The sequence below is a fragment of the Lonchura striata genome, chromosome Z, assembly GCF_050655825.1.
Source record: "Lonchura striata isolate lonStrDom1 chromosome Z, ASM5065582v1, whole genome shotgun sequence".
In the NCBI taxonomy this organism is placed as follows: domain Eukaryota; kingdom Metazoa; phylum Chordata; class Aves; order Passeriformes; family Estrildidae; genus Lonchura; species Lonchura striata.
Window position 1 is genome coordinate 83,038,115 of NC_140740.1, and position 256,781 is coordinate 83,294,895.

At 41.3% G+C, this 256,781-nt stretch overlaps 11 protein-coding genes across 20 annotated transcripts in view; 5 read left to right on the forward strand and 6 right to left on the reverse strand.

Annotated features, from left to right (window-relative positions):
- RNF170 (ring finger protein 170) overlaps nt 1-19,966 on the forward strand; it is a 24,742-nt gene extending 4,776 nt beyond the window's left edge. Inside the window, exons 3-9 of one of the 5 annotated variants that reach the window (XM_085566499.1) lie at nt 4,745-4,888; nt 8,466-8,546; nt 10,081-10,156; nt 11,503-11,611; nt 12,628-12,701; nt 14,557-14,661; nt 16,380-19,966. In XM_085566499.1, the coding sequence (XP_085422625.1) occupies nt 8,500-8,546; nt 10,081-10,156; nt 11,503-11,611; nt 12,628-12,701; nt 14,557-14,661; nt 16,380-16,649 (681 nt within the window). In that variant the 5' untranslated portion in view covers nt 4,745-4,888; nt 8,466-8,499 and the 3' untranslated portion in view covers nt 16,650-19,966. Of the gene's footprint in view, nt 1-4,744; nt 4,889-8,164; nt 8,282-8,465; nt 8,547-8,777; nt 8,971-10,080; nt 10,157-11,502; nt 11,612-12,627; nt 12,702-14,556; nt 14,662-16,379 lie in introns of those variants that run through there. The other 4 variants (XM_085566503.1, XM_085566500.1, XM_085566502.1 and 1 more) reach the window with 4 other exon arrangements.
- Nucleotides 19,967-47,999: 28,033 nt separating this feature from the next.
- Nucleotides 48,000-49,927, reverse strand: LOC110480216 (transcription factor Jun). Its single transcript, XM_085566498.1, has one exon. It carries the CDS (start codon nt 49,431-49,433, stop codon nt 48,147-48,149), a length of 1,287 nt encoding a protein of 428 aa, XP_085422624.1. The 5' UTR covers nt 49,434-49,927; the 3' UTR covers nt 48,000-48,146.
- Nucleotides 49,928-53,360: 3,433 nt separating this feature from the next.
- Nucleotides 53,361-60,571, forward strand: THAP1 (THAP domain containing 1). The gene is made up of 3 exons (XM_077790371.2): nt 53,361-53,596; nt 54,253-54,448; nt 58,537-60,571. Exons 1-3 carry the CDS (start codon nt 53,526-53,528, stop codon nt 59,002-59,004), a joined length of 735 nt encoding a protein of 244 aa, XP_077646497.1. The 5' UTR covers nt 53,361-53,525; the 3' UTR covers nt 59,005-60,571.
- Nucleotides 60,572-60,722: 151 nt separating this feature from the next.
- Nucleotides 60,723-88,096, forward strand: CHRNB3 (cholinergic receptor nicotinic beta 3 subunit). 3 transcript variants are annotated; one of them, XM_021547980.3, is made up of 7 exons: nt 60,723-67,379; nt 74,864-74,991; nt 78,027-78,178; nt 79,217-79,261; nt 84,003-84,112; nt 84,337-85,219; nt 86,518-88,093. In XM_021547980.3, exons 2-7 carry the CDS (start codon nt 74,949-74,951, stop codon nt 86,650-86,652), a joined length of 1,368 nt encoding a protein of 455 aa, XP_021403655.1. In that variant the 5' UTR covers nt 60,723-67,379; nt 74,864-74,948; the 3' UTR covers nt 86,653-88,093. The 3 variants fall into 3 exon arrangements, with proteins under 3 accessions (XP_021403655.1, XP_077646491.1, XP_085423435.1); XM_077790365.2 differs by lacking the exon at nt 74,864-74,991 and having other exon boundaries at nt 86,518-88,096; XM_085567309.1 differs by lacking the exon at nt 60,723-67,379 and having other exon boundaries at nt 69,428-74,991.
- An 801-nt stretch (nt 88,097-88,897) lies between these two features.
- On the reverse strand, nt 88,898-121,824 carry CHRNA6 (cholinergic receptor nicotinic alpha 6 subunit). The gene is made up of 6 exons (XM_021547979.4): nt 100,168-121,824; nt 97,739-97,878; nt 96,586-96,630; nt 95,494-95,603; nt 94,368-95,352; nt 88,898-91,542 (listed from the first exon to the last, which is right to left on the reverse strand). Exons 1-6 carry the CDS (start codon nt 100,478-100,480, stop codon nt 91,420-91,422), a joined length of 1,716 nt encoding a protein of 571 aa, XP_021403654.3. The 5' UTR covers nt 100,481-121,824; the 3' UTR covers nt 88,898-91,419.
- A 140-nt stretch (nt 121,825-121,964) lies between these two features.
- Nucleotides 121,965-166,693, forward strand: IDUA (alpha-L-iduronidase). Of its 4 annotated transcripts, none has more exons than XM_085567267.1 (14): nt 121,965-122,089; nt 125,199-125,339; nt 152,374-152,456; nt 153,048-153,155; nt 153,794-153,889; nt 154,438-154,640; nt 155,621-155,800; nt 157,447-157,663; nt 158,234-158,467; nt 159,066-159,187; nt 160,414-160,539; nt 161,201-161,277; nt 162,055-162,155; nt 163,679-166,693. In XM_085567267.1, the coding sequence occupies exons 1-14, from the start codon at nt 121,971-121,973 to the stop codon at nt 163,777-163,779; spliced, it is 1,908 nt and encodes a 635-aa protein (XP_085423393.1). In that variant the 5' UTR covers nt 121,965-121,970; the 3' UTR covers nt 163,780-166,693. The 4 variants fall into 4 exon arrangements, with proteins under 4 accessions (XP_085423393.1, XP_021403667.2, XP_085423394.1 ...); XM_021547992.3 differs by having other exon boundaries at nt 158,252-158,467; XM_085567268.1 differs by lacking the exon at nt 125,199-125,339.
- SLC26A1 (solute carrier family 26 member 1) lies at nt 127,378-163,309 on the reverse strand. The gene is made up of 5 exons (XM_085567266.1): nt 163,208-163,309; nt 142,354-147,307; nt 141,138-141,217; nt 133,783-134,431; nt 127,378-132,436 (listed from the first exon to the last, which is right to left on the reverse strand). The coding sequence occupies exons 4-5, from the start codon at nt 134,398-134,400 to the stop codon at nt 130,916-130,918; spliced, it is 2,139 nt and encodes a 712-aa protein (XP_085423392.1). The 5' UTR covers nt 134,401-134,431; nt 141,138-141,217; nt 142,354-147,307; nt 163,208-163,309; the 3' UTR covers nt 127,378-130,915.
- A 2,441-nt stretch (nt 166,694-169,134) lies between the features above and the next one.
- On the reverse strand, nt 169,135-174,962 carry LOC110480209 (purpurin). Its single transcript, XM_021547975.3, has 4 exons — nt 174,844-174,962; nt 173,279-173,415; nt 171,791-171,903; nt 169,135-170,747 (listed from the first exon to the last, which is right to left on the reverse strand). Exons 1-4 carry the CDS (start codon nt 174,958-174,960, stop codon nt 170,518-170,520), a joined length of 597 nt encoding a protein of 198 aa, XP_021403650.1. The 5' UTR covers nt 174,961-174,962; the 3' UTR covers nt 169,135-170,517.
- A 12,732-nt stretch (nt 174,963-187,694) lies between these two features.
- Nucleotides 187,695-212,439, forward strand: PDE6B (phosphodiesterase 6B). The gene is made up of 22 exons (XM_021547978.4): nt 187,695-188,105; nt 189,896-190,048; nt 190,376-190,465; nt 192,250-192,390; nt 193,516-193,590; nt 193,682-193,746; nt 194,378-194,444; nt 194,589-194,636; nt 194,841-194,990; nt 195,975-196,118; nt 196,644-196,709; nt 197,257-197,403; nt 199,149-199,256; nt 200,071-200,180; nt 201,149-201,236; nt 201,789-201,889; nt 203,292-203,399; nt 204,095-204,158; nt 204,930-205,004; nt 205,881-205,964; nt 206,226-206,382; nt 207,461-212,439. The coding sequence occupies exons 1-22, from the start codon at nt 187,695-187,697 to the stop codon at nt 207,517-207,519; spliced, it is 2,511 nt and encodes an 836-aa protein (XP_021403653.1). The 3' UTR covers nt 207,520-212,439.
- Nucleotides 212,440-214,468: 2,029 nt separating this feature from the next.
- ATP5ME (ATP synthase membrane subunit e) lies at nt 214,469-216,685 on the reverse strand. Its single transcript, XM_021547976.4, has 4 exons — nt 216,498-216,685; nt 216,310-216,364; nt 216,050-216,148; nt 214,469-214,608 (listed from the first exon to the last, which is right to left on the reverse strand). The coding sequence occupies exons 1-4, from the start codon at nt 216,531-216,533 to the stop codon at nt 214,583-214,585; spliced, it is 216 nt and encodes a 71-aa protein (XP_021403651.1). The 5' UTR covers nt 216,534-216,685; the 3' UTR covers nt 214,469-214,582.
- A 4,928-nt stretch (nt 216,686-221,613) lies between these two features.
- Nucleotides 221,614-233,662, reverse strand: TMEM175 (transmembrane protein 175). The gene is made up of 10 exons (XM_021550348.4): nt 233,519-233,662; nt 233,275-233,313; nt 232,102-232,199; nt 231,279-231,330; nt 230,384-230,419; nt 228,939-229,022; nt 228,095-228,259; nt 226,744-226,822; nt 224,923-225,064; nt 221,614-224,366 (listed from the first exon to the last, which is right to left on the reverse strand). Exons 1-10 carry the CDS (start codon nt 233,636-233,638, stop codon nt 223,703-223,705), a joined length of 1,479 nt encoding a protein of 492 aa, XP_021406023.1. The 5' UTR covers nt 233,639-233,662; the 3' UTR covers nt 221,614-223,702.
- Nucleotides 233,663-256,781: the final 23,119 nt, after the last annotated feature.

A 256,781-nucleotide genomic window follows, 5' to 3' on the forward strand; every position in this document is an offset into this window, starting at 1 on the left:
GTATGAATTTCCAAGAATAAAAGCCATTGTACTTGCAGTATTGCTCATTATAGTTCTCTTTTTTTTTTTTTTTTTTTTTTTGCTTAAATCTGCATGCATTGTTCATACATAACCACATAGGGAAAAATGTAACTTTAAAAATATCCGTAGATTGTTATTTGCAATGTAAAAAAATTAGTGTTACCTTCTGTCAGTGATCACTCTGAGAAAAACTCATAATAAACAAGGTGATTTTCTGTACAGATGATTAATTACTGACAGATTTGCAAATAAAGCTGTATGACTTTACAAACAGTAAATTGCATTCCTTTCTATTGCAAAACCTTTTGTGGATAATTTACTCTGAGGTTGTTTATACTCTGTAGCCATCAAAAGCCATCGGAGATGAACTGGATCCCAGTCTACGGGATGCAATGTCAAGCTGTAACTTAGCTATTCCACATGGAATGGAGGAGTAACTCCTTGTCTTTTCCTCCTTTTCTGTGTTGTTTACTTGAAGCAAGTGCCAGTAGTCTGCAGATAAGATGAAATAAACTTGGAATTTAAGATTTGGGCTTTGGTGGTGTTGTTTTTGAAGTAGGAAAATGGCCCAGCATTTCTTTCAGTTTTTAAAATTTTGCAGTAGATATTTTTAAAATTCTGAAGAGTTCATTGTATAAATTCCAGTTTTGATGTGAGTATTATTAGATGTTGCTTAGTTATCATCCTCTCATTGGAACATAGAGTGGAATTATGCTTGCATTTAAGAAAGCCATCCTTGTGAAATGGCTAAAAAGAGAAAGTGTCTTAAGTATAACCAGAAATAATTTATCAGAATTTAATCTATTTTCAATTACTGTTATTTTTTCCCTCAAGTAATCTAATACAGATGGCACTTTACTCAGAGCTAGTGTAGACAGGAATTAATTTATTGTATTAAAGAATAGTAACAGACCGATAAGAAAAATTCAAACCTTCTTTGAAATTTTAGAAAGAAACAAGGTAACATAAGCCTACAGAAAAGAAAGAAAGAAAAACTTGGAAGTAATTTAATGTCTGAAAGCCTGTGATAGAGAACCCAGATCTGAAAATAATTATGTGAGGAAAAGATTGATGAAATGCTCTCATATTTTCATAACCAGAAAAATGTAATGGATCAATGGATGGAATTTAGTAGAGCCATACTAACTCACTCTTGAATTCCATCAAATTATTAACAGTGATTATTTTAGGAGTGATTAGGTATATGTAATAAAGTCTGGTTCTGGAAGGTTTCTGTGATACACACTTGGTCTTTATCAAGGCTGGCTGTCTCCAAAGACTGAATCTTCATTACATTATTTAAATCTATAGCTTGCTTCTTAGTTGTACCAGCTGAAAGAGCAACAATTGCTGAACACATGCACTGTGAATTGATGTTTCTTAGAAGCTATTTTTAATTATCTAGCCTATCATGCATTCAAACCACGGCAGATCACTCTTTGGCTGTTGTAGTTGCACTTGAAGAAACATGAACTGCAAGCCTCCAGTTACGGGTATTTTGTTTGAAAACATTCAAGGTCGCCTTGAAATCACAAATTTCCTTCTTCCTTCAGTCAGACATTTTTTGCTATTAGTGTATTTTAACATTTTCTTTGTAAACATTGCTTTTTCTACCATGCTGTCCAAGAGAAAGGAGGGGGAGGAGGAGGAGATTGTTGCTGTCTCTACTGAGACATGAATTCAGAGAAAGTATGTGTTGGTTCTTTTGAAGCAATACACTTTTGTTTTGTAGTACTAGTCTACACAAGTCTGATCAGCTCCCCCATGCAATGATCTTATTGAGAGAAAGTGTTGGAAGTAATAAGAAAAGTATACACAGTGCTTGTTGGCTGCCCAGAAACAGCAAGTAAATTAAAATATAAACAACATGGGGATTAAGCATTGATAGTTTATCTTCTCTAGAATTCATTAATAGAAGCAGCTGAGAGTGATACTGAGGCAGATTCCACTCCCCCTTTATGTAGTCTTTGGGGCATTGATACATAAGTGAAGACAAAGTGTCTCAGGGTGTTTATGGGGAAAGAAAGACTGCAATAGTTTTTCTTGTACACTATGCTTATGTCATAGAGGTTATTGGGAAGGTCATAATGTTTCAAAATGAAGGGCTGAAGCAGATATAAGTAACTGGCATTATGTGCAAAAAGGGAGAGAAAGTGAGGATCTGTGTATTTCATTTTCATGTTCTTATGCTAACTTTGGCACCTTAGCTTGGTACTTCAAGAAAGGTAGGTGAGCAGAAATTAAGGCAAGCAGATGCAGTGAGTGCTATTAATGGTAGGCAGAAAAGAATTTAGAGTGTTATAAGGAACATAGAGAGAAGGAAGAGCTGGAGTAGATGTCTTGAAGGCTGTTCAGGGAAACATTTAAATTGGTGTGATATTGATAATCTATGTGTTGTTTTCTAAGTGCATCAAGCAAGCAGTGACAGAGGATGTTCAGGTGTTAATATAAGAAGCGCTCGTCTTCCAAAGGTACAGTTAAATCATCTGTATGTCTCTGACATAATAGGTATTTCTGAAAAAAAAAACAAAACCAAAAACCCATGTAATATTTAATGGGATGTAGTTGTCATTGGCGTGTTGGTATAACATGCCAATGACATGACATCAGTTCTAACAGAATTGATGTGGAACAAAGGAGGAATTATACCAGTTCCCTGGCATTTACTTCTGATTTTGTTCTGAGTGGTCAATGCAGAAAAAACAGTGGGACAGAATAAAAAGTGATAATGTTACTTAAGGGGGAAAAACATAGAAATTGAAGATATCAGCATGCACAGTTATGGAAAATGGCTGTCTTAGAATGATGTAGTGTAAGAAAGAGAAGCTTCTTCAGGACAGGTTATGGAAAGAAATTAAGTATACAGGCAGGTAATGTTGAGCTAGGGAGGCATCACAGCACACCTGCCAGTCCAGAACCTCAGCACCAGGGAACCACTGTTCAGAAAAATTTCACAACGCCTTAACTTCATGGCTTTAGGTATAGGAATGTAATGGTATAATTAGCTGTGCAGAGAAATACTCTAACTCCTTGTTAGAGCCCATGTTCCTACGTAAGACCTTTCCACAAAGATCTGGTCTTTTATTCATTAGTATATATGAAACGTGTAAATATTGACCTACTTTAAACATGCCTTTCTATGAGTCACTGGTATTCCACCTTTGAAAGAAGTTACTCTTTCCAAATACTGTGACACAGTTGCTTGTTGAAAGCTGTAATTAACAAAAAATTGACTATAGTTACAGAAATAATAGTCTCAGTTCAGATTGGCACACTTAGGATAACTTAGTTTATTGTTTCACTTCATATATGCTTCATTATTCCATTTTAGTTTTCACAGTGAAAGCCCAAAAATATGACAATTAATGAAATCTCCCCTTGTTCTCCATGAGTTTGCTCTGCTCTTATGGTACTTATACCACTTACACTTCCTAACAATGCTCTTAGAATGTATCAGCTTCTCTTGTATTCCTGCTACAGACTTAAGGAAGCTTGAAAAAAGCTCCACTGCTTATGGTAGAAAAAATGTGGAGGGTGAGAGTAGCTGTCTTAGAGAAAATATTGTGCTTTTCTATTCGCAATAGACTGACATGCTGACATTTTGCCAGGGTAGTCATTACAGGTATCCACTAAAATCCTGATGACTTGTACTATATTTAAGTTGTGCAATTAATTCAGGGCTAGAGGGTGTTTGGTGTTATTTGCTAGACAGCGAGGTTTAAATTAAAAATGACACATGAGCTGTGAAGTGTAGTGAAACACTGATGAAAAGCTTGCAAGCTGGACTAGGAAACAGAGAAAAAGATACCAGTCTTACCTGCCTTCAGAAGCCAATACTAGGATTTTATGTCAGTTTCATGGAAAATACTTCAGTTGTGTATGTTCAGAGCTACAGTATGACTTTTCATGTCATTTGACAGAGTTAGCTTTACCATTCTAATTTCATAATATTCATAGCCATAGTTCATTTCACTTCCTGATTGCAACAGCAATAATTCAGCAGTGGGTTGGAAACTATTTTATTTTGCATGCCTCCAGCTGTAGGTTAGTACTGTAGGTTAATAAATGTTAGCCTTAGTCACTGATGGCTAAAAATGTGAAACAAGTATAAAATTAGTCTAACTCAGGAAGCCTGATAATACTGTTTTTCTTTCAAGTTTTCCCCATGTCTCCAGCTAAAGTTTGGTAATGCACAGAAAAAGAAAATGAAGTTTAAAATGTATTGGGTGATTCCTATGTATCCAAATGAGCATTTAACACTGAAACCAAAATGTCCTTGTTTCTTCATTCATCTAAGTGGTGGAAGTTAAGTTTCTCTGTTGGCTTAGCTTACCAAGAATGATGTGGTGTGTAATAGCTAAAATTTTTTATAATGCAGAGTCATTTAAATTTTTTTTTCAGTAGACTGTCCTTAGAATATGGCCAGCTCAGTAATGACCTATTCCTGTGCAATTTATCTTACAAAGATTTCAAAGTAAACTGACTAATTTTTTTTTTAATCTTTAAATCATAATACAGTCATTTAAGATTTGTTTAGTACTGCATAAGACTTCTACAATAAACTCAGTGTTTGGTAAAAATGGATACATTTCCTTCTTTTTGTAGCACTCTTTTCTCCCAGCAATGACTATTCTGTTCACATATTGTTTGTAACTGTGTTTAAAATGTCTGTGCACATATGTTTTAATATATGTATATGTATATATTTCTTCTTGCATTTTAGAGCTGTGATGGCCAGTCATCAAACAGAAGTTCAGAGTTTGAAGCTAGATAATGATTCAGTTATAGAAGGAGTAAGTGACCAGGTACTGGTGGCAGTTGTGCTCAGTTTCACTTTCATTGCTGCTCTGGTATATACGCTTTTAAGGTGAGAATGTGTTGAGAGGAATTATTAATTTCTTATAAAAATACTAACTTCCTTGACAATTTTGTGCATTGGTACATAAAAACTGTGATTTTGTGACAGTAAGGCAGCGGTTGTTTGATTGTTTACTATGTTTAATTAATTGCTTGACACAGCTAGAATCAAAAGTCAAGTTCAACTCCTTATCTTCAGATAATCAAACTGAGTAGTGTTCGTCATGCCTTAAGACTGAAAATGGTTAAATTCACAGTCTATATGACTGCTGTGTTGTATTTGGTTAAAAAGTACAGATTTGTCAACGACTCCAAGATTAAAATTGGATATATTCTCCAATGTATGTTCTAGCTGCAGTCTCCTTACAAGAAAACAAGCAAACAACAACCCAAATCCAAATAAATTGACTGATTTTTTTTTCCATTGAATATGCTCTAAAACAGTGTACTGCAATATGCATTCCATACAGGAAAGTGTCAAGTTCAGAATTCACTAACTGTAATGATCAAATCATCAAAGCTTATTTTTATTTCAGAGTTTTTCTTTGAATCCTAACAACCATCTTAGCCTATATGTTTGAGGAAAATGAGTCTGAGCTTCAGATTGGCTTATTTTATTTTATTTGTTATTTTATGTTATTTTATGTTATTTTATTGATATGTGTAAACTTCTGAAAACAGAACAGTTTTCAAAACCAAGGGAGCTCAGTTTTAGTGAAACAGTGGCATCATGGAACTTGAAGAGGATATGTCCACATGAAAAATATTGCTGAGGTAGAGTAACTTGAGAACAAGCTACTAAACAAGCTATAGGTGGAAAAACTTGGTTGGACTGCAAGGCAGTGCTGCTCTTCAGGACCAGGAGATCACAAAGGAATCTTAAGAAAGGCATTCACTTCACCATGCTTTTTTTTCCCCCTGAAGTTGTTTCAGTTACTCAGTTTGCTTTAATAATGCCTCTTTTTTATCTGCTCTGTTATGATTTTTCTACCCTTCATCTTGACATTTTTGGCAGTTGTGACTTGAATTTCAAGTGTTTAGTTTAAAAGTTAACACTTTATTTTTGAACTCTAGAAAGGCAAGTAAGAAATATTTTTTAAAAAATGAGTGGAACAAGAGTCAGCAGTTGACAAGAGTAGCAGGAGTTCAGTCAGAATTAAGTTCAGGGAAATGTTGCATCAATTATGAAGAGTTACTTAGGAAGGAAGATAAGGCTAATTATTGACTGCCTCTGCAGTGTAATAAGAGGTAGGTAAAAAGTTGGACTGTGAATCCTATTACATGCCTTGATGGTTTATTTTCTGCAGGGGCAAAGAAACTGAAAACACAAATCTTCCAGACTTTGGAGGTCTGCATTGTATGATTCGTGGCCAGTGGCAGGACTTGAGGAAACACATGAAGCTGAGTCAGAGGAGATTTAGGTTAAGATACCAGAAAAAAGTTTTTCACCCAGAGGATGGCTGAGAAGGCTCCCCAGGGAAGTCATAGCACTAGCCTGATGGAGCTGAAGATGTGTTTGGGCAATACTTTCCAGGCATATGTATCTTGAGGTGTCCATGTAAGGCCAGGAGTTGAACTCAATGATCCTGATGGGTCCCTTCCAACTCAGTATATTCTGTAACTGTGATTCTATGACTGACAACTGAAAGTCTTACCAGTATCCTTTTAGCTCCCTACTCTGCCTTCTGGTACCTTTTAAAATTATTTGTATTCAGCAGCCCTCTTCATCGATCTCCTTTGTATTGTTGCCATCAAAATCTGCATAGTATCCTAGAAAATCTGTACAGTGCAAAAATTTTAATTTATTTAGCACTGAGGGGGAAGTGAGGGAGAAAAAGAGTCTTTTGGTTTTCTTCTCCAGTTACCTTAGACAGTGCGCTGACGTTTCCCCCCCTCACACAGCCCCCTGAATATCAGGCTAGCCCAGAGGTCCAAGGCTGTGAGGGGAGATGGTAAAGATTTCCAAAAGAGGCTCTTAGTTCAGCTCTCTTTATTCTGTGGTGTCCAAGGGGAGAGTGGGGCAAAGGAGGACGAACAGGAAATGTCAGGGGTCTATAGAGACTTTGGAGACGGTGGGCTTCCCTGGCTCTCCACCAACCCCGTTGGGGCAGGAAGGAGGGTCCAGGGATATCTTGATCAGAGTCACAGGGTCCTGGGGAAGGGGGCATAGAGTGCCCATGAGCTCACTGTAACAGTGCACTGGTCTTTGGGTTGCTTATATAGTTAGGGTTCATTACCCCAGGTATTTTCTTTGCCTTTCATGTTTCTGCATCAACAGAACCTAAATACTTAAGTTGGGTAGGAACAGGTCACAGGTAAATATATAGGAAAGAAAGCTGGTGATGAATAGTTGCAGGAGCTGAATCAAAAGGGAAATGAGCAGCAAGGAGTAAGTGTTGGAATAGATTTTAGGGGGCAGAAGAAGAATATGGAGAGAACTGTTAAGGGATATAATTGTTGTATCTGTTTCAAGGTGAAAGAATTCAATGAAGCATCACACAGTCTTGATTCATACTTCTGGCAGAGTAACTTACAAGCCATATTTAACATATGTAACCAGTTGCAGATGTATCCTTCAGGCACTATATGATAGTTCTGTGAAGCCTGTATGCTTTTCAGTTATAAATTTTGATAAAATTAAGCCAGATTTTTTCCATCATCTTTTCAAATAGTGAGTAGGTTGTCACATTACAAATGAGATTGTGAAAATTCAGTGTATTCAGCAAATTAAAGGAAGTCTGATCCTTTAATTCCCTACAAGGGATTTATCCTAGATGACTGAACTGTTCCATGTTTAGGGGTCTACAGGTTTAGATTTTTCAATCTAATTTTTCTATCCATCATATGGTTTGATTATAAGATCAAGTCATTATTTTCAGCAGAAGTGAGATCTTAGTCCTTGAAATTTAACAGTGTCCATCACTGCACAGTGATGCACCAGTCCCCTTAAGTACTGTCCCTCTCTTTTCTTGTGTGAGACTGCACACTGCATGAGCAGGCAGTGATCTTCCTTCCAATAATAAGAGTTTGGCGGGGCCCTCTGTGGTACAAAATACAATCTTTCCACATCATAGGACCTTTTTCCTCAAGTTTTGGCTTCCTAGCAGTCGGAAATTAGGAAATAAAAGGCCTTTGCATCTAACTTTATTTCTTTCTGGCTTGTGTTTGATAATGCTGCTAATGACATGGCACAATATTTTTTTTAATTTATTTCAGTTATCCTCTTACGCTAATTGAATGACAGAAGTGTTGCATTTGATATGTCTTGAGCTCTGCCTGTCCCTTCCTGAACATTGCATGGTTTTCAGCTACATCACCATCTTATGCATAAGTGACAGTACATGCTGTACCTCTGCAGCTCTGCAAATGCTCTCATGATTTCAGCCTAGTATGTGATACCAGGGTAAGGTCATATAAATGAACACTTCCAGTAGCAAATTTGCTACTGCTAATTTAGTTGTTTATGGAGAAATCAGAATAAACAGTCTTACAATTCACACATTCCACTTGTGTATGAATCAAATTGGATTTCAATATATATCAAGTGTTCTGGCAAACTGAATATGTGAAATATGTTCATTTTGTAGCATCTAAACAGAAAAATACTTCTATACATATAACATGTATGACAGACAACATCCACCAAATCTGATTGATGGAGACCAAAGGTGCGTAAGAAGAATATAGACTTTCTATCATATAACTTTCATATGTCACCCACGTTAGTATTAAATATATTTTCTTTTTACAGATAGCCATGTAAATACTAGCATGAAAAATATGTGACTTGTGTATTTCTCATTGAAAAAAGAATGAAACAGACCAAATGTTAAACATTTAGCAATGCAATAAACATTTGAGCAATAACGCAACATTATGATTGCCTACATTAACTGAAGGAAATTATTGCGGAAGCTTCAAGAGCCATTGAAGAAATTATATAATGTAACTGCAACCAGAAAATGTCATGAAAGCTCAACCAGTCCAGCCCTCATCTCTGACAGAGGATCACCTTACCTCAATATCCCTGCAAGCATTGCAACCTGTTTTTTGATTTAACTTTTAGTCAGGGATGGATCAAAATAGCCTGAGGTAATCGTCTCTGATTTTTTACATTATATAATTAGAAATGTGTTTCCACAAGCCTTAGATAACTGTGGGAAATAATTGCTCATATTTATAGAATGAACAACTTATCCTATCCCCTTTTCACTCCATGAACAGTGTTCTATATAAACTGACATTTCTTGAAGTCTTTCGCTAATGTATAAAAAATGTGGGCAGTAGTTCTTATTATCTTCTGAACTTTCTCCAACTTCTTTATATGTTTCTATGCATTTAGCCCAAAATGGAGAACAGAATCCAGCTGAGACCTCAAGAGTGCTGAGCAGACTGTATCATCATTGAAATCCATGTGAATTAATAAAGCATAAAAATTCACATTTTTTACTGTTGACTCATATTTGTTGTAACTCATCACCTCTGATTGTTGTCAGCACATTTTTAATTTCAATTCTGTCCCACTGTGTTTTTGAATTTGTACTACATCCATCCTTCTTCCTTCAGTGTGGCCCTTCCCAATGATTCCTCATGGCATATCTAACCTGTATTTCTTTTTTTTTAAAGAGAGTGATTTAAAAAGAGTGGTTTCTTTTTATATCCAGTCTGCTGATAGTTACATAAATTCAATATTCTAAATGTAAATTTGTCTACCCTTTCTTATGCAAGTGTCATGTAGCAGATAAAATTGAAGTAATTAGGAGGTTTCACCTCTATGACTTAGGCAGTGAGTGAAAAACTAGTAATTTATGAGTAGACCAACAAATAAGAAACTAGCAATGGAGAAAAAATGAAAAATATTTCTGTATGTTTAATTTAAAAACTTTCAAGTAACTTCATTTTTTTTATTCAAGGTTCAAGGCTTAATTTTTTCTCAGATTAAAATCCAGTTTTAACATGATTTAATGATTGGTTGTGGAGTCCCTGAAAAATCTTGCTGCTGTACAGCTTTAAGTGTCCAAAGTAACTTTAGGAACCAGAATAAATTCCTGCTTCCTTAATTATTTGTGTACTTCCTTTAAAATCCTTTATAGCAGGAAATACTAATGTTTTATCCTTTGTTCAAGTTTCATATTTGTTTCAGTGAGTTATTTTTCAGCATTGGATCACAGGGCTTTTTATTGCTTGTATTTCCTTTCACAGAAATGAACATCAGAACATACATCCAGAAAATCAAGAGCTAGTGCGAGCTCTTCGTCAGCAGCTTCAAACTGACCAGGTGCTGTAGCAAGTGTTGGCAACATTCAGCTCTCTGATGTGGGGTGCTGCAGGCCTCTCTGAGGTTCTGGAAGAAGATGATATTGAAAGTTATGGGAGCTTACTTACTGTACAGAGGCATTCTTGAAACCCATCAAGTTATGGGATAATGTAGCCTTTTTAAATGGATGCATTAAGTAATTAAAGCTAAATTTTGGCTGGTTCTTTTTTCAAGTAAGTTTTTGCCACAAGGTGGAGTATGTTAGATTATGCTACGTGCTTCCTGGAATGTTCCTGGGAACTTTAGGGTAAAAGAAAGGAAATCTGGAGTACAGTTTGCTGAGACAGGACAGGGGTAGATGTTTAGACTGATAAGCAGTGTGTAGTAACAATGGCACAGCAGCAAGAACCAGTGAGAGACAGAGAGGAACTTTTTAGCAAAGCCTTTAATCACAGGACAGAGAGTGGTGGTTTTAAACTGAAAGAAGCTAGCTTGAGATGGGATGTAAGGAAGAAATTCTTTTCTGTGAGGGTGGCGAGGCACTGGAACAGGCTGCCCAGAGAAGTTGTGGATGCGTCATCCCTGGAAATGTTCAAGGCAGGGTTGAATGGGGCTCTGAGCAGCCTAATCTAGTGGAAAGCATCCCTACCTATAGTAGGACAGTTGGAACTTAGTGAACTTTAAAGGCCCCTCCAGTTCAGACCATTCAATGATTCTATGACTGCATCCAGTTTGAACAGGTAGAGTCTAGGCCATACTTTTGGAGAATATTGAAAACAGTCTTTCATTATGATACTTCTTGAAATAATGACAGTGCATATTTATGTGGAAGACAAATATGGCAAAATGGGGAGAAAAGCTGTTTGATGACAGTGACATGCACAAGCTGTGTTTGGGCTTGGAAACACTAAAGGCTGTAACTGGTAAGCAGCACAGTTCAATTACCTGGCTCTGGACAGAACTGCTCAGGATAATGAAGTAATAACAATATAGAAAGAACAATATAGATCTAAGTAATGAACAATATAGATCTAAGTTTGTTATTCATGTTCCAGTGTGTCTAACCTGACTCAGTGTGAAGAACCAAGGAAGTTCTTTCTTCGTAGTCTTTAATTGGTTTGAAACATACAACTTATTTAACAGATGAAGGGAAAATAATGGTCCTGTCACAAGAACTTGCTTATTGAATCAATGCATTTAAGTATGGGGTTTTTTACATTTAAATATATTTCTCAGTTCACGTAGTTCTGCGTTTGACAGTTTGACTTATAGTGAGTGAATACCAATTTATTATTATGATTTAGAATTCAGTAGGCTTATATAAAATAGTATCTCCATCACTTTGTCTTTTCTTGCTGTTCCAACAGGATGCTTCTGCTGGTGATCGGCATCGCTTCTATACAGATATGTCGTGTCCAGTCTGTTTGCAACAGGCCACATTTCCTATAGAAACCAACTGTGGCCATCTCTTCTGTGGTAAGCAAGAAAAGCTCCTAGTCCCAGAGTTAGAACCAGAACACAAATACAAACTTTTGGCAGTAGCTCAGGTGTCCTAGTTCAAAGCTTTGTTTGCTTTTAACTGTCATTGCATCTGCAAAATAAATAATTTTATATAAATAGTAGAGAAAACACATTTATGAATAAAAAGTCACTTTAAGAGTGTGCTGCACTGTTTTGTATGCTACTAGGAATGAAAATGTTTAATTTTAAAATGTCAAAGAGTATAATTTGTTTCCAGTTTAGTAATAAAGTGAAGAGGTTGAAGAACATTTGGGAATGCACCATTTAAAAAAATGTTTTATTAAGAATAAAATACTATTTAACTCACAGAACATTTTTTCTTGGAAGTTCTGCAGTATTATGAGTAAGTGCACTTGATTAAAGTGCTTGGTTTTGTTTTTTTTGAAGCTCTGTTTATATACGGACAGCCTATGTAAGATTTTGCTTCCTGTCCTTCAGGTTCCCAGTAGAATTCTTTCACTACATTCATCTAGATTTTTGAAGTATATAGTGTATACCATGCCCAGTGGTTTAAATGGAAAATCAAGCAAGTTTGGAGAACAGATAAAATACTTACATTTTTATATTTGTCTCCGTCTATCAAAACTGATGATGATAAAGCCAAGTTTTTAGTAGAGATTTTACATCTCCTGACATTTTAGTGACTTCTAGTTTTTGAACTGGTAGAAATTTTAGCATTTGCTTCTTCATTTAAAGATTAAAAATTCATTGTGTTTTCAGTTTTAATGCCTTAAAATTACTGATTCAGTTGAACCTATTCAGGATTTTTCTCATTAATAATATTGAATTTGAAGACATTAGTTCTTGATGAATCTTCAGCCAATGCTGTACACAAATTACATCAGAAACTGTAGATTCAACCTAACTGCTTATATGCTCTTTCTGTTGTTTCCCTTGCCACGTAATGTATTATTTCAGGTGATGCATTTTTCATCTCAGGAGTTTAAATGTGTGTACCTTGCCTTCACCAGGTTCCTGCATTATTGCCTACTGGAGGTATGGCTCGTGGCTGGGTGCCATCCGCTGTCCGATCTGCAGACAGACGGTAATACTTTAAATCATCATGGACCTGTCAATTTGGCTGCCTAGGATAGCCTGCCACAAGGCACTTACATGTGAGCTGCAATAGTGAGGCTGGCAGATAAATAAGTCTGAGAAACTGAAAAAATACAGAGGGTTATGTGAGCCAGGAAGGGTGGACATTCAGTTTTTCCAAACATCTTGCTTTGACAAATGGTTCCAGATTGTTCCTGCCACTCAAACATAAGTGAACTGTGCTGATAACTCAGATATTTTTCTGTAAAGAGTATGTGAAAATAGAAAATTGTGAGATTTTAACTATGATCCTTCCATGCTTTCTGTTCAGGATGTTATTAAATTCTTTTACCAGAATTTGTGTCTGAAAGGCTTGGCTCTTGTGATGGATGGCCAGTATCAGCACACTACTGGTTCCTGAGAAATACCTTCTCCCTTCCCTCTGTCCCTACCAAAAGACCTGTTCATGTCAATTTCTTATTTTGGTCCTATTTTTAACTTGTATGTATCATTAATTTAATCTTTGTAGAGCAAGCATTAACTTACTTCCTACGCAACTTACTTACATTGTCAGTTTGAAACATGTTCCTGCAACTCATTAAGGCTTAGGATCTCTGAGTCTGATAATGTATGTTTTAACAAAAGTACATCTTTATTTTAACAGTGCACAAACTACAGAGCTAGTAACTTCTAATGAATTGTGTAACTTATGCTCTTGCTCCTCCATAATATCCTACTTTGATTGTGTGTATCAGCAGGACAAATGACTGTAAGAAGACGGTTGAAGGAAAGAAAAATAAATATGGCTGGAAGAAGAATAAGTAGGTTTAGAGTGTAGCCAGTGAAGAAAAAGACACAAATAATAGGTGGGGAAGGTGGAAAAGGGGAAAATAGGCGATTTTTAAAATTGTCTTTCCTTATATATATTTTCATTTACATTCCTCTGAGTTACAGGAATATTAGGTGGCACTGTTTGCATGGTTATGCATTCTTTCTAACCCTAGTTTATAAATGGGGAAGGGAAAGATGTATACATGAACATGAGTCATACAACAGGTCTGTGGCAGGACCAGAAGTTGAATGCAGTTCTGCACATGCTCTCGTTTCTGAATGTGACTGCCACACAGATTTGTATTTAGTCACCAGGTACAGAGGAATCTTCCGAAGACTGTAATAATTTGAAGTGCTATGCCTTCCCTGCTTCCCATGATAATCTGCATTTTATACCTGTACATTGCTTCCAAATAGAAGTCTTAAGTTTTCAGCAACTCCTGTGCAGAAAGATAACATACATAAGGCCATATTCACATATATCTTATTTCTCTAGGTTTGCATGAAAGTTAACCCAAGAACAGAGCAAAATTCTCTGTCTGTACAAAACAGTTGAAGGTTAATATCTTTTTCTTAATTCATCTTGGTATGAAGATCCATATGCAAAACCATGAGTTTTGCTGCGTGCTTGTTGTCATGGAAGGCAATCCTAAAATATGGAAAAACAAAGGCCTCGTTGATTGCTTTATTTGATTTTAAATTTAGAAAAGAAAATTAGATTAATTTTGTAAATGAACTTTGTTCTCCAAATCATCTGTCCCACTTATGAAACATAAAGCATTTCAGTATTAAGAAGCCTCTCTTAAAATGAAGGTTATTTTATGCTTTTTTGAACAATCTCTTTAAAAATTAATATTCTGTAAGGAGCTGTATGCAATTAATTAGTTAAAATTTAATAGCAGTATCCATTCTAGTAATTTTCAGTTTATTTTCCTATTAACTATTCAACTAAACCAAAGTTTTTTCTATACAGTTAGCTAAAGATGACTGTTTTACAGTTGCATGTATAACAAAAATCTCCATGCTGTGCCTAGGTGACACTATTCTTACCACTCTTTGGTGAAGATCAGCAGGGTGCAGCCCAAGTGTTTCAAGATGTTAATGATTACAATCGAAGATTTTCAGGACAGCCCAGATCGGTACGTTTTGGGTAAATTTGGAAGTCAGTGGTGTTAGGAAATTTCGAGAGCAATTTTTTTGTAGTTTTGGTTTTTCCTCCTCCTTTTTTTTTTTTTTTTTTTTTTTTTTTTTTTTTCCCTGGGATATGGATTTTCTCTTCCTGATTCTTAGGGCCTAGGCAACTTTTCTTTAGGAAATTCATGTTGAAATGGTTGGATCAAAGCCAAAATTATTTATTTGTCATTTATGACAATATATGGAAACTTAGGGGTTTTTTTGTGAGTGTGAATCTAATAAGTCTTGAGTTTTCTCAAGTGGTCATGTGTAAGTTGTTTTTTAGATATGAGTCATTATTTTGAAAGGATCAATAATTAGTCAGTAAAAGTACTTAATGAAATAAATTACCTGCAAGGAAGAATATTCACTTAATTGGTCCTTTTACACTGATTAGAAGAATGTGAAATTCTACTCTGTGTCTTTCTCTTCAGACAGCTGTACACTGTCTTGATTTTTTAGCTTTTCCCCTGGGTTATATTACAGTCTTTATTCTCACCTCTGAGTGAAGAAAAAAAGGTTTTTTTCCTGTAAATAGCTAAGAGGGGTGGTCAAAGCTCTACAAATGTTAGAAAGTCAGACTTGTGACCCCATCTCCTATGTGTGTGTCCTGTTTTGCAAGCTGAAATTCACACACATGCATGCTAGTAACCTCCCTGCTTGTCTTCATTTGTAATGGGATTTGGATATAGCAAGAAAAATGTACAGTACAAAGAGACAGAGGGAGGAGTATTTTTCTAAACCACAAAATGTATGGGTTTTGTCCAGAAGAGGTTGAAACTACCTTTCAGGCTCCATTAGACCTCTCTGCGAGCTGTGTCTAGTCCCCAGTAACCTGTCTGAGGGCATGCCAGAAATCTACACTAAAGCCCTAATTGGACTAGATAAATTGTCCTTGATTTATATGCAGTGTTACCACATACAAAATTTCTGTCTCAAAAACTTTTTCAGCTATGGGAATAAGTCATTTTAAGGGAGTTTAACAGCCCTATGTAGAAACTGTGTACCACAGAAGGGAACCAGTATAAAAAAAGTTTTAAAGTTCACCCCTCCCTAATCATCACAACAAAATCCTGAATATTTTCTGTTGAGCAGTCTCTTGCTAAGCTGGCAGAATTGTAGTGGCAAAATGGAAAGGATCCAGGAATGGACTCATTTAGAGGTTCTTTAGTTTACTTTGAAGCTTCATCCATCCTGTAGAAACTTCTGTGAATCACTGGTTATACAACAGGAGGGGGTTATTATGTTTCTGAAAAACTGTAACCTATTCTACTTTACCTATTAGGTTTTTTTTCTTGCAGTCCTGGCTTGTCTTGAATTCTGATCAATATTTCACTCCAGTTAACCTGTTCGCTGTTTCTTATTTTCCCAGTCATTTGTTTTCCTCTAGTATTCATTGCTTTTCCTTCTAATAGATGCCAGTATATTTTCTAGTGATGTTATTACATGTATGCTTTTCATTGTAGAATAACACAGTTTAACTGTTTCTTGAAAACAGTTAAAATATGTAGAAAATATATTTTAATTACTTTCTACCCAGTAAAACTAAACTCATTAACTCTTCCCAGATTTAGTTTTCATTCCTAAAAACAGAATCTAAGATTTAATGTAGTAGCAGAAACTTAAGTTTAGCATGGGTGAGTTGTTAAAGCAAAATACTAACTTATAGATTCTTTCTTTATAGATTATGGAAAGAATTATGGATCTCCCCACTTTACTGCGACATGCTTTCAGGGAGATGTTTTCTGTAGGGGGCCTCTTCTGGATGTTTCGCATCAGAATATTCCTCTGCTTGATTGGAGCCTTGTTGTACCTAGCTTCACCTCTGGATTTTCTTCCTGAAGCTCTGTTTGGAATTCTGGGGTTCTTGGATGATTTCTTTGTCATTTTTCTGCTGCTGATATATATCTCTATCATGTACAGAGAAGTGGTAACACAGCGTCTAAATAGATGAAATGGACAAGTGACCTAAAAGCAGAGTCAGTTGTGGAATGTTTTAAAAAGAAAACTATAACGTAAGTATGATATAGCAAGGTGCCTGTGTATGATTTCAGTAGTAACAATTTCTTAGCTGGTTTTGTTATAAAACATAAAGGGTTAGTGTATGGTGATGCTTAACTGGAATCTTTAATTCGTGCATTACATATGCTTCATAAGAATGAGGTTAGTTTTATAATGTTATAATAAACCACCTTCATCTACTTCCACCTGATGAACAACTGTGTGTAATGAAAGCAGGAAACACTTTCTTTGGTGTGTTGTGGTTTGTGAAAAAGGAGTTCTAGCAAAGTACTTCAAACAATAAGCCCTTTGCATAATCTAGATGTGTAAGAAAATTCAGAAATTCTTAACAGTAAATTATCATGACTAAATTGTTTGATGTCTCCCTGTTGTGGGCTAGAGTTTTTTGAAATAAAAATTGCTTTGTTTGTCTCTGTGGAAGAAGAAACCCATGGACCACATTACAATTACCACTCTGCAGTTTGCTGTTGTCCACATGCTTCAGAAAAATAAGGATAATACCTTGGTATTGCTTGAACTGCACTTTGTACCATGCAATTGTATTGCATGCAATTTGTACAATTTTATTTTTATATTTGGGAATATGTACACAGTATCTGCTCTACATTGAGAAACCAGTATTATGCATGTCACACTTGTTAGTGCTCTATTTTTTTAAGTGAGAGCATGGTTTTTCTCTTCCGACTATTTTATTTGGTATGTATGTATCTTAGAAGCAGAGGTTTTGTGCTGCTTTGGGTCAATACAGTATGTCTGAAATGCAACTTTGCATTTCTGTATATGCATTAAAACATTCAGCCAATTGGAGAGGACACTCAAATTCCAAGTAGTGGTTGAAAAAAAGAAGTCAGAACTGGATGTTTACAGTACATGTACATGTATGTGTACAGTGTAGATGTTTACCCAAATGTACATTCTGCAATATATGTGAACTAAACAACATAGATATTGGGGTGATCTTCAGTTGGATTTCTCTTGTTTGGTTGGTTGCTTGATTTGGATGTCAATAGAAAACGTTCTGAATTACCTTGAAAAATATAGTCTCTGATAAAGGACCATAAAAAATCTTGAAAATGTTTTCAAAAATACCAGGGTATTAATTATCCTTAAAGCTGATTTTTTTTTTCATGTTGAATTTGAGCATAGGCTATCATAGCTATACAAGTAATTTGAAAATGCTCTCATTTTGTACAATGATTGTGCCTATAAAGGTCCGGGATATGAGAGATCATTGTACTTTTTAGGTAGAGGAATGATAATTGCAATTTAACTTCCTGAGTACTTGAAAGACAGTGAATTAATAGGTGATTCTTTGTGTGTTTACATATATAGGTGAGACTTAAAATGAAAGGGACCTTTTCACTGCTTCTGTGTTTTCCCATTGCAGGTGTCTTTCCATAGCTTCTAGCACTTAGGTATATGCAGGAAGATAATACAGCTGAAACCTCAGGCGTCAGTCATTGAGGCATTCAGTGTCAGTGTTCAAAATGGCATTCATTTAAAACTAAATTCACCGATTCTTCATTTGAAAGTTTAGCTTTGGAAATCCAAGGACATTTTACAAATTAACTGGAAAGCTACAGTTTTCTTTGTTGCTGTTTGTTAGAGATGGAAAAGAAGAGAAAAGGGAAGTGAAGCAAAGTTTGGAGGAAAAGAGTGAGAGAGAAAATTACATTTTTGGAAGCAAATGCTAGCTAATTTTTCTTGAGCATCTTGGTTGAGCTTTTCACCTTGTGTTGGCATTGCTAATGTATGGTGATGTTTTAGTGGCTACCTCAGTTAAAACTCTTTAAGGTGTTATTGAGTAAGGGTGAGATATTCATAAGCTGTTAGATGCATTTAAAAAGCAAGATAGTAGTTTAGGATATTATGTAAGACAGGATTTCACAGTTTTGCTGTAAGTATTGTTTTTGGTTTTGGGGTTATCTTTCTCAAGAAATCTAGCTGAAAACAAACCCCAAAAATTCTTTTTTGATTGAGTAAATTTAACACCCTGTTTTCTCCTGGAGTTTAATTTGTAGGTCTGCTTAAAGAAGAGTGTGAACTGCTCTTGTAGAGAAATTGGAATTTGTTCATGGAATTTGTTGATCTGGTACTTCATCCATACTTTTACCCTATGATTATAATTTTCTCACGACTCTAAATCCAGAGTGGAATATAGATGTACATGAATCTGCTTACTGATTGGTTTTCTTTGAATTTCCCAATTCCATGTGTTACTGTGAAGTTCATGTGGAAATTCCCTATCCCTTCTAAGGGGATCTTGAATATCTGAAATCATACACAAACCACATCTGAAAGATTATATGAAGTTTCCCATGTTCTTTTTCTTCAGTACATTTCTGATAGCCAGAAGGGTTTCACTCAGAGGCTTCTGCTTACTTTTGAGTATTGAGTAACCTGTAATCTTAAATTCAGCACATTAAATGCTTGACAGAATTAGAACTGTTCTTTTCATCAATATGCGTGCTTGCTTGTGGATATTCTTTTTCGGTCCTGCAAGCCAATGATAAACAGTATTATGACTTGTTCAGGCCTTTTTGTGTAATGCAAAGATGCATCTGTCCTGCAATGTCTGGCCACTGTTCCTTTCCACAAATCAGGAATAGCTGTAAGTTAGCTATCTTGGGTACTTAACTTGAGCTTAACATAAACTCTAGAATTCCCAAGAAGCTGGAGATTAAAACATGAGCATGTAGTATTCCTGAACTGTGTGCTGCCAAGTTGTTTTGTCAGCAATGTGAAAGGTAAGGGTTCGGGCTGAACACTGGCTTCAGAATGTGTGCAGAGTGACTGCAAACATCGCTGTGGTTTTATCTCCAAAGATGGGGCAGGCGTGTCACTAAGGGGGGAAAATTTAAAAACTGAAAGCTATAGCGGGAAGATGTACAAGGATAAAACAGAGTTCTTAAAAGATCACATGGGCACCAAAAGCTATGTGAAATATTTGATTGTTCTAGCAATATTAACAAAGAGAAAAACAGAAATTATACTTAATAGCTCTTATAAAATAACTTGTAGCATCTTGAGGCCTAATGATCATCGCTGTATAGAGCGATCCATTTCTGTGCTATTTGTGTGCCACACCACTGATGTCTGTGAGGACCAGGCACAACAGTGTGGTTTGGGGATACAATTTTGCCGTAAGTTTCATAAAACTGTAGCAGTATGTTACACTAGATTTTTAAGACAAAAGAATTTAAACTACTTATTGTTACTTTTAATGATAATAAATTGCTGTTAAAGAGATTCTCTTGAATTATTTTATTTTATTGACTATCTGGATGCAATATTGTTTTATTTTCCCTTTTTCCACTTTCATGTATTAAAGTTGTAAGTGTGGCGTCCAACCCTTGAAGGGGAGGGAGTACTCAAGATTTGTAGGTGCCCATGGTCAAAAGGAATGACAAGAGTCAGAGGGTCTACAAAAACTCACAAAGTTCTATTAGTGAATTACATACTTGGCATGGAAATTGGTCTAAGTTTGGACCTTATCTCCTCTATGAACACATGGCAGTGGGTTTTGAACAGAGGGGTAAGGTGAAAGGGGAGAAAGAAAGAAAGACAGAAATTAATTAAAGAGGGGAAAGAGAAGAAAGGAGAGAGGGAAAGAGAGATCACCAGTCCTAGCTCCAGCATGGATCCTGCTGGGGTGTCCTGGGCATGTCCATGCATGTGGGCTTGGTTGGAATACCTTTTATAAATAAATCTCCACATCTTGTTGGTAAGTTTTTCCCTTTCTGTGCAAATTAGTGATCCTGTGCAGTCCATTCCTCTAGACTCTTCTGGAAATGGGTCGGAAGGCTTTGGGGGTTTTTGGTGGTCTCAATCCCCTCTTACAGCCCATGCCCACTTCTCAGCCTCATCCCTGCACTTGTGCTGTGTTCTGCTCATCTCCAGGAACCAGAACAAGGATGTTTGTCCCAGGAAAGTGCTGCCCTACCTCCTGATGGCCTCTTCTCCAGCCACATCCGTTCTTCCTCAGTGTATTATTACCAAAAATTCTTGGCTGTTATCACCAACAATCCATGGCTGGCTCCATCTGGCTATCGGTGTTTGACACATACACATTAGCCCTCTTGTCTCCTAGGATTCTACAGGCAGTAACTTTTCTGCAGTTGTGATTTATTTTTGTTGTGGTGTCCATATTTAGAGATAACTCAGTGCTTTTCATCTCTATGACTGCCATAATAAAGATTACAAAATTTCTAAGACCTTAGTCCCAAATGCATATTGTACATCAGATGTCCTTCACTAGAAGTCTAACCTGTTCCATCAGATCCATGAGCACTAAGCTTTCAGGCTGATAAACCAGTACAAATGATCAGTTAACACATTTACATAACAATCCTCAAGCATACAAAAGCATAAAGCCAGGTGTATGAGAATGTAAGCAAACAGAAAGTAGTCTCTGTAAGTTTACAGGAAGGATGAAGATTGGGCTTGGAAGAACTGGATGTGACTTCTCTGTGCTGCAGTCCTGTGCTTTTCTTAATTCATGTCCTGAAAGGGCCCTGGGCATCAAGAAGACATGATACATTCTGCTAAGAAATGTCTAACAAATCATAGCTGGGAAGTCCAGTGCCAAGTTGGGCCAAGTCTTTTGTTAACTTTGTAGCCGGCTTTGGTACACGGTTCCAGTGTTTACAGAAAAATGTGTAATTGCATAATTGGTAAGATGCTGTTAAATCAGGTTGAAAGTTTGATGAGTATATACTACACTTGTCCTGACACTTGATGCCCATGTGCTTTCAAAAGCTCAGATAAACACTTGAAAGTTCCTCAGCCAAGGCTGCCAAACAACTTGGATTCTTTAGGAAGTCTGTTGGACTGTTGCAGTTTTGGGTAGATTTTCTGCTTCTAGCTGTCAGCCAAACAGAAGACTGCCTGTTAGTCACCCATCCTGAAAGCTACATGGGCATTTGTTCCATAGAGACAGAGCAGTAAGTCTTGCTATCCCTATTTCTTTGAGATGGTGTGTCCTAGTAGTTGTCTTTTTCCCTGTTAGGTGTACTGTATTTTTAAACTGGGGAAGAAGCTGCTGAATTTCAGTCTATGATTTACTCACCTTAGGGACCTATAAAAGATAAGAGCAGCCAGGTCTTGAGGTCCTGCTCCCCCATGGGCAGCACATTATTAGACAGTGTTGTAAGTAGAAGTGCTTTCTGTAAGTTGAGAATTTTTTTCATTCAGGGCTTGAGAAGCCTATCCAAATAATAAATAATTAATACTGCAAAATCAGAAGAAAAGAGCAAGAGTTTAGAGTTGCATTTCATGTTCTACAGCTTGGATTCAGCCTCTTGGTATGCCCTGCTCTGTACCATGCTGCCGTATCTGTTTGTCACCTCGGCATCCACATAAAAGTCTGTTATAGGTATATGTTGTTTGATATAAATAATCTCAGATCCTGCCATGGGGATTTCTATCGCAACCTTCATGTCAAATGTTAGGGCTGCTGTATTGAACAGATGAAATCAAAGGTGTGGCAGGTTTGAGGGGGTCCTCCTAAAGTAAATTTCTGTGTAATATACTCTCATTGGTACTGTATGTCCTCATATGAGGACATCTGAATAATCCTGTCTCTGTTTATGCTAATGCTAGATGGAAGGTGCAAGAATTATAACAAGACTATAAAATAAATCCAGAAATAAAGGTTGAAGAAACTGGTATTTTGACTACTGGATAGACTGAGGAAGATATGAGTCTTTATTTATGTTAAAACAGGATTGTATTTTCTATATTAGATAGGACTGGAAAAATATATATGGCTGGAGTTTGAGTGATAGCAAATGAGACTTTAACTAGAAGAAATTTGCCAAAGTGAATGGGAGGGAGATTTTGTGTTGTGGAACCTCTCCAGGGAGGCCACTGAAGACAGGATGACACCTGTAGGGACTGTTTTTGCACAGCTAGTCCTGTCCGGGGAAGGGGCAGGACATTGAAAAGGTGGCTGCTTTCAAGGCAGCTCATCTGCGCCTTAATAGATGTGAGACCGAAGAGCTTGATCTGACCAAGTCTTTATTGCTCATGGTGTTTCTGACACATATTACCTGTATGCATCAGCTGGCAGACCTGACCAGCTTACCTTTCCCCGGGAATTTTGCTAAATCGCAGTGTTTAAAATCCTGTGGCATAGCAATATGGCTACATCTTATTTCAGGACACCTTTAAGATTATTTACTATAGTATTTCATTTTATTGGCAAAACTCCTTGTTTGTCTGATATTTTCCAAGTAGAGGACTGTTTCTCATGATTAACAGATGATTAATTGGTGGGAGAGAAGGAGAGGAGAAAGGAACATAATTGATAATATTGAGTCCATTGCTCACTGCTGGCAGGCAACTAAGGGGCGACCATGGTTGTATCAGGTGTTAGTAATAGCTTGGCTAGGATATGTTTCATGGAAAGCTGTTCAGCTTCACACTAGCATATGCTGTGCTTCACAGTCAATAATTGTTTTCTACCCCTTTCCTCTTTTGCCTGCATTCTGGAAACTAATTTCTTCTTTTACCAAGATGGGGATAAAGCAAAACCTGAAAATAATCCACACTTTATACAGGGCAGTCATGTACTCCTTAGTAAACCACCTTTTTTCGGGGGTAGGCTTCCCATCATTCCATGGGATTTTTTCTTACTCTCCAGAGGAGAACATTTTTCTCTTCCTGCCTTCTTCACCAACTAGTTGCCAGGACTTGGTGCTGCCTGATGTGATTGCTATTATGTGTGGGCTCTAAGGAGGGTCATGGTAATCAGTTTAATGCAGATTGACCCAAAATATACCTCATCAGTTTGCTAGCTTGTGACAATTTATGCTTTCACACCATCTATGGTCTTCAGCATCAGACCAACCTGACCTGAAGCTGCTCTAGTTTCATTTCTTTTTTCCTTGCAGGATTTGGCTGTTTTTTTCATTCCCCTTCTACTTTCTTACTGTTCTCTGTAAGGACCAAAATGAACATCACAAGACAAATTCTGGTTAATCACTTTCTTATATACTGCAACACAACAGTTCACACCTTATCCCTGAATATCCCTTCCAGCCAACCCCTTAATGCTTTTGCATCTCACAGGCCATGCATCAGGAAGGAAGCTAGATGTGCCTGTCATTGAAGGGCTAAACTCCTCATGCAGCAACCTGAAGAAGACAGTTTAGTACAGCTCTGTGGTTCTGCCTCCTGTGCACGCAAGCAGCTAGGCATCCTGTGTCTGGTGCCTTTTCCAAAAAAGGGCGTGGGATCTGAAGTCCAGGAGACTTTTTCCTTTCACCTATAACTTCCCTTAGTGTTTCCTCCTGGTTTGGTAGCTGCAAGTGGAGAGTGAAGCACCATAAGAAGCAAGGCATCACACAGGCCTCCTATTTAAGCAGGCTGTGTTTGTGCCTGGGAGGCTGGAGAAGAGCCCACATACTAAGGAGCTGTTGCATTCAGTTTCAGTCACATCTGGAGAGACTGGTTTTCTCTGTCGTTGAGGTTGTCAGGTACAAGTCTTTTCTTGATGAAAAACAAAGCATTGCTTTGAAAATAATCTCTGTGGTGTTAACATTTATTTACATATAGGTATTTCGAGCCCCTGGGGTTCTTGTTCTCATGGTTTCTTTCACAGGTCCCACAAGTAAAGATTGCCTCAGTATGAAAAGAAGAAGAGAAAACTCAGTAATCATACTGCAACTGCAAGAACCCTAGGAAAGAAACCAACCGTGTAAGACACTTGATTAAAACCAAAAGGATTGGCAAAGTGGTGCCAAAAAACCCGATCCTCTGGAAATCCCATGAATTTCCCATTCTGAGCTGCTGGGCAAACCCTTCCCTGGATTCAGATTTTCACTTTTGATTCACTTTGGAAGAAACAGGTTATTGATAATAATTTTTTACAGATGTTGGAGCAGCAGCAGAATTAGCCACACTGCCCCAGCCCTGGCAGAACTTCTGTCCTGCCTCCTGTTCTCCTGTGTGCTGCTGCCCTCGATGATGGCCTCAGTGACTCACAGAGGCATTGCAGCTGCTGTGGTAGATCTGGGCAAAGGGGTGCAGGGGATAGCTGAAACATCTCATAAACCCAGATTGCTGATGTCTCATTGCCAGGAATGGAAGAAGGAAGTAGGGAGATCTTTATCCTTTGAAAGAGAAAGGGAGTCAGGGGACCACTAGCTGGCCAGGAAATCCCTAAACAACAGCTCCCAGCAAGGTACGATGGGTGGTGAGGTCAGATCCTAGTAGAGGTGCATGTTGATCCCATAAGGAGTGTGAGGCAGACAAAAAGCAAGGCTGGGATGAAGTTGCAGGCTGGGCATTGTCCCTCAGCTTTGGTGAGCCAACGGAGGGGAGCTGCAGCAAAGCAAGCTGTGCCCCACTGTTCCCTCAGTGGGGAAAACAGAGAGGAAAGCCAATCCCTGGGGACATGGCTGAGCTAAAGGTGGCAGCTGACCCTCCACCCCTCTGAGTTGGAGGTGTTGTCCTCACACTGTTCTCCTTCATGTTGCAGCAGGGCTTTCCAACTTTTTTGAGGATCGCCTGGCTCCTCAGTGTGTCTGTTGCTTCTTGGAGCTGCTGCAGATACAGTGTCCAGAGCCCAGCAGGAATGAACAGGTTGCACAACCGTTTTCAGAGAAGCTTAATGTGAGCTTGCTTCTGTTCTTCTGTTGTGTTTGCTTCAGCCAGTCACTACCCAGCGACTCCTGGGTAGTGTTGATCTTGATAAAGACAAGGGAGGTGAGTAGAGACTGCATCCCCCAAGCTGTCCCTGACATCATGGGAAGATTCAGGAACAGATGCAGGACAGGTGGGCTCCTCATCTATACCCAGATGGCTCACCTGACTCCTTGTAGGTATCTGCCATAGTTTCTTTTTCAATCTGCACTTTCTGTACACTTTCATTAAGTATTTATTGTTTCTTGGAAGGGATATATCCTTTAATCTCCACTGGGGTACTGCCTCAGAGTGAGCCACTTCTCCATATGTGAAAAATCACAACAAGAAGACTCTAAAGGGTTAAATTTTATCAAGTAACAAAATTTAGTGAAAATAAAATAATCCGAATGGGAAAGGGGAATCAGCCTGGGGATTAGTCATTACTGAGTAGGATTTACAGAGGAGTAAAAGTAGTGTAAAAATGTAAACTAGCTTTGCATCCACCCACCATACCATGTTTGCTTGCTGAGAAACACCAAGCAAGAACCAGTAGGCACATCATCTGATACACTGTGGCAAGGGTCCATGGGTCAAAATAATCCAGCAAAATAATGACATCTCAGCAGGTGCATATGCCTGAGCTGGAAAAGACCTACTTATAAACACAAAGCCCACTGGTCATTGGCCACCAATTGGTACCACAGCTTTGCCCAGAGCTCTGTCTGCAGAGCTTGGTATTGCCCATGGGCCATTTCCTGAGAGATGTTTCACAGAGACAGATGCAATCAAAAATATTTTCCACCCAAAGCAAGATCATGTACTTGCCTATGGACAGTACTATGGCAATTATGAGGTTCTGGACAGATGTGCTCCCCCGTGGATGTCTCCTTTCCCTCTGGTACAGCCCTTTGCAGTGAGGAATGTATATGAAACACCCTGTATCCCTAATGCATTCTCCTGCTCTTCTCTGAAGGCCCACTCCTACCAAGCCCCAGTCCCTTCCCAACAAAAGGCAGCAGTTTGGACATTGCCAGTGTTCAAGGTTTGACACTGCACAAGGATGATGATTCATTTGGCAATTTTGAAGATGTATTTCATTCCTCGTTGTTCAAGGATCTTTTTCTTTCCAGGCAAATGTAGTCTGATAAAGAGGTTTCAGTATCTTGCCTGTTTGTGGTCTATCCTGTATCTCTTCCTATAGTCTTAACAAGTGCCTCTTCTTTTCTTCTGACAGCATCAGCAGTGCTAAATCAAACCAGCCTGGCACCCTGCTTACAGCCCCAGCTTTGGGAGTCACATGAGCATGGAAAAGTCCTGGTTTACATTAAGCCTTCTTCACAAGTCTTATATTTTTCCTGAGAAAAATTCAGTATCAAGGACCCCATACTTGCAGCCTTATATGCCAAAAAAAAAAGGAACATGAAGAAACCAACTGCTGAACTCATGTTTTGCTAGATTTTATATTTCTGAAGCAAGGTTATGCTTTTGTAGGACTTGAGTTCAATTATCTCTTGAAGGTATGGTTTGTCAGCCCTGGTGCTTGTCTTTTTCCCCTTCCCTCCTACTACTGCCCGTAAGTCTGTTTCTTCCCCTTTTGTCTTGCTTCCTTCCAAGCTGCCTTCTCCTCTCCCTTTGCATGACCAGGGGAATTTCTGCTTGCTTACTGCTATACTGTATGTTTATGTATGTAGCTATACTGCTACCTGCATGTTTAGTGTGGCACCTCTTCACAGAAGGCAATGGAAGGATAAAGGAGGTCCTTCCACTTAAGACCTCAGCACTGGTGCTGCAAAAGTAAAAAGGAATAGTAAAATAGGCTCTAGAAAATGTGTGAAGTTTTAGATACATATTCCCCCTAATTTAAAAAATATAATTATGCCAAGCCATCTGTTGCTAATGTAAAAAAAAGATGTAAATAGATGATACATAGTGTACGAAGTGTCACATGAGTGCTCCATCTGCTGTGGGGAAAGTCACCGCTCCCCAGCAACAACACCGGGTGCTGAAGTGCAATCCAGCATTTGGAGCAGCCTTGGGTTTTCCAAGGCATAACCAGATCCAAAGGCTGACCCAAAAGAAAAACAACTCCAACAAGAGTGGATTAGTAGATCTCTGTGTATCAATCTTTGCTCTCTGTTTTTCTGACAAGTAGCAATAGTGGCTTAATTGAGGGTAAGTTATACCTTTACACTGTTATTTCTGACTTTGCAAGCTCAGGGATCCTGCTCTCCTTACTCATATTCCCAAGGTTTACCTGGCAGACAGGAGTTTAACAAGCTGTGTCTCTCTACTTAACAACATCAGAATGTGCCCACAATGTCACAATAATTGGGCAATAAATTAGCAGATGAAATGCAGCTCTGATGAACACGAAGGAGTGGGCATGGGGCAAAAGCAATCCTTTCCATGGGTGCTGACTGATGAACTTCATGTCAGTTGTTGCCACTCAGGAAGAGACCCAAGAGCTGCTATGAATGTTTTGGTGTGCTCAGCAGTGGTTAGAAAAGGAAATAAAATGTTGAGAACTATGAGAGAGGTAATAAAGGTAATTTAATCCTCTGATGCATGTGACCAGAGAATTCTCACTCTTCTTCACTGTGAGCCCTCCAATTAGTTCTGGTCTCCCCATCTCAAGATGGGTGCAGTGACAGGACAGGGCAGACTCAGGGAAGCTGGAGGTAGAGCATAGTTCTCTGCCTGGACACAGCAAAGGTACTGGGATCCTAAGCTGCTAAACAGAGAAGGTACAGCAAAGATCTTAAAAAACAGGACTCTGATGGGAGATGAAACAGGAGAACCACTCCTCACCTCTTCTGATGCCACCAGGTGTGGGTGACACCAAAGGGAGTTAGCAGAGAAGTTTCTAAATTCAACAAAAGGATGAGCTGCTCCACAAGATGCGCAGTTACCCTCTGCTGACAGAACTGGTGATGTTCAGAGCTTGTACAGTTCCCCAAAGTTCCTTCTAAACAAACCTGTGGCACTAGTTCCATGAGAACTGATAAACATGGAAGCCCTGGAAAAACCATTACCTCCAAAAGTCCCCAAATGTTTGCCAGCAGTAGATGGTGGAAGGTCTTTTATTGTGCCGTACTCTTTTCCAAGGTGTCTACTGCTGTCAGCCAGGGAGCTGTACCAAATGGCTCTACAGTCTCACTGTCCTTGAACAAGCAGTTTTGCAGAACCTGGTACCATGTTTCCACCTTGCAACAGTTTTTGGACAAAAGGAGAGTGCAAAACAACCCTGTAGGAAGCAGTGATCTGTTGAGAAAGCAATCTTCATTCCCACAGTACCATCAGCCCATCTTTCCCAGGTTTCTCTTGGATGGGTGTGAGGTAGATGCCTTTGAAGGGAAGGCTTTTCCCTTGTGGGCACAGCCCCTACATGAAGCCCAGAGATGGGGAGAAAGGCAACAACACAGAGCAGGGCAGGTCCTGGTGGCTGGCCCCTTCACCAGGGCTACCTAGCCTGTGGTCTCCCCCTGCCCACAACAGTTACTGAAGGAAGGAAACGTTACCCAGTCCAGGGATGGAAGGTGAACCATTCCTCAGGGACATAATTGATCATTCATCTTCCTTTTCAGATGTTGGAGTTTAAAATCCATCACCTCTTAATTTCCAAAGAGGGAGGCTTCATTTGAAGGGTAGAGCAGTACATGAGCAGTTTTTCACCTCTGAACATGAAGGTGATGTCTGACTCAAGAAGGATTTTCATATCAAAAAGATATGCAGAAGAAACCTGAAGAGAAACCATCCACAGTGCTCTGGAAGAGGGGTGGTGGGGTGAAAGGGGATGCCCTTGTGATCTCCACCTTGCCAGGAGCCAGGACTTCTTGCTCCAGTGATTCTGGGGAAGACACAGTTACATCAAAACATCAATTTCTGGGGCCAAGGCAGCTGTCACCACTGGGATGAAGCATTCCCTTTGCTACCAAATCTGTCTGAGAAAGCAGGATACTCATGGGTTTTGTGAGCCGCAAAACCAGGCACAAAAAAAATTATGGCACCAACTTGGCACCAACCCAAACATCTGTCTGGTCCATGCAGAGCCTGAGTTTTGCTACTGCTCAGAATAAAGCATCACAAAAAATATTTTCTGCCTTTTAAAATCTGATTCCTTGAACATAAGGGGCTCTAATTCTGCCTTTGGTGGGAAGGGCATGATCTGCTCTTGCATCCTGCTCTTGCATGCTTATCAGGTAACAAAGGTTCCCAACTGAGTGGATCATGAAAAAACTAATGCCACAGATCCAGCAGAGGTAAATGCAATTTGTTTGTCCATGCAAACTGTGAGGTTTGGAAGTTCAAGATGGGATCAGGAGCTGGTGCCAGCTGTGTTCGCCCTCCACCCCAATCTCCCCAGCCAAAGCTCAGCTCCTTCTGCAGGGGAGGAGCAAGAGAGACAGCACAGGAAAGCCTTTGACCTCCATGTCCCTGCCTGGAAAGCTGCTTCTCAGAGGTGCAAGCCAGCAGATGAGCTACCAGTGCTCAGAGGGCATTCAGGCACGTGCAGACTGGCTGTAACAGGCCCCCTCCTGTTTTTCACCTTTTATAGCTTCTTGAGAGGCCCAAATAGCCCTGATTTTGCATTTATGTCCTTTGCACTGCTGAGCAAACAAGCAGGGCCTTGTCTTCACCAGACTCCTCCACCCTTTGTTGGCTGCCTTTCAGTTATCTGCCTTTAGTGCATTGCAGGCAAATATTTGCTCTGTGGTCTCAGACACTACCTCACTCCTGTTTGCTGAGGTTCTCACTTCAGTGCCTCGAACATTGTGCTTGGTCCACCCACACCCTGCAATGACCAAGTCACAAGGACGCAGCTTTGTGTGCACTGCTGTCCTTTGTGTACCCCATCCCTGGCATGGGCGAGCATGCAGGTCAGGGATGTGCAGGCTGCCAAACCCACCTGCAGTCTTTACAAAGCTGATCCTTGCTGGCGGGTGTACCAGCCATGCCCAGCCCACCAGTGAGCACCAGGAGGTGAAGAGAGGGGGCAGATACCATGCCTGCTTTTCATGAACCTCTGTAAATGCTAAACTCCTGTGTCTAAGTCTGCAGTGACTACAGTCTGCTACAAGCCCAGATGCGTGGAGGCTTGAAGTTTCATCGTTTTCACCCACCTGCAGATGCCTTGCAAGCAGAGCAGTCACTTGGGAGGGCTACATTTAATTATGTGTGTAGTTTTTTCCATTGGGTTGTATTCCTGTAAGAACATGCATGCCACATAAAATTATCAGCTGTGACCATGGGGAGTGCTGTGCATGAAACAGCCACCTAGGTCTCCTTGTCTGGGCAAAATTGTCCAGTTAAGGCAGATGCAGGCTCATCCTTCTGGTGATTCTCTCAGTGGTGTGCCTGGGTACCACATACCCAGGCAAGCCCTGACTTAGACCTTAAGGAGCAAGAATAAAATGAAGTTTTCCCTGTTGTGTTCTGTTCTCGCTACTTTTTTTGTTCACCTCTCCTAAGCTCACAGGCCAAAAAGCTCAAAAGAGCTGCCAAACCTAACCCTTTGTGTTACACAGTGGTTGGGTAAAGACCCCTGAAGTGCTCTCTGTGTGTCCTGATAGCAAAGATGGCCTGCTCTGCATCTGGAGAAGTTTAGGCAGGACCAGCACCAGTGCTAATATAGATCATCAAGACTGTTAGGGTGAAGCAGCAGCTTTATAGAAGGTCCACATGGTTTTAATTTGGGAGGTATCAGGGAAAAGCCACACACCAAAAGGTCAGGATGCTGCTGTTGTACAAGGTGCAAGCCAGATGGACACATTCTGCTGTGGGATGCCTGCTCCAGGGAGATGCTGCTGCACTGCCATGGAGTGGTGGAAACAGTACCCAACTGTACATTTGATGCATTAGCCCAGCTGCCAGCACCACAGTGACCAGCTCTAACAGCCATGGATCTACCCAAGAAGGGATTTGCCTTCCTGAAGCTCCTTGGAAGGCTGGTGTGTGCAGAGGGGAATCAAAGCATGTGGTTTTAATAAAGAAACACCAGCATAAAATTTGACAAGTTCTTCTGTTCAAGGAATTTGTCTATTTTTCTACCAAGAACATTCACTTCACACAAAGTCAACAGAGAAAAACAGAAAGTGTTTCCTGGTATTGGCTGTCAAAACTCAAGTAGGAATGCTAATTTTGAAAGAAGAAGGGAAAGGGAGTGAGGTCAGGAGGCAACTGCCCATTGATCCCAGCTGCATGGCACAAGGCAGACACTCCCCTGGGCCCCTGCTAGTCTGTCATTTCCAGAAATGACAATGAGTCACATTTGCCCCGTGTCTCATTTAAAGAAACTGAAAGAATTAACTGGTAAGGCACTGGGAAAAGCTTGCTGTGAGTCATGCTGTCAGAGCCACAGCTGCACAGGCACAGGAAAACCTCCATGGCTGCTCCCAAACTGCTGCCCATGGGCAAAAATGTCCTTTAAAAACTCCAGAATCTGCAATCAGTGAGACTCCTGCACTTTCACAAAGGCGAGAGGTGATCCAAGGGGGATATTGAGGGTTCAAGGTGTTCAGTAGCATAATGAGATGTCCAGTCAACTGTACAGCTGTTTTTGGCTGGGTTTGTCTTTACTCACAGTGTGTGTTCTCAGGTGGCCTGGAAATAGGCTTCAGAAGAGTTATTAAGAAATAATTTTGTCCAATACCCACAGCAACATTGTAACAGAGAGATTATAGGTGAGAAGGGAGAGTTGTTAATTTCCTGAGATCCACCAAACTGGCCAGCACTTGGAGTTAAATCTCCATGGCTCCCCAAAAGGTTACAGTGATGAGAGAAAGATACTGGAATACATTCCTTCCCTGTCAGCTCTTACTTAATCTGAACTGCAGATGCTGGAGAGCCTTGACCTGTGGCAAAACAGCAGAGGTAATCTGGCACCTCTGTTGTGCTTTCTTAATTACCTTCAAGTTTTGGATTTTCTAAAGTGTGTTTTGGAGAATAGCAACAAGTCTCCCCATGCTGGTGTTTTCTCCCAAAGTATTTATATTAGACTCAATTTTGTGTAATTTTCTGTCTGAGATTTCCCTTCATTTTCTCCCCTATTTAAGCCTGCTAAACACAGAGCCCAAAAAGAAAGGAGATCCAAGAACTCCTTAGAACCAAGGGACAAATCCACAAAGCCTACACAGTTTTAAGGCCACATTCTTGCTGTGGCTTTACCCTAGCCCTGCCCAGCCCGGGGAAGCAAGGCTGTGCTGAACCTGCAGGTTCATGACACTCACCTTAGGCAAAGGCTCCCTCCCTTCTACTGCTGCAGTTGTTGGTCAGTTTATTAGCCACTGTACTTAGATTTTCTGCTTTTGTACACTGACAGGTGAAACCATGGAGGATAACACGGCATGCACTCCTTCAGGAGAGTGTGTTCAGCTTGCTGCACAGCAAAGTGCCTACACACACCTGGGCAGGGAAGGCAAAGACAGAGGGAGGGGAGCTGGGACGGCTGCCAGCTGCAGCCTGAGGGAGCAGATGGAGATGCACTGTTGGGGTTAGAGAAGTGCAAGTGAGTGGGAGGCACCAAAGGCGAGCTCAGACATAGAGAAAGGGTGGAAACAGGGTGCAAAGGAAGAAAAAGTTCTCTTTGCAACTCTTTATAAGCATCGGAAACCCCAGAGGGTTGTTGGGGGGCTTGTATTTGGTTTACATGGTGAGGGTCAGGTAAAGGAGGCACCACAGAGATTGCTACTGTGAGGAGCTACCAGAAGCCTCTCCCACATCCAACAGAGCCAATGCCAGATGGCTCCAGGATGGACCCACTGCTGACCAAGGCCAAGCCACTCAGAGATGGTAGTAATGACTGTGATAATATCTTGAAACAGGAAAAAAGTTCTTGCAAAGCATTAACTGTGGCCAGAGAAGAGTGGAGTGAGAATACATGAGAGTAACAACTATGCAGACATCAAGAGAAGGTGAGGGAGGAGGTGCTCCAGGTGCCAGGACTGAGATTCTCCACACTGGAATAAGTGGGTGCCTGAGAGGAGGCTGTGACCCTGTGGGAGGCCCCTGCTGGAGCAGGGACTGCAGACCCATGGAGAGAAGAGACCATACTGAAGCAGGTTTCTATGAGAACTTGTGACCCTGTGGGGGACCCACGGTGGAGCTGGGGAAGGACTCCTCTCCCTGAGAAGAAAGCAGCAGCAGAAATAATGTCTCATGGACTCACCATTAACCCTCACTCCCCATCTCCCTGCACCACTTGTGGGAGGAGGTAGAGAACTGGGAATAAAGTTTAGCCTGGGAAGATAGGAAGGGTAGGGAGAAGGTGTTTTTAGGATTTATTTTACATAGTATCTTGCCCTGATTTTGACTGTTAGTAAATTCAACCCAAGTGATGTTTTTCCTGTGATGCTAAGCAGTGAGTGATCTCCCTCTTTTGTTATCTCAGCTCCTGAAACTTTCCTAATGTTTTCTCTCCCCTGTCCATTTGTGGGGGGAAGTGATAGAGCAGCTTTGGTGGGCATCTGGAATTTAACCAGGGCCAACCCACTGAGAGGTCCAGCTGATTGATGAGGAACAGAGTAACACAGGGGCATGGCTACTCCACTGTGGAGCACAGGCCATGGGTAGCTGGAAAGCTCCTCCTGGGGTAAGACCTGTTTAAGGCCTCTCTATTACAACAAACAGATGTAATAGTTGCAGCCAAAAACCTGATTCATATTCCTTTCAGGTGGGCTGTGTAGCTCAGGATGACTGAGCTGTTTGCTGTAGTGCTCCCTATGGAAATTGGACCTATTCTACCAGGTCCAAAGGAAAAAACTTGTTTGATTAAAGGAAACAAACACACAAAAAGATGACCAAGAAAATAGGCAAAGGATGAACATTTGACCCCAGACATTATCTACCTCAGGCAGTGTGGCGTTCGGAGCTGCTGCTGTGTTGGAGGTTACAGGTGCTGCCAGGTCAGAGGAGAGCAGGAGGAGCCCTTTAAACTCAGAAGTATGGCTCAGAGAATGGCTGACTCCAGGTGCCCCCATAGATTATAAAAGCTACAAGGTGATGGTCAGAAATTATATGCTCTGGTTGTTCTATTTGTCTTCTCCTGCATCTCCTGCTCTGGGTAACTGGATACCTGAAGAATGAGTTTTGAGACACCCTCCAGAATCCAACCATTACAGTGCATTACACACAGCAGTCATATCATGGGGAATTACATGTGTCCAAGGTATCTTGTGACTGACCTTTGCAACTTGGAGTCTCAGGAACTGGCCTCCAGCCCTGCCCAACTTGCTGGCCACAGGCTGACATCCATCCAACCACCTCCTTGAACTGATGAATCCACCAGTTACAGTCATTAACTCCCTACCTGCCCTGCAGCTGGGTTTTTCTGGGGCTGACATTTGAGGGTTGTAGCAAGAATGATGACAGCATGAATTTCAGATTTGGCAGAATGGCTCAGAAACATCTGCCCAAATCTTGTAATTTACACTTCATGACCTAATTTACAGTTGGTGGGGGGAAACCCAATGCAACTTGCATGTCATATCTTCCACTTTACTATGTCACACCAGAGAAAAGAAAAACAGAAATTACTTTAATGCAGTCAGCTACAGACGAAACAGAAAGTAACCAGCTCACATCAGGACAAGTGAGGGAAGTTCACAGCTTTTTTGTGTCACCTACTCTTTGACTTCAGGCAACCCATGAAGCTGTCAGATCTTCTTGAATGGCCAGAACCTCAGTCACCCCGGCCGAAGGAAAAGAAACAATAGGCTGCAAGAGCCTACGGGCCTTTGTCTCCCTTAGTCTGGAAAATGTGCAGGGCCCAGGAATGAATTTTGAGTTCCGGTTCTATGTTAGAACTGTGGTTTTGTGCAAGAGCCATATCGGTTTCACTCTTGCAAGGAACCCCAAGACAGAGAGGGAGAAGAAAGGGACATTCTCAGAAGAAAAAGAAAACCTGAACATAATCCTGCAGGTTATTCAACCAGTTCAAAGCACCCATTTTTACTCCACACCCTCTGGATAATAAAGCACAATCAGTCTCAACTATCTCCTTCCTGAGTACTTCTGAAGGCATCATTCTGAGGCACTCAGAGCTAGAGGAACTCAAAGCTTAAAGAGAACAAGTAGACTTGTATACCACATATTCAAAAGACTTTTTCTATGCTCTTAAGTTCAAATTGACATCGAAAATTAACAAACATCTATCAAGTCGTTAATGCACACACCATTTTGTTGTTCTACTTCCCCATCGCAATTAATTTGGAAAGTATGATGATTATTGCAACAGTGCTACAGTGCTTTCTTCCCCTGAAGAAATCTGTCTTTAGTGGAAATCTGCAAGGAATGGTCTGATTAGCATGTGTGAAACACAGCCTGAAGCCATGCACAACACGGAGATTAAAAAGCATTAAACAACTCCCAGAGCATGAAGGAGGCACGGCTCACATCTAGAAGTCACAGTAATCCTACACCAAACTGATTATGTGGTCTTAAACCTAAGTGCCAACACACAACAGCTCCAAAGACAGTGTGCTCACAGCTTCCTTCCCCTCCCATCCCCCAGCTTTGTCGTGCCTCTGAAATCCTAGCATTCGTATCTTAAAACAGAAAACAAAAACCCAAAAAAAAAAAAAAAAAAAAAAAGCCAAAAAAACATTCCCTCTGCTGTTTCTTCAGCGCCAGACCTGGAACCCACGCACTCCAGAGAAAAGACAGGGTCCAGCTGCGTGAGCTGGCTCCTCAGCTCCCACCTCAACTTGGCACCCTCGGAGCATCCTTGGTGGGGCTTGGCACTCACCCTGCCCGGCGTCACCGGCTCGAGAGGATGCACCCGGGAGGCAGGGAAAGCTCTGCCTTCCCGGAGCTTTCGGCTGGGAATTCAGAGGCGCTCCCAGCACGTGCGGCTGTTTTCAGAGCAGCTCTCCTTCGGGAATACGTCGAGATGTGTCAATGTGCGTAAGAACACCGATCGTAGGCAGGAGAAAGAAACGCCTCGTTTCGACAGATTTACTCCAGATGTGGTTCAGAACGGTTCCATTTGCAGAATCTTTTTAGTGTCGCCCGTTCTGTCGAACCACAGCAGTCAAGACACGGGTAACTGGAGACCCATCCCACAGCGCTGGTGACTCCAGTCAGCTTTTCTTAGCAAGGGCCTGAAATCTGATATCATCAGAGCTGGACTATCTCTTCTCCCCTTTTGCTCTTTATAAAAGTTTAATTTCTGGGTTGCAGCTACGCTCATACATATATGGAATATATATGGAAGTTATCCCAAAGAGCAACATTTTTACAAGAAGAAATTAATCCCTCCTTGCATTTCAGTGTGTTGGCACAATGTATCAAGCAATATTTAAAAGTACTTTTTAAAAAGCCCAAATCACTCTGCCTTAAGTCGACTTTAAAATTTCTTTCTGAAATAATAAAAAACACAGCCAAAAATATGAATATAAAGCAATTTTAATTTTCCTCTAGATATTTATATCAAAGAAATAATACTCATGTCCAAGTATTGTACATACAATATCTTTCATATAAACTCTGTAGTTTAAAACACATGTACAAAATTGCACATTGCAGTTTGCAAAAAATCATAAATACATTTTTGCATGTAAACAATTCCAGCACAAGGATCAATGTCATACATTCCAAAATGTCTAAGTGTCTGCTCACAAACAAAAACAAACAAAAACCCCACTGTGATCTCCATAAAGGTCCTAATGTTACAAATCAATCATTAACAGATTTCTAACTGATGTACTACACACAGGGATACATAAATGAGCACAAGGCAAGTCGCCTTTTAGTCATAAGTACTTAAGACAGAGGCTTGGAATACAATCCTGCTGCCATTTAAACCCACGGTATCCATCCCACAGTATTTAGTGGTAGCAGCATTGTGTTAATTTTTCCAAGATTGCAAATTGCAGTACGCCTTACTTTCAATCCTCAAACAAGTTGGCTACCACTGAACAGTAGGAATTTTAAAATTATTGTAAACACAGTTATCACTGTTGTATATTCAGTAAGTTACAGTATTCTCCTAAACACATCACTAAATTAAGAAAATGTTTTACATTTAATCAAGTGCAAGATGCCCACTAGTATTGTCCACTTTGTCTCAGAAATAAGTATTTTGAATATAATACAGTTAGTAAAAGTAATGTAAAAAAATTACAACGGACATAATCCTCAGTTGTTAAGCCCTGTAGCTTGTTTACATTTTAAAAAATCACCACATCAGAAAAAAAGGTCTCAGAAGTGTCCTTTAAAATCTCTCCTGACCAAATCCAGCAAATGAGTACCTACTCAATTTCATTTCACTATTATCTCCATCTGTGTGCAACACCCTTGCCAGCATACCTGTTTGAAAACTTAGAAAAAAAATCAATCAGGTTTAAAAAGGTCCATGATATCCATATAGAGTTACTTGTTTTAGTGTCTGTTTTGGGTTGCTTTTGTGGTTTTTTTTGGTTTGTTTTTTTTTTTTTTTTTGTTTCATTGGGTTTTTTGTTTCATTGGGGTTTTTTATTTTGTTTCATTGGGGTTTTTTAATCTATTTCTCAGAGGCTTCCTCTATGCCAGCTAATTTAGTAAGGCAGAGTAAGAAGGTACAGATAAACCCAACTTCAAAAAAACCCAAGAAAGGATGTAGACAGACACCCACCCACCAACTAGTTGCATGTAAGCTGCTGGAAGAGCAAAGCCCAGTTTGAACTGCTCTGCTTCCACCTTTCATTTTGAAGAGCTACCCTGATGCAGGAAGTTTCAGTGCCATGCCTGAAGGCCTATGAAGAACCAACTTGGACTGAAGAACTGTAGGAAGCAGCAGTTTGCTCACACCTCTTTTGGACAAAAAGAGAGCTTGGAAATGCTGGTGGTGACACAGCACAGGGGGGATTCTTGCCCGTTACAGGAAATCCCTGATTCTGTAATCTGCATGTGGCATGAATCCCAGGAAGGACCACAGAACTTTTGTGATACTACCAGCAGTCCAGCCCATGACATTGCAAGGTATTGTAATTATAGTAATGCAGATCATTAAGTGTTTTCTGCATCACAGCAGCTCACCAAGAACCAGAAATCACCAGGGGTTTTCAAAGCTGAGTCCTATTGCCCAAGAGCTCTCCTTTATCTGATGAGTTAGTTCCCCTGTTGAACTGACAAAAAGACATACTGCACAAAGAATGATAAATTTAATCTTTCCCAGTCTGCACCAAACTGGAGCTACTCCTTTCTAAGGGGATCTCTTTTGAGTCACACAAGATTAGCCATCACAAACATCACACAGTGAGGGTGCATTTGTGGTCCCCCAAAACTCAGAAAGATTTTTTAGTACATGCAGAAACTGCAGGAACAAAAAGCCAACTTTAGGTGAGACACTACAAGAAAGAGAAACTGCCCTGGAAGAATGTGCTACAAATCCACAAACAGAAAAACACAGAAAGCTGAAGAGCTACTTCACCAAAAGACTTATTCAGCAACACAGACCCAGCTGCCTTTCCTGGTAAGATGCTGCACTGGGAGTCTAAGAATACCTTCAGATATTATAAACTAGAGGCAACCTTACAGACTGACTTTTAAGGCCAAGGTGGCCCAAGGCCCTTCACAGCAGAATATTCCTGGTACTGACACCTCTTAATCTCTCTACCCTTCTCCCCCTTCACTCTTTTTGACCTTCAGAAGCCAGTATACACCTTCCTCGTTAGGAAGAGTGGGAGTGGCAAAAATCAGTGGCTATATTTTGGTGTGCAAGACTATGCAGACTTGCCTATCATTTTCTATTTAAAAGTCAGGAATTACACAATACTATATTGCAACACTTACTCCCCTTTGTCCTGCACAAAGCAGTAAAGCACAACCAAAGCAAAATCACTGTTGGGAGTGTTTAGATTGACAGCTCACATGCCAGAACTGCACCGAGTGTCTCTGTAATTAACAGCACTTTGCAACGAAGCAAAATGATTATCCAATATATACTTGTGTTGGGCATTTTGGTTTGGGTTTGGGTTTGATTGTCTTGGCTTGTTTTTGTTTGTTTTTTTTTTTTTTTTTTTCTTTTTTTTTTTTTTTTTTCTTTTTTCTTGGGGGTGAGTGGGAGAGTTAACAAAGCCTGAATATTTCATCTGCTACACGCGGAGGAATGCTCAAGGGGCTCGCAAGAACTTGTTTTACTGCACATTGAGCAACACCACATGGCAAAGCCTTGAAATTAGAGCAAATGCTTGAAGACAGGGTGTAGGCTGCCTTTTGGAGCTCGTCCTTCATGGGCTGCATTTTATTAGAGAGTAGACCTTTGCATCACCAGTCAGCATGCAGACCTGAGCTCTACTTGATGACATTTCAGTAGGGTGGCCATGGCTTCAAATAAATAAGGGTAAGTGTGAAATCACAGTCATCAGGCCAAACAGGCAGGGACACAAATTCTACAGAAGAGACATTTAGAAGACACTTATGCAGTAATGAGAAAACAAAGTAAGTTAAAAAGCATTCTGAAGAGCAGTCCTAATTATCTGCTACTTAAACGTACAACAAATACTATCATTAAAAACTGTTTCAGAGATAAGTATTATTTTTTTCCTTGGATTCCATTTTTTTAGTCCTTCCTGGTGCTGATAACTTCAATCATCATCTCTAAGTACTACCAGTGGGAAAAGGAATAAAGAAGTAAACTTTATTAGACATTTCTGGCCTCTTGGGAAACTGGTATCATACCATGTGAACTTACCAGCTTGTGTGGTGATTTCACTTATAGGGTGCACACAAAGACTGTCAAAAATCACAAGGATTTACAATACCATTTTAGTAATGGGCACAAAATGTTTTGGATTGATAAAAACATTTTGGCAGCATTTTAGGAATCCCTATTCTGAAAGTGTCATCTTGCAGACCATAAATAGTTGTCCTAACTACTTATGGCCGTAACTTATGTTCTATTAGATATAACAAGAACATTTAACTCCATAATAGTATTTCCTTGCTATTTTTGTCACCTTCTCATGAAGGATGTCAAAAGACAGAATGGTAAAATTTGGAAAAATCTGAGAATTCAAACTCTGTCTCTACTTGTGAAGAACAGCAAGTTATGTATCAGAATCTTCTACTACTCTCTTTCCATAGCTGTTACTAGGGAAAAAAGAGACTAACCAAAATACATTATCTGGAACAGGACACTAACTTTATTTGACACTACTCCATTGCTTGTATGCTGCTTTACAAGAAAATCTGAAGATTTATGAAACAGAGGTGTGAGAAAGATTGTCAAGTTCAGTATGTTAACTTTCAAATTACTCAGCATGTAGCAGAAGACTATCTTTAGTTAGTTAGTTAGTCAGTTAGTTAGTTTAAAACAGTTAGTTCTTAAAGGTCAATTTTCTGTATGAGGCAGGAGGGACATACTCCTTGGAACACATCCTTTGAGAAGCTCTCTGACAAACAACTTCTCAGAGTTCAAGCTTGGTCATGATTTTTCGCCTGTTCAGAGCATTGTTTAAGAATGGGGATACAGTGAGAAGCCTGACTCTTAACAGCTTCAGCTTTCTTCATCTATGACAGAAATAACACCACAATTGGACAACCACTGACTGAAACTGAACAGCTGCAAGACATGCTTCAAGGTACTTATTAGAAAAGTTTTCAAATTTATTAAAAAAAAATTGAAATAAGAATAAAACAGGACTCAACCTAAAAAAGTAATTGAACTTGCAAAACCAAAACAGAGACTGTAACCAGTGCTTTTTCTTCTCCCCCTCATATGGGATGGGAGCCTGATCTCCAGCAAGACAGCTCTCCAAGGCTGGATGGACCCTATTTAGGTGACTTACAATTCCACCTATACTTGGTTCTTAACCAGTAAGTAACAGTAGTAGTAAATCTCATCAGCAGTGTGCTAATTATCAGAATCTAGCAGTGTACTAGTGCACAGTGAACTGGTCATATCTATTATCTCCATGTCAGCAAGGCTTCAAACCCAACCATCACTTCAAAGCATTCCTACAGAAATGGTCATTCTTTATCCAGAACATTTACTCCTGAAACTCTTCGTTACTAGTACTGGAAATTGAGAGCAAAGCTCAATTTACAGCTAGTTATGTTATGGATAGAGACTTCTTGACAGCAGACAATAAAGCAAACACCACATAGGTAATTATTTAGGGTGCCTACTTTAAAACATTATTTATGATAATCATAATTTCACCTTGTAGTAAACTACTACACATGAACTGCAGCATTTCAGATAACATTAAGGCTAAATGTGACTTCAAAGTAAGTTCTCCTTTTGTGTAAATTTAGCAATGCAAGGCTTGACAGTCCTCCAATTTGACTGGAAATCTAAAAAAACACCTTGTGATCACACACAGAAATGCAGTTTAGTCTTCTTCTGGAAGAATTTGAGCACAACAAAAGCATATGAAAAAATCCATTGTGTGCTGTTGCAGCTAAGAAAATCCCAGTTCCTTCCTTCGGCCATCTCCTTCTCTATGCATGCTGGTGTCTACACACAACACCTCAACATACATTTCAAGGCATCTGTGCTTCAGAAGAACTAGCTGGGAGTCCAGAAGGCTGGATTTGCTGTTTCTTCACTGACTTGAGAGGATACCGCCCAAGCACGACTCCAGCACAAGAACTCATGTCTCCTGCAGACACAAGATCAAGATTCAGAGTTTTTACACCAGTAACACCCTTTTGTCAAGACTACTCAACTGAAAGTTGCATTTCAGTACACAGCACTGGTGTGAAGATACAGATCCTAGATCGGTTTCCTTCCTCCTCACCACTGCTTCCCCAGTGGGACCCTTCAAAGACAACTAGAGCAAGGCATTCTGACTGACCCGTTTGAAGCCAACTGATGCAAGATCCAAGCAGAGATATGGTTTGTGACATTGATGGAGAAAGTAAGCCTTCAGGTATGAAACAGCTTAGGAAAAAGTGCAAGAGACTAAGGCAAACAGCAAGGATCAATGCTTGTAGCAAGGCAACAGGATGGTGCCTCGGAAAGCCACTCTTGTTATGATTTATGTGAATACATTTCTGGACTCTTTTAGGAACACACAAACAAGGTTCTCCACTGTGCACCCACTGTTGCAGTGTTTCTCAGAAACCTACATTTAGCTTGTCACACATGACCAGTTCATGGAGAAGTTGCTTCTGTCCTGCCTCCAAGCTACTGTGTCGTCATGAAGAGAGAAGTTTCACAGCACAAACAGCTGCAAGACACTTCACAGGATAAAAAGAGACAGATCTCTGAAACAGGATAAAAAGAGACAGACCTCTGAAACACTGAAGAGGAGTAATCATGAATTACTAAAACCTCTTGTCCCCCATAAGTTACCATAGAGGCCTGAGTCTCCATATATTCAGATTTAATTCAACATCTTCATAGTAAAATTGTACCATGTGTGGCAAGATTAACAAGATTAACAAGGCTCTGACAAACTTCAGATTCTGCACTTTGTCACAGGAACATTTATTATTCTTCATCAGATACACTAAACCCTGATGCAACTCCACAACAAGTGACTGTGGTGTGAGAAGGATGAGTTAACATTTGCAGGATTATTATGCACTGTGAAAGGTCTCTGTCCAAGATTTTTTCTGCTGATACAGAAAAAATATTTTGTCTTGCCAAATACTGAAAGAGGTGAATCCCTGAAAGACTTTACTATCCACCTCTGCTGGAAGATGAGCAGTGACTAGAGTCACGACTGATCAAAAGAAGTGACCAACAAGCATCAAAATAGGGTAAGAACTCTTCAACACTCATTCTTACAGTAAAACTTCAAACGAAAAACTGGAAAAATGGAAGTGATTTTGTACAAATCAAATATGCACACAGATATGTCATACTCCAATTTGTCTACTTGCTAAACATAGAAACTTGGAGAATCAAGTAAGGAAAGAGCAAAATTATCCAGCAGCAGTTACAGCTGCACATATGAATAAATTCAAATGTTACTAATTGCTTTTCCTTTTTTAACTTGTGCTCCAGAAGCAGGACATATAAAATGCATCAAAGAATGACCTATGTTACAAGCAGATGTAACATCTTTTCCTCTTGCATATTAATCTCAGATATAGAAAAATTTTCTCTAAGAAGCTGCTGGATTAAAACAGTTAAGACTCCAGTTATAGCAGACAAGATGTTATTTTCAGCACAACTAGTAATTCAGACCTGGTAGGCACCTGTACTACAGACACTATCAAACAATACTATTCAGTATTTTGGGAAGCATCAATTACTTATACAACTGATTAAAAATTAGTTGCCAAATCAATTTCCACTTTAACAGCTGCAAACTGCAGAATGCCTCAGGGCTTAACGTGGGAGGTCACTCCTTTGTCAAAGGTGAGAGAGGGTCAATCAGATATTTAAAGGAATGAAGGATGCCTCCTGATTCTTTCTTCTGTAAAGATACAAATACAAACCAAGGTAACAGAGAACTGTCTAAAGCCACCCTTGATCTCAAACAGAGCATGATAGTCAGTAGTGACTACTGGCACACAGTGAAGAGTCCAGATGTGTTGAGATATTTACCTTTTGGAAATCCATCACAGTCTTATAACAGAAAACATGACCATCAGCACCAGAATCACTCCTCAACCTGATCAGGACTTACCACGTCTGAACACCTATGATTCTCAAAGTATGCAAAGTATTTGCTTTTGGAAAGGCTCTCTAAGCATACGAAGTGGGCTCAACCTGGAATCATATTAAAAGTTTTAAGAACAACTCACCAGCTACCTGTCTGGAGACCTTGTGATTCCAAGAGACTTCACTACACTGGAGACCAAACCAATGAACTTTGTTCAATGGCATCATTTGAGTCAGTGTTACCAGAGTGGCTTCCTTGCACTCACATCAAGCAGGGCCAGATCTGATGGGGGCTCCACTCTCTGCCCAAGGAAGTCTTCCCTTACTGGAAACATTCCCCCTCCTACTTCCCAAGACAGAAAAGATCTGATAACAAGTCAAATAAATCAAAGCCATATAGGAATCAAACTCTTTTGCTGTAGCACCTAAATAAGAAGGCACTTCACATCTAAACCAAGATATTGGTTCAAGCACATTCAAAAATTGCTGGGCAAAAAACTATATGTACAGAAGCAAGCATCCAGCAACCAAAACAGACAAAGGAGGAGACTATTTAGTCTCCAGAGCATATTACACCTGGGGCAAAGAAACAAAGAGGGATGTTTGTCATGGGTTCACATCTAGACTGAAAACCAGATTGGAAGGACACGAGGGTAGCCTGCAAATCAAGTCACACAGCATGAGTCTTTGCAATAGAAAATAGTGTGCACAAGTATAATAAAGCATGGTAGTTTTGAAGAATGAAGAAAAATTATAAAAAGCACTGAGCTAACAGTGAACATAACTGTTTTATTTTGGGATTTTAATTTTTTGTTTGCTTTTTTTGGGTTTTGTTTTTGAGGGGTTTTGGTAGGTTTTTTTCCCTTACAGTAACACACAGCCAACTTGCTTTGAGTTACTGAAAAGGAGCTACATGGATGCAAATCATATAAACAGTCTGAAATGTTTTTACCCAGTATCTATCTTTTAATGTCTCACAGTGACCAAAGTTTTTGGCAGAAAACCAAAAAGCCTAAAAGACACATATGTTTAACAACAAACTGAAGAAAAAAGGCAGACAAAATAGAGAAGCCATAGTTAAAAGTTTAGGAACACTGCAGGGCTAAAAGTCAGAGTATTAATATGTTTTAGAAGACAGGAACAATCAAGTCTGACAGCTGCAGCAGGTAAGTACTCCTGAGTCATCTTATATTGGTTTAAAGTGTTAGGTGCTTGGGCTTTGCACTCAAATATCTGCAAAAAAATGCAGCAACCTCTAGCAGAACCAGTCCAAACAGGAAAAAAAAAATCCAACCACCCCAACACTATTCTCAAATTTTGGTCATGTCACTGTCAGATCCTGTTTCTCAGCCTAAATGCCAGATAAAAAAGCATTTATGAAGGTAACCAATCACTCTACAGAAAACTCATCTCTTTTGGACAACTCCACTACCAGAACAGTAGCCTCTGGCAGAGAGCTGGAGCTGCCAGCCTCACTAGTAATCTCTCATCAGTCATCAGGGTAAGAGAGCTGGCCTGTCACCACTTCTACCACTGAACAGATGTCAGCCAGAACAGAAAGCAGGCTGTCAAAGAAGTTACCACATGAGGTCTTTGAGGTGCTGGGTGTGAGACTGCTCTTGCAGAAAGTTCAAACTCAAGTGAGGTCATGTGGGGTGGTTGTCAGCTTTAATATCACCATACTGGAAAGGGGGAGCTCATTACAACTGTGGTAGACTATAGCCCACTAGAGCCTTGGCCGTGTCTGGGAAGGGGAACTGCAATGATTTCCTGTGCCTCATGGATCCCCCATGTTGCTTGGATATTGCTAACTTTTTATGAGCAAAAATTATGAAGTAAGTAAAGAAATATTGCACAGATGCATTTACCATTGTCCTGTGTTCTACCACCAGATCTTTAACCCTCATTTACAAAGACAAGGACCAAAGTAGAGGTGCTCACCCATGTAATTTCTTAAGATTTTTTTACAGGATTCCTTAAAAAAAAAACCCACCTCATTACATATGCAGAAAAGTATCTCACATCTACCACACAGCTTTACCTCTTTCACTAGGGAAAAGTGTTAAGTGTGAGGGAAAGAAGTTTTTTATCAGTTTTTCCAGACTTGCAGCATTTTTGCACATGGATGATGACTATCAAAGAAAAACACCGTATTTTTCACCCAGTTATTATATAACAGGCAGTGCTACAGATTGTATGCAGTAGGGTTCAGAATGCCCCTAAGAAGTCTTTAAACCTGTGTTAAGATCAAAATATTTTTTTTATCTGCTCATTTGTAATTCTAGTAGCAGAATGTACTGTTACAGTCAATCATTTCAACCACCAAAAAAGGCTCTGGTGACATGATCAAACAGTTATACAATGATTAATATGGCTTCTACCTAATTTGCATATGCATTAAGAAAAGAAATCCTCAGAGCCATCTCAGCTACAATAACAGTGTAACTACCCATTCTCATATAACTTCATACATGTGCCAGGAACAACTGCACTAAAAGGAAAAGCTCCTACACTTGATTGCTGCAGCTCAACTTTCTGAACAGATAGCACTCACATATCCCCAATAAAAGCATGAAAAACTGTGAGCCTATCCCATTCTTATTGGATTTCAAATCATCAGCTGTAGCCTTCAGAAGAGGTAAGGGATGTTTACCAGCTCCTGAGTGGCTTTAACAATTGCTGTATACATAGAGATGTCTATGCCCTCTTGGCTCCTCAGATTACCCCTTTTCACCAGCTGGCACAGACACGTATCCCCATGAAAGATTTGCCTCTGAGTTCAAGCAGAGAAATTTTAGCACAGTTTCAATGAGGGAAGAGGGGCCCACACTGGAGCTGGATCTGCTCAGGAGAAGCCCTGCCTTCCCCCAGCGCACGGAGGGGTTCTGGTGAGGTGACCACCACACTCCGACAGACCCTTCCCACCGCACCACCGCCACAGGGCTCGCGGCTGTGCCCAAAAAACACAGCTGCAGCAAAAGCATGGAAGGCAGTGGCACCCAGCAAGGGACCTAAAGCTTTCAAAAACTTATTGAGGATTATGTCTAATCAGAAGAAATAGTTCCTTTGCTATACTCTTCTACTAGTAAATTCTCGACAAAGAAATAAATCACACCGAATCTTCCCAACCAGAAAAGCACTTCACATTCTAGCATTGACTGTCTCTAGAGTATTGCAGAAAGTTTCTTTAGAACAAAGTAGACCAAGAAGCAAGATACACATATTTCTACTGAAAAATAAATCTAGTTCTCCATAATATTTCTGTGATTTATTCAAACAGAATACAATGGAATTATCACCTTTACAGCTAACCCACCCCAAATCTGAGCCCTTTTCTGTATAGCACTGAATTGTTACTATACTATGGAAAGAGCACACACTACTGGAATGTACACAGTGAAGGAAAAAAAAGTAAAGCTCTTTTTGCCAAAGTAACCATTTTCTCTACTAACGTGTTATCTAGAAAAATAAGGTCTAGGCAACGTCCAAAAAGTGTTCAAGTTTCAATAAATAACTATCAATGCCCCAAGTTTGCACTGGCACAAGAAATATGGAGCATACAGGTTTAGAAAACTATTTTCCTATGACTGAGTCAGCAATTCATTTCAATCTGCTTTAAGATTTACAACAAAAATCATTTCCCTCCAAGATTCGATTTGAAAATCAAAGCCATGTTAAGTGCAAGAGCACCCACACAGCTGTCTTAACTCTCAATGGCAAATTAAAGCTCTAGAGAAAGACAGTATTTTAGAAAAGGTTCTTTATCAATACCAAGAAAATATACATAGTCATATTATGTTTTAAATATATATATACACGCACATATTTTCAAAAGGTATGATTCTGGCTATTTTTTTTTAAGTTTGAAAAGCTTATCCATTGCTATACAGTTCAGTAAGGTGTATTAGGAAACACACGTTTTATATCCCCCATGAAAATAAAGTTGAATCTTTCTGTAAACAGTAATTTTCTTATTTTCAGAAATCTCTACAGACCTTAAGTACTTCACTGAAAAATTAACAACCACCTGCCCCAGAACCACCCACGGAGACCCTCGCTGCTGAATGCGACATCGACAGAACTCGGGAAACACTTAGCAACACCTGGCTCCCGCAAAAAAAACAACCGCCTTCTCCGGACGCAAATAAATAATAATAATTATTAATAATAAAAATAATAATAATAGCAGAAGGGCGGCAGCAGGCGCGCACCTTGACCCCGCGGTGCCCCGGCGGGCCGGGGCCGGGGCCGGCGGGGTGTCCCTCCTCAGCAGGCGCTGCTCTCCGGCGCGGCGGCCGCCTCGGGGGGAGCCTCCCGCGGCTGGGCGGCGGCGTGAGGAGGAGGAGGATGCCCGGCGGCGTTGATGTGGCAGCCGGAGGAGAGGTGGCTGCGGACGCGACCCTGCAGCTGAGTGACCTGTGCGCGGAGGAGGTTGGCGGTGGCGGCCAGCTCGGCGTTCTGCCCCTTGAGCGCCTTCACCTTCTCCTCCAGCCGGGCGATGCGCTCCAGCTTCCGCCGGCGGCACTTGGAGGCGGCGATGCGGTTTCGCAGCCGCTTGCGCTCGGCTTTCAGCCGCTCCTGGCTCTCCGCGTCCAGCGGCGACAGCGACGGCGGCGTCGGCGCGCTGCTGCCGCCCTCCCCGCCCGCCGACGGCGGCACCTCGGGCACCGTCTGCGGCTCCTCCAGGGCCCGCGCCGGCAGCCGGCCGCTCCCCAGACCCGCCGCCCCGAAGGCCAGGCCCGGCGGCGGCGGGGCGGAGGCGGAGGGGTAGGCGCTGCCCGAGGGGCTCAGCGGCCCCGCGGGGTTGAAGCCGCTCAGGTTGGTGTAGACGGCCGGAGGGTCGGCGGCGGCAGCGGCGGGGGCTCCCGGCGGCCCCGGGCGGGCGGTGCAGCAGGGTCCCGGCGCGGAGAGCGGCGGTGGCGCCGCCAGCAGCTGGTTCTGCTTGTGCAGATCGGCCAGGGCCTTGACGAAGCCGTCGGCGAAACCCTCCTGTTCCTGCGTCACCGGCTGCCGGTAGAGGAACGGCCCCGGCGCCGCCGCCCCGCCGCTCCCCGCCCCGGGTGCCGTCGGCCCTGGGCTGCCCGCGCCCAGCCCCGCACCCCCCTGGATCAGCAGCTGCTCCAGGTCGGCGGCCGGCGGCAGCTTCAGCAGCGGCAGCTCCGCAGCCGACCCCAGCGCGGCCTCCGGGCCGCCCCGGGCCGCCGCCGCCCCGCCGGCGCTCCCGGTCTCCGCGGAGCCCGCGGTCGGCGGCGGGGCGGCGGCGGCGGCGGGCGGCGGCGGCAGCAAGCGCAGAGCCGCCGCGCTGCCGCGGGCGCCGGCAGGCGGGCGAAGGGCGAAGGGCCCCGGGAGCGGCGCGGGGGCGGCAGCCGGCAGGTCCCGCTTCTTGCCGGCGCCCAGCAGCAGCTTCTGCCCGGCGGCCGCATCGGCTCCGGGTCCGCCGGCGGTACCGAAACCCGGCAGCGGCACGAAGTCGGGCAGCAGCTCCAGTCCTTCCTCGGGGTAAAACGGCGCCTCCATCTTCACGGCGGATCGCCCGCTACGCCCGCCGCTCATGCTGCCGCCCTCGCCGGCCGGCGGCGGCTCCGGCGCGGGGCGGGCCGGGCTGGGCGGCTGCTCCGCGGGGCCGGCCGCCCTCGGCTGGCAGCGGGGACTGAGCCGCCTCCCGGCGCCGCCGGACCGCGCCACGCCCCGGGCCCGCTGCCCGCCCCGCCGTCGCCGCCTCCCTGCTGCCGCCGCCGGTCCCCCCCGCCCGCTCCTTCCCCCGCCCGCCGGGCGTGCGCGGAACGGCTTCCCGGTGGGTGTCCGTGGGGAGCCCGCGCTGCTCCTCCCCCTCGGAAACTCGCCCCGCGGCTGCGGTGTGGGGAACAAGGCGCTGCTGGGGCCTTCCTCCGTGAACGGGGGAGTCTTCTCGGGGCCATTAGTCCGGCCCGAGGACCGGGAATTCTCAGGAGGAAAGCGAGCAAGGGCATCGCGTGGCGGCTGCTGGGGCAGGTGCCGGTGCGTTCCGTCTGTGATGGATGGGCACAGGATAGTGCAGGTGTCGAGGACTAGTGATTCTCAACAACACAGTGCTGGGAAGTCTGACGGGAAGTGCTTGGCCATCATGAAAAACTCCAACTAGTCAAACTAAAAGTCACTCAGAAGATGAAGGCCATGAATTTGATGATTTGATGTGGCCTTTTTTCCCTGGGAAAAAAAAAAAAATTAAGAAAAAGAATTTGAAACATCCTAGACATATTTCCAACATTTTCAAAATTACTGAAATGTGAATAGCATTTTTCAGTTTGGAGGTTGTATTTATTTGTTATTTTATTCAAGACAATTGCCTCTGCCTTTCCCCAAGTTTTTCAAATTCTTATGGGATAAGGAAATTTCTTTCTACGCAGTCTTTTCTAAATCCGTTTTGCTTCAGGACACCAATGTGATCCTGACAGAGCTGCTGAAAGCTCTGCTTTAAGTCTTTAAAATCAGCTTGGTGACTGATGGTCTCAGTGGCTTATCTACACATTCACAAGACCTTCTCATCTGTGATGGACCCCCTCAGTTAGGTGTCACCTTCTGCAACCTACTCATGCTTTCATGCTTTCTCCCCAGGCATTTCCTTCCTACATATCAAGACCATGTGCCTCTTCTCACAGTGTCTAGAGAAGTTGCTAAGTTCTGCTTTTAGCACGATCTGTATGGCCATGCTTTGCCCCCCTGTTCCTAAAGTTCATTCCAAAACCAGCAGTGGAGGAGGAGATGGACAGTGGTATCAAGTCCAGGACTTTGACTCATAATCCCTCTTCAAGTCCACAGAACTGGAGTCTAGGTGCACTGAGGCTTTGATGACCTTGACTCAAGCAAGTACTTTGGGGCTGCCAATTCTTACGTATGGGTGCAAGAGCTCCTTTTCAACACTGTCCAGCACCTTCAGTCCCTGCCTGGCTGTGTCACAGGTGTCACCCTCTTCTGCTTCATCTCCTGGGTGAACCTTGGACCTGTGTTTCCAGTTCTGTTCCTGGTACCATCTCCTGCTGCTCCTACCTGAATTACCTGGGTGGACCTGGTTCATCACCTCACCGTGTGTGGGTGTGTCCATTCGTGCCTGCCGTGCTCTCGTGCTGCAGGACTCTGTCCAGGCTGGTGAGCCTGGTTCTGGTCACCCCTAGCTCATTTTGCCATGGGACAAAGCCCAGCTCTTCTGGTTCTTGAGGCTGTGGCAGAATTGCTGCCCAGAAAACTGGCAACAGAGGGAGAAGAAAGCCATCAGGCACAGGCCAGGGACAGAGGCATTCACATGGGTAGGGGAGGAGTAAGCATGTTTTTCTTGGTGAGGAAGGTAGTGCTAGAAAGAGCTTATTTTGGTTTCCTTGTCTCTTGGCTGACCTAGCAAAAGAGGCAGCAGAGCTAACAGTGCTCAGCCAACAGAGTACTGAAAACATCTCATGTGAGTGACTTTGTGGAAGTATAGATTAAGCTGCTGTACAGGCTTTTCTGTCATATTCCTAGGCAAGCAAGTGGCAGTGACTGGTCCCTTCCATCAGCTGGGCAAAGAGAGCTGTCTAGGCAGAGAAGCCACAGACTCCAAGCCAAGGCAAATAAACCTTATTTTCTTTCCCTCACAAAGCAAGTGTAGACGGGGAAAGTAGGCTGAGTGGGGTCAGAGAAAAAGCCATGGAGGTTAATTTAGGTCTGGGGTTATTGTCAGTGAATTTCTAGAATATACCATTACACTTGACTGGGGTGATCCTAAAGGTAGGTTCCTTCGTCATTCCTATACAAAAACTGTCACTTATGTAGGACAGTTTTAGTTGTTGATCGAATGCAGAGTTCAAAAGTGAGCCCACAGAATGGTAACATGTTGAAACTGCTCAAAATAAACCTATTTGTAACAACAAATGGATTTGTTGAGACATCTATCTACTGTCTGCTGATGCACCTGCACACTACGTTTAGGCGAGTGACACGGAGTTGTTTTACACGACCTTAATGCAACTGTGTGTTATAGCAACGTGGTCTTCCCGTTGTTTGCTTTTGCCTTTCCACCGCCCCTCCTTTTTATAAATTTTTTATTCTTCTCCCCGAAGGAAGCCAGAACCTCCCGCGGGGCTCACAGCGCTGGGGCAGCCATCCCCGGCCACCACTGTGGGCACGGCGCGGCCGGAGCGGCCTTGAGGGAAGGGACGGCCGCAGCGCAGCCCTCGGCCCCGGGGCTGTGCCTGGCGGGGCCGGAGGCGCTGCCCTGCTGCGGATGGGGCGCGGAGAGGCGCTCCCCAGATGGTGCCGGATGGGGCGGACGGCGCTGCCCAGCTGTGGGTGCAGGGTGTGGGTAGCACTGCCCAGCTGTGGGTGGCACTGCCCAGCTGTGGGTGGCACTGTCCAGCTGTGGGTGGCACTGCCCAGCTGTGGGTGCGGGGTGTGGGTAGCACTGTCCAGCTGTGGGTGGCACTGTCCAGCTGTGGGTGCGGGGTGTGGGTGGCACTGTCCAGCTGTGGGTGCGGGGTGTGGGTAGCACTGCCCAGCTGTGGGTGGCACTGTCCAGCTGTGGGTGCGGGGTGTGGGTGGCACTGTCCAGCTGTGGGTGCGGGGTGTGGGTAGCACTGCCCAGCTGTGGGTGGCACTGCCCAGCTGTGGGTGCGGGGTGTGGGTAGCACTGTCCAGCTGTGGGTGCGGAGTGTGGGTGGCACTGCCCAGCTGTGGGTGCGGGGTGTGGGTGGCACTGCCCAGCTGTGGGTGGCACTGCCCAGTTGTGGGTGCGGGGTGTGAGTGGCACTGTCCAGCTGTGGGTGCGGAGTGTGGGTGGCACTGCCCAGCTGTGGGTGGCACTGCCCAGCTGTGGGTGCGGGGTGTGAGTGGCACTGCCCAGCTGTGGGTGTGGAGCGGAGGGCGCTGCTCAGCCTGTGGAGCGGAGCGCCGTGCCCAGCTGTGGGTGTGGAGCGGAGCGGTGGTGCTTTGCTGTGTACGTCAAGAGGAGGGCTCTGCCCAGCTGTGTGCGTGAAGCGGAGGGCCGTGCTCAGCTGCGGGTGTGTGTGGAGCGCTGCCCAGCTTGTGGAGCGGAGCGGCGGCGCTCTGCTCCGTGTGTGGAGCGGAGGGCGCTGCTCTGCTGTGGGTGTGTGTGGAGCGAATGGCCCTGCCCAGCTGCGGGTGTGGAGCGGAGTGGCGGCGCTCTGCTCCGTGTGTGGAGCGGAGGGCCCTGCCCAGCTGTGGGTGTGTGTAGAGCCGCGGCGCTCTGCTCCGTGTGTGGAGCGGAGGGCCCTGCCCAGCTGTGGGTGTGGAGCGGAGGGTCCCGCCCCGCGGCGGGTGCGGGGCGGGGGCGGAGCGCGGCCCCAGACGGGGGCGGAGCGGCGTGAGGAGGCGGCCGGATTGGCGAGCCCGCCGAGCGAGGCCCCCGCCCCGCCCCGCGCGCCGGCGCGCCCAATGGGCGGAGCGCGGCGCGCGCGGCTACCGCGAGAGGTTCCGTTGAAGCTGGCGCCGCCATCTTGGAGTCGGGAGAGGCCGCGCGTCCCGTTCCCGTCCCTCTCCGGAGGGCCACGGGCGTGGGGGGGGGGGGGGTCCGCGGGAGGCGGGGGGAGCATGGGCGCCCTGCGGTGAGTTCGCAGCGCCCCGCCGGCTCGTCCATCCCCGCGGAGGGGCCGCGCCGCGGAGGGCGCGGGGTTGGGCGGGATGGTGCAGTCCTGTTCCGCCTACCGCTGCCGGAACCGATACGACAAAGAGAAGCCCATCTCCTTCCACAAGTGAGCGCGCGCGGCGCCGGGGCGGGGTCGCGCCGGGGAGGGGCGGGGCCAGCGCGGGGCCGCGCGCGCGAGGGTGGCGGGGAGCCGTGAGGGAGCGCGCGCGGGCGGGCGCGCCTCACGGTCGGGCTGAGGGACAGGGGGACAGACCGGGCACAGACAGACAGGGGGACAGACCGGGCACAGACAGACAGGGGACAGACCGGGCACAGACAGACAGGGGGACAGACCGGGCACAGACAGACAGGGGGACAGACCGGGCACAGACAGACAGGGGGACAGACCGGGCACAGACAGACAGGGGGACAGACCGGGCACAGACAGACATGGGGACAGACCGGGCACAAACAGACAAGGGGACAGACCGGGCACAGACAGACAGGGGGACAGACCGGGCACAGACAGACAGGGGGACAGATCGGGCACAGACAGACAGGGGGACGTGTCCCCTCGCTGCCCCTGAGGCTGGGGTGCCTTGCCCCCCGCCCCGGAATCTCCCCTGGGGAAAGCCGGAGGGACGGGACCCTCGGAGCCGCCTGTTGCAGAGCGACAGCGAGCAATGAAACCCCGTTCCCTCCTCACCCCGATGAGGGGCAGGAAGATTTTTGGCTTCGTTTATCAAGCTTTCCAGAAAAGCTGAAAGTGCCTCTTGCTTGCAGGTTTCCTCTTACGAGACCCGATCTTTGCAAGAAGTGGGAAGCTGCTGTTAAGAGGAAAAACTTCAAGCCGACCAAGTACAGCAGCATTTGCTCAGAACATTTTACCCCCGATTGCTTTAAGAGGGAATGCAATAACAAGCTCCTAAAAGAGAATGCAGTGCCCACAATATTCTGTTACACTGAACCCGGTGAAAAGGTATCGCTGGCTGGGGGGCTATGTACAAATCACGGACGGGACGGGACCGCTGAGGAACGTGTCTCAGGCTGTTTATTTTTTCATATCAGTCTTATTACATGGTTTTGACAATGGGGATACAATACACAGAGCTCCATTATTAAGCTTACAGCTTCCTAATATCTCAGCAGATATACTTTTCTACAGGAGTTATTCTACCCAAGCGTTAATACACAGACCGTAGTTATATTTGTCCTTTCTACTTCTTGTATAATTTTTCTGCTGACAAATCTTATAGCTACTGCTTACCTCTAAATCACCATCCTGCTGTCTCTTTTTACCTACCTTTTACAATGTGCCTAAAACCCTCAGACTTTAAAGAATCCCACAAAAAGGTAAACCCAAAGGACCCATGCCTGCAGGTGCTAGGACATATTGTGTATGTCATTGGTTGCAGCGTGGCAGGGCAGCGAGCAGGGAGAGATGTAGGCTGGAAAAGGATGGAGGCTGGCAAGATGCTGGGCCTGGGGTCACCAGCAGGGCTGTGGTGACTGAAAACACCTCCAATAGCGTGCTTGTTTTCTCTGAGGCTCTCTGAGGCTTTGGATCACAAACTGTTGTACAGGCAGACACTGGCTCTGACCTGCTCGTGTGTCTGTTTATTCAGCATCCATGTGCTGAATTAAATGGAATGGCAGCAAAGTAAGAAGGTGTTGCCCTGTAGTCAAACTATTCCACAGTAATTCCTGCATATTCAGGGTCTGAGAGCCATCATTAATGCTTGCAAATGGCACTTGCTCTCTTCCCCTAACCCTAACCATTGAAGACATGGTGGATGTTAACTGTGAAACTTAACCAGAGGGCTGTGCTTTGGCTTTGCAAAGTAAAAGTGAGCGACAGAACCTTACCTGCACCTGCTATCTGTTTGTCCTGAGAGCACCTCTGTCTTGCCTTAACATTGTTTTCAAAAGCCATACTTGTCCCTGACTTCTGAGGGTAGAGGCTTCTGTGTGAGGTGTTCTTCCCTTCACTGTGCCACTAGAACAATTTACTGTGAGATGCAGGTCACTTATGAGTTCTCCTTGATGTAATGACTTCAAGACAAGAATGGAAAAGACTGATTTTTAACTCCTTTAAAGGATATAAAACATTTCATCTCTTTCTGCTCTGCCATAGAGAAAGTGGCAAAGGAGACAGTCGTAGATAGAGTAGGTTTGGGGAGCAAAAGACTTAAATGGGATGAAGTGCACAGAGTAAAACTCAGATTTTTCTTGTTCAATTTTTCTCTTTATGTAACATGTTGGAATGTTGCAGAAATAAAAAGGCTACACATTTGAAAAATGAAAAGTGGCTAATAACAGATAAGAATATAAACAGAATGTAAACAAGGAGACAGACAACTTACAGGAAAATACAGTTGTGTTTTTGTTTGATTGCACTTCCTTACTTATCTGTGAAATACACATTTTCTTTGTTGTGTGTAGAATACTTGCAATTTTTTTTAGTCTGAAAGCTGAATGGGTGTATAGGGTAGTCTGCAAAAGCACTGTTGGTGCAGCAGGATTAGTTGTGAGACACATTTCCAGTTTTACTGTCATACCTGGATCTACAAAAACACAGAAGAATGAGTGCCTTTTAATTCTGAAGGATTTATTTCTATTTTTATTTGTCTCATGGCACTTTTGAACAAACTGCCATAAATCTTCAAGTAACATTGTAATAGCAAAGAATAATTGTGATTGTTTTGGAGTTGAATCTACATGGATTTTGAAATACAGTCACTCTGTGTAATTTGGTATACTTTATTTTTCTTTACTTATGTCTTAGGAGAAGTACTTATTGTCTAGAATAAATAATTAGAAGTCACTGCTGATGTCATAGAGTTACCAAAGATCTCTGTTCTCTGTGATACATTGTGACCATAATAATTTGTATATAGAGGTAGCATATACACTATAGCTTCAAATAGAAGTCTCTGTGAATTCAGCAGTCCAGCAGTGATCTGATTTTTCCTTTTGTTTCTAGCAAGAATGAATTTATTTTTGCTAGCTCTACCTTTGCCTCGTAGGGTTTTTTTAGTAGAAAAATTTGATAGTGACTGCTGATAGGGTCAAGCTCTTTAGAATATTCAATTCTTTAGAATATTGATATGTGAATTAGGTAGGCTAACAGCAGCAGTTTTTTTATAGCTGAGAAATAGGACTGGTAGTTGGCTGATTTTGTACTTTCATGGGATCAGTTATATTTGAGTGCATATTAAACTTCCCTTTAATGCCAATCACCACTTTCCTTCAATACCAGTCGCCAAACTGCATTTTCAATTACTGTCTGCCAAGTTGTAGTTTGTATGGTGGACAGGTGGACACCCACACATCTATCTTGCTTGTATGTTAAGTCAAGGAAATTGATGATACAACCTTCACATCTGATGAGCTTGATATTTTGATGGTGAGGACTCTTGACTGTTCTTAAAATCAGTGTTTTCCCTGTCCTTATGTTTTTCTTTGTACTAATAGTATTGGCAACAGGTGGGTAGGTAGACATTTTTTTTCAGTGCCTCTTTTACTGAGACTGCTTTAAGCTTTCTTTTCAATAGGCAATATGCAAGCTCTTTGGTTTCAACAGTGATTTTTCAATCAGCATGTGCACAGAAGCATTTCTGAATTATACTGGATTCCTTTGGGGAAGAAATAATCTGATTCTCTGCTCTGGCCTATACTCAAATGGCTTGGAATCTGTATTGTCCTGACCTGTACAAGTGGACCTATCAAGAGCAATGTGATAAAACAATGTGGTAAAGGGAGGGGATTCTGCCCCTCTGCTCTGGAACTGCTGAAGTGAATCCAGAGGCTGATAAAGTTGTTCAGCCTGGAAAAGAGAAAGTGGTGTGGAGACCTCATAGCAACTTTCCAGCATTTAAAGGTGGCCTACAAGAAGGCTGAAAGGGACTATTTGATGAGGGCAGGTAGTGACAGGACAAGAGGGTATGGCCTTAAGCTGCAGGAGGGCAGGTTTAGATTAGATACTAGGTAAAAATTCTCCATGGGGAGGGACTGGAACAGGCTGCCCAGAGAAGCTGTGAATGCTCCATCCCCAGAAGTGTTCAAGGGTTGGATGGGACTCTGAGCAGCATGGTCTAGTGATAGGTGTCCCTGCCTGTTGCAGAGGATAGATATGATTGTTATCTTAGCTAGCCGAATGTCACTTCTGCCCTTAGATGAGTCCTGGAGTGAAATGGACTGTTCCATCCCACACCTGCCCATGGCAGAGGGGTGTTAACATTGGATGATCTTTAGGGTCCCTTCCAACCTAAACCATTCTATAAATCTATGATTCTAACTTTTTCTAACTTACCAGGGCAGGTGTGTGTCATACCTTTTGTTGCATTGCTTTGACATTGGCAGAAAATTTATGCAGTGATAGTTGGAGATCAAATAGCTTTCTGTCACTTTAGCAATTATATTTGAGCAAAGAGTAAATACCAAGGATGAGAAGGCTGCTTTGCTGTTGCAGAACTGTTTATTTTGGTTCATGATGTCTCTTTTAACCAAACCCTTATGCTGCAGCCCAAAACCAGTAACAGAGTCCCTCCCAGTTGTTGAGAAGACTGTGTCCATCTCTCTGCTCTGCCAGCCCATCTGCTCGCTCAGTAGTTAACCCTCATTCTACCTCAGCAGAAGATTGTCTGCTTCTGTTGTGTTTTTTAGTTAGCTGGTAGGTTCAATTACGTAGTGGTACAATGCAGCAGAAAGGAGGTGGGACAAAGGGAAATGGGATGTCAGCAATGAGTTACTAGGTCATCTGAACTCCATTTTTTGCAACTGCAATCTGTATTCTTGCTTCTTAGGTAATTCAAAAGACCTATTTAGACATAAGTGCTTGAGTTTCAAAGAGCCCTTAAAATGAAGCTGGTTAAAAATATGTCCAGTTGAGAAGCTGGACAAAGCAGGCCTAGAAACGTTTGCCAGTTTTGAAAATTGTGTCTTTGAAATTTATTTTATTAGTTTAAATCCTGGTGGATTAGATTATTCTGGGGCTGTAATAAGGGGAGTTGTGTTGTAAACAATGTTAAGCATGAAAATGTACATTTTTTTCCTTGTTCTTCCTAGTCTGAAGAATTTGCAGAGCAGCCAGAAGATCCACTGCCACCTCCTCCACCACCACCACCGCCTCCACCTCCACCACCACCACCACCAGCAGCAGCTCCAGTGCTACCACAATCTCCATCAACTCCGTCTTTTCATTTGTCTCAAATAGATGCCAGATTTGTAGATCCTAGTATTGGATTATTGATGCCCCCTCTCCAGACCCCCAGCAATCTTGCTGTTTTTTGCGATCATAACTACACCGTAGAGGATACAGTCCATCAGCGAAAAAGAATTCAACAGCTGGAGGAGCAAGTTGAAAAACTGCGGAAGAAGCTCAAGACAGCACAACAGCGGTGCCGGCGTCAGGAAAGACAAATTGAGAAACTAAGAGAAATTGTTCAGTTTCAGAAAGAAAAAGACATATTGGCAGGAAAAGGCTATGTGATTCTGCCTAATGACTATTTTGAAGTTGTAGAAGTACCTGCCTAGGAGTCACAAACATCAGTTTTCACTATGGTAGGCCAAGAAATTTGGTTTAAAAATTTAATTCTTTCTAATTCTGTATGTAAGACTTTCCAGAAATCTAAAACAATAATTAAGCAGTCATACAAATAGGATAATATTTTTTCTTCATTGTCATTTCAGTTTGATATACTTTTAATCTTTTGAAGATGCAAGTATCTAAGAATCAGAATATGCAATGAATTTAAAAAATATTCATTGCTTCCTGAAGGAAAAGATTCAATATTGAAGACACATAGGAGATTTACTTTTTTTACAAAGTCTGTCTTACGCTTACAGGGGCTGGTAACTGAATCTGGGTGACAGTGAAGTTTAGGTGGTTGTACACCTAGTGCTTTGTCAAGACTTCTAATGTTGGCTTTGGTAATCCCCAGTACGTAGTTTTTACTGATTTTAGAAAAAACAGAATTAGGTCAACTAACATCTGCAAGTGCTGCAGAAAGATAGATAAGATGCACATTTCAGTCTGGGAAAACATCCAACTTCAGTTTGCTATGCATTTGAAGCACTGGAAAAGTAATTCCTGGATGCCTTTGGGTGAGGTATGTAAATGAACCTCTTCTTTTGGAGTAACTGTTCACCACGTGAGTGTTTTGAAGGCGATGAGGAGAATTCATTAGCATAGCTAACGAGAGCTGTAGAAGCAGCTTTTGTTTTGAGGGCACTTAAAAATAATCCAGAAGTGCAGAGTTGACCTTAACATGTATGTTACTACACTGTTGGCAGGATCATTAAGACAATTTAAGACATTAAGTCACTGTACTATTTACAGTGACTGCTTGCAAAAGGATACTGGTAATACACAGTCCCAGTATGTTGCAGGGTCGTCTTCCCATAAACACTGTAACTGGTAGAGTGTTGTTCTTGGTTTTGAAATTAACTCACATGTCAACCATGTGTAGTTTCAGGAAATGAAGTAAGTTTGTTCTTCATCCAGGGAATCAGACATTTATGCCTTTGCAATTTTATTTCTTTCATTTTTTCACTCCCCAAAGGGCATCCACCAAAGGGCAGATAGGGAACTAGACTTTGGAGTTGCTTGGTGCTAGACTGGTTTATAATATCTCAAATGCTGCTGCCTCTTCTTCAGCCTTATTAAGATTCTTTCTAGTAATAGATTTAGCATGACAAAGTAGTGCAGCAGTTTGCACTTACTTTCTAAAAATTTATTTAGTCAATGAACTCATTCAAAATGAGAGCAAATGGCTCACCCTAATGTGGGCTTCACAGCTGAAATTCCTGGATATATGAGACATGAGGAAAATTGGATTTCTCAGTCTATATCAATCTTGTGTGCGATGTGGGTTCTAGCTCTGATGTTAAACAAGCCTTGTTCATGATGGCTTTAAAAGCTTCTCTTAATATCCTCTTACCATGACATTTTGAAATATTTCAAACCAGTCTTGATACTTCTGACCTCACTCATGCCATGTGTCTATTTTCCCTACCATTTCATACACTTAAAATGAACAAAAACGCCAATGCTTCCTTTTGTGTACATTTATTATATCTGATTAAAAATTTGAAAAGCAAATGATGTGTTAGATTTTTAATTACTCTCTCTTCTCCCAGGATTTTGCCAAAATTGTCTTGACATTTTACATTTTTATTTTCTACTAGTTTTCTTGTTTCGAGGTTGGGTTCCCAGTCCTTGTTGCTGTTACACTTAGTATTTAAAATTGGTAAAATTCAAAAGTGACAAAGAAAAGATGTTTGAAAAACCGTTGCTATGCTGTTGGCATGTATGCCAGATAGCAGATTGTGTCTGTTTTCTCTGCAGAAAACCGTCTCTTCCTTACTCTGCAGGAATTTCAAGTGTGACTTCCTGAGGCACAGGGGATTGCTGCAATACCACACTCCTTGCCACCTGCCTCTGCACCCCAACACTTGGTTTTGTACTCCTGCTACTACCCTTCTTATGCCCTCCAGTTCTCTGGAGGTGACCGAGGTGCTGGCTGCACCCTTCTGTGGGGCACTTCAGCTCACTAAAGCCGCAGGTTTGGCTTGTAGTAGAAAGGTAACAGAGGGCCAGCAGCACCACACCTGATTCAAGTTAAAGACAGGGCCAAAAGTGGGGCATGAGGAGAAATAAATCCTCTCCTCTGGATGCAATGAGCATTATGTCAGCTTCTTCTGAAAATACATGGGTAGCTTCCTACTCTGAATTTCAGCAGCATTTCCTTCCACCTGGGCCATGCTTCCCTGTTTCCCCACGTTATGCTCTGGCTGCTGTGCTTGTTGGGCTCTTCCTTTGTGTGTTTTAACTTCATAACCCTTCAGGAAAGCAGCTGAACAAAACTAAGTCTGCAAGTTAAATTTTAGATAAACTGGTAGATGGCTGATATATGGTTGGTGTGTGGAGTCCTTGTGTCTTTAAGCTGTTTGCATTGGTGAAATTGATTTAACAGCTGACTTATAATTGTTTATTCTGTTCAAGGGGTGATTGTTCCTTGTCTGGACAGTTTCACAAGTAATATGCTGAAGAGGGGAGTGCTGCTCAGTTGTCTTCCTTTGCTTTTACCAGATGATTTTACTAAGAAGAGATGCAGCCTATTGTGACAACAGGCTTGAATTTCTCCTGCAGCAGCTATTTTTTTTTTTTTCTTTCAGAAAAAAAGTCTTGTTAACTCCTGATGTAGTCATGTCTGTGCTAAGTGTGGACTTCAGTAGACATGAGGGCTCTCAGTACCACAGAACTCTGAAGTGGGGAGAAAGGACTGATACAGAAACAACTGTTCGTCTTTTAACAATTGACTTTTTTTATGCACTACACTTCATCCCTCACTCTACAATCTCTCTTCTGTGGTAGCAGAAGAAGAGCAGTTTAGAAAGAAAAGATGAAGGCTCTCTGCTAGTGGTGAGGCTGGGAAAAGAATTCTACCTAATAAGCGCAGTATGTTCCACTAGCATGTGTTGAAATTTCCTTTCCTTTTGGGATCTGGTACATCCATGCAATCATCTGTTAAGAAGTCTGCAACAGTTACTGTTTGCATTGGCCACAACTCATAGCTGCATTAGCACTAATTTCTTAAACATGTCTGAAAAGATGTGATTGGGAGTGAAAAAGCAGAGGTTGTAATTGTAGGATGGCATGTGGTTGTTCAAGTGTATGTGAAGTAGCTGACATTTGTTTAAATGCACTTCACTGGAGCCTATTTTATAAACGGAATAATTCAAGCAAGTTAGAGAGTAGCAAAATTGGGAAAACATTTCCATCATTATATAAATATTTATTTTGAAATGGGCAGATGGTTAAACAGATAGGAATTGGATCCACTTCTAAGCAGAAGTTGTGTTGCTGCGCAGCAATTGTATTGAAATAAAAGTGGTGGGAAGTGAAGGGAAGAATATGAGATAAAGAGGAGAGACTTTTCAGAAGTCAGTTATATCTGAAACAAGAACATGCTTATGAAAATACAGCTACTACAGATTGAGTAAAAATCTAGGGTACTCCTTTGCTGCCACTATGCCACTTTGTTTACCTCTTCCTGTTGCCCCAATTCCCCTTTTGCTGCAGCAGGGTATGTGATCTATATGTAGTGTTTGCTTTTTTTCTTCTTACACCTCTGAAAAGTATTAGATTTCCCTGTCTAACTGGGACTTTTCAAGCTCAAGAGGTATGTTTTGTAGGGAAAAAAAATCAATAGCTAATTACTCAAATTACTTCTTGTCATGCTGAGGGAGTTCTTTGTCACCACTCTGTTTACTCCTGCATTTCCAGTTACCATCTTGCCTATGTTGTTACTGTTGTGGTCTTAAAAACTATGGCAGCAAATTAAGGAAATCAAGATGTCCAATAAATCTTCTGTCTTGCTGACATTTCATTTTCCTTCAGCTCTGTTAAAATTTAAGGCCTTGCTGTCCTGTGTGAATTTCCTGTGGAGTTCTCTTGCAGCTGAAGAAAGTGCAAAGCAAAACCCACTCTGAATGTAGGAAGAAGGAAAGGAAGATAGTTGATTGGGTAAAACTAAAATCTCAACAGCTTCTGAATGCTTTCCAAAGGACTCCTCCTGTTACTTATTTTTCTGGGCCCAGGCAGTTATTTCTAGTTGCTCTTTTGCTTTCTTGCTTTCTTTCTTTCATGAGTTGAGTTTTAGGTTTTAGTCTGTAGCCTTATCTGTTTCTTGACAGCTTACACCTTCATCAGGTGGCTTTGGCAGGGTGGAGTGGGGTGAGCTATAGTCTAATTTTAACCATCAAAACACAATCTGCTGAAGCATGTTGATGACTGCAAGTTCAGGTATGTAACTCCTGCTGTTTTAAGCACAGCAGTTTATTTACTATACTCTGCCACAATAATGATTTGTTTATAAATGAAAAAGAGGATACGTGACTCAAGAATACTACAGCAGTTGCTCTCAGAGATTTCCTTTTGCGCTTGTTCAATGCAAATTTTATCTTCTACAGAGATCTTTGATAGAATTGCAGCATTTTATCATTTTATTGCACAAAACTGGCAGAAGACTTTACAGTGTTATATAGGTTGAAAGAGTTTAAAAGTGAGCAAAAAAATGTGTTGCGAAGTTGCTGTTTAATTCATTATGACTCGCTTGAAAGTTGCCAAAGAAATTAATCTTAAATATTCCTAAGTTAAAGAAACCATTTAAATAAACTACTGAGAAGGAAAGGTTCGACTATCTCTCTTGAGAATAGTTACATTACAAATCATAATTAAATTATTAATTGTCTGTCCACGGTCTTGCCACTATTAGTTCATTTAACATTGAATATGAGGCTTTTTGTTGTGCAAAATTAGCCATTGATAATCCTGTAGCTGCCTCCTCCTATTGTAAAGGGAAAATAGATTGTACAGCCTGGGCTCACACATTTAGGAATTTGTGAAAAGATTGTCCTCTGCCTCTTAATTGGTTCCAGGTGCCTTTGAATTAGGGATGAGTATGGAGAATGCAATCAGACCAGTCATTGGACTGTTTGGTTTGATGGTTTGTTGTTGTTGTGGTGGTGGTGTTTTTTTCTTTGTTGTCATTTGTTTTGTTTGTTGGTTTGGTTTGATTTTTTTCAAATTCACGGAGAACTTGAGGAAATCAGGCAGGCTTCCCACTTCCTTTCATTGGCTGCATTTCATTGGATGTGACCATTAAAGATGCAGAGTCTGAGGCTGTACTAGTCATCTGTATAGAACCGATGCTCCAGAATTTGAGGCTATGAAAGATGTGTGACTTTCTACTGGATGCTCTTCAATTCAATGACCTGGGACAGGTAATCCAGAAAAAGGAAGAAGTCTTGCCTCCAGTAGTTGTGTCGTTTTTTGTGTTGGGCTCATTTAGTAGCCTGCAGCCATAGTCCAATATTCTCTAACCAAGTTCTTATGGACATATCCAGGACTTTGATGTAGCAGAATGTTACAGCAATATACTGGAATTGCAGCATAATCACAATATAGCAGATGCATATCAGTGGAATCACATTTCAAATATACTGTCCAAATTCCCATTACTGGTCTCTAAATGCTTGGTGTCATGACACTGTGTCCTCACAGTTACTGGGAAGAAACATGCAGGTCACAGCCAGCTCAAGCCTGTATTGGTACTGTTTTCCAAGCTGATTTTTTGAGGTACCTATTTTCTCTATATTGGGCTGAGTCACATAAACATTACCCTCCCACACTGGCCAGGTTAGCTTAGACAAACATTACTCTCAGCTAATTATTTCAGGGAAGGCTGTTTATTTGATCTTAGGACTGAATGATGTAGTTGTATTCCTAAAGCAAAATTTTCTATCCAGTCCCTCTTGTGCTGAGATAATTTCATCTTTCTTTATGACAATTCATTGTTTTTCCTTAAATTCTTCCTCAGCTCATTATCCTTGCCCATCTCCTCTGGACATCCTCCATTGCAGAGGTCAGTCACCCATTCTCATACTTTTCAGGAATCTCACACGTATTTTGCAGAAAAAGTTATTTTTTTTGTCTTCAGAAAGGAAGAATTTTCAGGGGTGATACTTTTCCTATATTAAGAGGAAGGCTTAGACTTCCACCTGTACTTAGAGGTTTGTGGTAATAACCACAGCTGCTCACTGTGAAAAAAGGAAGCTTTGGATGTCTACTTTTACAGCGCAGTCCAAATTTCTTGCCCCTTTTTGGTGTGGTTTGGTTTTTTCCCTTCTTCTTTATTTTGTATTGATAGGATCAGACTCTTCATTCATCACTGCAGTGATGCTGATGCTTTCAGGTCCAGAAGAATACCGCCTACATGTAAAGAAAATCTAAGGGAAGAGTTATGGCCAAACTGGTTGTAAACCAGCAAGGTGGAGTCTTACAGAGCTGTAAGAGTTCAGGCCATAGAGGATGGCCCCACTGATAAATGTTTCATTCTAATTATTTTAAGCTTGATCATGCAGGCTTGTCTCATAGGTGTCCTGAGCTGATACATTGTTATATCAAATGATTTTGTGGTGGTGGTTTTAATCCGAGGTTTACTAGGAGTTGATGTCAGAATATTTGTGCTATTATGTTCAGGGACTGAAAAAGAATTTATTTAACAATAACCTCAAATACTGTTTTATGTATATGCTTTCAGTTCTTTATTTTTTTTCTTTCTAAGTTCAAACAGGAAAATATTTTTACTGGTATTCTTTTTTTTTGCATGACAATTGGTCAGAGTTTCTTTATGTCTTCAGCATGGTGAGGAACTGGGCAGGTTCTTTAGTACAGATAATACAGCATGGAAATCTCTTGGTTGTGTATAATAGGAAACATCTATTTCCCCAAGTGAATGCTCCTGTAGCTGTTTCAGCTTAAAGAACTCAGCTTGTTTAGAAATTATCTATGTAAAATATAGGCATCCATAAACTACAGTTACAGGATCAGTGGAGTTACCTTTCTTTGATACTGTCATCAGCTGACAAACTCAAGACTTCTTAATGGTAAATCTTCATATAACTGAAAAAAAAAGTGTAAATGCATATGTAATAAATATTACATTCAAATGTTCAGGCAAGCTTATCATAACATTACTTAACCTAATACTATCACTATGGTGACAACCATCCTTCCATCAATGTTGATATTTGCCTCTTGACCTGTCTATTAAAGTTGCTAGAACTTGGATGTTTTGATTCATATAATAGCCACCAGGTAATTGACATCTATATGACATCAGTGATAAGATGTAATGAAATGAAATAAATATCTGCAAATGGTGCTTTCTTGTGTTGTTCACAGTGCTGCGTGGATTCCTACACCAAATAACAGCTCAGCATCCTTCAACACCTTTTACTTCTTCAGACAGAAGAAATCAGAACTTTACACATGCAGGAGATGGCATTGGCCTTGCTTGTTTTCCACAGTAGGATTGCCATTAAATCTTGCTGCCTGGTAAATCCATCATGTCTGTGATGAGATATGAGTATAGAAGTAAGACTATTCTCCCTGCTAGAAATCTTTTATACTATTGAATAGTATATAATTTTCTCTGACTGTTCCTTGTGTGCCTCGCCTTGCTCATGTACAGCATCACTCTTCTCTCTTAACAAAAGATTTATCTACTTTTTTCTATTATTACTATCAGAATTTATACATCTGTATTTCCCAACACATTTTCTGATCTTTTGTACATGATAATGAGACACTGACCTACTCAGTTACAGTGTTTGTCAGCAACTGAACAGGAAATTGAATTCACAAGATGAGGCAGTAACCCTTTCTTAAGGACTGGTAACTTTTTGCTATTTCATACTATAAAGTGTACCACAGAGATGAAAATGGAAAAGGCAGCTGGAAACAGCATTGGAATGAAAAGCATGTCTCTGAAGACTGCGTCGGGTTAATGGATGAGTTTGGCCTGAGGAAAGAGGAGCTTGCTTAATATTTCAATGGATTTCACTATGTGCTTTCAAGCTGAGTTTTGCTTTTATTGTGCTTGCCTCTTGATTCGTATACATAAGAGATATAGAACTGAGCTTAGTAATTCCCAGGGGATGGGAGAGCTTTCTGAGCAATGTCCTCACCACTGATGTAGCTTTCCCCCTCCACCCCTCAAGAAAAACAAAACAAAACAAAAAAAACCAAAAAAAAAAACCTATAGAAGACCTGCTAGTGCCGAAATGTTGAAAAGCCTGACTGAACATTTTGGGCAGAGCTTTGCTGAATCCCATAAAATTTCTTTGATTCTCCATAATTTCTTTGAATTTCTGAAAAGGAAGTCCACCATGAATTTTTCTCAGCTTCATGCAGAAGAAAGTTTCTGTGGCAGCCTCTGTCTCAGACAAGACTAAACAGCGTGGTTCTTTTGGAGCAAAGTCATGAAGTCATATGTAGCTTCAGCTGCCAATGATGTCACAACAGGAGATGAGCTCACATGCTGTGCTGCTGTCAGATCATGGTAAGGTAAAACCCAGCTGCAATGATAAATGGCTATTTACCTGACTAAGTAAGGTGCCTGATAACATTCCTCTGCAAAACATTACTCATAGAGGAATTAAACTCTGAATTAAACCCTGCAATCTTTTTATTGCTCCTTTTGTTTTCACTGATTATTGTGTTGTTTGCACCTGGTGTTAATGCATCAAGCTCTCTGGGCTTACTGAAAGCCTCAAAACATTACAAACCATATGAAATCAGGTCTATTTGCTGACTTGCATTGAAAGTGAATGTGAGGAGCTGCCCCAGTACATACAAGGATGATAATGGTCTGAGGCAGTTAAAAGGTGGTTTTGGGCCTTTGTGAAATTTAGTAGAGGTGGCATTTGTTCTGTAAACTCTATCAGGGCCTCTGCCCCATCATCTTGCCGGGACTGGCCCTACACTGGCCTTCTGTTGGAGAACTGGACATCTTCCCAGCCCATTTTTCCTGCACCATGGAAATAGTCTGCAGAGCATTTTGGCTGTTATCCCATAGGTTCCTCTTCCTCATAATATATACAAATTGTCAGATTCTGTTCCCAGGTCAGGGAGTTATTCCAAACCAGCATCAGTTTACTAACAGGTGAAGTTACCTAAATACCTTTAGGTTAATTCTTCTGACTAGACGCAGGCAGGTAATTAAAAGCTAGAGGAAATAGGATATTCTGACATGATAGAAAAGGCAAAACTAGTTTTTGCATATTTTATAGGTAATATCAGTTATGCTTTCTAGTGCAGTGAAGATGTAAACATTTGGTTTTGTATTCAGCTTCTCTGGCTTGTAAGAAGCAAGTTAAATGACCAATATCAAACATGTCATCTGGTAGGGACAGCTGTTTAGGCATAAAAATGTTCCAGTTTGCTGTTTCCTAACTTTAAACTATTTGATGAGCTTACACAGTTTTAAGATCTATTTCTCTCTAATGGGTTATAAAAAATAATTACAAAACTATATAAAATAATTACAAAACCATTATTACCAAATAATTACAGGACATTCTACTACCTAACATTACTTTCACATCACTTTTGATATGATTATATATTGCCCAAAAGTTAATTTTTTGCAAATTATACGAAAAGCATACTCTGACTCCATTCAGAAATGGTGAGAACATCTGGTACGCTATGCTATATTTACATTCATGATTAACATAAATTTTTTCCATAGTTCCAGGCTAGTTGATATTACTCAGAACTGTTCTGTTGAGGATATAGGCTATTATGCATGCATGTTAAATCCCTTTATTTCTTCTATACTCAGTGTTCTCAGGCATGAAGTCTGAATGGAGTTTTGTTTGTACATATTCATGAGCATGGCTTTGTAAACTCTAACATAGCAAGTAAATACCTTGAGGTGGGCAACATGGAATTTTAAGCATATAGGTAGAGATTCGAGAGGACTATAATGTTTCATATAATAAGTCATTATAGATGAAATATTCTGGAAGTTATGTGAAAGTTAGTTTCTAGTTCTACATTTAAGTGTCCTATTTTTGTTTATGAATCAGTGAAAACAGAAGCCCAAAATGTCAGTGATGTTCAAAATTATGGTCCTGCATATACTGTCTTTTGTTCCTTCCTGTAAACATTTCTATCTAATCTTAAGAAACCTTTACCAATATAAGACTCAGCATGGCAAGCAGGCATCTCTGGATAGAAGGCTGGCATCCCAGTTCAAAATCTCAGGCAGGAGTTTTCAGAACAGCAGAGGGCTGACTTGAGCCCTACTGTGACACCCTAGAGAAGGACAGGTAGGAGGTGGCAGGTGGTATTACATAAATAACCCTCTGCAAAAACTCTCACACTGTTTTCCTATGGAGAAGGTGATTTTGTGATATTTTGACAGAGGTGAGGTCTGGTCTGTTGACTGGCCTGCTGCCAGAGCAGTTTCTACTATTTTTAGGCAGGGATGATCTGAAGTAAAATGCATGCACATCATAGGACCTTGAGTTTGTGAGACTGAATATGGCTGAGACAATTAGTGCTGCTGCATTTTCTGTAAAAATAGTAGCTTACAACAGCATAGTAGCTGTTGTAGCTTACAATAGCATATAATGAAGAAAGACACAAAAAAGTATTGGCTTCCAAACATTTCTAATGAAATGTGAAAATTGCTTTCATCTTTTAGACAGTCCAGAATGATTACCTCTGTCAAGATACATTTCTAAAGCTAAAAAAATCTCCCTTAATTGGATTGCATGGACTATGTGGACCCACAGGACAACCATCTCTGTTGACTCAGAAAAAGATCATAAAGAGCAAATACCTTCAAATGCAGGCAGGAACAGAACTTGTAGAGTTCATCCAGTTTCTGACAAAGCATTTAATTTTGTGATATCTTCAAGGGAACCCCTCATCCTCCCATGCCAGATAGAGCAGCTCCAAAAAGAAAATTTGTCAGCTACCGTCATTCTGGCTGTGTGTCGGAGCTGTCACATCCAAAGAGAAGTGTATGAAATGGACAAAGCTGTGCAGGGAGTCATGCAGCTTATTGAGGCCATGGGAGGTGGCAGGAATTCAACCCTTGGCCCCGCCTGTCCTTGTCTGTCATGCTAAATAGGTCCACACCCCTCTGGGCACACATAGTTTGCTGTGGTGGTTGCACAGGGATCCCTGGTGGTCTCTGAGGCTGAAGACCATGGTCTTCCTCATGGCTGAACTTTTGAACTTTTCTCCTTTGCGCGTGTGCTTTTGGTCCTTTGGTGCTTACCTGACTCTGTGTATCAGGCTGCATAAGGTTGGAGACAGAGGGGTTTCTTTGTATGGGTTCTTTGCATTCCTTGGTATTGTTCTTTATGTAAGAAGCTTCAGTAATTTGCATTTTCTTATGCCCTTTTGTACCTTGGTGGAGGTTTCTCCAGTAAAAGGTTAAAATTCAATGCATAATTCTGCAAGCTAAAATATAAATGCTTAATTCATTCTGTTAACTTAAGTGAATTCCAAAAATCTCTGTTTCAGGCCAGGAGGGCTTTCCTCATGGTAGCAAGATGCCAAGGAAACCAAGGACTGAAACCACTCTTGTTCTTCAAAACCTTGTCCCTGTACGTGTGAAGCAAAGTGGCAACTGTGCTGGGGCATTGAGTTAGAGATGAGGGCAGTGGGATGTGGGGCAGCTCCTACTGGAACAGGGTGTGTGGAGGAGGAGGGATGGATTAGAGAGGGTGTGAAAACCACCAGTCGCTTGATTTTTAAAAATTTTAAATTTTAATAGTAATAAAATGGTTATAAAAATAATAATACAATTAGAGTAATAAAATTTAGAGTTAGGACAATTACAAGACAATAAAAAGCAAATAATTATGGATGTCCAGATGCTCTCGGACACTAAGTCACGAAAAGCATCCCTTGTGAACAAAGGAATAACCTTAAAAGCAATAGCCTGTTGCATATTCATATATCTCATACATGATGCATAAATTCCTTGCAAATTAAGAACTTTTCTAGTTTTTGTCAACTTCTTCCCCTTAATCCTGGTGGTTCCATAAAGATGGAGAGAAGGTGGAAGAATGTTTGTCTTTTCTGATAAGGAAGCAGTAACTCTTTATGGGCCCCAAGTCACTGCCATCTCTGTATGAAGAGTTTCTTGATTATCTCATCTCTTGCTTGAGCTAGTGAAAAAATCCTACATCCCAGAGTTTCTATTTCAGCATGGTGTTGTAAAACCATATTTAACACACAACTTAAGAGAATTAATACAGCATAACTTTCTAACATTACACATAATATTCATTGTAACGTTTGTGAAAAGCCAATCATAAAAGATGCATTTTTCACAGAGGGGAAAAGGGTAGCAGGGAGAGACTGAATGGGGTTTGCTTGGTGGGGCCAGTGAGCTAGCAAAGAGAAACAAGGAGGGTGCTTAGGGAGACAGGAAGCTGGAGGAGAGTGGACAGGATGTATGGACAGGTGGGCTGTTGGCTGCAAACTGTTCCGTCTGGCACATGGAAATGTCTGGTGCTGGAAAAATTGCTGGTGAGCTGGCTAAAAACAGCTCTGTTCTTGCCCTGTGAAAACACAGGTTTTGAGAAGCTGCTAGGTGAGGAGATGTGTCTGCTGCTGGCCAGAACTGAGATCAGAAAGGACCTGAGAAGTGTCAGGGCAAAGATGAGATTCCAGGAGTTCTGCCCTTTCCCACCCCATTTTTGCTCCACCGTCCCTCACCTTTGTTAAGAATGAAGCCCTATATGTCTAATTAACCACAAAATTAGTATTTAGCAGCAATTTTAATTGAGCAGCAATTTTATATAAAACGAATACAATCAAGTAAGCATGTACAAAGTAAATTTGGAAGAGATTAATTAAGTCTGATTAAGGTTCTGATAAGGCATAAGCAAAACTGACTGGGGTACGGAGAGGGTTTCTCACCCTGCCTCGCATACAAAAGACAAAGGAATCCAAACACAACTTATATGCTGTATGCTAATACATATTCATCAATATTTTCCACAAATCTCCTATTTTCAATTCTTGAAATCTATGTCACTATACAGCATAGCACATGCTCTACTTGCTGCTAAGGGGTCTTCTTGGCTTTTCAGTGTTCGCTTCTGATGAAGGCTTCTCATCATTGTCACCGTCCTTTGAACAACCCTGTAGGTTGCACATGTGCCCCAAGGCTTGTGTTATAGAAGCCAGCATTGTAGTCCAAAAAGAAGCCTTATTATTTCATAGATACCTGGAATCATCCCAATTTTGTCCATTTCAAGGCCGATTCTTTAATTATCCTGAGGTCTATTCTGTTTTGGGATTTTACTTATCTCAAACTACATCCTGTATCCTGTTCTCTCATGAACATCTGAGAACATCTGTTTTGTGACACTTTTTTACATATCCTTTTCTTCTATTACTTTTAAACAAATATTTTCTAAAATATTGATATAGTTACAATTGATAGCATAGTTCTATGGGCAGGTGTTCATCTGCTGTCTTCCTGTGTCATGCCAAATGGTACAAGATGGATTCAGTCCTCCCTTGGGAGCTCCAGGGATCCTGGCTCCATCACAAGTCCTGGCATTCCAGATGGGCCTGCACTGGCTTCTGGCATGTCACCCACAGGGACCAGGGAGGCTGAGATGGGTTTGGGAGGGAGAAGACACGTCTACCGAAAAGTGTCTCTTGTTCTGTAGTGTTGCTTTATCTCTCTTTTCTTCTTCCTGGAGCTGACAAACCTAGGGGTGCAGCAAACTCTACTGGGTTTTTGAAACAAAGCCTCAGAGTTCTGGTTTCAGAGCATCTCCCATCTATGTCCTTCCTCTTCACCATCCTTTTCACTTTAGTCCAGATTTCCCACCCCCTGATTGCCAGCCAGCACTGTCACCTTCCCCTGGAATCTGTGTTTTCCATGCTTGACTGCATGGTACCTTCAGGTAACATGGCTTAGGACTGTCCATTGTAACCCTGAGTTTTCAGTTGCTGCTACTATTAACCATGTGTGCTCAAATGGATGGATTTGTGCCTCTAGGTAGACTTCTAATTTTCTTTTTCTTGGCATTTTTGCTGCCTAGAGGGTGAGGCTTCTAGTGTTGCTTATGTCTAAGCAGTACCTGGCTCTTTGCAGCCTGGAATTGCAGCCTCATATTAGTTAAAAATCCTATGAAAACTGTGGAGAAGCAATGACATTTTCTCATCAGCCACTCAGGTACTGCCACAAACAGTTCTGCCCAAGAATTAATTTGCTACCTCAGGGTGGATGTACCTCATGCTTCATGGCCTGTCTGGCAAAATGGAATATTCATGCATACCTTCCTTTCCAAAATGTTGGAGTGCATGGCTGCATAAAGATTTGTGAACAGAAAACAACAAGCAAACGGAATTTCTGGCTGTAATACTCTCCTCTGGCTCTCTGGTAACCCTGGAAGCCAATGACCAGGCAAAGCTGGCCCTTACCTCTTGTCACAGTCTAGGCAGAGAATGGAGGCAATTTTAACACAACATACTCTGTATTTCTCTCTAATCAACTGTCATGAAGTAGCAAAAAGCCTGCTCCTATAGGCAAACAATAAATTAAATCCATTGCTGCAAGGCAGCATGTTAAAGCCCTGTCAGAAATAAGTGTATCTCATATTGCCTAACAGAGAATGCCTAAATGCAATCTTAGGCAGTAACTACAGTCAGAGGTGTCAATGGGCAAAGGCTGGGGCTTCAGTCATGAAGCTAAAAGATGGATGATCTGAGGGTGCTGAGTCCTGTACAGGACCACAAACATGATGGAAAGTGGCCTGCCTGAGAGCTGGGGATGTGGTAGGCTGCAAGGCCACAGAAGCATAAAAAATTGATAGGATGCTACATTGCAGCAGCAATGTGACTTTGAACCACACTTACATGGCAACATTTTCATTGCAGAAAGATTAATAATCTGGTAAGGTTACAGCTGCCAGTTATCAGTACTCTGTGAGGACCTTAGATAAGACAAATACGAATCACAAAACTTGTGATTGTACCAAAAAGCTGGGCCACTGCAAGAAGTGTACCCAGTGTTGCTGAAAAAACCCAGGCTTCCCATATAAAAGTCAGCAAGGAATTGAATAGCCAGCAAGAAATAATCAAAGCAGGATTTGGGTTTGAGGACAAACTAAAAGAATTTTGTAAGCCTCTTCCTTAAACCTGGGAAGTTCAGAAGAAAACCTCCTCTTTGGAGAGATATGCCAAAGTAACTCTCATTTGAGAAGAAAACAGAGAATATCTTGATAATCCTTCAGCAGATGAGTGTCAAGGGGATGGGAAAGGTGGAACCTGCATCCCTTTTGATTATCAGCAGTTTCTGGTGATAACACCAGTTTCTGCTGTTTCTGAAAGGAGCCTTGTGTGAGGTGTCACTGGGGAGGACTGACAGACGTCTGACAACAGAGGAACTGGCTAAATAATCATCACTCCCATTGCTAAACACAAGATCCTGGGGCAACATTTTCTGTTGAGCTGTGCCAGTGGGTAGTACAGTGCAAGGACTTCCGTGCTGCTGCCTGTGATGTTTTGTGTATGAGATATAAATTTAGAAATCAGCATCGTTTTCCCGCTTACTTCCCCAAATCCATTTTATAGCTCCGGAATAGCAAGTGTAGCATGGAATAAGCTAAGTCAGGTCTGTCCCTACAGCTGATACAGCTGGAACAAACAGATAATCTTTAAGGCATCTGATTTATCTTTGGGTCTGAACTGCAGCCTGTTTTTTTTTTTTTTTCTTCCCAGCTGTAATTAGCAGTAGCATAAAAGATATTTCTCCTCCTTAAAAGACTTTCCTCATGCATACTCCTAGACCGCAGTGCTTATAGCCGTGTAAATACTGCCACAAAGAGATCAGTCAGGGTTTAGGACCCAGAGCCCTGTTTAAGGCTTATGGGATGTGACAGCTGACTGAAAATCAATGAAGTGTGATTTACCAAGCGTCATAGTGAGGGCAAGATAAGGCTAGAAAGGTGCTGCCTTGCCTTACAGACTCAACTGTCTGCTTCGATTTTTAACTAGATTGTTTTGGTCCCCTACAAAGATGAGACCCACTTGCTAATGGAAACAGAAGATCAGATTTAAAGGAAAAGCCACGGTGGTACCCATGCTTTGCCTAGTGCTCATTGTGCTGTGTCTGAGCTGCTCAGGTAGGTGTGATTTCTTCTTCTTCCAAGCTGAGCTGCAAGTGTTCAATATGCTTTTTTTTCCCTGTTATTCCAAATAGCTGCTGCTTTCTGGGATACAGTAAATCCTTTAAACGCTGTGTAAGTGGCAGAGGAGGGTTGTATCAGTTGCTGCCTTTGTATTGCAACCACGATCAGTTTGACAACTAGGTTTTAATTACTGGTGATGGGGCAATTGCTGGCTAGAATTCAACAAAAAATCCTAAGGTCTACTTTTGGCTGCTAAAGAGAATTAAGGGAGAATTTCTGTTACCAAGAGAAAAATCTGAAATGCTTCAGGCAAGCAGATAAAAAGCTGTGTCTTGTCTCTACTTAATTGGGGTGTTTTGCACATTTGTTTAGCAGACTTTCTGCCCCAGAACTTCTGTTCTGCACCCATGGGGAACTGCTACTTGGACAGATCACGGAGAGAGACAAGAACCTGGGGGAGATGGCAGACAGGGCTTGAGTACTGGAATGCATGTTAACCTGCCAGGAAACTCCCCGGTTTTTGCCTCTCAGTGTATCATATGGTAGATTCAGGGATGTCTCTGTCCTATGTCTGCTTCTCTCTTTTTTTTTTTTTTGTTTTTGGTTTTTTTGGGAGTTTTGTTTTTGTTTTGGTTTTTTTTTTATTTTTTTTTTGGTTTTTTTTTCAAAGGCAGTGCTACCTTGTTCAATATTTTCTCCATGGTTTTATCTAGCTTAATCATAAAATAGGGCTTGGACAAAGGAATTGTTAGGTTATTTTCCCACATGATATTTCTTATTAATAACTTCGTTTTTAAGCTGTCTTTGTGGAAGTACTGAGGCTGTCTTAGAGAGGCAGCAATCTTCTTCCTTCTGGCTTTCTTCCTTGTGAGACCCCTCAAGTCTTTTTCACTTTTTTGTGACTTTCTCAGCAGATGAGATTCAACATATCCAGCCCCAAACCCATCTTTACCACCTGTCTTCTGTACCCAGTTGGAGCATTAGGTACCTTTTCTTTTGAGGGAGGTCGTGAACACCCACGGACACAGAGGGTGTGTGGCTGCATATATGTGTGCAGGATGTCATACTCAAATAAAAACAGGGATGTATTCTGGCAGTAAGACAGAGCTGGTTTTAATTGTGCATATTTTGGGGTTGTGGATTTTTCTATTCAATGGCTTTTCTGTTGAACTTTTTTTTTAACAACCATACACCCCTATGAATCTAAAGGGAAAAAGAAATGTCTGGGAGATGGAGTCTCTGCAAAGATTCTTATAGTTAAGGGATTGGACCTCTGAGGTTGTGGGTGATGAGGGGGGAGGAATGTGTTCTTTCTTCTTCTTGCTGCAGATGCAATACCCCTCTGCCATGTTTGGGCAGCCAATCTAGTTTCCTAGGACAGTCTGCAGTCTCTGTCCTTTGCTGTGGTAGACCTAGGGTCAGCTCTGGCATGAGAATTAACCCTGGAACAAGCAGAAGGGGCTTGTTCCAGGGTTAATTGTGGAAATAGCAGACCTCAAGGGTTTGTGACAAAGTGACAAGGCAGAGTGTGGCCACAGGACCACTATAAACTATGCTGGCAGCTTCATGAGACATGCATGGCTCTGGGATGAAGCAGGTGGAAATGAGTGTGAAAGCTCCCTGTGGCCAGCCAGCCTCAGCCTGCCCAGGGCTTGGTAACCCCACCACAGCTGTATTGCAGCTACAGAGGACAAACACAGCTTGTGTTAGAACATCTGACAGTAAAGTTGTTATCCTGTGAGTGCAAGCACAGGTTTTGGAATTTATAGCTCCTCAAAGAGGAATGGTATCTTGCTGTGGCTGGAAGTGGGGAATAACGGTGTTGCTTGGAGCTTCTGCTATCCTGGGGGGATCCGGAGAGCGTTAAAGAAAGATTTTGTTCCATGGAAAGCTCTGTTATGAGATCAGGTTTTTGCTTTGGGCAGTGCTTCAACCTGTGTTGCTTGCTGTGAGGTCTAGCCCTGTCTGCACCCTCAGACAGACCCTGACCGAGGTGGAGGAGCCTGTTGTGCTCAGGAGATGAGCAGCAGATGGGGACACGGGCAGAGACAGTGGTCTGTGGCCACATCCTTTCCTCCATGTAGAGGCAGAGCTAAACCCTCTGCCTCCAGTTCTCTCCCTGGAGGGGCTGCTGGGTTTGAGTTATCCTTTCTCTCCATGTGGCACAGGGGCCCTGCTGCGGGCTGCCTTAACTCTGGGTGTTGATGCACACGGTGTGGGAACACACTGACTGTGCCCTCCAGGGCTCTGCTGCTGCCAAATCCTGGCACCATCCATGGGCCATGACCCTCTGCCTGCAGACCCCTCCTGCTCCTGCTGCTTGGCAATCCAGGCACAGATGTTCTGCTCACCCTGGGGCTGGCAAGGCACAAGCTGGGCCCTGTGAGGTCCCTTTTGACTCCTGACACAGCAAAATTGGCTGTGATGCCTGGTGTGTGGGGCCAGTCTTTTTTCCTCCGTGGTGGTTTTGAAGAGATAAAATCCTTCTCACCCTTGGTTGCTGTGTATGTGCACAAGGGAAGAGATGGAGATCATGTCAGAACCTCAACACCATAGGGAGTGGGGCTGAAGTTTGGGAAAGGATAAAGAGTCTGAGCTGCCCTTTCCCCTTCATGGTATCAAGGGGAAGGGGGAGCTTGCTATCAGTGATTGTGAGAGTCACAAGTCACACAGGTACAGACTGTGATGGCTGTGTGCCTGGCAGATCTGACTGCATCATCCAGCTCCTGTTGCTGCCAGATGGGCTCTTTTTGCTTTTGCAAACTCAAGGCACAAAGTCATTAGTGCTCTGATCTGATGTTTTTATTTTAATGTGAGTTGGTCTTGGGCTATCTTGCCTTTTGGTTCACTGGCCCTGGTTCTGCTGTGAGGCTGTGCATCTGAATTCCTGCACAATTTGCTGTACATGACAAGACCTGCCTAAAGGTGAATTTTCCTCACATCCTTGCTCTGTCTCACTTTTTCAAGGTCATGGCATTCTCCATGTCTTCTTTCTGGCAATGCCTCCACTCTGTGTTGCATTCTTCCAGGTGTGAATGCCTTCAGTTCAGTTGCTGAAAATGAGGATGCGCTCCTCAAGCACTTATTTGAAGGCTATCAGAAATGGGTCCGCCCTGTGGAAAACTCCAACGACACCATCAAAGTCCTTTTTGGGTTAAAGATATCACAGCTTGTGGATGTGGTAAGTGTTGTGTTAGTAAAACACCACTTTTGTAGATAGTTGTGCCTTCACCTGAGAGGACTGGTAATGTAATTAGCTTTTGCCTCCTAACACAAAAAATGTACAGCGATGGGTGGGCAGCAAAACACTGAGCATGAAATGCTGCTAGTGGTATGACCTTCTTCCCCACCCCAGCTCCCCTCTACCCCTAGCATGGACTGTAGGTCTCATTTGTTTTGACAGAAACCTGAAGGTCCTTTTTTCCTTGTTGTTCTCAGGGAAAAAGGCCTAATTTCCATAAGGTTTTAATCAAACAACCCATTGCAGACAGTCTTTGACATCTATGTTGCAATTTAATGACAGCTACAGGAAAGGACTGAGAGAGTTGGACATTATTCATTCCAATCAAGCTTGCATTGAGGCCAAAGATAGTTCAAGTCTTAACCCATCTGGTCACTAAGATAAAACTCTCGAGGCAAAATAGCTAATCCTGTGTTTCTGCTCTTGTGCAAATTTTCCCTTCTCTTTCTGCTGCAGTCCGTGGTGGAATTTGCACAATGCCCAGAGGTACCCACACAGCAGTGTGCTACTCACATCCCCCAGCCCCTGGTAATGTCCCCTTGTGCTGTGGAAGGCACACTCTAATTTTGTGCGTTATTTACACACTTAGGACAATGTTTCAGCTTGTATCTTCCCAAACTCACTCCAGGCTGTGCAGTGTGGGGAGATGAGCCATCCTATGAGCCTACAACCATGCATGACCTGATTCCTCTTGCTGGCTGAGCCCTGCTGCATCCTGGGTCTTTGGTATATGGTTCCTTTGAGCTCCTGTGGAATGCTGGACCTCGGTTTTCCAGCCTCAGAGACTCCCAGCGATGGCAGGGACAGCACCTAAAAAAGTCAGAGTTTCTCTCAATGATGACTGAAGATCCAAGCCCATGGGGAAACAGGACCATAGGGATCTCCTCATCTTGGCACAGGGGTGGACTCAGCAGGCATAGGGTCTGTTTCTAATGGCTGCTTTGGTATTGCAATCCTCTCTCCCTTGTATCACTCTAGGATGAGAAGAATCAGCTGATGACAACCAACGTGTGGCTGAAACAGGTAAATTAGACCACATCAGACCTCCCTTTTCCCCATGGGAACTGCTTAGCTGAGTAGCCATCTCAGTTTGCCAGTCACTGTGCCATCCATCCCACTTCACAGTGCTGAGTGGCCAGCACCAAGATACCTAACCTGAGGTTTTTACTTCACTCTTCTCACTTCAGACTATGTATAGAGACAGAAAGGCAGGCAAATAGGCCTTTAGGTCACAGGGTACCCTCTCCTCCTGACCTGCAGCCCAGCTGTGTGCTCAAGACAGTATTTGTTTCAGGGAAGTGACACAGCTGGTACTGCAGTGGCTATCCCTGGGATGTTGTATGTGCCCTGAGGGACTATCCTGTCTCATACTTAGAGGTCACACAAATACTGTCTCCCTTGCCTGAGCCAGGAGTGGTGCCTCGGATAGATTTCTTTATTCCTCAGCATATATCAAGAGAAAGAAGAGGCCAGTATGCTAAACGCATGCAACACAGAACTTTTCCCATTAAAAGCTATAGCAAATTAATCAGATCTCTCTATCCTAATTGTTTTTGGAACAGATAGTGATTTGTACAAATGAGAGAAAGGTGCAAGTTGAACTGTTAGGTCTCCTTTCTTCTTCTTCACTCCTGAAGAATACTGTTATTGGTTTAGGTTACATTGCACCAGTTTATTGACCTTGTGACAATTATTTTAAGTCTCTCAGCCTTGTGAGTATCTGTAAAGATGTCAGCTGATCCCGGGAAAAGGACACAAAAAACAAACCGTACCTGAAATCATGCCATGAGAAAAGATTCTTGGAGGTCACTGGGCTGGTGGAGGAGAAATGGGACTCAGTTTTTCTCTCAGTCTGGGTCCTATACTGCTGCAGTGAGTGTGAGATTCTGGCTGGAGCAAGACCTCTAAAAACAAATATGCATATTGTGTGTAAAGATGATCTCTACCTTGAAGAGGGAAAAGCTCAGACTTCCCCTCACTGTGGGGAAGACAGGATTTTCCCCTTTTGCTGGAGAAATTTCTCTCTGACCCAAATACAACTGCTAGGAACCTGCCCTGAATTAATACTCTGCAGAGTTACAATTTCCCCACCTTTTGCTGCAATTGTAGAGCCCCTTTTGTGCACAAAACCACATCCTGGCTCCCTTACTTTGAGTATTCACTTGGGCAGAGAGCAGAACCCTTCTGTAAAGGGCCCTCATCTGTTCTCCTTTCCAACCCACTCTCTGTGCAGGCTGTGGCACTCACCTGCAGGACCAAGCCCTGTGAACTTTAGACACACTGATTTCTCTGGAAGACTTTGGAATCCTCAGACTTTAGCCAGGGCAGCTCCTCAGGAAAAACACAGGACTGCGATTTCCCAGAGCTGGACTCTCTGGAGTTGTTACCATTTCTAACACTGCTTCTCCATCTGATGAGCTGAGAACATCAAGACCCAAGGTAGTGCAAAGGGAGTGGAAATGAGGCACAGGCTGTGGCTTTCACATGTATACGTGCCCTCAGGAGCTCAGGCTGAGCACTAAATACCTGTGCCTGACCCAGGTGTCCTGCTGTGGAGGTTGTGTGCTCATGCAGGCCCAGCTCCCTCAGCTTTTCCTTGTAAGAGGGATGATCCAGTCCTCTCATCATCTTTGTAACCCTCTGCCAGATCTGCTTCAGAGCTCCATGTTTTCTTTGTCCTGAGGAGCCCAGAACTGGACACAGAACCCCAGATGTGCCTCACCAGGGCTGAGCAGAGGGTCAGGGTCACCTCCCTCAACCTGCAGGCAATGCTCTTCCTATTCCTCAGGATCCCATTGGCCTCTTGGCCCCAGGACACACTGCTGGCTCATGGACAGCTTGTTGTCCACCAGCACCCCCAGGTCCTTCTCCACGGAGCTGCTTCCCAGCAGGTCACCCTCAGCCTGTGCTGGTGCCTGGGGTTGTTCCTCCCAGATGGAGGACCCTGAATTTGTCTCTGTTGAATTCCAGATGTTTCTTCTCTTCCCACCCCTCCAGCTTGTCAAGGTCCTTCTGAAGGGCTGCACATCCCTCTGGGGTATTGGCCACTCCTGTGAACTTTGTGTCATGCTGAGAATTCATCTGCCCTTCGTTAAGTCACTGGTGAATAAGTTAAGCAACACTAGGCCCAGTATGGAACCTTGGGGGGCACCATCAGTGGCAGGCTTCCACCCTGTGGCACTGATTACAAGCTCTTTGGGATCTGCTGTTCTGCCAGGTCTCCATCCACCTCACTGTTCACTCATCCACTCCATACATCCTGAGTTTGCCTACAAGGATATTGTGAAAGAGACAGTGTTGAAAGCCTTGCTGTAATCAAGGTAGACACCATGCAGTGCTCTCTGCTTGTCCATCCAGGGAGTTGTTTCATCATGGAAGGCAATGAGGTCAATCAAGCATTATTTACTTTTAGTGAATCCATGCTGATTGCTCCTGACCACCTTCATAATTTCTCAGCAACAGTTTTACTTTTCTTGGATAAGCAAACCTTAAACACAAGCATTTTCATTTCCTTTTTTAGTTAACCTCAAACATCTTTGTGCTCAAGATGGTGGGACTTGATGCAGAAGGAGGCTGATACACAAGGTTCAGAGGAGCCTTTAATGGTTGCTGAGAAAGTGTCTGGATTCAGGCAAGCTGTGGGGTCTACTAGCAAGGGTCAAGGCTGTGAGTCTAGTGTATTTTGTTCCACTAGTGGTAGGTTAAACTCTTCAATGGCAGCACAGAAATGGAAATTTGGTAGAACTGGAGGAAGGAGAGAGCAATTGTATAGTCTGGAGCAGCTTGGAAAAAATGGAGAAGAGAGGAAAGAGCCTTATGCATCTGCTGTTATGGTTTGTGTCAGCATAGCCCACAGGGAGATTCCTGTTTTAAACTGTTCATCCAAATCTGCACACAGCCCATTTTCTGCTCTAGTAAGAAGAAACAACCATTTGCCTTGCAGACATGAAAGAGCACTTTAGCTGGGCCAGAGGGGGAAAGTGAGGAGTATTGCAGATGGAGCAAATCACCCAGGCCAAGGGGCTGCTCCAATTCAACTCCAGAGGGATGATTCTATCTTCAGGTGGTTCAGAGGGTATTTGCTGCTTTTGTCTTATTGGAAGCTACAAGATGACTGTGTTGGTTGATGCTGGCCCTGGCTGTCCCCTTGCATGATGTATGTTTCCAGCCTAAGCCCCGTTGTACCCATTGCAGGAAGTGTCCAGGACACAGGTGAGACTGTGACCACTTAACAGCCTTCTGGAAACATCTGTGAGATACCCATCCTCATAGAAAAGATAATGCTAAAAGTAGTGTACTCTGTCCCTGATTCTGAGGCTATGAACAGCAATGGCCCTCCTCTCTTTCCATGCCTGAACAATAACAAAAGTCTCTAGTACAGCTGTGAAAAGCATGTGGAATCAAAGAAATGAGAAGGGAACTGTTATAAGTAAAAATTAATCGAGCCAAATCTGATATTCAATAAAAATAGATCCGAGATAGCCACAATCCAATCAAAAAGGTCAGTGCCAAGCCCTGGATTGGTGCAGGGTGAGACACAGGTTTGACCCCTGCAGCATAGGGTCCCCTGTGTTCACACTGACCATCCTGTTTAAGCAGTTTTTATACAGTTTATTCTGCCTGAGGCAGAGTTTTTGGAGATCAGGCTTTTCTTTCCATTCAGAGTCCCGCATATTAATAGAATTTCTTTTCTCTACTTGAGTTGAAAAAAACTATGTCCGAGAGTGATGTACATCCCTGATTGAGTTACTGGAACTTGGCATTAGGATGTATCTTTCTGGTGGCTGCAGCTAGCTGCAGCTATCTCAAGCTTAGATATTTATCACTTGGGAGTTCCTTGGATCACCTTGGGAAACGACCCATCTCCAGGCGAGCCACGTTTATTCGTTTGCAAATGAAGCACTCCTCCCTCTTGTCAGGTTTCAACATATGTGAGGCAATCCCCTGGCTCTGATTCGCATGCTTAAAACTTTATAGAAATATTTCTTGGCAATATAACATATTACATCTATATATATCACTTTATAGGCACGAATTATCCATATTACACATAACAGAACCATATGGACAATTAATAGACAATATTGCTTTTTTGGTTCATCCTAAGTCATGGAGGAAATTACCCAGTGAAGGCTGAGACCTCCACATCCCTGGAGGTCTCTTAGTGCTGCAGCTTAATGGAAATTTGTTCATTTTCCACTTCTTGGTATTGACCAGAGTCTACAGCTCTTGCATGACGTTGCTGCTATTTCTGTGGGCAAATGAATATCCTCATCAATAATGAACAAGGATCAGAGAGCTGATTTTCCATTGCCTTTCTGTGGAAATCTCCAGGTTGTTGGAGCCATTTTGTTATGATCTCCCTACCTGAAAATCAAAAAAAGGAGGGAGAAATTAATCTAGAGTTCAGCATGATGAAAATGGAGAGGACCCTCTCTGCTTTTGTAATCAAATACTTATCACATACTTTACAATAACATAATATTATTTTTCCTGCAATAGTCTGCAGATCCTTCTGATGAAAGAGCAATTTTGGTTTTTTTTGCAAGGATGGGTTCTGGGGTCTCACCTGTGTCTGGAGGGGCAGTGCTTGTGAGGATCGTCACCTCCCAGCCATGCCAGTCTGGCACCCTCTCTGCAGCTGAGCAGCCTCATAGCAGGTTCTGCCTGCTGTGCTGTGCTGTGCAGTTGTTGAGGCAAACGTGAGGGTGAGGAAAGAGGCTGCTGCATATGAGTAGGCAGAGAACTCTGCTGTTTTTTTTAGGAATGGATCGACCACAAGCTCTCCTGGAATCCAGATGAATACGGTGGGATCACCGCTATCCGGATCCCCTCTGAGTCTCTGTGGCTTCCCGACATCGTTTTGTTTGAAAAGTGAGTAGTGTGGCTCCTTGCTCTGGGCTTGGGCCAGAGCTTGGGCAAGGTATGTCAGCTACCATGAGGCTTGTGTGTGCTGTCAGAAGGCTGCTTCTGTAGGCAGTGTGAATGTTGTGCACCTTGTGCTCCAGGTGAGGGACAGAAAGCAGAGCTCAAATGGGGTGTGACTGGGGCAAACACAGTCCTGAACTTGGTACTGTTTCTTCCTGTCCAACTCCCAGTGCTGATGGACGTTTTGAGGGATCCCTGATGACCAAAGCCATAGTGAAGTACAATGGAGTGGTGACCTGGACACCACCGGCCAGTTATAAGAGCTCCTGCACAATGGATGTGACCTTCTTCCCCTTCGACAGGCAGAACTGCTCCATGAAGTTTGGGTCGTGGACATATGATGGCAATATGGTGGACTTGATTTTAGTGGATGAAAATGTAGACAGGAAAGACTTCTTTGATAATGGGGAGTGGGAGATCTTAAACGCCAAAGGTATGAAAGGCAACAGGAAGGATGGGCTGTATTCTTACCCATTTGTTACTTACTCCTTTGTGTTGAGGCGCCTTCCATTGTTTTACACTCTTTTCTTAATAATCCCTTGCCTGGGATTGTCTTTTTTAACTGTCCTAGTGTTTTACCTACCTTCAGATGAAGGTGAAAAGCTTTCATTGTCAACGTCAGTTCTAGTCTCCCTCACTGTTTTCCTTTTAGTGATTGAGGAAATAATCCCTTCTTCTTCCAAAGTCATCCCTCTGATCGGTGAGTATCTGCTCTTCATCATGATTTTTGTGACCCTCTCTATCATTGTGACTGTGTTTGTCATCAATGTCCACCACCGATCCTCAGCAACTTACCATCCCATGGCACCCTGGGTTAAAAGGCTCTTTCTCCAGAAGTTGCCTCGTCTGCTCTGCATGAGGGCCCATGTAGATCGCTACTCATTCTCAGAGACTGAAGAAAAGGGAACCACCTCGAAATCAAAGTTTCTGGGGAAGCAGAAATACAAGCAAGCAAAAGACGGAGAAAAAGTTGTTATTGCCTTTCTGGAAAAGGCAGCTGACTCCATTCGGTACATTTCCAGGCATGTTAAAAAGGAGCATTTCATCAGACAGGTAGGTGGAAGGAGGGCAAAGAGGGAATCACTCTTTCCTTGACAGCAATGGCTTCCAAACTCTTTCCTTTTCTTCATGCTCTTCCCTTTGCCTCTTCTTCCTGCTCTCCTCTAGACATATTCTTCAGCAGACCTTGATAAATAATGTTTTTTGAGACAACACATAGCTTCAAGCAGAAGCATATTATTCTGTGGGAGTCCCTGCTCTTCACACATGCCAGAAACTCCAGGAGCCTCTCCTGGAGGAATTCCTGGTTTGGGTTTATTTGAATAACCTTGTCCTGTGTAAACTTGGGATACACACAAATCTGGAAGCCTCTAAACTCATATACTCAAAAATGTAACTTTTACACTTACAGTTAGACTTATATCTATGGTATTTGCCAGGTGCCAGTCCTGGCCTCCCAGCACATACTGTGCACTGCATAGTTGCTCTGTTTTGAATGAAGGTCTTCCAGATTTTCACTAACACTTGTTTAGATTAGCTCCCAGCTACTATCCTTCACCTCTCAATGAGCCCCCTGGCCTTTAAAATAGCAAATTACTGTGTTTGCAAACAATGAATCTCATGCGAGGGTAGGACAGCAGAGCAATGCAGCTAGCAGCATTTGAAAAAACTTCTGTTAGCATCCTTCTAGCAAGAGCTAGGGCTTTGTTTAAACTGTGCTGAGAGGACTGCAGCAGAAGCAAGAGCAGTAAATCAAACATGTAGAATGTGAACACATACTGTCCATGACTAATACCTGTTTGAAGCGGAAATAATTTTAATAAAAAGGTTCCTTGAATCAACTTAATAAATAGCACTTTTCACTAAGCATAGTTGTGCCAGCAATCACCATTCAAAATTCCCCTCCTGAGTGTACCCAGTCTGAGCCAACAAATCACATATGCAAACACAAGTAAATTGAACTGCTGGTACTGGAATCAATGCCTGTGACAAGTGTTGTGTCAGAGCCTCATCCTGGAGTTTACAGGGAGATGCAGGTCTGTAAAAAGAAATCCAGTTCACTGGAAAGCCATCCTCAAGGCTAAGTCTGTAAATTTTCATAGATGCATTTAACTAAAAGCTTTTGTGCAGGCTGAGGAAGTCTCATCACCACGTGCATAGAACTATGGAATTGCTTTGGGGGTTTGAGTGATTTTCAGTTATGAGTGCTGAAAAGGTGATCTCTGTTAGTTTTAGGCTACCACATACTACAAAAATCTAATTTTAAAACAGATTTGGGGAGCTATGTAGCAGTATTAACACAGTACCAGGCTTGTTACTATTTATGTTTATCCTCCCTCTGTCCTTCCCAGGTTGTACAAGACTGGAAGTTTGTAGCTCAAGTCCTGGATCGGATCTTCCTGTGGTTATTTCTGGTGGTGTCAGTGACGGGTTCAGTTCTCATCTTCACCCCTGCATTACGGATGTGGCTGAACAACACTTTGTAGAAAACACTCCCTCAGTAACATACAACAAGTACAGTGCCAAGGGACGGTGGTGTCTTGGAGCTTGGTCTCTGCTGTACAAGAGGGGAAGCAGCAGGTGCTAGTAACAGTGGGCATTTATTAGATCTTTCAATCTCAATAATAACTCTATCAGTTACAGATTTTGCTGAAATCAGAGAAGAGCTTGGTGCACAGCCAAGGCCTAAAGTGAGCTGGGGTTGCTGGGGTTATTATTTTATTGTTAGCTTGGTTGTATTACTATAAAAGCCAAGATAATTAGTTAATATTGGAAATAGAAGGTGTTGCACAATCATTATATTTAAAAGGTAGATCTGCCAGTTAAAATGCTACATTGTAAAAAAAGTTACAGTAGGAACAGAAATCTCTACTCAGTTTATCTGTGTTTCCAATTAAAAAGCAGTAAGTCTCTACAGATTGCTTTATGCATGTGTCAGAACTGGTAATTGCATAGCATGTGCATCAGAAAAAGTATAAATTCTTCTTAGGTGGGATGCTCGAAACCTTGACTGTCTAGCCTTGCTGCAGGATCAGCTATACACACTTTGTCTCTCACCTCAGCCATCAGGATTGCCTACTTTTCAGTATTATTTTCAGTATTATTTGCAGTTTTGTGTGCTGCTTGCTGCTCTGTAGCACACCAGAAAGCTGACAAAGTGAGGATTCCCCCCCATGCTCCACATTATGAACTATTATTCCTTCACCCGCTTGTTCACAAGTGGAAGATCACCTAAGCAAAGGTGGCTGTGCTATTCCATAAGGCGACAGTGATACTCCTGAAATATTCATCTGGAAGGAAGCTGCAGACATCTCTTTTGGCAGATGGAAGTTTTGGTTGTTGCAGAGTGGGGTTTCTCTTGAGAGCTGGTGGGCTGGTCACCAGGAAGACACATTTTTAGATGTTGGCTTGTCCAGGTTTCCTGGGCAATTCAGAATTTCACTCCTTTGATCAATTTATTATGGGATCCTTTTGCATGATTAGAAACAGCTCTTAAAAGTGTTAAATAAGTGAGATGTGACAGAAAACACCCAGGTGAAACTCTTGAACATAGGAATGAAGCTGTCACTGCTTTTGCTGGGGCAGTGTTTTCCAACATGGCGTGCTTTAGAAATCCCATTCAGAACTTGCAAATATTTTCAGGGTTAGCAAGGGATGTGGAGATCCAATTTTTGACAATCTAAATATGTGTTAAAGTTTTAGCTAGACTTGAAACTGTCTCTCTAGAGATGGAGGTTAGAAAGTGTTAAAAATACCTAGAGGTGTTCTTGTGCTTGGATTGTGCATGCACACCAGACCTCCATGAGTTAATGTAATCCTATCATGTTGTGTCAATGTAGAAACTTCTGCTCACTTGTGCAATTATTATCAATAAAGATGTATTTAGTTATTAAATAAATTATTATTATTAATAAAGATGTATTTAGATGATTCCTGGGTTGTCCATACACTCGAGTTTGCTGTTGATTTGTTGTCAACAAAGCTAGACTGTAGCCAATTTTAAAAGTTTAGTCCCAAATCTATTCAAAGAGGGGTTGTCCTTATTGCTTTTTAGCTCTCTCTGTGAGTTTGAGCAAGAAGCATTCAGATGTGGTTATTTTATTGCTGGAATAAACTCATTTAGCTGGGCATATATAGAGAGATATCTTAGCATAAGATACTGCCATAAAACTTGGCTATTAAAACAGTAAAACTCATACACATTGACCATTCTATCAGTTGCTCCTCTCTTCTTGCATAAAGTGCATTTGTTCCCCTAGACAGTACTGTGCAATGTCTGTAGGAAAAGAGCCAGGAGGCTGTTCTTTCCAGTGTTTCCAGACTTTTGAGGTCCAGTGGCAATAGGTATTCCCTATGAGCACAGTGTCCAGGAGGTTGCTGTTAGCCACGACAGACGACAGCCTCCTCTCCTGGGAAACTGCCTCAGGTGTCCATCTGACAGATGGTCCTTCTCCAGCATGCAGCACTTTGGCTGCCCACCTGCAGGCAGCACATGGCTCTGTCTCACACGTCTGTGTCTGATGCCAAGCTGCTTTTTCTGGCTTATGCTGGTGAAGATCAGCAGAGCTCACGTGTTGGAGGTGTATGAAAAGTGCAAAGGTATAGCTTAAGTCTCCCTAGCATTGCATCTGGTACTGCTACAGCTGTAGTCTCACTACTCATTCCCTTGTGCTGCCTGATCCTGAGCTTCTCCAAATCTCTTTGCTGCTGGCCCACAAAGGCATTCAACGTGTTCCCCACAAAGGTCTGCCACTAAAAACACAACTAGGAGGACATTTGGGCAGACAGTCCCCCAGTAGGGCCATCCCTCTGCTCTACCTGCTCTGTCTGTGGATGACAACATAGCCAATCACAAGCCTTAACAACAAAACATTCTGCCTGAATACTGTCTCAACCTGTGCTGCCTCTGTTTCTGGGAACTGGTTTGCTGAGACATTGGCACTGCTTTTGGCACTCTCATATGTGACCCACTCACCAAAAGATAAATATGAAAAACTCTTCTGGCCCTTTTAGTGGAGGCAAACTGAAAGAATGGTCTCCCTTGGGGAGAGAATGGAAAGAGATGTTGAGCTGTTGAATTGTTTCTGTGCTTTTAAAATTAATTCATAGATGCCATCACTTCCAAGGAGAGGAGAATTCTTGCTTCCAGTGGTACATTCTTCACTGAGACATATTAATAAGGGGTATTGCTGATGTGACTTTGGAGCTGATGGGGTGAAAATAGACCTTTTCTGTGCCTGTGCACAATGTGTGACCCAAGTTAACATCTTGGATGGCACTAGCTCTAGCTGTAACTTTTCTTGTTATTTAATTTAGAAGGTCCCCCAACCTTCAACAAGAGTTGGGCAAGCAAAACTGTCATTTTTGTGTGGGCTCTTCCATGTCTGTTTGCAGGGGCACACCTACTGCAGCCTTCTTCAAGGTGACATGCTGATATGCTGCTTGTATCCCCCATCTCTCCTCTCTATAATCAGACAATACCTTCACAAAGCTGGCAGCAGTACCTTAGGCTCCCAGTACTGAATGTGTCAAACATGGCTCAGAATTGCAAAAGATGGCTCCAAAAGTTACAGAGCTGGAGAAAGGAAGGGAAATAGTACACTAAAAAGAGACAGAAGATTACTTTGTAAATCAGGGATTTTGCTGAAGTCAGATTATTCACTGTGGGGCTGTAGCTGTCATGCTTAAAACACCAATGCAATGTACCTTCAGCCAGAATATTTTCATGGTTTGGATGGTGACAGAGTGTAAGAGTGAATGATGGCAGTCAGATGTCTTTTCTGTAGAAATGAGGTTTTTAGGTTCAGAATTCAGCTCTCTTCTTCAAATTTCCTTTTTCTTCCCTCACCTTCTTTCTGATTAAAGAGCCAGTAGTAGCATCTATAAACACATTTACAACAGGAGATCTAAAAAAAACCCAAACCACAAATTCTTCAAGAAGGTGTATTATCAGGAGTGACATTTAATTGAAAGGCATGGTTAATAAACCATGCTTTTTCATACATCTGTATGTCAGTTGCTACATAACTGAACAACATTCAGGAGGATTACAGAAAATAATAGTTTTCTTCTACTTGTTCTTCTACAATCATAACTGGGTGGATTAACAGTTATATTCTCGTCATTCCGCCTTTATCTCTAATATATACACTAATTCATTCCTATTCTCTTTATTATGAAACATCAGAAAAGAGTAAAAGGCCAGTCAGTGACTTCAGAAATGGGCAGTGTTACTTTCTAAGGATTGATGATGTTCAGAGCAGAGACTGATGCATGGCAGACACTGAAAACACTGCATTGACACTGTACAGTTAAATTTAGAGGTTCTTATAAGACAGAAGGGATTTGTATTCTTGGCACCATTTGGTTTAATTGTAGTGGTGCCTTTTAAAGAAGAACCTTTCACCACAAAACAGGAGTATAAACAAACAAGGGACTTAAGGGTAAACCACCCACAATTTATAGAAAGCACATGAGGAGCACATCCACTAAGCGTTTCAGGAGGAAGCACACTAGGATTGAGACCTGGTTACAGAGCAGCAACATCAGCCCCAAAGGACATGGCCCTAAATTTCAGGTTTGCACACACAGCACAGACCCATGAGGGGTCAGGAAACAGAACACTGCTGCACAGCTGCTTGAAACAGCTTTGCACAGGATTCATGGTATCCATCCTTCTTCTGCTGGGATATGCATAATTTAGGTTGGTCTTGGGTTTTAAAAACACAAAACCTCAGATCAATCCAGTGCTGTCAAACCAATTCTGTCTGTGACAAGTAGCTAGTCAGGGACAAACCCTTCTCTGTAGGGTTTATGTCTGAGTTTTCAGAGCAGAACCTGTGGACTAGGACCACAGTAAACCTGATGAGATACGTGGCTTGGCAATCCTGCTAAAGCTCATCAAGGTCTTGGTACTCACTATCACAAAGTAAAGGGGACTTGGGTCACATGGAAAGGTAAGTGGGAGATCAAACTAATTTTAAAAGGTATTAGAAGCACAAAGTTTTCAAATGTGTATGCCTCACATGGTAACGACATTCTAACATTAAATCAATTTGTATTCAAATATGATTAAATGCTTAAGATCTGCCTGTTTTCAAACATAAATATAAACACAGTTTATTGTTCTGGGAGCCTCTGTGGCTGAGTGCAGATGAAGTGGTGAGCACTATGTTAGAGGAGAGAAATAGAAGGTACATTTCTGAACTGAAAGTGAAACAAGAGCCAAAGTGGATAAAAAGGAGTGGGTTGAGTTATGTTTCTGCTATTAGTGGCTGGATAAAGAGCCCTACAGTCCCAAACACACACAGGATTATAAATACCCAGAGGAATACTCTGTCTATCACCATAGCTACGTATTTCCAATCATCTTCCACCTGCAAGAGAATAAAAAAAGAGAAGGATAAACTACATGCAATGTTACATACAATTGTGAGTTGACATTATGCAGTAAAAATGCCCTTTGTTCTTTTGAATGTAAAGAAGAACACACATGCAAGTTAGGAATGTTGCCTGTCATGCTTATAGTTGCTGCAGTTTTCACACCTCTTCAGAGGGGGCTGATTTTCTAATGGTATTTTACCACTTTTGGCTGAGAACATACAACACTGTCCTAGTCTGCTGAATTGTTCTAAATATTAGAGTCTCATCAATCAAGCCCCTCTGATTTCAGGAAACTGGATGCACAGACACATGGACTATGGGCTCCAGCTGAGCAAACTGCAGTGTCATGTGCTAAGCAGGACAGAGGGGATTTTGCATGGCTGAGAGACAGACCTTAGAAACATAATAAGTGAAGATGCTGTCCTTAAAACTGTACCTTTAAACTTGTACTGCACAAGAAACTGCATCAGAAGAACATTCACACATATAAACTAGTGACTAGTTAAGAGTTCTCTGCTGAGGGATCTTCCACTTGTTTTCCCAATTTTATTATATTTGCCTCCAAGAAAATACTGGCTTTAGGATTTTGATGGTGTTAAGGGTGAGGAATACAGCAGCAGGTTTTGGGAAGTATAAGTAAAATTTAAGTAGGATAAGTTTGAAGTTGTAGATTATGATAATGGCAATACAGCCCAGGTGAGAAACAGATAAATAAAGTAAGAGTTTTCAAGTTTGTATTTAGTTTAATCCTATCCAACCTCCCAGAGCTACTGAGAGGATAGCTATGATAGTCATTAGTGTTGGGATGAGTGATAGGGATGTTATGAAAAAGAGGGTGGCCATGATAGTAACATGATCATGGAAACAGGCTGGTAGTCAGGGAAAAACCTTAGAGGACTTCTGAAAATCAGACATAAAAGCTGTACTTTGCATGAAAGAACACTCAGGAAGAACTCCAATAGCTTGGAGTTTCTACAGTTGTTGTAGAAAACAAGTTTCTACAGCATGTTGTAATATTTCTACAATTTTTAAAGGGCTTTTATTTATATAGGACTAACACACTGTAACACCACCCATATTGCTTTGTATATCTGGCTGAAGCAGAAGCAGCCTCCAGAATAATTTTTCTCAGTGCTTGCCTGAGAATAAATCCTTATATTTCTCTGAAAAGGGGATTTTTTGAAATGAAAAATCATGCTTCCCATCTCTAGTACATTCTGAAAGGTAAGATACAAAGCTGCTCATGAACACACTGGACTAAGAATAAAATTTCATGTGGCAGGAAAAATTTGCAAAGTGGAAATCACTGAAACTTGCAAAGGAAGATTTCTCGTGAGCTGTAAAATCAAGACAGCAAGTTATTTGGATTCTTGCATGGAAACATCCTTTTGGGAGACCATCAGAGAAAGCAGATGAATCAGAACATGGATATGTTTTATGCAGCTGGTGTGATAATGAAAGCAGGGCTGAAATGTGTGGGTTAAGCAAAACACTAAGGACATGGGTACTAAGCAAGGCTCAGCTCAATCCCCACCCTCCTCTAGGGCAAAAGATTCCTGTCTTTTCCTTCAGGCTGGCATGTGCTACATTCTCACTCTATGAATTCAGTCACCAGCTTAACTCTACTCCTTTATTCAGAAATTTATAGATTTTGCTTTCAGACGAAACTTCTTCTGCAGGGCATAAAGAAAGGGGGGAATAAAGGTGATCTGTAGGTTTCACTGAAGTTGTATGAATTTCAACAAAATAGTCTGATAGAAAAAATGCGTATCGACATTTCCCTTATAAAGCTGTTGTGATTTTCAATATAAATACAGCAGTATTTAGCTTTGAAATTGCTTTTACCATCATAGCATCTAAATGGATTTTACCATCATTTTACTATCATACCATCTAAAAAGCTTCAAAACAAAAAGCAAAAATTCCAAAACAGATCAAAGATATATGTTTCATTAGGTTCTAAAAACTTTTATAAATATCTTGAAGTGTCAGGGAGGTCTTGATGTCAGAAAATTCTTTTGCAGCTTGTCTGTGTTTACACATGAGGATGTGACCCCAGAATCCTTTAAATTACAGTGTGCACCATTTTCTATGATAGTTATCCCAAATGAGAAAAAAAATTTATGACCTGACACAAGCAACCCATTAGATGGTCTTCTTCCTCACCAACTTGTGCTACTGCTTCTGTACCTTTAGCATTTCCTTTTTGGACCGTGTCCAGCCTTTTTGGACTCCTTTGACATTCAGGACTCACTCAAAAGGGACTCAGGCAATTAATTTCCTAAACCAGCCAAAGTCTAGCTGGTGGAGATCTAGTTCTGCTGGCACCCCTCATAACTTAACTCCAAACTGAAAAAACTCTACCATTCTGTGCTTGCTGTGCCCATGGCCTCCAGCTGTCACCTCTCCACTAGTCCTTCTCTGCTCACAAACAATGAGTCCAGTGGGGCACCTTCCCTGGTTGGCTTGCTTCCTGTGTCAGAGAATTATCTTCCACACATTTCAGGAACCTCCTAGACTGGTTCGTCTCTGCTGTGTTACACTTCCAGCAGCTTCCTGGCAAGCCCAAGTCCCTCATGAAAACAAGGGCTAGTGATCATGACACTTCTTCCAGCCTCCTGTAGAATACATCATGACACTTCTTCCAGCCTCCTGTAGAATACACACCTGTTCATCCTGCCTAGGTGGCCTGTAACAGACAGGACATGTGCCCTGCTGAACCAGCCCCTGATCTCTACACATAAGCACTCCACCTTGTCATCACCACTGATTTCAACACAATCAAAACAAGCCCTAAAGGGATGGTTACCTCCCTTACCTCTCTGATTTTGTTTTGAGATTTCATGTTCTCTGCGATGAACTGGACGTTGCTAATGACATCCTTCACCTCTGGAGAGTACTCCACGTGCTCTGCCATCCATCTCAGTGACTGATGGCTCAGCTGTCTTTTGGTGGTGGGGAGTTCAGCTGCCTGATCGCAATGACTGCACCACTGCTCCTTGTGCAATTTGGTGTCTTTGTGTTTGCTGTGCTTTGACTTGCCCAACTTACTGTCTGATACTTTCTTGTTTTTTCTGGAGGTGTTTTTTTTCTGCTGTTCTAGTGGCCTCTGCATCAACAGGACTCTGGGGAGCAGGCTAAGAAAGACAGTTTTTACCCATTTGGGCATTGTGTGTGTCATTGGAGTCCTGTAATGTATATTGAGGACAAACACTGTGATGACAATTGACAGAGTCACAAATATCATTGTGAAGAGTAAATATTCACCGACTAGGGGAATTACTAAAGAAGTGGATGGGATTGTTTCTGTGATCACCAGTAAAAATACAGTCAAAGAAAGAAGCACTGAGATGCAAAGATTAACCTTCTCACCACAGTCAGATGGCAGGTAAAAAACTAACACAGTCAGGAATGAGATGAAAAGACAAGGAATGATCAGATTTACGGTGTAGAACATTGGTAACCTTCGAATATAAAAAGAATATGTTATGTCTGTGTAGATCTCTTCACAGCAGTTATATTTAATATCATGTTTGTAGCCAGAAGCATCAACTATTTCCCACTCACTGTTTTCCCAAAAGTCATTCATATCTACTTTGGATCCAATGATCAGAAGATCAATTTTGGCTTTGTCATAGGTCCATGAGCCAAATTTGAGTGAACAGTTCTGATGATCAAATGGGAAAAAAGTAATATCCATAGGACAGGAGCTTTTAAAAATAGCTGGTGGGGTCCAGGTGATCATTCCATCATAGCGAAGGAGGGCTTTGGTTTTGCCTTCAACTTGAAAATCTCCCACAGCACTAGAAAGACAAATGAGGCAAAACCAAAAAAATTACCACAAAAATAAAATGTAATGGGTGTTTTTATAGGTGCTGCAAGGGGATATTTTTGAGAGAAAGATTTGAATGAATCAATAAAATGAGTAAAATGAATCATCATACTTATTATACAAGACAATATCCGGTTTCCAAATTTTATCTGCTGGTACCCGAACAAATTCAATGCCATCATATTGTCTGGGATCCCATCGCAGTTTGTAGTCATTCCAAATCTGAAAGAAGAATGGACCAGGATTAAAAAACTTTAAATTAAACAACAAATATCTGTTTCTCACATCTTCCTGTAAAATCACAGACTATAGTGAAGTGTAGCATGTGGAGAAGGGAGAATGGTCCAAAAGACAGGAAGGCCATGACCTGGAGAAACATTGGACATGTGTGAATATTGATCCCATTGATTGCTACTCTCCTCTCTGTGGCAGGATGGGGTGCCAATTGCTATGAACTGCTGGCACGATGAGATCTCTCCTCTGTCTTGTGACATCAGCAGAGAGCTTTGCTTGTGAAAGGTTAATTCTCCACTGCCAAGAGAAAATAGGGATCTTGCTGCAGCACAGGTGAGAGTAGACAGCACCAGAGGAGAGCAGCACCCCATGTTTGGCCCATCTGCACATGAACAGGCCAGAAGACAGTGTTGGTTGCACAGGAGTACTGACATACCAGGTCAGGGCAGCAAGGGATGCACAGCAGCTCTCTTGCATTGCTGTCTATTACCCTATCATGAGGCCATGCTCCATGGTCCCTCACCTATCCTAAGCATGGTATTTGTGTGGACCACAATCAGTGCCTGAAAAAAATTGTTTGACTTAGCTATAATTTCTCAGCAGTTTAGGTCCTATAAGCATCCTTACCTATGTAAAAATACTAAAACTATCAGGAATAATGTTCCTTTTTCTAATAAATATTTTGGTGGGGATGACCTAGGACTGCAGAGTGGCATATTTAACCACTTTCCAGAAGAAAACCAATCATCATGAAGTTGGAGAAGAATATATCCCACAGGAAAGAAAGAATATGTAACTTCTAGTTAAAAAGGATGAAGAAATTACTTCTTAAGTTATGGAGCTTCTCCTTATTAATTTTTTTAAATCTGTGTTACAAAATAAAAACTTATTCTATACATGTAACTTAAAAATAATGCACATTTCATAATTTTGATGCAAAATGCATGAGAAATGCAACACAGTCACTTACGTGTCTTAGCCACAAATTTGTTTCCATAATCTGATTGACTTCATCCTATAAAGAAACACAGCATAAACAGTTATAGCATCCTGAGATGGCCAAAAGCTTAGCCCATAAAACTGGAAAATAGAATTTCACATTAACTGATAGCAGATTTTTTTCTAGCATTTTCCAAGCAGTTTATGCATGGTACACTGTTGTGTGCAACCCTACTGAAAAATTAATAAAACTTTACTGAAAAATGATGCTCCATAAATATCAGATATACAGAAAGCTGCACTGTTTTGCCAGGCATTTGAGTATCTGGAGAGCACACAACCTAGAATTTCTCTGACCTGTACCAAAAGAAAAATGTTCTTGTGGCTGTGTACTTAGTTGGATTCAGTGTTTAAAAATCTCTTATTACACAGCACAGAATTGGTCAAGATTCAAGGAAAATGACATCTGCATCACAGTGTTTTGAATTTCTCTGCAAACCTCTAAAGCAGGTGCACTTGACCAGCACTAAATTAGCTGTTATACAGAGACCTTCTTATTACAATCACTTATTGCAATTGCAAATCAGCCATGAATCAGAAAGCTGATGCTTTGCTTCTTCCACGTAGCATGTTTGCCCCACACCCATTTGCATTCCAAAACATACAACATTCATCCCCACCTCCATGCTTTAAAGCACCACTCTTCCACTTGCCACACACTTTTCCCTTACATCATTTTGAAACAACTAGATTGAAGAAAAGAACTCAAAAAAGGAGAAGATTTTTCCCTTCAGGTCTACTGGGAAATTATAACAGCCCCAAAGGAGAACTGGTCACACACTACATGGACATACTAGGTGTCTTTGCGCTGTGTGAAGAGTGGGATTGAACATTGAGAACTTCTGCCCTGGGCTCTGGAGGCTGCTACCTGAAGCAGAGGGGTTTGATGCTACAGAGTAGGGAAATAAATCTGTGTCATTCAAACCACTTCTTCAAGCAACTGGAACAACTCATCTGACTGAAAGAACAGCAAAGGTCTCAGCATGTGCACTTAGACACACATGAAAAGAAAGCTAGGAGAGTTGTGGGTGCGTGCAGCCATCACAATTACATCTCCTGCCTCAGCGATTTGCATGCATGTACCACCCTCCCACAGCTCAGCAGTATTCTGTAGTGAGTCTTACCACATTTGTAAGCTGGGTAATGGCCAGTTCAAAATACACTGTAACAGGATCAGACACATTTTCCACCGGCCTAATGAACTGGTTGTACTCGGAGAAGAGTTTGTGAAATAGCCGTTCCTCTGATTCACAGGCTGTGGCATCTGTATTGGTAAAGATAAAGAACAGCCAAGCCAGAGGTGAGAAAAAGGGAAAGAAAGAGCTGGACAAGATACTCGTCTGTGCTATATTTCTGGATCTTGTGCTTATGATCATGTTTAAAGCCACCAGAGCTTTAGAGAGAAGAGGTTACCAGTATGTCTATTGGAAGCATCATCCTGCAGAATGTTGGCTGCTCCTTGTTTCCTCAAATACTAATGTAATGGCTTCAGAGATTTTGTCTCCTAAACTGGATTTAGCCTATGAGCCTCCATTTGGCCCACCCTGGTATCACACCAAAGTAAGGTGATATGAAATATAAGTAGAAATGTGACGGGTTTAATCTTTGTGAGTCTTCCTGTTAAAACAGGGTGTTTATGAAAAGCATAGCTACTCAGAAAGTAAAAGCTTGAGGCTGAAACTACTGTATCAAAATCTCTATCAGGTGATTAGGGGACTACAATGATGCCTCCTAATTTTAAACATTATGACTACATTTTATCCTCGTGATTGCTATTTCCACTCTTTAGATAGCACAATTTTTATTTGCAGAAAGTTCATTTATTAAGTTCTATGAACAAGAAAAAAGTGGAAATATTAACATTTCTTATAGAATAGCATGCATCTATGTAATACAGAACTGTTCTTTGGGAACAAGCAGATCACAGCTGTAATCCCTCATTAATGAAGAACAGAACAGATGGCATAGAAGAAACAAGGTATGTGACAGGTACTGAGCTGACTCACTGCAGAGTTAAGAAGAATGCTCCTAACCTGTTACACATAATCCAAACCTGAAAGTTATTTTCACAGTGGTAAAGGCTATACACTTTGATTTCAAAAAGAAAATACTAAGTTTTGTTGCCTCTGGCAACAACAGCTCAGAAGAACAATTTTCTTGAATAACTTTGCTATTACAATATATTACTGTAATTCAGCACCTAAAATAAAAATACTTTATAAGCTCAAGATTTAGAATTTCCATCTCATGCTGTGCACTGATATGTTATTAAAGCTATGTGGTGATCCCAAAGATATTACTGATACAATTGAGGAAAAATTTGTTTTCAGACTCATTGTCATAAGTCTTTTGTATTAGCCCCAGATTGCACTAGAACACATGAGGCAAGTAACCATGATAAGCCTTTATAATTGCAAATATTAAACATAGAAGGTATTTGTGGCAGGCAGCATGGTCTCTGGCACATAAATTTGCAATTTACATACCCTTCAGTGACACACGGGCCTGTGGATGTGCAGATGTCCTGCAGGGAGACACTTGGTCTCAGCATGCTGCATTTTCATGATTACACTGTCCTTCCCCTGTTCTTGAAAAAGATATTTCACCTCTAAGGTGATACAAAGCATCCTGAAATTGCAGGGGATTATAATGACTGCAAGATGAAATGTTGGCTATTGGTCACTTACATGTATGGAAAGAAAACTCTAGTAAAAAATTGAAAACTTGATGTTTTATTACATCGTTTCTGCATCATTCAGAGAAGACACATGAATGTGTCATGAAGTTTGGATTCTTTTATATCATGTATTGTTTCATTCAAAACAGAACTAAAATTTTTCTTTTCAGATTTCATTGTCACCACCCATTGCACTGTGATTAGAAGTACACTACTGTGGGAACATGAAGTCTCATGACTAAAGTAAATGCGTCTAAAATCATGTTTCATTTGAAATTTCCCCACTGGCTTCTTAATAGACACATATTTTAAAATAAAGTAACAAAACCAGACATATTTAGGTTTTATCCCATGGTGCTGTTTTAAGAGAGTTTTTTATGCCTTGCTAACACAAGTAGTATATTTAATACACATCTTGGTCAACTGCAGAAGTAAGACTAAAAGCAAAAATTCCTGCTAAACTCTGTGAGAGTTGTGAACAGAAATGACTGCAGCATATTTAAAACACAGATCATAAACAGTAGTGAACAACAATAGATAAAGTTTTCACTTTTGAAAGCGTGAGTACTGACCATGCACATCCATAGCTTGCATTATTTAAGTAGTTGCAAATTCAAGTACCAAATGAAACTACTAGGAACCCTTATCCATTTCTATTGTTTTCTAGAAACATTTCTTCCATTAGTTAGCAAACAAAAATAGAGTTCTACATTGGAAAACTATTATTGCTTTAGCTCTTTTCAAATACTGTTGAAATGTTACAGATTTCAGGATAGAAATAGCTGGTAGAAGCTTCACATTGAATCCATTTAAGAAAACAGAAGCAGAGAAAGTAACTAGAAAATATTCTAGAAACTGGTATCAAAGAGAGCCTACCTTTAAGCAAGGATGTGAACAGGAATGCCCACACACAGAAGGGAGGGCAACACCAACAAAGCCGTGTCTCAGGATGCATCTCTAGCAGCAGCACAGAGCTTCCTTTGGAGAACAGAGATTTGGGGGAAGGAACAAGAGGCAAGAAGACATAAAACCCTCCTGATGGTAAGTAGGCAGTAGCAGGATGGATTTGTTTTGCATCTGCAGCAAACTCTGCAGCCTGCTGAGCAGAGAGAAGCCTTGCAGAGTTGCTTTCACTACCACTGGGCAAGGAGAGCTTGTGCCGTGCAGAGCGAAGGGAGACAGGCAGCATCTATCAGGTGACTTCACATCTCCAGTCACCCGCACCCCTGCCTCGGGGAGTGTGCAGGAGTGCAGAAGAGAGAGGGAAGGCAAGACACAGGACTGCCATCATGGAGCAGGGGGAGCACTCACTCAGCCCCTCGCCCAAGGGTTAAGGGTTCTCATCGTGCTGAAGCAGCTGCTTTAGCTGTTGCCCGGTGATCACCTGAGTGAGTCCATCAGAATATGCTGAGGTGAAACAGTTTCTTGGCTGAGGACTGATTCTTCAGGTGATGGAAATGGATGTTACATGGTTTTAGTCTATCAGAAGCCATATGAACCTTGAAATAAGCGCAACATCAAGTAATAGAATTGTTTGACAGTATTCTCAGTGAATGAATCCAAGGCAAGTAGACTTATTATTGCCATCTGACAGGAGCAACTAAGCATGCTGAGTTCTTTCCTGACAGTCAAGTCAGTTTACAACATCAATTCTCCTTTTTTGCCTCGTGTATGCAGTCTCCTGTGCCAGTATGCTAGTGTGCAAATAGAGGAGCAGAATAAAGGAAAAAAACACCACCAGATGCTGTTACAGGCCAAGTTCTCTGCAACACAGTGTTACTCTTAATCACAGATGTTAAAAAAAAAAACTGATCACAAATCCTTTAGAGGTTGATGCATGTTCCCTTCTCAGGTGTTCAGTATACATGTCCTTGCAACAGGAACACCTGAAAAGAATCTGTAGGAAAAGGATCTGAAAAACTCAGAGTCCTGTTTAGCTTCAGTGGGGTGGAAGGCACCACAGGTTACTTGGTGCCATCCAACCTCCCAGAAAGCAGCTCAGACAGGGAATCTCCTTTATGTGTGCTCAATCCAGCATTAACAAGTCTGAGCGACTGGGTGAATGATTTGATCAAAACAGAAATGCTGCTGCATTTTCAGGCACTTACATTGTTGTGTAAGTGTAGAGAGAAGGAAAAAAAAAGGGCCAGAAAATGAAAAAAGGATGCTCTTCATACTATAAAACACAGAGGCCAAGCTGCAGTGCAGAATAAGAAAGTAGTTTGTCATTTATACAAATTGTCGAAGTATGGATAGAAAGGAAGAGGACTGTCTGGAAGATAAACACTTAGGAATGAGCTGAAAGAAGATCCCTGAAGTGGACCCATGTGAATCCCTGAAGTGGTTGCCCATGACAAGGTTTGAGGGATGAAAAGTAAATCTTGAAGGATTACAAGCACCAGCCTTACTCCAGAGCTCATTAGAGAGAGGGAGCCTTCTGCAGAGAGATGAGAAACCAAAAGAAACAAAACTATGAGTGTTTGGAAGTCTGGGAGTAATTCTGCCCTCTCAAAAGCAGCAGTGTAAGTACAGACCACAAGACATGGCTATGAGGCATCTCTAAACTGAAGTTCGATATAGATCCTCCTTGAAAATAATTTTAAGACGAAAAAGTGGGTTTCAGCATGGTGAATTGTATTTTAAACTTCCATTTTACCAACATTTTCCTAAGAAAAAAAAAGAAAGACTACAAAAAAATCTGCTTTATGCCAGATTTTCCCAAGTTACAATGTTAATTAGAATGATGTTAACCGTCCAGGCCCATTAACTTACCAAGTGAAGTTCACAGTTTCTTCTTGAATTGATGTGCCTGTGGTGAACTGTAGCTAACAGAATTACACAGCCATGTGGCTGGCTGCAGTCATGGCACATGCACTCCTGTTAAAGTCCAGTCCTTCTAGAAGGATGACATATGGTAAGATAGATACAATTTGAAAACAAATTCACCCCAATTTAAAATCTTTTGTCATTTTCAAACTTATTGTTCTTTCCAAAAAAATGTAACAGGCCAGGGAATCAGGTGGGAGAAGTTAACAGATCAGCACATGCATGTCTGCAGACTGAATGGTCTTCAGAGGTGAGGGCAATGGGTGTCCTTCCCCTCCAGAGAGAAGGAGAGCTGTGCAAGGACAGCTGGCAAAGATGATCCTTGCTGCCTCACTTGAGGGGAAGAACTGTTGTGTTTTGGGGAGCAAGGGATTGGGAAGCAGGCTGAATTTGGAGGCAATACCAGTCATTCAGGGAGCAGATGCCAGGAGAAATTGTGCTGCTGAGACGCTGCTGGAGTGGGTGCTGCCTTTGGGAAAGGCTGAAGAGGAAGGTAAAGGTCAAACCGAGCCATGGCAAGTGGCTGATGAGGCATCCAGATGGAAAATGCAGAGAGACGAGCTGATGTACTGCCTCAGCACAAGGATGCCAGCTGGAAGCAGAGCAAAAAGTTGTGAATCACTGCTGCTTGGAGAGATACCTAATTTAATCTAATACGAACTGGCCAAAAGAGGCGTCAAAATGCTAGGCTCAAACAGAAAAGCATATATTGACAGACTTTCATTTTTCGCCCTCTAGGCATGGAAGAAGAGGCTGATTTAGGTTGATTTAGCCCTTTTTTAGCCCTAAGCAGATATTCACTCAGAAAAAAACCCCTCTAATTTATTTTCTCCAGGTAAGGTGCTCAGGAAAAAGAGGGCAAGCAAGTTGCAGGGATGGACAAAATCTGCACACCAAAAAGGTTTCTAGGACATAGATGCACTTCTTAACTGGAACTTGATGTAAAAACTGCATGATATTGACAGTGAAATAAAGACCAACAGTGAGAGGACCCATTTGGAGGGTTGCCTATACACCCAGAAGCTGAAGGCATGCTCCCTGGTGCTATTTGCAATCCTAATGGCACATCCACTTGGAGCCAGGCTCAGGTTTGAATGGCTGATTACTTCCTCTAGAGCCAAGCAGTCCTTTTTTGGAAAGCTGTATCTGAGTATTTTTTAAGGATTTGACAATGCAATAGATTAATCTGAAATAGGACAGTTACAAACACCAGTTACAAGCTCTGTGACAAACACCTTTTCCATCATGAGGTACTAATGTCCTGATCATCTGCTGAGAAGCCCCTGCATCCAGTGGAGAAGTTCACAGTCTGTCAACTCTTTGCTAACTACCACCAGCCAAGTGAGTTTGCACTAAGGGCACTTTCCACCCTTTCCTGCTCTGGAAGCACTGTGGGGCTCTGAGCCACTTCTCACTGGCTTCTTGCTCAGGTCTACCTAAACATTTACTTGTGACACCTGCCCTGAAACAGCTGAGTGAAATCTCAGCAGCATTTAATTTTATGTCTACTCTGCTTCTTACTGCTTTTGTAAGCAGACAGTTATTAGCAAATCAACCAGCTCATCCAGAGCTTGGTCCTCTTTGCATATTCACACACAGTGCTTCCTCTGGCATGGGAACCTACTGCTAGTGGAAAGGGATGCCAGCAGAACAAAACTGTAATGGAACAGTGAAAGAATCAGTCAAGTCCTGCCACCTGGCTGACAGTTCTGTAATCAGGCTTGGATATCTTGTGCATTAGCTAAATTAAGGTAAACAGCAAACTTGCTTAAGCTCACAGGGGAGATTTCTGAGAAAGGCAGGTACTTAAACTGAGCAGGCAATTGAAGGACAATCTCTAAAGGCTGGAACATGAAGCTCCTTATGTTCTGAGTGATGAAGGAATTGTTTAGTTTGTAAAGTTTATATGGACTAGTGCTTTTTCCATGGGCAATGGAATGCATGGGCAATTCATCAGCATGTGAACACGGATATTTTACCTTAAAATGTTCTGTTCTGATTCGTGACATTTGGATACCATCATTTTCCATATCTTTCAAGACAGTTGACTGTAGAAATAAAGCAGACTTTTCAACCATTCAAGGCTTTGCAGACATTAGGCAGGGAGGCAGAGGCCACCTGTGACAACTCTCTGAGGGAAGTATTTGATCTTAGCAAGCACTGGGCTCAAATTAGGACTCCCCATGAGACATTTTTCACACAAGTACTTGGGCAAAAAGGGTCACAAAGATTTTTACACCTGGAGGCAAAAACCATAATTCTATTATTTTGTGTTGTCAGAGTTATCCTTCACTAAGAAGTGTGCATCTGTTACTAAGGCAGAGAAAATTGTTGCTCACTATGTTCTCCCATCTGACATCATCCAGATGCTTTCTCAGCTGTTTTTCTTGGTTGCTCCTGCTTGGTTTCTGAAATGCATTCTCCCAGCCCTACCCCTTCTCCCCCACTTCAACAGACAAGTGATTGTCTGATGAGCTCTTGGTCTGTGTTCTACCTCTCACCTCCCTCACACAGGATAATTTCCTACAGCTTCATAGAAGCAATACTGACAGTAGCCTTAAATGTGACAACTCTGGTCTCATAGAGGTAAAAGATTACTATTAATCTGTGTAAGCCCTGAGTGCTGTTTGGATCCAGTGTTTTGTTTCAACTTCTGGTATTACTATAATAAATCAGACTAATAAAGCATTTATCAGAAGAATCCAACTTTCACTGCCTTGTTGGAAGTCATTCAACTGTCACAGAAGCCTTTCCAGGACACTATCCTCTGCTGAAGTGTGAGTACAGTCCAGTTTGCCAAGTGTCACACCCTGAGCAGTATGTTCACACCCCCTGCAGCAAAGCCTGGATCTCATCCATGTGTAAGTCCTGGCCTTTGGCCTCTCTCATGTACTGGAACCTCATATGTCAACTCAATGTTTTCTCCCTGACCCACCAGACACAATGGCTTTCAGTGTGCAGATCTGAAACATGAATGAAGATGGACCTTCAACAACTACTGCATGCAGAATAATGTGCTCATGCTTCAGGCATAATTTTTTTTGTGTGGTTTTTTTTTTTGTTTGTTTGTTTGTTTGGTTTTTTGTGTGTGGTTTTTGCTTGCTTGTTTGTTTGTTTGTTTTTTTGTTAGTCAGATTTTAAATGATGTGTGGGAAGAGGCTTTGAAGCTTGTGTTGATTAGGGCATTTCCACAAACTGAGCACAGAATTTCTTCAGTTCAGTAGCTTGCTTTGTGATGAAGTCCTTTCTTAATTTTTCTTTTGTATTAAAGAGATTGAACCACAGCCCCTCTGTGAGTCTGCCCCTGCTGCCCCAGCTATGAAGTGGGCAGTCAGCAAGTCAGGCAGTCATCATACACTGAGTAGCCAAGCACATGAATGGGGATGGCTATTCCCATGATCTTGTCTGCTAAGGAGATGCAGTAAACAGAGTACAGCACGAAGATCCAAGCTGAAATGTCAACTGATGGCAGCATCCATTGTACTAACTAGCATAACTTTTTTTTTTTTACCTTCACTGACCTTCAGCTTGGACCAGTTCTTCTTGTAACCTGATGGAGATTATATAGACTGATAAAATCTGATTCATTTCAAGGAACTAAACTTCAAACAAATCACCTCTGTTCAGCTTTTTAAGACTTCTCTACTAAAGCAACAGCTCATGGGAGTAGGTTTTGAACATGTAATATACATGTTTCTACACTTTCCTAATGTAAGTGCCTTTCTTTGCTGCAAGCATACTTTGAAATTTATAGGGAAGGTGCATTGGATATTTCTGTACTTCTTTTGAGCTCCTCACTATAGATGCCATTTCTCCTTAATCCCAAGATGGAAATCACAAAATGTTTAGAAGCAGCTCTACAGAACTGTAACAGCAGAAATCTCATATAGCAGAAATCTCAATAGCAGAAATAACATGAAGACCACACAAGTTTGAATAGGATCTTATGGAAGCAACCAAATTCTATACTGGGACTATTCTATACATAACCTCCAGGGATGCTAGTATAGCCAACATTTTATTTCTAAGAAATTTAGCATTTCTTAAATAGGGAAAAAAAAAATCAAGCAGAAGTGTAAATGGGAATGCTCACAGGGATGCTATGATGTAACATCCTGAAAATGTTGGATTCAGTGACTGTGGGGGGTGTGGGTCTTCTCATGTCTTTTCCCTGCAGTGAGGATAATGGATATAGTAGCAATATTGTTAGGGAAAATACAATAGCAATGAATGTGATGCGTGGAAAGGGTAAGAGTATTAAACAAAAGGTACAGGGCCAGATTGATCTAAGAAATTATGGGAATATGACTGCAGTAAAGAGCTCCAAACTGAATGTCTGAAATCACTTAGCCTAAAAAGGATTAAGATGAAAATGCCCAGTTTTAGTCCTTACAAATTAATGAAATAATAGACCATCAGAAAGAGGAAGTAACTCAAGCACCATGTGTACAGAGCACACCTAACAGTGCTCTTGTTGATCCAACAATTCACAGTTGTGGTCATATGCTGGCTGAATAACTACTCTCAGGCCGTTATAGTGGACTGAGATTTGTGGGTGTGTTCCAAAGAAATAATAAAATTTATGGAGAACTTGGTGGTTGGAAAAAAAAAAGGGGGGGGAGGGGTGATGGAAAGAGTCTTTAAACTAATTAGTGTGTAAAAAAATCCCCTAACAATTGAAAAAGAAGAACCAAGTTGCCATTATAGAAATGGGCTAGTCAATGAGCTGGTGCAGCAATGGAACCTTATTTTTTGTTTATACATCTTTTCCCTCCTTCCCTCCAAACTTCCAGTGTCTCAACATCCATGACCATTCCTCTTGCTGACTTTTAGATCCCTAAGGGGTACAAAGCAGCATGTGTAGAATCTAGGTAGGAGCTATGTGTATGTATGGTGATTATTGAATAACATATATGTGCTGTCTAACCATGTGACTTCTTCCAGATGAGCTATATAGTCTGTCTGTTGTTTCTTCAGATGAGAAAAATCTCGAGTTGTTTGGTTAGTGCAGTTTTTGATTTACAACAAATTTACAGAAACTTAACTTTCTTAAAAATTCATTAAAAATTGACTTTTGGAAGGGTAACTGAGTAGATGAAAAAATGTCTGATGAAAAAATATTGTTTAAGCAGAAAGCAGGGGTGAAATAAAGAACAGTTTTATTCTTGCTTCAACCATTAGCAACATATATAGAAAACAAAGCCATCAGATGGGAAATAAATTAAGTACCTGTCTTATTTTTCATCTAAAATCTGGAGTAGAAAGAACACCAGCTTGAAGATGAAAGATAAATCTTCTCATATAAGGTTTAGCTCCTGGAATATTTGGGCCCCAACATATCCAAATACAGCAGAAATAACAGATGTTTGACTGCATGGTAATGAACACTGTTTCAATTTATATAATTAAATGTCAGATTCTACCTGTGATAAAAACCTCAGAAATACACCACATCTAGACCAGGCAACTTGACATTCCTCTGTCACTAATCTTCTGTCAGAGAATAGAATTTAGGAAAAGCTAGGTGAGGGGAAAGGTTTTGTCACGTTGAATAATGAAGTAAACCACTTTACCTTGCTGATGCTGGAGGAAAGCCTTAGCAATGTCCTGATAATCTGAAGGTGGAGCTCAGAACAGGCACCCCATCCAATTAAAAAGAAAAAAAAAAAAGAAAGAAAAAAGAAAAGGTGCCATTTGACAGAACTTGTAAATATATGAGATAAATAATCCATGTCTGTAAGAACTCTGCCATTCACTTCTCAGATTTCCACTGTAACGAACCTAATCAATATCCCTTTGAAAATACCTATGGTACCTTGGCCTGAAATCTGAAACACTTTCCTAGGTGATGAAAAAGTTGAAGGACACAGCTTCTACACATATCAAAAAAAAGTTGGCAACCTTTGTTTGAAAGTTCTCAAAACTTCAGTCCTTACTCCTTATTTTGGAACATTGAAATGATCTACTAATGTTTCTCTTAAAAATTCTTCATGTCTAACTCTCCAACATTTCCCAGGATACTACAACATTTTATGGACACTGCAAAGATGTTTTCACATTGCAAAAAGGACTCAATATGTTCAAGACATACTCAAAATTTTGTGTGGGAACTTTCCTTATTGAATGCAAATGAATGGAAAAACAATTTGAACTTGGGCTGGAAGTTTAAGTAATCCTGGTAGTTTCAGAATCTGTTGAGATGCTTTTATCCTTAATGTCTTGTATATTTTGAAGAAACAGTCTTGTTTGGGATTATCTGTGCTTGGTTTTGTGAGCAATGTCGATCTCTTGTGATAGGTGAGAATGTTACTCTTATTAACTTAGCTTATTCCCTTTTTGCTCCTAAAGAACATATCACCACTCTGGAACAACAAAGTAGTAGTAAAAATGTTTGTGTCTGACTGAATCCAGTATTTGTCTCTCTGCCTGTTTTCCCAATCCATCACTAAAGGTTTCTGGAGTTTCTTAATGCCAGTGGGAAATGAGGATGCAGTGTTACGCATGGGCAACCAAATTTCAGTGTCAGAAATGTTCCAGTGTCAAAGAGATTTACTTTGCAAGAGCTCTACACAAATACACTGACAGGCAGAAAATCTTCAGAGGTGTCAATTTCTAAACTGGCACAGGAGGCAAGGCAAAGAGAAAAAGGAGAAGCTCAGTGGTCACATGAACAACTGGAACACCCAAAGCACTGAGCGATCAAGGAAGTCAACAAAAATTGAACATGAAAATGTGGGCTTTAATGCACTAACCACTAAGAGACTTTCTGGGCAATGAGACATATTCACAGTCATAATTTCATCTGAAAATAAGTCTCTTCTCTTTTTCATCAGATTTCACTGGAAATTTGTCAGGAGGAGCCCTTCTGACAAAAATTATAGACACAAGATCTTGAAAAATTTTAGAGCAAAATCAACAACAGAAACAGGCAGGAACTAAGTCAGACCTCAACAGTCATGTAAAGATTCCATGCAGAACTGAGAAATTGTGTAAATGTTTTTCTATAGACTCCCTGAAAAGCAGTCAAAGCACAGAGATTTACAGCAGCACTGATGTCAGATCCTTAACATGCAATAAAGCACATCAAGTGTGCTTGGATTTCACACCAGAATTCTTCACAGAGGACATTTTCCCCTCCAGAAAGAACTGCAGCCAAGAGTCTGAAGAATTTTGATCTCTTTGAAAGAGCAACTTGTTATCTCTGTGCTAAAACTAAGTGTGCACTCTACCATAGAACTTGTGCCCAGATTGTGCTGATGTGCCTTAGTGCTGTTTTAAATAGCCCAAAGCTATTTACCTGAGCCTTTCCCACAGTTTATCAGAAAATCATGCAGATTCTCACATGAAATTTTAATTTTAGGCAAATTGCAAAAAAATGAACTAAAAAAGTATTTGGTCAAACCTAAACTTCCTGGTGAGGGGAAGCATGCTATGACTGCAGCGACATACAACACTCTCAGAAGAGCAAGTAGCCAAGTGACATCTTCCATGAAATCTCATCATGGCATATCTCCTCCAAAAAATATTTCAACTGCCAGTTGATTTATATGAGGGACAGGGAGAGGACTCTTCTATCCTTAGAAAATGCTGCCATCCTTCTATAAGCAGAACTGCTCAGACAAAAATCCGTTTTCTTAGCAGAGAATATTTTTAATTATTTTAAAAACTAACTTCTGAACCCCTTAATTATTTACTTAATTGATGGCTCTCAAATGAAGCTTGCTGTGAAAAAGACTGCTGTGGGACTGACAGAATTTAAATTAGCAGCAGCATAAAGAATGAAGACACTGCTGTGTAAGTGACCAAAGCTGAGGAGATCCTGAGATTTTTTAACCTTTTTGGGGCTGGCTTAAGTTTGTAGCTGGAAGGAGAGCACTTCAAGTCTGCCAAAGGAGACTAGCAGCCCATTCCAGTTAAAATGGATCATGAATTAAAATACAAATCTTCTGTTAATTTAGAAAGAAAAAAGTAACACCTATCCTCTGTTATGTGAAGAGCAATCCTCCTAAGAAAACAGTGATTTTGTAACTGGAGGCACAAATGGAAGCATTTAGGTTGACAAGAAGTAGGTGGCAAGATTCTGCTTCTGGTAGGTCAGTGGACTTGTCCATCTCTCCTTATGGATAACTTTGTATTAGTGAAGGAGGCAGGAGGCCATCAGCAAAGTTGACTGACTCTTCTTTATATAGCAAAGCTTTATTTTTGTTAAATTACTGACAGCTACAGAGTCCTGTACACTTCATTTAATGCATGGCTTTGTGAACCTGATATGTTCTGACGTTTCTAGGACAGGCTGAGCCATCAATACCTCTTGTGCCTCTGGGCAAAAAGTCTAAGAGAAAGCCTGATGTCATTATGGTCAGAAACCATCTTTTCTTTTGTGTTCTGTTTGAAAAAGCTCTTGGAAGGAATATCAGCAACCTGATAATGGGCATTGTGACTGAGAGAAGAAGGAAGTGGAAAAATTAATTTAAAACATCATCTGCTTTAGTTACAAAAGTATTGCCATTGGCTATTATCCTAAAAGGCAGTGTCCAGGGGATGCCTTGGGGAAAGGCTTCAAGTCTTGTACACAGCTTTTAGATTAGACCAGGAGTGTTTGGTGATCTGTTGCCAATGCCACAGTCTTTGTGATGAAATTTTAGGTTTAGGCAGAGCTGAGATATTCCTGTCTTTGCTTCAGGCAGAAGTAGATAATCTGATTAATGGGGATTCATTTCATCTAGCTCTAGCTATACAGAAATGAGGCATCCCTTTCAAGGCTTTCTCTGTTATCAGTAGAAAATGGGCTGCTGCAGAGACTTCAGACAGAGACATCTCAGAGACTGTTCTGCAGGGACTAGTTTACTCTGCCTTCTGGGTGGTGTAGGTTGGGCTAGCTAGATCCCATCCTTTTACCCCCAATTGTTTCATTTGACACAACAAGATAAAAAAGTTTTGCATCTCAGATCTTCTCTAGGCTCTGAAACTGGCACAGAATCCGTTCACTGAATGCTTGTACCACCCAACACCCTTTAAAATTTGAAACATAGGCAGTAACAAGGAAGACATTCAGACGGATAGTAATCAGGGTAGACTAACATGAATAATGTAAGTCTAAAATTTTGCTTGTTTTTATGGACAAAATTGGGTTATGAATTGAGGAAAAAATGGCAGTTCCTTTGCAAGCCTCCAGAGGCTGTGCAGCAAGTCCCATGTCAGCTTTCTATGACAGATGCCTTAAGGCATTGTACAAATAATATTGTACATCTATGGTATTTGAGGTCATGACTCATCTATACTAGTACCTGATGAAGTAAAAATTGGTGCAAAACATATGAAAACAATCTCAATAGAGTTGGGCAGCTGAGTGCTGTAACGAAGTATTGTTCTTTGTTTTTTGTCAGAGCATCCAGTAAAAAATTATTAAAAGCATCTTAAATCATCCTGCATTACCTACTTAAGGAGGGATGTAAATATTAAGGCATAAACAAAGTCAGCAATGTGTTGAGATGGAATGTGCATAAAAGGGCAAATGTCAACTGTCATTCATTTATACTACAGATTATGCAGCAGTTTTGAATCAGAGGTGAAGAAGGTAAATGTAAATTGGCATGACACCCCCTGGATTCAGGGTGCAAATTCAGTTAAAAATGTTCTAGGGCCACAAATGCAAACAACAAGGGGAAGACATGGTGAAGATGAAAAACTGACACACCGTGTCAACTGGGCATCACAGTGTGTTGGTGCCATGCCAAACATCAGCACCAAGACAAGCAAGAATGTGTCAGTGATTGCCTGACGTATTTTATGTTGCCAATGAACTGCAGCTTGACAAAGGTGAAATTCCCTGAGCAGACCCATGAGAAGTGAACAGCAATAACAGCTAACATCTGCTGGAACTAAAGTGTTGCTGGCTCAGCTAACAGGATCCCCTTGTTTAGAGATGGCTAGAAGCCTTGTAATTCAGAAGAGGTCAAAGTTTGCAAGAAGGCAAAAAAATTAAATGAAACACATTTTTTGCAAAGAGCATCTTGTTTTTCTTGGCCACTTCTGTGGCCAGCAGAAATTTTTCAGGTAAAATAATTTGTGTCTAAATTCTGATTTGTGGGGTTTTTTTTGAAGATAGATCTCTTGAAAAAAAAAGGTTAGTTTTAGGAAGGGTAAACTATTAAAATTCAAAGCCAGTCTCATAAACACCTCTAAATTTTACTGCCTTGCTACCCTGTACCCACTTTGTTCCTTCTTACATTAGTAGCTATCAAAGACATTATTCATTTCTATTTTGTTTCTCTTGTTTCATCTTTCCACCTTCAACCAAAAAAGTCCAACAACTGTGAAGAGATTTTTATCAGTACGGTTGAAGTTTGCAAAATACAAGATATCTATGTGTTTATGTCTGTGCATGCATTTACATTTTAATCATGTCAATAGATAGGGAAGGATGAGTGCAAGGACTACTTGAAATGGATGCACTGTGTTAAGCTCATCTCTCCAATAGTGCTGGTCTGTCCAGATTAGGCTGCACACAGAATAGAATGGTACAGATGCACATATCCATAAAATCCCAAATGAGTGTGCAATGCTCATATCTGATGAGTTGCTAAATGTGCTTTGGGCTCTAGAGGAAAGCAGTTATGCTCCAGTTCAGTGAATTTACCAGTCCGTTTTCAGAAGGAGGTAAAACTGGGAATTCTAACTTGTGCAGAAATAGTCACATGTTCCGTGTGGGAAGCAGCTGCAAACCCCTGAAGCTGAATGACCTTGTGCTCTCTTTTAATATGTTGTGTGATCTTCAAACCCAGCCCATTTTAACATGCATTATTTTAAGCATTCTTTTCCTGAAAAGGAGTACTCAGTTAACATGAACACACCCACTCCTCCACTGTGCAAATGAGAAAACCTTACATCACAAGATTTCCCATTCATTTCTACCCACAATTGTAACCTACACCTTCTGCTTGAATGGAAACCCGTGGGCAAGCACAGTAACAATCTTTCAAGCCATGCATCAAGTCCACCTTACTTAAGTTTGGGTACCACTGTGCCCACAGAATTTCTTGTTTTCTCACTGTGCATCAGGCTAAGCGTGGCTATAAGCCTGAGGTGCAAACCTCACATGATAGTGCTGTGTGCTTTAGCAGACTCCTGCCATTACAAAAAGCCTGTAGAGAGCACTGTATAAAATGGTGAAGCAGCTGTCAAGAGGCTGTTGCTCTGTGACTGGTCATTGCTCCTGTAGAAGAATGGGTTTCATGGGGAAGCTGTAAGAAATGCTGTCCATGAATATTCTGTACTATCATTTGGAATGACAATGAAATGGGAATGTTATCACAAACCATCACCATTCATTAATGGCTCATGTACAGCTGTGACCACAGGTAAATCTCTCAAGATACAAGGTCTGTTATGAGTCTAAAACAGATAGTGCAGGGGAGGATATATGCCAAAGACTTATATGCAGGTACCTAAAGGAGATACACAGCCATATCACAGACAGCTTGAGATTGACCAACTCTGGAGGGCTTAGGGCATAAATTTGTTCTGGTCCTGCAAGGCAATGCACCTGCAGAGCTGCTCAACAGCTGAAGTTGCTGACATCTCTTCCTTTCTACCTTCTTGTGCCTTACCAGATGATGCCCAAACACTGGAAGAGCACAGAAGGGCTTTTGCCAGCATTTCACAGTGCACTGCCAAGGCCATGCTAAGACAGCAAAGGTATCTGTCATCCCCTCTACAGCTTCAGGGAACTGACAGTGTGACTTCTTTATGGAGAGAACTGTGTATATAAACCCATGAAACAAAAATATTGCAAGTCTTGCACTGCTGAGAAGATATCTCTGAAGCTCCTCTTCTAATGTACTAGCATTAAACCTTGCAAAACAACTAGAACAACTTAATGAATTATTAGGCAAAATATTTCCAGTGGCTTTTCTGAACTTTATTCCTTCAGTTTCTAAGTATCACTTAGTGGCCTGTTACTCTTCTCTGTTCTGCAGTTCATGACTAAAATAGAAAGGCTCCAAAGCTACAGGGAAGGTACTGATGGACAGCTCTGCAAATTGTTCCAGCTGAACCATAAAACTGTCAAACAAATGATACATGTTAGTTGTGATGGCCTCATGCCTCCCAGAAATAAAGTGAATCCTTAATGGAAGACTTTAGTGAGAAATTAAACATTAATTAGGACTTATATGAGATAGACATAAAAAGCATTAGAGACAAACCACAGGTTAGCTGTAGCAATGGTAGAATGAAAGAGCATTTATTTTTGAACTTTGGTTGACTGGTTAAAAGCAATAAAGATAAGAAGGCAGAGGAAAGCATCTTTATTGCTTGTTTTGAAAGGGGTAGTGCCCATTGCCTTTAGTTTTCCTTGCTTGCTTCACAAGCATAGTGCTGTGGAGTACTTATATTCTCAGTTATTGACATCGTTAATAGCTGGAAAAGCTTCTAATGTGTTGACTCATAAATTCATGTGATAGCCACAGGAAGTCTAACACAGAAATTATGGCTACACTTGGTGTCAAAGAGGCAAATAGCTTTGTAAAGGAGATATATTTTTAACTGAGTACATCTGGGTTGACTTGTTTAGACAAAAGTGCCAATGTAAGCTTTCCAGAGGACTCATAGAGTGGCTATTCTGATTTTTCTTGAGGACTCTTTGATTTGTTATTATTTTTGCCTCTGCCTCTCCACGGTCCACACAAAACATCAGTTAAAATCCAAGTCCTGTGGAACAAACAAGTGAGGATATGTACATCATTGCCTTTCCATTTTGGGGGCAGACTTCCAAACGTGTATTTATTAATTGTTGACTGGCATCTAACATGAACCTAAGGTTCCATCCATGAGTCATCCTTTGTATTAGCACAACCAGCATCACAGATTTCCAAAACTTCCTTTCAGACCAAATATAGAGTACTTTAATTCTAATCCACAAAAAAAAAAAAATTATTGGATTCTGTTTACAGAGCATTATGGCAAATGAGTACCTGGAAACTGTAACCACAGATGCCAAGCTACCAGTGGCTGATCACAACCTCCACTTGTTTAGTACTGTGAAGTGTAATTCAGTGCTAGAAAGATCCACTTGTTAATGCTCTCTGTGTGGTAGCAGACTGGCACTGCTGAACCACAGAATTTGAAACTTTACCTTCTGGTCTTCAGCTATTCCCAACCATGCAGAAGAAAGGTGCTGACAGTGGATAAAATAGATCCACCACCCCTTCTCATCAACACCCAGTGCACATAAGGTATCAGAGAGTTGCAGTGGGATCTTCTCCTACAATGATACCCCAGATCTTTGAGAAGCCATGATGGTCAGGAGAGGTGCCTGAGGACTGGAAGACAGAAAATCTCACCCTACCTTCAAAAAGAGCAAGAATAAGGACCCAGGGAACTACTGGCCAGACAGTCTTACCTCAGTCTCTGGAAAGATGATGGAGCACCTCATTCTGAAATGAGGCCATCCATATGGATGACAAGAAGGTGGTCAGGAGTAGTCAGCCTGGATTCACTAAAGGGAAACCATGCTTGACCACCTGACTGCCTTCCAACAATGAAACAAAGACCTGGATAAACAAGGGAAGAGCAGCTGATGCTGTCTACCCTGACTTCTTTTCAAATGAGCTTGGCAGATCAAGCTGTGGAAATCAACTGCCCATGCTCTGTCCACCCTGTGTACTGATGTCAGTTCTAGGAGCAAAGACAATACCAAAGATTGTTGAAGTTTGAGGGATAAATCTGTTCTTTCCTCCACACTCAGCCTCTCTTCCTCAAAGCAAGTGGCGGAACATGCTCTGGCCATAGGTAAATATATGCAAATCCTCATTCCACCAAGGGACCTAAAGGAATTGCAAGAGAAATGACTATGTGAGGTGCCACACAAATACATGGTAATTTTTATCCTGAGGAGCTAAATGCAGCCAAAGAGGGAGCTGAGGAGAGAAGGTGACTTGTTAGAAGGATGCATCCTCAGCTAACCAACATAGTGATGTCTCTCTTCTACCTGACTCCAGTCATAACAGATGTGCCTGCCATTAACATCAATGACATTCTCTCTGGTAGCTCTACAACACTCTTCCTACATTCTAAAATAAATTTTGCTATGGGCAGAAGGGAATACAAATTATACATGGAGCTCAGAATTTATGTTAGTCTATCTTTGGTATAGTTTTGGTAAAATCAACACTGAAAATAAGAGTGAGACTGATACATATTAAATTCCTGCTATCTATCTCTTTTCTCTGTCCTTAAGTTTAGCTCACCATTGTCCTTCTGAGTCCTAAGGTCAGGGAGGACACAAGCTCTCCCCAGGCAGGAAATGGGTATCACATTGAGTCTTTGGAACGCCAATTTTTTCATCAAATGTAGTCTCTTGGTCATTGTAGTGTGGTTGCCTGAGTCCCATTTGGGGCTATTTTAGATGTCTTGTTAATAAAATCTGTTTTGCTTTCAGCTGTTCCCATCTCATCTTTGACACTCAGCCATAGTGTTCCTCTTTCCTCAGGGACAGTGGAGCGAATCCAGAATTTTATAATTGGCAGTAAAATATTTCAGATTTATTTCCCCACCAAGTTAAGTGCAGATGGAATACATACTAGCTCAGGCTCAACATCCCAGTCCCCCTGAGTGGAGGAACTGGTACTTAACCCAGCATAGGAAGAACACTGCATCTTTACAGTAGTCCGTTCTATCTGTGAAAATTAAATATTGTCATTGTTTGCAACACAACTTTCCCCTTTCAGTCCAGGAGCCCCATTTCAGAGAGGCTTCAACTTACCCAAGCTATCTTGCATAACTGCTAATCTCAGCACTGCCTACACCTGGCCACAGACCTTTAATCTAGACTCTGATTCATAACTGACTTCCCAGTTCGGCCCCACAGTTGTCCTGTCACAATACTTGCCTGGTACAATTTAATGACCTGGACTCTGGGCTGGTCACATTTGTGAGCACCTGCCTTGCTTCTCAGTTCAGAAGCCGTGAACGAGGGTGCTGATGAGGATGCCAGTTTCCTCGGGGATAAGCTGGCCCTTGCTGAGGCCTGTCACATTTTACCCTGGATATTATTCACAGAGCTAAGCTGAAAAAATTTAGGAAGCAATCACACAACTATCAAACAGCCCTTACCACAGCTAAAACAATCTTGGGCCAAGACAAGCCCTGAGACAACACACTGTCAGGCTGATGTGAAGCCCTCAGCCTAAGAGTCATAATGACAGAATTAGATGTACCAGGTTACATCTATTGTCAAAAATAGTTGTACAGTGGTGAACTGTAGCAAAACAACCCCCTTAAGTCATGCTCAATCATGGTGGAAAAGAAGGTGACATCTAGATGATAAGGTCCATGTCCCTGTAAAAATAAGAGAGCATTTAACAAACAACCCTAGGCCACATGCATTGGATGAAATATACTCAGGTATCACAAAGGCAAGGACATGTCAAATTCCAGTCTTGAATATAGCCAGTTTTGGGATATTAGAGATATGCACATGGACGGTGTCTAGAATTTCAAGCATTCACATAATACTTGTTAAATTTGTTGTATTCAGCAGAGGTGATATCAAGACTTCCTACACAACTCTTAGGTAAACTAAGTAATGAAGAAGAAAGCACTTGTAAAGAGCTGAGAAGTATTTTCATCACTCTGAGTCTGTTTGCATCAACCCAGACTGTGTTGTACACCAGCAGTTGGTCTCCTCAGGGCACAGAACACATCCATCTTAGCTATGAAGTCTGGAAAGTCCACTTCTGAACTTGTCAGAATTGTATCTAGACCGAAAGTGGGAGATGGAAAAAAATTTATGGCGTCACACCAGGAAAGAAGCAGAAACTAAAAAATTGGAAGCTCTTGGGAGGAAACAGCACATCCCACCCTACAGCAGAGTTATGCACCCTGTTCTCTCCTATACAAATCACCAACCCTCAATAATTCCATACAGCTCTAGCATGATATGTCCCAGGCATCTTCAAGCTTTTAAATGTTTTTTCTAGTGCTAGAGGTACTGCATATCTTGAGGCAGCATAGCACTGTCCCACTCAGGGTAAAGGCAACAGATAGCTGCAGGCCACATCCAGTTCAACTACTCATCCCAAAGGCTGGAAATAAACTGGGGAAGAAGGAAATCTTGGGGATCACAAAGCCCACCAGATCATGGGTAAAAGCTGCAACATCATCATAAGCTGAGATTTGTAAACAAGCCATCCATAAGAAAAGCAGAACTAAGATTCATACTGTGTTGCTGATAAGAATCCTGATGTGAGATATGGATGTCTGATACCTTTAGTATGTTGCAGAGACATGAATGCAGTGGCAGTTTCGTGATTGAGATGGGCATATAGAACTGCCAGACTCCTGCAAGAAACAGCACCAGTTCAGAGTTAGATTGTACAAGGCCAACCATGCTATGGAAGCCACGAAGATCCAGGAGTTGGAGCACAATTTCACACTATGCCTTCTCCAGTCTACCAGCAGGCAGTTCAGTCAGGGCTGGTCTCATTCCCTCCTGCCTCTGTCCCTGTGCTTCTTCTGTTGTGGACTACCAGGCTACACGGTGTCATGTCTCTGCATCTTACAGGGAAGAAGAGCAGGACAGAAATCCTGGTTAGACTGGATTAGATGTAACACGAAAGTTGAGACCATTCAGCCAAGTCTATCTGTCCAAAGACCAGCTGCAACCATGTGGGAATGTGAAGTCATCCAAGCAGCAAAGGCTATCATAAACCTTGGAAGGCCTCACCAAGAATTAGTTAATTATAACAGTAGTTAGTTATTACAAAAATATCCAGAGAATTCCAGATGATTTTCTAGGCTTCAGGTTCCATATGCTACAGCAAAAGTCTTATTCCTGCCATGTGGCATGAGATGGCAGTGTGACAAAGCCATCTTGGCATATTCAGGGATGTTCTTTGAAGCCAAGTTTATAATTCAATTAAGTACTAAATTAGCTGGAGGCATCTGAACAGAAAAGCACACACACACATTCATAACTCACACAGACACATGGACACGCCCTCAACACGTACACCCAAATTTTCTGTGCATTGTGCAGGTACCTCTTCACAAAGAAAGAAATTGCAGCAGGAAGTTACTAGCTCCTTGATGTGTCTAAAGGAGCCTGGAATGTCTGTGCTCTCAGAACATCTGCAGGGATGCTGCTGGGAGAGCTGTTGGGACTAAATCCCTTAAGCACTCTTTCTCAGAGGAATGACTTGGTTTGGGAGTAACAGGTTTTACATCTCTCATCTCCCCAGTCTGAGACACTGGAGGATTTTAAGCTGGCCAGGCAGCTGGGAAGGGTCAAACTCAATATACTGGAAAGGGCCAGTGAACAATGCTGCTTCCCATTCCCCATGCCCGTGTGCCTCCTCAGGAATGCCTCAGTACAGGAAGAGCTCTCACTCAGTCTTTGCAGGGAGATGGGAGAAGGCCGTGGTAAAATCCCCAGAGTACTTTGGATGGGAGGGCCAGCTGTGGGAAACCTCACTGTAAAATGCTACATAGAAAAACTGCTGCTGGACACTTCCCAGCCCTTGGAGTAGCAGAAAGTCAAAGGAAAAAGAGAAACCTTTTTCACTTAGTCACCTTGACCGAGGTTTTTATCATGGCTCTGCTTGATTGTTTGTAGAACCATGCTCATAGACACCTAAGCATATGGGTTTAGCTATGAATCAGATTTTTAAACCCAGCAAACTGTGTGTTGGAAGTAATTTGAGGTAATCTTGGCATTTTTGCTGCCCATGGAAGTTGAGGACGGGGAAGACTGCAGAGCAGACAAGGGAGTTTCACCAGTGTAGCCTGGCATCTGACCTGCAAATACTGCCAGAACACGCTGATTCAGTCAACTACTGTGATTGAGAAAAGGCAAACCATATGCTCCCATCTGCTCTCCCTGCAGCAGCCCTCAGATGTTTTAGGAACAGAGGTGTATTGGGCTCCTTCATAGGGTGCAGATAATTCTGATGGATTTTCTTTCTCTGACAAGAGGCACCAGAGCAGCCGTGGTGAGCAGAAAATATTTCCTGCAGGCAATTGCAGCTCTTCAGAAGTACCTTAAAAACCTTGTTAGCTGCTTTGTTAGACATGGAAGAGAAACCTATGGGTGATGGAGCTATTAGCAGGGGTTTTACTTCTCTTTTGTCACCCAAGTTCAGGCCTGGTGTGGCCAGTATGCTACATGCAGCACTTGCCCATGCCTTGGGATAAGTTATAGAAAACAAGGGGGATGTTCTCTTTAGCCCCTACCCCAATCTCTGAGAAGGATCTTCCTGGAAATGTTCTGGAGGTCATGTTCTTGTCAGACTCCCTGGGAAGAGACTTTCCTGGAGCTCTGAGAGAGACTTCTCTAAAATGTCAACACAGCACCATTTTACACCCATGGCCTTGTGGTGTTTCAGGACTTTTTACAACATGCCTGAGGACAGCCAAAGCTTCCTGGCCAAAAACTGCATTGCATTGGTTTGACACTCTGTCTTCCAGATTGAACTTTGAAATCAGCCAAACTGAATGCAACGGATCTGTTTTAGCAGTGTCTGAGGAAAAGTCAGCTTGGTCTCCAAGGGTCAAGCCTTCCTGATGTCAAAAGGAATGGTCTGTGGTAGTACCTATGGGCTTCAGGGGATTTCTCCCTTGAAAACAACTTTCTGCTGAAATTTTTTCCAAGTCTTTGACTGGGGACGGAGCTGCTGTTTCCTCTGCAAGGGATGGTTTCTACGTCCATCAAAGCTAGGTGTTCAGACAGTTGGCATCTTGTGCTGGCCCCACAATGAATCTTCCCCACTTACAGACACAGAGGTGTAGGGTTGGTGTTAATAAGCAAAAAATCACAGTATGGTGTTTGGTTGTCAAGTGGGTGCAAGGTCCTCCTCTCATGGATCACCCTTTCCAATCGGCAAATGCCATCAGCCTTCACCGAAGCCCAGACAGCAGCATGCACCCAAAGGCAGCTGTGCCCCAGCTCAGGGTGCAGCTAGCGGCATAGAACCAGATTCCCTGCCTGGAAGGCTTGACAAGATTCCTGAAGGCACAACAGGCAAACGAGAATGATCCTGAAGACAAGTCATACCTTATGCAGGTTCTAGGTAACAAAGAAGTATTTACAGATCCAAGCTGCAGGCTGTGTGTGATATAGCACATTTAAAGCCCTTCATAGAATCACAGAATGTTAAGGGTTGGAAGGGACTTTCAGGGTCATCTAGTCCAAACATCCCCCTGCCATGGGCAGGGACACATCCCACTAGACTGGGTTGCTCAAGACCTTGTCCAGCCTGGCTTTGAACAGTGCCAGGAGGCATCCACAACCTCCATGGGCAACCTGTTCCAGCATCTCCCCACCTCCACAGTAAAGAACTTCTTCCCAACAACTAACCCACGCTTCTCCTGTTTCAATTTGCATCCGTTGTTCTCTAGGACTGAACAGCCACAACTTTCTTAGCCTGTCTTTGCAGGGGAAAGCTTGTAAACTTCACGGCCCTTTCCCGACTTGCTCCAACAAGTCCACGTCCTTCCTGTGGCGGATCCCAGACCGGATGCAGCGCTCCGGGAGGGGAGCAGAGGGGCAGCTGCCCACGCCGATTTGGAGGCGGCCGAGACCACACTCTCCCCCCGGCACTCCGCCATCAATCAACTCTTTTACACGTAGCCGGCGGACGCAGCTCCCGCCCTGCCCCTGCGCTGTTCCGGGGCAATGAGGGCGGTTCCGCTCCCGCCAGCGCGGCCCTGCCGGGCCCGGCGCGGCGGCGCGCACCGCCCCCGTGTGGGGCACGGGCGAGCCGCAGCCGCGGCCCCGCCGGCGAGCGGCGCGGCGGGCGGGACGCTGCCCCGGCCGCGGGGCCCCTCTGGGCGCGCCCCTCTGGGCCCGCGGCGCCATGGGGCCGCTGCTGTGGCTGCTGCTGGTGCCGCTGGGCTGCGCGGCGTACGAGGTGTACGTGGATGCCCGGCGAGCCGAGCGGCCCCTGCGGCACTTCTGGAGGAGCACCGGCTTCTGGTAAGCGCGCACCGCCCGGCTCGGGCGGCTTCGGCGCTCGCCCCGGCCGCGTCCCGCCTCCCATCGCCGGGCCGTGCGGGCGCTGCGCTCCAGGGCGAGCCGAGGCGCTGCTGGGCTGGCTGCTGTGGGATCAGAGGGCTCTTGCTGCCCCTTGTTGGTGCTGGAGCGGGACCGCAGTGTAGGGCGGGATGTGGGATGTGGCCAGTTAATGTGAGCTGTCCGAAAAATAGGCCTCGTCTCCCCTTCTCTGACTTGCTCCCTTGCTCGCTGGAACATGTAAAGTCCCTCTTCTTCCGCAGCGCAGTACGTATGTTGATACTCAGAACTCATTTCCCTTTACTTTTCAGTGTTTCCATTGCCAAGGCCCCTAAAGGGCCCCAGGAGAAACTTCTGAGAGTTCTAGTACTACCAAACAAAAGACTAATAGTTCTAGGAGTTTATTCTTCTTGACAGACGTTTTCCAGATGCACCACCAGATGCAGCCAGTGGGTCAGGTTGACCCAAGTTAGGGGGGAGGTGGTGACCATGCAGAAATTCCTGTAGTCTGGTTGTGCTTTCCTTCACGGAGAAAGCCTGGTCTTGCTCGGTTAACTGGGATTGGAACGGCCTTTAAGTTTTGTGAGATTACTAAAAGCTTCTGGCAGGCATGAAAGCAAGAGATGGTATATTGCACTGCCATGCTTGTATTTTACGCTAAAGTGATTGTTATCTGCTTCCTTTAGGCACGCAGTGGGTTAAGTAACACTTATGTGGAAAAGCGTTGCAATAGGCATGGAATGAGCACGTGCTTTGGAAAAAGGACTTTGTGCACATTTTTTTTATAACACATAAAGGCCCCCTAAGAAAAAACTTACAAGATTTGTTTTTTTTGGTTTCAAAGGGGAGAAGAACAGAGCAGGACCTAAAATACATTGTGATGAAGAGAAGCGTTAGGACTTTCAGGATTTTTTATTCTTTCATTGTTGCTATTTTTGTTAGTTTGTTTTTTTGTTTTGTTTTAAATTTTTCTTGTAATATTGTGAATCATTAATGAAAATCTGCCTTAAAAATAGTATGTTTAGCCCATTTAAACTGCAGCCTATGAAACACTCATGGTTTTAATTGTGCGAAAAACTTCGGAAAGCTGCAAACGTGAAAGATGCGTGAAGGAAAGACAGAGTAGCAGTAGCAGAGGCAGAGGCTATCCATCGGTCAGCAGTTACTTTTTTATAAAACTTGGCCAAAACTAGTATTTCTGAAAATCCCTTGAAAGGTCATGCAGTGGCACAACTGAGTTCCAGCTGCTAAAGCTTCTTTTCTGGGCAAGTGCCCAGCTGTGGATCAGCAGCGGAGAAAACCTGGGAGCAAGGCTTGAAGTTCTTTTGGATGGGCACTTTGCACTCAGAGCAGCAAAGGACAGATACTGATAGCACCACTAACAAACTCCACCATTCTGTCAGTTTTCCTTTGTATTCCATCACAGTTTCTGCAACAGGGTAACAGGGTGTGAATTTCAGAATGTTAATTCAACATGGACTAAGCAAAAATAATTGTCTTTGTTACTATTGAATGGAAGCCAGTTTGAATTTCAGAGTAGTAGTAAAGCACTCCATCAGAATCTGATTTTTAATATTGTCCTTATTCACTGGAATAATAAAAAAGACCCAAATGCTCATAACATTTTTACTAAGAGTAAAGCTGATAAGTTATCAGTATCACTTGTGTGACTTGAAGCTATCTTATGGAGATAGTTTTTAAGTGCCTTATATGCTGGTGAAACTGCAGAGGGGGCTGATTTGTAATAAGCATTGTAAATGGATGTGGTTTGTGTAAAGACTTGAACTTTCAGGTAAGGATGCAGGAGATGGGATAATAGATCAACAATATCTCTGTGGTGTCAAGTTCTTGTCCAGGTGGGGTCAGGTGTTTCTACCTTTGTACACAGATGGCTATACAGTAGGAGATTCATTCAGTAGTGCCATTGGTGGTGGGATGATTATATGGATGGGTACAGAGTAAGCAAGGATGACATAAATTACTCTTCCCAGCAGAGTTACAGTCAGCACAAGTCTGGTCGATATCATAGGAGACAGACTACAACAGGCGAGGTATAGACTACAACAGTTTTTGACTTAAACAGTTTGTATATAGTGTGTAGTTAAAGCACAGGTCATCTCTTGCTGCAGTGTGAAGACACATGGATGTATTTTACCAAGCTTTTACCAGTGTTGTTTTATTCTTCTTGTCATAAAAATGCTTTATCGTTCAGAATGTGCACAATACAAGGAGGTTTAATTAAAGTCCCTAAGGATGCCCAGACCCAGTGAACCGTGCAGCAAAAAGTTGCTGACTTGTGAAGAGTGGAGTTGAGATCTCCATCTTGCAGTATTTATCTGTGGAGATAGGATCAACAGAAATTTGCCACAGTGTAGTGTTAATTTCAGTGGAATAAGTAGGCATCAAAGTCAAGTTGATATGATTGTTACTGTAGAGCTGTGAGTCTGTTAAACTGCTTGCAGAATCAAACATAGAAATCTCAAACTGCACACCCCTGTGCTTTTTAATGCTTAAGGGCTAGCTGAACATGGCTGAAGAATATGAAGACTCTAAGTATCTAATTCTGCTTCAAAAAAGTTTGGTAGCATCCACAGCAGAGAAAGAAGTGATATAATTGCATGAACTTCATCAAGAAGGTTAAGAGCATATTTTTCTTACTGCAGACGTCAGCATGTCTGACTTCCACTGTAAAGCCTTAAAGATAGTGAGCTCCTTTATGATTAGTAACTCAGAGACAAGGCAGCTGTCACTGTATGGTTTCCTCTGGCCATTGCTGCCTGAGATTGCTGTCTGTGCAGCAGTGACTGCTGGCAAGGTTTTCCTTTGAGCATGGCACTGAGATGCAGCCTTGCATTCTACTTTGTATTTCTACTTTGCCAAACAGTGTACCGCCAGTTGGCCCCAAATAACCTGCAACTCCATTTTTCTTTAATCTCATGTTAGACAGTGCGCCTCAATCCCTGCAGGAATATGCACATGGTATAGAAATGTAGCGTAGGAACTTTTGCAATGCCCAGTGGAGCTGTTGTTTAATATTTCACTGTATTTCTTTTCTGTCCATCTTTTCCTAAAGCCCTCCTTTACCTCACAACCGTGCTGACCTGTTTGACCTGAGCAAAGACCAAGAGCTAAATCTTGCCTACATTTCTTCAGTTCCACATGGCGGCATTGAACAAGTTCGGATTCACTGGTTACTGGAATTAGTTGCTCTTAGGTAAGCAAACACCTCAAGTCCAAGTCTAGGAAAATGTGACACATTAAAGAGTTCAACAGATGCTCACTTTGATGTTAGCTGAATTGCAGGCTGGGCATATCTTTGCTTCTGTGGAATTCAGCTAAGTTCCAAGAGATGGGAATAATTCTGGAATTTTAAGAGATGAAGAAAAACAGTTTCTACTGAGGAGCGGAGGGATTAGAAAGGTAGCTTACTTTTTAGTGCTTTTATATAGGAGATACAGCAAAAATACCCAACAGGTTGATACGAGCCTAACTTACTGAGACGTCCAAATGAAAGCTGCCAGTAATCCTTCTGCCCATTTTAGATGTTATTTTTGCCTCCTGAAGCCACCTGTGCACTGCCTTAATTGACAGGTAGTGAGAATTAAAACAGGCTGGATTCAGGTAGTACCAGTTAATACCCTGTTCCAAAAGGTTTTATATACAAAACAGCATTTTTAGTTTCAGGGAAATATATGTCAGACTTTAGGAGAGCACTTGGAATTCATTGCCTTTCAAGTCCCTTTTAACTCAGCTTGAACAGATTGATACCAAGATGCCCAGTGGGAACAGCCAAATAGCCAGATGCCTAGAGCAGGAGCAATTGGTCTATGAAGAAAGACAAACCATAAAAACCCCATGAAAAATTGTAATAGCTCTTAAAAGTTCTGACTGGCTCAGACTCTTGCTGAGCTGAGCACATTTACAGTCCACATCATTGTTGCATCTAGTGTCCCAGAAACAGAAGAATGGGAATTTACCACTATGGGGAAGCAACAGGGAAGGAGAGCTCAGACTATAAATGCTGTGTGAGCAGAGGAATAGGGAGTTTCAGTCTGCATTAGGAGCAGGATTTTTCTTCTTCAATACTAAGCTGTGCTTGTGTATGTCAGTTTTTTAGGAAGGTGGTCTAAGTCCTGCACACAGGTAAGTATTGCATCAGTACCCCAGGGTGGCCTCTGTTAGTTCATCTGTGAGCATAGCAGGTAACAGAGCTCCTCGCTCTCTTCTTTCCCTCATGAAGTTTCCACTGAACACACTTTCCTGTGTGTGTCTTCCTCTCTTACTGGACTGTGGAAGGTGTACTCTTGGAGTGGACCAGTATCAAGGACAACCATCACTGCTCAACACTTCTGAAGTCCCTGTCTTAGAGAGTTCTCCTGGGAGGTGGGTTGGGTCTCTAAGGTTTCTGTAACCAATTCACTTAGGAAAAATCAGTGAGAGCCTTTGGAAATAAATAGCCACATCTACACTTGGAGCCCAGAATCCCTTCTGGCAGCCTGTGTTAGCTGTTGCCATTGTGTTGAATTGGGCTTTCCACATGACTGAGGGAGAGGAATGCAGCTGTCATGGATTCTGCTCAGCCTTTGTGGAGACTGAACCGCTGAGCCTTTTAAAAAAATCCTTGACACAATTAAAATTCTAGGACCATGGAAACAGCTCCCAAAAAAGCTGTAGTGTCTCAAAGGTAGAGTTCTACCCTACCAGCCTCAATCTTTAGCCCACCTTTGACATGTAGAAATTAGAAACTGCTACTGTTTAGAACCAAGCTAAACCTTCTAATTTTGCAAAAAAATGTGTGCATTTGTCAAGGACAAGAAGACATGTAAGTTGTGGGAGGACAACTAGTGGAATAAATGTCAGCACTTTTGTAAGGGGAAGGAGCATGGAGCCTGCAGACAAACATTGGGACTGAAAAAACCAACAGGAGCAGGACTACAGAGAAGTTTAGTGCTTAATTTTGTGCATGTGTAAATCTCTTCCTGAACCAGTGAATTCCAGAAGGATGTAAAGAGGCTTGAGTGCAACCATCTGAGTGCAGAACTGTATTATGTCATGGTGTTTATGAGTAGAGAGCACTCCTTGGAATGTAGAGATGGGCACTTGACTGAAGAAGAGCACTTAGGAAAAACAGACCTTTGTGGAAGTCTAGCAGATAGAGGCTTTGCTTTTCTTCACAGCTGCCACCGTCTGTAAAAAAGTGCCATAAATGTTTCTGCCAAGAAATAGATGTGCTCAAATAAAAGACTGCCACCTTCCCCTTCTCAATTCTGTAATGGTCTTTCTCACTATGTTTTTTAATCCCCCAATACCAAGTGCATCCCTTTATTTTAACTTTTCTAGTACAGCAACCCCCTCTCTTCATCTTTGTCTTTATTTGGAGTCAGCCCATTATTTCGCCACTTCTCAAAGGATTCCACAAGGCAAACTGTTTTCAAAGAACTCCTAGTTTTATTTTCCAACGAGTAGCACACGTTTTGTCTCTTGGTCTTGGTCTTGTGACACAGGAATATTCATGACTGTAGGGAAATCCCGGATGTCTTTCATGGACTGGACATTCCCAGGTTGTTGGTTACCAGTGCCAGTAAAAACAGCTATTTTGACACCTAGACCACACATTCTGGCCATGCTTCACTAGTCAACAAGACAGGACATTTTGAGCTGAAGACTCCGGCTCTTTGCCCAGTTCCAAGGGACACACACAGTCCACAATAAGAATCCTTTCCCATTTTTATGTAGCAGTACTAAGATCTGTTGGATACATGATGCATGGTAAATCACAAGGTATCACAGTGAACAAAAATATGGTCAACCTACATGAAGCATATAACATTTCTTAAAAGGCATATAATGTTTTTTATTTAAATATTAGTATTAACCTAGTTGGAATTACCAGCCTATCCCCAGCTCCTCTTAAAGACATGATAGCTAATTTCTGGTAAATTAGGAGAGAAGAGAATCAGTAGGTTTTTTGTTAATTTTCAATCTTCATCTCTTTAATCTTAATATAACTCAGTATAGCAAATATAGATGTTCCAGAAAAAGGCTTGTTTTTTTAGTTACCTTTTACATACTCCTTAGAAATAATTCACAGTCTGCCAGCATCCTTACATCATAGCACTGAAGCTGTTTCCATGCTATGTTTGACAATGTCCAACACAGTTGATTGTGAGCTCGGCTGCCAGTAAAACCAAAACAGGAAATTGTTTTTACAGTTTCTTCTGACCAATGGTTTCTTTCATCAAATATATATTGTAAAGTTTACGTTGTCTCTTATGTGTAGTCAAGTTTCTTTACTTAGGTATCCTTTGGTACCAACTTAAAATAAATATGGTGAATATAATTATTCACCATATATATTACTTTCTTATCCTCTTCATTATTCTCCAGAGACCCTTGCAAGGATACACCTTCCACTGGAATTTCTCTTTCTTTTTCCTTTTTTGTCTTTTAAAATGAGATTAATCTAGAGTTAAGGGTATCTTTGCATTTTTTCTTTGTGTTTTATGTTGGTAGCTGGATCTATAAAGCTAAAAAAAATGTAGATTGGTCGGATGTTTTATTTGACTTCCAATGACAGCTTGTTTTAGCACAGTTTCCTAAGAGTGTCTATATTGATACTGTCTGGTAGTAACTCTTACAACTCTTATTTGCCTTGTTAGGCCCAAACAGGACCTTAAAAGAGGTATTTCCTGATCAAAGACTGGTTACAAACAAAGCAGGTACTAAGCAGTTTTTGTCCTTGGGCACTACTCACTTCCTTTTAGAACAGAAAGAAACTAATCATGCCAAGTCAGCAAATTAAATAATAATGTGGCTTGTTTTATGACAGGAAAATACTGCTAATGGTCAATCCTTTAATCTCATGTCAGATATTTCTGTCAGGTTTTGCTGCTTTAGCAGTACTAACAGTGTGCGGCTGATTGGCTTCCTTTGCAATGAGTGTGTGAAAGTGCCAGCATTAATAACCTGCTACAGTGCTAGTCATAGTCCCTGTGAGGATATTTTTGGTTTTTTAGAAGTGCACTGCTTTTCCTCTAAGAAAATACTTGTTTCTGAGAGCCAGACAGATTCTGGAGCACCTAGAGAACCTCAGTTTGACTGTTCTTTCATTCAGTGACCTAAGAAATTGAAATGAGTAAGTCATATGATGTGTTGACTTGACTTTATTTTTAAATGGGATGGCAAAAAAACAACTTCTGCATATATGGAACCTATTTCTACAGCCTGTTAGTTTTGAGAGGCACAGCTGTGATAGAATTTCCTTCCATGCTTGGTGGTGTGTGAACATGACATGAAAAAGGAGGGAGAGTGAGCACAGCTGTCTTTTGTGCAGGTAATTATAAACTTGAGTATGAAACAGAATATTCTGCCCATGCCCATGGACTGGAACACTGCATACTGTGTTACAATCAAAATCCAAGTCTATTCTTATTTCTTAAGAGAGAACTTACATATACATCTGATGATATACAATACAACTGATGATATAAAGCATAATGAACAGCAGTTAATGCAAATTATTATAGAAAGTAACCAGCCTAGAAAACATGGTCTAGTAGACCTCAAATCAATGATTAATATGATAGGAAAAAAACACTAAGCAAACAAAACCCCTACAACATCTGTAGTATGTACAAACAGTGGTGAAAGCTTTTCAACATAGAGGGATACACAAGTTACAAAGCATTGCTCCGTTTACTTGACCCATGTATGTTACTTGTAATACTTTATTAGCATTGCATCAGTGAAGACCAGCCAGCAGTTCTGACTGATCCATCAATCCCCTTCAAGAAAACTCGTAGATTTACCTTCCCACCCTACCCTTATTTTCTCCTGTTTTTCTTTAAACCCAGGCAGGCATTTATAGGAAGATAGTGATATGCTGCATCACAGCTCTGAGGTTTTATGTTTGATGGTCCTATGTATCCCTGAATTAGAGTTGCATCTGCCCACCAGAGGCAACTTATTTTACAGGATGGTACAACTAGTTGGTTAGCTGCCAGTTAAAGTAATTCAGTTTTCTTAATCCTGTTTGTCCTTTTGCTAGTTACAAATTTGTGCATTAGAGTAATTTCTTCCAGCATGATCAGGGATATCTCAGCCTTCAGTAACTAATTACGACAGATTTAATCCAATAGAATGGATGACTCCTGTAACTCCAAAGCCAGCAGTTTTTGGAAATGGTAATTTTGAGAGGAACCTGTGATGGATCATAGTTATTCTCCTGTGGCATGTTATATTGTTAAGCTTGTGGGATCAAGGAGGAGAGATATTCTACATTCCACAATATTTTGTACATTTTATTTTTATGCAAACAGTGGGGACTTGTTTAGGAGTACACCTAGAATGACTGGAAGGGGTAGGTCCTAGCAAGCCACAGTTTAAACAATTACGTATCCAGAATGCCATATTGATTGCATTTTCATGGAAGTGGCTTAGCCTTCTTAACATAAACCAGCCATTAAATCACACGAACAGCAGCACTGGGAAGGCCTCCCACCACTACAGTCCCCTGACATCCATGTTGGGTCACAAACAGTCATGGTATGATGGACAAGTCAAACCCAAACTTCCTTCGCCTGTATTTTAAAGTGTAGATGCTGGTCTAACTTTTCCATGCTTGTCCTGGACTGCCTCCCCAGAGGCTGCCCTATGTAGCATATGACATAAAGTGGAACTCTTTAGGGGGAGTGGCTTTACACAGCCAACAGTGTGTCTGATCACTTACTTGCTGCAAACTACCCGTCTCTATCTGTCACTCTGTAGTAAATCATGAAGGAAGAGACAGGGTTAAACTGAGCAGTCTGCTGGAAGCTTTTGGGCTTTTGCAAACAGCACAGCATTATGTATGCTGTAGAATAGCATTTCTTGCATACACCCCAAATCCTTTCCGAAGTAACCCCCTCTTTTCAGAGAATCTATCACTGAGGGATTGCAGCAAGCCAGGAGAACAGAAATGTTTAAATTCTTGTAGTCTTTCAGGATTTCCTTCAAAGTATTAACTCCAGTGGTGTCCAAAAATGAGATGGAAGAGCAGTCGACAACAAGGGCTTGGAAATCAATTTGCTTAGGAACTAGTTGCAAAGTGGTTTCTCCGATGCCCAGTCCATTAGCCGTTCTGTGATTTCCCTTTTTCAGATGCTGCTTTTCCTTCTTCTCGTATTTCTTCCTCCTAGCAGCTTCTAGGTTAGGGTCTAGATTGGTCAATCTGTACAGAGACTTTAGGAAGAAGTTTCTGTTTGCATAGTAAAGTGGGGCCTCAAAACGAAATATTTTGACCTTTGGAACAGTAGAGAGATTTTCATATTCTGAGTCATCCTCATAAAAGCTTGTGTCTTGAATCTGACCAAGCAGGGCTGTGCGTGGCCGCTGGGTCCGAACAATGATGCATAACATGGAGAAAACAATGCCAACCAACAGCCCTATTTCTGTGCTGATCAAGGCAGAGGCAGACATGGTAACTACCCAAACAAGTGTGTCCACCTTATTCACATGGTACCGTGCTGGTACATCTCGGAACTTCCTCAGGGCTCCCCGAAGGCTCACAATGATAATACAAGCCAGGACACACTTCTGCAAGTAGTAGAAGAGAGGGGCCAGGAAGAGCAGCACCAGCAAAACCACCATTGCACTAATTACTCCAGAGATTTGAGTCTGGCAGCCTGTAGATGTTTTGACAAGTGTTTTTGCCAGAGCTGCGCTGGTTGCAAAAGAATGGAAGAAAGAAGGAATGATATTGCAGAACCCCACAGCAAACATTTCCTGATTGGCTCGGATGGTGTAAGCATATTTCTTTGCAAACATTTCAGAAAGGGATACAGTGAAGACAAAACTGACTATGGCAAGAGGCAAAGCATCTAGAGCAACTCGGAGCATTAAGTTGAACTCTGGTACCTTGGGAGGGATAAATCCTGTTGGAATTGCTCCAGAAACACTAGATGCATACACTTCATTTAACTTACCATAGTGTGACACCAATGTTGCCACAACAATAACTACCAGCTCTGTGGGAAGAGGAAATTTCAGTTTGTGCTTATACCGATCTCCGAGTTCCTTAGCAGTGACCAGCACCACGATACAAATGGCACTTGTGATGACATCACAAAGGTTAGCCTGAGAAATGTTCCGGAAAATGTTAATCCAGGTAATAACCAGCATCCCATGGCCTTGGCTGCGTGGAATTTTTATTCCAATAAGATACTTCACTTGAGCTGTTAAAATGGTTAAGGAAGCACCAGTTGCAAAGCCATCTAGTACGGACTCAGACAGGTACATAGATATGAAACCCAGACGGAAGATCGCCATTAGAACCTGAGGAAACAAAAGAAGAAAAAAACCCAAATAAACTATGAGCTGTAACCATTGCTGCAAATAATTAGGTATAGATCGGAGAGAACTTGCTGGAGGGCAATAGTATTTAGCTATTTCATTCTTGAAACAGGAATCACCCTTTTTTGTTTCCAATCTACTTTTGAAATGTGATTCCTTTTACTGTTGTGGAATGCTGCGAACCCAAGAGGTTAATGAGGAGTTTGAGACAGGTTGGTCAGTCAAACATTTGTCTGAAGTGTCTCCACTGAAGTGGCTTGCTGGATTTTTATTCCCCATGCAGAGGAACAGTAGGTCCAAAATACTTCTGGTTATACCAAAGTCAATTTTCCTTTTTTTCTGTCTTAAAGCAAATACAGTTAAAATGTATGGCCTTTTCCTTGTAAACAAAACTTGAATGACAGCAAATAAGATCCCTACTTTAGCTTTTGCATTAAACATATTTTAATTTTAGCCCTTTGGACAGAGGGGAAAATGGAACACAGATGGCCTTTGTGGCATGTCTAAGACCAGAAGTGTCAGAACAGCTCACAAACTCCATGATTCTCTCCTTAACTACTTGATTCTCCTACTTAGATGGTTTTGGAAAATACAACTTCACAAGGGTATTTTTTTATTCATATATGTGACGTGAAATTTCTTACTACAGCAGGAACACAGCCAGCTCTTCCTGCATTCATATATACACACGCACACAGAGTTAACAGAGTTCATGCTGCTTCCTTCTGTGCTCTCTGGATATCCTTGTCATGGCAACATGTTGACAAGTGTCAAGGAGTCCAGCACAGCCATTGTCTGAAAAGTGGGTTAGTCAGTCTATTTCTCCTCTTGTCCTTTCTTTGAGTTATCTGGTGGACAGCAGTTTGGTAGAACACAGCACCCCCTAGCAAAACACTGAGCTGCACATTTCTGAACCTGTAGAAGCCTTTAAGTAGGTGTACACCTCTATTAAAATATCTAGGGAAAGAGAGTTATTTATTTCCTCATTTTTAAGTACACAGCTACTTGTGAATTTCCTATATCTGTACTGGGCCTCATTGTCCCATGAAAGCAACAAGGTAAAGGAGCAGAAGAGTATCAAAAGAATGTTGATGGTCTTCCATAAGAATCTTGTTTTACCTGTGTTTGCTAGCAACTAAGAAAACTGCCTGCCTCATGCTGTCTCTGAGTTGCCTCCGGGTAGGCTTCCTGGAGAAAACAGCCCAAGGTACAGTCAAATTCAAATACAAATTATATATCTCATTGAAAGACAGTCAAACCAAAGCTTAGGTCATGCAAAGAGCTTTAGGAACTTCATACCTTGCCTCTGAATATCAGCAACCACTTACCTGATACACTCCAGCCATGAATGTCAAGGCTGTAGCAATGCCAATAGCGTAGCACTCTTTCCCACACTCGGCATTTATCCCCGCAATGGTAAGGTTGAAGGCAGTTGTGTTGGACAGATTGTCATTCTGCAGAGAGCCATCACCTGAGGCTGGTGGGGCATCATCGTTCAAGTCAAACCCAGCCAAGAGAAGTTCTCGGTCCACAACTTGTCCCACCATTAAGCTTATCAAGCTGAAAATGCCAACTGAGACGTGACGGGATGTGCCCATTAAGAAATAGATGATGTTGGCAAAGAAGGATGTGTAAAGGCTATAAATGGGCTTCAGACCTGCCAGCAGTGAGTATGCAATTGCTTGAGGCACCAAAATGATCCCAATCACTAACCCAGACATAACATCCCCCCAAATGTACTCTTTGCATCGGTACTTGGGAAGCCATCGTAAAACAGGAAAGAAGTCCATGAAAAAGTTCTTCAGCTTCTGTGGTGTGCAGGAGCAGCTCTTTCTCAGCTTAGCTAGCATGATTTCTTTCCTGTTAATCTTGACACGAGTCTTCCTTTCCATGAGAAGGCAGGATGAGGTGTTTTCCATTCTGGTAGCCTCAAGTGGTTTTTCCATTTTCCTAGTATTTACTTCGTTTAATGTATTCCTGCAAAGTTAAGAAAAACTCCCATCAGGTTGCAATTCGTGAAGGTGTTTTTTTAACAGTCAACACTAAAAGTTTGTCTCCTGATTTTGCTTTTAAGGAAGCATCATCCCAACAAGAACACTCTCACAGGGCTCCAGTGACGCATAAGACTAAAAAAGAAATCTGCCCTTTCTTGCACACATTAAGGAGTACTTTCAATAGAATCCAGCTTGTTCTAGTAAAGAAAAATGGGGTTAAATTAGCTATGTTTTTACTATGACAAAGATTTCCATAATCTATTCTAGATGTTCCAGAATAAAGGTCTTTGTGACCAGAAGTAGGACTTGATGGTGTAAAATAAACATGCACTAGTAAAGTAAATTGTAGTGTTTCTGTATAGTGGTCATTGATTAGTAATCATTGATTAGTAAATCTCATGGGGTATAATGATCTGTCACTGCAGTTGTTGTCAGTGCAGAGGAGAAAAATGTTGCTGATGGGATCTGTAAAGCAGAGTTTTCTGGAGAGCAACAGTTTAGTCTTACACAAAAGATATGCACATAAACAATTTATAGACTCTTGTAGCTGCTACATAACATTAATTTGTTGAATTGTAGATGGTTTCAATTTGCAGCTTCTGGTAATAAATGCCTACTCACAAATACCACCACACTGGAAACATAAAGACCAAGCACCGTCACGTTACCACATTGGAAGAGTGCTACATGTTATTATTTTCAGGTTTAAACCCATAGTTACCCAACTTTGTCCTGCCAGTAATGAGATAACAGAAATAATTATGTGTACAGCAGAACAAACACAGCAGTGTTTCCTATGGTTCTCCTGATTGTTTTTTAGTATGTGATGCCTGGGATGATTTGTAGTCCCCTGATGAGGGTGCTTTTGATGTCTCTTGCCTCAATGGACACAGCTGTTTTCACCAAACTTGACTTCAGCATTTTTACTCAATTGTCAAATTAAATTGAAATTAGCGCATTCCTAAGTAATTGTGAGGTAGGTGGGAACATGACTAAGAAGCAAAACATGCAAATGTCCTAACTTACATAGCTAAAAAAATAAGATCAGAACACACAAGTGGAAAATGTTAAACAGGCTCTGCCAAGTGGCAAATCTTTTCTGGTTAGCAGTAGGGGGAAAGAAGAGACTTCTGTGTGAGGATGCAGTGGGAGATAAGGAGTGACTTGTACTGATTTAGATGAAGAAAGTAGCTGCTAATACAACAACATGCAGGACTTTCAGGAAAGCAGATATTCTCTAGGCTCAGCCTCTCCCAGGGTCATTAACAGCCAGGATCTCTGCATCAGAGCTGTTTGGTGCGAGGAGTGACATTGCCATAGTGTCAAAGCTTATCTTCTCTCCTCTTTTGATGTTTAGAGACAGACTCTGTATCCATCAAGTTTCATAAAACTTGAAGCAAACTTAACTGGCACAGTATTCTGTTGGTAAATTTTAATGTTTTTAACAGTTTAAATTTTAATGGTTTTAACAGTTAGATGCTATTGACAGAATTCTCTGTAAATTTCATGGGATTTTTTTGTTGTTAAGAAGAACATTTTGATTTGTCAATGTTAGGTAACAGCCTCTTAAGGTGTTGAATTTTGAATTTAGAAAAAGTATTAATGAGTCCAATTGGAAACATAATTGAAAAGCAAAAGAATAGATTATCAATAGCCTGTAAGCTTTTGGCCTGGAAAAGTCCAAATAGGGAGGAGCTTTTTAGAAAGGCTTTTGTCTATCCTGCTTAGAAATAATTTTCAAAATTTTAATAATTATGTTTTGCCTCCAGATTTAAAATAATACTTAGATTATTATATATCTGTAACTAGAGCAGAACTTTTAAACAATTTCCCAGGTGTTTTGATGCAGCATACAGATAAGTGATACAGCATGATTTCTAAGGCTATGCAAAGTTTAACCACAATTCAAAGCAGGATGTTCACAGGTTATAGGTAATTTATAACTTGGTAAAAGACAGAGTAGAGATTCTTGCTAGAAATGTGTGTTCTGATTGTCCAAGTTGAAAAGTACCTACATAGTAGTCTAAATATATGTTTAAAAATTAGTAGAGTTTTATCCATCCCAATTACCTAAACCCATTTTTAGCTTCCATTGTATACATTTCTTTGTGTTTGTAAGTGAGGTTTATTTCCACCTTAAGGGAACACTAATTACAATTTAATATAATAATTTATAAAGATCCATGTCCCTTTTGTATCAATACTAAGTTTATTTTAGACCCTAATGTACTGCACAGTTATGCTATCCAAGATCTGCTTGGACAGGAAAATAGGTTGGATCTAGTCTTTGTTAGAATGCAAAGGTGTCAGAAAAGATAAATGAAGTTGCAACACCAGGTGAAGTACTTAAGAGCATATGAATAAATTTTACCAAATACAGAAAGCTAGCAAGTGTAATAAAGACACTCATTTCTAAAAGGCAAAATCCCAATACTCTGTCTTACCTAAATTAGTTTGGAGAATGAGAGACTTGTGCATCAGGACAGCAAGTCCTTATTTAAATGCCGCTCACTCCTTACAGCCAAATGAATTCAGCCAGCCAGGAAATAAGTATTGTGCCCTTGCTCGACATACTTAAAAGCTAGTGGGCAGTTCAATATCCAATGAGTGCTTTTTATAGGCTACATAAAAAAGATTGCATCAGCTTCTGTACACTAGGCTCATATATTTAATTGCATAGTTGCTGTCTGCCTCTCTCTAATCTCATACAGTTTACCTGGAAGTAATTTGTTTTTTACAAAAAAAAAGCATTACAGTTCAGGTATTTGTATTGTTTGTGCAGCTCCCTGAGGGATAATAGTGATTTTTATTACATAAGATGATTCTAACGTAATTTTTTTGGAAGTCTATTAAGAGATCTTGTGTTTGAATGATAGCTGACAGATATATTAACTATACTGCCATGCTGGATAATCAGAATAATAGCTTTTTGTAAAAAACAATGAAGCCTCCCCAACCCACAAAAAAAAAAAAATAAAAAAGGTTGTAAAGTATGTTTCTTCTGTGCTGACAGTAAGTAATTTTCTGATTTGTTTTTCTTGAAAATAAAGGTTTCCTTCCTGTAAGTAACTGTTTTTTCTGCTATGTATGCTTTCAGATTCCATGTCAAATGAACGTGGTAGCTGTTAAGCAGTCAGCTCTCAACCTAAATTGGTATCCAGAGACTGTTAATGTTTAAAGTTTCCTTGTTGCTTTCAGAATGCAGTAAAGCCACACCAAATAAGGGCAGGGGCACTGTTATCAGCAACACATTTTTCAGCTGTGTAATCCAGTAATTGTCAGGCTGTGAAGCCTGTAACTCATTGCTTCACCTGAAGGAAATGGGATTCCACCACAGATGTGTGCTATACCCTGTACACTTATGTAGCCTAGCAGAGCTTGGAGATTCCAATATTCCTGCCATCTCCAAAGACAGAATGGAGGAGAGGAGATCTGTCTGCTGTTATGCACATGAGCAGACTGATTCTGACACTGAGATCCAGCACCATTCTTCCAAAGTGGTAATACTTGAGCAGTATGCAGGAGCCCTAGCGGGGTCAGTAAGTATATTCCTTTACTGTTTCACCAAATGACCCATTTTCAGTTTAGGCCACATTAAGAAATGGAAACCCACTATTCCTCCCTTTCTTCCTCCAGAGGTCCACAGAACATAATGTTTGCATTTTATTCAAGTCATCATTTGTTGAAAGAGCTGTTCTTAACAGTGCTGCACAGATGAAGCAGCACATAGCATAAAACATATTAGTTCCTTGCACTTGACTTCAGTATTGGAACAACTGTTTAAACAAGTGAAAGATGACTTGTGTGCATATTCATGTATATGTGTAACATTCTTATAATTACAATTATAATAATATATTATTATAATAACCAATATTATAATTGGTTATTTTTAATTGTACTTTTATGTTTGGAATCTTCACAGTGAAGTTTTTTCAAGTTTCCTTTGACCATATGAGCAAAACCAATTAAGCAGAACCTTGTCTGAACCACTCATTCTTATAGATTAAATGCGTTGACTCAGTTTATTTTGTGAAAAAGAGAAACAAGGAAAAGAACCATTCAAGCCAAACAAACTTCTGACTTTCCAACTGGCCTTAGTCCCACCTTTCTTCCTGACTATTTCTCTTGCCTGTGGCTTGAAAAAATCTCTCTGCAGGGGAAGAAACATTAATCACAGTACATTCATGTGGGATTTCTCTTTGCAGCTTCTTTGTCAGGCAATTTCTGCTGCTGTATGCAGTAGAATGGATAAATTGTTCTTTGTGAAACAGCATAACCCTCAAAAATTTCATTTTTTGCATACTTTTGCCTCTTCATCCTGAATTGTCGACCAAAAAATCTGAAGCTATATCATTATAAAGTCCAGGAGGAAGTTGTGGTGGTGAGCCTGTCTCCCTGTGTTGAGATATTTTAAATGCTTTATTTAGAACAGAAGTCAGAGGGTATCACAGCTTATAGTATAATTGCTCACTTGCTGAAATAGTGGTTTTCAAGTGTAAGTTTGAGCCAAGCGATGTTTGCTGTTTTCTCTGTGTTTGAACTATGAAAATCCACTAAAAACTAATGTGGTTAGGGTGGGTTTTGTATTTATTTGTTGCATAATTCACTGAAAAACATGAGAGACAACAGTCTAGTTAAACATTTGGTTGGAAACACAGGTGTTGAGTTAAATTGTTCATGTTGCTCATCCTTCATGTCAGAAGCTTTTTCTGTCTCATAGAATTCTTTCTTGGCTCTAATGGCTATGATTACGTTACTGCTCTGGTTTTGAGCAATGACACGATTTTGAAAAAACTCCTTGGTTAGACTCAGTTGTGGTGCATGGATTCAATGTACACGGGTGTGTTATTCTTGCAAATTGGATTTCTTTTCAGAGGAAGGTACCTAGAAACTATGCCCTAGTGCACTTTGACCCTTCATGGTGGCATAAAAACTGAAGTCAGCTATTGGTGCTTTTGGACATACTTGAACAGATGTGAGGAGTCCATTTACTTTGTGAGAACTGACTAGTGTGAAATAAAGTCCCTTGAGCTGCATATAGTATGAGACAATACTGCTTTAGCACCTACTGATTTGATTTATTAATCTTTTGTTCTGCAGGGTTGCTTAGATATATCAACCTAAAAGTTTTAGAAGTCATCAGGTACTAAAACAGAACAAGTGAAATGAATGTTTCTCTTTGTCTTGTGTTAGCCATTGTATTTTCATCTTTAGAACTAAGATGTACTTGGAAGCAGACTTAGGCAAGGTGCCAGCAACCAAAACCATTTATTTATATACTGATGCAGCAAGTTGTCAGACTACAGGCACAAAACATGGCAATGCCTTGTAGAAAAATCATATGAAACTTGTTAGGTTTGGTTAGTTTTTTCACTATATAGGGGTAAAATATTACTGCTTCAAAGCATTTTTGTGTTGCGTTTCAATGTTACACTAATTCAAACAAGAAAGATGAAATAGCTTTACAGCTTAGTGGTCTCTACAAGTCAGGAAAGCCAGATCATGTCCTCCACAAATTAAATTGCTATACTAAGGGGAGATTTATTCTGAGAGTCTTTCAGATTTGTGTATTTCTAATTAAAATCTCCAGTTCACAATTTTAATTTTCAACTGTAAATTGGCTTAGGATTTTCCAGGCAAGTTAAACTCTCTGTTAAATGCCTGCATTCACCAGCAGCTGTGATTCAAGTCTTGTTTTCCCAAGAATTCTCAGTTCCATATCCCAGTGAGTAAGGTGACAATCCCAGAGCTGATGAGCAGGCTACAGTGGAACTTGTGCTATCAGCCAGCACCTGTTGTTAAGGTTTGCCCATCAAGATCATCTTTGGGAATGATCATTCATGCACATACATGGTCAAGTAGTTTGACTCATTTTACAGAGACAGTTTTTGTGCAAGGATTCCAGAAAATGCTGATCTAACTATTGACACGCTCTTGAAGGCAAGACAGCATTATTCTTCTGGAGAATGTTAGGACATGACCACTAAAAAGGCATTTGCTGTGGATTCAAAAAACATTCCTAAAAATCAGATTTCTTGATTTTGGGAAAGTAGCTGTTTCAAAGTGAAAGTCTGTTATTAAAAAAAAAAAAAGAGGTCTTTCAAGATAGTTTTTCAAGACCTTGGCCATCATTCATGAAGTTAAATACTAAGCTCTGCCCTGTGGTTTTGCTGGATATTGTTTAGCCATACTAAGCTGTCACAGAGAAAACCAAATTGACAGTTAATTCTCATGGTTTTTCCTGTTGTTTTTTTATGGTATCTTGTGTTTAGTACATGCAATAAGGACAGTATTTTGAAAACAGTTTTTTGTACGTGAGCACTAAGAAAATGCTCTCAGTTTCAATATCAGTGTAGTACTTTGAGAAACTAATAAGCCTATTTTCTTAAGTAGAAATAAAAACTAACCGAATGGTTGAGCTATTGGATGGGGGTTGAGGAAAGACAATTGCTGTACCATTTACAGCTGGCTGTATGTTTTACAAACTTCTGCACAGTGTCTGCCTTACAAGCAATATTTATGAACAACAACAACATAATAATAAACAAACAACAGCAAAAAAAAAAAACCCCGAAAAACCAGCACAAGCAAAGTAAGTGAAAAGAGACAGTTTTGAATGTTTGAAAACAGACAAAGAACAAATAAACCTCAATTCAGAGGCATAGGAGGGGAAGCAAATCTCTTACCTGGATAGCTTTTTGACAGGAATGTACCAGCTCTTGTTTTGCACGTTGGAATGAATGGAAGTCTTCAGCCAGACATTGCTCTATTTGCATAAAGGATAATTATTAGCTAAATATTCCTCAAGGTAAGAATGGGTAGGTTTGGAATTTTGGGCTTACTGGTTGGTAGTGTGTTGTCACTTGTATCACTTTGTAAAGCTGGATATGTATGTATCGCTAGCTGAGGATTTGAGTTTAAATAATGCATAAGATTATTAATTAACTAGCACTGATCCAAAAATTGTGCTGAGTTCAGGCTAGCACATCTCTGACCTTTGAAGCTACTTCTCATCTGGGATTTGATCTGGTTTATGCATCTTCATGTAGCATTAGCTTTTGATTTTACATGTTCAAGGTGTATGAATGGAACTTCCATCTTCCTGAGATTTATGTCCTTTTCAGGCTGGAGTAAGTCCTTTTCTGCTCATTGCATAGGCTGGGAGAGCTGGAGGTCAGAGTTCTTTTTCTACATGTCAGCGCATTCAGATCACAATATTTTTTGCTTCTGTGTGAACCAAAGACTTCATAATGTAGGCAGATTAGTAGGACAAAGATAGATGTCTGTTGAAAGTCTGCTTCATTCTTGTGAGGTATATAAATGACCAAGTTCCCTCTCAGTTACCTAAGATCTTTGTATAAGTGCAGACCTCTCCAAGTGATAAATAAACATCCCTCTCCTCCCCTTGACAAAGGTGATAGGTAATGTTTAATGGTTAAAAGCAGTGCAGATTAACAGGCTGGGCACAAGGCCACGACCTGTAGGAACTGTATTCACCTGGCCTCCAAGCTTAGGGATGAGCAGATGTGTCTATTAGCCAAGGAAGAGCACAAGCTGGCATGCAGTAAGAATTTCAGATGGGAGTTGCAAGGCCACAAAAGGACACAAAAGGACTGGGTTGCTGGCCCACAAGCAGGATTAGAGAGGGCCAAGTTTCAACATTGTCTTTTATCCCTGTGCAAAAAAGTTGTTTGCTGCTCTTTAGAATTAAGAAGGAAACAGAGATTATGTAAATGAAAAGTCAAAACTTATTTGAGGGAGGAATAGAAATGGAACTTCTGTGATATTAAATTGGTCACAGATTCTTAAAATGGTCATAAAACTACTGGCTACTACTAAGAGCTTAGATTTGGTGGTAGTAGTTCTAAATACAAAATATAAAGAAGGTAATTTCAGTCTTACCAAAATCCTGTTGATTGCTTCTTTGTTATGGAAGGTCTTGTCAACCACTCCTATCCCTTTCCCCTTTGCTCAAGTAGCTCCTATAAAAAGTGGGATACATTAGTACACCTTACAAATTTTGCACACTGGTCACAAAGATCGTGCGTTTCTTTGATTTTGTGCTCTACCGAATAGAAGATTTTACTGCTTCTGTTAATTTAATTTTAGCCTTGAGGTATTTCTTCATTAAAAATAAAGTGACTTAAACTCAAGTCTCTCAAATTAATCCTTTCATTCATTTTACTATGTAATTCTTAGAGCCAAGAGTTGTCTTGTCTAGTGACCTCCTAAAATGTGTGTGCCATCTGCTTCTGTACTTAAGTAAACTTTTTCTCTGTTTCAACTCCTGTACAATATTTGGAAACTCTGTTACTTCTGCTGTTTTCAGTCTTGGAATTTGCAGAATAATTGGGGTTTGCCCATTTTCACAATTTTTTTGGCAGAGACCTCTCTGCATTTTAACAGCACTTTTCCCAATATCAGGCTCCTAAGAGAAAGGAGGATTGTGTTGTATACTTACCACTTGACCTCTTCTGTATTAAGTTGGTTGTAACTTTGTTTTGCCTCAAGCTAGCCTAAAAATAGCACTTTTTGAAATCTAAAAGAAAGAAACTTCAAATAATAATTTTGAACATTTTTTCCATACAGCACAGTGCTAGTGAGGCTAAATATCTCTGGACAGGACAGTTCCACACAGGAAAAAAAGTGATAAAATGAAACGATTTCTCATTCTGTCTGTAGAAATTTTGAAAATTATATAGTTTTGACAGAACTGTGTTTTATGATGGACAAGTTTTACTGAGCATACAAAAATACTGACAGCAGAAGTTTCATTAGTGGATTATGGAGATGAGAGTTCATACTCCATTACATGAAGTCATTCATCAAGGTTTCAGTCCAGCAGTAGTTCTGAGTGGGCTGGTCCTGGCATCTTGGTTGAGTTCCACTGACACTAATACTCGAGATGTGCTCTAGTTCCAAATGTGCTGTCTTTCCTTGTCAGCTGCTGAGTTGTGAAACAGTGGTAACTGGCCAAAACAGGTGAAAAAAGAGGTACTACAGTGAAACACCCATCTCTAAGAATAGAAACTCCAGTAGAAAAGAACAATGATCATTGACCATTAATTTTGAGTTTACAGGTGATTTTTGCTTGTGCGACTTACTGTTTATCTTTATGAACAGATGCACAGTTTCAACAGGTTTAAAAACTGTAAAGGGTTAAAAGTGGAATTGAACAGAAGTATGTATGAAATAATGTAAAGACATAAAATATATTTGACATTGTTGACATGTTTACTTGAGGATTTTCAGATGATCTTTAGAAAAATTAATGGTATTGCTACATACAATTCATATCTACTAACCTAACTATTAAAAAAATTAATGCTAGATTAGTCACATACACACAGTTAATCTTAGAATCACAGAATCATAGTTAAAAGCGCTTGTTTACTGGGTCACAGTCAATAATATAAAATCTTCAAAAGTACATAGTCCAACTGTAATATCCACGTTCTTCCTTCTGTGCAAGTGTTGGAAGTTCAGAAATTCAGTGAATTAAAAAAACTCTTAAGCCTAATGCCTACATTGTTTAAAATTCTCTCAAGTCCCAATTACTCTGCAGTTTCCCTTTATATCACAGCGAGCAGGTGATGTGCCTAAAAAGCACACATTTGCTTGCATTTTAATAGGACAGATGGGCACTCTGAAAGTAAGCATCCACGCCCTTCCAATCCACTATGCACTGCATTCCACATTCCTTCTCTAGCTGTAAAAGTGCCTGGTGCAGCTGAAAATTACGTGTGTATGCAGAGAGTCATGTTATTGATTTTTTTTTTAACCAAAAAATCTTTAGCTCCTGTTGTACAGTTTCCAGGAAAAACTGAGATCTGCAAGACTCAGTGCAGATTTGTATATTCAAAATTGAGGAAGGCTATCATTTAGCATGCAAGCCCTCCTATTTCCCACTACAGACACAGAACCAATGGATTAGCACTTACCAAAGGCACAAAGTAGCTGCGGTAGCTCCACAGCAGTTCTTGTATCAGTACCCAGTAGCACAGTAACTCAGGATCACAGCTTTCTGTAAGAATAGATTAGAAGTTTTATCGTGATATAGTGCAGGCCAATTGGGTATTGCTGTCATAATGTTTACAGTGAGATAATATAAATAAACACTAGCAGTTGAAAAATCTTTGTCCTGTAAAGTATAATCACTGATAAAAGATAAACTTTAAATCATTACATTATAGAAGCTGGTAACCTCTGACTTCTTACTCATCTCTGCTATTCTGCTTTATTAGAACTGCTAACACTGTGTGGAGTTCAAATAGAATCGCAGTCCTGACATAGCTTTTTACAGTCTTTTTAACTGGACTTTTCAGGGGTTTTATTACTAACTTCAGTTAGATTAAAAAATACTTTTTAAAGTGTTAAATGAGATTAGGGCAGGAATTATGTGGAGCTGTCCTTACACTTAGTGCTTAGTTGTCAATGGTCACTAATTGAGATTTGTCCTTTGAAAAAGCATTTTTATTGAAATAAATAATGAAGGGGGTCTAGCTGATAAATCTTGCATGTAGGAAGAATTTTCATACATCAGCTGACATTGAGTGTAAAATGTCTGAGCTTTTCTGCCTTCTGAGAAAAACTGTTGTTTTCGTCTCCAAATAGCCAGAACTGTAGAACCAAAGCCTGCTTATTGATGACATGAATGTTACTACTGATATTTGTGTATCATAGAGGCAGATTTAATGTAGCAAGGATAGCCTCTCTGAAATTCTGGAGCTTGTTCACCCATTCCTTGAAATTTTATGTAATATTAGCTGGATATTGAAAACCCATTTCCGGGTGCAAAGAAAATAGATGATTTCTTACTGCATTGTGAAGTAAATTTTTATGTTTCATAAACACAGAATGCAGTGCATCTTTATATTGAAAGGTGAGATTTTTTCATATTAGTGGAAGTTTTTCAGGGTGGGGAAGGAATGGAGGAAAAAGGGTAATACATGAACATGAAGATCATGGAATGTAAGAGCTATCAATACTGTATATAATAATGCACCACTAGTCTAAATTGTAATGCCAAACCCAGGTTCAAAATAGAATTATCAGGTCTCAGTTTGTAGAGACTTTCAGGTTTGTATCTCGTATAAAACTATAAATGCAACTGGCTAGTTTTACCTCCTTAATTGTAAGAAGTTTGTTTAATATTGGAGAGTGAAGAGCAGACACTGGCCTGCCATTTAAAAAACTGTACTCTCCGGATTGTCTTATAGTGATCATTTGTCAGTTCTGAAGTACTCAGAAACCACTCATCACAAAAATTCTGCAGGATTAAGAACAAGTCATGGAAGGCATATTCATTGTGCCTTTTCACCATCAGAAGTTATTAAACTGTAGTTAGAAAATGAACTTGGTATAATTTTTCAAAGTGATATATTCAGGTTAGATACAAAGTTGCCCATGGGGAATCAAGGACTGATAGAGAAAGGCACACCTGAAACTACATCTGATATGTAAAATAGATGGAGCAGCTGCTGGACTTCATCAGACACTTCGTGCCATCTGTATTTTAGATGTAAAAGAAGTACATCAGCTGAGAAATCTAGTTAAAAATCTTCACACTTTAACTATTTACCGTTTTTATTTTCTTAGACTTGGTTTGTCCAAGTGGAAACAAGTTTCGAGAATGGAAAAAGTTAAAGTACCTGGTTAAAGTAGTACATTGTGCAGTAGTGCAAAATTTCACGTCCAATTACAGTATGTGCATGAACAAGCAAAGTGCTTTCAAGAGCACTCTAAGTAAAGCATTGGTGAATTTGGTTCTTGTCGCATATTTGGCAGCAAAGAGGGCAATAATTCCCTCTCAATGTTACGATTTACACAGCAGTAAATAAACTATTTTCTGTGGTATGACTGGAGTCACATACTTTTGGAATTTATTTCCTTGTACAGCTAGCAGGCAAAATAATAGATGGAGCATAAACAGCAAGTAAAAATGTGAAAATGAAGAGGTGATAATAACAGAACTGTGAAAGGAAAACAGTAAGTCAAATATGTACCATGGGGGCGCATTTCAGAAGGTGCACTATTGTGTGTACTTGAATTGGAATGCTGGATACATACAGAGAACTGTTTTGTCACTGCTTGGGAAGAAAAGTTCAGTGACAGCTTTCCCAGGCAGTGCCAAAAGAAGTTATGTGCTTAAAGTAAGCTAGTTTTAGCATTATGTTTTCTCTTCCTCTTGCATCTTTAGTCTTCTCTATTGATTTAGTCTCCCTGTCAGCTCATTTCAAAACTTTTGCTTATAGGTGACTTGAAGTTTCATCATCAAGGGCAGCATCAAACCACAGTGAACATTTTACTTGTAGCCATGTGTTATGCAGAAGGAAATCAATCAGTTTCATACATCAAACTCAATCAGAAAGGTATCCTCTAGCAGTCAGCTCACATACAGTGACTGAACCTTTCAGTCACTTGCAAAGCCTTTAAATCTGTAGTGAAGAATCAGCTGAAAAGCATTTTCTGTTATTTCACCTCATTATTCAGTTGTTCCCTTTGCAAATGAATGTGAACATAGCAAATCTGAGCAAGGGATCACAAGGTCTCATGACAAGTAATTGTCCATGCCTAGGTGATTGGCTATTCACGTGTCTAGAGAGGTCAGATACTGAAATAGCATATACCTTTGCCTAAATCCTACAGCCTGTTTCTCCTTTTACATCTGGCATTTGTTTTAATGGGGAAGAGGGGTGTTGGAGGGAGAAGAAACACAACAGTCTTAACAATATTTTCCGAGGCTAACTCACCTCGGCACAGGAAGCTGTTGGTGCTTTGTCTGCCTCTCTCTTCCCCCCACACACAGCACGCTCACTGCTGAAAGAAGGACTGAGACTATGCTCACAAAAGCAGGCTGAGTAAGAAATGGAAAGTCATAGGCCATGATTAGCATCAGCTTGAAAACATCCATTGTTTGCTTGTAATTCTGTGCCTGTGAATTTCAGCCAGATCACAGCAAGGATTTTGTGAGTTGCTTTGCAAGGTGAAGCTGAAACACTGCTGATTTCAAAGAGAAAAGATGCTTATTAAGATGCTGTATAAATCAAAGTCAATGCTATTTTTACGTTTTTAAAAATATAGAAGGATTCAGCTGAATGCACAGCCTCTTGGCTGGCTTGTAGAAGAGGCAGTGATTTCCAGTAAATAACAGCTTCATTCTCCATTTTTGAAGCGGCTTATTCCTAAGTCACAGGGATTCATACCCATCCTTCTTTTTGCGCATGTACCACGCTGGTTGGTTGTGTGGATGGATTAACTGTGACAAGCTGTGACATCAGCAAAGGCTGGATGCTGCCTGGCTCTGTGATTTTGTAATGCATCCTCCTGTTACTGCTGGGCTGACTCATTCTCGCTATAGGGTGACTGAATTGTGCAAAGTGTGGGCCAGCACTGACTGAAGTGTTGGGCATTGTGCTTCTGTGCAGAGCCTGTGCCTTAATTGTAAAGCAAGCAGATTTTCCAGCCCTGCTTACGCAAATGATAGAGCTGAGATGCAAATGCATCTCAAAGAAAAATATTAATGATAATAAATAGACACACAAGTGGTAAAATATACAGGTTATTTAGTGTGGTCATTTAGTGTAGATTAGTGTGCATTTAGTGTAGATTATGTCAATTTTTGATGTATATGGTAGTTCTGTTTACACAAAAGGGAGACCACACTAGCTGAATGAGAATGTCAGGATGTGGATGAGTACTATTCTAGTATATTGGTGTTTCACAGCCATCCTTAATCCTCGACTCTCTTCAACATAGTATCTCTGTTGATGGTTACCCTACGTGGTACATTTTTATTCCTAAATGGGCTGTGACCTACTGACAGGAAGCCACAAGGCTTCCTATCCCAGGAGATTTAATTTGGTACATTACAAGAAAGTCTGATAAAGTTAGCTTGACGTGTTATCAGAGATTCAGTACTTGACTGAAGATCACTTGGAATTAAAACACTCCCTGCCTGTGGTTTTTGTTCACTCTTTTCTGTAGATAAGATATTTGGTTCAATATCTGGGTGTGCACATGTTTTTCAGGGCATGCAGCTATATTCCTGGACAGGATCAATGCAGGGCAGAAGAGAAGCAGCAGTTGCTGGGCACAGGAGGGAAGCAATAGCAGTAGACTAAGTAGTAGTATCTGCAGCTGTGCTAGCTGGAGCAGATCTGGCAAGCTGTTGACAGCTAAAGCTGTCTTACCTCTGCCCTCCCAAGAGATTAAGTTTGTGAATGAGGGTAGGCTGAAAATGTTATGGATAAGAAGCACAACATGAGTATCTTACAACACTTTGGCAAGCTGTCTAGTGCTACCTATGCACCTGAAAAGAGCACTTGAAAAAACTTTACTTCAGTAATAAGAGGTAGTAGAAAGCTGTTAAGATGGGCCTGTAGCCTTTGATTCAGCAAAGGCTGCCCATGAAGCAAACCTTTCCAAGGAAGGGAGCAACCAGATTGTGTGGCAACCAGCAGACAGCCCCCTGTACTTACCACTGCTCTTCATATTCACAGCATGATTGTTGCTCCCAAGAGGCAGCACATGGGTCTGGAACTGAGACTGGAAAGGTTCCTCGCCAGCAGGCAACAGTCTCTGGAATATAGCAGCCTCAGGCCTGATGTTTCTATGGGCCTTGGTGCCCGGATGCCAGTAAATGTGCTTTAGTGTAGCTGTTTATAATGACTGAAGATGATGAAGGTCTATGTGATAAGCTTCCTGGAGAAATCCCAGCTGAGGAGCAGAAAGCCAGGCACAGACAAGATAGTGATTGCTGCTTGACATTCAAAATACCTGACAGCAAACAATGTATGATCGTAGTCTTGCAAGCACTCAAAAGCAATGTTGAGTATGTAACCTTCTTCATGCTTGTAAATGAAGGCAGTGGTGTCTAGAAACTATGACAGAAAGATTGGAAGAGGAGCAGGCAAAAAATAGATTGTAAAATTCTGTGAGCTTGCAACCAAGAGCCCAGTCATAGGTACATGATGTTCAACCGACAATTTACATGTAGAAACATGTTTTGAACAACTTTGGACATGAATTTCTCCTCTGCCACACATATACCTTATCATGTGCCTGTAACAGTATTGATCTGGTCTTCAGAGCACTCCTGTCAAGGGCCTGGCAGTTGATCCAATCTTGTCCATACAAAACATTTGTAAATACTACCAGTTTCTGTGCCTCAAGTGCAACAGTCAGCATGGCTTCCAGTCACTACATGGCAGGCAACCATGCAACCCAGATTCTAGCAGTACCGTATATGCTGTAAAAAAAATGCATCCATCTCACATCAGGAATATAGTCTAGGTAAGGATAAGATCAAAATCTGAGCAAGTGTCAATCCTGTCAGTCAAGTAATCGTTTCCTTAATGGGAGCGTATTGTCTGTTCCGCTTGGTAGGAGGAAGAGATTCTTATAAAGTGACAGGTCAGCCAAAGAACGTAAGAAGGGCCTCTACACCTGCACACATAACAAGAGATCTCGTGTACCAGCACTCAGTTGTAGTTGGCAGTGGCATTCTGTTTTAAATGTGTTACTTAATTGGTGCAGTCGGAAAAATGTAAATGGAATGGAATCTTAAGTGTACAGGCATCATATGGAAGGTTTTATTTATGGTTATATCTTATATGCTTATTTATACTTATATTTTCACATAATACTGTGTAGACCTTAGACTGAAGCCAGGAAGATTCTAGTTCCTTTGCGTTTATCTGTATGGCATTATTAACTTTTTACAAGACAGTGTAGTTAATCATTCTTACGCACACTGACTGTAAGTGTGCCTGTAAGCAAATAATTCAATAGAACACAGGGTACAACTGGAAATAGTTAATGGATCTGAGGGAGCAGAGCTAGTTTTAGTAAAGAAAAACCTGTTTCTGAACTTTGGAACCAGACTTTTTTTTTTTAAACCTCTGTCTAAGCAAAAAAAAACCTTGAAAAACAAAAACCAGGTTCCAAATGGCCATTCCTTAGTCCAACAGTGACTTTTAAAATACTTGTAAGTATACTAAAGCAAATAAATTTCTTTCTGCTATTTGGTTCTTTTACAGCTGCACCATTTGACTTGGGCAGGAACCCCAAGCTCATCATCAATTGCAACCATGACAATTTCTGTCATGCTTGTAGGATATGCTTTAAAAAGAAAAAGCCTTCTTCAGGTCTTTGGTAAAAGAGTGTGGCCAGGCTAAGACTGTGTGCTCTGTTACACAACATGTGGAGCTGGCATAGTAGAAATGGCTTATGTTATACTTTGCCTGCCTTGTCTTCCTCTTCTAGATCCTGGTCAGAGATTTGTCTTCTTCATGTTTCATAGTTCCCTTATTTATTCACTAGGCAATTTTGTCAGCTCTTCTTAATTCTCTGGGAATTTGGAACTGATATTACACATTCTTCACTAAAACCTTTCCTTGACAAGAAAGTACAGAGAAAGAACCTACATCAAAGAGGCTCGGAAATGCCTGGAGAAGTACAGAAAGAAGCAAGTTGTCACTCTGATCATAGAGCCTAGCATTGATTTAAGAGCTCTGTTGATGGCCCCCTTCTCATGTCTGATCCTGTTTGCTTGTCATGATGTGCTAGCACTGATCAGTTGCAAGAACTGTGATTATCTCTCCCCATTCCATCATACCAGCAGCATTGCATCTGTAGTTCACTTGTATAGCTTTTCACTCAAGCAAAGGCAAAGTGCCTATGAAAGAGCAGGCAAGACTTCAGGAGAAGTGGTCAGGTTGCATTGTACCAGAGAAATCAGTTGTAGTGCCCTGGCATGGTTGGAAAAATCAGCTTTGAGAGGGGTTGCCAAGGCTTCACTCAGTGCTGTTGTGTGACCAGGGCTGGATTTATGTCAAGGGTGCTTAAAAAACCTTTTGCTCAGATCAAATTGAAGCCAGAATTTGGCCACCAGGTCAAGGCTGTTTCTTGGGCCAAACAGCAGTAAGTCACACTAACAGAATCTTCTCAACAGAAATTCACTGTTAATTCTTATTTGGCACTTCATACTGGCAAAAATTCTCCATCCCTTTCGTATTTCAGTTAAATCAGGTCATAAGTTCAGAAGTTGTAGGAAATTAACCTGCATAGTGCCTTGTATTTGTTTCTACTGGGTGCCAGGCAAGAAAAGCCTTTCAGGAATTTAAAGCAAATCTTCTAGTGTATCACATACAAATTGCAAATGCCATTTTTCATTCCCTGGATAAAACAATTCCAATGTTCCCATCCATGTGCATGTCCACATTTTGGTACCTGTGTTCCTGCAAGATTCCTTGACACAAAGGAATGCATCATAGGGTGCTAACTACTTGAATATATTTATTCAAAGCTGGATGAAAGATTTTCTGGCTGAGATCCTGGGAGTACAGGAGAAATATTAAACAAATGCTTACAATGAATAAAAATTACAGACATTGTGTTCATGAATTCAGCATTCTTTGAAAGATACAAAGTAATTTTTCATCTGGACCTTAATCCATATGGGATGCTACTAAGTAATCTGTATTATATACTGCAGATTAGAAGTACATTAAGAAAGACTGCATATGGGGCAGTGTGAAAAGTGCTGGCCTAGCAGTGAGGAATCCAATGGAAACTGAGAAAACAAATTAAGCAGAAAAAGAAAATTTACGTAAATTTTACTTCATCAGAGAGTTAAAAATCTTAATATTCTGTGAAAAACCAGAATGCAGTGAGCAAATCCACATATTATACTGCTTCTATTGCTGCTAAAATAAGAAAAGGGCATGCATTAGTCAAGAGACATGATTTGCTTATGGTGAACACCTGTTACTTTAAAGGACGGAATATTGTGTACAATTCCAAGAACCCAAGTCTTACGCAAATTTTGAGAAGGAAGCCATCTGACTCATTATCTACTAATCAAGTCCTATCTTTGCTATAATATTTACACTTGTATTTTTTATTACCTTTTTTCTTCAGAGTGGTGAATGGCAAACTTAACTACGATTTTACTGCCTTGGATAACCTTATGGATCGCCTGTGGCAAAATAAGCTGATTCCAGGTAAGGGCAGCTCCCTGCCTCCACAGCTTGGTATATCTGTTCGTCCATATTGTATAATCATTAGAATATTCTTAGAAAGCTTTTCCAAAGCTGACTTTGATAAAAGATTCATTATTTACCTATTTGCCTTTACATCATGTCCCAGTGTGAGCAAAATTATATTGTAGCAATTAACACAATTGGTTTTACATTGCCTTTGAAGGCAGTTTCATATGGTTGTACTTGTAAATGAGGTCTCTTGAAGAGAATATTGTATCCATTGACATATACCTAAAAGGGTCAGAGAAGCAGATATTCCAGGTATAACTTTCCATAAATTTATGCAAACATCCACTGGTTCAAGTTTCCTCAGAGCCCTGCATTTATGTTGACAACTATCAGCGTTGACTACTATGGTTACTGACAAGTAACAAGTAAACAACCTCAAATCTGAAATATTTCTGGTGGGAACATGTGGAAACAGGAAAGAGAACCCATTTAATTACACTTCTTCATTAACAAGTTTGTTTCAGATGATGTGATAACCCTTCATTAATAAAAATGAGATAGCATTCACAAAAAAAGGAGACCAATTTCTTACATCTTTTTTAGGATTCGAATTGATGGGGAATCCATCAGGATATTTTTTAGATTTTGAAGATAAGGAACATGTAGTACAGTGGAGAAACTTAATTACTGTTCTGGCCAGGAGATACATAGGTAAGTTAAAGAAAGAAAAGCCTTGTTATTTGTTCTGTTGTAATCCTTTCTAGCTGCTTCAAAAGGTTCTGTGTATTATGATCAGTTTTAAGACCCTGGATTTCAACACAAAACTGGAAAACAAACATACCAGAACAGACCATGGAAACCATGGGATAATAGTCCCTCTTTTTACTGATCTGTGGCCAAGATCCAGAATGAATAGAGTGTTCTGGGTAGCACATTTGGCCAGCGTTGAAGGACTGACTTTTAATCGTGTTATATTGTTGTGGCTGTAAACTACCAGTTTTCACTGGAGCATGATAACCTGAACACTTCTTGTATGCCATCTTCAAATATATCTAACAAGGCAGAAGGCTTAACCTGAATTAAGGGTAGGTGAGTGCCCTAATCACAAAGCTGTAAGCCATCTCCCTCTCACCTTCCATCTTTTTCAAATATTGCTGCATTTCATCAAAAATGAGAAATCATTTTGAAACTCACAAATTACATTTCCCTCATTATTTTTAATAATGAGGGAAATGATCTAGTGATAGTTCTGGGTGCTGAGCCTCACCTGCAGCCTGAACTAATAATATAAGTAACTTATTGATAGTATTGGATATGCAGCTCACTGATAAATGAGATCTCTCCTACAGATAGGTATGGATTGGAGCATGTTGCTAAATGGAATTTTGAGACATGGAATGAGCCAGACCACCACGACTTTGACAATGTGTCTATGACAGTAAAAGGTGAGCATGTTTTGGAGCACTTCTGAGTGTGGTGAAGTGAGACAGGTGTATGGGCTGAGCAGAGGGGTGACAGTGAGATGTAAATTATACTGACAGAGAAGTAAGGTAGACAGCAATGATAAGGAATGTGACAGGTATGCCAAATCTGTTTTGCTAAGGTCATGTTACTGGCTACAATTTATTCTATATTTGGGTATCAGGGGTGGCACAGAAAAAACAAAACAAGGGTTACACTAAGAAGATGCAGTTCATTAACAGCATATAAAGTACAGATAGTATAGCCATAAGGGGGAGAAGGGTGGAATAAGAGGAAGACTTCACTGAAGTTGTATGCTTTGAGAACATGCTCATACAAGACCTTTAGAAGAACCTTGTGAAGGCAGCTGAAATTCTGATGTCTTCTTGTGCTGTCAGTGCATAGGAAAGAGTAGTCCCAATTCATGAGGTTTTGCAAATAAATCAAATAACAAGGCTATAAGATCTCCTCATAGTTTTAGATCCAGTTTCTGTTTTACCATCTTTGATACATTCATCTGCTTGGACTTCAGGGTTTCTCAACTATTACGATGCTTGTTCAGAAGGATTAAGAGCAGCAAGTCCTTTTCTAAAATTTGGAGGGCCTGGGGATTCCTTCCATCCCTTACCCAAGTCACCCATGTGCTGGGGTCTTCTGTGTCATTGCTACAATGGGACCAACTTCTTCACAGGGGAGACTGGTGTAAGGCTGGATTACATCTCTCTCCATAAGAAGGTTAGTCCAAGATTTCAGTTTAAAGCCATTTTTTTCAATCAGTGCCATCAAAGTTATATTTTATTCTGATTTACAAAGTTGATGATGATGATGATGAGTGTCCAGCCTATAGCATGAAGCACACCGTCTTGAAAAACTTCAAAGATGTTCAGTTACAAGATTTCAACTCAAAGCAAATTTGTCTTTGCCTAATTCCCAGAAGGAAATAACTCTTCTGTTGGAGTCCAGAACATCCCTCTGGCTGCCCTGGCTGTCTCAAGACCCTAGCAGGGGTGTCAGAGACCCTGGCAAGAAGTCAAAAACATCTGTGGTTTCAGTTTTAGCCCATGGAAAATTCCCAGCTCTAGATGAGGGATTACAAGACACAAGGGTTTTAGTAGTGTGATATTTGAACTAACACAGGGTAGAAAAGTATAATTTTCGATTTTTTAGGATATCATTCATGGGGGTACAAGCTGGTGGAATCTGGCTGTGTCCTAGCCTTCTTTTCTTTCTTCTTGTCCTCCATGTCTTGCTGTGATAGTGACACTTTTCTATTGGTTTAGAGACACGGTGTCCAACATAAATATTAGGTATTGGTAATAAATTGTAAACATAGTATATGTAACTTTTGATATCAAAGCAAACACCACCCAAGAGGGCACAGCGGAATGTTATGCCTTCTTGCTAGCCAAAGCTTGGCAGGTCGAGAGAAAATATTATAGATAAGAAGAAATAAACAACCTTGAAAGCACAACTGGAAACATTCCAAGACTCCTCATTTGGCTGTGTTTGGGCTAGGGAAGCAAAGACTCTTTTCAGATCTCTCTTGGAGTCACCCTGACTTTCAGGAACCATGAGAGAGAAAACAACATTGTTCTGCTTTTCAACTTTATGTTCTAGGAGGAGCTGATGTTTTATGTTTTATGACTCTAGGTTATGTCTGTATTTTTACCACTGTTTTCTCATTACCACTAAGCAGATATGGAATATTGTTGCAGGGAGATGGGAATTCTCTCTACATCTTGCAACAAGAAATAGAGGCAGTTCAACAAATTCAGAAGCTGTTTCCAAGTTTTTCTTCTGTTGCCATATATAACAATGAAGCAGATCCAATGGTTGGATGGTCCATTCCACAGCTCTGGCGAGCTGATGTGACCTATGCTGCTATGGTTGTAAAGGTAATAGTTCACTGGAGCTTTGGAACATTGATAGTTGTGTCCCTTAATGTTTTTGCAGTTGAAATATAGACTTAACCGTTAATTTTTAAGCAGCTACTTAGACTAATAGATCCAAAAAAAGATCTCCCTACTGGGGCAGTAGGGGGTTTCCGTAAATAGTCTCATTTTAGTAGCTTGATTTAATTTGTAAATTTAATTTCATTTTTGTTTTCTTCATCTTTCCTTAAAAAAAAAGTCCAGCCGAGAACCAAAGTGAGAATTTGTCAGAGAAGTGCTAGAGAACTGAGTTGTAGAATGTATACAGTCCCCCAGTTAGAGCTATCTGATAAGATTACTCCCATAGATGCCCTCTCCATGCAATACTACTGCTCTGATATCAGTACTGCTGGCTGTCACCTCACATATGTGAGAATTATTTCCCAGCTCCTTCAGAAGTTTATCTCATAAAGAAACATCAAGTATAATAAAGAAGTGCCTTGAGCTCTCACTATAGTCCATTCTTTGGTTTGGAATACTGGTTGTACACATGATCTTATTAATTACTTCTGGTAATTACTGATGTTGACCAGAAAAGCAGGAGAAGAGAGTGCTCAACATTCCCACCTCTGCAGTAATTGCACCCTGGCCCCAGGGCAAGCTCAGCTCTTCCCCTGCATAGTAATAACTTCCACTGCAGGCCTGGTGCTTTGTGAGTGACTACCTTAAACAGCACATAGAGTCCAAGTGCTCCTTTACAAAGGAATAATTCCCAAACACAGGAGCATTTATGTCATCCAGAAAAAAGGTGCATCTAATCAGCTGCCCCTGAGGAGACAAACACTCCCAGTTCCCTGAGACTGCATATACAAACCTCTAACTGCATGTACATCTTCTCTAAGGCAACAAGTCATTGACTGCATCACAGAGAGTTTGCAAGACAAAATAGCAGTTCTTAAAATGATGTGGTGATATGAAGGGCAAAAGAAAGACACATCCGGTGGAAAATTAACACCTGGTTGTATAGAAGTTGAAGCACTGTGTTCCTTCAGAGACATAATTGTGGAACTGTTCAGTTGTTAGCTTTCTGAAGTTCTGCTTAATTCTGATACTTGGGCACAATATAATAAGCAGAGGACTTGGGGATTTTTATGTTTTTCAGGAGAGCAGCACAGTACCCAGTGAAACACCAGGAGAATTAATTCCAAGTTAGCACCAAGTGGGAAAAATGACTTACTGAGAAACAGAATGCAGGATCAGACACTGATGTAGTGGGTACAAAGCAACTCCAGATTTGGAGAACCATTTAGATTTAATTTAGATGGTAAATCCTGATTTCTAATTAAGTATTTGAGACAGAGTGGCATAATTCGTAGTGCAATAGACAAGGAAATGTATTCATTATCTGTGAAGAGTTCTAGTATTAATTATTTCTAAGACTTACTACTGGCAAAGCTATGTGGGTGCTTCAGATTTTACAGTGATTAATACATCACCTAAAGTACAGTTTTTCCAAGCTTTATGGTAAACAGCTATCTTCTACAGTCTTTTCTAAAAGGCAGAGTCACAGTTCTTCACAGAATGCTGTAAAAATTAAAAAAAAATGCAGAGACTGCGTGCTTGTTGTTTTTTCTCCAGGGTGAACGTTCATTTTCTCTATGATTTCGCAGGTAATCATCCAGCACCAAAATCTGCTCATCTCCAAAGCCAACAACACCATCAACTACTCGTTACTGAGTAATGACAATGCCTTCTTGAGCTACTACCCCCATTACTTCACCCAGCGGACTCTGACAGCACGTTTTCAGATGAACAACACAAAGCCACCTCATGTCCAGCTAGTGCGGAAACCAGTGCTGACTGCCATGGGCTTGCTGGCACTGCTAGGTATAGTAAAGAGCACACCAATTACCCGTCCTACCTAGAAGCTTCCAGCCTAGAAAGAGAGTTCCAGCCATCTCGCTATGCGTAAAAGCATGAGTTCCCTTACTCACTGTTTACTAGCTGTGTTAGGAAAATGAAACTTCATTTCCTCAGACAGATAGCTCAGAAAATATTCCTGAGAGTCTGTTATCTGTTTGATTTAACTTACTGCTTTGTTTATACCCTCTGTATGCCAACCACTCATTTTTGTTGACTGGTGCTTCCCTCTTCTGCTGCAAGGGGTACAGCCCCTCAGGCTGCAGCTGTCTTTAAGAAATCCCTGTGGCTAGAAGACTCATGCAGCATATTACATGGAGAACTTCATCCATTGTCACCTGTTTGTATGTTGCTAGCTGAACTGCTAAGCATAAGGACTTCTGTAGTATATGCATACTCTGCTGTTGTAAAATATATCTGACTGAAGGCTGTAACTGGTAAAATAAGGCAGAACATAGCTCAACCTTTGCTCAATCTCTTTGCATGCTTTGACCCTGAAGCTTCTGACACAGGACTGACTAACAGTGATGCTTACAGTTGTCACATTTTTTAAAGGAGAAAAGCAGATTTTTGCAGAAGTGAAGATCAGAGGAGATGAAAGCGCTGAAAACAGCACAGTTGGTGTGCTGGCATCTGTGCACACCCCAAGTGAGACACAGCCCTCAGACAGCTGGCAAGCTACAGTCATGATGTATTCAAGTGAGGATAACAGGACTTCATCCAACATCAGCACTGTCATAGTGAATGCCACCCACTTCCCCAAACACAGAGGTAAGCAAATATCATGTAGACAGCTCATGTTAAGTGAGCTTCAAGACAGAATAGCAGCTGGAAAACTTCTACTGAGTTACCTTTTACTGAAAGACTGAATTTAATTTCCTAGCTTCCTCTGTCATCTTTTGTGCACTCCTAGATTTTCTGAGATATAATGGTGTCCTTCTTTGAAAAGTTCATTCCTAATGTCTACACTTTGACCCTGCCTTTAATGGCAACTGCCAAGTGCTACCTTTTTGGAAAACTGATCTCAGTGTACTTGGCTGGATACTGCCAGGCAGCAATTGCCTTAATGAAATGACTCCAAGACAGCCAGCATGAACAATTGCACAGCTGATGCAGTTACCCAATAAATACATGCAAAAAGAGGATTTTGGTTCTGGTTGTGGAAGTAATAGTTTAAAATGTAAACTTGGCAAATGCAAATTGTACAGCCTCATGAGCATGCTAGCCATGGGACTTTGCAGTGGAAGTCAGGCTCCAAAGAGCTGAAATCACTTTTGAAAAGGTAGACTTACACACCTGCTGAATTTATTCTTGTTAATCTTTAAATCCAAGTAAAGAGTTTGCTTCTTTTTTTTTTGTGTTCCTACAGAGATGGTGTATGTGATGTATTACATGGATAACAACCAAACCAATCCCTACCTGAAGTGGAAGAACCTAGGAAGCCCTGACTTTCCATCTCCTGAACAGTTCCAGCAAATAAGGGATGCTGAGGTATGATTATGTGTTTGCTTGAAGTGTTGTACAGCTAAAGTGCTTGTGAAAAAGACAACAAATCAGGCCTGTTACAAAAATTTATGTAGCCTACAGTCATTCACTTTTTATATATACAAAAAAATACATTTGCAGTCCTGCAGAAAAGTGTAGCTCATGCACAAATTATGCCTTTGTGTTTGTGTTATATGACCTCTTCACTCTGGGCCTACCCATAAAATAATGCTCTTGGGGAAGTTCCACCTTCTCTCTGAATCTTCAGTCGGCTTTGAGACTCTTTCTGTTCCATCTCCCCAAGTAAGTCACCTGGCCCTGTGTACATTACAGAATAGCCAAATTGCTGCATTAAAAAATTGAAATTAACCCCCTTAATAATAAGAAACAAATACCTCTCTGAGGTGAAAAATAACAAGTGCAAGTTTGGAAAACTGTGAGGGGGTCACAGGGAGACCAGCAGTTTTGCCTTATCCTCACTAGTGCTGAATGCACCATAGAGGTAATTAAGGAGTCAGTCTTCTCTGAGAAGTCCTCTCCTCCCTAGGGATGAAAGCCATGCGGAGATTACTTACTGTATGTGAGCATATGTGAGCAGCCTGTCACTTCAGGTCCCCCTCCCATAGTTTCCCCTATGCATTCAGACTCCCAGGTTAAAAACGGAGGTCATCTTTATCCCCTTCAGGACCCACAGACAGAGTACTCACTTTCTGACTTTGGTATACAGTACTGTGTCTTCTCTTCAGTCACCATGCCTGTGGGATACTGTAGGAGACATCAGCTTTTCCTTGAAAAGGGCAGCAGCAAGATTTTAGATGCTCTTGGCTATCTGTTACAGCCTCATCCCCAGAGACCAGCTGTGTAGCTGTTGTAGCTAGCAGTAGCTTGCTGTGCACACTGGGGAGAGATGGGGCCATGGTTTGTAAAGACCTCTAGCCTGAAAGGCATCCATGGGAGGTTACAGAAGTGACAGATTGTGCCTAAAGGGCATTTGTGATCAACCCAGCTTGTGAGATAGACAAACCCTCTGTTTCCTAAAGAGCTGGAAAACAGGTGAGTATAAAGTCTCCCAGTGTGGAGAACTTTGATGCCTGTAAGCATTAGCAGTACCAACTCTATTGGAAATTTAAGAGTCCTAAAGTAAATACACAGGCACTTTACACTGGTTTAACAGTTGGTCTGTAGGTGCTGTAATGAAAGATTTTTCACAACATTACTCTTTGGCTCCACAGGACCCACTGGTAGCAGGTCCATTCCCATTTCCTGAAGCTGGCATCCTGACACTGAAGCAAGATTTTCCTGTTCCCTCAGTCTTTCTTATCCACATCTGTGCAAGACCCAGATCAGCTCCTGATCAAGTATGTGTTGTAGTCTACCATCAGACACAGCAAAACTCAAACTGCTTCCTGCCTTAAATCTTAGAAGAACATTTGAGTTTATTTATTGTTAAAAGTGTAAGAATCAGTAAATAAAATATTTTTCTCTCTTTTGATGAGAAGGCTCTCAGATATAATTCAACATAAAGTACTACATAGCAAGTGATAGGAGCCATCACTTGCTATGTGACAGCTCCTATCACTTGCTATGTAGTACTTTATCTTGAATTACATCTTATAGTACTTTATCATGACAAAAATGAGTGGAAGTTCCCATCATGGGAAATCAGTAAAACAGTCCTGAAAAGTGCAATCTCTCTTTAAAAATTACATGGTATGCTACAAGGACTGACAAGTTAATTGACAGCTAAAATGGAATTGTGGCTGCCATATTAGACATCTGTATCTGCTCATTCAGTCTCACCCATGTTCACAATGGTACCCAGAGCCTCTGAAGGTCCTCTGCAGTGTTGATGAGTGGGAGACATAGGCTGCAAAAAGCTACAGAGCCAAGAATTTTGTTTTTACACCTGATCTCAATGGAAAAAAAACCAAATAATTAGTAAGGAAGGATGAACACAGAAATTTGACCTGGCTGATTGGTTTGTACAGTTTTTTTACATGGGCTTGTGTCTTTGGACAGGTGACTGGTGTTCGTTTGATCCCTCTCACAAAGGGGCAGGTCATCGTGCTGTGGGATGACGACTGTGTGAAGTCAAAGTAAGTAGCTTTAAAATCTATTCAAATGAATTACCAATGTACTACTCCCTAAGTTTCTACAAGCCCTACAGAGTAAAACAAATTCAACAGTTAATGAATTGTTGTTTCTTGATAGTTAATACAGTGCATTTGTCTGAAAAAACGAGCTGTAGGACCTGTGTGCACAAACTGGGAAGAGCAACCCTGCCTAATTTGCTGCCTGATCAAAGGAATCTGCCAGTTGGTCACAAGCATTCAGTGGCATTTCTGAAGGGATTCTATTCAGCATAGCAGGCAGGAAGATTAATGGTAAAAGTTATGTTATCAGCAGATGCCTAAGTGGGATCTTACACATTTCTCTAAGGGATGTGAACTAGAAGAGAAAACTTCCAGTTGCTTTCTTCAGTAAGCTATACTCAACTGGAAACCCTCTGTAGGTGAGCTCTGAAAGGTGATCCAGCGTACAGATAGCCTCAGGAAGCAGTGACTTACATCCTTTTCAAGTGAGTCTCCCTAGGTTCTTAATTCTTCCTGATGTCTGACTGAAAGATGCATGACATTTTGTGATGCTGCAAATCCCAAAGCAGCAAGTCAGTCTAGGTGTTTTTCTGAGGGCTGTTGGAGCCCTGGTTCTTCCTAGTAGTGCCAATTCATTCCATCCTACATTTGTTAGGAATGAATCAACTGAACATTTATTATTTTTGTCCTTCTTGTTGAAATAGCCCTGATTTTTCATAGTACTCGACAGTTCACACATTATCAGTTGTAATTACAAACCTCTATGGTTCTCTTTTCTAGGTGTATAAAGACATTTGAAGTGGAATTCTCATCAGATGGACAAGTGTACCAGCGGATTAATGCCAAAGACACAATATTCACTCTCTGGGTCTACAGTCCAGGTATGGCAAGAATACTCACATCAGGTAATCTGTCATGTGATACTGCCACTCATGAGTGTGTGAATCATTGTTTAGTAGGTAATGAAGGCAGGTAACTTGCTAGCAACACACAGCCCCTCACAAATAAGAGCGTGTCCCTTCCTTTAGGATCATATACTCAGTAAAAGCCTTATTCTCAAGGACAAGCAGAGGTCAACAAGTAGTCATGAGGACATTATTAGTAGTATGCTATGGGTAATTCCTTGTCACAAAAGCCAGTCACTGGTCCTCGAGAAGTTAAGGAGCATTTTTGTAGCAAAAATGATAACAAAGAAACCCATAAAAAACCATGACCAGACCTTGCAATAGAAGCTTACTCAGATGAAACATCCAAGTGAAGGAAGATACTGATGTTTTATTTGGGTATTTTTTTTGTTTATCTGCAGATGGAGGGTGGTGGTTGCTGGTTTTTTGTTTGTTTTGGTTTTTTTCTTTTTTAAGCAAATGCTGTCTAATTTGCAGTATGACCATTCAACAAATATTGATAATAAGCACTGATGAGAGCTGAGTGAAACACAGACAAGCCGTGCCTTAGAGTGATACTATTAAAAAGCAGCTGAGAGATGTTTTTACCAGAAACAAGGGCTTAACATCAGCAGTAGTGGCATAATAAGAGTTCAGAGCTATTATTGCAATGTAAGGGCTGCACAGGCAAGCAAACACTGTAAATCATGGCTATGACAAATCTCTGAAATTATTAGTCATTATTGTATTATAATATTATATATTTTAGTAGTTTGTTTCAAAACTAATAGCAACAAAAAAGACTGCTTGAAAAAATATCATGTCTCAGCAGTCCTTATTGCTAGGAACTTCATCCTCAGCCATTATTTCTTGGATTCTTTTTTTCTAGAATAAAAACACTAAAACAATTATAAGAATCAATTAATTAGATAAAATACCTCCAAATTTATATTGCTTGTGTGTTCAAAGATTCTGCTAGGGCAAAATGTGTTCTTTGAACTGGATCAAAGCTAAAAAACAGCAGAGCCACAGAAGACCAGGTCACATACCTTTAAAGTAAGTGGTGCAGCTTCCTGAGTAGAGCAGAGAGTTTTCAGTCAGCCTGCGTGCTTCTTGTTTTGCTTCTTTGTTGAACCTGTCCCCACATAACCTGTTCCAAAGGCAAAATCCAGGCAGAAAATTAAGTCAGAAAACAAGGAAATTACTAATTGTGAGTTGCAGATGTCACAGCCTTTTTCCAAAGGAACTGGTGGGAAAGCAGTACTATAGTTGTACCTGCTAATCCTAGTAAATAGAGAGGACATCTTTGGTGAAACAAGAGAAAAAAGTCAGTACTTGGCCATGAGGAATTTGTTACCATTTTAAATTAGACAGCCACAGACACACATAGGGTGCAGAACTGATTTCCCCAGCCTGTTCCATGAACCTACATTTTACAGGAGTAGTGCCTGCTTCACATCCTCCCAGTACCACAGGTGTCAGCATTTCACAGTGACCATTTCTAACCTTTTCATTTGCAGGAAGCTCAGTCTCCGGCTTTTACAGAGTGCGAGCCATTGACTACTGGGGGAAGGCAGGCCTGTCCTCTCTTCCTGTGGGGTACATTGAAGCTTTCAAGTGATGCTGAAGAGTGATGCCTGGCTTGGTGTCAGAGTGGTGTATGTTCTTTGCAAATGACAACTCCCCAGAAAAATAAACTCCTCCCAGGCTGAGGAGGGCGTATGGAAATGACCTGATGAAGTTAGGAATGCAAATTAGAAGCAACTGCCCCTGTTAACTCTTTACAGCACAGAAGACAGCATTGTCAAACAACCACAACTGCCAACACAATTGGCAAGAGGCTGCCGTAGGACAGGGATTCAGCCTGGTAACTAGGAATTATGGGAATACATATTTATTATTCCCCTTTTTTCACTGCCAGGGCAAGCTAAGATTTATAGAGGTCACAAACTGTAGCAGGAACAGAACCATGGCTTTACTGTGTGAGTGAAGATGGTAGCAGAGGCACATGGAGAACCTGTCTGAGAGTGGCTGAACTGATTGCCTTAGCTGCCAGCCTGTCTTGACTTAATGGTTTGATGGAAAAGTGCACAGCAACAAGACACATTCAGAGCATGAAGTAAAAGATCCCTTAGTTCCTTTGGCTGGTTAGTCACAGTGGGTTATTTCAGAACACTTGCCATGTCTTCAGGTGGATGAGGTTTTTCTCTCTCTCACAGAGGGGTTTCTGCCCAGCTTTCTCAGTATTTGTGACCATTACATGGATGCCAGAGTTATTTCCCGTAGGCAGAGACAGGGGTGTCAGCTCATTCTCAGAGGAGAGAAGGCACAGAAAGCCCTACCCTCCAGACTTCCCTGCCTTTTTTCTTTTGTTCTTTTGCCAAAGTCACCTGTTTGAATATTGGCCGTCAGCTGCTGCCTCTTTGTGGTAGAGGCTCTAACCCTGAAAGCCCTTCTTTCTCTCCATTGCTGTCACCTAGCCTGGTGTTCTTCAGCCCTTACAGCTAACACCTCCCCTCACAGACTCTAAGTGGTCACTCAGCTCTGCATGGCCAGGAGAAAGCTGAAACACTAGTTAGAGCCTTTTGTGTTTTCATATGACACGGCAGCACACTCTTGAATGTAGCAGGGCTACTACTTAAGACACTTAGGAAATTAATGAGGAACAGTTTAAGCTCCTGTGCACAAGTGTTTGATGGCCCTAAATCATGGGCATATGATATGTATGATAGCAAAGCATGTGCACCAGTGTATGATGGCCAGTGTATGGGCTACAGATCACCACTGGCTGTGCTTGCAGGTGCCAAACACTTTATGTAAACAGCAAAGTTCCCTGAAATTGCAGGGGTGCTGCTTTATTCTTCCCTTTTCACAACTGGCACAGTTTGAGCTGTGCCTTTAACAGGCTTGCAGAGAGAAGGATAATGCCAGTGAAAACAGCTGGAGTGTTTTCCATAAGAGGAGTGACTTGTCACACAAACAAATCCCCTACTGCTCTCTTTGCTGACATCAGCCACCTCACCAACATAACAACAAAAACTGCATATTTGATGAAACATTCAGGTCTCAGAAAAAAAGAAGTGCCCAAGTTTGCACAGTAGGAGAGAGCTGAACTACCTCAAATACCCTCAACTCTTACAGCACAGACAAGAAACATATACAAAAAGTCAGTGTGTGTGAAATGTGACCTTGTATCTGCTTACTTGCTGGTTACTTGTTCAAGTGCATTACTGAAAAATAGCCTTAAAAGATTTACTCTGTCACAGAATTCAGATTAAATGGTTCTTGCCTCATTTAAGTTTTAATAAGGTGCACTTGTCACATCCCAGTCCTCCAATTCTTTGTCCGTACAGGCAGAACAGAAAAGGGCCATGGGACCTACTGAATTGAAAACCCTCTCAATTTAAGAAAAGTTACTGAGACATTCTACTTGGATGGAGATGGTAAAAATACATTTTAAACTTGTGATAATTGCCCCTGAGTGTATACAGTTAAGTAAAATCTAGCGATCAACACATGTTGTTTTGCTAGTATGAGGTGGAACCAAAAATAAAATTATTTAGAGGAATACAGGTATAGGGTCTTGAGAGATTTTAGTGTGTCTGGAGCAGGGGAAGATGTAGGAGCTTGAGTGGACAGTTCAGTGTGTTAGGATGTCCTAACTGAGTAGCCCTTCTGCTTTAAAATTTTCCCACCCTGGCAATCAGAATATAGCAGTTTTTATCAAACCAAGGACTATGTACTAGTTACAGGTGTATAAAAAAAAACAAAAACAAAAACAAAAAAACCCCAAAAAACCAAAAAAAACTCAAACAAAAACAACAAGAAGAAACATAGCTGTAGTGAATAGCATTGATTTTGTTATGCAGGGATGAAAATATATAGATGTGCAAACCATGAAAAATAGAAGATTTCTTCTGAAAATCTTCTTTGCTGCTATGATATAAACTCATTCCTTTAAGAAATTAGCATGTATTAACAATTAGAGAGAGAAGTTGGTATTTTCAGGTTTGAGTTTATTTCTAACAAATTATAAAAGTTTTTGAAATGGCGTTTTCTTTTTTTATCATTTGATATCTACAGAAAAACGCTATTTAGTACTTGAAACTTGAGATTTCTGTAACCATCTGTTGCTGACTTTGATAGTGTTTCCAAAATTGCATGTTTGACTAATCTCCTCTGTTACATATAGTGATCAGCCCCTCATTACAGTTTGAGTTTCCAGCAGTTCCAAGTATCCATAGCACCAGGTGTGGATAGCTGGTGCTTAGTAGTTCTGTAGTATCATAACCAAAGCAAGGCTGCAGAGCACTCATGTATGTCTTTTGCTGTTCATTAATCCAAATAAGAATATGTAACTGCAACTGCAACATGGGATTATTTGCCTGCGCTTCAAACAAAAGCTTGTGAGGCTATATAACCATTTTGCAACTGAAAGAACCTTTCAGGTGAGTATTGTTGAATTGTGTATATGCTACATTTGTTACCGTCTTTTGTGACAGCAAATAAAACTGGTTATTAATCTTTCACATGAACCCTGTAAAAACAAGATCTCATCACTGTGTTGTAGAAACTGCTTACAACCCAACTTACTCTTGGAAAGTAAATACTACTCTCAAGGACCTGTTATGTTTTAACTCCAGCCAGCAACCAAGTACTATGCAGCTGCTCGCTGTGGCTACCAGCACAAGTGGTAAAATAGCTCAACTTGTGGAAATTCCAACATTACATCTAACTGAAGCATCAAAATGTCATGGCTGAAGTAGAAACCTAAATGCATAGATTGCCTCAGTTACCAGAACTCAGGGAAAACTGCTCAAACTCAAGGTGGTATTAGAGTGTCTGATCTCAGGACTTGCAGTGTCCTTGCTGCAGGAGGTTCACTGGTGTGTGAAGGACAATATCCTTGCAGGGTCCCTCCTGCTGTTGCGCAGTCATAGTCTTTCTGCCAGCACTAAAGGACCTTCTGAGGACAAAACAACAGTCCTTTTAATGAATAAACAATTTTTTTATTTTGTCTTGTTAGTGGAAAGTTTGCGCAGGACAGAAATTATGACTTGGGACCTATACACACACTTAAAACCCAGGAATAATAGACTGCTTTTCATCAACCAGCTCAGACAGCAAACAGAAGATATCTGCCTCTCGATAAATGTGAGATGTTTCATGTTGAACTCAATAGAATTTGAAGAGAAGTGTAAATCTCATCAGCATACACTCATGACCACCTGCTCTATCCTACCTTGTCTTTCGCATTTCCTGCAGTTATTAGAGACAAATGAATATGCTATATCTCCCATCTGTTCATTAACTTATCACATCATACAGTGAGGACTTGCTTGTGGTCCTGATGGTCCCAGGTACAATTCCTGAGGCGTGTGAGCTCTATGGTGTATTCAACCAGAATCACCTCTGTATTTCTGTGATCCTGCAGGCTTTGTCTCATGTGGCTAAGGAGGAATTTCACTGCCTACCTTGTCTGGACAGACTACACCAAGCACAAAAGATCCTTCATATTTATTGTATCTTCTCAACTCTCATCTACTCTGGTTTTACAATTAGTATAAACATTAAAAATCCCACTTCTCTAAGGCTGGTAGTATTAGTCTGACAGTTTTGGCCAAAGGCCATGCTCCTTCAGCTGAGGGTTAGTGCTTTCTAATCAGTTGTTACACGAGTCCTAAGGTCACAGATTCCACCCCAATACTTCCTGGAGAAGGGTGGAAGTGGAGAACATTCGATCAATGCACTGACCTTGCACTTAATCCAGCAGAAAAGGCTGATATTTTTTCAACACTCAGTAGTTCTCTGTCTATGTGGGGTTTTGTTAGGATTGCCTGCTAGTGCCCCTGTTTCTGTCCTTAGCTTTAGGTAGTAGCTCACAATATTGTTCCCTGTCAGGGTAGCTTTCCCTAGACCTGAAGAGCAAGGACACATTTGTTCAAGCAGGTTGAGAGCCTTATGAGTATTGCCAGGAAATTCTGGGGAATACAAGTTTGAGAGACTTCACTGCATCTCTGGGATAACATCTCTGGTCCTGGAGAGTGCCTCTGGTCTTTGGTTTCTATACTCTTTCTGGCTGCTGTGGGTAAGATTGTGCAAGCACCTTGCAGAAGCTGTTTTAACAGTGTACTGCTCTGAAGATCTTCAGTCAACATCAGCCTCGTTCCACACACCTTTTGGAAGCCTCAGGAGTAGGGGCTGTTCAGCTTGGTCTTACCTCTATGCTTCATAATTATAACTTGTAAAAATTGTGTAGTTGATAAACTGCGAGGTTTGGCAGGATACTGGGGTGTTCTAGATGGGTATTTTTATCACTAGGAAACACAAAGTGGATGTGATTATAGTAAAAGCAGTGGGAAATACATGTCAATAATGCTGGCCCGGGTTACCCTTTTTATACATGGAGATTTCCAAGTACTCTTCATTTTCTTTATCTGTGAAATTCTTTGCCATAAATCCAGTCTATTATATATCTTTCATTTCTATACTTTCCAGATACTGAAAACTGGATTATGAGGGCAGAGAGGAGCAAATTACTGTTAAGGCCACTAGAAATGCAAGCACCCACTTATTTAAAGCATTGTACAGTGTTACTGAAAGTAGCATCTGTTTCATTGCATTTGTGGTTCTCCCCTTGGGAACTTTGCTGCAGGTAGCTCTGCCTCAGACATGCTCTTGAGTCCTGTTTTTGGCTGGAGCCATCTCCTTGATGTGCCTGCACACTGCCCTGCGTCTTGCTGCCCTCAGTTGCTGTCTTGCTGGGGGAATCCCAGACTTACCCTGTCACCATGCTGCTGTCTGACAGTCAGCCCTGTCAGGGGACATGCCCCTCTTACCATCCTTGCCCTGCCCCCCCGTTGAGTGCTGGGGAGTGACACTGCCCCATCTGTGCTGGGAGCACCTCAGTGAGCATCCTCAGTGCTTCTGCTCCCCAACAGACTGGACAACAGGCAATAAAAAACAGTTTCAGAGGTGCCTTTTTTCCAAAAACATTTATTGACAAATGCCACATTAGGTATTCCCTTGAAAATTCAAATATCACTATTATATTGCACACTGTTTAAAGATCCCCCAATATTTTCATGTGTTTTTCAGGAAAAACACACTATTCCATACTATGTTATTTTTTTTATGATTAGTTGAGTGGCAACTTCAAGACCAAGCGGTCTGGTTTCTGTGCTTAAGGATACAATCAGAAGCGTACTTTTAGCAGGCCCCTGGAAAGAAAGAAAAGTAAACTTTAGTCTGTGTAAGTAAATTTATAAAGTGCTTTAACAGCCATTCAGTCTCCAGTGAAACAGTAACTACAGCTTTCCTAGGGTACTTGTACTGAATCACAGTACAAGACTAGGATTCAGGGTGCAAAAGTTGCTGTTTGCATTTCTCTCTATTGGCACAGACACAGGCAGCATTTCCCAGTTTGCCAAGGGCACTCAGCTTTCCTGAGGACCGAGCCATGACCCTGCAAACCATCTGCCTTCTCTGCAGGGGAGCAGCACAGAGGGGTATGGGGCAGGGATGCCCACGCCATGCCCATGGCCTTGGGTGATGACAATACCTGCTTTGTAGTAGAGGACTGGCTGACACACAACAATTCAGTAGATTTTAGCTGCCATTCCTTGTCCCACAGTGCAGAAAACATGTTATGTGGCTTAGTAACAGGTCAACTCCCAGGCCAGGTAGTGAGGTTGTGAAGGGTGTGAATGCTCAACTGCCAACAAAGAAGAATTTCTGCCTTCTGCAGAGCCCTAAAAATGTGTCTGCCTATTTCATAGGCAACATTTGGACTAGAAGATCAACTCCTATACCTCCAGAAAAATGTTCTCAAAATGGCATTAGACATGGTCTGTTTGTGTGTATGTGGAGCAACTGCTGACTCCCACTGCCAGCTGGTGCAGTCAGAAATGCTGCTCAGGGCCCCTCACCCCTGCTACTCAGACCACACAGGACACAAGTCATGATGGAACTGAGTGTGAGAGTGGTCCTTGCTGGCACCTTTTCATCTTTTCCTGGAGGACACTTTTCAGACCCAAGGTAAGATGCTATTATGCAAGTGGCCAACACAAGCATTTCCAAGAGCAGAGACACCAACTTGTTGCATCCATCCTTGTACTGTCTACTACAGTAACAAAGCTGATCTTCATCTGGTCAGGTACCAGTTTCAACACAAAGGATTCTGGTAAGTAGCAATCTTAAGGCTGCAGACCCAGCCTTTTGTTCTTGTATGGTTTGCCCTTTGTAGCTCTTTTCCTATTAGATCTAACATGAGGAAAATGTTGCTCAAAAAGAACAACTGAATTTGTTTTGTCACATTAACAGCAAATGCAGTCACCTACTCTGCAACTCAGTGAGTTTGCTAATTAGCCAAAGTACCTGACTGAAGCACAGGCTGGAACTGGCCAGACATGCAGATTTCCTCCTGCTTTTGGCGCACAATGCGCTGGATGGCTGGGGGGAGGCCGCGGGGGTTGCGCGAGAAGATCAGGGAGTAGCCATCGTCACAGGAGCCGTCCTCCTTCAGGCTGCGGCAGGCGTAGGTGATGGCATAGTTGTCATAGTCAGTGTCAATCACCCAGTAGTTGTCCCCTGAAACAACAGAACACACATCTTTGTCACAGTGGGCACAGCAGAGCAGAGGTGACAAACTCGACATGACAGTGATAGCTTTCCAAAGGATGTATCATCATGTCAGACATCCAGCTTATCTCCACACCATGAGGGGAAGAACTGGGACAAGCACAGGGCATCTTGAGACCATGATTTTCCCCACGATGTTCAGTGCATTTTCACCTTTTGTTTCTTAGGCTAGAAATATTAGGAGGACTATGATTTTCTAGGTTTTCAATGAAAAAATGCCTCTTTCTGTTGCTTGCTCAAGCATGGTGGAAGGAAGGACATAGAGTACAGATTACATTTCCTATACAGGAAGCCTCAGTAAAACATTCCTCATGTTTTCAAGCCTTGCTTAACATAGTTCTTTTTGGTGTGGTTTATCTGCCAGTACTAAGGGAATGTACTTCTTTGTTACACCGTAGAAGTCATCCCCAACTTCCACAGCTGAGGAATTGCAGCTATGGTAGGCTCGGCCACAAAGGATAGGCTTTGAAGGGCCCTCAGTGTAACTGAGGTTCAGCATTAGCAGTTTCTGAAAGATGGACTTGAGTTAACAACTCCATTTCTTTGAGTCCAGCTGTGTCTCTCTGAGGAGAAATGTGTCGTGTTGCTGGGGTGCAGCTGTGGTTCTACCTGTCTCCTCTGTTTAGCTATGAGGAGTACAGGGGTGACTGACTTTAGCACTTCCCTAATGCCTGCAATGAGCCCCAGGAAATGTGTCTTCCGTAGGCTGACCACCTCAATTGGCTGTACATTGTGTGTGGCTCAATGCCTCTGAGCCTCTTTGTTAAGATATAAAGTGTACGAGAAGGATCTGTGGGGAGTCTCTGGATGCTGGCCTTTCTGTGGAGATAAAATGCACTGCTTGGATAAAGCATCCTCCCCAAAAAGGATGTTTGAGGGGGGACTTGCAGCAATCTTGAGCTGAACTGTTTTTTCTGCTTATCTGTGGTAAGGCACATCTGGACAGCTGTAAGCAATTGAAAAGCATCAATGGGCTGGAGAATTTAACTCACCACCACTGGAGAGGTAGCTGGCCAGTCCCTGGTAGGTCATATACATTTTTGCTGGAGTGGTTGGGTCAGGTACTGTGTACTGAGCAGCCATGTCAGCACAGATCACCCAGAAACTGCAATGAGATCCATAAGATTCAAGGTAAAATCTAGCAGCATGAGAGCTTCCAATGGGTGTCCTTCACTCAGGGTTTGGGCACAAATGCCTCAGGCATGGGCATGGCCTTTCTTAGTGCAAAGTCACTGTCATTAAGCAAAGCAAATCTGTGACACCTCCCAAACACTGCCAGTGATTGCTGCTGTTCTCTGGTTCCAAACTCTGCTGTAAGGCAGCGCTGTGGCTGGGGCAGTGCCCTGACCCTCCTTCAGTTCAGTAAGATTTTTGCCACCCATTTCTGTACAAGCAGTCAGCCACCAAACACAATAATGAATGTTGTTTCTTGGCTCCCTGCTGGCAGTCTGCAGGGTGAGCTCACCTGCATTTGGGCTCTTTCGGGGTCAGTAGCTGTCCCCCAGGAAGATGCAGGGACTTGGCTCTCCCTTGTCTATCTTTTCCCAGCAATATGGGCACAGGAATGTGTGTTACAATATTTACAGCCCCTCTGCCAGCTGTCAGCTGGTGAAAAGCTGTCAGAGCCTTTGAGAACCCTGTGAGTGTCCATTTGTTCCAATACCCTTCTCTGTTTGGTATCTGTTTCCTTTAAATGCCATCCACATTTCAACACTGTTCATCAAGAATTACCTGGATTAATGAAACAGTGGAAGGGTCTTCATTCCCTTCCTTGCTCAGGCTGGGCTTCCCCTTATCCTGATTTTGCAGAAATAAAATCTGCAGCAGCCTTGAGACTCCACTTGTTTTCTGAAGAGTCCTTTCCAGCATCTTCCCCCTTGCACAGTATGGCATGCCTGCAAAACCTCATTTGCCCATTCTCAAAATATCTTGGTGTGCTGCACTGTTGAGATGTAAAAGGTTCATAGCCACCTGCTAGTGCTAGCATATTGGAAGCCACAGATTTTCTTTTTTGCACTTAGGAAGCTATTTAATCTCTTTACATGCTGTAATTCCTTGCAGTAATCATGACCAACAGGCAAAACTCTAAGCTTCCTGCCATCTGTCCATTCAGGCATTGCAATTACATCTAAGAGTTAGCCACAGGTTTTCCTCAGAAATCTTGCATCTTGACAGCCTTCATTACCTCCTTTACTTGATTGCAATTAATTTATCTAACCATTCCATCAGTTAAGATGACTTAATAATTAACTTTATGCAGTAGTTTTGTGATGGACCTAAACCTGAGCCAGGCTGTGAAGAAACTCAGGGCTCAGAAGCAAGTGTCTAACCTCTATTTTCTAATCTAATACTTTACCTGAGCTTCCCTTTTAGATGAAGAAAACCCAGCCATGTTGTGTATTCAGGGTAGGTCATAATCCATATCCCCCTCATACAGTACCTCATAACAACAGCTAGAGCTGAAAGTCAAGAGACCTCACCCAAAAAGCTTGACTCTGCCTTTGGAGGATGCCGTCATTGTGCCATCTTCCTCCACAGTGTATTCAGCAGAGATGTTGTCCTGAAGGAAAAGGCCTTCTGGATCCTTCTTGGCCAGGGCATACCATTTCCCTGCATACTGTCATGGAAGAGTATTAATATCTGCATTAGCCACCATGGCAAGATTAGCACAAAAACAATTTTGTGATCAAAGTGCCTTTCTAACTCCCCACTGCCTGATAAATGCCAGTCTGAGTTTGGGAGGGAATGTAGCCCACAGATGCTGCAGTGCTGCCTGATGAACCCTTGCCTCTGTGCCAGAAGTGAGTCTAGCAGCTCTGCACTGCTCTGTGTGTGTAGTCCTGGTGGAGTAAGACATTCCTGCCACTGTGACCCCACACCAAAAGCATCTCCCACCCTAACACATCTTGTGAGAGTCAGACTGGTTCTTCTCTGTTCCAGTTCAAGCCCCTTCCATGGAATACCATACCAAATTCAACAATATCAAACCGCAGGTAAAAAGACTGTAGCAAGCTGGCTGGAGACAATCTTTGTGGCTGCCAGGGGCCACAGTTGATCTCTTGATGGGGAAAAGGGTATACCCAGCAAAGCAGAAAAAGATGACTACATACTCAATTTGTGTTTTGGGGAGTAACAGCAGAGAGAAACAGAGAGAGATTCAGAGGAAGAATACGTCCAAGCAAAAAAATGGGCCCCTGAAAATGTACAAGAGGTATCTACTAGAATGAAAACAAGATCTTAACAGGTGACTGACAGAGAGGAAGACCCTTAGAAGTTAACATTATCAGTAGAAATGCTGAGAAGAGCAGGAACTATCTGTGTTAAAATTGATTCTGCAATGAAGCTAATGACATCTGTTAGGCAAGTTTTGTTCTTAAGCCTGCAAAGCTGTGATTCCCAAATACAGGAATCCAAGCAAAAGCTTTGACTTTTTAAAACTGGGAGATTCCCAAAGCTCTCCCCAGACATGATTTGTTTCCAAAGCAAAACCAATCGTGTATGAACAAAGTACTCACCATATCCCATCTGTCCCTAGAATTGTGTTTGCTGACCATTAGTTAACATAGGTACTGACACTCATCTGGACCTTTCCAACAGCAGATTAGCCCTCATTTTCTCCTCAGAAGCACAAATGATGTTTCAGCAGGAGTCAGTGTTCCGCATACCAGACTAGGTAAGATTTCCATTTGCTATGGCTCCCAGAAATGTCTAGTGGTGGATGCAAGTACCCTAGGGCTTGTGCTTGAGCTTCCTCTCTGATGTGGATCTAAATTGTTCCTTTTAAGGAACTGCTCGAAGCTCAAACTCTGCCAGGCTAACAAGATGAGCTCTAGTAACATCCCTGGCTTTCAAGCTCAGTTTTACTGTAATGTTCAGAAGGTTAAACAGTACTGAGAAAACTACAGGAACAGCATCAGCAACACAGAATATGAAAGAAGTTAGCTTTTTGGTGAAGAACCCCTTTAGACGAACAAAACTCGTAATCTGGAAAAACAGTTTATATGTAAAGCTTCTTCACATATACTATTGAGGTAACCATAATTACCCTTTTTGGATCAAAATTGTCTTTCACAGAGAAAGACTCCACTGCACAGGTCTGAGCTAGGCTGTATTCAACAGTGTAGAAGACCGAGGCCAGGAAAACATACTGTGCGTATTTCATTCTGCAAGACAAAAGCAAACACGGGGGTTTATTTCATGCAGTAGATGGTGCTACAGATGTATTTCTATCATTTTAAGACTAGTTTCTTTCCATACTAGCTCTTCCATTGATACTGACAACCAGTGCTTCCTTTGATACTGAGTCATTGTGGTGCCTAAATTCAGCCAAAACAAAACATCAGTGGCAATTACTTTGGAGGATATTTGCTTGCCAGTAGTGGTAATGCAATTAATATTATTTTTGTATTATAAATCAAGCCAGACTATGGATAAGGTTAGTAAGAATTGGTAAAAAAATTGAAATTTTTTGAATTTTGTTTTCACAGGACGAAAAATGCTCTAATGAGCTCTGGTAAAGCACTGTATATTGTAAAGACGTTGTTTCTAATTATTTCACAGTGAGTGTCCACTTTGCTTTCAAGCCAGTGAAGCCGTGTTCTTTACCTCCAGTTCTGCTCACCAAAACAGGCCATTCCTAGGTGTCTGCTCTAATGGCATAATGCACCTTGATATTGGCTGCCCTCTGACCATTCCTTCAACAAACATGACGGATACTATTCATTTTCTAGAGGCCTGATCTGTCATTGCAGCACAACCACTAGGTGCCCATGGCTGTTTTTCTCCTTGGATATCCCACCTCATCCATATCCCAGCATATTTGTCTCTCAGACTTCAGAAAATGAGAACCTTCACAGTATTTGACACTGAGTGCCTGTCCTGATACCGATATAAAATAGTTATCTAATACTTGTCAGCACCAACCAAGCTGAGCTACCAACCCAGAGCCCTAGCACCCATGCAGCTGCCATGCAAGCTGCATTTCCCTGATGCAAGAGATGCCAGTCTGATCCACCTCTGCTGAAGAGAGACCTACCTGCCAGGTAGAGATGTTGGAGATCCTTGAGACTACTCTGCTTCAGTCTTTGGACTGCAGGTAGCAGGAGGGTTTTGTGTCAATTGCCCTCCAGCTCCCTTTAAATAAGGAATCTGCAAAGTCACTAATTGGTTATTTTTGCTCGTGTGCCTGAATAAAACACTTAATCTTGGATAATCCATTATGTAAAAACCAACTGTAATCCTCACACTGGTGGGTCTGACTGCTATACTAATACAAACACAGCTTTTACATAATGGAAAAAGCTGCCCAGAAAGCTAATAAATCTGATGATTTGATTGTACTACTGCTTTGTCTCGTTGAAGTCTTTCTGCCTCTAACACATGTTAGGAGAATAAGCACAGAGCATTAATTAGAGAAACACTTGGGCTATACACACGCATCTGCATAGGCACGTGTTTTGTCAGCCTGCATGGAGCAGGTACATAATTAGTTCTTCTCATACCTGCATCCTCAAATTAAGATGATCCTTTCAAGAATAGGAAGACATTATGCATTACCTACATGGGGGAGGGGACAAAAAAGTGCAAAAATGAAGTTTAGCCTTCACGTTTTATATCAGAATCTTAAGAGTCCTCAGTTCTCCTGTGCAATGAAACATTTTTATGTACATTCTTCCTAGATCATTTTGTCCACATTTCCAGTCACAGAAATACTACTGCTCTCTCTCCTTCCCAAAATGTTCCTTTTAGTAGCCTCTCGTGGGAATACAATACATCAGAAAAAGACAAGAAGGCAGAGATCACTAGAAGAGTACTTTTGACAGCAAACCGTGCCTGCCATTCTCTAGCGCCCAAATAATTTCTCTAACTGCAAAGGTTGCTCCTGAACTCTTTCTCCCAGGCTCACCTGTGAGAGCTAAGATTTCAGACATTCAAATAGGAGTTGATGGTATTAGCAGTTATTCCTCACACTGGGTGCTAAGTGCTGGGAAGCCTTGGACATAACCACTAAGGACAGCCATATAATTCCTATGGAGTCAGCCAGGAAAGTCCTGAAGCTTTTGATTCTGATCCAACAGTCTGGACTTCCAGAGTGAGCATGAAGCCTTCTGGATGTTTTGGGTTTGCTCCAGTGATCACTTACTGCCTCTTGCCCAGAACCTCTTGAACAGAAGCACACAGCTTTGCCCTGCAGCTGGTGTGAACTCTGTTGCTTTACAGACAGCTTGTTTAGGGTTTGCGTGGAAGCATCTTGCCTGGAAAAAGCTGTCCTTGCTTGCTGCTAGAGGCAACTTTGATTTGGTCTCTGTGGAGCTTCCATTTACACTTTAGAGGGAGGCAGTGGTAGTTTGCATGCAGTGTAGTGACTGAACCCATCTTATTCATGCCATCTGTGTGTCTTCAGAGGCAACCTGGGCAAGTCAGCACAGAAATGAGCTCATGGTAACTGGGACTGCTTGGCTACTTAAAGAGTCACATAAAAAGTAACTTCTTTAACTGCACTTCAGGGCTAGATGCCTATTAGATTTTAAAGGGACTGACACAGAATATAAAACATGCTCTTTCACCCTGACAAACTGCAGTGTTTTCAGTAAATTAGAAGGCTTCCAAACACTTATCACTTCATCTGTTTCCAACAAAAGAGATTAGTTTATGTCCATGTGAGACATAGGTGACACTTGAAGCCATGCTTAGATGAACCACTTAATCCCCTGGGGATTAGACACATGCTAATAATAGCTAATCACAGCACAAGATTTTGGTTGGTGAGCATAACATCTGTCACTGCATTTTTTGCTCTTTAGAGCAAGAAGAAAACAGAATCAAATTTACCTTCATTTTTGCAGTATTATGGCTATTTGTACTGGGCATAGGGGGAAAAAGGGGAGGAATCAAAGCATTGAAACATATTCCTGGGTTTGTTGAATTTGATGTAACATGAAACAGATTTTATAAAACAAAGATGCCCAAAGATGTGTTTGGTTGTCAAAGAAGATACCCAAGAGCCCGTTCCAGACTTGCTCACCAAAACTGGCTGGTTTTTAGTGGAAGTGATGGCCAGACTGTTCAGTGTACTGAATTCAGCACAAGGATCACTGGTAGTTTTAATGACATGCAGCAAAACGGGTATGCAGATGAGATGGTTAATCTTATCTTCTTCCCTGTCCTGTGAAATACTTCACCAGCAGTTTCAGATTTCCTGCATCCTAGCAAGTCCTCCTTTTGCCTTATTATTGGAACAAGCATTGGGTAAACTGCTGTGGGAATTGCTGCAATTGCACTGTCATGTCAGATTTAGTAACATCTACTGCTAGCTTGGCAGCAGATGGCACAGGATGAGAGCTCTAAATACGCTCCTGCATCAGGCACTAAGTTCCCTGCTGTCCAGTGGGTGAGCAAATTGTGGGTTTGTTAGCCAGGGCACTGGAAAACAGCTACAGGTGTGTGCATTCAGAGTCCACCCAGACAGCTTCTGCAGTGGTTGGTGCACCATGAGTTCTGGGTACTTGATCCTCCTGCTTTCGATCCAATTCATGCTGCTGATGCCAGGCTCTTTTTCAGGGATGAAAAAGGAGAAATAAGGCTTCCCCACAGTGGGACACCATATTTAGGACATAAAGGTTTTCAGTTTCTGTGACTTCTGCTCAGAAATGTGGATCTTTTCCAAGGAAGTGAGTGGTGCAATACAGATGAAGAGGAAATTGTTTGAAGTTTGTTCCTCTCTGGTTCAAGGGTAAGATGTTGGGTGTGTTATATAATTAGGTTAAAAAGGCATCATAAATCACTGCCTTAGGACTTTCAAGGCAATATTCAAATACCTCACAGTTTTAAATGACAGGAACTGAGACACACCTTTCCCTTCTGAAAAATGATAGTGTAATTATTTCTGAAATTATTGACTGACAATTGGCAGAGCAGAACTTCACATACTCCTGTGCACAAAACACATCTCAAAAAAATGATACACACTTTTCACCCTGTTTTTAAGTGAAACAGGGGGGCTGCTCAAAGCAAGAGAAGTCAAGAAGCCTCATCCTCTCTGTCATGGTGGGCAGTAAGCCTGGAAAACCTGACAGGTTTTCTCAGACCCTTGACAAGATCTTGCCAGAAAAATTAAGTTCTAGCCTGTCTTCCATATCTTGCTGCCTTGGTAGAACAGGATGAATGCAGAGCTGGCTAAAATCTCTCCTTCAGCAGGATCTCACCACACAATGACCTGCTGGCCAAAGAAGAACATTTAAGGTTTTGTGCCATCTGCTGGTTTCTGCACAACTGTGCAGATGGTAGCTGTAGCTCGATCAGTGAGCTGCTGGATTTTTTCCCCAGCCATGGCAGTTTCTCAAATGGCCAGCTGCTAATCTTTACCAAAAGGCAATTCAGGCCGGAGGCAACCTCATGAAAAAGAGTCTATCTGGAGCCATCAGATAAAAAGACAAACTTTTTGTTTGTAATTTTTATTACTTACTATAAGGCATACTGTTGACATATCTCTATACCCATCTAACATTTACTACTGCTATACTGATCCATTTCCAGACATTGGCAGGTTTATTAATTTTATTTGCAATACTTGTTTAAAGATAGAATATTTGCCTTTTTCATTCCAAGCTGCCAGGTCCTGGAGGACAAAGACAAGCCCTTTCAGCACAAGAAGAATGGAGAGCCTGCCATTTCATTGTGAACAAGGAGGGAGGCATTGCAATTAGGAAAGGAGCTCAGTTTTGTGGAGATAAGGTATTTACCATTGGAAAAAACTCTGATATACCTCTAGGGCCTGATCCTGTTCTTCTCTTGGGGGAAGGCAGAGGAAGGAGGTTGTTTCCTTCAGGCAGTGCTAGCCTTTCCTACATTTTGAAATGAAGTAACAGACCAGAGTTAATTAAATCGCTGGTGTTATTCCCAGGATGCTTTCCAAAAAGAAGGAGGCACAGAGGTCATGTGAATATCCCTGAAGGTATAAACAATGCATGTAGTATTCTTTTTCCTTTTCTGTTCCTGCAACAGAAACAGCTGAAGACAACAGCAACAACAACAACACAAAACAAAAACCAAAAACAAATAAACAAAAAGCAGGAGTAAATCTATAGGTTCTAAGTGGTTGCAAAGAATGCAACGCATGATGTAACAAGAAGCCATATGTCCACATGCTTCAGACAGTAAATTCTGCCTGCAAATTATTGTATCAGATTATTCCAATGGGGTATATACAGCTCCTTACACAGCATGCATCTCAAGGTGCTTTACAAAAGTGATACTGCTGGCAACGAGTTTGAGTAGTTGTGGGTAAGCCAGGATGTCCATGCCAGCCCTGGTGATGGATTTAAAAGCTAAAACCAGAAGCACAAATTACAAAAGCCAGGGAAATCTGTATGTGCAGTCAAAAGCCATTGGCCGGGCCTCAGTAGGTGTTAGAGGACATGGTTTCCATGTGGAACAGAAGGTGCAAGGAGGGAAGGTTTAGGTCAGAGCACCTTTCTGCACTCCAAAGGGAGGGCAGCTGTGAGCACAAGGCTGATTAGTGAGTCACAGGGCTCAGGCAATAGGCAAAGGCTTTCACATCCAACTGTACTTCAGATTTCTGTATCTGCTTCTTCTGCAGGAGAAATGGATGGAAGTATGGAGCGTGGGGAAAAAGAGGAGTTTTCTAAGCTGTCAAAAATTACAGAATGACTTTTTTTCATGGAGGATTTGTTTGTTTGTTTTATGTTTCAAGCCTTTAATCTTTAAAGCTGCAAGACCTTACATAGCCCAAGCATTCCATGGACATGTTTTCACCATGGCACACTTTCCATCACTTACACAGAAAAAATATTTATTTTATGAACAGAAGCTCCAATCAAATCTCAGAGTCCCATGGTTACCACCTCTGTAAACTTACAACTGGAATACTCAACCTGAAGATCAAGCTACATCTGCTTCAGACAGAGCAACACGCTGGAAACACTGAAAATTGCAGGGTGGCCTCAAAGAGAGAGGCACATTAAAAATACCACCACAGCAGCCACCTCTGCTGTAGGAGCTGGGCACTGAGCATCCCTCTGCCCACAAGAAGAGAAGGAAGAGGAGGCAGGCCAAAGTGTGGCCCAACACCACCAAAACCTCTGCAGGACTCCCTGAAATTCTGTGCCTGCAGGCCTGGCATGGGGAGCTGTGGCCACTCCTGTGAGGACCAGTGAAACTCTGTATGACCTCTCCTGTTCCTGGTCTCTGGAATATGAGTACTTGCTTTTCTTTGCTGCAGCCTTATGTCTACTGGTGCTGCAAACCTCTTTATATTGTTCTGAAAGGTGCACTGAGATTACACAGACACTGCCAGTCTTTTCTTGTGATTTTTCAGCTTGAATTTGTCTCACCCATGGTGGCTATGCTTGCTCCCACCCTTCTGGTTCCACAGCTTTTCATTCCTTGTTAATTCCTCATTACTTGCTCTTCCATTACCCTGAAGTTAAAATAATTTTCTACACATCTTTACTTTTCTGCTAACCATCCTGCTATCTTTTTTTTTCCCTCATTGTGGCCCTGATTCCCACAAATAATTTCCCTCATCTGTCATGCTGTCCTCTTGTTCTGCAAAATTCTGCAAATCTTTCCTTACAGAATCTTCTCTTTTCTTCATTTTTTCTTCATGAGACTGCATAAGCAAACACTTCTGGGTACATCTGAGCACATATTCTGTGTCATTGGTGTTCCTTCTAAGAGTTTTTGTATGTCCTACACCACTATGCTTTCCTTAACTCCATACACAGAGCATTTTGGGAAGAAACTTAGGAAGTATTTTGTGCACATGGCTTGGTTTGAGAAGAGTTTAAAGATCTTTTTAGTGCTTTATCTTCATAGAACATTTGATGAATGAAGTAATCTTCTTATTCTAGGTCCGGTGATTTGTGCTAAGAGCTTTGGAGACAATCTGTCAATTGAAGCACAATAAACTCATGCACACTTACGGCAGAAATTGCCAGTGCTACAGTGTTGTAATATTTTTTTACAGAGTCATCTCTCAATCAAAATAAGAATAAGAGAATCTGTGCATATTTACAACATATAGAAGGAGGAGGAAGTCAAGATGGCACATCCAACCTGTGGTGACTTAGGCTCAGGTACATTTCTAGTCTTCTGGCATGGCAGAGATACATTTCCTCATAAATATCTCTCAGAATAGTAACAATCAGACTTGACAAACACCAAACTGACCTGTGTGCTCTCAGAAACCCATGCCCCTTCTACGAGAACCATTCGGATGGAAATCTCTGATTAATTCCTGCAATTCACCAATGCAACACAAAAAGTTGTATGTGACTTTTAAGATAATTCTCCAAAGGAATTAATAAATTGAGGGCTGATGTTCCTTTGTCATTACAAGGTGGAGTCATCATTCTGGCCAAAATGCAAGCATGTGACAACGTGCTTCCCCTTTGTGGACAGGGAAGCTGTGGCAGTATCCCACCCACTGGTGCCTGCACCAGCTGGGGCCACAGGCCAGAATTGGGGCCCAGCAGAGTCTAGGATGAGATCCCAGGTGGAAAGGTCAAGCTGTGGTGGCATCTAAAGGTCCCTGGAGAGCCACAGAGGGGAAGGACAGGAGGAGGATGCTGAGCAAGAACCATAAGGTTTTGCATGCCAGCCCTCCATGTGACAAGTGACAATCCATGTGCAGCTGAAGGAGGGGGCCAGACTGTGGGGGACAGAAGAAGACCCTGGCCCAGGAGGGGTGAGAGACATGGCTCTGATCCTCACTGGGCTCCCGTGGCTGCAGGCAGGAAAGCTTATTCTTGTACAAGCAGGTGGCATGAGAATATTATGTGGTAAATCAGATAAGCTGCAATCTCGTTATGCCAACAGATGAGTGGGTCAGAAAGGTTTGAGTATAGCTGTCAATACAGCACCCTGTAAGGATAATGCCTAATCAAATTAGATTAGACACTTGCAGCTCCCATCCCCACAGCTTCTTGTTTAGGGGGAAAAACAATGTTCCCATGCAGAAGGAACACAAAGCATCTTAGCAGCCTGAGCACCCTCAGCACATCCCATCCTTCTTTTTGCTTGCAAGGCAGTGTTTGCCCCTATTGCTTTGGACACAATCCTATAAAAGGCCCTAGCATTACTTCTTTTTCTGGGCAGTGTGTTTTGCACCACATCAGCCAGATTATTTTACTCCACAAATTTACAGTAGTTTTCATGCTAGGACTAGGGAGAGACTGTCATGTGAGTTGTTGGGAGGGGAGGACTTTTAGTGCCTGAAATTTCACCTTGTTTTCCCACCTAAGCCTTTGGGACGGCTTACATATTTAAGGTTTCCACCTGGAACACTGTTTCAATGGCATCTACTGACATGTGACATAGCAGGGGTCTTATGCCAATTCTGCAATTTGTGTTTAAAGCTGTTGGAAAAACAGTCTGTGCAACCACACGTGTTCAGATGTTATTATGCTGTGTGACACTCTAGTGCAAGTTTCCTAAAATAACAGCCTCATCCTCCTCCAAAATCCTCCATTGTCTGCCTAAGGCCATTCAAAGAACATTATCCTATTGCAAGCTTAGACTGTATCTACTTCAGTTATCATTGTTATGCCAGCAGTGGCTGTCATGGTGTCGCTTGAATATCCCTGAAAGCCCAGGGAACACTTATACCCCTGTGAGTCTTTTAATTCTGAGTACATCAGCCCACTAAAGGGTTGCTCTGGCCCTGCTGGCTCCATTTGCAAAGGTAATTTAGATTTCCACCTGCCATTCCTGCATGGTTTCAATTGCATGGTAATTACATGGCCCTAGTCTGCCTCAAGAGATGCTGCCTCAGTTTCTCCACTTCTGCAGCTATGAACATCTGTACATTTGGACCTTCATTCTTCTTCTTTGTTAGGAGGAAATTTTACTGCTAAATTTCAAACCCTGAGTGCAGAAGCAGGAACTGATCTTGGCTCTTTCATATTTGGAGCCTGGAGTATCATGGTCAGACACTTTTTCTTCTGAATATTTTGAAACAAAAGCACTTATCTTGAACTGAACATAAACTTTCACACCAAATGAAGCATGAATATCTGGAAATTTTGGATCCAAAAGCGTGCCAATTTTGATTCAATATGAATAGTTCAGGCTTTTGCAATTTTTCAGCTCTCAAATCACAGCTGAAAAGCACATACAGCAATTTTCATAACCCATAGTGCATCCACAAAACCTTTTTTTCAATCAGAAAAACACCACATCTTGCCAAGTTCAAAGGACCTTCTGTTCACATGTAGGGCATCCTGAGTACATCCTCTAACTGCATTGCTCTGTCCTGTGATATCCACTTCATATAATTCCTGGACATTTTGATCATTCCTATGTTTTCCTGCACTATTAAACATTTCTGATAAGTGGCTATTTCTCTCCTTCCACAAATCTGACCTGGTACAAGGTGGATGATAAAAACTGCCAGGCAACAATATGCTGGACTGTAAGAAGAGCTAAACTTCACTTCAGGCTTTCTTCAAAGACCTGGTGAGAGAAAACTTCATTCCTTTGGGATACCAGAATCCAAAATGTGTTAGTCTCCTCGAAAGACATTTAATTGGTTTTACTTCAACCTTTTTCCTCCCTGCCACTGTGGGATAAAACAAGGCTTGTATTTTACCACATACTGGAAGGGCCCAGATTGCTACTGGAGGAGAGACATTGAAAGGCAGAAGACAGCCTCCAGCTTTCCTTGTGTTAGTCATAAATAAAACTACTCCCATCTGGGAGGTTTACACATCTGCAAATGAGTTTTTACTGGTGTACAAGCAATGGTTTCCTAAAATATAAGTGGTCTGACAGGCCACAGGTAGGAAGGCTGGACACACAGAAAAATATGTTTCCCTCCAGCTCTAAGAAATTGTTTGTCTATATCAATTCCAGCTGGCTGGTGTGCATCTCTTCTGATTAGAAATGCTTCCTGGGAAAAAGGATGACACTCCTGTTTCTAAAGGTAACTTAGATAAGGTGGGAGCAATGTCCTCCCACTGTTTTGGAAGGCTTTTCTCTGCAGGTCTAAAATCTACTGTCCCATACGATTATGGAGAACTAACTGTTCCTTTTTTCTTAGCCATAGCCTTTTATACAATGGGGAACTGTTTTGTTAGAAAAGAGAAGACTCGAAAAGAGACATGAGAAACCTCAGTCTTTCCTCAAAGGTCATATTTTCCCAGTGTATTCCAGGTGAGATGTCTGTTTAGAACAACATGGCATAATCTGCTGTGCAAGAGAACTTCATCCTAATGGATGTGCACCTCCTTCTGCCTGGCAGTCCTGCAGATTGTGCAGCCTTTGTAAAGATGAGGTAGTGGCCCATCCCCATGAATTCTCCAGGTGACTTTCCATGCCTCCTTGGTGCATTCTAGTCCTCTTGTCCTGAACAGAGCTGCATCAGTTTTAAGATGGTGCTCAAACACATTTACAGACACCTGACCGTGGCTTACTCACTGGCTTAATATTTTTACACCCATCAGTGGAAATATGGACATGTTCTACATCTGTTAAAGCCTCCACAGATAATCCTATTCAAGAAATTATACATTTCATTAATGAGCCACTAAAACAAAGTATTCATCTTTCAAATACATTTGCCAACACCTTCTCACTATCTCATCTAAGCCCTCACTGTAAGACAAAAAATATCTATTGTGTTATTTCCTCACCAGACAAGAATTGTGACAGCTATTACTTTCCTTCTCTCCAGACACTTCTGACTCTGCCACAGAGGAAACTATGCTGTATTACACAGTTTGCTCTTGACAAAGTCACACTGGCTGTTATTTGTCTCTTCTGGTTATGTAGATAAATGGGTTTGTTTCTGTATTTTCTTAGAAACCAAACTTTATAAATTATCTATAGTAGAATTTTCCAGTTCTTTCTTTTTTTCCTGTTTTGCTGAAAGGATTATTATACCTACTTTTTCTTAGACTTTCAAAATCTCAGAAAATCCTCCATTAGTTGTCAGAAAAAGTAATTAAGAGTTTAGAGGTTACTTTACACAACCCTCTAAAAACTTCATTTCTTCAGTACTTTTCTTGATATTCTTGCTCTTCCTTATATGACAAACAGAAAATATTCCTTGTTTTTCATGTTCCTAATTTAATCTCATGTCTGATTTTGAGTTTCCTGACTTTCAATTTTTACTTGTTCATGGTATTTTTATACACATCTTCAATAATTTCACCACACTTACACTTTTTCTGCCACTTTTCCTCTTGTTTATGATTAACAGGAACACATAATTTACAAAATTGCCTGTTTTTTCCAGTTTGAAACTTTAATTTCATGGTCTCCCTCACTTGAGATGTCTTCCACCTTCATTTTTCTGCTAGTTCTAGCTGTTGCCTCCAGTGAAAATCAAAGAAAATTGCCTCTTGCTCTTTCTGTCACCCTTTCTACACAGAAAACTGCTGCAACATGTGAAACTTTGCTGAACAGCCTCAACCTGAATCACTGCCATCCCTACTAAAATTCCCTGTTTCCACCAAGCCTTCTGCTTAGGACAATCCTCACAAAAAAAAGCTTCATGCACCCCATTCTGGAGGCCTGGTGCAGCCCCCGCCATGCCACACCTGAGAAGGTCCTTGTTCCTCTGCTGGAACATCACTGTGGAAGGCAGCATGGCACATATCACCTCCTTCATGTGTTCTTGAGCAATAATCCTATTTTAATATCCTGGCTGAGAATTGCCACAACAAGCCACCTTCCTCCCAGGCATCCACATTTACATTTGGTCTGGATTTAAACACTTCTGGAAGAAGTGACAATATTCATAGACATGGGCAGGCTGGGCCCTTAGACCCCCCACTCCTTCAGTCTTGCTTATTTTCCAGCAGTGCAGTAGATGGGATTCACCCTTATTCTCCAGTAATGAAATCTCCTGTGCATTGTTTAATTCTTCTGAAGTGTAATGGCCTCTGCAGCACTTTGCCTCCCAGCATCACACTGACCCAAACCTGCTGTTTGCAGTGTTGTGGCTCCTGTTCCTCACATCCATCATTCTCCCCCTTTCTCCACTGATAGTGATGAGGGAAATATTTCTACCTTCCCAGTTTGCTTGGGGTTTGTTTGCTGTTTGTTTTTCATTTTGTCTGCAGGGCCTCCCACATTTCCTCAGAGTGCTTCAATTCAGCAACCCCAAACAGAAGATCTCCAGATTCCTTCCTATAGGGATACCACTAAGAGGCATGTTTTCCTGTTGTGGCTCTTGCTAGCAAGAAACAAAGACCACAGACCTTGCCAATTCAGTTCAAACCCTGGACTAAAGCATTCAGGACTGGTGCTTCCCTTAGAGAACAACCCTTACAGGAGCCAAGCAATGGTACAGAGAGTCCTAAAAGAGTGGTGTCACTTCACTATTTATATTTTGTCCACTGGGTTATTTTGTGAAGAATGGACTTCCTACTATTGCTGGGAGCTGGGAGAGCAGAAATAATAAGATGGTCACCTTGTTAGCCAAGGATTAGGCCCAAGCAGTACATATTTAATTAGACTTTAAAGAGCTTATTTCAATGTTAGGAGATGCACTCCTTACCTGTTGCTGCTGCCTCAACAGAATCGTTTCAGTAAGTGTTCTGTTTATCAAGAGACAGGACAGTGTTTTTAGGCATTGTGAGTACCCAGTTTTTGTTTGCAGTTAGATTAAGAAGTGGAAAGTTGACTCAAAGCTCTTGTAGAGCTCATCTAATCTCTTTGGTTGAGAAGATCTGTCCTCCCACAGACTCACCTTCAGCATTATAAAGGAATACATCTTCCTGATGACAAGCTCTCTTTGCAGGGACACTTCAAACTTGGTTAATCCAGACGCAGCATCTTCTGTTACAAAATTTTAAGAGACACATGAGAAATTAGAGTGCTGCTTGCACATCTTTGGACTACTACTTACCCACGAGATCCAGGGCATTCACAATGAGCATTAGTGAAGACGACGTGGAAAAGTTTCTTGATGGCAACCCTGCTTTTGCCAAGCAGTATTTTGAGAAGAAACTAAAAACAGAGTCCTGGGATAACAATGAGAGTGAAATACTTTTTGAGTTGATCCAAGACATGCAAGAAAGCATCAACATGGAGAAAGTTGTTTTCAAGACCTTGAGAAGAATCAGGTCCCTTATTCACGCTGACCGCTGCAGTCTCTTCATGTACAGGCAGAGGAATGGCACTCCTGAACTGGCAACAAGGCTTTTTAACATCCAGGAGGGAAGTACTCTGGAGGAATGCCTGGTGGCCCCAGACTGCGAGATTGTCTATCCACTGGACATAGGCATTGTGGGACATGTTGCTCAGACCAAGAAAACCATGAACATCAAGGATGTCCGTGAGGTATGTTTGCCATTTTTGTATTATCTAGGTAGAAGAGAGGCTCACAGGGGTCAAGAGGCAGTGCTTGGTCAAAGCCCTTGTGGTGTAGTAGCTGTGTGTTTGAAATAAGTAACAAGTCTGAAAGTTCCTTCCCATCTCATCTGTGGGGTGAGGTGAAACTAAGCACATTTATTACACTAGATCTTAATGCCTGCAAACAGTGCACTGCTACACCTTGCCTGTCTAACTAAAAAAAAAAAAAAAAATCACATCTAGTCCAGCAGAGGAGAGTGAAGTAGTCAGAGATCTGCACTGAATCCACGTGGAATTTTCCACACGGTTTTATATTCTATAAATAAATGGCAAAGACATAGAAGTTCTTTACAGTGAGTCCAAAGAGGGTTTTCCACGACAAAAGAACTTTGGAAATGTTTGCTGTGATGAAGGTTTAGCTAAGAGCATTTAGAGGCGTGATTATCTAACAGAGGGAGTGGACCCCAGAGCAGGGACATTAACTGTAAGCTGTGTATCTTCATCAGAAGCAGACAATCTTAGACTAAAAAAACTCTTTCAGCAAAAATTGCTATCTGCAATTTCAGGAGGGACCTGAGGGATTTTAATGTTTTATGTTTGTGCCTTCATGACAGTATTTACTCCCCGTACTTCTGGTTCAGTCATGTAAACCTGGATGGCAGGAATAACAATCTGCTTGTTCTAATAATAGGTATAAAACTAAAATCCATGTGACCCAAATATAGCATTTGGGATTACTCCATCTATTGTTTGCTAGTTACAAAGAGACCATCTGTTTATTCATTCATTTGTTGCTCAGTGCAGGCATATCTCAACCTTTCAGCAAATCTTCCTTGTTTTCCACAGAACACTGAAGACCATGTTTTGGTTCTGTAACCTGGGTTCTTTTTTGCTGGGCATATTGTTGGTGTTCGGGGAAGCATCAGAATGTGACTTAAATTTTAAAGTTTTTGGTTTCTGATTTTTCTCAAAATACAGGGGAGGATTTCAGATCTGTGAGATAAGTGCTGCACTCCAATTCTAGTGCTTTTAGACATAGCCATAATACCAGCCCTTTGAAGAAGACCCAGAGACTAAATGCTTGGTCTAGCCCATTTGGCAGAAAAGGCCAGCAAGGGGGAAGGTATGGGGAGAAGATTAATTAGGGAGTGATCATTCTTTCTGGTGCAGCCTTCTGAATATGATCAGAGTTGTGTGGCTTTTCCTAACACAAATAGAACGACTTAGAGATGCCGATTTATTCACTTGGAGATCTTTGGTCAGCAAGACCATGCCTGCACTCTCCCATGGCAGGTGATGATGGTGTCAATAAGGCCCTGTGCAGGTGAAGTGATTGCCCATCTGCTTTCCCTGGACTATTCTTTCTCCAGTTTTTAAGATAAACTATGGGTAGATGCTGCAAGCTGACTACACACTTCATGGTAAAAGCAGCAGAAAAATGAGGGTGTGTGAACTTGCCAGTGACTGAACTGGTTTATACTCAGCTGCTATGCAGTGCATTGATCTGAGAATAACCAGTGGAGAGCCCCCTTGTTCTGAGAGAGTTTGACATGTAAAAGCTTATGATTGGCAAGGTCTTCACAGAAAGTTAAAAGCCTCTGCTCCTGATGTTAGCTTAATCATCTCTACATGGTCCAATTTTCTGCTAACTCATTTATTTTTCTCAGTAATTTTTAAGCAAAACTTTCTCTAGGCAGCTTACTTTAGTGGGATGTGCCTGGACTTGGTTTCAAGACACGTTGTGAAAAATGTTTATTTGTAAATTCTCTATTAAACAGTGTGCCCAGTTCAGCCCATTTGTTGATGAGCTCACCGACTACACTACAAAAAACATCCTTGCAACACCCATCTTGAATGGAAAAGACTTGGTTGCTGTCATTGTGGCTATAAATAAGCTGAATGGCCCACACTTCACCAGCTCTGATGAAACAGTAAGTGGTCAGTAGCTGAATTCCTATCAAAGAGCTTTTTTACTTTTGTCTTGTAACAGAGATCCTTTTACTCTAGTGATACCTGCTTTAGTGAAGCTCCACTGTTTCCCTTAAGAGCACTCACTCTCATAGAAGAGGCTTATAATGGGGATGTTTATCTCAGATCTCTCAGGGGAGGTACAGTGGGATAAGCCTCATATCATGACAGTGCAAAGCAAAGCGTTTATCTAGGGAAATAGCCTTGATGCTTGTAAAGCAGTGTTATGAAATACAGTACACATGTAGCTGCTTCTACATTCAATTCAATCTCACAATTTGCCTTTTCAGCTTTTTCTGAAGTATCTGAATTTTGCATCCCTGAACTTGAAAATTTATCACTTGAGTTATCTTCACAACTGTGAGACTCGAAGAGGCCAGGTAAGCGTGAAAATGCAAATTGGGTATCTCAAAATCAAATTAATACATTCATCTTTAAAGAGTGAATCTGATCTTCTTCAGAGCAGAAATAAAAGATGCCCACAACTGCTTTCAGATACTGCTTCTTTCCCAGAGTCCTTCATTACTCTGTCTTACTTCTGCTTTTGGCAAAACTGCAGGACCTGATGTGGTGGCACCAGTTTCAGCAGGACTGACCTCTAGGTGTTTTGTTGACTTGAGGCTGTGAAGCACTCTTGGATCATTTCATCATTTCAGACAGCAGCACCAAGAGATTTTCTGAAACACTTTAGAATGTGGTATTTTCCCCTTATCTGTTCATTAAAAGTGTTAGTGAATTTCCTCTTGGAGCCAGTAAAATTGCTGTCACACACATGTTTTATCGGCCTCCATCAGTAGAAAAGAACATATATTAGGGGTTTATTAGGATATTCTGGATTGAAATTCTGGCACCATACTTTCCCATTAGTTGGGTTACAGTAGGACTCTCAGATTTATTGGGATGGATGTGAATCCTTGGGATCACTTTGTGCAGCAGGCAGTAGTTGCCACTGAGGAGGACATGGAATTGCCTCTGTGCTTCATGGCAGCCACACTCTAATCTCCAATGGGATTGCCATGGAGAATAAATGCCTATCTTGGCAAAATGGATGCAGAATGAAAGTTTATTTTGGAGCTTTAGGATGGCACTTATACTTTCTAATGAATTTATTATGCTTTGCCTAATTTTTTAATTTATCAAAAACATGAATGATGGTCCAGCAATGATGAATAGTTAACTAAAGTAGAACTAGCAAAGGTTTTTTAGACTAATGCTTCCACGAGGAGTGGACCCAGGAGTCCTGTGTTCATGTATTGCTGCTGTCTGAGCAGGTCCCACACAAAGGGAGGAAAGCAAGAAGGAGATGCAGGACACACTGCTCAGTTGTCAAACCTCTGACTAATATATGTCTTTAGGGCTCTGTGAAAGTTAATATAGTTCATTGAGTTAGAATTTGAAGTACAGAAGTACAGAGCCAGCAAATGACATTCTCAAAAGTGGTCTAGGATTTTAATATTGCAAATCCCAACAGCAAAAGTCTTATTAGAATATAATAATTATATATATATATATATAATTTCTTGTTCAAAGCACAGGTCCAGTCTGCTTCAAGCTGCAGCTTCAGTTCTTCAGAAGCAGGGTCCTCCTATGTCCTGGGCTCAGGAAGCCAGACACACACCTGGGATTCAGGCACACATGCATTAACTAAGCTAAGCAAGAGTGTAGGTGACTTCCTTACCAATTCAGAGCATTATTTGTGTAACCTCTGCTTTTACAAATGAAAGAGGCTAATAGCAACAGCTTTCTTAAAGGTACATCTGTAGAATGTACCAGAAGAGGGAGGGAGGTATCATAGGCTGATGCACACACGAAACAGATGCTAAGACACTTTGAGGAAAGTGTTAACCCAGATATTTCAAACAGTAGCCTCTGGAATTTGCAATGCCATTGGTGTTAACTGGTTTTGGTTGTAAAATTTTACTAATGCATATAAAATATAAGTGGGGACAGTTCTTTGCCTGACACTACTACTTTTTTTGTGCATATTGGTAACGTTTGACTCCTATGTAACACTGTGATGACCTGGCTCTTTCTCCCTAGTAATTCCCAGTGTGAAGAAGCAATGTAGGAACTTGTACTGCACTTCTGAGGAACTGTAACCCAACATTTGGGAAGTCCATCTCTCGGAGAAAGGCTGTGCTTACCTTTTGGTTTTATCCTGCAGGTGCTGCTGTGGTCAGCTAATAAGGTTTTTGAGGAGCTGACAGACATTGAGAGGCAGTTCCACAAGGCTTTTTACACGGTGAGGGCATACCTGAACTGTGACCGATACTCAGTCGGTCTCCTGGACATGACGAAGCAGAAGGTGAGAGCTCACATGTGCTGTGCATCTTCCTGCTGGCTGTTATCCACTGAGGGGTGGTGCATGCAGATAAGACTTACTGAGGCAGTAAAAGTGCAAGCTAGCCCTCAGCCACTATTCCTACTTTGCTTGGCATTTTTTTACTGCGTAAAGATTGTGATAATTGGGTTAATGAAATCAGAAAGGGGAAGAACTTATCACTGAAATGGGACTGTTGGAGGCTGGGAAGACAGAGGAGGGGAAGGGGTGTCTGGCTTTGGCAATCCTGGTCAAAGTCTGCAGCACAAACAAAACCTGACAAAGTCTGTGGGTATTGGAAGTATAGAGAAACACCTATGGAACCACCAGCTAACAACTTGTCTGGAGTGTCTCTGAGATCTGGAGAAATCTGAGGTTTCAATATTAATAGAGAAAAGAGGCAATATCACAAAGTGACTTGTGACAAACAACCACCCTCCTCAAGGACTCATTTGTGCTCACGATATCCAGGCTTTCAGATGAAATTTGGCTTTGTGAATACAATCTGGCAGAATTGAAGTTACCTCTGATTTGGTCTGATAGTTTGGCAAACTTTATGTGGGGGTTACACAGCATCCTTGCCAGTGGAGCCCTCTTAGTCCCATGGCCAGGCTGACTGTCTTGTTGACAGAGCTCTTGCAGCATATTGTCTTGTAAAGAAGTATATTAAAAGATCATTAGTGTAAGCTAAAGACACTTTGATCAACATTATAATGTAGCATTTAAAAAAAGAGCAAAAGAAGTATTTTTCTTCTTCAAATCTGGCAAGTTGTAGGTCAGGCAATAGCCACACTTTGGAGAGTTAAGAACACAAAAACATTGTCAGAGCTGTTTGCTCTGAGTACAGCCAGTGCTCACTGTTCACTGAATGAATCAGCACTCTGTGTACAGGCAGTATATGGTAATAATATGCAGCCATATAAAAGCACCTGGCATGCCCAGATTTGGATATCTGGGTATCATTCTGATGTCTAGTATTGAATTACTTTTATTATTTCATGCCTTGTTTACACAACACCAAAACCAGCATAGTAAAGCAATGGCTACACTGAAGCTTGAGACAGAATGCACTTTTCTACTCTAAACATTCTTTTTCAATTTTAAAACCAGGAGTTTTTTGACCTGTGGCCAGTCCTGCTGGGAGAAGTACCTCCCTACTCAGGACCTCGAACCCCGGATGGCAGGGTACGTGAAAACAAGATTTCTTTAACTTTCTCCTCTCTGGATGGATTGGCTCACCACTTATTTTAACATCGCTCTTTTTTTTCACTTGTAGGAAATAGTCTTTTACAAGGTCATTGATTACATATTACATGGAAAAGAAGACATTAAAGTCATCCCGTAAGTGCCCAGTCTCTGAATGTATGTACCGACACAGGGTGTAGCTAAAATCAAGGTTCTCCGTGTTTTAAAGACATCCATGTGGAGAAACATAAAGGACTGATAGAGGATTGAGAGTCAGAATGTAAGTTGGCACTTCAACTCACATTTCTGTGGGATAAAGATTTCCTCAAGGGCATTGGGATCCAAAATTCATTCAACCAGTGATGTTTTTCAGATGGAGAAGTGAGCTGCCTTGATTGTTTGCAGTTTTCTGCTGTCCTTGCCAGGCAGAGACATCACTCTCCTTTGTACCTTCCCTGTGTCAGTGGCTGAGCCTCACCCAGGATGTTCTCTGTGTTGAAGGTCTGAGACATGGCCTTCACTCCTAGGAATGAATTTTTATATATTGCAACCTGATATTTTATCAGTTATTTTATTTTGAATGCTTGAAGGGGAAAGTATTTACTTATGTGGAAAATTTTTTCTTGTGCACATGTATCCTTTGAGAAAGTAACAGAACCATTTATTGACTGGGGGTTCCAGGTCTAAACCTGGATTATACAATCAGCTGAACACACTTCAGCTCCATGATCTCTTTTTTCAGTAAATATAAACATTTAATTTCCCTTATACATTTTTCTTTTGTTAGAAATCCTACCCCGGATCACTGGGCACTAGTTACTGGACTGCCAGCCTATGTGGCTGAAAGTGGATTTGTAAGTACTTACCCTGGGGTTCCTCAAGTCTTTCTGAGATAAATAATACTAATTCTGCTTTCTCAGCAATTCAGTCCTTTGTTTTGGCAGTTAAACTTCTCATTGACCATATTGTAATAATTTTTCTTCTGTGTGATCCCCTAGATTTGCAACATTATGAATGCTGCTGCAGATGAGATGTTTAACTTTCAGGTATCGTGAAAACTTCCCATTCTAGCAAGGATGCAACTTTTTTTTTTTTTTTTTCAGAAATGTAATGTAGAGTCAATATTATGTATATAAATACTTCTTTTGTGTGTAGTTTGAAGGTAAAACCAGAGTGCTCATGTATTTACATGACCATAATATTAAAACATTCTAAGTTCATGATGTCTTTCTGCTTGCTGTTGCTTCAAGGAAGGTCCTCTAGATGAATCAGGATGGACTATCAAAAATGTTCTCTCCATGCCAATAGTGAATAAAAGAGAAGAAATTGTTGGTGTTGTCACATTTTATAACAGAAAAGATGGGAAACCATTTGATGAACAGGATGAAACCCTAATGGAGGTATAGTTTCTTGATGGAAGAAATTCATATAGTTGAAGAGGTCACTATTGTTCCATGTACACTTGCAAAGCATCCCGAGTATTTTGCAGCTAAGTAGGTATCTTTGCTGCTTAGAGTGGTGTTATACATCAGCTCGAAAATTTTGAAAGCAACTGTTTGGAATACTTGAGGGAGTTTGGTATGAGAAACCCAGCTATGTTCTTGTGATTTTTTTTTCCAGCATTCTTGGACTGTACAGCTAGCCATGAGCAGCTACTGTACCTGTATTCACATACCTGCCAGCTGGTTCTCACTGGCTGAGCAAGTCCCACAAAAAAATGACATAGAAATTATCTATGTAGCTAGGATAAAAACGGAGGCCAGCTATTAAATTCACCAACAGTGGCTGTGATTAAAGACCTTGCTCCTTAGAAATGTTCCTATGCTAGTTTCAATGAAATGTAAGTATTTAGCTTTTGACACTTGTTATCAATCCGGACACTTCCTGAATCAGACTTTTCTTATCAAACAAAAAAGACCATAGATAAAAAAATCAGTTTGAATTGGCCACTGGACAGCAAACAAGCTGAAAGCAAGCACAGGATGTGAGTAAATACATGTGAAAGGTGATGAGACCACCCTGCTCTCCTTTGATGTGAGAGCTCCTGATCTGCTGTCACCATTGTGACAGAAAGCTTTCCACAGGTGTGGAGACACCTGCAGAAACACAGAATTAATTTTCTGTACTCTGACCAGGACAGAGGGTGCTTCAACCTCCACAGAATTGGTGCTCTCAAAGCCTGGGCAGATTCAGCAGCAGGGGAGCTGCTTTGCTGAGGAGCAAATCACAGTTGGGAGCAAAGATGTGGTTGCTCATTGCTAGAATTTTGGACAAAGTTGAGCTTGTGTTTCTTTAAAAATGTACCATACAGTGTCATATTTCTGTGTCTTTGAGGAGCAGATGTTATGGCTATTTCTCTGTTTCCTTCTCTTCCCCTTACCAAGTCCTTGACACAGTTCCTGGGTTGGTCTGTGCTCAACACAGACACATACGATAAGATGAACAAGTTGGAGAACCGTAAGGACATTGCTCAGGACATGGTGCTCTACCACGTGAAATGTGACAAGGATGAAATCCAGGAAATTCTGGTAATGCCTGACAATGTGGAGCTCACACCCACGATGTATGGCACAGACACAGCTCTCAAATTTGAGGGGTGGCAGCACCTGGCCCCAGTAACTGCACAGGGGCAGGACAAATCTTTCTTTTGGTTCTGTGATCTGCCCTCCCCCTTGGCACACTGCACCACTATGTTCTTTCTAACTTCCTCAACAAAGCCAGCCTTGGACATGCTACTCAGGGCAGGGCTGTAAGAGTGGAACAGAAACTGATTTATTCCTCAAAACTTCCTTTGTGCTGAGGATGGCAAGTTAGAGGAGCCAGCTGCGACACTGGCTCTAGGGGGACATTTGTAAGTGAGGGAAGCACAGAACAAAATGTAGGAGGTGGAGAGTGCTGCCAGGAAAAATATGTTGAAAGACAAAAAATTGAAGTAAGGTCCAGGAAAGAAGCACAATTTACATATGAGAGCTGCTCTAGATTGCCCCAAAATAGCCCAGTGAAAATTCCAGGGGGGTTCAGGTGTCTCATTAACACATTCATGCTTTTTGCAGCCAACACGAGAAAAGCTGGGGAAGGAGCCAAGTGAGTGTGACGAAGAGGAGCTGGCAAGCATCCTGGTAAGAACAATGCACTGCTGGAGAGAACAGCCCTGGCAAGCAAATATTGCCTGCATAGATGTAGGGAAGAGTTCCCAGTGTTGGCATGCTGTTAACCTGGAGAGGGTGGGAGCAAAGCATACCCTGCCCTCCTCTGCTGCCTGAGTTTGAGACTATCATTAGTACGTGTCAACACGTGCCTTCCACGGCTCCTGGGGAGTCTCTGCTCTCTGCCTTTTTATCTCAAGGGCTTCAAAGTCCATCTGGAAACACAGCAGCCACTTTGGCTTGTTTTTTCAGAGTAATTAAGGAGGGCTGTAAGTCTTCCCCCATATTGAGCCTTCAAACTATATAAAATCAAATGCTTAACAGGAAACAAACAATATTTCCTGCACAAAACTGCCTCCCAGTTCCTCCATTAATGAGATTATTATGAAAAGCTTCATTTCAGTCTATTTATGTGCTATATTCTAAAAGAAAAGCAGCATCAGACTGATAAATTTTTATTCAGCAAAGCCCAGGAATGACAAAAGCAGCACAGCAATAAACCTACCCGCCTCTCTTACAGAAAGAAGAACTCCCGGGGCCCACTAAGTTTGAAATCTATGAGTTCAGGTTCTCTGATTTTGACTGCACTGAGCTAGAGCTGGTGAAGTGTGGCATTCAGATGTACTACGAGCTTGGCGTGGTGAAAAAGTTCCAGATCCCACAGGAGGTATGAGCTGGCAAAAGCCAGGGTCTCCTGTCTTGGATGGACAGCAGACTCGCCACACTGCAGCTGGCACTGAGGTCCCTGTGCGTGCCCAGCACAGCTCACGGGGGCTTGCAGGGAGGGGGTCGTGTGTCCTGAGCCCCACTGAGGGCAGGGAACAGTCTCTCGTGTGGGGTTGGAGCATAATTTCTGCTGTCTTCTGCTCCTCACTGCCTGCCACACATGTGGGTTTGCCATGAGGTCTGTATGGATGAGTGGTGGACTCTGCAAAACGTTTCTTGCACGTTCTGTATCCAATGCCTCTCACAGCTGCAGTGTAAAAACACAGTTCCCAGGCACAGCACAGGTAGGGAGTACCTACCTGCCCGCCTGTTTCTTTTGCTTTGTACATAACCTGCATCTTTCAGCCAAGATATCCTGGAACACACTCTGGCAAGCCCCTTTGGTTTTTATCCCCATACAAACCCACACGTGCCTTCATTTGGCACAGCTGGCACCAACCTGTTGACAGGAATGGTGTGACCCTGTGGGGACAAGGAACCACATTTTTACCCCTATAGGAATATGTTAAATACAGGGTTGTTCTCCTGTAGCCCCTCTGATAGGGCCAAGGCTGACATATTCCCACAGCAAACTTTTTATTTCAGGTAAATTTGCCCTGCAGTCAGGAGACAGGGTTTGGGTAGGCACTGTGTAACAACCTTCCCCTGTTCAGTGAATTAAGGGGGAAATTGCACGTAGTGACACATGGGCTCACACCTCAAGCTCTGACTTGTGAACTCATGACTTTTGCAGTTCAAAACCCTATAGGAATAGTGTGTTTCAGCAGCTCTGCTGCTCCCAAAGGGATTTCTCTGCACATCATGTGAAGTCGATTTCCATCTAGTGGGATCTGGGGGTGACTGCAGGAAGAGTTTCCACCCTGGAAAGGCTGGATGGCAATTGGGAGGGAGTTAAATGGGAATTACCTTTGTGCTTCTTACAGGCAGAATGTTAGTATCAAAAATATTAAATATATCTACTCCGGAACAACTAACCCCTGGAACAGTTGTGAAAAGCAGTGATTCTTATAATTGAGATTTTGAGAAATGAACACTCATTAATAAATAATTGGCTCTTTAATGAGAAAACTGCATAGCTACAAGTGGGAGTATACATGGAGAAGCAGACTGCAGAGGAAAAAACAGTTTTCTATTTAATGCCCTATATTGTAGTTCTTTAGATGATATAAATTTCATTCACCTCTACATCTATGGATCCATATCTCTTGTAGAGAGACATGAGTATTAATAAATCACAAGAGAAAGGGATAGATCTTATAAGTGACAACGTAAATAAACAGAGCAGAAAAAGTCAATAAATTCACAAACAGTAAGATGAAATCACTTTTCCTTCAGACACTGCTGATTCTTGTTTAGTCTAGAGGCATCTCTGTGATTTTGTATTTTTACCCAAAAAAAAAAAAAAAAAAAAAAAGGAAAAAAGAAAGAGAGAGAGAGAGAGCGAGCTAGCGATGTTAGAAAACAGCTATAAGCTATATTTCAGTATCCACTTTTGTTCTCTACTAGGCTTTACTCTATCAGCATTGTCAGGGCAGCTGATGATATTGCAAATTCCAATCCCTTTCTGGGCCTGTCTCTGCAGAGCTGGTTTGAGCCTCATCCGTGGTTTCTGCACATGACCCTTATTGCAAGATGAACAGGCAGCAGCTTCATCAACCACAGTAACATGCTCTTCCCCCCTGGCAGGTCCTGGTAAGGTTTGTGTACTCTGTCAGCAAAGGATACCGGAAGATAACTTACCACAACTGGCGTCACGGCTTCAACGTGGCACAGACCATGTTCACACTGCTGATGGTAAGGCAGCACCACCCCGGCTAATTCTGTGGCACAGCTTTTTTACAGCAGGTCTCCTGTCACACCTGAGAAATATGGAGGGCTCCCTTTGAACCCTGGTGTAGGAAAAGGTTTTGTAACTCCTAGCACAAGTCCTGCAAAACTAGATCTCCATTTGCCTGAAGGGACAGTCATTGAATTACACATGAAGAAAGCTTTGGTCAATACTGGCCAATAAATTGAGAGCATGAATTCTCATCGAGACGGATGTGTATGGTGTTGAATAGATTCCAGATTAAATCCTTCTGCAAAGTGGAGGAGAGAGGCTACAGGACTTCTGTTCTTCCAGTAGATTCTGACAGTAAGAGGCAGACAGAAGTCATCTGGCTGGGATGGACACAAAACCGTGCTTTCCATTTCCATCCAGAACAGACACAGGTGTGGACAATCTTTTGGGTGATTCAGCTTGACAACCACATTGCCCAGAAAGACACAGAGACTTTTCACAGAGTATTTTGTGTCCAGTGACTGTGAGGGTTGTTTATGACAGCCTGGGTGAATCCTAGGGCCGAGGCTTCTATAGCAGTGGGTAGCCAACCCTGCAAGTGTGCATCAAACATATAAATACTACAGATGCACATGTCTGGATCTGAAATATTTTGTTCCTAGCTGATTCCCTGTTTAAACCTAAGTCAACTGTGTGCTGCATTTCAGTTCACATATATTTTCAGTCTCCTGGACTGTCCCAGGACATCCCCAGCACAGAACAGTCACCACACAGTACTTTTTCCTGTCAGAAATGTTAACATATGGCATATAAATTCTTTCCCTCCAGACTGGCAAACTGAAGCGTTACTACACCGACCTCGAAGCCCTTGCAATGGTAACTGCAGCTCTGTGCCATGATATTGACCACAGGGGAACCAACAACCTCTACCAAATGAAGTAAGCATTTTATTACCACTTCAAACCATTTTCTCTTGGAGTGGAATTAGGTTGTGATCACACCAAACTCCAGTACAGCTATATTTAACACACAAGGGTGACAACCTTCTTTTACAAGTTGCCTTGCTTTTCAACTTGCTGCAGTGTTTGGTCTTATGTTTTGGCCAGTGGGGACAATTTGCTGTGCTCTCTGGGGCTTTTTTTACCTCCTAGCAAACCTCCCTTAGTTAAAGCAGGAGTCCATATCACAGTGTGAAACAGGTGCAGAGCAGGCACTCAGTATCTGAGCATCACAGGAGACTTAGGATGTCTACAGAATCATCCTGGACATTGGATGATGATTTTTTGCTGCACCTATGGAGAAAGCACCATGCTTTGCATTGACCTCACTACCTACAGAAACAAAGCACCTATGAGGATGTTGCTCTCAGTTGGTAGTCATTAGCTACAGATAAAAAATTGCATCATTTCATTGCCTAGTCAAGGCTCTGTTACTTTAAATGTAAAGTAGTCAGATCCCAGCTCTTCTGCAGTGCTTGCTGTCTATAAATTCTTATATATCCTGGAGCTTTGGAAAAATGTTAAATAAAGTTGGCTTGTGGGCCTTGGTTTTCAGTAACGTGTCCAAGGATTGCAGGTTTTTTGTTCCAATTACTAGATATCAACATGTAGTTATTCAGCAATTAAACAAACTTACTAAGTTGAGTAATTACAATGCAGTCATAAACAGTATTTGGAGTGAAATTTGTAGTTGGAAGACTATTTTACACACTGTCTAAAGAGTTATAAGCAATGTCACAAGAGCCTTTTATTAGACTGAAATCATTACTTATTAAAAAGTTTTACTCATAAGCCTTTTTCAAAAAATGGAACTTATATGTGTGACAGAAATGAAATACAAAATTAGACACTTCTTGTAATTTTTAAGTGCTGTGCTAATGTCTTCAATTTTTCCTTTATACAAACAGATCTCAAAATCCTTTAGCTAAACTTCATGGATCCTCTATTTTAGAAAGACATCACCTGGAATTTGGAAAATTCTTGCTCTCTGAGGAGGTTGGTAACAAACTGTAATATAGAAGCATGAATAATTTCCTTTCAGGGAAGTTCTTCATTAAAAACACGGTTGTCAGCACAAGACTTTTCTCTGGCTTGGATGCAAGAACTGCAGCTGCCTCATTTCCAAAGGACTCTATGCTCACCCAGGACCAAGTCACATAAGCTTCCTAAATGCATGTCTTGGTTTCTTCAGAAGCCACATTTTTATCCTTGTAGGAATATGTTAAATACAGGGTTGTTCTCCTGTAGCCCCTCTGATAGGGCCAAGGCTGACATATTCCCACAGCAAACTTTTTATTTCAGGTAAATTTGCCCTGCAGTCAGGAGACAGGGTTTGGGTGGGCACTGTGTAACAACCTTCCCCTGTTCAGTGAATTAAGGGGGAAATGGCACGTAGTGACACATGGGCTCATGCCCCTTGCACATGAGATGAGCAAGCTGAGCTATTGAAAGAAAAAAGTGAGCACATTTGGGAAAGGGAGGTGGTCAGGAACTCATGACAGCACAAAGAGCTTGGATTTTTTCAATGCCCTGTCCTTTGTTTTTCAGTCACTGAATATATGTCAGAACCTCAACCGCAGGCAGCATGAGCATGTGATTCACCTGATGGAAATTGCCATTATAGCAACAGACCTGGCACTCTACTTCAAGTAAGTCAGTCATGCACACCGTGTGTGAAAGGCAGGAAAGGCCACGTGTGATGCTTTTACAAAAGGCCAAGTGTGATGTTTTGCTCTGAAAGCCCCCACCAGGGCAGCAGTTCTCTTCACAGACACTGGCTCTAGGAGGCTGCCTTTAATACTTAGCTCAGACTTGGTGTGAGAATTCAAATAATTCAAAATTATTTTGAACTTCCACTCAATTAAATAATATGCATTACTTTTTAACCCTCTATTGCCAACAAGGCAGGGCTATGTGAACCCCTGTGGGAAGAAATGTCAGGATTTGGTTTGGTTTGGTTTGGTTTTATTTACCTAGCATTTCAGATCTGAAAATATTCGTAAAAGGCAAGTGGACTGGCCAGGACTATATTAACTTCTCTGTGAGAGCACAATGACACAAGAGACAAGTAGTTCATTGTAGGTGAATGTTCAACTCATAGTCTGTTCCACACACAAGGGCCAAAAAAGCCAAAATCTTGGAGCAGCACCTGCTTTCTGGGACATGAGGCTGAAACTCAATGACATATAACTTCCTAATTAGCAAGGAGCTTTCAAAATATGCCTCCAAAATACTGCGTCAAGACCAGAGACTGCTTCTGTGTTTTGCACTGCAGTATAATTATAAAAACTTTAAACAGTCCAAAAAAGAGGAATTTGAGGGAGGTTGGAATACCCAGAACACTCTGGAGATACAATATCTATATGGCACCATCTATCTATATACCACCACTTCCTCACCAGTTGGGAACAAACTGGTCCTTGCCCTCCTTGGTCCATGAACTGCAAACAAAGGCTTGGCTGAGCTAAGACACAGGATTATTGATGATAGAACACATACACAAGTCACTGTGATATGGCCTAACTCTTCTCTCTGCTAATACTGAAACCTCAGATTTCTCCAGATCTCATGCCACTTCAAACAACGGTGTATCGTGTATAAACCATTCACCAGAATTCCCAATATACATTTAGATTATATAAATAAGATTAAAAATACCTGACTAAGTATATAAAGCCAGGTAGCTTTAAAAATACTCTAGCTAGCTCTAGGTTTCTGCAGTTTGCTTAACATTTAAGGAAAAAATATTTCTTGAACTGCATACAGAGGTGTAAGCATTTCTCAGCTGACATAAGCTGCAGTAGCTCGTGCTTTCAAGGACCTGCTCACATCTCACCACTGTACTAATTCTTGATGCATTTACAATAGTTGGGGAAGCAGATCATGGTGCTTGGTTTTGTTGGAACACCAGTGTCAGGACTGCAACTACTGGAAACCATTCTGGCAGAGTTACCAATACCAAGGTTGTCCAGCTGTTTTTGACATATTTGTTTCCTTGTTTCATAGATTTTTTTCTTTTTTTAACCTTTTTTTTTTCACCGCCCCCCAAAGGAAGCGAACAATGTTTCAAAAGATCGTTGATGAGTCTAAGACGTACGACAGTGCGACTGCCTGGACTGAGTACCTGTCTCTGGAGACAACAAAAAAAGAGGTTGTCATGTGAGTAATTGGCTCTGGGGAGAGGTTAGTGATGTGCTCACCTTGTGAGAGCTCCAGGATGTGCTTTGTGCTGCAAAGTCAGCAAACGATACATTACTGGCCACAAGACTTGATCTTCAGGGAATCAGGGAAAAAAAAACTCAGGGTAAAAAAAGTGCTTCTTCATCCAAGTAAGTGTCCTGTTAATCATGTACTCCCAAGGAGAAGCAGGATACCTTCTGGTCATATGCTTCTACCAGATCACCCTGTAGGCCACAAGCAGGGACATCCAATCCATTAGCTGTTGTTCCCAGTGGCAACCAACCTGAGTTGCACAATGATGCTGCTGTGGCCAGAGAGAAACTTTGCAGGATGCCCTGTGCTGGTGATGAAGTGCTCTCCCCACCTCACTGCAGACTGCTCTGCTACACACCTGTGGGGGAGCCAAAGGTGTTACTCCAAAGTCAAGGAGTTCAGCCCAGCAATCAGTAAAGCAGCAAACATCTTAGTACCAGAAGCAAGTATTTCCCCATCATAATTCCATTTTAATCCACAGAGCAGCCTTTAGTCTGTGTCTCAGTTGCAAGTCCCAAGGCTGTTACAGCAACACATCTCTCAATTCAGAAGGGGCCATGGGATACTGACACAGTACTGGGGTATGAGGGTCCTGAGACAGAAAAAATAGGGAAAAAATTTAATTTCTTTCCTGTTTTTAGGGCCATGATGATGACTGCCTGTGACTTGTCAGCTATCACAAAGCCTTGGGAAGTCCAGAGTAAGGTCAGGTGCTTGATATCCTGATGGATTTCTGTAGCTTATACTTCAAAGTTGTAATTGTGAGCTCTATACAAAATTCATGTCTACAAAAACAAAAACAAAAACAAAAACAAAAACAAAAAACAACAAAAAAACTCCCAAACAAAACAACAACAACAACAAAAAACCAACAACAACAAAAAAACACTGAACGAAACAAACCCCTCAGTTACATAGATGTTTAGGTCACTGTGAGATTTTTTACATGTAATGTATGCATTGGCTTTATTATAGCAATACCTTCCTGCAGTTTGCTCAGTTGTTTTATTTCCTTTACTGAAACAGTAAAGGGAAAGTTTTCCTGTAAGTACAGTTTTCCTGAACTGTACTTGAGCAATTGCTAAATAATAAATTATCAAATTTAAAGAAGAGTAAAATAAAATCTACCTTCCTGTTCAGCATGAAGCAAGGACAACAGAAAAAAAAACCAACATAAAATAGACACCCAAAAGGTGACCAGTAGGCAAATTCTCAAGGGGAATAGACTGGAATATTTCTCAATAGATGAGCAGTGGCCAAATAAGATCCAGTGAAATACAACTGTTGAGCTGTCATTAGACAGCTGAAATCCTACTGCCACAGCTGCCCCTCCCAGGAGAAGTGAGGCTATGGTTGGGCAAAAGAAACAGAAGGATAAGAATTGTGAGATTTGCTTCAGAATGGAGACGTGAAGCGCATCAAGTTATGGGGCTAAAGTTGGTGCTAACTTCTCTTTTTCCCTCTGTGTCAATGTAGGTAGCTCTACTGGTAGCAGCTGAGTTCTGGGAGCAAGGAGATTTGGAAATAAGCGTCCTTCAGCAGCAGCCCATTGTAAGTATCATGCAAGAGCCAGGCAGTTCAGTTCAGACAGAAGTCTCAGCAGAGACTACCAGCAGTGCTGCCCTGAGTGCTCTGTGTCTGCCTAAAACCACAGTGCTTGCCAAAATCCTTTAGAAAAATAAGTTCTGAGATAGTGAAGAGCATCCCTGCCTCTTGTCCAGCTGTCCATATAGTTAGATGGGTTCAGTGGCTGTGAACCATCAAGGGGTGATTCACCCTGGAGATTTTGTGCAGGTCCCTTACAGAAAAAAATAAAAAACTAAATAGATAAATCACAGAAGAAAGAGGAACTTCTAATAAAGAGAAAAACTGCAAACATAGACTTCACAGAGTAAAGAAATTATCGGTAAATGGAAGGGCATTTCTAACATTTTTTTAATAGATAAATTTGACATTGAAAGAGGCAAGAGTAATTCCTTTAAGTGTCCTCCACCTGTGTAGTTTGGAGATTTTTAAAGTAGACTATCATGCACTCCCTCTACCCACAGTGTCACTACAAATTATATAGTAATCAACAAGATCTTGTAAAAATATTATTTTTTCTTCAGTCATGTTTTAGACAATGTAAAACCTCTTCAACAATTTACACCATGAACCTTTCCTAGTAGATGTCTGAGAGGCACAAGGGAAAAACTTCTTCTCCTCCCCACATATGGACACTTGAAATACTGTCTAGAATTTCTGCTAAAATGGCAATGGAAATGAACCCTCTTCACTCCTATGAAGCTGAGGAAGAGGGCTGTGATGGACAGTCTTTAGGACAGCATGACAGAACTGACACAACAAGGAAGTTTTGGGGAGAAAACAGAGGCGTGTTTTTCAATTAAGTGTTCTCACAAATCATGGTGAATTTGTGTCCTCCCACAGCCGATGATGGACCGAAGGAAAGCTGCTGAGCTTCCAAAGCTTCAAGTGGGTTTCATTGACTTTGTGTGTACATTTGTCTATAAGGTAAGCAAAGTGCACCCTGACACACCCCACCCTTATCAACAGGGGTTCCAATCCCAGATGACTGAGTCCTGGTGTAGCAGCACCACTCCTGGGGAGAGGGACAGGTAGACAAATGAAAATCTGCCCTTTTCTGGGGCATTGCAACAAGTTGCCTCTTTCTGCCATTGATGACTTCTGCAAAGCAGAAAGGGTCTATCCTGGGGTATGATGAACAAGCATTCCCTCTGCACTGCATTGTACTAAGAGGTGTGTTTTGATTAGGAATTTTCCCGCTTCCATGAAGAAATTCAGCCTATGCTTGATGGGCTGCTGAACAACAGAAATGAGTGGAAGACCCGTGCTGATGAGTATGATGCAAAAATTAAAGCTCTGGAGGAAGAGAAGAAAAAAGAGGAAGAGAGAATGGCTGCAAAAAGAGGTCAGAAAAAGTAATTAGCTTTTCTTTCCTAACTGAAAAATGTACTTATGGACACCCTCACAGATTACAGCAAGGTTTTCTGACACAGCAGAGTAAGATTGGCTCCACTGGCAAGGCTGAAGGCACCTTGCCTTCAAACATACATCACGATAGGTTGTCCAGAAGGCCACCAATTTAAAATCCCAAACACTATTATCTGAGAAACTAGTGAGAACATGTTCAGCATGAATTGCCATGCAGCTGGGGAAAGCAGAATGTCATGTGCTGTCCCTGGAAAACAGCAGGTAAACAACACTTTGGCTGATCTGCTGTCTCACAGGTCATGAAGCAGAAGCTAAGTTAAAACAAGGTCCCAAAGTCCTAGGAGAACATTTAAGAAATAATGGTTCATTGCATTTAGGTACTACCTATAAGTATGCAGTAGTGGCAATAACCAGTAGCAATTTATTTTGGTTAAATACTGTTTTCTTCTTCCATGGGCCCAGCCTGGGTAATATTGAAAACCATCAGCAGTAGTGGGTACTGTTTGAAAATTTTTCTGATAGCCTGAGGATTTTGTTGACTCTCAAAAGGGCAGAAGTTTCTCCTGGCCTCTCCTAAATATCTGATCAAATACTTGCCATGACTGTGTGCCTGCACTCCACAGAGACTGTATCTGAACTCTTCTTTTGTTCTAAACTGGACCAAAATTCCAACAGCCCATGGCGTGGACATTGCTCAAATGACACAGTTTAGAAATTATTAGAGCTGTCTAAATGTTTTATCTCAGTTTGATTCACAGTAGTTAACATAAAATATCAAAAGCAAGTGTTTGAACTATGATCTAGAAAATCTCTAAAAAATTATTTACTGAATAAGTAACTGATACTCAAGCAAGGAAAATTTCCACTAATTCTACAATACTCTTTCCAAGCAGCCTTACAAGTACAATTACTTTGCACAGCAGACAGCTCTATATAGGGTGCTATAGGTATGACCTAAGCTGATCATTGGATAAAAGTTCTAAAAAACTCCTGCAATGACTGAGAAGGAAATTTATGACTGTGTGTCTAATTCTATGTTTCTTTTTACATGACAGGTGAAATAACCTGTAATGGAGGAACAGCTCCAGCTTCCAGAACCTGTAGCATACTTTAAACCTATTCTCACTGAAATATATGCCACACAAAATGAGAATACCCACATAAAAACAACAAACAACAATAACAACAAACAAAAACTCAAACAAAAACATATCCTAAACAAACAAACAAACAACTTCCCCCCCAAAACACACAAACAAAAAAAAATTAAAAAAAAAAATCATGGTGTACAAATACATTCCTGATTGGACTATTCTGATAATTTATTAGGCTTGTGACCAACCAGGGAAGGGCTAGATCTTGTTTGCCTTAATTGCATCTCTTCCTGATGGTAGGGAGCCAGTTCTGTCCTGTCTCCTGTCCTCCATTTAATGCACCTGATGTCAGATGGCACGTGACAAGTCAGAACAACATTTGGCCCAATAAATCAGGTTGCAAGATTATGGAAGAGTATTTTTCCTGCACTGAAACGCTTCTTATCCTAAAGCTGATGGGGATAGTGCTGCTCCTTACAACCTCATGAGACTGACAGTGACTGCAACCATAGCCTGCACAGTGGGAGAAAAAGAAGAAATAAAGTTATCATATCTAAGTCTGTATCTGTCAGGATATCAGAAGGAAACCTGAGGGTAAGGATAAAGCATGAAAACTGACCATAGTAAATCTCTGAACTGCTCTAAAAGATTATGATTCCATTTAAATCCAAGAAACACTCTGACAGATAAGACATTTGCATTCACTTCAAGAATCTGGATAGGTTGCTATCCCAAATGGATAGCTATTAATATATATTCATATATATTCATATATGGAGCTATTAATGCAACACACAGTAGCTGCCTTCTCCAGGAGCAGGATCCACACTGTGTAGTAATTGAAGTTTCATTCTTTAATGCACAATTTAAAAAAGTCAGTGTCATCATTTACCCATTACAGTTCCTCTTACAATTAACCAAGCAACCTGAGTTGCGAGATCTCATAAATTTGTGCTGTTTTGCCTCATAATTCCAGTTATTTAACATAACTGATCAGAACTAACTGTCCTTTCTTTCCTCCTCCTGCTCTGAGATGTCTGGTTTTTAGATCATACTCCTTACTCATGACTCTTATTTCAAATGAAAGTTACTTTTCATGTTTATTCATGTAAAAATAGAACATTCAATTACACTCTTGTAGTAGTAGACACACCCTCATGCCCTATTCCCTCTCTTCCCCCCCTTTCTTTTTTAAAATTGTTTGGAGATCTGTTTTGCTGGGGATTTTCTTCTTCTATTACTCCTGTTACCTTCAGGATTCTTACTCTTCAGTATATTGTTTCACATTACAAAAATATTGTAAGTAAAAGGAAAACTAGAGCTGTGGTGGTACCTGGTGATCATTTACCTGTCTCAGTGTAGTAAGCAAGATGTAATCCTCAATCTATATGCAGCAATTCCATAAGAAGCAATGTGTCTGTCAGGAAAATACAGAAACTTGTCTCACCAGAGCAGAGGACCATTTGGAAAAATGCCACAAGGTTATTGTATGGCACAGTGATAGGCAGTGGGATTTTGATGATCACCACAAGACACCAGATGCTTAAATAGTGCGAAAAGCTCCCTATATTCTCAAATGTTTTCTGGGAAATAAAACCTGGAGGCTGACCTTCCTGCTCCTGTAACCAGCATGAAGCACTCAGAGCACTGCAGGGTGCTCCAGCAGGGCTGCTCACTCGAGGAGCATGGTGTGCCTGCCCATCACAGCCTGTGAGGATGCTGCTAGGAATTTCTAAAGGGATGCAGGGGTGTCCATGGACACTCAGGCGTGGGGTGCCAGAGGAGGAGGCTGTTTCTCAGGGGCGGACCCTTTCCACGGGAGCAGTGAGTGATTCTCACTGAAGGTATTGGTCATTTAGATGCAAGTGATATTTGCCGTAGTTCCTCTTGCAGTGGTCTCCCTTTACAGTTGGGAGCCGGCTGCTTGGATATGTTAGACATGGAGAAAGAAAAGGGCCAAGAAACAGATTTGTTCACTGTTTTACCAGGTGTGATGGACTGAGCTTGGCTTGGGTGGGCTGGTTGAGCCAGTTTCCATGACAACCTGGGACTGATGTCTTAAGCAAAGTGTTTTCACATCAGATAGGGAAAAAGGCACATCAGAAGCAGATCCTGCAGAGGTAGGGTAATGCTTTTTATCATGCCAATCTCCCTTTGGTGAAGCACAACTGCATCTAGCAATGCAAAACTCTTCGTTCCAGGGCAAATATGAGAGGAAGTCTCTAAAGGGGTTCCTCTAGAAAGCAGATTCAAGTGGCCCCTCCCCAGACTGGTTTGAGAAAATATTTCCTTGGAGAAAAGTGGGAAAAGTCCTGTTTATTTCACAGGCAAAGTATTCACCAGCACTGAAAACAACAACAACAACAAAAAATGAATATTAAATAATAAAACCTCTTGCCAATCTGAAGAGATGACAAACTCCAAAAGTCTCTTTGGTGGGCTGCAGCTCAGCTCACCCAGTCTGTTATCAGTCCCTCCAGTGCTGGAAATGCTGCAGACCTGGCCCGACCCAGTGGGTCACAGGTGTGAGCTGCTGGTGCTCTTCTGGGTGTTCAGTCCAGAGCAGGTTTAAACAGTTCCAGTAAAAAGAGAAACCACAGTCCAAGGAAATTCTCTGCCTCAGCTAGCTAAAAACTAACTAAAAATCAAAGGAGAGCTCTGTCTCGCTGTCTGTGCTGCAGTAAACACAGTCCAGGAGAAGGATGCAGGGGAGCAAGTGCAGTTTCTGATAACAAACTCCACACTTCTTCTCTCCCCAGCTTTGCTCTCGGAACCAGTCTTAAAGGTGTAAAACTTATTTCTGGGCTAAATAGATGAATGGGGGTACAAGCATCATAAACTCATCCCAGGACAGGAGGCATGGGGGTGTTCACACCTAGGCCTGAGGGTGTTCCTTCTTTCTGATAGGGCACAACTAGCAAAACAATGCAGCTGTCAAAAGCAGGGTCAGACAGCAGTTGTGCTATTAGAAGGCAACATAAGCCATCAAAGATCCCTGAAGAGCCACCCTGACTCATTTCCACAGTGTTGTCTCAGATAATATAAAGCCCTCTCCAGGAGAGCTGTCGGGGTGTCCCCAGGTAGGCTTGAACATACAATAACCCATCTAACTCTTTGCTGCATGGGCCTCCACCCCCAACAGATCTAGACTGAGTGACCATCAGAGTGATGACTGTGGAATCAAAATTGAAACAATCAAGTCTTGTCACTGGATCTTTCCACTAGCCACTCTTGTCCTTTTCTTCTGTTTTGTTCTTTTCCTTATGTATTTTCCTTGTGGTGTTTTCACATTTTTTAATGGGAAAGAACCAATACAGCTACATACCTCCTTTCCACTGCAACCAAATTGTTTAAAAATAAACCTGCCTCAGGTATACATACTAGTCATTCAACATTGTTTCGCTCTAATCCGCCCAAGTGATCTATTAACAAGAACACAGTTACCATGCTTCAAAGGCAGGTCAGAACAGCAGGCCTGAAAAAAGATGTAATTTCAACACAGTTCCAGGAAAGGTTGGTTGAGGGCTGTAGAGAACTCAGATCTGCTCACAGCATATTTGCCTACAATCCAGTTAGGTGTTTTCACCTTTGGCTTGATACAGCTCTCAAGTGCAGCAGGAGACCACAGGGGATCTGTTTTGTCAGTGCCTCACTGAAGCAGGTAATGCATACAGACTTCCATTCTTGGTTATGAAAGTGGTGGTTGAGGGGGTGGGAAAATTAATATCCCTGTGAGACTAGCAGGTGAGGTTCTGAGAGAGATGCTCTGTGCTGGAATGTAAATTTCCCATCCATGCAGGAGAAGAGGCTTGCCTGAGTAAGAAACTGGCAAGGGATTTTTAATCCTGCATCCTGGCCATCATCTGCTCTTCCTGATGGACAAGCTGACAAAAGACAGGACCTGTCTGCTACTGAAAAAGAGCATGTGTATGCCCTTCTGCTAGAGCCTAGACTGCTGCGGGGCTGTGAGTGGAGATGCCTGACCTGGAAGAGTCACAGATGGGGGAGCACGTACAAGGCCTCTGCTGCTGGCAGAGCTGTGAAAGAGGCAGTTCTGGCAGAAAGGGAGGGAAAAACTGACAGGGAGATTGGACAATCTAGTTTTCAGCCACCTCTTGTATATCTGAGAGAAATGCTTACTGTCGGCTTTTCTGACGTGGCCACAGGCTGACTTGAACTAAGCCTGGGAAGTGCTCCTCTTCTTCCAGGCAGGAAGAACAGGAACAACTCAACATTCAATCAGTTCTTCAGAGATAGCACTGAACACCAGAGGGAGGGTATGGATCCCAGATCCGCTTTTCAGGCAGATGGATTGCATGTATTGGCGCTCGGTAAAGGGGCTTTGTCCCACTAGCATATCCAGATCCTGTACACGGAAACCTCCATAAATGCTCAGAGAGTACTAGATCCAAGATTTTAGATCCACTCAGTCTAGGCTGAGTGTTGTTTGCATCATCTATCATAAAACTTGCAAGAGGAAGATCTTCTTCCTCTGTGCCTCATCCTCTACTCCTTCCACAAAACTATAGGATTAGAAAAAACATTCATCAGATTCAGTAGAAAACCATTAAACTCCTTTTCACAAAGCAGCAGAGTACTCAGGAGTCACACAAACGTAGTTCCAGCAGAACAGGTGGGTGCAATGTTTTCCAGAATACAGAACAAACATGAGGGGTCTTCCCTCTCAAACCCTTTGAGAGGAAAGAATTCTTTTCATTGCTTCTTTCCTTTTCTTGCATTTTTTTTTTCCTTTTTTTTTTTTCCCTGGAACCTAGCAAGATTATCATCAATTATCTGGCCAGAATGGGGTGGCAGAGAACTAATTTGGTCCCTGTGGGATTGCTGTAAAGAGATACATGACACCTTTCCCACCCTACTTAGGAATTCTTCCTTATCTAAGAAGTATTACAAGGATAGCTTTCCTTCCTGAAGCCAGTTTTTGATGACTGTATGGAAAGCGTGGCTGATCTCTCCTCCATAATCAGGATACGTAGCAGGTCACTCCTTATGAAAAAGACACACTACAATTCATCTGTAACTTAGTTTTGAGGAACATCTGCCCAACACCTGTAATGTTTAGAACATCTCACTAATGAGTCAGCACCAATTCCTCAGATCACAACATAGTTTGACAAGCCAGAATCAAAACCGACTGATCTTGCCACATGAAAGAAATGAGCAATAATCCACCGTGATAACAAAGCTGAAAGAAAGATGACAGAAACGCAGAATTGTGATCAACAGCTCATAGTCCATGCAGACCAGTGACAGGTGCAGTCCCTCTGGGTCAGTACTGGGGCTAATACTCTTCTGTCAGCAGCACGTACAGCAGGATCAAGGGCACCTTCTGCAAGTTTGGCACCAACATCAAGCTCTGTGGAGCAGCCAACACGCTGGCAGGCAGCAATGCCATCCAGAGGGCCCTGGACAGGCTGGAGGAGTGGTGAATCAAAGGGTTAAGTTAGAAATGTAGCTAGCAAAGAACAAGGAAATTAATCGATACCAGGTGGGGATAACTGAAACAAGGTTGGGAAGGACAGGTGATATATGAAATATTTTAAGAGTGCAGGAGTCATAAATACCACTGACTTCTAAGAATAAGAGGAGGTTTGGACTGTGACCAGCAGGCCAAGAAGCCCTGCCAACTTGACAGATGAAGAGTTCACCTTGAGGAAGATGTCTTACTTCCTCCCCAGAAGATTACCAACCCAATTAAAGAGGACAATTGTGCAGCCATAACAGATACTCAGTAATTATAGTACTAGGCGAGGGCTCATGTTTATGTAATAAGCAACATAGAGACTGTCCTGGAAACTATTTGAAATGTAAAATTTTTTTGGATAGAGGAGCTTGTGACTTTTTTACACATGCCTTTGGAAATTATTCCCCATGTGTCCAGCGCGGTAATAAATGCACCCTTTTTTCAACTTTAGTTAGTTGAAGAGTTGTCTGTCTGTTCTTAAGTGGGGGGGTGCAAACCCCATGGAGTTCAACCAGGGAAACTGCAGGGTCTTGTGCCTGGGTTGTGGCAATCCCAGACACAGCTACAGGCTGAGTGGAGACTGACAGCAGCCCTGAGGAGGACTCGGGGGTGATGGCTGATGAAAAATTTAACATGACCCAGCCATGAGCACTCCCAGCCCAGAAAGGCAACGGGATCCTGGGCTGAATCCAGAGCAGCGTGGGCAGCAGGGGAGGGAGGGGATTCTGCCCCTCTGCTCTGCTCTGCTGGAGCCCACCTGGAATACTGTGAACAGTTCCAGAGCCCCAAACAGAAATAGGACATGGAACTGCTGGAGCAAGCGCAGAGGAGGCCACGACATTGGTAAGAGGCTGGAGCACCTCCCCCAGACAGGCTGGGAGAGCCGGGGCTGTCCAGCCTGGAAAAGAGTGTGGAGACCTCCTAGCAACCCTGCAGGATCTGAAGGGTCCTACAGGGAAGCTGTTGCAGTGATAGGACAAGGTGTAACACGTACAAACTGAAAGAAGGGAAATTTATATTGAATATTGGGAAGGAATTCTTTCCAGGGAGGGTGGTGAGACTCTGGAACAGGCTGCCCAGGGAGCTGTGGGTGCCCCAACCCTGGCACTGTTCAAAGCCAGGTTGGACAAGGCCTTGAGCAACCTGATGTAGTGAGAGGTGTCTCTGCCCATGGCAGTGGGGTGGGACTAGATGATCCTGAAGGTCCCTTCCAACCCTTGACATTCTATGACTCTATGAACTCCCCAGTCAAGCCATTTAAGTAACAGATTCAGGCAGTCAGTGACTTGCCAGTCTCCCCCACATGCCAATACATAAAAAATTGTATGTAATTTCTGATCACAATGGGGGTAGCAACTGGTTATTGCTAGGGGAATACAAGGGAGTATTTCAGTTGCAACAATAGCTAGATTGTGACAGTTGCTTCCTGTCACATTCTGTCCCTACTTTTGCTACTGTTCTGTGAAATTCACTCAAAAAATACCAACTGAAGTGTATTAAGTACTTTATTGATAGAGTATCACACAGAGGTCAAAAACCACTGGACAGCTCAGGGCTTAGCCATGTATTTCCATGTGCAAAATTCAGATGAAATCTGTTGTTTATTTCAGTATGGACTCTTCGCTTGCTAAAAGGAAGGAAAACACAAACATGGTTAGAACTATTAGCCACTTCCATGAAGAACTAAAACATGCAAATCATAGTGGAATCAAAGCCTATCTTTATGTAATTTCCTTCTGGCTAATATATATTATTCCCCCTTCTGTTTATGCAACAGAATTGGAATTCACAGCTCTGGGGTGGTGGCAAAACTTTTATATCTACTCAGTAGTAAAAGACAGTTTTCTGAATTGACAAGTCAAATGAGCCCAGAAAAAGCTACCACTACAGGTATGTCCATCTTTAGGGAACAATCTTCAGGAACGGCACTGCACATAATGAGTTTAACAACTGCTTTTCTGAAAATAAACAGACCAAACCCATTGTTGGGAACAACAGACCTGTCACCTTTGTGCCACTTTTAAACAGATTAAACATTCTAAAGCAATAATAAAAAAAAAATTTCCTTACCAGGTGCCCTAGCAACTTTACAACACAGCCTTCACCTCCAAAAATAAAGTTTCATCTAACTAGAGAACATCTAAAAGATCCATTTAGGCCAGGACCAATAGAGATGATGTATTCAAGAAGGCAAAATACTTTATCTCCAGTAAGTCATAGACAAAACATACTTTAATTTCTCTAAGTGTAGTTTAATTATAGTGTTTTGTTCAACAGTAGTTTTGTTTAGAACAATGCAAATGTCACTCTTTCACTAGGAAAGCGTTACTGAGAATGTATGTGCACCAAGAACAGCCTAAGTTATTAATCAATTTTCTTAAAGTTCTTAGTTTTAAGTCTACCTAAAAACCCTGAAATAAAGCTAGAGAGTACATTCCTCTGTATGGCAGTGGGAAAGGAATTCTCTGTTAGACTTGTACAGGGAACACAAGAAATAATCCTAAGGACAAGGGAAACAGTGCTGCAGCAGAAACATTACAGGTGGAAGAGAATGACAACAAAAGCAGCAGTATTAGTTGCAAGTGGTGCCCTTCAGCACACCCTCTATGGCAAAGATACAACAAATGCAGCTCTAACACTGCAAAATACAAAAAGACCAAGCTGACCTCTTAGAATTAGTGTGTGACGCCACTTAAAAGTCTCAAGTTGCAATTACATATCATTGCCTATGCCCTATATTCAGTCATATTTGTGACGTTCTGGCACTGCATGGAGCGAAGGGCTCGCACAACCAGATGGAAAAGGGACATGCTGCCAGAGCTGATACACAGATTCAGTATTTTCCTCACAGGATAACCACTATCTTTTAGCAGCTTGTTTCCTCGGTGGAAAGTCATCCATTTAACAAGTCTGACTGTCGCAAAAGCGTTAAGTGCTGCTGTGGCAAGGTTTTCAAAACGCGGGCATAATTAAACCGCAGTACTGTTTACTCCTCACATGGCCCTACCCCCGCCTCCATGGCCCAGCTGCAGGACGGGGAGGGATGAACACACTAACGGAGCAACTACCTTCCGCTATCTCCTTTGCAATTCGCTCCAGCTCTTCACGTTTCTTCTTCTCCTCCGCCTCTATCCTCCTCTCTTCTTCAGCAATGGGCTTCAGGTAGTCTGCCACCAACACAAGCCCTTTAAAGCACAGCTCCCGCGGCAGACGAGCACATTTCAGAGCTGGCGGCCTCACGCCGGCCGGGCCGCGGGAAATGGCGGCCGGGACACCTCAAGGTGCCCTTGAGGGCCGGCGCGGGCAGCGGCCCGGCCCCCGCACTCACCGTATCGCTTCTTGCCGTAGATCATCCCCACCAGCAGCGCCGAGTAGCGGGTGAACTGCGGAGGACACCGACAAGGACGCGCCCTCAGCGCAGCGCAGCGGCACGGCCGCGCCCGCCGCACCGCAGCCCCGACCCGCCCGCCGCCCTCGCCCCGCCGGTTCGGCCCCGGGATCCCCCGCGGCCCTCACCTTGATCAGCGGGGACACCTGCACCGGCGGGATCATCCTGGCGGCAGGCGGAACCGAGCGGCGGCAGGAAGGGCGGGGAGCTGCCGTGACCTGGAAGCCAAATGCTGATCTGCTTCCCGAGCCTCGCCAGCCCGCCCCTCGGGAGATGCGGCGGCGCACGGAGCGGCCGAGGGCGCTGCGCTGTGCAGCCCCCGTCCGGCCGTGATGAATGCACACAGCCCAAAGTGCACGATATCCCTTCCAAACGGAACTAAAGATAACCACCCTTTTATTATTATTATTATTATTTTTATTTTATTTTTATTTTTATTTTTATTTTTATTTTTATTTTTATTTATTTTTATTTTTTAACTCGTAAGGGTAAAAAACGCCAATTATTTGCTTTTTTAAAATTTTAAAAGTTTAATAATAATAAAATGGTTATAAAAATAGCAATATAATTACAGTAATAAGGTTTAGACCGAATTTAGAGTAATAAAGTTTAGAGGACAATTACAAGATAATAAAAAGCAAAGAATTACGGACATCTGGATGCTCTCGGACGCTACGTCATGAAAAGCATGTTTTGTGAACAAAGGAATCACCTTTAAAATAATACACTTGTTGTTTATTCATATATTATTTATGGTTATGCATATATTCTATTTAAAACAAGAAACTTTGTTGTATGTTAACTGTTTCCTTTAATCCCCATGGCATTGTCAAGTCCGAGTAAGGGTTTATTCATATATTATTTATGGTTATGCATATATTCTATTTAAAACAAGAAACTTTGTTGTATGTTAACTGTTTCCTTTAATCCCCATGGCATTGTCAAGTCCGAGTAAGGGTTTATTCATATATTATTTATGGTTATGCATATATTCTATTTAAAACAAGAAACGTTGTTGTATGTTAACTGTTTCCTTTAATCCCCATGGCATTGTCAAGTCCGAGTAAGGCCTGAAGAAATTAGTTTCTTTTGATAAGAAGCCATAAATTCCTCTACTTTGGAAGATTCAGGTGTTTCTTGAAGCGAAAAAAAAAACAGCCTCCCCCCATATACACAGTTTCTACTTTAACATTATATTGAAACCTAAAACTATATTTAATACACTACTTAAGAGAATAGAGCATAACTTTCTAACATTACACATGTAATATTCATTGTAATATTTGCGAAAAGCCAATTGTAACATATGCATTTTTCACAGTAAGGATAATTGGACATTAAAACCTGTTGAGCCCTTTGAAAAGTGTCAGGGTGGTCAGGTACTGGTATAGGTTGGCCAGGGAGTGATGGAGTCACCATCTCTGGAGGTGCACAAGAGGCATGAGGATCTGGTGCAGGTGATGTGGTTTGGTGGCACTGCTGGGTGAATGGCTGGACTGCATGATCTTAAAGGTCTCTTACAACCTGAACTAATCTGTCATTAAGTGGTTGTGGTCTCTGTGCAGATGCTCAGTCTGACTGGACACAGACCTCTGCAACCAACCCGTCTACCCGACCCTACTTTAAATTGGAGGGTTGGAGTAGATAGTCTTCAGAGGCCCCTTCTAATGACACCTGTGATTCTGGGATTGTAATTATTGTACTTCAATTTTCATAGATACAAAACCCTGTGGTCATTAGTAATTCTATCAATTCTATCAAGAACAATTAGTTACAGTTGAGAATTATATTCCTACTTGAGAATGACACAAATCAAATTAATGAAGTCTGTTTCTCAAGAACTTATAATGATGCTAAATGAATGAGCTGTTTATACAAAGTCTCATATCATGTTTGTCCTCAGGTTTAGGTTCTGAGATACTACCAAATTTGTGTTGAATAATGCTATCTTGATGACAAGCAAAAAAAAAAAAAAAGTTTTCTTGCTGCAGAACAAATTACTTATTTGTAAGTGGGGTAAGCAAAAAAAAACCACAAACAAACCAACCCAGAAAAACTAAACCAACCAACCAACAACACACACACCAAAGCAAAAAAAATAAAAAGCATTTCTGAATTTCTGAGCCAACACAGTGGCTTGTAGTATTTATACATTGCTTTATACAGAGCATCCTTATAAACACCAAAATGAAACTCTGTTGAGGCGCGGCATGCGCTCCTCGCCGCGGCACTCCGAGCCGTGCTGGGCGGTGAGGGAAGAGAACGGGCGGCCGCTTTCCCCCGCAAGCTCTGCAGTTTCAGTTCGTGGCGCGCAGGGACAGACGAAGGCGACACGGGACTTGGGGGGGAACGAGATGGTTTTATTCCATGAGCCCCAAGACCCCGGCGGGCGGGGGGGCAAAGGTTTTATACAGAACTCAGGAGGACGGGTGTAGGAACAGTAACCAATGAGGGAATAGCAGGGGAGGAGTTTAGGGCAGAACTAACATCTGGAAGCTGAGGAGGGGGCTAGAATGAATGACAGGGAAGGTTCTAGGGAAAGGGGCAGGGAAAGGGAGGATTGGGGGGGGGGAAACAGATATTAAACAAATATCAAATGAAAGAAAAACACACCACCGCATCTCCCTCTTTTCCTTTACAAAAAGAAGGAGAATTTTGTGGTTTAAGCAAATTAATAAAACATGCAAATAATATAAAATCATATGATAACATTGTAAATTACTTAAAGGACATGAAAGACACATTATTGCATTTATAGGGCAGGAAGAGTAGTAACAGCCTAAATTAGACACAAGACTGCACAAAACTTGCTGTTTTGCTGCTCTGAGTAACAATCTAAAATAATGTAAATAATGTAAATAATTGAAATAGAATGAAATAATTGACAGAAATTAAACTAAAAAATTTAATTAGAATGATTAAAATTACAATTATCTAATTTGAATAAAATAATTAAATGGAATTATTGGAATTAAATATAATAAAAGATCAACTAAATATAATTAATAAATTTTTAAATTTCGCAGCAATGCAGCAAGCCTGAAGCGATATAGTAGCTGAGTGATTCCTGTAGCAATAATGGTTAAACACAGCCTTTAAGTTAAAAAATATCAGAAAAGACTGAATTAATTATAATTACAACAAAACAACTTAATATAAAATCAAATTGTAACATTACATATTATTAAAAAAACATAAATTGAAAGACATTAAAAAATGATAAACTAATTGTGATTACAACATATGAAACATATAAAAACTTTATCTGGAATATATAAAATTGTCTTAAATCAAAGTCCAAATTAAGGGTACAAAGCACAGCAGGATTTGTGACTTCATCTGATTTAGAATTTGCTTCGTCGCGGTGCTTGCGATGTTTGGCTTCTCAAATTCTTAAAGCAGAGTCAGCGGATAACGGCGCTTGTTTTAAAGCAGAGTCAGCGGATAGCGATGTGGTTTGTTCAATTTGAATGTCCGTTTGAGAGGTGGGCATAATATCTTGAGTAATAATTAACTGGGATGATTTTTTTTTTTTCTATAAAATATAACTCAACAAACAGATTATTCAAAAATAATCAAAAGCAAAAAGAGGAATTTGTAGTTAAATAAAAAGGAATATTGGGTAGGGTACATTAAGGAATAGGATAGGGGAATCAGACAATCACTTAATTAGTGATTGCCATGATTAACAGGGGGTATCGGTAAGGGGTGGACCGGGGCGCCGCCATTTCAGGGGGAAGACAAAATGACGGATCCTCAGTCCCGGGTTTCGGCTCCATTTCCTCGGGAGAAGATCCCTCCCGACCCTCCCCCCGGAGGACGAGCCCGAAGAAGGATGGGGGAATATCCAACCCCGCCTCCCCCAACAGGGACTAGCCTCGTGCAGGGACGGTGCAGGGCTATTGGGAGAGAAATGGGACTGGCGGGAAACCAGGGGCGGAAAAGAAGGGTCAAGGCGGGAAATGGGTCCCGAGCGGCGTGGCCAGCGCCATCTTGGGGGGGGTGCCAGATACACTGCACTTGGCCTGAGCAGTGTCCGGCAGGGCACTTGGGGCGGCTCGGCCACAGCAATCCCCAAGGGAGGATAGGAAAGGGTTTTAGGAAAGTCCGAGGGGATGGGGGCATAGGGAGCTTCACAGAAGCAAAAAGGGGAAATTTATAGGAGGGGGGGGGGCCGCCCGACGCAGCTGGATGTCGGCGCAATGCGTGGGTGTAAAGGGCCCCTTTTAACAACTCTCCTATAGCTAACGTGTCGTCTTCTTAGCTGATCCCTAATGGTGTCTTTTCTACCCCCTCCGTCCAGCCCAGAATGGGGAGGGGAGGATAGAGAAGACAACTTTTTCGAGGAGAAGAAAAAGCGATCTAATCTAGGTCCCCACAGAAGACTAGGCGAAGGATAGCACTCAGTGCTAGCTTCCCCCAGAAAAAGAAAACCCACCCGCCTGCCAGGGACATGCACGGCTACAGCCCCAGTCTGGGCGCAGACGGGGGTTAAAACACGAGAAAAAAAAAGCGGCAAACCCAGCCGTCCGTCGGGGCGACCCCGCACCCGTATAGCCCACCTTACCTTGCAGGCTCGGACGGAGATGGCTTGGATCTTCTCCTCGACTCGATGGAAAAGTCGCGCTGAAAACTGGGGATGTTCCTTCTCTTTCGGTTTGGCCCTTCCGGAAGCCTGGGTGTTCCCGTTAAACCAAGACTCGTCCCCGAAGCCTTGGTTTCGGCCACTATCAGCCTCCGGTGGTTTCGCTGCAGATGCTGACCGAGGAATGAACCTCTTTTCGGTCAGTCCCTCTTCAGGCTCCCCCGAGCCGCTGCCAAAACCGCCCTCTGTGTTCTCGGGTAAGTCTGCCCGCCAAAAAGCTCTGCAGCCCGGCTGCCCGTGCAGCGCGGCTGCTCCCGGGCGGGAAGATGGCGAGAACAAAGAGGGTCCCGGAGCGTCAGTTTTTCGCTCGGCGCTCAGCTCCTCTTAGCATCAGGCAGAGCTTTTACGGCCGTAGATGTTCCTCTTCCCTCCTTCTTCTTCTGTGAGGCGGGCGCCCCCACGAATTTGCCCGTTTTTTCTACAAGACGAAGGAGGGAACCATCCTCTGCTACCATATGTTGAGGCGCGGCATGCGCTCCTCGCCGCGGCACTCCGAGCCGTGCTGGGCGGTGAGGGAAGAGAACGGGCGGCCGCTTTCCCCCGCAAGCTCTGCAGTTTCAGTTCGTGGCGCGCAGGGACAGACGAAGGCGACACGGGACTTGGGGGGGAACGAGATGGTTTTATTCCATGAGCCCCAAGACCCCGGCGGGCGGGGGGGCAAAGGTTTTATACAGAACTCAGGAGGACGGGTGTAGGAACAGTAACCAATGAGGGAATAGCAGGGGAGGAGTTTAGGGCAGAACTAACATCTGGAAGCTGAGGAGGGGGCTAGAATGAATGACAGGGAAGGTTCTAGGGAAAGGGGCAGGGAAAGGGAGGATTGGGGGGGGGGGAAACAGATATTAAACAAATATTAAATGAAAGAAAAACACACCACCGCAAAACTCCTTGGCTAGATTCTGTTTTTGGGTTTCATTCTCTTCAGGTACCATGAAAAGTAGAATCAACATTTCTTTACATCACATTAAAAACATTTTAGTGTTTTGTAAAAAAATCTCAAAACTGCTGAGGTTGGAAGGGGCCTTGGTGATCTGGTAGGAAAAACCCATCTAACATAATTTTAATCATAGACATCAACCATAAAGTTCACCCACAGAGAAGAAATAAATGGCTTGAAGTTTTGTTTCTTCACTGATTGCAATTTATTACAAATACACATATTCACTACTTAATATGTGTCTGCTGCACATTAGAAACAAAACCATACAGAACAAAAGTGCTTTTATTAGTATCAGAAAAACTGCTATACACAACACAATGGAAGTAATTTAACCATAACTAGGTATAAATCCCCTTGTATAGCTGAACATACTCTTCACAAGAAGTATGAAATATTCACAATGACATATTCGGTATCAAGGTGCTTCAAAACAAAAGCACAAGTGCTTTCAAGGCTGATCTCAACTGAAACAAAATTATTTGTTTTTCACCTATAATTTCTTTAGGCATATTTTGCCACTTTTTTTTTAATGATGAACAACAAAATTCCCCAAATGCCTTTAATTACGGCATTAAAGTTGTCAGGCACTAAGATAATTCAAGATACAAATTAATTGCTCTGCCAAAAGGAAATGTAATGGCTTCTAGGGCAGCCAAAGCTTAGATGATTTGAAAAACACAATACTTATCCAGCTTCATGTAAGTGTAAACAAAAATATTCAACATTATCATGGACAGGAATATCTAGGGGTTAGTTTACTCTGCTTTCTTCCTGAGACTCAGAAATCTGTGGGATCCCTTAGTTGTCCACAACTCAGGAGAAAGCTCAACTCCCTTACCTGATGTGGAACTCTCACACATTGCAGTCTCATTGCAGTCTTCAAGGAGAGTTCCTTCAATATGATACAGTGCCTTCTAAATAACAGAAGAATGTTCCACTGACAGACAAAAGCCAGACTCAAAAAGCCTGAGAAATTAAAACTTCAGGCAAGAAGCTTCTGCAGAGCAGAAAAACCCTTATGTCTAATCACAGAGCTCTTTTCCCTCAGAAAACATCAGAGCTAGTTGAAACTTGGATGCAAAGCCACATGAATCCTCATTTGTTACATCCTTTTAAAAAAAAGAATAGATATGGCCAAAGAACTTGTGTTCAGATGGCTTGGAAGACTGCTATCACAATTGCAACTCCCATCTAAACTTGCAATCAAACACAGATTTCCAACTGTTATTCCCTGTTTGTGACTATGCACAACAGACCATTGAAAAAAAAAATTAAAAATTTAACATTGAAAAAACTTAAAATAAAAAAAAAGGAAACCAGTGACTTGTATGAACATATGTTGTACTATGATGTACCACCCAGAAATCCAGATGTTTCCATGCCTCACTCTCTCTTACATAGAGGCTTAACCAACTTCTGTGTTTGGCTGTGTTTGGCTGCCATTTTGCTGGGTATCTGTGCACTTCTTAATCCATCGTTGCTGCAATTACATGTCAAGCAGCATTTTTTCCTGTAAGGCAATCCTAAAAGAAGGGGAATATGCTTTTCTTTGCACTCCCTCTTTAACCAGTGTTTTCAATAGCAGATTTTGGAAAAAGGGTCTCAAGCATGGCCAGCTTAAACAAAAATATGCTCCAGTTATGGTCAATACAGGCTTTGGTTTACATCAATATAATCCACACACAAATATAATGCGAGTCAGAGAAGCTGAAATTGATCTCGTAACTTCACATGCATTGTGCGGAAATTTAGGACAGTGTTTCATTTGGAGACAAACATGCCTCCTCTTCTTCTAACAATACAATCTTCCGTCTGGAGAGAGACATCACAGACTTTATGGCAGTTAAAGAAATCCTAACAAAAATGCGCAAGGCAAGGAAAGCAAACGGGATTACGATCTGCATAAGATGGAAAATTGCTGTGCTAAATTCACTTAACAAGCAAGTTAGGAAGAAGGCCCCCAGGCTTACGCAAGGGTACAGAGCCAGCTTGGCAAACATGAAGGCGTGCTCCTTGCCACCATATCTAGCAAAGGCATGCAAAGTTTCCTCTTCATTGAGAAGGGCTGTAGTCCATATTGCAAACTGAAATATGCTGGCAAAGAAAGTGATAACGCAGCTGACCTGAATGGCTTCTATTTCATTATGAGACTTTTCTGCAAATTCACTGGTCAGCTGGTAAGCTAGTGGAAGCCCACCAATGAAAGCCAATGAAAGTATGTTGAGCAGTCCCATTAATCGGGTAGCTTTTGTTACATAAAGGAAAAGAGAGTGATGGACAAACCACAGGAGACCAATTGTAACAAATGAGCCGAAGTAAGCAAGGTAGTTTGGCCCATATTCACTTAAAGCTTCAAGAAGACTGCCATGGAACTTCTCCTCAACTTCTCTGGGATCTGGAACATTGTCTTCACTGTGGAGAGAAAAATTACTTTACTTTGCATATTACTGTTATAAAAACACATTTGAAGCAAGGCTCAATTATGCTGCTTTACTTTGAGAAAGTAGTGAAAATCAGGAATCTACTCTGTACTTCTCTAATTTATTATTTAGAAACAGTGTTCAAATAACAGCTCTGCAAAGAAATTACATATAAAAGGAAATCTTAATGCAGGTTGGCACTCCTTTGGGTTAATAAAATTGCTACACTGACTAAACAGCTTTTACTGATAAAGAGCTTTCATCTGAAAACATAACTAAACAAAAAAGGAAGCTTTGTTCTTCAAGACTCTACACCCCAACACGTATTACACACACTGATGATCATTACTGCTGGAATGGATGTGTTCTTAGAAGTATCTTTGGTTTGTGCTCTGTGTCCTTCCAGAAAATCGTATTTTAAGGTAACCACTGCAGATTTTGGAAGTCAAACACAATGTCTGATTAATTTTATTTCCTCAAATATTACATACAAACAAAATTTCATATATTTAACAAGACGAAGTGTAAGAACCAGTACAAAGTCTTACCATATATCCAAAATGAGCAGGGTTGCTACAATGGCATAGACCCCATCACTGAATGCTTCTACTCGTTCCTTACTCAGAGGCTCACTGAGGTAAAAAGTGAAGGTTTCTAAGCTATGATGTTCTTCCTCTTCACCTCTCTGACCTGGAAACAAATCCAGAGGCTTAATCATGAAAAGAAGTGTAAAATAAGGTAGTTCAACAACCTACTGTGACCTCCTTTTTTCTCCATCTGCCTAAACTTTTCTTTAGACAAAAGGATGCCAGTCATCCACACGTCAGTCACTCCACTTTTTTTGGCATATGTGCCTCTCTCTGAAATTTATGTTTCATTCAAGACAAGTGCTTTAGGAACAACAAAAAAAACAAAAGCTCTTTCCTTTAAACTATATGGCAAACTATTTCCACTAAGTGAATAATGACTCAAAGCTGTAATTGAACAAAACAAATCAGCATCTCAGGAAGCCCTAACATAGAGGCCCTACTAACTAGTAGGGCCTCTATGACAACTTGGAGAACTTAGACTACATGGCAATTAAACCTGTCTTGAAAAAAACCATGGGGGCTGAACTGGGATATCGAATAACCTCACTTAAAATACTGAAGCCTTTTGTCAAAAGGTGTAGCTTTAATAGGAAATGTTGGACACCTCTCTAAAGAGTGAACTCAGAACTGCCTAGCTAGCCAAAATACACTGCTTCAGGTATATAGACTGGACAAAGAAAAAGGTTAAGGTTCCATGGGAATGCAGAGCAGGTGTAATCACAAGAAATTCAATAAAGTAGTATTTCAGCCATCTGACAGGGTGAGAGGTAGAGACATGACCTGACTACAAACCACAGCGGCCACATCACAATAAACATGGACAATATTTGTATGTGTTTATTCTCAGGCTCTGAGAGTCTGGCTTCATCCTTTCAGAGCACTTCTGCCTCCCTGTTATTCGTGCCACATGGGGGAGTTAAAAAGTATGCTCATATTTGCACTGGACTTGTACAGACTTGTACTAGTCTGAATAGCAGCAGTAGAAGTACAAAGCTGTTATTCTTCTGACCCAGTTTGGGAACATCTGTTCCAAAGACATTATCTGTTCAGTGGTTTTGTAGTCCCTCTCAGAGGGCCACTGCACCTTTCCAGCCAATAGGTTGCATGATATCCCCTGCTCCTTTTATTTTATCAACAGCAACCTCTTTCTCAGCAGGATTTAAGAGCAGCTCAGCTTGCTATGGTTGTGCAACTTACTCCTGACACAAGGAGGGCAGAAAGCACATAAGGGAAGGAACCATGTGTTTAGGCTAGCTTAAGACATGTGTGAAGCCACCTCTTTGGTTGATAGCAGTTAGATTAATGAAATGTAATACCCTGAACAGTCAACTGTTGTGAGAAAGTTTGATTTACAGATGCAGTGCTTGCCTGTTTGAAAAGGTGTGACTATTCAGCATTGTGAGGAAGGAAGTGATAAAAGCATAGAGCTTGCTTCCTTATTTTCTTCCATCTCCACGCCCCCTCTTGAGGAGGGAAACGGGATAGATGGCCTGCAGCTGTCATTCATACACCAAGGTGTGTTTGCATGCACTCACATTATCAGAACAAATCAGAAAGGTTTTGCACTTTAAATGTGTTGTGCCTTACACAAATCTCATTACAATTATGGGAAATTAGGAAGCAAGGGAGAAACTGTTTAGAAGCACATAAATAAATCCTAAAATCACTATACTCCAAGACCAAAAATGAAAGCAGAACTGAAATTACTTCGTTCTGGGCTGTTTGCATAACATGTTGACAACCTAATCTGAACATATGCCTAAGAATTTTGTTACTCACCAAGAATTTTGGTTTTACACCATGTAATTAACCGAGAGAGATGCGGAAAAACGATTACAAGTCCAAGAAGTACGTAAGACTGTTGGAGAAGAAGATGAACAGTTTAAATATAGTTACCAAAATATAAATCACCTACCAGATTTAATATGAAACTATAACTCTCAATCTTAGAACTAATAACATTGAGAAAAAGAAATCTTGACTTTCAAAGAGAACAAGGCTCAGTAGAAATGCTCATGAACTTCCTAAATATTGCATGTGGAATCAAATACTGCTTTTTCCTAGTTAATTTAGTACCACCAATAAAGCAAACTAAAACAAGTAGGGAAATAATTCTCCTGACAAAAAGTGCAGGAATAACTGCTTTGGAAGTTGAAGAATTATTCCACATAATCCTTACGGGTTCTTCCAATTAACAATATTCTAAGATTCTACTATTTGTGTCACAAAAATACATTGGTGGGTCCTAAGTGGTTCACAGGCTTTGCACAGGTCTAAGCATAGGAGCAACTTGGAGACTTATTTCACCATTGTTGATATTAAAAACAAACAGTGAACAGCGTGAGGAAGGAAAGGAAAACATATTTTCACATAAAACTACATCTTTTCATGTTTAGATTCATAACTGCTCCTTTCATCAAGAGCAACCTGATTATTCACTTGAGGATTATTTAAAACTTGAGGATTATTTAAATACTGACAATTCCTGTGGAATCCTTCTCAAAATCCTTCAGTTAAATCCATCTTTTCCTAAAGAACAAAAGGAATGGAAGCTCAGGATACATTCAAAAACTAGTTCTGAGTAGGGGCTCTAGAAAAGAGTTAAAGCTATTAATAAAGTAAGAGCAACTCATTGACATCAAATAAAGACAGAAGAGGCTATGTAAAAGCAGTCCTTAGCCAAAACTATTTGTTTTGAGATGCAGGTGAGCATCTCCCTTCTCTATTTGCTCTTACACCCTAAGTTAGTGCAGCAATTGCATTCACTTTTCTTCAGTTTGTTCAACATGTGTTCCATTTCACATTCCAATTCTCCATATTACCTCAACTACCTCTGATTCATAAGACCCTAACACAGAGTTTAGAAGACCTGCTTAAAACAAAAAAAAACAAGCAGGCATAGCAAGTAACATTTTAGCAGAATATTCTTTTTACACTATACAAACTCATGGATCAAGTTACAGGTTGATACATATGCTTAAATACATTCAGTGCAAAAAATAACACTCTAGAACTCACAATTGAGAAAGTGTGCATAATTAATATAGACATTACTATTTTCATACACAGTCCTGAAGACAGCTAATACAAACTGTCGCATCAAAGTTTTCTGTTAACCAAGAGAACTTACCAAAGGAATAAAGAAAAAAGAAAAGATGGCTGCTAAAAAGCATAAAATTGGTCCTCTTAGAATAATCTTTAAGATATGACGTTTATAGAAATTCTGATTTTCAGACTCCTGTATCTGTTGATTCAGTAAGTGTGGATGATAGAATCCATATGCTACTATCACAGCCTGCAAGGAAAAGAGCATTACTGAACTTATTATATATAAATATAAACTTATTATATATAAATATAAATATATATAACTTATTATATGTATAAATTTCAAACGTAAGACATAGAATTATAAATCAACACATTCCAAAACACTTTCAAGCTTACTCTTCACTCCCATATGGAAAGTTGGTCCTAGAAACTCTGAGATTTGACAACACACTGCATGTGAAGATTTTAGTCTCCTCTGCAGAGTCTGTCATGACATTTGATCCTTGATGAAGAGGAACGAAGACCTCTATAGTGAGCAACTGAAAGCAACAAAGCACTGCAGCAGGAGGAAAGTACTGCTGGACTTGAGACTGAAAGCCTGTGTTCCCTCACCCACTGCTGCATGGCTCACAAAAACATCAGCAGCAAAACTCAATTGTTCTTTCCCCAAGGCATTTTCAAAAAGAGTGGGAAAGGAATTCTGTGAACATTGCGACCAGATGATTTACTTGTATAAAACAGCTTCATGGGACAGTGAAGCTTACATACAGGTACTGTATTATCATCAATGGGCATAACTTTGAAACAGAATGCTATATAAATAACATATTTAGCAATTTATGCCAGTCACTAAGAAGCTTAATTTAAGTACTACAAAAGAGAGTCTATGTAAAAGTGAACATGTAAATGGATAGCTCCAATACCTGTATAAGGCCAATGACAACAGCACAGACACTGAACAGGAAGATGCCAAAAGGTACCCCTGGGAAGGAGGCCATTAAGGAAAACTGTCAAAATATCAACAAGATCATATATTTAATTAAGAAGCAATGCAGGAACAACAGTAGAGAAATAGAAGCACTCTTCATTCAATATTGAAAATATTCATAAATCAACATACTAATTTCCAATTCATCATAATGGCATTAAATGCTATTTCTAGCCACAAATACATGCATGCATCCCAACCAAAGGCATCTGGAGAGATGGTTTTTCTCTGCCATTGACAGTGCTAAACCTTAGCCACTTTGGCACTGTGCCTCCATAATAATTAGAGAGTGGCTTGTACCTGAGCATAAAGCTTAACTGGTTTTGGTTGACATGATGCCATACGTGTGAAAATTCTTGATATTAGGAAAGCTTTTTGAATCTTTTATTTTGTCTACTTCCATGGCTCCCTGTTGTATTAATTTCTGCAGCTTCTTTAGGGGAGGATAAAAAAGGGGGAAAAAAAAGCAAAGCAGGGTTGTTAAGGTAACATGGACAGCTTTCCAAAAATAATTTCAGCTTCAAGGCAAAATGAAAAGCATGTTTTCTTGCTGATAAAGATTGTCTTACTGACCACAGCCTTATTTTGCAACTAAATATAAGACACATATCCACAGAGAAACAGGTGCCTGTCTTACACATACAACAGTCAAGAAGCAACTGTTTTGTTCTGTTAATAAGGTATTCATTTGCAAATATTCTTTTGAAGTCATATGACCAAAAATTATGCAGATTTTAAACACAAGCCCTCAACTGCCAGAATCAACCTTGCAGAGCAAATCAGAAGTGACAGCACAAACTAGGGCTAAATTACAAAAGGAAATATAAGGAGGAGTTTGAAACACAAACACACAGGAGTTTTATTTATTTTACCAAAATTGTTATCAGATACCCTGACCTTCTTCAATACAGTTGCTTTTTTAAAAGAAATCATGGGAAATTTTTTACCCTGAGGGTGGTAAAATGTTGGCACAGTGGCATAGTTGCCCAGTCCCTCGAGACATACAATGGGAGATGGATGGGGCTTCGAGAAATTTCATCTAGCTGAAGATGTTCCTGATCTTTGCAGGGGTTGGACTATATGACCTTTAATGACACCTTCCAACCCAAACTATTCTATGATATCGTGACTTTCCATAACTGTAATTTTTGTTTTTAGAATGCCCATTTTCTGCCAGGTCTAAAACATGAAGTATTTAAAAGTTCTAAAATAGCTTAATGAATTTTAAAGAAGCAACACTTAAGTATGACAATGGATTCAGTGTTTATACTATAACAACACTTTCCTGGGTTTCTGAATACTTTGGTAAAATCTTTCCAAATAAAGGAAGAAACAAACAATGTAATTTAAATAAATGTCAGATTTTAGAAAACTACTTACTGTATATGGCAAGAAGGTTATGATCATCATACAAGCCTAAAACAGAAAAAAAGCATTTTGAACCGCTATGTATTTTCTGAACACATCTTCAATGTGTTTGCTTTTGTATTTTACAAGGAGATCAAATGCTTGTGCTGCATAATTAAAAATACCCACATTTCTAAAGTTGCTGAGTTTTGACTACATCTTCCATGTTCTTTATACACATCTTCCATGTTCTCTATGCAAATTGTACAAGCTTATTGTAGAAAACACTACTATTTTCTGTGTCTACCAATACCCCAGGTAAAAGTTTTGCTATGATTTTTAAGAGACTTCTTTCTAAAGTAGCAATGCTAAATATACCACAGGTATATTTCCAAACAGGTTTTTCTGATTTGTCAAGAACATTAATAGCTGATTCTAAGTATTTCACATCTAAAAAAGCAAAATTAAAAAACTCAATCCAACAAACAAAAGCATAAAGAAACACATTGCTTTGAAATCTACATTAGGTAAGAATCAGATGTCTTAGGCTATTCTTCTAAAATAATTTCCTCTAGTTTTATCTCATGGAGTTCCAACATTGCTTTTATTAACCAAATTAGAATAACTGTTTGGTTGCATACTTTCAGAGAACAGAGTTTAAAACAACATTGCAAAATACTCAGTTCCTTCAGATGAACTTCAGACTAACCTGCTGCAGAGCTTCTTTTGGTTTACAGTAAAACATTTGCAAGTTAAAAGCAAGTTATTTATCAATCAGTCACAGTGAAACTAAAGATTTTTGTATGTTCCTGACTTGGAAATATGTCAGAGTTACAATATTTAATGTAGAAACTTTTGGATATTCACAGACACACTTAAGTGGCCTGTAACTGCTTGCTAACCATTCAGCTTGTCTGACAAGACTCACCAGATTTAGAAGAGCCAGAACATCATCTATATGTTCTATCACCTGAAACAACCTGTCAAGGCAAGGCAAGGTAAGGTTATCATGAATAAGACAACTCACAAAATATATTTTACAACATTACATATAAATTGTATATTTATGATAGTATGGGGGAACCCAATGTCTTTTGCCACAGAATTAATACAAGTATTCCAGGTACCACCAAAACTCATATAGGTCAAATATGAAAGTAATTTGTTAGAAAAATCTTAAAAGCGAGATACAATCAAGTTCAATCATGGGACACTTATTAAGAACCTGATTTCTATTTGAATGGCAGAGTATTTTCTGCCCTGGTTTCAGTATGATGCCTGCATGACAATTTCTTTTTAACCACCAAGACATGACAGGTGGGACTGTCCACAGCTCTATAAAGTACAGAATCTGCAACAACTGACTTTGTGACAACTACTGCTGAAGACAGAGAGATAAGTTTTAGGCCAGCTGTACTATGTCAGTTCCTTTGTTATGGAACATGCAAGTTACAAATTAATGTTTTGGTTTTTTTTTTTCAGCAGAATTAGAAGTCTTATTCAATCTAGCCTTCGAGGTAGGATGAAAACTCTAAAAGATTTATAATGCTTGTTTTTCTCTGTAAGACGATGGCAGTGGTGTAAGAGTAGCTTTTCACTGCTAAAGGTAGCATTTATTTACAATAATTTTCTAATAGTACTCAACAAAAGACAATTCAGAGGTCTGTCAGCAAGACAGAAATACCTCAGAGACATGGTTATCTCCTGCACTTTTTAGCTTTTGACTTTAAATTTAAACACCATGTTCCTACCTTACATGAGCTGCCCATGCCACTGTGACTATTAAAAAGGTCATCAAGTAGACTGCAATTTTTGCTAGAAGAAGTTGCTGAACACTTTCACCTAATTTCTGAAACAGAAAGTGACACCCAAGGAAACAAAATATAAATGTTATATAACAAAATTATTACCAACATCTGAAAAATAGATATACTGTAATGTATTTTTGGAAAATGCATCCCAACAATGCAGTTCCCATACAACAATCTCTCTAGTATATTGCAGAGAAATCAGTTTATGAGGAACTTGTTAAGTAGGTTGAAATATGGCATTTGATGTATCAACACATCTCATCAATCTGTAAAAGGGCTTCCCAATGCTCTATTCACCTTGTTACTCATTTATGCAGTCTCTCATCACTGTTACTATAACAATGCACTGTCCAGAGGACTGGACACAATATGCCTCTTTTACTTTCACAGCACTGACTTCCACAGTAGAAGCATCGCAGAGGTTTCATGTGACAATTGTTAAAAAAGAGAAAGGAGAGGGCCTGACCTCAGCAAATTTTGAAAATACCACCACAATGCCTTAAACAGACTCACACTGTATATTTGCTGCATTACCAATATTATCTGAGCTTCTTAAACTAAGACTTAGGTCTATTTAAGAGTAGAAAAATAAATAATTATAAAAGAGAAAACCTGTAAACTTTCTCAAATTATCAATGTTTCCTAAAATCCCTGGGTATTATCAGAATTAATTTATTTTCTGTAGTCTTCTTTTTCCACTATAATTTATTCTAATTACATTTATTATGAACAGACTTTAAAACAAGCATTCAGATTGTGCTGTATAAGTGGCTTCTCTCAGTGATGGTGTATTACCAAGAAGACCAGATGCTTTCTGAAATGTTTTGGTCAGATGGGCAGTTCATCTCTCATAGAAAAGTAACTAGTTATAATCGATGGCCTACAAACATAGCTCATTCAGGCTGTATGTCACAACACCTGCACATAGCACAAATCTTAATCTAAAAGTTTTACGCCCAAAGTTCACCATCTCCTCGCCCTACGTGTAATTTCTGTTGGGTTTTATGTCGCTGCTTTTGAAAGCCTGCAACTCGAAATTAAAGCAGGGCGTGCTAAACGAGGCTGTCACATCTACTCGCGAGGACACGAGGAGCAGCGAACGCCGCGCGATACCTGGTCAGGATGTATTTTCGTGTGGGCCACCGGCAAAATCTGAAACAACAAAACGTTTCATTAGCGCGTGTCGAGCGTTTCAACAGCACCACACAACCCTCAGCCGCTCTCGGGTGGCCGGCACCGCCCCGACATGTCGCGACATGAGGGCGGGCGCGGACGGCACCGGCCCCGTGAGGGCGCGACCCGGGCAGCCGGCAGCTCCTCCGCCATCGCGCTCTGTCCCTCCCTCCCGGGCGCTCACCATCACGGTGGCGATGATGGACAGCAGCGCGTCGCTGTAGGCCAGCAGCCGGTGCGATGTCTGCGTGCTGCCGCCCGGCTCCAGCGCCGGGCCCGCGCCGCGCTCCCGCGGAGCCGCCATGGCCCCGCTGCGCTCGGCGGCGGCGCGTCCCCGCCCCGCGGAGGGCGGGAGCGGCGCGCGGCGGGCCCGCGGGGGCTTGGAACACCGACCGCGCCCTGAAAACGCCTTCCCGTTCACCTCTCCCATAGCGATTTCCGTTCTCCGTAATAATATCCTCTTTAAAAGGCCTTCCCGTTCACCTCTCCATTTTCCCACCCATTCTCCATAATAATTTCCTCTTTAAAAGGCCTTCCAGTTCACCTCTCCATTTTCCCATCCGTTCTCCATAATACTTTCCTCTTTAAAAGGCCTTCCAGTTCACCTCTCCGTTTTCCCATCCATTCTCCATAATACTTTCCTCTTTAAAAGGCCTTCCAGTTCACCTCTCCGTTTTCCCATAACAATTTCCGTTCTCCCTAATAATTTCCTCTTTAAAAGGCCTTCCAGTTCACCTCTCCCATAACAATTTCCGTTCTCCCTAATAATTTCCTCTTTAAAAGGCCTTCCCGTTCACCTCTCCATTTTCCCATCCGTTCTCCATAATAATTTCCTCTTTAAAAGGCCTTCCCGTTCACCTCTCCGTTTTCCCATCCATTCTCCATAATACTTTCCTCTTTAAAAGGCCTTCCCGTTCACCTCTCCGTTTTCCCATCCATTCTCCATAATAATTTCCTCTTTAAAAGGCCTTCCAGTTCACCTCTCTGTTTTCCCATAACAATTTCCATTCTCAATAATAATTTCCTCTTTAAAAGGCCTTCCAGTTCACCTCTCCGTTTTCCCATAACAATTTCCGTTCTCCATAATACTTTCCTCTTTAAAAGGCCTTCCAGTTCACTTCTCCCATAACAATTTCCGTTCTCCATAATAATTTCCTCTTTAAAAGGCCTTCCAGTTCACTTCTCCCATAACAATTTCCGTTCTCCATAATAATTTCCTCTTTAAAAGGCCTTCCCGTTCACCTCTCCGTTTTCCCATCCAGTCTCCATAATAATTTCCTCTTTAAAAGGCCTTCCTGTTCACCTCTCCGTTTTCCCATCCATTCTCCATAATACTTTCCTCTTTAAAAGTCCTTCCAGTTCACCTCTCCGTTTTCCCATAACAATTTCCGTTCTCCATAATAATTTCCTCTTTAAAAGGCCTTCCAGTTCACCTCTCCCATAACAATTTCCGTTTTCCATAATAATTTCCTCTTTAAAAGGCCTTCCAGTTCACCTCTCTGTTTTCCCATAACAATTTCCATTCTCCATAATAATTTCCTCTTTAAAAGGCCTTCCAGTTCGCCTCTCCGTTTTCCCGTAACAATTTCCGTTCTCCATAATAATTTCCTTTCCTGAATGCAATGAGGCTGACGGCGTGTTCTGCACAGGATGTGTCAGGAAACATCAAGAGGATAGGCAAAGGAAAGCCTCACTCTTACAGAAGCAATTGATATCCCTCAAACAAATTCCCTTTTTGAAATTGATAGTCAAAGGGTTTTAAAAATCACGGGGATTTAGGGTTAAAAGGAAAAGTAAGCTTAGTAGGCCCTGGAAAAATAAACACCCTAAGCATGAAGAACTTGTACTTGCTAGAACTGCACCTGTGGAGCTAGTACGTGATAAATGATATAATTGTTAGATGTGATGATTGTTTAGTAATTAAATATAATTACTGTTTAATCATGAGAATAATCATGGGAAACTGTGGTCAGGGACCTAAGAAACATCACGAGAAACTCATGTCCATGTATACAATAGAACGATATAAGTTTAATAATTAATATGTGAGTTATATAATGATAGAATATAAAATACGTTCAGCTCGAAAGCCATGTTGGAGTCAGATTTGGGTCTGGACCCCTGATTCCCAGAGCTCTTAATAAAAGCACCTGCATATAATCATATCCCGTGATTATGTGTGTTCCGGAACGCTAACAAAATGGGAAGAGCACGTCAGCGGTTGAGGGAGGTGATCCTGCCACTCTGTTCAACCCTGGTGAGGCACATCTGGAATGCTGTGTCCAAATCTGAGCTCAGTACAAGAGAGACATGTAGCTCCTGCAGCAGGTCCAGGGGAGGGTGACAGAGATGATGTTCAGCCTTGAGAAAAAGTGACTGAGAGGGGAACCTCAGGAATGTCTATAAATATCTAATGGGTTTGTGAAAAATGCGTATTTTATGATTGGCTATCGCAAATGTTACAATGAATATTATATGTGTGATGTTAGAAAGTTATGCTGTATTAATTCTCTTAAGTAGTGTAATAAATGTAGTTTTAGGTTACGACATAATGTTAAAATAGAAACTCTGTGATATAGAATTTGTTACAAGCTCAAACAGGAAGATGAGATAATCAAGAAACTCTTCACACAGAGATGTCAGTGAAGGGCGCCCATAAAGAGTTACAGCCTCCTTATCAGAAAAGACAAACATTCTTCCACCTTCTCTCCACTACCAAGATTAAGGAGAAGAGGTTGACAAAAACCAGAAAAGTTCTTAATTTGCAAGGAATTTATGCATCATGCACGAGATATATGAATATGCATCAGGCTATTACTTTTAAGGTTAGTCCTTTGCTCACAAGGCATGCTTTTTTGTGACTTAGTGTCCGAGAGCATCTGGACATCCATAATTCTTTGCTTTTTATTATCTTGTAATTGTCCTAACTCTAATTTTTATTACTCTAATTGTATTACTATTTTTATAATAATTTTATTGTTGTTAAACTTCTAAAAATTTTAAAAACCAAGCGATTGGCGTTTTTCATAGGTTGATGCCAAGATGATGGATATAGGCTCTTCTCTGTGGTGCCAAGCAGTAAGATGAGAGCCAGCAAGCAGAAAAGTGGCACCTGAGTATGAGGAAGAACATCTTTATTGTGTGGGTGATCACAAACAGGAACAGTGTGCCCAGAAAGATTGTTAGATGTCCCTCAGTGAAGATACTCAAGAACCATCTGGATGCAATCTTGTGCCATGGGGTCTAGAATAACCCTGCTTGAGCAGGGAAGTTGGACCAAATGACCTGCTGAGATTCCTTCCAACCTTAGGCATTTTGTGATTCTGTGATCTTGTGAAATAAAGACCTGTGGAACTACAGGCCAGTCAGTCTCACCTCTGTGCCTGCTGAAATCCCCATGAAAACTGTGGTAAAGCATATGGAAAATAAGGAGGTGGTTAGTGACAGCCAGTGTGGCTTCATTAAAAGCAAATCATGCCTGTTGAGTTTGGTGGCCTTCTGCAGTGGGGTTATACAGGTGATCGTTGTGGGGAGAGCTGACATTATCTACATGGACTTGTGCAAAGCATTTGCACCCAGTGGCTTGGGTTGAAGGGACATTAAAGACTGACTGTTTCAACCCCCCTGCAGTGGGCAGGGACACCTTTCACTAGACAATTGCTCAAATCCCATCCAACCTGGCCTTGAACACTTCAGGGATGGAGCATCAGCAGCTTCTCTGGGCAACCTGTTCCAGTGCCTCACCACCTTTATAGTAAAGAACTTCTTCTTCATACTTAACCTGAACCCCCACTTTGGTTTAGAGCCATTTGCTCTTGACATGTGACTGCATGCTCTTGCCCAAAGTCTCCATCTTTCTTGTAGTCTGCCTTTAGGTACTCAATGCTTCCATCTCTTTTCCAGGCTGAACCATTCCAATTTTCTCAGCCTTTCCCCATAGGAGAGGTGCTTCATCTCTCTAATCATCTTGGTGGCCCTTCTTTGGACTTAGTTCAACAGGTCCATGCCATTCCAGTGCTGAGGACCCCAGAGCTGGATGCAGGGTTCCAGGTGGGCTCTCACCAGAGCAGAGCAGAGCAGAGCAGAGCAAAGCAGAGCAGAGCAGAGCAGAGGGGCAGAATCTCCTCCCTCCCCTGCTGCCCACGCTGCTTTGGATGCAGCCCAGGACACATTTGGCTTTCTGGGCTGGGAGTTCTCATGACTGGGTCATGTCAAGCTTCTCATCCATTGTAATTGTCCTGGTCCAGGTGCAGCACCTTGAACTTGGTATTGTAAAACCTTACGAGATTCCCATGGGCCCACTTCTCCAGCCTATCCAGGTCCCTCTGGAAGATTTTCAGTCCTTCAGGTATGTCAACCACATCACTCAGCTGGGTGTGACCTGCAAATTTGCTGAGAGTGCACACAATCCCTTCATCTATATCACTAATGAAGATATTGGATAACACTGGTCCCAGTATGGACCCCTGAGGGACACCTCTTTTTACTGATGTCCATCAGGACTCTGAGCCATTGATCACTACCTTCTGGATGATCAATGGCTCAGTCCTGATGGACATCCGTGACAACCTCTGATACTGTATTTGGACATATTGGAAAAGGATGTATTTCTATGTGAACCCTTTGTGATCGTGTATTTGTAGATAATATTAACAGAGGTAAAAGTAGTCATTTGAATATTTGTGCTTGTATTTTTGTTAGAATTGTGTCCATAATTATCCAGGTCCTGTCTCATGTTACAGTTGTTATGACATGATGATTTACAACAACTGTTAAAACAGACCCATGGGAAATGGATAAAAGGCTCTGATCACTGTCTGTCATAATACATGTTAAATTAATAATGTCTTAGAATGGGTGAAGAAGGATGGAGAGCATCAGTGGTGGGACACCCTTTTCAGATGGTCGCTCACTGCTGTGGAAATTTTCAGTAGACTGTTTCACCCTGTTGTTCTTTTAATATTGAATACTTTAATAATAGTCAGGTATGTAAAAGCATGTGTAATGATCTATCAGCTACACATAACATCTGTATGGATGAAAATGGAAGGTGTTCAGGAGACAGATAAGGAATTGCCCTACTGGGATACCCCAAAAAATTGATTATGTGCAGGTGTGATGGAGGCTCTGAGTTTAAGGTGCAGCTGTAGCCATGATGCAAATAATGTAGGAATGAGACCTAAAACCATGAGATATGCTGGGAGATATTCAGTGAAAGGATTTTGTGGGTGTGATAGCCACCTGATGGGAGCAATAGGTCACCAGGCAGAGACTGGACCACTCTTATTGCTGGATAACCATTACACTGCAATCAGCATTGGAAGAAGGAGTGACACTAGTGTTTCTGTTCCATTTTTCTTAAACTCCGCAGTTTTTCTCTTTGTACTTCTCAATATCCCTCATTTATATATAAAGTGTCTGCTCTCCTCCACTGTTTAAAACAAAAGTAACGGGATACTTGACTACGGTCTCAACCCCACTTCTTCCAAAACTAGAAATGGGGATTTGAAACCCCCTGCCTCACAGACCAGTTTATGGGTTGGCTCTTCTCCCCAAGAAGACACCTCTTTAGTAAGATATCTACCTCCAGCTGCATCAGAGCATGTATCCAGGGGCACCTGGAACACTTTTACATACTCTATAGACTTATATTTCCTAGGTCTACTGCCTCTGTCACCAGAAATCTAACAGGAATCTACAACCTGTTTGTTGTGGTCTAGAAATGGTACTCCCCAACTCAGTTCCCCTACCCAGACTCTTCCAAATCACATGCAGTTGGCTTGGCTTCCCCTCCCTTTTCCCCCTCTGGGAATGGAGTTGAGAACTGAAGGCACAAAAGGTGAAAATTGTATTGAGACAAGACAAACTTGCTGGAAACAGCAATGAGATAAGGTATGATAATGAACAGGTAAAGAGGGTAATTTGCATGCAAACGTGCTCATCTTGGTTTGGGAGAATGAACAATGCATGACAGGTTCCACACACCAGCACACTTTTTGTTCCACCAAAAACAGATACCCTTCTTCCTGGAAGGGAGAAAGTCCCTTTTCCCCACTGCAGGCAATGACTTAAGGTGGTACCAAATAACACAATTCTTGGCCATGCCCCCTCCTGCTGATGCGGGCTGGAACCAGGACACCATTGTTTCTATAAACCACATGATTGGTTCATCTGTGTTTGTGAAAATTGTTTTTGAGCTCAACCAAACTTCCAGCACTGAATTAATGAACCAGATTGTGACTCTGGCATCGCTAATGTGGCCGGATTTCTGGTGTAGCCCATGCTATCTCTGCACCTGGGATCTCACTGAACATGACCAGAGTTACACTGCATTGTTGTTTACAATCAGAAATTAAGACCAGAAATGCACCCAGCCCCTCTGATCTCCCAGGACTAGTTGGAATGCCAGAGGGTTAATTTTCTGCCATATTTCTACAATATCAATACATACAGAAAAATTGACTTTTCATTGTATGCATTTTTTTCCTTTTATCTGCAAGGTTGTAACTGGAGCATACCCTACTAAGGAGTATTTGTTGAATGAGAATATTTTGTAAGATACAATCACAGAATAGGTAAGGTTGGAAGGGATCACTGGAGGATACCTAGTCCAACCTCTCTGCTCCAGCAGGGTCCCCTAGAGTACATTAATCAGAATTGTGTCCATATGGCTTATGAATATCTTAAGAGAATGAGACTCCACAATTTCTCTGGACAACCTGTTCCAGTGCAGTTACTTGCACAACAGGAAAGTTCTTTCTCATGTTCAAGTGGAACTTCCTTTGCATCTGTATCTGCCCATTGTATCATATCCTATTGCTCAACCCTGAGAAGAGCTTGGTTCCATCCTCTGACACTGTCCCTTCAGATATCTCTATGCAATGGTAAGATCCCCTCTCAATCTTCACTTCTCCAGGCTGAACAGGCTCAACAGTTCCTTTTAAGAGAGATACTCCAGCCCTCTCATCATCTCTGTCACCCTCCACTCAACCTGCTGCAGGAGCTCCATGTGTCTCTTGTCCTGAGGAGCCCAGAACTGGACACAGAACTCCAGTTGTGCCTCACCAGGGCTGAGCAGAGGGTCAGGATCACCTTTCTTGACCTGCAGGCAGTGTTCTTCCTAATGCACTCCAGGATCCCATTGGCCCTCTTGGCCCCCAGGACGCACTGCTGGCTCATGGACAGCTTGTTGTCCACCAGGATCCTCCAGGTCCTTCTCCACAGAGCTGCTTCCCAGCAGGTCATCGTCAGCCTGTGCTGGTGCCTGGGGTTGTTCCTCTGCAGGTGCAGGACTCCTGCATCTGCTTTTGTTGAACTTCAGTCACTTTCTCTCTGCTCATTCCTCCAGCTTGTCAAGGTCCTTCTGAAGGGCTGCACAGGTCTCTGGGATTTTGGCCACTCCTCTGAACTTTATATCATCAGTGAACTTGCTAAGGAGGCATTTGCCCTTTCATCCAAGTGAACAAGCTAAGAAGCACTGGGCGCAGCATAGAGCCTTAGGGGCCACCACCACTGACAGGCTTCTAACCAGACCCCATGCCACCAATTGAAAGCCATCTGTGATCTGGCATTCAGCCAAGATCTCCATCCACTTCACCATCCATTCATCCAGGTTCCATTTCCTAGGCTTACGTATGAGCACATCAGAGAGAGCGTTGAAGTCTTTGCTGAAGTCACAGTAGAAAATATCCACTGCTCTCAACCATCCAGGTAGTTGTCCCATTGTAGGTGGCAATCAGGTTGGTCAAGCATGATTTTCCTTTAGTGAGTCCATGCTGACTACTCCTGATCATCTTCTTGTCATCCACTTGGATAGAGGTATCCTTCAAGATGAGCCATTCCATCACCTTTTCACATGGAACAAAAAGCACAAGCATTTTAGAATGCAGTGTAACATGAATTCTTGATGGAGAGGATTGAAATTATTAATTTGAATGCTTTCCCATTCTTTGTATGAAGTGTTTTATGTCAAATGTAAAGTGAGCTCAACGTGCATTTATTACACATAATTGAAGTATTTCCAGGCACACAAACCTCTGCATAGCTAGGATAATTTTCTACTGTATCATAATAAATTCTGAAACTAAAGAAAGGCAATGAAATAGCTGGTGGATTTCACAGGACATTTGTGATAATTATTAACATGGCATAAAGTCTTCCTGTTTATTGAACTTCTCCACAAAAACTTAAGCAATCATTGTTCTCTGGAGAACTGGTGTTTATTGGTGTACCATGCTGAAAACTTTTGTTTCGAGGATTAAAGGAAAAAAACAGGCAAGACAAAACCAAAAAAGGTGAAGATGGTCTTTTCCTTCAACTAAGTCCTCTTCACATATCACTTTCCAAAGGGGTGATTTTTACTTTCAGTGACTGGCCTCTTGCAGCACACTAGCTCCTGCTTATGTTGCCACAGGCCGTACATTCTACCTTCTTGCAGCTGAGATATCATTTTGCTTTATTTTTTTGAGGGTTGACTTTGTTACATTTGTTTAAGTGATCTGCCTTCATTACTGATTTTATTACCTCATGTACCTCACTATTGGGAAGTTTCCTGAAGTGAAGTTGTGCCCCTTCCTAGCATTGAAATCCTCAGAATGAGCACATATCTCTTGTGAGATGTTCACTGGTGGCGTGGTAAGAAACGTAGTTTGCTCATAATGGACAGTTGTAAATCCTTCTCTTGTCAGCAAAGTTGTACCTGCGTTTCAGTACCATTCGTGCTGCTGTTTAACATGCTTAGGTTTTGGTGCATCATTTTTGGAAATGATGAATGATTAAGAGAAGCTGAGTTTGCCATAATGTATAACAGCAGTGTAGAGCTGCTCAGACACAACTATTGTTATTCCTAAGCAGCTTTTTGACACTGCTATATTCAGGTGCTCTGGTGTGTTGTTGCCCTGTGTTCTGAAACTAGCAAAAGGGAAACAGTGCTTCCAAATGGGCAGGCCTTCTTTGCTTAGTTTGGATACTTGAGTCTATCTGCTTTCTACCAGTGCCTGTCCATTGAGACAAAAAGTCTTTAAAATGAATTGTGAGAGCCTGACCATTAATGAATCAAAAATTTATTGAGCTAGGGTATAGCTTTCAGTTTCAGAATTCAAGGTAATGAACTTGTAATGAACCCACTGACTTCATCCCTATTTCTACAGAGCGTGCTCTTTTGTTGTTCTACAGCTCCTGACTTAGCCACAATATTGTGGAAGGACAGAGCAGTTCTTCAAAATGGATCTGTATTGAATATTTGTTTTCACATAAAGAGAGATTCATTTCTGCACAGTTCACTACTGCAGCTGAGTAAAAAGTATGGATATTACACCTAGTTGAAAACATCATTTAGCCCTACAAATTCAAATAAAATCTGTGGTCTGTGTTAATATCTTAAAATGCTCTTTAGTTAGCACTTAGAATAAAGAGTAATAATGGAGAATCAACGAATTCTGCCAAGAGCAGTGAACTTTGGATTACTTATGTCCACATTTCTTTCATCATGATACACTTCTGTACAGTTTAGGAGGTTACCCACACTGAAGTCTTAGGAAAGAAGTGTCTGTAGCAGTGCATTGTAAAAGCCATCAAGATCAATCTTACCTACTGAACCTTTGGGGAACAAACAGGAGGAGCAATGACATCATCAGTTGGCATTAAGACATTAACCTTTCCACTTCACCTTCTGCTTGTGTTTCTTCTGTAGTCCAGTTGCAGGCCTGCTAAAGATATCAAAACATGTCAGAAAAAGAAAAACTATTTATTTTTACCTAAGAATCTGTTGCTGAAGAACATTCTGGTAAGTAAAAACGTGGATTGTATTTTTGCTTTTATAGATACTCACAGAGAAGAATGCTATCAGATGGATGTTCAGTGAGATCTCCAATGGAGAAAAAAAAAAAAGAATAATTATTTTGAATAGATTTTGGATTAATGTCTTTGCTTGACTAGTATTTGTCTTATTTGTTTAGCATGCAATATAATCTGACATAGGTAACTTTAAACTTTTGCTTGAGAAAAGCATGGATCAATCTACAGGTAGAAGTGGAGTTGCCATGTGTACTAGTGTTACAATTTCATTTTTTTTATTCTGTAATGAAAAAAGTAACACTTTATGCACAAGTATATTATAGGTGATCTTTAAACTTTGATTCTCTGGCATGTTTGGAATAGTAAGCATTAATTTACATCAGAGCTGCTTTCCAGATACTGCTGTAATACTGCATATGTCTATGTGTCACATCTTTACTAGCACACGTTTACAAGCTTAGGATGTATAAAACCATTGTATTTTCTAGGTCTTGAACTGCAAGACAATGCTTCAGCTCTAATTGCTCACTAAATTAAGCTATCTGCCATACAGCTTTTTTTGAATAGTATTTTTCTAGAAGCTACTTTTGAATAGTCTTTATTTAGAACTGAGTCACTGGAGGAAGTTCAAACCTCCAAGACACATGGTAATGACTCAAATTTAGAAAAGGTAGTGCTTTGAAATGGAGCATTTAATGTCAAGAGTAAAACATTGCCTCTTACCTTTTCCATAGTAGAAGAAAAGACCAAAAAAAGAAAAAAAAAGAAGTGAAGAAGTGATAGAGGGTGGTGTCAAACACTAAAGTTTGTGGTGACTTTTTCTTGTGTATCTATATTCTTACTCATTAGAGGGGAATGGTGCAGTGTGAGATCAGTTATACTACCACTTTTCTGCTGTAAAACAGAGCACTGCATGTTGTAATGGTGCGCTTAGGCAATAAAACTTACCAGTGGTTAAAGGTTATGCCATTCCTGCTTGAGCCTTGCAGGAAATGAGTTTCTCAGTCTTCAGAACTCAGTTTACCTCAGGGTCTCAAACTGGCCAGGTGACATGGCATTTCTAATTTTGTGCTTGCTTTCTCAAATGACTTCTGGGTCTGAAATTATGACCACATGTTGTTTCTGCCTTTCATCTTATGTCCTTGTGTCTTCAAGCAGTGGTCTGTTTTTATCAGTGAAGGTGAAATATAACTGATGGACCTGATATAATTGTTAATCTTTGAGTAGCAATAAATTCCAGAAGGATAATGATTAAGGTGGGAAATAATGCAACACAAAGAGCTGAAGACAGGATTTACAGCTATCAAGATGGTGATGTTGGCTTTTTTCCAAGACTCTAAATTGCTGGACTTACTTTGCAAATGATTAAGAAACGCAGTTAAATGTTTACTTTTAGCTTGTTTGGGAAAAATGCTTGAAATAAAATGTAAAAAGTACAGAAATTGTTGATTCATGTTGTGAAAATTATGTCAGTGAAGAAGCAACCTGTGTATTTCCATAAGAAAATCTCATGAGGACATTGAGACCACTGCAACCTATGTGAATAAAAGGGCTTCATGTATTTTTAGTGTTCATGCTTTGCTTTTGGTTATAATTTGTATTTGAGTGTGGTGGTATGGATGGCATAATGGTTCATCAAAACTACCTGATAGCATTTCTCCATTTTCTTTGCTTTTAGGATTGTGATGAGAGATAATTACAGTTCTCATACTAAAATTCTGTTTATACTTAAACTCTGCATTGAATTACAGATCTTTTAGAATACAGAGTATCTTTACTCTTGACTTATAATTTCATCCAATTTAAGGTGGCATGTTTGTGTGCTTCCTGACCAGATTATTTGTAGAAGTAAATAAGTAGTTTAAGGTGGATATTCAGTTATGCCTCTCCATTAATTTTCTCTGTGGGCCCTCAAGAGATGCTATTTTCAATTGGCAATGACATGTATAATTATATAGACTGTTACAAACTTTGTGGATGTCTGGCTCACTAATACAGATGATCTTGTAAATCCAGCTGTGTACCTGTGTGGCTGAGTGTATTTTGGATGGCTTTTTTTTTTTTTTTTTTGTAATGATGATGGGTGAAAATTAATTCATATACCTCAGCTGGTTTTATAGATATGCTACCTCTCTCAGCTTGTATTTTTGAAGTAATAACAGAGATTGCTTGCACTGGTTCAGTTATCCTGATGAGACAATCCCAGTTTGTCTCCTAACTTGTTAATTAACTTTTAACAAACCAAATGCCTTTGATACACTCAGGTCTCATGTGGAAAATAGATCATAGGTGCTAAAGACAGTACAGGTAAAACCTTTTTTCTCCAGTGCTTCTTTCCCAAAACAGAAAGACCATCACTTCAGAAATGTAACTGTAAAAAATGGTGAGAGGCCAATGCTTGACTCTGAGAAAATGTTTGCAATAGCTTTTCTGAACGTGAATGAGCCAGATAACAGTGCATAATTGCAGGAGCAGACTTCAATATAATGTACCTTTTGTAAGGATAACAATTCCTTTTGTCATCCACAAAAACTGACACACGATATTTCAGAGGTCTACACTGCAGGTACAGAGGTGCAGACCTTTGACAGTTATAAAATACAGATCAAAACAGGTAATACACACAGAAAATGCAACACAAAGTTTAAAACAAAAGAGGAGAAGGATGCAAAATTGCAAAAGAAAGGTCTTGGCTTAAATACTTCTTCCAAAATTGCTGCAGAGTATTTAATTCTCCTGAAATTATCTGGATTATTTGAGATGCCTTTGCAGGCATTCTTCATTGTCCCTTCACCAAGTAGGCTGCTGGCCTGTGCAGGTGATAGTAAAATGTCAGAACTGACTTGAGGCGATAAGTGACAACAGGGTAAGACATACCTTTCAGGTTGTAAGTTAATAAAATTACTTCTTGGCAGATGCCCAAAAACCAGAAGTCTCTAAACCACTGGAAATTACATTTTATTAAGAAATCAATTTTTTTTTTAATCACAAGAAAGAAATGTGATACCTGTCTTATTTTTATCTTCTAGATAAGCTATGTGATCAGATAACGGATGCTGTTCTAGATGTTCATCTCAGAATCGAGTCAGATGCCAAGGTTACCTGTGATAAGTACAATACAGATAGAAAAACAGATTAATGAAATACAACATGTAATCAATGTAGATATAATGTCTTTTGTTCCAGAATTCCTCCAATAGCTGGCTACCAGTCAAGACTTTCACAGTCAGTAAAGAGCTCAGCTGTGGCACTCTGATTCAGAAGAGAAGGAAAAGGAGGGAAGAAGCTGAAAAAATGAACAGAATAAAGGAAAGTCATAGTACTCCAGTGCAAATGAAAAATTAAGAAATGTAGTAAGTGGTGGTATCATGGAAAAGTAGGTTTGTCAGGGTGGATGTTACTGAGGAATCTAATAAAATCAGGGAAAAATTGAAGTGTGGAAAGATATATGTCAAAGTCCATGTCTTCACAAAGTAATTAGGTCAATGCCTTTTGTTCACAGAAGGATAAGGTCATTTGAATGTGATTCTGATCAAAGTGGCTTGCTATTTTGTGTGACTTTCCATTAAGACTATGCACGGATTTGTTACTTGCAATAGAGGCTATGAACATGTTACCAAATTGGAATGAGCTGGACTGCCACAGAAAAATGGACACAGAAAGGGAATGTACCTAAAAAGCTTTCCAAATACAGTGATTTTATTTCTAGAACAAGCCATCAAGGCCATAATTACAGCACAGAGGACTAGCTCAATCTCAAACACAATGATCTAAAATTTTTCATCCGAAACATCACATGTGATCCTTGGTGCCCAGATGTGAGCAGTGAGATGTGAGGGGAGGGTTTAGCATATGTGTTAGACTTGACAAAGCTTGTATTTCAATACTTCAGGCAGTCATGTTTCTAAAACTGCTGAAAAGTAGAAGATGGCAACAGAGGAATGCTGCAAAAATGTCAAGAGAAAATGTGTGTAAGATGTGAGAAACAGGTGTGACATGATTACATAGACCTAGTAGATCATATTGTTGTACGAAATTTTTTTGTGATTGTATGCTATATGTTTTTACATAAAACAGAGAAGTTTGCAGACCAGATGGACTTTTGAAACAAACAACAAAATAAAATATTAAACAATTCTGTACAAAATCTCTAAAGAAGTTGCATAGCATCTTGCTCCAGGATCTTGTTGAAGCCAGAAGTTTTTGTGGTTTCCATGGACAACAAGGACTGGTAATACCACCTGTTAATAAATTAGGTTACTTTGGCTTCAGAAAAACACTGAGTTGAAATTCTTGTATTTGGAGAAACAGCCTTATGTACTTGATCTGCTCTTACAGACATTTGCTTCTAGACAATATAAAGATAGGATAATTGGCTATGATGGGCCCCAAATGCATGCGGGCTTTTAAATGTTCATATCAGCTGAAGAGAACAGTCATTGCACAAAGACCCATAACTGTGCTGAGGCTTTACACTGAGTTTCCCCTGTGATTAATACTTTGTTCACAGAATAATCCTCAGGATCTCTCTGTATAACAGCATAAGTAAAATTCTGAGATTTTACTGACTGATTTTTACTGATTTTTACTGATTTTTATTTTCTCCAGAGTGTGTGGCAAAAGCTGGAATGATTTTGCTTTGTGGAGAGATCACATCTCAGGCTATAGTACATTATAAACAAATTTTAAGAAGGACCCTTAAGAGGATAGCATATGATGACTCTTCCAAAAGTGAGCAAGATGCATGGTGCTGATAATGCTATTTGCATGTTGAAATGATGTATGGGCCATTCACTTAAGAATTGGACTTGATGATCATTGTGGGTCACTTCCAACTCAGAATATTTTGTATTCTCTGTGATTCCACAATGAGATCCTACATGTGTTCATTCATGGGTCTGCTCACGTGGCCAAAGTAATGTTTTTATGGTCTTCTGAAGAATAAAATGAAGTGTGTATCCAGGCCTTGGAGAAGACTCACAACTGTTGTTGATATGTATTTCTCACTGATGGTATTGAAGGAGTTATTTTAAGGTGGCATATTTGTAGAAGACTTAGCCTTGAAAGTGTCAGGTATCTCTTGTGTCACCCTGTTCTTTTGAGAGTTTTAAAGTTCTAAAAGTTTTCAATGCTTTCTTATGTTTACATATTTATACTGCTGTTCTCACACACTGTTCATATAAACAATGGTTGTTTTGCATTCTTCTTTGTGGGAGGATAGAATTGATAGACTGTTGGTTTGACCCATGTGATTGGAGAGGTGGCAATTTCACCCTGCAATCCACTGTCACTTTTGCTATTCTGTATATAGTGAAATCAGAAAATAAAGTTTACTCTTTTGGTTTTTTTTCTTCCCTCTTTATGTAAGATGTGTCTGTGAGTTATTTGTGTCATAGTGTGACATTCTTGCTTTTCTGATGCAGAAGAGCATTTGGACATTGGCATTCTGATGCATTTGGACAAATGTCAGAAGTGGCTACATATGTAGCTTTGTACAATGAAAGCTTTAACACTGATGTTCCTTGTCCTTGGGGTGTACAAGCCTTTGACATTGGAAGTTCACACCAAAAGAATTCTTCATGTTTTCTTTATATGCATCCTGAAGGAGTTTCCTTCCAGCAGTTGAACTATTTACATCACTACTCCCCTTCAGTCTTCCCTATTCACGTATGATGTGTACTTTTTCCTTTAATTCAATTGAATCCTAGAACAAACTACAAGAAAAATGTAATACCAGTTTCTGGTACCAGTTTTCAAACTCTTCTCCCAGGTTTAATACCCAAATGGTTTGAATCCTAGTCAAAATAAGCAATGCCATAACATAAAATAGCATAATAAGCGCTTTGGCAGGGTGGCTTGTAGGATTACATGCATCCTATCAGTTTCAAAAATTCAAGCTTGGCTTAATAGCATTAGCCTACCCACATCCTGAAACTGGTAAATAAGTGTGCTGATTGTCTGCTTCTGTTAACAATAAAAAATGTAGTATAGGAAGCTCACATGCATATAATTTAAAAAGTTTTAGCCAAGACAACTAGATAATCCTTAAAATCTTCTCTGGCAATTTGTGAACTCTTGGGAATGTATGAGCTAACTTTACATAAGACTGGACTATAAGACTTGCACAGTTTTAGTGGCCCTAGAACAACAATGTAAAGAAATCAAGCAAGCGGTCTCCCATGGCAAGACTGATGATGACATTGGAGCAGGGGATCAGGAAATTCCAGGCACTTACTCATATCTAGTTTAAGCACAAGCAGTTACAATTACAATGGACTGGAACCTTTCCTTAAAAACTGTTGTGAAAATTGCAAGAATTAGCAGTTGAGCACTGTGCACTCCCTTAATCACCTGTATAATCTGTATGAACACAGCCTTCACCAGTTTCAAGGCAAGTGGCTTTCCCCATATTCAGTGGCCTTAACAGCTACAATTAAGGTTTTTGTCAGCTTCTGATCTTTCAAGTCCTTTAGCCTGGCAAACATTTTTGTGTCATTTGTGGGGAGAAGACTGAGCAGTCTTGATGAACTTTTTGTTAATGAAGCCTTTGTAGTGGATTCTTATGGATGTGTGAGGCAGAGCCATTCTGGGGAACCAGTCCCTGTGTGGCTGTAATTTTTGCACATAAATGTTATTTCAGGCTAGTTGTATGTGAAGGGTATTAATTCTGCATATTACTGCTGTCTCTTGCTAAGCTTGGGTGATTCTGAAGTACTATGAGACTAAGGTGCAGAATAGAAAGAGAACGTGGAAATAGGTGGCTTATTTCCCCATTTTTCAATGCAATTTCCCTATTATTAATGCAGGGTTTGATTTTAGGCTATGCCACTGATGAAACTGAGGAATGTATGCCCTTAGCAGTCCTTCTGGCACACAAACTGATTGTAAGCATAAGGGCTGGAATGGAATGGAACATGGCCCTGGGTCAGACCAGATGGGAAAACATAGGTTTCTACCAGATGCATGTTACAACTCACACTGTAAGGGTGAGAAGCACCAGAAATCATTTACCCTGTCTGCTACTATATTAAAATTTATGTTTGTCAAAAATGGTGCAGTCATTCTTGTGTTCCAAGGTGATGTGAGTTTCATAAGGTATGTTTGCATATAACACGTTTGTTTATTCTATCACTGTCTGAGCAGGTCTCTTCAAAACAATACTCCTATTTTCCTTGTTTCCCCTGGAAATAAGGAGCATTAACAAATTACCAACAATGAGGTTTGGGTTTTTTTCTAAATAATTACAAGCTGCTGACAGCTGTGTTACTCTGCTTAGTGGATTAGTCACTGAGCCTACTGCAAGAGTGATGCACTTTGGCTGTTTCAAAGACAGTAAGTTCTGCAGGTGTGAAACCTGCAGGACAGGAAAGGCAAAGCATACATGTGGTGTTTCCAATACAGCAAAGTGTTCTACTCTCAATTTCTGTTATTTAGTGTGGATAAAGTGCACTGAGTGCATTTAATATATTGCTACTGTTGCTGCAATACAACATGGATTGTGTCCCTGCCTCTTCTTAGGAGAGTACAGAACATGTAAACAGGCTGATTGATATATGATGTATCTATTCAATTATGTTGAAGAGTAGAAAAGTAGAGAGACCACTTTGGTCTGTAAGAAAATGGGTACTAAGGATGGAGCAATACCAGTTTATACTTGCAAAAAAACTGTGTAAAAGGGGGTAAAGGATACAGCCTATCATATTATTTACAGTTGTTCATTTTAGCACAGCTCTCCAAAATTTATTGCTAATACACAATTTGAAGTTATGTTAACATGGCAAAGCAGATTGATTAGCATCAGCTGCTAAAATCATGGGATTGTGTGGCTTTTGTGTTTATTTTACTTTTCTGTGGCAATGCATGCAATATCCCATAGTTAACCCTTTTGGTAGTGTTTTTATTTTCCTGCATTAAGCATTGACAACAATTCATCATTTTTCATCTCATTTCTTTTCATCTGTTTATCTTTAGCTGCAGAAAAGCTGTGAGGTTTATTTCCAGCTTTCAGACAAGTGCTTTTGGCTGTGAGTGTTTATTTTGGCCCTGAGTGTGTTCATCGTCCATTTTTTTTTTCCTCACTAGGTCCCGATGGAATACAAGGAATATAACAGTGTACTGGAGCCCATCTGAGTGCACACACTTGTGATTTCAGTAAATTATGCACTGGACATACTGCTACAGCAAATACAGATTTAAAAATAGTGGATTAATGCCATTTATCCTCTTTCAGGATGGAATTTCTCATCTCTCCGGAGTTCATTTATCAGCATGATTTGCCAGCTTTACTAATCTGACAGAGAGGCAGTGTATCTGTCTTTGTTGAATTAGATCAACTCATAAAGTTGTAGGAGGCAGACAAAATCTGTGCAAGAATTTGGGACCATTGTCAGGGGCACAGGAAGGAAGAAAGAAGAAAGAAGTGTAGTATCAGTTGTGTCACCACTGAGCCATTAATGAGAACTGAGCTAGAATTTCTCAGTACTCTTGTGCTGAAAACATTGAGCTGCAGTTTCATTAAGCCCCTGCTTTCCATTTAGTATGTGTATCTAGCTGAACCTTGTTAACCTTTTAGATTGTATATGATCTGTTTTTGTCTCTCTAAGTTCTTGGTCTTCATCAAAGTGTTGCTGAGTGAAGATTTTGACCAGTAACCCAGAGACAGCATTTCATCATTGATGATTTGAAGGGAGCAACACAACATGGATTGTCATTTTTACAGTTGTGCTGCATTGTTAAAGGTTTTCAAAAGTGACTGCAGCACAGATGGCTTAGTACATTTCTGAAGAGTACTCCAGCCATCTAGTGAATTCTTTCATTAAACAGTTGCCTGGGAATGTGAACATTGTGAAAAAAGTCATATACATGACAAATAGAAAAGAAAGCTGTACTCAATAACCTAATATGGTATTGGATGAGCTATTGTATCTTGTGAATAAATTTAGTTATTTGTCCTTCAGGCTGATGCTGGACTGACTGGCCAGAAGGTCATTCTTGATAAGTACAGATGCTGAGGAGTCCATGGTGGAGGTGCATTCTCTGGAAAAGATCCCTCCCAAGTTGATAGTTCTGCAGCATATGTAGCCCATCAGATTGCAAAATCTCTCAAGAAAGCTGGTCTCTGTAGAAGAGTATTAACCCAGGTAAGACCAACTGTAAAAGTAATACGCCAAATTCTGAAACCCACATTCTGTTTCAGAGGACATACCACCATCACAGCCTCTCTCCAGTTTCAGAAGAGGTTTTCTCATAGTAAAATTTAGCTCCTGAAATTTTTTAGGAGCCTTATGAGGGAAGCCAAAGACAGGGGTCAGGATGGTCCTAAAACAAAGACTACGTTCTCAGTAATGTTCTTTTCCCAACTCCTTTGTCATCCCAGGTCTAGGTACTTCTTTGCATCATCGTTGCATTTCAGTTGTTCTGCGCACACCTGCGTGCCCAGCACCCCAGCCTGGGCTGCACAGCACCTTACAGTCACAGGAGTACTTCCTAGACGTAGCTGTTCAACTTGCGACTTGCAGTACAGTCGTATTGGATGTAACTAGTCTGTTTTAAGCTGCACTTGCAATTGCCTTAATTTGTTCCTAGTATTCTCCTCTGGTATAGGGTGTGGTTAAAACAAAATTCAACTGTTTTAGAGTTTAAGGCAAGAACAACTTCCATTAGACTTATATGCTCAGACAAAAAACAATGCAAAATGTGCAAAAATGCACTTCCTTGTGCATGAATTTTTTGATAACAGTCAAAGAAGTAGAAAGAGATATTTCACTGACAACTTGACACTTTCACACGAACACAATGTGACTATTAAAGTGACATTTGCCTAGACAATTTGCAATACTAGTTTATATATATATACTTGTTCTGAGTAGCTGCTGTGTCCTAAGTAAGTAAAATGTAGCAGCAATCTAGCCAATGTTTTGCTGCAGTGGGTGTTTAAATCTTTTTTCTTTCTCTATGGAGCAGAGGAGAAGCCCACTGCATGTGATTATGATCCACAATGTAGCATCCAAACATTCCAATTAGCAACAAGGTTTCTTGCTTCAGATGTTGTGCATGTGTTTGACACCTGATAGTTTGCAATTAGTCAATAAAAGTGTAGATTTGGAATAAACCAAGCACAAATAAGTTTTGGTTACCAAATTGTTGACAATTTTTTTTTCCCAAAGGAGAGAATACAAACTTCTGATATCTTTGTATACACATTATAAGAGTCATTTTTGAACATGTATATCACATATTTTTGAGTTAGGTGGGAATGTTGTTATTCTAGTAATTCTCAAAATCTCTCCTTAAATACCTGAACCTGTCTCTAGACAAAGAAAGAGTAATCTTTTTAACAGCAAAAATTTTAACAGCAAATTATGGAGATATCAGATGCTAGCAATGCTGATAAAATGGGAAGACAGGAGACCAAAAAAGTCAATGTCTTTTGAAGTTTTCAAAGGCTGGATTAAAGATTAACAAAAGGAATAATGTGTGAAATGGAAATGTAAAATTGACTTCAGCCTGCTTCTGTGTGCTACACTGAAACCTTGCCAGCCTTCACTGAGGCTGACAGCTATGGCTGTCCTATGGAAGTTATTTTCATGGTAAACATCTCTCACAACAAAAGAAAAAAGTGGATAATAGAGGTAACTGCAGTCTAATTAGATGTATATTAACACAATATTATTTAGTGTTACAAAGAATTGTCAGCTTATTGGTTAATGGCAAATGGATGTCATTATCTCATAATTAGTTAAGGGGAAGGTAGTCACAATTAAAACAGTTTCTAAAAAAAAATAAAACAAAACAAAAGGAAAAAGCCAAAACCAAGCCATAAATATTTGTAGCATTCAGAATCCCCAATCTTTAAGGCATGAAATCCTTGTATCTACCTGAAACTGAAGGATGAAGAATGTCAGAAGCTGAGGATGACAGAAAGTACCTCTTCTGTTTTAAAGGACTGTCAGCTATGTCTGATATTTGACCACGCTCTGAGGAAAACATAATTTGTTAACATGAAAGACAAATAGCAAAAAGGTATTTCCTAACTTTCCTTATGGCAACAGGATGTTAGTAAACTCTACCCTGATACATATAATAAGCCTTCCTTTCACTTAAGCAAAAAGCAGGAAGGACTATATTAATTGTATTTGGGTTGTATGCTTGTGTTCTACAGATATCATATGCTATCCATCTCACACCCTCTTGCCATCTCTGTGTTCCAGTATGGAACATCAGATAGATCTGAAGAACTGCTTGAAATTGTCCATAAAAACTTTGATCTATGCCTTGGAGTTATTATAATGTTTGTGTAATGCTAGTATTTACTGTATGGAATAATTTTTAATGATCTCTGTTACAGTTTAATTATCTGTCTTATAATCTCAAGAAAGTCACCTCCATAATAAATCTCTAATTGATATAATTTCTGCTCTTTCCTTATCCATGCACCCATGCACCCAGTACAACATACAAGAACCAATTGATAAAGTGCACTAAGACCAGCCTAAATTACACCGTGTACACCTACCAGTAACTCTGGTAGTGAGCTGTGTTGCACTTCATTAGCCAGTGGTAGTATGCCTGGTGAAGCAGAATTAAAGTTTAACATTAGACAGTCAGGTTTTCCAGTCTGTTTACAGGGTATGTAAGGCTCCAAGTCTCTGCCTTATGTGAAGTGCAACAGAAACTTTGGCTCTTTCAATGAAAATTTTTGAAATTTTTGAAAATCTGAAACGTTTGTTTCAATTCATGAAAGAAATGTTGGGCTCTGTGCCTTTGATATTCAGGTGGAAACAACTTGTGAGACAGCTGAAAGGCTTTGGTGCTTCATGTCACAGTTTGGATACAACAAAACTTAACTAAGAAGGAATCCATGTTTCTTAAATGCTCAGATCTGAACCACTGTAATGAAACCATTGTAATTGAACTACTGTATAAATTTAAAAACCAGAACAAGGACAGCCATGAAATGAATGTTCTTGAAGGTAAAATTCACTTGTGATCAGAAGTGTCACTGAGGCTACCATACAACCAGACAGGACATGCAATCCCAAACCTATTAACACTGCCTTTTGCAGCCCACCATTTCTGGAATATTTCTGGGCTGAAATAGCAGGTCTTTTAGAAAAATACAATCCTTACATTTAAAGTAGCATGGGATTTACTCTTTTCTTTGAGAGAAGAAAGGACTGGACAAGATGAGCAGATCAGTACCTTGCCTTATCAGCAGTTACCAACCTACAGTCCACTGAGCTGTAATTTGACCCTAGAATTTTTTACTATTTTTCTCTCATTTGTGACTAACTCTTATGATTTTTTATGTAAACTTCAAGGTAACAGAACTTCTTGCCTTTGTGTAGTATGGCTTCCTGAGACCCACATCTTTTCAGTCCTGAGGAACTTCCTAATCTCTTTGCTGGTTTTCACCAAACCTGATAGTCCTGGACCTCTTAGACATTTTTTGAAATACTCAACTAATGGAGAGAAACAGTATCTCTTTCCACTTTTACAGGAGCAACCACATTGTGAAAATTACTTGTATTTGATTTCCAGCTTTCACAGTCTCTTTAAAGTTTTAATGTACGCAGCTCTATCTAGGAGATATTCACAATTAAATCATCTTTGGGTAACATGAATAATTTAGGCCTTGACGTGATCAGACATTAAAATGGTTGTGGATATTGATGCCATTTCTGTTCTGCCAGGGAAGTCTGCTATTGCTTACTCAATTAACTTTGTACTGAAGTGGATGAAGTGGGTGAAGTAACTTTAGGAGCTCCCTGTGAGAGGACAGCAGAAATAGCACAAATTGCTGTAATTATTTCAGTCAGAACTTCCATGACTACAGCTTTAGTTAAGGTGCTTCAGTTACATTTAAACAAATCAGTAGCAATATCCATTTCTGAACATTAGTCATTGTAATCCTACATATACTTAGCTCTTATGTAGTGTTATTTGTTTGCTTTGAACATTATAATTTTGTAGTTGCATCTGTGAAAATTGATGAACTCTTATGTTGTGATCATTTTATTAATTTATAGTCATTCTCTCAAACTTGAATTTTCCATGTATTGGAATTGGTTGTATAAATTTTCATTTAAGTTTATTTTGACCACTTCTGAAATGTAATAAAATGTAAAAAACAATCAGAGGACATGATTTTCCTTTTACTTTTCTGGCTGAATGCTTAAAATGCAGAGAGGGAATTCAAAACCATTTAACTTATCTTTAAGAACTAGAGAGAATGAAAATGCTTGAATATCAAAAATAACAATTCTGGCAAAATTTGTCATTTAATTGGTAACTAAGACACAATGTTGGAATGCTATGGCTGCTGTAATACCAGGAAATTTTAATAAACAACTAAGATGTATGGCTACCTTACCCCTGTTAACAAAAGGATAAAGGCTCCAGTGGTACGTCTAACCAAATGCAAAATAGCTGATTATATCCTTAGTCTCAAGCAAGTTTTTAAAAGCTTCTTCCTTTACAAAAACTGATCAATCCACTGCTCTGTTGATAGACTGGAGCTGGAGTGAGGTCAATGTACATCTGTACCTGCACTTTACCTGTCCTGGTAGAGTTAACTGGATCTAGCATAGGAGTGCTGCAGTCACTCCTTGTGACCTCTACATGAGGCACATTTTTTAGTTCCACAAAACTAA

Bases quoted from the DNA above. Each gene is read 5' to 3' on its own strand.
- CHRNA6 (XM_021547979.4), bottom strand. From the start codon at position 100,480: ATGCTGCCTGTCTCCCTTCGCTCTGCACGGCACAAGCTCTCCTTGCCC. The intron at 95,604-96,585 runs GTAAGTGACTGT...TTCTTCTTTCAG, and splicing joins CAAATTTGTGGCTAAGACAC to ATTTGGAATGACTACAAACT. The intron at 95,353-95,493 runs GTATGATGATTC...TTGTCTTTCTAG, and splicing joins GATATTGTCTTGTATAATAA to TGCTGTGGGAGATTTTCAAG.
- CHRNB3 (XM_077790365.2), top strand. From the start codon at position 67,328: ATGATGTCACAACAGGAGATGAGCTCACATGCTGTGCTGCTGTCAGAT. The intron at 67,380-78,026 runs GTAAGGTAAAAC...GCATTCTTCCAG, and splicing joins TGTGCTGCTGTCAGATCATG to GTGTGAATGCCTTCAGTTCA. The intron at 84,113-84,336 runs GTGAGTAGTGTG...TCCAACTCCCAG, and splicing joins GACATCGTTTTGTTTGAAAA to TGCTGATGGACGTTTTGAGG.
- THAP1 (XM_077790371.2), top strand. From the start codon at position 53,526: ATGGTGCAGTCCTGTTCCGCCTACCGCTGCCGGAACCGATACGACAAA. The intron at 53,597-54,252 runs GTGAGCGCGCGC...TCTTGCTTGCAG, and splicing joins AAGCCCATCTCCTTCCACAA to GTTTCCTCTTACGAGACCCG. The intron at 54,449-58,536 runs GTATCGCTGGCT...TGTTCTTCCTAG, and splicing joins ACACTGAACCCGGTGAAAAG to TCTGAAGAATTTGCAGAGCA.
- LOC110480216 (XM_085566498.1), bottom strand. From the start codon at position 49,433: ATGAGCGGCGGGCGTAGCGGGCGATCCGCCGTGAAGATGGAGGCGCCG.
- TMEM175 (XM_021550348.4), bottom strand. From the start codon at position 233,638: ATGGCGGCTCCGCGGGAGCGCGGCGCGGGCCCGGCGCTGGAGCCGGGC. The intron at 229,023-230,383 runs GTAAGTAGTTTT...ATATTTTGACAG, and splicing joins TAACCTTCTTGCCATATACA to TTTTCCTTAATGGCCTCCTT. The intron at 226,823-228,094 runs GTAAGTTCTCTT...CTTCTCCAACAG, and splicing joins CTTTTTTCTTTATTCCTTTG to TCTTACGTACTTCTTGGACT.
- ATP5ME (XM_021547976.4), bottom strand. From the start codon at position 216,533: ATGATCCCGCCGGTGCAGGTGTCCCCGCTGATCAAG. The intron at 216,365-216,497 runs GTGAGGGCCGCG...TGTCCTCCGCAG, and splicing joins AGGTGTCCCCGCTGATCAAG to TTCACCCGCTACTCGGCGCT. The intron at 216,149-216,309 runs GTGAGTGCGGGG...TGTTGGTGGCAG, and splicing joins CTACGGCAAGAAGCGATACG to ACTACCTGAAGCCCATTGCT.
- SLC26A1 (XM_085567266.1), bottom strand. From the start codon at position 134,400: ATGGAAAAACCACTTGAGGCTACCAGAATGGAAAACACCTCATCCTGC. The intron at 132,437-133,782 runs GTAAGTGGTTGC...TTGTTTCCTCAG, and splicing joins TCATGGCTGGAGTGTATCAG to GTTCTAATGGCGATCTTCCG.
- LOC110480209 (XM_021547975.3), bottom strand. From the start codon at position 174,960: ATGAAATACGCACAGTATGTTTTCCTGGCCTCGGTCTTCTACACTGTT. The intron at 173,416-174,843 runs GTAATTATGGTT...CTTCCATGACAG, and splicing joins ACAATTTTGATCCAAAAAGG to TATGCAGGGAAATGGTATGC. The intron at 170,748-171,790 runs GTGAGTTAAATT...CTGTTGTTTCAG, and splicing joins CAGCTACCTCTCCAGTGGTG to GGGACAACTACTGGGTGATT.
- PDE6B (XM_021547978.4), top strand. From the start codon at position 187,695: ATGAGCATTAGTGAAGACGACGTGGAAAAGTTTCTTGATGGCAACCCT. The intron at 193,747-194,377 runs GTAAGTGCCCAG...TTCTTTTGTTAG, and splicing joins GAAGACATTAAAGTCATCCC to AAATCCTACCCCGGATCACT. The intron at 197,404-199,148 runs GTATGAGCTGGC...CCCCCCTGGCAG, and splicing joins AGTTCCAGATCCCACAGGAG to GTCCTGGTAAGGTTTGTGTA.
- IDUA (XM_085567267.1), top strand. From the start codon at position 121,971: ATGGGGCCGCTGCTGTGGCTGCTGCTGGTGCCGCTGGGCTGCGCGGCG. The intron at 152,457-153,047 runs GTAAGGGCAGCT...CATCTTTTTTAG, and splicing joins GCAAAATAAGCTGATTCCAG to GATTCGAATTGATGGGGAAT. The intron at 155,801-157,446 runs GTAATAGTTCAC...ATGATTTCGCAG, and splicing joins ATGCTGCTATGGTTGTAAAG to GTAATCATCCAGCACCAAAA.